At 44.7% G+C, this 241,569-nt stretch overlaps 4 protein-coding genes, 1 long non-coding RNA gene and 1 other non-coding gene across 18 annotated transcripts; 3 read left to right on the top strand and 3 right to left on the bottom strand.

Moving 5' to 3' along the window:
• Nucleotides 1-8,801: 8,801 nt before the first annotated feature.
• On the top strand, nucleotides 8,802-23,277 carry CD40LG (CD40 ligand). The gene is made up of 5 exons (XM_020810312.3): nucleotides 8,802-9,090; nucleotides 15,836-15,985; nucleotides 18,907-18,940; nucleotides 20,472-20,528; nucleotides 22,050-23,277. The coding sequence occupies exons 1-5, from the start codon at nucleotides 8,932-8,934 to the stop codon at nucleotides 22,418-22,420; spliced, it is 771 nt and encodes a 256-aa protein (XP_020665971.3). The 5' UTR covers nucleotides 8,802-8,931; the 3' UTR covers nucleotides 22,421-23,277.
• A 4,023-nt stretch (nucleotides 23,278-27,300) lies between these two features.
• On the bottom strand, nucleotides 27,301-73,877 carry ARHGEF6 (Rac/Cdc42 guanine nucleotide exchange factor 6). Of its 9 annotated transcripts, XM_078380703.1 has the most exons (23): nucleotides 73,536-73,714; nucleotides 69,620-69,703; nucleotides 64,110-64,177; nucleotides 59,588-59,672; nucleotides 55,837-55,958; nucleotides 54,781-54,979; nucleotides 50,369-50,439; nucleotides 47,325-47,419; nucleotides 46,025-46,120; nucleotides 44,285-44,407; nucleotides 43,648-43,786; nucleotides 42,575-42,634; nucleotides 41,720-41,866; nucleotides 41,493-41,579; nucleotides 40,777-40,855; nucleotides 40,039-40,178; nucleotides 38,974-39,099; nucleotides 34,615-34,635; nucleotides 34,144-34,240; nucleotides 32,668-32,757; nucleotides 30,391-30,493; nucleotides 29,532-29,586; nucleotides 27,301-28,153 (listed from the first exon to the last, which is right to left on the bottom strand). In XM_078380703.1, exons 5-23 carry the CDS (start codon nucleotides 55,885-55,887, stop codon nucleotides 28,013-28,015), a joined length of 1,920 nt encoding a protein of 639 aa, XP_078236829.1. In that variant the 5' UTR covers nucleotides 55,888-55,958; nucleotides 59,588-59,672; nucleotides 64,110-64,177; nucleotides 69,620-69,703; nucleotides 73,536-73,714; the 3' UTR covers nucleotides 27,301-28,012. The 9 variants fall into 9 exon arrangements, 7 of the variants coding, with proteins under 7 accessions (XP_078236829.1, XP_078236828.1, XP_020665985.3 ...); XM_078380702.1 differs by lacking the exon at nucleotides 64,110-64,177 and having other exon boundaries at nucleotides 73,536-73,877; XM_020810326.3 differs by lacking the exon at nucleotides 64,110-64,177 and having other exon boundaries at nucleotides 30,391-30,490; nucleotides 73,536-73,877.
• Nucleotides 73,878-76,940: 3,063 nt separating this feature from the next.
• RBMX (RNA binding motif protein X-linked) lies at nucleotides 76,941-91,603 on the bottom strand. 4 transcript variants are annotated; one of them, XR_013538754.1, is made up of 11 exons: nucleotides 90,499-91,603; nucleotides 86,861-86,987; nucleotides 86,556-86,662; nucleotides 84,765-84,933; nucleotides 83,746-83,865; nucleotides 82,990-83,104; nucleotides 82,771-82,896; nucleotides 81,695-81,795; nucleotides 79,949-81,190; nucleotides 78,971-79,066; nucleotides 76,941-77,663 (listed from the first exon to the last, which is right to left on the bottom strand). XR_013538754.1 is itself a non-coding variant. In XM_020810309.3 (9 exons), the coding sequence occupies exons 1-9, from the start codon at nucleotides 90,694-90,696 to the stop codon at nucleotides 80,880-80,882; spliced, it is 1,359 nt and encodes a 452-aa protein (XP_020665968.2). In that variant the 5' UTR covers nucleotides 90,697-91,603; the 3' UTR covers nucleotides 80,302-80,879. The 4 variants fall into 4 exon arrangements, 2 of the variants coding, with proteins under 2 accessions (XP_020665968.2, XP_078236827.1); XR_013538755.1 differs by having other exon boundaries at nucleotides 90,503-90,582; XM_020810309.3 differs by lacking the exons at nucleotides 76,941-77,663; nucleotides 78,971-79,066 and having other exon boundaries at nucleotides 80,302-81,190; nucleotides 81,695-81,780.
• On the bottom strand, nucleotides 86,739-86,809 carry LOC140702356 (small nucleolar RNA SNORD61). Its single transcript, XR_012081482.2, has one exon. It is a non-coding gene; the product is annotated as a small nucleolar RNA SNORD61 (small nucleolar RNA).
• A 2,174-nt stretch (nucleotides 91,604-93,777) lies between the features above and the next one.
• Nucleotides 93,778-134,359, top strand: LOC110088170 (transmembrane 9 superfamily member 2). Of its 2 annotated transcripts, none has more exons than XM_072981493.2 (17): nucleotides 93,778-94,054; nucleotides 97,182-97,249; nucleotides 97,663-97,756; nucleotides 98,663-98,790; nucleotides 99,005-99,134; nucleotides 100,847-100,974; nucleotides 106,463-106,574; nucleotides 108,687-108,766; nucleotides 110,098-110,206; nucleotides 112,384-112,516; nucleotides 113,593-113,712; nucleotides 114,744-114,801; nucleotides 119,316-119,475; nucleotides 120,238-120,389; nucleotides 121,479-121,590; nucleotides 122,947-123,118; nucleotides 124,713-125,304. In XM_072981493.2, the coding sequence occupies exons 1-17, from the start codon at nucleotides 93,884-93,886 to the stop codon at nucleotides 124,727-124,729; spliced, it is 1,944 nt and encodes a 647-aa protein (XP_072837594.2). In that variant the 5' UTR covers nucleotides 93,778-93,883; the 3' UTR covers nucleotides 124,730-125,304. The 2 variants fall into 2 exon arrangements, with proteins under 2 accessions (XP_072837594.2, XP_020665970.3); XM_020810311.3 differs by lacking the exon at nucleotides 124,713-125,304 and adding an exon at nucleotides 133,687-134,359 and having other exon boundaries at nucleotides 93,779-94,054.
• Nucleotides 134,360-161,569: 27,210 nt separating this feature from the next.
• LOC144584512 (uncharacterized) lies at nucleotides 161,570-164,197 on the top strand. Its single transcript, XR_013538813.1, has 2 exons — nucleotides 161,570-162,347; nucleotides 162,565-164,197. It is a non-coding gene; the product is annotated as an uncharacterized LOC144584512 (long non-coding RNA).
• Nucleotides 164,198-241,569: the final 77,372 nt, after the last annotated feature.

Raw genomic sequence — 241,569 nt, 5'->3', positions numbered from 1 at the left:
ATAAACCTTGCCATGACCCTCTCTTCCAGCTGGGGGTAGATTTGATGATTTCTCAGCCCCTCTGTAGGATTCCCCCCCATTCCAAACAAACAAACACCTGAGATACTCTTCTTCAGGTTCCATCCCAGGCCCCAAGACCTTCCAGCTGAAATAAATGGGAATTGTTAGCCCTGCCCCTTTTGACTTTGGCCCCACCCACTTCTGGCATACGACTCCCCCAAACATCCCTGAAAATAAATTTGGTTCCTGGGCTGAAAAAGGTCTCCAACGCTCGATTCTAAGGACCATGTTTTATAAGATTCAGGTCGATTTTTCTGGAACCTTAGGCATAGCTACAGAAGCGCAACGCCTCCCTTCCGGAAGCCCAGCGCTCAGTTCCGTCTCGCCTGCCGGGGATATCCCTCAGCCATCACCGCTCTAGACTTCCATGTGAAACCAGCTGTGTCAGGCTTTGGTGGCAAGCCTCCAGACTCTTTCCTCTCCTTTTTGCAAAGCAAGATGATGGAGGAAGGGGTCAGGGTTGGTGAGGAAACCACCAACCTTTTCCTGACCCGGTCTCTCCCAAGCCAGCTCAAGTCAACCTTAATTAGCCAGTCAGCCCAGCCTTTGCCCACTCCGTCTGTCACAACCAGTGTGACATCAGCACATGTCGGAGGCATGACTGTGCCCTTTTCCCTCCACTCTGTTTACGGTTCAATGTGATGAGGGAACTTCTCTTTCCTTAAGAGCTTGGGATTCCCTCAGCTAGATATCCCTCAGAAGTCCCAGCTGTTGTGTGTTTGTGGCCGGGAACGCGCAGGGAGAAGGCATAATATGAACAAAGATAGACAGATGAGCAGTTGAAGTTATGCCATCCTGTTTGATCTTGGAAGGATCAGACCAGATCAATATTTAGACTCCAAGTTGCTTGATAATATCTGATTTCTTTTTTGTATCCTCAAACACTCTGCAATTAATAATAATAATAATAAAGATGAAAAATGGCCCTATGCATCCTTTCGCATTCCCTTTAGAGGCAGAATATTCTCCCCTCTTCGACCTATTTTAATCTCATGGACGGCCTTTTCTCAAAACAAAAAGACAAATGGCGAAATAGGGAAGTGACTAAGTAACTAAGTTTTACAAATTTTTTAGAATGGGGAAAACTTTGAAACTTGGGAACCACAAAAGGGTGGCGCCATAGTAGAAGAGGGCATTAGCATCTATGAGAAAGGCCAACTTTGGCCCCCAAGAAGACTGGATTCATCCCCAGGTCCTGATGCCTTTTCTCTGTCTAGAAGTTTGTTGGTATTAACACAGATTTCAACCATAGTTCTCACTTACTAAAATTCCATCATACCACTAGTAGGAGGGCTAGAAATCCATTCTTATCCAACCTTTCATTCATCTCGGCATGAGAAATTGTTGACAGAGGAGCTGCTAGGAGGCTGATGGTGTGCAAAATGGTTGTTGAACTTTTGAAAGTAAACCTGTCATAATTTATAGATGACAGACTTCTTCAGAAACATCATCTACTGCTCTTTCTTGAAAAGAAATACTGTAAATCAGTGAAATTGCAAGAACAGAATCATATATTCCTTTTAAAGACCCCCCCCCCCGTTTGAAAGTGGCCTTCCCAGCCACACTAGGTGCTGTTCCAAGTCCTCCATACAGAGCATGTTACCATAGTCTCTCGGGACTGAAGGATGCCAAACTAACTAACATTTGAAAGAGTTATAAAGCTCTTAAAACAATTATGTTTTACAACCCCTGCTTGTATTATAACTCCCATCATTCTGCTGGATTGAATGTTTGATATTTTCACTTCATCGGCACCCATTCTATTTGGTTCTTGTTCTACAATATATAGTTATGTCTATTTTATTGGTTTTCCATTAAAATTTAATGTATTATGTATTAAGTTACTTATTCATTAAAATCCAATCTGGTTTAGCTTTAAAGAACGATGGAAAACAAGCACCACCTGGTGGCCTTTGTTGGCATAACTAGACATTGATATGACCCCCCCCCCCAAATGCCAATACTAATAGGATCAATAAAGTTGCCAATGGCAATAAGGAGTTGATTATTCTGCTCATAATATGATGAATAAATACATTATCTGCAGAGATACAGTGGATTTTCTCAGTTCTGTGCAGCCCTAGCTGCATTATCCAGTACTATCTGTTTGAGATCGTTGTATCTGTCAGGTCACTGTTCTATGGAATCCTGGGTGTTAAGGGCCAGTGAAATTAGGATCATTTGTTAGAGCAGCATTTCCCAACCTTGTTTTCAATTGAGACCAGAATGCTCTCCATATTTGCATGGAAAAGCATTTTAATGGGGTGAAGAAAGCAAATTAAAAATTAGTGTCACCGTGCAAGATATCCCTGGCACCCAGACCGCATCCGCCATGCAAGGTACGAAGTCCAAAGGCACTCACTGCGCAGTGGGTTGTGACCAGGTGGAGGTGGGAGCATCAGGCCGGGAGGATGGGGCCGGAACACGGCGCCGAGATGCAGGAGGCCAGCAGAGGCAAGAGCCAAGGCAGGGACAGGAAAAGAAGCCAGTGCAGGAGTACTGGAATGAACTCATGCGCATTAAGGCACTGAGAACAGCCAGCACAGCCGAAGACCTTGGTGGCCGAGGCCAGTTCTGAGAGGGAGACCCACTCCTTAAATAGGTCCGCCCTCTAGGTTTCCAGGTGAGCCTCATGAGTGGCCCAGCAGCTGCAACACAAGCCAGGGGCTGAGCCTGCAAACATCAGGAGGCTGGCCCCGATCCTGCAGCTGCCAGGGCAGTACGGGCCAGATCCTGACGAATACATTTTTTTTTTTCAGAATGTAAGTCTAACCTAATTGAATGTGAATGTGAATACTTGCCTCTGGACAATAAGTGTCGAAAGCCTTTGCGGTGACATTTCCTATAAAAATAATGGGCACTAAAAATACCCACGGTGACCTAGAAAACACACACACCTCCTTGTGTGTGTGTGTGTGTGTGTGTGTGTGTGTGTGTGTGTGTGTGTCATGATGACCCCCAGGTTGGGAACCCGTGTGTTAAGAGTGCATCGCACGCTGTCGTGAAATGCAGCGGAAAGCTCTTCAAACGAGAAATCTGGGGATTCTACGAGGGATAACAGTGGCCGTTGAGTCGCAGGAGCCCACTGGTCTAAGAGTGCTACGCGGGTGCAGCGTTTTGCGCATTTCTGGGTGTCGCAGCCTCCGGCGAGGAGGCCCAACCGCAGCTCTAGTTCCTGATGAAGCGAGCGACACGGGGCATCGTCGCTTCTTCAACGGTGCGCAAAGCATCCGCCGGGCCAGCAGCTCTTGCTGAAAGTAGCCCAGAAAACACAACTTGAAGAAATGTTGCTTACCCGGCAACCACATCCTTTCCTCAGCTTTTATTCCTCAGCAAGCGGCAGAAAAGCTTGTGCACACTTGTCATAAACACTCGGGAAGCGGAATGGGCATTTTCGCAGAAGGCCAACGCCGCGTGCCCTGAGGGCGTCTTCTTCGCAATTTGCTCATCACCAGGGAACGAAAGGCCGTAGAACCAGGGGTCCAGCTTGGCGGTGTCTCGTTTGCCTCCTTGAGAAGTTCTATAAGTTTACCAACCTTGACGATAGAAGTGAATGGGGGGAACTTGTGTCTATATGTAGAGTTTTATGCCATTTTGGATCTGAACAACCAATGTCTAAAAGCGATAGGGCTCGTAGCGAGGTATGGAAAGATTTTTACCCAGTTATGGGATTAGTCAGATGGAACTTTCAGGAGAAAGACACCTTAGGAACCAACAAAACAAAATGGACAACTTTAGTAAACACAAGGGGAGTAAATGGATATGAGGACATAACGGAACGGATTCTTTCACCAGCCGGTGTTTGTGAAAAATGCACACCCACAGGGTGAGAAGTATCTAAAAATCTGTGGGTTTTGTATGGCACACGGGTTGCCTAAACTGAAGTAACAGTCAATCATAATCAGATGATGGCAGCACTAAAAATACACACTCTGCCGATGAGCCTCGGTGGGACTGAACACTGATTCACTTTGGAAAAATCTTGCATTTTTCTCTTTTCTCTTTGATCTCTCGTTTCTTTATGCTGAAATTCCAGATTTCATTCTCTGGTAGCTTTTGACTTGATTTTCTAAGGTGACTCAAGAGGAAGCGACTTTTGCTTTACTCAGGTATCTCCAATAAATTGGGGAACGGTTACCAGAAATTCTGTTTCTATATGGTCCAGAGAAGCGGCCAGGCGGCATCGTTACTCAGCAAACAGCCGTGCCCTCATAGGTTTATGAGCCTCCAGATGTCAAACCTCAGCTCCGTTACGTAAATACCTTCAGCTGTGGTTACACACCTTTAAAAACCACCCAACCTTGACTCAGCTGAAGTTATGCTAACTGACGCTTTGGGGAATCTTTTGGTTGGTTTTGGCCATTGGGTTCATGGGCAGCTTATAACTTAGAATGATAGAATCATAGAATGGCTGAGTTGGAAGGGGCCTATGAGGCCATCCAGTCCAACCCCCTGCTCAAGGAAGGAATCCCAGTCAAAGCAGATCAGACAGATGGCTGTCCAATTTACTCTTGGATGGCTTCAGCGTTGGAGCGCTCACCAGCTCTCAAGATAGCTGGTCCCATTGCCGTACTGCTCTAACCATTAGGGAGTTTTTCCCCCTGATATTCAGTAAAAAATCTGCCTTCCTGTAGCTTGAGCCCATTATTTCGTGTCTTGCAGTCTGGGGTGATCAAGAATTGATTCTGTTCCTCTTCTGAATGACTACCTTTGAAGTATTTTAAAAGTGCTATTATATTTACCCTTAGTCTTCTTTCCTCAATTTACCACTTCCCTTGACTGGCAAATAAAGAGATTTCTCCAGATGAAGGACACTGTCACTAACGTACCAGTTAGACTGATGGTAAGGGTACATAGTATGGGGCAGCCCTTGTAGACTTCTTCCAAACTTCGTTTAGTCATTTAGTCATGTCCGACTCTTCGTGACCCCATGGACCAGAGCACGGCAGGCCCTCCTGTCTTCCACGGCCTCCCAGAGTTGGGTCAGATTCATCTTGGTCGCTTCGATGACACTGTCCAGCCATCTCATCCTCTGTCGTCCCCTTCTCCTCTTGCCTTCACGCTTTCCCAACATCAGCGTCTTTTCCAAGGAGTCTTCTCTTCTCATGAGATGGCCAAAGGACTGGAGCCTTCCAGACTTCAGTTAGCCTCAAATATAGCTGCTTACTGATGGGTGAATATGTAGGAATATACTGCTTCTGAAACAGCTTTAAAAAAAACTCTGTCTTTTAAAAAAGTTGCTAGACCTGTTGAAGACTTTCATTTATCATGCCTTGCTGCTTTTAGTCATTCCAAAATGCGTAACTTCTTCTTGAAGTTTATTTTTAAAATCGAGGTTCTGGACAAATAAAGAAATGGTCTGGTTATGTAGAAAAATGTTCTATAAACTTATTTTGCAATCCAGTGAGTAAGTTCATGATACAAAAAAAACAAACAAAAAACACGCAACTATGTTCAGGGAACAAAAAATTTACTACACTGATTGTTTTGACTTTCATCTGTAAAGTGACATGAAAATGGAACCATGGAACTTAAAAGGCATGGTATTCAAAAATAATAATAAACAAAACATGGTGAAATGGGCCCATAAATTGGGCATATTTTCAGAAATGCCTGTAAGCAGACATTAACAGAAAGCTATAAACTGCCCCTTAGATGAAATGTCTCCATAAGTGGAATGGATTAGACCTTTAATGGTTGGGAATATCAGAGAGATCTAATTTCTAGTGGAATCCTTTAAGACCTACCTATGAATGAGCCCTGCTGAAAACACAGGATTTAGCCTGGGAAATGTTTATACAATTGCTCTGTTTCGGTCTGGATTCTAGCTGAATAACAGCGAGTGCAAGGTCATGTCACGACCGATGGCAGTAAGCTCTCATATCATCCGCTGGCTGGTCAAAAGCAGCATCCAAAGTCAGCATCCAGGTAACCGAGACACAGTCAAAACAAACACTGTCTCACGGGAGGGAGAGTGACGTCCAAACTGATGACTTGTCATTAGAAGAAAGATTTTTTTCAATTATGGAAAGATATCCAATGATCACGACAGGAAATGCTCGTCCCTCTGATGCCTGTCAAATGGACATCCTCCGTTTCTGACCAGACATCACAAGCTAGATTGGGAAGGGTGATGGTTCAAGGGTGAAGGTCTGTCTGAACTACACTTCTCGAACACCAATGGATTTCTGTGACTAACGACGGCCTGCCTTATCACTTGGCCCTTGGACCACGGAAGTGTGGGTATCCAATAGAAAAATCCAACAAGAGAACAAGGTCGGACGTCAGCAACCAAAAACTACAGTAGGAGCCTGGGAATTCCAGAAGTGCAGGATTGTGATATTTCATTGTCTGGTAGCATCTAGCCATGTTTCCTGCTCCAGTCTAGCAGAGACATGACAAGGAACCCTTTATTCTTGACAAATAAACAAATAAATTATTTCTTTTTTCAACCACAACCCCTCTTTCTAAGGAGCCTCATGGGGCAGTGGTTAAACTGCAGCACTGCGGTGAAGACTCTGCTCACCACCTGCGTTTGATCCTGGATCCAGGTGGCTGGCTGAGCTCTCCATCCTTCCGAGGTTGGTAAATTGAGCAGCGCACTTTTTCGGGGCAGGAGGAAGGCAATGTATACGTAGCTTACATAATTAAATTGTCAAACTTATTGAGAAAGATTTAAGCACTATGGGGTGGTATATGAGTAGAACATTTTGCTTTCCTTTCTTTTAAGGTGCTGTTCCCTTCACAAAAACCTGTTCTTTGCTAAATGTTTTGTTCAACATCAGGACTCTGTATGTGTGTAGTACAGATTTTCCCTTTCTTAATTACGTCCACAACCTCTAGTTTTAGGTTCCAGTTTCCTAACTTCAGTTTTGTGTTACAATTTCCTTGTTGCCGCAGTGTTACTTTGGTATTTTATTATTAGCTGCCTTGAACTCTGATGTTAGTGGAAAGGTATATGTAACTCTCGCGCTCATGTGCATGTATGAATGTCAGGGGAAAATGGCTTTTGTACGACTAAAACTTCACGATCGTATAGCCAGCTTGGCCACTGGTTACAAGGTTGCACACGGAAACCAGAAAAGCAAATTTTGTTGTCCTCGTGTTTGGAAGGGGCTGGAGGTAAATGACCTGTTTTGGCAAATTGCACACTATTGATGGAAAATATTTGTAACACAGTCTATCAGCATTTGCCATCTCCTGCAATACAAAATGATTTAGGTTGTGGCAAAGCTTCTTCTTCTTCTTAACGTTAAAGAAGCTTTGATACCAATCTCAATTTTTTTTTTCACCCTTGAGATGTTGCCAGCTTTGGCTATAAGATTTCACAGGGGAAGCAGCACGGTTTAACCCTAGAGAAGCCTGCTGAAAAAGAAAAGTTGAGAGAAAAAAAAAAGACATTTATCCGAACCACTAAAGATCAAATGTGAAGGAAAAGCTATTGGTTGAGAAGTATTTTATGGATGGCGGGGCTGGGGGAGAGCTTGCAAAAGTGTATACATGAGGCGAATGCTGCATAAAAAGCAGAAAGATTCTTCCTTTCCTCCAACCAGATCTAAATTTGGGATCTGAAATTAAGAAACACTGAAGGGGTTCAGAAAGCAAGATTTTGGAAGGGAGGGGGGTCTCAAAGCTGTGATGCTGAAACCACATTCTTGGATTGAATCATGCGCCACCTTGTTCTCCAGCGCTTCTGGCCGCCCTGAGTGGCTTGTTTCGAAACAGGTTCTAGATCCGTGGTTCCCAACTTTGGGTCCCCAGGTTGTTCTTGGGCTAAAACTCTTAGAAACCTTCACCACCAGCTGTGCTGGCCAAGATTTCTGGAAACCAAGTTTAGGAACCACTAGAGGATGGAAGCCACCCCTCAAAATGAATTCTGGAAGCGTGAAGACTCCTCATACCTGAAGGTACAGCATCTTTCCTGGAGGAACAGTTTGTGAAGTCCTTGAAGACCACAGAGAAGTTAACGCTGAACCTATTTGTGCAAGAGGAAACAGAAAACACGTAGAGAGCTCTAGATCTCAATTCGTCCCCTTTCATTGATTAAAAAGTACTATTAAGATAAAGAACTGATCCAATTTGAACACTGGTTGATTCAGGTGTTTTTTTCCATCTTGTGAATATCATTAAGGCAGAGCTTTAGATAATTATCCACATTTGATAACTATAGTAATTTCGTACTGTTTTAAATTTCATATCTTCCTTCTAAGAAATGTTGGGGTCCAACAGTTCTTAGACAGTCCACATTACAAAACTAAATTTGTCTAAGCTTCCATCTGCCTTCTCAAGGAGCCTTAGAAGCTGGTGTTTGTGGGTCAGCTTGAAAGCTTTCTAGCAGTTACTTGTAAGCGGGACCCCAAACTACAACTCCCCGGATCATCTAGGATGGCCCTCCCATGGCCGATGAAGTGGCATCAACCGGCTGTAACTGTATAGTGTAGATAGATGTGCTCGCTGTCTGTTTTCCCGTGATGAAATTTCAGAAACGATGTTTGTCATGGATCCTTCCTTTTGTTCAAGTAGGAAGTAGAAAGGGTGTGTGTGCATGATAGGAAAAAAGAAGAAGAAAGAAAAGAAAATGAAAAAGAAAAAAGATGGAGGAAGAAGAATGAACTCAATGGAAGAGGAGCATACCAATGACTTCAAGACCAAGCTAAAGTGCAAGTGCTGAGTTCAAACAATGGCATTTGTTTTTGCTGTTGTTGTGGGAGATGTGTGTGAACAACTTCGCCACAATGGAAGATGAGTTTTTCCCCAGGAAGCTGTGGGCAGGCATAAGCTCTGCCTCCTTTTTTCTTTGCTATCTTGAGGAGTGAGCTGAGGAGGTGTTCATGCTCCTCACACCCACCAGAGGCTGGAAGACACAAGCTTATGGACTCCTCTGGTGAACCGTATTCTTCGAGCACCCCTCGAACCGCTGGCCTGACGGTCACCATGAAGGCCTTTCTGAGCCTGATCACGGCCTTTGTGATCACCCAGCTGGTGGGGACTTTCCTGTTTGGCTTGTACCTTCATATGAAGCTGGACAAGGTAAGAAGGGACCTGGGGCGGGTTGTTTTCACCAGGAAAGTTTTTGCCTGGAGAGCAGCAAAGGAAGGACTCTCATGGGCGGGAGGACACGTTGGCCAACTCCATTGTTTTATCCCCGTGAGTGGCCAAAAAAGGAATGGGGTCTGTCATTCTATGGATCCTCCTCACCTTTCGTCCGTGATGGGGTGAGCGTTCCACAGAACTGGCCCAAGACAGGAGGCAAAAGGGAGCGTCCCCCATCGGCTATTCTTAATACAGAAATGAATGGACTTCCAGAGTGTTATCTGCACTAGACACAATTCTAGCTATCCGATAACACTTTAATCATCAAGATTCTGGTTTGTTAGCACACTTGAAATTCTCCGCTAGAGACCTCGAGGGTTTGTGGTCTAGGAGAAGAGCACGGGAGAATTCTAAGTTTCCTTAGCTAACTGTAGAGTTTCATAGGGTCAAGCCATGAAATGCTACGGAAATGTTGTAAGCATCAGCTGTGGAACATCAACAGGAGCATCAGCCGTGCCTGAAAGCAGCAGGACAATCTGTAGATGGGACAGGTTGACCCCCTTGGTGACTCTTGGTGTCTCGTTCTGATCAGAGAGAGGAAATTTCTCTCTCTCCCCTCCCATGACATAACGACGGCATCAGTTGGGCCACAAACATTTTCCTTAAATGGATTTCCCAGCAATTTTGCTCCTCATAAACATTCGTGAACTCCCTGATCAGAGATTATGGTGAAGTGAGGGGGGGGGAGAGAAATAATAATAGTGGGGTCAACCACAGGCAAATTTGTCGATGGCTCTTTATGTGGGGTTTAGGAAACCTTTCCCATGACGAAAGTCTACAGGGAGAAGCAAGCAAAGAAAAATAGGCATGCCTTGGGTAAGGTGATTTGCGTGATCAGGGCTTCTGGAAGCTTAGTGACCACTGGATCAAACATTGCAGTTCATCTGGATACCCTAAACTACACTGTTAAAGACGGTTTAGGGCAACCTGGGGAGGGCTTCTTGTTTCAATACCCACCCTGGACTCTGAATCCTTTAATCCCGTTGTGCATCAGGATTTTGAGAGCGTGTTTCAGGCTTCCAGCGAGAAACTGAAAAGTTTGTCCTGCAAAGCTTAAAGTCTGCAAACCTCAGGGCCAGGCTTGCTCATCAAGAGAATAGAAATGGAATCGTTTCCTCTCTCTCTCTGTGTGTGTCATGGAGTAAACATCTTTGGTCCTTTGCGGGGGGTGGGGGGGAACCACAGATCATGTTTCTTTAGGGAATGTACTTTGGAGCTGAAATTAGTTTTCATTTGGGGATGAAGATGCCATGGCCAAGAACTGGGAGCCCAAAAAATGAACATGAAATGGGAAGAAAGAACATTTCAGACATTCTGGTTGAATTCAACATCATTGCATTTCTTCTTCTCAAACCTTACATCTCACGCTAAAAGCTGGGTACCACATCAAAGATTAAATGCGGGGTCTATTCCATGGTTAGCTGCTTTAAGATGCAACTCTTGTGAGCAAAGATGCAGAACCTCTTTCAACACTGGGCTCAGCTACACATTGTAATATTCCTGTTTTTGCGCCGGGTATACCACACTTGAAATCAATTTTAAAATGTCTAAATACACAATATACAACTGAGTGCACTTTAGGTGCTATGGGTTTCGGACTGCAAGGATAACTTGCAGGATGTCCTGCAGTCCGAACTGTTACCCTTTCCCCCTATCCATTTCTGTTTTACATAGCTCTGCATCGATTTAGCGCTATGCTAGTCTGCATCGATTTAGCGCTACGCTGGTAAAACCATTTCTATACATGCATATAAAAATGCATTCAAATTGCAAGGAGAGTGAGGACAGGCTGAACCGCTGTCGCCCCCGCAGTTGAGCTAAAACTCACAATTCTTGCTTCCTTGACCTCTTCCAGTGCACTTGGCAAAAGGAGCCTGAAGTTGCCTCCTCTGGCATGGAGTGTGGGCGATTTCGTGTCTTGCGCTGACCCTGTTCTGCAATGCTCTCCTCCCTGGATTGAGGCCACTTTCTGGAAACTCTGCTTTGCCAGAATGAAGGACTGCACTTTCCCCTTTGCCTCCACTGAATACCTTTTGGATGGAGAAAGCCAGCTTCCATGAGGGTGCGCAAGCTGGCACAAAACCACGTGGCGTTCTATCGATTATTTCCAATAAACCCGAACCGGCTTCCAATTTAATTCAGCCGTGTCGTTGTGCCCTCAGCTGCAGAAATGATCTCAGGGACGCAGGCAAAATAATGGGTCATACCCCACCCATACCCCAAGCCAGCATATTTTTACTGAAAGCTCTTGCTGCCAGTTCCTCATCCTTTGAGGCGGCAGCTCAACCTCTCAGAACGAGGGGGAAATAGAACAAATTTGGGAAGCCAGAAAAGGATTGCTTCATGTGATAGGTGGTGTAGCCATCAGGGGAAGCTCAGAGAAGTTGGCCGGAGCCCCCGGTCCGCACCTTTGACCTTCAAGACTGGAAGCTCCCCACTTCCCCTTTTGACTCGGTCCATGCCTTGCCATAGGAGGCTCATGAGTAACTTTCAGCGTCATGTGCATCCGAGTGGTGGCTATGAAGTCGGACGGATCTCTGTGGAGATGGGGCAAAATAAAAACATCAACGGCCATCCCGTCTCTTGGCTTTGGACCAGTCATTTGGGTGCAGGTTGAAATAGGTGGCCAACTCTGGATGCTAAGCTGCAATGTCTAGAATTAAATATGCTTAACTGGGTGTAATCATTTGGAGACTTAGACTATGCCACTCTTACGAGGACAGGTGAAATTGCCTACATTTAGGCCTGGATTTTCTCTGCGGTCCTTCTGATTTCAGTGGGTTTCTCTGAAGTAGGACTATTTAAAAGACGATGTCTCCCACTATGAGGCGGCTCAGGTGTTAAAGGCCTTTCTCTCCTTCCCACCACCTTCACAGATCTGCTTGGTGGGGACCCAGGAGAGGGCCTTCTCTGTGGCTGTTCCTAGACTTTGGAACTCCCTCCCACAAGAGGCCCGCCTGGCCCCATCTTTGCTGTCTTTCCAAAAGCAGGCCAAGACCTTTCTCTCCAGGAAAGCTTTCTCTCATTGAGTGGCTCCGTGAGTGACTTTCAGATGGACTCTTATGCGTTGCTGCTCTGACTGTGTCTTTAGTCCTACCTGCATTTACCATCTGTCAGAGTGGTATTTGCTTATTCCTTTTCAGTATTTGCATACTTATTGTTTTACCTCTGTCTTTTAATGACATAATCTGCCTCCTTATACTCATAGCTCTTAGCTTTAAATATTGTCTGTCAAGGATGTAAGCTGCCTTGGGTCCTTTTCAAGGAGAAAGGAGGGGTGAAAATATTTTAAATAAACAAATAAGACAAATAATGCAGCCAGCTTGGGAGGGGTCAGGAGGGAAAGTAAGTCTAATTTTTATGGATTATGGCCATTGCCGCTTACTTGTGGTGAATCATCTTACGTTTGTACAGAGGTTCTGAAGAGGAGGTGGGTTTTACTCATCTTCCTCATTACTGTTAGCAAGATAGCAACAACAATAACAATAACAGCAACACCCTGTTAAATGTTGGATGAGTGGGCGTCGAGACGTCGCTCTGTCTGTAAAACCACATTTATTTATTTAGTTATTTACTCTATTTATAGAAAGCCGTCTCCCATGTTTTCTCAAAGGTCAAAGTGACTTGCTTATTTGTTGACTGTCTTTTAAAAATGCCCATCAACTGGAGTTGTTGCGATTGTTGTTACTATTGTATTATTATTATTATTATTAAAATATTTTCCCCCACCTTTCTTCTTAAGAAGGACCAAGATGGCTTACATCATTAAAAGGCAGTATCTAAAACTAAAAACAGTACGTATACAAATACTAAAAAAGATGAAACAAATACTACACTAAAAGATGGTAAGCATAGAATAATTGAGTTGGAAAGGCCATTAAATCGATCAAGACACACTCAAAGCAGTAAGGCAGAGCAATCCATTTAAAAAATCACACTCAGGCAGTTTATTCACTCAGGGAAAGTTTTGCCTGAAGAGAAAGGTCTTGGCCTGCTCGCGGAAGGACAGCAAAGATGGGGCCAGGCGGGCCTCCAGTGGGAGGGAGTTCCAAAGTCTGGGAGCAGCGATAGAGAAAGTGCTCGCCTGTGCCCCCCCCACCAGATGCACCTTGGAAGGTGGTCGGACCAAGATAATCTCCTGATCATCCTAACACCCAAGCAGAATCATAATGGGAGACGCGGTACTTGAGACAGCTTGAAGCAATACCATTTACGGTTTTATAGGTTAGAGGAGAAACTAAGGGAACTAACAATGATAACAAAAGTCAAAATGAGAGACCACATCTCAAGATGCAGAAAAGCGTAAATAATATTTGTTCTGATTGAAAAATACTTAATGTGTTCCAGCACGTGGTCTTTTTCAGGAGCTATATAAGTATATGCATATAGTATATAATATAGTAATATACTACATAATAATATAATATGGTATACAATATATAACATAAACTTTAAAACAAATTAGTCTGTAAACAAAAATCTCAGGTCACTGTACCTGTCTATAACTACCACTCATTTTTATATCCATAAAGACGATACTGCATCAATGAATATACATTTGTCTTTTCACAGCATAATCTAGGATTTTAAAACCAGAATAAAGATTATTTGCATCTTTCTACATCCTGAGACCTCATTTTGACTTATGCTTCATAGGTTAGAACCAGCCAGCGGCGTTGTCTGGGCCATCTATGTTCTGCCAGAAATATAACATACAGTAGCAAAAACAGAAATCAAAAGAAAAAGGCAGCTTTGTCTTTATGCAAAAAACTAAAAAAAAAACAAAAAAAAAAACAAGGATAGGTAATAAGTTTCTTGGACCAATATTAAAACTGGGTCAGCTTTTGAATCCAGAACGACGCTCGCTCAGGCTGACTGTTTCAGAACTTCAGAAATAAAGGTCCTCAGTTCAGGTATTATTTAAATTTATTTATTTATTTAAAATATTTCTATCCCACTGTTCTCCCCGAAAGGACCTAAGGGGGCATTACGCAAGGTAATGTCGAGATGAGGAGAATCAATCCATCATAGCGTGGGGGGAAAAATCTGAGATGGATGACCCACTTTGGTGTCTCTATTCTGGTGACTTTGTTTTAACCACAGGGCCTAATCCTGCAGCATCTGGTTAGGATAATTTTTGGAACAAAGCAGAGGGAACTGGTGGCCAAAGTACCAATGGGAGACTGTGTCTCAAGATGTATAAAAAAGATAGCAATGCACATATTCTTATCTAAAATCCTTAGTCTTGATGCCTTTCGGCAGTGGCCTTCTTCAGGAGCTAGGCAAAAAATGAAAAAAAAAATTAATTTAGAAACAGCTTGAAGAACTCTGCTAAACTCTAAAACTTGCGAGGTGGGATGTAAGAACGTTAACCGAACAGCGCAGAATGAAGCATTTCAGTACATAGAAGCAAATGAAACCAGCAGCAGGATGATGTGCAGAAACGGTGAAGCACTCAAGCAGTAAAATGTTAATTTATTATTAATTATGAACTTTTTAGATTGGATTAGGGTTGTCGCCTCATTGTGGCCAATTAATAGGAATAATTTCATCAGATTAAGGTGTTTGATTCACTTCCAAGTATTCTACTCGAGAAACCCTGAAAAAGGTCACCTAAGTCAGAATTGGCTTGACGGAACATGATGGGGGATGATGATGGTGATAATGATGATGATGATTCACTTTGTATAAATGACCCAGGGGAGCAGCAAGACTTTTGAAGGGAGAAGCACGCTTCCTTGGTTTTGGATAGAGGCCATTTTGGAGAAGGTTTTTGATGAGAGCAAAGGAGGAACGCCTTCTCCTAAGATGGTGTCAGTTGTTCGCCCTTTTCTCTAGGGATTGGCGTTAAAAAAAAAATCTGCCTCTATTTTATAAAAGGCCTTGCTGAATGCATCAGGGAGGTGGTTTAAGATTGGTTCACGTTGGCAGCCTTCGGACTTAATTTTAATGATCAATCTAGAATCTGGGGCTACGATGATTTTGGATTTATCTCTTCCCTCCTGCCCCCACGACCTTAGCTGTGCAATGTACCGCCTGACGAGGAGTCAAAAAGTCACTTTTTAATGCAGTTTCTAGTGCGCCCAATTTTGGATTTTACACACAGACCACAAGTCTTTCTTTCTTTCTTTCTTTCTTTCTTTCTTTCTTTCTTTCTTTCTTTCTTTCTTTCTTTCTTTCTTTCTTTCTTTCTTTCTTTCTTTCTTTCTTCCTTCCTTCCTTCCTTCCTTCCTTCCTTCCTTCCTTCCTTCCTTCCTTCCTTCCTTCCTTCCTTCCTTCCTTCCTTCCTTCCTTCCTTCCTTCCTTCCTTCCTTCCTATTGTGCCAGGTGTCTGAGCCTTCCTCAGTGTGGGCATCAGCTGTGGTGCCTGGGGGATCATGGGAACTGTGATGCCAGCTCTTAGCCAGCCACTTAAGCACTTCAGTCCTCATTCCGCCTCTTCTTGTTCTGGGTGTCCGGTCACCCTTGAGGGAAGGCAACTTTAGGAGGGCTTTTGAGCTACACGAAGTGTTCAAAGAACATTTAATCATTGCCACTCTCCCTGTGACCTTCCACAGCCGGGCAGGGATTTGAACCCAGGTCCTATTCTGACACAACCACCTCCTGCACCGTGTTGGCTTTTCGGCACTTAGTTCTGATGCTTAGGACGACCCATTGACTTTCCTTCCTTGTTCTGTTCCAGTTGGGAGACGAAATGAATTTAGGAGAAGACATCGTGTTTCTCAGAAAGCTGCAGAAGTGTCAGAAGCCACAAGATGGGGACGGCCTGACTTTCCTGGATTGCACAAAGATTTTAAGAACGTTCCAGGACCTGCGGGATCTAACCACCAAGGTAAAAGGATGGCAAGGATCTGTCAAGTGGGCGTATTCATGGGCAGCATGCTGTGTAAAGTATTCTTTAAGGGAGGCCGTGTTCCTCAGAAATGCTAGCAGGATAGCTCAGTGAGTTAGGTCTCTGGCCGCAGAGCTAGAGGCTGGGAGTTCGATTCCGCACTCTGCCTCCTGCAAGTAGAGCCAGCCTGGGTAAGCTACTTCTGAGCGCTCTCGCCCTGAAAAGGGTCGCCATAAATCAGAAACTACTTGAAGGAACACAACTATTATGATGAAGTTCCTCAGAACTATAGTTCCCTCTAGTGGCTAGTTCTGATACTGCACCTTGAAAATACAAAAAAGATGAAAGATGGGACAAAATATATATCCTTTGCCACTTAAGAGTCAGGACTGATAACAAGATGGCATAATACTGTGGAAATACCAGCTTTAAAATTTCCCTTTGAAAATTACATATTTTTGAAAGTAAATAGAAGATAAATCACCTTGTACCAAGAAAGCAATGTGGTGACTACCCATTGCATTGATTGATTGATTGATTGATTTGATTTGTATACATCCATCTAGCTACAAGGCCACTCTGGGCGGTACACGACAAAATAATACAATAACAATGCTAACTAATAACAATGTAAGCATCACAATAATATAAAAAAGTAAGCAATAGACTTATACTGATCATTAAAAGTTAAAACTTAAAAAAAAGAAATACAGTACAGAAGATATTTAATACACTGAAGTGTACCTTGAAGGCTTATCCATGTGGGGAAAAATTCTGCTGTAGTTGGTTACAGTTGGTTGTGCACGAGATCGGGACTGGCCAGATTTTTGTATCCAAACTGTACTGGTTTTAGTCTCTCTAAAAACAGCTTTTTCCTCAAAATTCTTGAGTGGGTGGGGTGGGAATCTTCGAAATCTGCTTCTGGGACTCTAGTTCTGGAACTATTTCTTTTTCATAAACATTATTTCTTAATGAACAGTTCCGATACGGATATGAAAGAGAAGAAAGAAGGGGCATTTTAGTTTCATACTTCACCGTAGGCCCAGATTAGCTTTACTCTCCACGCTTTAGACAAGCTTGCTCTGTTGAAGAGAAGAATTTTTATTTTTTTTGTCTTTCTCTCGTCACCAACCAAGTGAATGATGATGCTATGTCTTCTCAACTCCCCCCCCCCAGCCTACATTGTTCCTGCATGTTCTTCGTTTGTGAAAATTTTACTTGCGATTTGATGTGTCGTGAACTGGGAATAAGTCGCCTTGAAATCAATGGTGCTGCTTAGATTTTGGGTAGATTTGCAGGAGGGTACCCTGCCAGGAAGACTGGCTTTTGTTGGCTTGAAAAGGAAGTGGTGGGGATAGATCCATTTGGGAAAACCACCCCCACCGCCACCTTATGCCACCCAGAGAGGTCTTGGGGTGAAAACACAGGAGCCCTAGAAAAGAAAAAAGTTGGCAACTCTTGTAGAATAGGGAACAACTGAGGACAGGGTGAGTTTGCATTTGCTGCTTAAAATATGGCATTTGCGTTTTTCACACCCTGCTTTTTTATTCACACCTTGAGAGTCATTCTTGTAGTCGTTGCTAAATACACCCTTTCCTCTTCCCGGCATTTTACTGATGCAAAACCAAGAATGACAGAAGCACTTTTCTTTTTTCAAAACTCTGCTTTGTAAGCAGTAAGCTTGCTGCAAATGGCCTTTAAGAAAGAGCCTTTGAGGCCCGTGGGAGAAAGGGAAAGCGCGAGGAAAACACAGCTTGCAAGTAGTTTGTTGATGTAGGAAACAAGAACTTGTTTGCTGAGCTTGGAGTAACTACTGATGCATGACCATTATCTTGCAATAAATTTTCTCCCTCCCCATCCCCAGTAAAGATGGTTTAACTGGATGGCTAACTTACCTCAGCCTCGATCAGTCTAAGTTGTGCTAAACAGGGAGATTTGGGGGTACGGTATGCTGTTTGGGGTGATCTTTGGTATCCACATTCAGTGATCAGCCACACCACTGTTCAAGCCATCCTGTTTAACATGATCTAGCCCCATTTTCTTTCGCTTTAAAAGGAAAGAAAAGGAAAACACAAAAATGTTCTCTTTCTTCATGCCTCGCATAAGCTGCTTAAAAATCTTGAGAAATGGAAAACTACTTTACTGCCCACCTGCAGAGGGAAAGGAGAGGAAGTTTTTCATTTTGCTAATGTAGCCTATCAGCGGTGCTTTGAAAAGCCTTTAAAAGGAAATGCTCTTCCCGAGTACCTCTGATTTGTTTTAGCAACAATGAAAAAGAAAGGGAACACTCCCTCTCCCTTCCCCTCCAAGGATAAGCAGCAAAGAAGCTTTCTGTTTCTCAAGAGGGTTACGCAGCTTTAGCAAAGGAACAGCTAGCCAACCTCTTTGGTTCGATACTAGTGATCATGCATGCTGGAACTAAACCAAAACAGAGCAATTTTGCCAATAGCAAAAGAACACATAGACCCTGGTAGGAATAATAATAAAAGGAACAAGTAGGCATGGATCAGAGCGGGCTGGTTTGCCATGGCATGTACATGGTGTGGTTTCCAGAAAAGGGCACAAACCAACCTGTCCTCAACCTGGACCAAACAGAAGAGCAAATGCCGGTCTAATTGCACCCTAAGACAGATCACCTGCAGATGTACAGCGGGATCAATTTTAGACTATTGCAGATGGCAAGTGCTGTATTAAAGAGGAAGAAGAAATGTGAAGGTACCTAGACTGGAAGTGAGCAAAGTAAAAACCTGAGCTTGCCTGTGCTTCCCATTGTAACTCTGGGAGACGTAATCAAAAGAATCTCCAAACCCCCCATGTTTGAAACTCTTGCTGGCATGGCTTTGCATACTTTTGGTCACCATTTGTAACGACGATCTCTCTCTCTCTCTCTCTCTCTCTCTCTCTCTCTCTGTTTGTTCTAGGTTCCCCAGGAGGGCACCATGGCTTTGCAGAAAGGTAAATGCTTGCTGTCTCGTAGGAAAGGGTCTATGCAAACCCAGCGGAAAGATGCTGTTAGATTGTCCCTCCCAGCGGCCCTAATCAACATGGCCAGTAGCAAAGGATTATGAACTGTCCTTCAGAGGGCTGTGATGGCCCACCTTTGTTATCAGGGGAGGTTGGAATAAGCTGCACAGACAATGCAGTTCACCTGAGGCTGGGGTGCCCAAACTTGGGTCCCCACATGACCTTGGGCTGCAACTCCCGGAAATCCAGGCCAGTGCAGGGAGTGGCGAAGGCTTCTGGGAGTTGTAGTCCAAGAACATCTGGGGAGAACCAAGGTTGGGAGCCACGGATCTAGTGCTTGGAAAGCTACCTTTTTTGAACTGCCGACATCCTCAAAACCACACACACACACACCCAGGTGAATCTGGCCAAATAAGCTTGGAACTTTTTTGCCTCCTTTGTTCTTTGATGTGCAACGAGTGCATTTCCAAGACCACACTCTCTGGAAGGAGATGGAGCTTGGAAGACGTTGCGGTTGTTACATTGCTTTATACTCCACCGTTTCTAGTGCAACTCCCCCCCTTTTCCTCTGCAGATGTTCCTGTCCCTCCAGTTCACCTTTCCATGCCCAAGTCCCAGTTGGACACTCTGTTCCCTGCCCTGCATGCACTCGCAGTGTTACTGAGAGCCTAGTTGCTCATGACATGCATTATGCGGAGTCTTGGGCCTGAATGCAGCTGTGTGGCTGCCAGAGTCTCCATGCTGCAGGTCACAAAAGGCCAAGATGAAACCTCTATCATATCTGAGGAACTGCCATAGTTGTGGAGTGCCTTCTTTGCAGGCAGAAGGTCCCAGGCTTCATCCATGGTGTCTCCAGCCTGGAGGGGGAAGGAGTCCCGTCTCAAAGGCTAGAGAGTCCCAAGGTGGTCCATTGAACAGGACTGACCCAGACAGACCACCAATCTGACCTGGTATAAGACAAGATGCTTCTAATCCCCCCCAATGGAAGTGACCTCTTTGGTCAAAACATGAGGACTAGTAAGGAGGTTGGCATGTCCAAATCTAAGTCTTCGTTCCCAAGTCCCTATTAAAAATAAGCTTTTCCCCCGAGAAAAAAAGGGAGGATGGGGTGGTGGTGGTTCCAAGTCATGAGTCACGTTTGAGTCACTGAAAAAAACAAAACAACCCACTGAGTTGAGTCACCAAGTCCCATGACTCAAGTTCCCATCCCAACAATTCTATTCTATTGGCCAGGGAAGGTCTCAGTTCAAATACCACCCTGAATACATCTATCTCGTCTGATTTGGGAAGCTAAGCAGGGCCAGGGTGACTGATAGGAGACTCCCTAGTAAGGGCAGGTAGGGCTAGGAAAGAACCCTTCCTGGAAGCTCTGAAGATCTGCGGCTGGTCTGGTCATCGTTGGCATTGGATGGATGGGCTAGGGTGGAAGTCCGTAGAAGTAGAAGGTCGTTTCCTCTGCCTGGTGAATGAATGAGACATGTATGGAGGAAGCAAATGAGAATTTTTGTTTTTTAAATTTCAGGGTCCAAGAGGCCGTCAGCAACCATTCACCTGGCCGGACAGCAAAGCAACAGCAAAGGTGAGCTGCGCTGTCAGGCTTCTGCAGTTCTCTGCCGCTGTGAGGGAAAGCATGAGATTAGAGGTGGAACAAAGAGATCAATTCTTTCCACTGATTTATTAAAAAAAAAAACCCGCATAAGAATGAACCTCAATGCTGAAATGGGAGGAATATTTTAATGCAGAATGTAGGTCAAATCCTGCCCACTATACTCTTGAAATTCGTTTCGTTGAGAAGCTCAATGAGGCGCTGTGTGACTGCACATGTAGAACCTCCATGGTCAGGAAGGAGATCTCATGAATGTCGATGATGAGAGATCAGCTGTAGGTGAGGACGAGTGGATTAGTTCTCTGACCCAGCTGGGCGAGGCTCCTTTTTTTTTTGGCTCGCCCCTCTCAGAATCCCTCAGAATTGACCATGCTCGATGGCGGGAGGTTGGCCCCAAAAGGAGTCACTTTGGCAAGCTTGGGAAAAATAATATTTTTGTTGGAGACTGAACTGCAGATCTAAGATGATAATTATTTATTATTATTGATTTTCAACGGTGGAAGCTTCCACCGTTTCATCTGTGGTTCCTGTCTACAGAAGAGGGAGTCTTTTCGGTGGCCATGCTGCGAATGTGGAACTTTAAAAGACACTTGCATGAGTTGATCCTTGACCTGTTCCATCAATGACCCCCTTCTTTAGCATAGTTTCTGTGTGAAACAATCTGACGCGTCCCTCTTGGGGAGGTTGCACCGATGTGAACTTTGCGTACGCAGGTGCCCAAAATTTGTGTACATTTTGTTTCGGATTTCATCTACTCCTCTTATTTATATACTTTATGCATTCTCCTTTTTACCATAAACCACATCGTCATTGTTGTTGTTATGGCATAGGATATAAATATATTGTAAATGCAGGGAAAACGTGAACACAGAACGGGGAGTTCCCGTTTTCAGAGAGGTTGTATCTTTTCATGGGAATAGATATTCCCATGGAATTAGGTTGCATGCCCTGTTGATCTTATTAAGCAGAAGAGTTCTGATTTGCGTGTTTTAGTTTGATTTAATTGTTTGTGTGTTTTTTGGGCTGCTGTAAACTGCTGAGAATAGTGCACCTCATTAGTGGGGGGTAAACAAACAAACAAACAAATGGTAAAAAAATGTTCTTAGAATAAAACATACCTGACAGGTATGGGGTCTCCAGATGTTCTTGGACTACAGCTCCCAGAAATCCTGGCCAGCACAGCTAATGGTAAAGGCTTCTGGGAGTTGTAGTCCGAGAAGATCTGGGGAGACCCAAGGTTGGGAACCACTGATCTACATGGTGTCGCCATTTGAACATTAAATGCTGGCTTGCATTTGGGGGATGTTATCTGAAGACCCAAGTGAGCCATGGACCTTACTGGGTGACCCAGGACCTCCCTCTGATCTCCCTCGCAGAGCTGTTGTGAAGGAGGGGGAGAGGAGGAGAACCATGTATGCCATCTTGAGCTAACAGGACAAAAAAAAAGAGACAGAAAAGTAATGAATGAAATAATCATCCTCTTCTTATCTGCAGTTTTACAGTGGAAAACAGCGACCTACGCTTCCCTGGACGATACGTTTTCCTTCCAAGACGGCAGAATCAAAGTCGCCAGAGCCGGACGGTACTACGTCTACTCCCAGGTGGCCTTTTGCCCGAACCCTTCGCCGCACACCCCCTTCAGTGTTTACCTGTACCTGAACCTCCCTTTTGAGCTAGATCAGCTGCTGTTGAAAGGGGTGGGGACCCACGGGGGCTCGGTCAACCTGTGCGACCGCCAGTCGATTCATCTCGGGAGAGCTGTAGAACTTCAAGCTGGCCACGAACTCTTTGTGAACGTGACAGACTCCTCCAGGGTGAATTTCGACCACGGAAGCACCTTTTTCGGCATGTTCGAACTTCCTTAAAAGATGTTGAGAAACATGGCTTTGTTGAACAAAGCCGTTGTCCCTTCACTCCCACTCGGCAATATTTATAACCCACTTCCTCTTTGTTTTGTTTTTCCCCTGCCCTGCCGGGTGTTTTATTTATTGATACATGGCAGTCTATGAATCCTCAGACGCACAATGTAATTCTCGAACCTTGATCAGTGGTGTCAGGAGTTTGATAATCCTTGGCGAGGGTGGCTGATACGACCCTACACGAGAACTTGTGTGCAGGCACATCAAGTTTTAAGGTTGCTTCCTCTATTGCTTTTTATTAGCCGAAGGGTCTGTGACAAAGCTATGAAAGCATGAAACTCATGTTTCAATGGTATCCAATGTGTAGTTGTGGCGCAACTTTAGTATAGGTACGTTGTACGTTCGTTTGACTGCAGAAGCTTTGCTCCTAGGTAGGTCCACACAAGAATGGAGAAGTCTTCTTTTAAAAACCCGGAGACTTCCTGCTGGGTTTGGTGCCTGCTGAAGTCTCAGGGAATGCTATTTTTTTTGGGGGGGGGGGTGTCTCAAGACCGGGAGGAATATCCCAAGGGACAGGACAAGACCATTTGATTTCCCCCACTGCCCAAATCATTTTGTATGACAATCTCTTTATTTGAGGGGTGGGTGGGTGGGAAATCGAGAACAGTATGAATTTGAGAAAATCCATAGAATTTTGGATTTTGATGGGAAATTGCCTCAAAATCCTATTTGATTCTTTAGGGAGCATGGGCAATCGATTTTGCCATATTTTAAATGGCCCTTCCACCCAATTTTGTTGATTTATTTTTTAAAATATATATATTTTGGACACTAGGGGGCATAATTTAAAGCTTTTCCAGTTTTTTAAAAAAATACTTTTTTGTAAGGAAAAAAACACACCTTTTTGAGGAGCGGGTGTTTCAGAACTAGGTCCAAGGATGATGTGTGAAGATCTTGGGAGATTTCTCTCTCTCTCTCTCTCTCTCTCTCTCTCTCTCTCAAGCACCCTCTTAAGTACCAAACAAACCCTCCTCTCCATCAAGGAGAGAAGGGACTGTATATATTTTGAGCTCTTCCTTGGGTAGTGAATTTCCATGGCAGTTTTATGCTGTGACCTTTCAGTGAAACCTTTGTTTGCGTGTGCTTTGCAGCCATGCCTCAGGGCTTTCCAAAGCAAGGAGTAAAACAGATGCAGCAAAATAGGGTTAAAGCCATTTGGAGGACAAATCTCAGGGTCACACTGCTGGCGGATTCTGGAATTTACCATCCAAAAGCCTGCTGTAAAGGTTATTGTTCCAAATTCTGGCCAGTCCTGGATTGGTGTCATTCTTGTACACTGAGGAATAAAAGCTGATCCTCTGCAGCGTCTCAGAGACACAGATGTGCAAGGGTTTTCCCACCCCAGAAAGTCCTTCTGGAATGTTTGGAAGCATTGCTCCAAGCCTTAATTCAGAAGGGATTGTTCCTAGTTCCCTAAATTAAGTCGAAGGCACTCTTTTTAAAAGCAAGCAAGCAAGGATTGCTTTGACACTTGGCTTGTATTCAGTAATCGGAGCTGTGCACAATTCATTGTTTTCGTGGTTGCACATTGTCACAGTGAGTGTACAGATAGGATATGGCGCAGTGAATTTACTGTACTGGACAATGGTGTGATCCGGCACACTGCCTAAACATTATTTTGGATTTAGGCTTGGATGTTCATTTCCTGCAAAATATCCCTTTTGACCTGTTATCCCCTTTGATCAGTGATCAAGGTGTATTTTTCAATCCATTAAAAACCTGCCGCACCTCTTTGCAGCCATTGACAATTCGAGATGATCTCTCCGACCCGTTTTCGACTTCCATAGCAGAGCTATCATGTTTGAATATGGTATTTCTCTGCTCCTACTGACTTTTGGTGGATGGTTTTAAGTCGGTATCTTAAAAGGTTTCCCAGATGGTACTTTATTATTTTATATGAGCTGCCTGAAAGACTGGGATAATATGCATATATAACTTGCCTTAGTAACGTAGGAATTTTAAAGTGTAACTAGTAAAGTTACAAAATTGACTTGGAGGTCTTCTGTGGAAACTGGTAATAAAAAAATATAATAAATGTTAATATTTTTAAATGATATTACACTTATTGGAGCTTGGAAGGCTGGTGAAATAAATAAAGCATAGTCTTCTACTTGAAGGCACTCATTTATTTAATCAACTGTAAAAGAAAGATGATTTTACTTCAGTGTTTCAGCTTAGAACCATTGTGCTGTTTTTTTTTTTTTTACCAAAATGTCGATAAAACTGGGGTGGGGGAGGGGAAAGGGCAGTGACGGTTTGGATAGGGGGAAAATAATCACAGGCACGTGTAAACTTTCTTTCCTTTAAAATCCTTCTTTATTTTGTTGAAAACCACAGTTTAAAAATTGCTCAAAATAAAAAATAGTTTAGAAAAAGTTTAACTTGCATCAGTTGTCATGACACTAAAGAAAAAAGATGGAGGCGTGGAAAACAGAAGGCAACAGGATAACGTGGGGGTGTCATTGCAACCTAATTACAAAGCGCTGTAAACAAATAATATAATATCCATATATATGTGTGTGTGTGTGTTGTATATTTTCATGGAACACTGCAACTGGGGTAACATGGCTTCAATTCCTTTATACAGCTGTCTGTCCTTCCTGATATTTACAGTTTGATCCTATGGACGTTTATTCACAAGTTAAGAGAACTTCCTCAAGAGTAGGTTTAGGATGGCAGGCTTCTACTTCCTTAAACACATGTACAGACAGACAGAAAAACAGAAGGCATTCACACCTGATACGTACAGTGCAAGAGAAGAACGTTTGAACACGATGACCAACAGTACCTGGGGCTCAGTATTGCCTTTCCTACACACACAAACACAGGCTGTCCAGATTTAGGGGGGAGGACGTGTCACCAGAAGACAAGACTCCCTGGAAAAATGCGGTAATGTTAGCAAAAGTTGAAGGCAGCAGGAAAAGAGGACCACCTTGTGCCACGTGGGGTTGACTCAGCCAAGGAAGCCACCAACCTTGTGGCTGGAAGACCTGCAAGTGTCAGGACCCTTTGGAGGTCATGGTTCCACAAGATCGCCATCGGTCAGGACAATAAGCATTTTGTGGCACAGTCCAGACCACGCATGCAAGAGGTTCTACTTGACGGGACATGTAGTACCACACATAAGGAAGGCAAGATTGCATGGAAGGTTGGGTTGTGGCCCTCCAGATGGTCTCCCTGGAATCCTTCTACCACGACTCTCTACATGAAACCCAATCCAGAATGAGGGGGTTACGGTTCACCCAGTGGTCAAGCTTTGTGGCTCACGCCCTTTGTCAGCCCGCCTTTCCCACTCAGTGGCACTTGATCTTTTATTTCTCTTTTCCCCTTCTGCTGTGCCAAGATGGAAATGGACTTTCGCTTATAAACAGCAGCTTTGTTGGGGCACTTTTCTGACAGGACCCTTGGCCAAATGAGTGAAGGCTACATAATTCCTCTTGTTGTGGGTGGATTAGGAAGGTTCGTGCCAGAGTCCACCCATGAAACCTTAGTTTTGCTTTTGCTTACAAACGTTGCCTAATCAAAGTCTAATAAATTAAATAAAGGCAAAATGAAGAACCTCTTAGGAAACATGCAGGTCACCATGCCTAGAGGCAGAACCAGTGGATTTGCATATCGTTACGGTTAACTAGTATTGTCTTTCTAAACATACACAGAAAAGAAGACACCTTCCCAGAAACACACATTAAAATATCTATAATCTTTTCTCATCCACGTGAGAGGTGGGTGAACATTCACTCAGCTTGATTGTGCAAAAAGGTACACCTGAAATATATATATATATTTATTGGCATCCTATGATAATAGAATATATTCTCCTACATTTTTAAAAAAATTCTTCTGGCTATGAAGCAAAGAGCATCCACTTTCTGTGGGCTTGCCCTCCTCTCTCAAGGAAGAGGGAAACCATCAGCAAATACTCTGTTCAGAGTTATATGAACAGATAGGGCTCACCAATTAACAATCTACATCAATAGACTGAATGAGTTTTAATCCATCAGTTTAATCAATTTCTCCTCCCTCCTTTGATTTTAAGACGATGGAAATATATGTCGTGGGATGGACCCTCTGAGAACAGGATTTCTTTTGCACAGGTGAGGGGGAACGGACTACAGATCAGCATCACTGCAGGTACGTTCTCTGTGGAAGTTCCCCTTTGACTCGACATTTTCCATTTAAAAGGTTCACTTGACCAAAGAACAGAGGCCTAGTCAATACCCAAGGCTGTGGAAGCTGGTGGCTCTCACTTTATGGGTGGTGGCAGTGACGAATCCACTCCGAGTTTCATTCCGAACTTTACAACAGCTATTGACAATGTGGAAGGGTGCAGGTTGAGGCCCGTGAGGGGCTCCTGTGCAATGAAGGCCAAAACCCGCCCTTGTGAAACTGGAGTGACCAGCCTCCGCTGACCCAAAGGGGATGCCCCGCACGGTTGCCTCCCAGCATCGGCCACCCTAAGGCACTTGCCCACTCTTCCTAACGGAAGGGCCGGGCCCTGCATAGACTCACATACATACAAGGAGGGGGTTGTTGTGCATCCACCTCACGGTTGCCTCTTAACCTTTCCTGATGCGGCAACAGCGACAAAGTGGGTTCGCTCAGAGAAACCAGACCCCCTAAGAAATGATAACACCGGGGTGCTCCGTTGCATATTTTCATCCATAGAAAGGTCATGCAAGAAACTATGGCATTGCTGTGCTCTGTATCTTACATTCAGGGCATTATTATTATTATTATTATTATTATTATTATTATTATTATTATTATTATTATTATTATTATTATTATTATTATTATTATTATTATTATTATTATTATTATTATTATTGTTGTTGTTGTTGTTGTTGTTGTTGTTGTTGTTGTTGTTGTCGTTGTTGTCGTTGTCATTGTCGTTGTCATTGTTGTCGTTGTCGTTGTTGTCGTTGTTGTCGTTATTATTGTTATTGTTATTGTTATTGTTGGGCTGGAGGAAAAAATTGAACTTGTTTTCCTGATTATCTGGGAAATAAAAGTGCAAATTATCTTTGGCTTTCAGTTGGTTGCCCTTCAATACCGTTCTTTCCCTTCCTCTAAGGGACTCCTAAGGGAATAATTTAAGTAAAAGTCATTTTAAAAGAAAGAAGCCATTAAGAAAAAAAAAAGAAAGAAAGGAAGGAAAAAGAAATGGAGGGTGGTGGGAAAGGAGAGAAAAGTGCTTTTGCATTTCCTCTAAAATTTCCACTCTGCCCGTCGTCACCCGAGAGCAGCCGCCGCTGGGTGACAAAAGCCACCACGCTCCACGATGACGCTGGAAATTACGGGCAGGTTTTGATGATTCAGAACCCAGTTTTGACTCTTGTGGAGGTGTCACCCTGGGCTTCTCGAAAGGAAGGGGGGGGAAAGATCGAAGCCACCTCCGTGGTTCAGAACACAACAAAACAACTCGAACAAGCAAAACACACACACACACACTGGGAAACCAAAGCAAGGATTCAAAGGCGCCAACGACGATGGCAGGAAAGTATCTGACATCAATCTGTGTGCAAAGCGCCTAGGAAATCAAGCCAGAATGGATGACCTCCGCCCGGTGTCTTCCCTGATACACTCGTCGGCTTGCTTGAGGAGCCTTCGAACTAATTTCTCCAAATCTTTGCGGGATTTCAGTTCTTCTTCCAGGCACTGCTTCATCCTTTTGTTCTCCTATAGCACAGGTGGAGGGGTCAGGAAGAGGACATATGAATCCTAGAATCCTAGAGTTGGAAGGGGCTTCTAAAGCCACCGAGTCCGACCACGTGCTCAGTGCAGGAACCCAAATCCAAGCAGATCGGACAGACGGCGGTCCAATTTTCTCTTGAAGGCCTCCAGTGCTGGAGCGCTCAACACCTCCCGAGGTCATGAGTCCCATTGTCGTACTGCTCTAACAGTTAAGACTTTCCCCCCGATATTCACCTGAAATCTGGGTTCCTGTAGCTTGAGCTCATTATTAAATGTCCTGCACTCCATGATGGTCGAGGACAGATTCTGCCCCTCTTCTGCATGACTTTTTAAATATTTAAAAAGTGCTATCCTATCTCCCCTCAGTCTTCTTTTCTCAAGGCTAAACAGAAGGGAACAAGCACCTCGAGATTTGGAGACCCTACTTCTGTTAATGCATCCTAAAATCGCATTCGCCTTTTTTTGCAGCCACGTTGCACAGTTGGCTCCTATTCAGGTTTTGATCTACAACAATTCCAAGACCCTTCTCACTCAAGTATTGTCCGTCTTGTAACTGTGCCTTTATTAAAGCACATTTATCCTGATCAATATCTGAGATAGGGTGGGCTGCATCTCTGAGGAGCCACTCAGTCGTTGATTTCTGAAAACACTTATTGCATTTTAATTATACCCTCCTTACAAAAGCTCAGAGCAGCATGTAGAACCGTCAGTCTGTCACGACTTTCGCAATGACCTTCTGGGGTAGGTTTACGGGGAGAGGCCATGGCAGAAGTCCTATTGCTTAGTGTAGTAAGTTTCACTAAAGAAGCCCCATTGAATCAGTAGGCATTTGGTGAATCAACAACACCGTAAGTTCCATCAATTCAAATGCATCTACCCCTATTGTGAATTACTACTCTAAAGTAAGTCGCAACTGGAGCGGGCCCATTTGAATCCATGGAGGAGTTGACTCCTGAAATACTTACTGATTCAATGCACCTGCTCTCGTGAAACATACCAGGCCAAGCAACAGAATTTCCGCCAGTGGCTGGCTGTAAAAGATGTAAGCCTTCCTTGACTTACATCTTAGAGGTCTACAAAGGTATTGCCTGCTTCTGCATTTATGATGGGCTCAAGTCACCCAGAGAATGTTTTGCACTCTACTCTTTCCGGCCTCCCTGTATGACCTGTGGCATTACAGGGCATGAAAAAACACTGTGTAGCAGCCATTGCTAACACCTTTTCCAACCCACGGTTTTCCGGTTTTCCATCCCTTAAAAATTTGAAACAAAACGACAAAACTGGATCCTCAGTAGGCTGAATCGCCTGGCGCAAAAGGTAGGGTGCCCGTACTGCCCTGGCACAGAGTGATATTTTTGATTACCTGTTTAAGTTCCTTGACCTCGTCTTTCAAAGCGTAGACGGTGTCCACCAGACTCCTAGGGAACAAGCAGGCCATCAGCTTGGAAGGACTAAAGTCCGTGGAGAAGACTCCTGGACTGGAGATCTTAATATTTTCTCAAACTTCTAGTAGGGCTGCCTTCCCCTCGCCTTAGACCTTTGCAAACTTTAGAATATCTTCTGAAGCCCTTCTCTAGACGTCTCAACACATGAGATGCGGCTCTCTTGTTTTGTTTGAGTTGAACTGTCTTACGTTTGTGCATATGGTGTTTGGGCAGCTTTAAAAGTGGCTTCTTTAGCAATTTTTAAATTAACAAATAAAATTAAATGTCTTAAGCGGTACCCAAAGAACCAACTGTGTGCCCCTAAGAAAGAGGGGGCAAAGCAGACTTCAAGTTTATACAGTCTGCTTTAGTTTTTGTTAAAATCCGGATTGTCATCTGAACACACTGAGCCCAGGAACTAATTAAGTGGCATAGTTTAGCATTTCGTTAGAAGCAGAGCTACTTAAGATGCAAACTACGTCCATTTATCCTAGCAGAAGTTTGTTTCAATCTGCATTTACAAATAGGCTTGCTTCTGTTTTTCGATTGGTCACCGACAGGCGAACATGGGCTTCATTTTCAAGTCTGATTGCTAGGGCATGAGGGTTTGAAGGATTTGCATGCCCGGAAGGAAAAAAAGGTTGGAAGTGCAGGAAACATGCATTTCCCTTGACATGTGATTTGACTCTCACCCAGAACACACTCAAACGACTTTTGCTCTCCCCTCCCTGTTCTCTTGGCTTCAAAATGGCTTTGATACCAAGTCCGCCTTTATACTCTGAAGCTGATTTTACTCACTTCTCTTCTGTGATAGTTTGCCCGTTGCTTCGCGTTTCCTCCGTTATGATCTTTTCCTCTTCTGGAAGCAGGACCTGGGGCATGGAGTCTTTACGGGAACCTGTTGTCAAAAGTCAACGAGTCAAAGGATAAATTATGGGGAGCTTCCATAATAAAAATGAATGTTGTTACAGGCTAGCCAGAAGCCTCTCTCTCACATTTTTTCTCTTCGTCTTTCTTCCTTCTCTCTCAGATATATACATTTTCCTAAAGTTTTATGTCTCGGATTGCTAGTTCTACAGACTAGCTGGGTTTGGTCACAGGGATCACACACCACCCCTCTGTTACAGCAGCTCACTGGCTGCCAGTCGGTTTCTGGGCACAATAATTAAAGTGTTGGTTCTAACCCAAAAAGCCCCATCTCAAACACCGTGATTTTCTTTATGAGCCTGCCTTTGTGTTGAGATCATCAGAAGAGACCTTTTTCTCAGTCCCGCCACATTTACAGTTGTGTTGGGTGGGGACACAGGAAAGGGCCTTCTCTGTGGCTGCTCCCAGACTTTGGAACTCCCTCCCACTGGAGGCCAGGCTGGCCCCATCTTTGCTGTCTTTCCACTAGCAGGCAAAAACCTTTCCCTTCAGGCAGGCTGTTCTTTAGTGACTGGCTGGCTAGGAGACAGTAAATGGCACTGTTCATATTTTGTTTCTTCTAAACCTGTTTTTCGCCATGCTTTAAACTAACTTTTTAAATATAATGTTATTAATTCTTTAAAAATATTTGTGCATGTGCTGTTTTTCACTTCTAACATTGTGTTTTTAACGAGGTAAGTTGCCTTGGGCCAATTTTAAGGAGAAAGGCAGAGTAAAAAATATTTTAAATCCATCTGTCCGTCCGCCAAATGCTACTAATAAAGGACGCCTTTCCCTTTTAGCATTTCTCTTTACTAGACAGTAGAAGGCTTTCAGAAAACTTGACATCTCTGAGAACCCCTAGCTATGCTCCTTGCCTCAGAAGAAGCTCGCACCTCAGCCAGGAAGCAGTTTCTCTGAAACTCACAGCAGATCAAGCGATAGCACCTTCTGCTTCCTATCGAAAGTCGACTTGCATGCTGAGATTAGCATCTCTTTGCTCTCTCAGTGGGCGGGGAGGGGAAAGAAAAGGGATTCAGAAGTTCTGCTGTTGTTGCATCTCTTTGGTGCCCTGTTCACAACTGTATCGCCAGGCCGGCCTCCTTCAAAAGTTTCGATCCACCACTAGAGATGGGCGCGAACAGCCAGTTCGTGCCAGTTCGTTTATCCGCCGAACACGTGTTTGACACTTCCCGGCCCCGCCTCCTCCATTGGGTGTCCACTCAGAGGCACCGCCCAGAGGAGGCGGGGCAGGGAATCCCAGGGCGCTGCCTCTGAGTGGGTGGCCAGTGGAGGAGGCGGGGCTTTGAATTGCCCAACGCTTGTTCGGCCAATAAACGAACCAGCACAAATTACCAAATCAGTTGTTCGTGCCCATCGCTACCCACCACTAATCCAGTAGAAATGACTGGAGGAAAAAAACTTGCACAGGATTAGGTTGATAGAGGGGAAAACAGAATCTGCAAAGTTTGTTTGTTCATGTTGTCTCATTCGTAGGCTGCCTTAAGGGGACCCAAGGTGGCTCACAATGTTAAAACAAGTAATACTAAAAACACAGATTAATACATTCCAGATTTAAGAAAAGTAATTGAACTGCAAAAATAATTAATCATCCATTTAATAATAAAACACACTGAAAACTTTCAAAGTAAATTTAGGAAAGCAACCCCACCCCACCCCGCCACTCCCAAAACAACCCAGTCATGGTTATTGAACACCTGCCTAAAAGAGGAAGAAGTGGTCTTTAACAGCTGGCAGAAGGATAGAAGGGACAGCAAACACTTTGTATGTGATTAGGGCTTCAAAAAGGAATCAGGAAGATCCGGGGAGGACAGATCGACTGATGGCTCTTAGAGGTCATTGGTGAGGATGACCCGGGGGTTCTCCTAGGAAATTGCCCACCCTTGCAGTAAGGAGATCTGTTCCAGAGGTCCTTACATGGACTAGGGTAAGGGGCAGGGCGCACAACCTCCTACCCGTGTACAATCCGTATGAGAAAGGACCGACCACAAATTTAAAATGCCAGGCAACCTCCTCTTCCTGGTTGCCAACAGGATCGTGTGGCGCATCCCTTCACAGAATGCCCAAAGCCCTTGACCCAGTTTGGGTGAAGAGATAATGGCCCGGTGAAAGCCGTTAGGCGCGGCGTGTTGCCTTCAAGCCACCCACCTGGACTGAGGTTCTGCTGGAAGCTTGTGCCAGTACAATAGGCCTCGATCACTTTCAGGATCTGTGCGTCTTCTTCTAAGGCAGCCGTACCTGGGAAATGTGGGGGGAAACTGTAAGAATTTAACCGCTGAAACAAATTTAAATCAGCAACAAAAGATGATTTCACAATGGGCTTCCCAGCATTGGGCTTTATGTTGTGCAATTGCTTGGTTTTAATTTGAATTCATCTGTAACCAGTCTGATGTCAATTGCAGGGTAAATGGCCAGTGTTTACTTTTTGCAACTTGTTAGTGGGTCCTAATAATTAACGTCTGGCTGAACAAGTCATTGAGTTTGGTATCTAGATGCCAGGAGTTTGATTCCCCACTCTGTGGGAGAACAGTCAGCCTGGGTAGCCTTGGGCTAGCTGCACAGTATCAGAATTCCCCCAGAAGAAGGGAATGGAAGGGAAACCACTTCTAAGCCCTCTCTACCTACAAAACTCAGAAAGGGACAAGGGCCACCATAAGCCAGAATCCACTTGATCCCATGTAATTTACATTATTTATAATTAATATCACTTTTGGATTTTTTTAAATAAAAATGTAAGTTCCTGGTATTAGTGTCAACTATATATTTATTAATTTGCTGCTTTCCTTTGTTTATTTTCTCTTAAAAACCAACCAACCAACCAACCAACCAACCAACCAACCAACCAACCAACCAACCAACCAACCAACCAACCAACCAACCAACCAACCAACCAACCAACCAACCAACCAACCAACCAACCAACCAACCAACCAACCAACCAACCAACCAACCAACCAACCAACCAACCAACCAACCAACCAACCAACCAACCAACCAACCAACCAACCAACCAACCAACCAACCAACCAACCAACCAACCAACCAACCAACCAACCAACCAACCAACCAACCAACCAACCAACCAACCAACCAACCAACCAACCAACCAACCAACATAATTGAACTGTAAACCGCCAAAGCACTATGGAGCGGTATTCAAGGAGTGCCCACTTTTGATTGGAGATACCTGTTCATTTTAATCGAGAAGTAAATGCTCAGATGATTACATTTCAGCACCGCGTCCCCCAACCTGGCACCGTCTGAATGTAGTGTATCAAAACTACCATCAGCCCAAAATATTGCACCCATCCAAGTTAGGGAAGGCTATTTTGCAAGCTGGTCTCACTGCTATAAGGCAGTACAGGAGGACCACAGTATCCACGAGGGATCGGTTTTAAGCTTCCCCCATGGATTCTGAAAAACATGGAAGCATTGAATGCTGTACATGGCACAGTCTCTGGATTCCCATAGTGGCCTTTTCTTGTAAATACATTGAAATAGTTATTTTGGGATGGGTGGGTTATTTAGTCTTTTCAGCCAGAGGATAAGTGAATCAGTGGATACGGATCCCGTGGATATCGGGTCCTATTGTAATTCCAAACAAAAAACATGCAGGTCACTTACTTTTTCTGATGACAAATTCCTCCTCTGATGGCTTTCTCTCCGACGGCTTCCTTTTGGGCAGGAACTTTTTCATTGTTTTGGGACTCTTGCTAGAATCCTATAACGACACAGACTTGGCTGAACGAGTATTGTCTGGCCAAGCGTACGATGGGCCTGATTTGATATAGCTGGGTTGGGTCATGTGTGAGTTTTTTTAATGATTCAGCTATCTATTAACATTGGCTTTTAAGGGTTAAAGAAACATAGCTTGGGGAGAGTTGAATTTTGGATGACAAGGTCTGGATTCCGGGCTAGTTCAGGAACTTTGAAAGTTGTAGTCCAAACCGAACTAACGAAGGAACAAACAAACATGCTTTTTTTGAATTTCTGGGTCAACATCCCTGGATCGAGAAGCCTATGCCACTGGTTCTTTATTAAAGCAGACAGACATGCTGCAAGTTGATAAAGCCACAAAGAAGCTTCCAGACTTACCTTTAAGATGTAAGACATCCTCTTTGAATATGCAAAGAAAGAGGAAACGAGCATAAGAAACCGGCTCATTTTGTTCTTATGTCACTCTTATTTATTTATTTAAAATATATATTTTCAACCCTACTTTTCTTCCAAAAAATAAAAAATAAAATAAAGACCTGAGGTGGATTACATTAGTTTAAAGAAACAAAAAACAACCCCACCATCTTAAAAGTGAAAAACAGTAAATGATTCAAATATTAAAGAAGAATGAATAACATTGTATTAAAAACGTTCAGTGGAAGCATGACGAAAAACAGATTCGGCAGCAACAGAATATACACCCTCCCATTTATTGTCCCCTGGACAGTCAGTCCTTAAGGCAAAACCTGCCCTGAATATCTTGGCCTGCTTGCAGAAGGAGAGCCAAGAGGGGGCCAGGTGGGCCTCCAGTGGGAGGGAGTTCCAGAGTCTGGGAGGAGCAGCCACAAAGAAGGCCCCTCTCCTGGGCTCCCGCCAAACACATCTGTGCACTTTAAAAGTAAGGCAGTCTCAGCTCATTAACTTTCTAACTCTGTTGTTGGCAGGAATGGCTGGCATGCTGTGACTTGATGTTTGGGGCTTTCTTGATGCGGCAAGAGGGCAGATTCTCCTGTTGACCTCCCCGGGGGTGTCAGAAGGATGCATGCTTCCCATTTCAGCCGAGGTGGGGCCACCCAGGCTCTTACAACATAAAATCCACAGGAAAGGGTGGCGGGAGTTAAAGACCCAGATTTCTGGATGGCCAAAGTGACACACTTCTGCATTACAGAGCCACCAGCTACAAAAGATGGGCTTTCATTTAAAAGAAGTATAGAAACAAAATTTAATAATAATCATCCTGTGCTGTTAAGTCAGTTCCGGCTTAGGATGACCCTTTTCAGGGTTTTCCAGAGAATACTCAGAAGTGCATTACCCTTCGCTTCCTCTAGGGGTGCTCTAGGGACTGTGCAGCTTGCCCAAGGCCACCCAGGAGGCACAGCGGGGATTCGAACTCCCAACCTTAGCTAAATTACCGAGCTATCCCGCTAGCTGTAAACAAAGCATACACGACGCATAATACATTCATCCTGGTTTTGGAAACACGACTGGATTACAACACTCGGAATACCCCCGAAGAACTGATGTTGACTTGAGTTCAAATCCACCCTGTTCTCTTTGGCTGGTATAGGAGATCTTTGGAGTTGGCTTTCATGCCACTTGGGTTTTGAGTGGTCATTGCTGGCTCCCCACCCCGTTCCCAGCTTGTTTCTCTTTGAAATCTTCTGGTTTGGGGATGGCTCTTATTGCTTTGATTTCCTTGAAACATTTTAACCCAAAGCTGCATCGACTCCATTTGCCAGAAAAGGGGGGGGGGAACAGAAACGCTATGAAGAAATGAACACAAGGGCGAAGTCAACCGTGAAGGCTTTTGAAGCACAAGGCCCACCGACACCCAAGGGTGTGATTAACTTTTTTTAAAAAAACAGGGCAGGCTTGACAATGACCCAATTTAAAAGGAAGGGGAACACGCCACAGGTATGCAAGCAGGATTCTGGGGCTTTCTGCAAGTGGCCTGCTGAGGGGAACAGAAGTGACACCTTCTCCACAAACACACCAAGCTGTGAAAATACATCCTGTGCACCAGTTGGATGCCTGACCATAAATGCATGTCTCTTATCAATAAGACAATGAGCGTCATGTGTCCACTCTTGTAAAAAATCTCCTGCAATACAGACAGCTGGTTGCTGATGCTGAGAACGGTCATGACGATGAATTCCCGAAGGCTTTCACGGCTGGGATCTGATGATTGTTGTGGGTTTTTCGGGCTCTTTGGCCGTGTTCTGAAGGTTGTTCTTCCTGACGTTTTGCCAGTCTCTGTGGCCGGCCTCTTCAGAGGACTGGAGTAGGAACAACCTTCAGAACACGGCCAAAGAACCCGAAAAACCCACAACAACCAACGATGAATTCCATTTCTTGGTTCCCTTTTGCTACAGGAGACTCCAGATAGCTTAGTGATGATAGATAGATAGATAGATAGATAGATAGATAGATAGATAGATAGATAGATAGATAGATAGATAGATAGATAGATAGATAGATAGATAGATAGATAGATAGATAGATAGATAGATAGATAGATAGATAGATAGATAGATAGATAGACAGACAGACAGACAGACAGACAGACAGACAGACAAATAGTGTATTAACCATGTACCGTCAAATAAATTCTGACTTATGGAATTCTGACTTATGGAACCCTTTCACGGTTTTCCAGGTAGAGAATACTCAGAAGTGCTTTACCCTTCCCTTCCTCTAGGGGCACCCTGGGACTGTGCAGTTTGCCCAAGGCTACCAAGGCTGGCTCTACTCACAGGAGGCACTGTGGGGAATTGAACTCCCAACCTCTGGCTTCTTAGCCACCTGAACCACTGAGCTATCCAGACAGACAGACAGACAGACAGACAGACAGACAGACCGACTGACCGACCCATCCATCCATCCATCCATCCATCCATCCATCCATCCATCCATCCATCCATCCATCCATCCATCCATCCATCCATCCATCCATCCATCCATCCATCCATCCATCCATCCATCCATCGAATGTAGCCGACATCTTTAAGAATCTGGCATTACATAAGAACATTTCAGCAGCAACAATTAATTCATTCCCTTCCCCGTGGGTTTCACAAAAGCTGTGAACACTTTCATGCAAGAGGTAGGTCATGACCCACAACCGGGAGCTTAGAATACAACCAAGTGCACAGTGAGTATGTAACTTTAAAAAGAGAAGGATGGAAGGATGATTTATGTTTGCAGACACACACTGTTCTGGGATTGTGACACGTTTCCTGTATGATGCAAATACATCTTCCCACCCTGTTTCCTGTGGGCTACGAGTTGCAGAATGTTGCATTTTGAGACAACGTAGATTTATTTAGGTAAGTGGTAAAACAGTTTATCATCTCTGCAACAGACTCATCTTTGGTGGAAATGTTCACTCTCTCTTATCTCAAACTGATGATACGGCTAAAACATATTCAACTAAACTGGAGGCTGACTATATGGGTGTTTTGGCTGATGTTTGATCCACCGCAGGGAGAGGCTGGTTCCCTCCTGAAGACAGCAATTAGACGATGTGTTTGCTGGAGCAAACCAGCCTGTCCCTGGAATAGTCCTTTCTGTACCTTTCTGAGCCTGGCAGGTTTGGTCCATTTCCAGCACATGTGATCATTGGAAACAAACCAAAAGTGAGGCTTAGTCCGATTTGCCAATACTATCTAGTGGCTTAATAAGACCATTAATCACTTTGGGACCTCAATATTTGGCAGATCGTCTTCTCCCACCCAGATCTACCCGAATCACCCGTAATCGGCAGCAGGTGGTGGCCCCTCGGCTGTGGAACGCCCTTCCAACAGAAATTTGGCTGGCACCCTCGCTGGGTGTTTTTAAAAGCCAGTTAAAAACTTGGCTATTTAGGCAGGCCTTCCCTCCAGTCAGCTAAGTCTTTTTATCTCTTCTTTTCTTATTCTATCCCATCTTGGTAATCCTTTCTCAAATTATTGACTTAATATTGCAATTGTATTTTTATGATTATATATATTTTTATATTGATTTATTGTTATGTTGTAAGCTGCCCCGAGTAGACATGATCTAGAGGGGCGGGGTATAAATTTAATAAATAAATAAATAAAATAAATAAATTCCTCAGCTCCGTGAAGGGTCAGAGGATGTGATTTTTTTTTTCCAAAATTGTATTCGAATATTCACTGCACCACTTTAAAAACACAAGTTACTTTTTAAAAAAACTTCCATCAGCATGGACACCTAGCAGTAATAATGCTGGTGGGCAGGGTTCTGTAAAAGCAAATTTAAAAAAAAATTAAATTGTAAAAGTGGAAGCACCCTGTCAGGCATCATGTCCCTCCACCCCGAAATCCATCCACAAATATTTGGCCGAGTGGCTGCTTTTATAAGTTCGATTCCCGACTGGGAATAGAGCCAGCCTGTGTAGCCTTGAGCAAGCTGCACAGCCCCAGAATTGCCCGCAGAAGAAAAGAAGAATACTCTCTATCTGGAAAACCCTGAAAAGGGTCACTGTGAGACAGAACTGATTTGGCAGTGCCTGATTATGATTATGATTATGATTATGATTATGATTATGATTATTATTATTATTATTATTATGCAATCAAGAGGGTCTGCAGAGCTGCAGTAGCGGAGAAAAAGAGGCGATGTAACTTTGTCATTAAGTTGGCTGCTTGTTTGGACATTCTGTTGCAGAATAAAAGAGCATAAAAGCAAGCTTGAAGAGGCGACACACGACACACTTTACACATGCACGGCAGTTACCTCTTTATAGCTGAGTGCCACAGACGGTCTGAGAGGAGGTGCCGGCCGGAGGCAGCTTAAGGTCCAGGGTTTAAGGATTTTGGGTGGCTCCAGCGGGCCGCGAACTTGTCCGGAAGAGCTGAATGTCTGATAACACAGTGGATTTGTTTGTTATGTTTTTGTTTTAAGTCTGCTTGGTTGGTTTGGCTTTTATTATTTCTATCTTACTTTTCATCTGGTAAGCCTGCTCCCAACGCCTCTCTAAATAGCTAACAAAATTCATCAAAACAATACACTTCACACCAATGTAATGGGAGTTTCTTTGATTATTTTCCTGGGCCATCCAGAAAACGTTGGCTATGGGGCAGATTTCAAATATACAGTAATGACCAGAATTCCTATTGCTGATTTATGCTTGTTGGAGATTTTCCAGCCTCGCATGCTGCCTGTAGTAGGTGTGCCTAGGAGGGACCTTTCTGGACTGGAGTGACTGTCAATCTATCCAGCAGTAACCAATAGTTCCTTTTCCTGCCTCTGAATTCCAGGAGAGCCCCGCCTCTCTGCTGAGTGTTCCTTTCCCTCTTTTTCATCTGTTGAAGTCAGTCTGCTTGTTAGTTTGCTTTTGATCTGTTTATAAATGCAAGTCATGAAATGTTTTTATACTTTCTCCTACAAATGTCTTGGAGCGAGTTACTGAGATTCATAATGCCAGTTAGTGAGAAAGGGGTAGACAGATGCTGAAAATCGTAGATTATAGCAAACTCTACACATAGCATGGTCTCTGGCTCTCTCTAGTGGCCAGCTTTGGCAACTACATTGTGGAAATACATATAAATGTGTATTCTGAGTTTTTTTATTTAATATTCTGAGGCAGCAAATGAGTGAAACCACAGATATTGATCCCACAGATGGGTGTGTGTGTCCTACTGTAGAAGCATCTGGAAAACTAGCTCCCTTTCCTTTGTTGGATCGAGTCCAGTTCCTGCTACACATCCACCCCTTTGCATGTGGGAATGGAGCGTTGCCTCACAAGCCCATTGTGACCCAGGTTGCTACACAGGCAGGAACTGGGAGCAGCAGACTTACAGAGTGTGGACTCCACGAGTGGGTCTTGGAAAGGGTGCCACTGGACGTCGTCCCTCTGCTCGGCTGTGGCAGGTGGTCAATCCACTCGTGCAGATCCTGGGCGGTGCTGCAGTGTACTGTGATCCGGTCTACCATACCCCCTGCGAGAGAGGGAAAAAAGCCAAGTGATTCAGTTTTTAAAAAATAATGCAGAAAGACCTCCAAGAGCCACAGGGGATCAGTTCCAAGCCCCTTGGAAGCTGCTTAAAACATGGATTATAGTGAGCATTGTTTCCATAGGGAAAGCTATATAGAGCATGGTCTCTGGCTGCCTCTAGTGGCCAGTTCTGGTATTTACACCATGGAAATATATTTCTCTTGCCAACACTATTCATACCATGGTCTCTGGTGCCCTCTAATGGCCAGTTCTGGTAAGTTCAATCATAGAAATATTTATTTCTAGGATTTTTATTTTAATATTTCTAATATTCTCAGACCATGAATAAATGAATCAGCAGATACCGATAGGAGGGAGTCCTCCTGTAATTACCCAGAGAGGGGATCACGGTCATTAGATCATATTCACATGAGACTAGACAAAACTTAAAACTACTTATCTATCAAGGGCTACTTTTTTTTAACTCCATGATTCCACTAATAGAGTCATGAATTCATAGCACATACATACGGTGAGCACCCTAAAAGTCAATTTTAAGCTCTGAGCATCCCATGAATCTTTGTTGCTGACGTCACACTGACCCGAAATTTCAAACGCGTTCTCATTTCCTTCTGTATCTTCCAGCTTCGTCACTGTCATTCCCATCAGAGGGAGCTTCCCCTGCGTCCGCAGAAGGAAAACGACAGAAGAGTATAAAATATTACATCCATGTTCTTTGAAATCATTTCGATGAATGCTTTTGCAATCTGGAAATATTAGGGCTGTGGCCGGATGAAAGGCATCTTGGTGAGTGAACCTTCATCAATTTATTGGGTCATACTGTCTACTCAAAACAAGTGGGTTTTTGTTTTTGCTTTTTTGGAAACAAGATTAACTCCCAGGTAAGCATTTCTGGGGACCTGGGTGAGCTCACTGGCTTGGAACACCTGGCAGCAAAGCCGGACGTTCAAATCCCCACTGGGCTTCCCAGGAGACTGTCAGTCGAGATCACCCGGAGTGTGTGTGGATGATGGGATGACTTGTCCTTCCACCTGTGTAGCCTTGGGCAAGCTGCACAGCTGCGCAGCATGACCTTAAGGAGGGACCGGGCAGCCATTTTTGAGACCTTCAGACATAAAAAAATCTGGGAGGGTTCGCCATGCGTTACAGATGATGCCACATCATCCTCGTTGGGGTTGGTCTACAAGACTGTATCCACCAAGATTTTGAAGAGACGGGTGCACAACACACCTTCTTCTTCTTTTTAATGAGGAAGGAAAAAAAGTATAGCTACGGTACCCCATTGCACTCCGCTCACCTGATACATAAACCCGCTCATCCGAGGACTCGCGGAAAGCATCAGCAGGACATTTGGAAACAGCAGGAAGTATCTTTCTTCTTTCTCCTGAAACAAGGAAGGAAAAGCCCACGCTTGAGCTGGACCTTTGCATAACACCTCCTTGGCTCAGCAGAGGAGGTGAGGACGGGCCGTTTAAAGGCCCTAGTCCTCATGATGGGCCCTCTGAAGCCCCACCCCCATCTCACCTCATTCCCTCCATACTGGACCATGACTTGAGACATGTAGGAGACGTCGCCCATCGTCTTGATATCTTCCCCTTCCCATCCCTGAATCGTCTCTGAAAGAATCTGGAGCTCCAGCTGCTTTCTTTTCCTCATCTCCTGACACTGGGACTGTGAGAAAGAAGAGAAAGTTTAGAGTAAACCGCTGGGCCAGGAACATTAAAGAAACAGACGAGGCATTTCACTTTGGATTTGAAGCAATACCGGATCCAGAGATCTGGGACCTGGGTCGATTTATTATTTGACGATGGGAATTTCTACCCTGCCTTTGGGGGCACGGCTCCGTTCCTCTCCGTTTCCTCTTCACAACAGCCTGTGAGGTGGATCAGTCTCAAAAAGGGAGGGACTCTGAGTAGCCCGAGATTACCTGGTTAGTTTTACGGCTCGGGACCTGTACCTGGTCTTGGAAAAGTTACTTTTTAAAAGACTCTCACTCGCAGAATTCCCCCGTCAGCATGGCTGATGGCCGTGCTGGATGGGGGATACTGGGATACGGAGTCCGAAGAGGTTGTTTCCTAAGTTCTGAGAGAGTCAACTCTCCTGTCACTCTCCCCCCACTGTGAGTCTCAAGTTTTCTCAGCACCAGCGTCTTCCTCTGTTGTCGGCGAAACCCAACCTCCTTCTCGGCTTCTCGCCTTCCCTCCTGGCTGCAGCGTTTGCCTTTTTCTCTGCCCAGGAAGGAAGTGGGTTGCAATGAAAGAGACAAGCGGCGTGAGGGAAACCTTACTTTCCCATGAACTGTGGTGGTTTTTTTGCTCAACTTCGTTTTCTCAGCGGGGAGAGAGTGCCCCCTGAAGGGCAAGCCTCCTGCTCTCTTACCACAAGTGACTTGAAGGACATCGTAGCTTTCAAGACATCTTCATGGTCAGGATGCGCCTCCTGGGGAAAGAGAGGAATTTGGGAAATCAGTCCGGAACAGTGGAGAGGCTCGAGAAGGGCGAAAAGCTCCCTTTTGCCCCTAAGAGGGTGATGAGTAAGGCATGGAGGCTGGAGTTCCTGGATGTGCCTTCATACCACAGCCTGGGAGTATTAGGTTTTGATTTTTTTTGGACTGAAAAGAGTCTTGTGGCACCTTTAAGAAGCTTCCATGGGGCACAAACTTTTGTAGCTTGCAACACACACTGTCAGAGGCCTGAAGTTGGCTGCAGCCCCCAAACGCTTAGGCTAAATGAAACTAGGCCAGTAGTTCCCAACCTTGGGTCCACAGGTGTCCCAGAAACCCTCATCATGAGCTGTGCTGGCCAGGATTTCTGGGAGTTGTTGTCAAACATCTGGGGACCCAAGGTTGAGAACCATTGATAGACCAATCTTCTTTTCCTTTAAAGGAAAGGGAAAAAAAATCTCCTGCCTCCTCTTCCATGCTTTGCTCAAGCCATGTAACCATATTAAGAAATGGAAAACTTCCTTCCTGCCCCTCGCAGAGGGGAAGGGAAAAGAAGTTTTCAATTTCTTTTTAATTCATGCTATCAATCTTCTTTTCCTTTAAAGGGAAGGAAAAACAAAACATTATCTCCTATCTCCTCTTCCATGCTTTGCTTAAGCCATTTAACCATATTAAGAAATGGAAAGCTTCCTTCCTGCACCTTGCAGAGGGGAAGGGAGAGGAAGTTTTCCATTTCTTTTTAATTCTTGCTAACCGACACAGTACATCAGCGATGCACACCCTTCAACATTTTGGGTCTTGGATCGTCAAGAGAACAGCCACACAATCCTGTAGAGATAGGAAAGGATTGCAGTATGGTGTATAACTCCCAGATTCACACACGGCTCTTTGGCAGTACCCTCCACTACACATGCCTCAACGCAGAAGTCTGGGAGGAGCACAGTGGCTCATTTCTGCAAACATGGGACAAATCTGCAATTCTGCCCCCTCCCAGTCCCTCGACGTTTACCTCCATATGCCGCTCAAGTTCTTGTAGAAGGGAGACGTATTTGTCCAGCCGTGTGAACGGCTTGCTGAGGCTCATGGTTAAGGTGAGGATGCCCGAGCAGGTGGCCCCTTGAAGCTCCATGAACTTCTCCAGCTGGTCACTACAGGACAAACAGACAAGAGGTGGGGCAATGTGGCTGTTCTTGGATCTCAGAAGTAGCAGGTAATGTAAGAAACCTGCTTTTGTTTTTGGTGACTCGGGGCACAAAAAATCCAATTTCCAAAGCAAAATGGTGAGTAGGGAAATCTCACCTCCCTGATGCAAAGAGTGCTTGAAAGTTATTTTTTCAAGGGCAATTTGGAAACATTTCAACAGGAATGTTTATAGTCATTCTCTTATTGACCCTAAGGGGGTGATGGCAAACCGAGGGCACGCGTGTCGCAGGTGGCATGCAGAACCCTTTCTAGAGGCATGTGAGCCATAAGATCGCCACTGTCCCCCCCGAGCAGCCAAACATGAGAAAAATGACCCTCTGATTGCACCCAAAATATCTGAAATCATACTAGATCAGTGGTTTTTGCAATGGTATGGTGGCTTATGTTTTCTCACGGCTGTAATTTTCAATACTTGTTGAGTCTGCATTTTCTTTGGCCCTTACCTGTGTTGGGTCAAGACATTGACCGCTGTTGGGTGGTTTGCACAGTAGGCGAGGTACAGAGATCGGAACTGTGGCATCAGGTTCATGAAGCAGCCTCCCACTTTCTGCTGATGCTCTGGAAGCCTGCGGGTGATAACAGAATGGAGGATTTCAGACCACAGGGTAGGGATCGCATGGCCTCATGTTTCAGAGTAGGGGGTCCTCAATGGGATGTTGTTGTACGTCTTGTCCCCAGATGCTTTAGCCAGTGTGCCCAACTCCAAAAGTTGAAGCCCACCCCCAAAATCTGTAGAACCCAAAGTTCCAGAACCTCACTTTAACCAGACATGGTCTGGGATGTTCAAGATTCACATCTCAGTTGAAGGTTGAGCAGTACAGCTTTTGTTGTTGTTCAGTCGTTTAGTCGTGTCCGACTCTTCGTGACCCCATGGACCAGAGCACGCCAGGCCCTCCTGTCTTCCACTGCGTCCCAGAGTTTGGGTCAAATTCATGTTGGTCGCTTCGATGACACTGTCCAGCCATCTCGTCCTCTGTCCTCCCCTTCTCCTCCTGCCTTCACACTTTCCCCACATCAGGGTCTTTTCCAGGGAGTCTTCTCTTCTCATGAAGTATTGGAGCCTCAGCTTCGGGATCTGTCCTTCCAATGAGCACTCAGGGTTGATTTCCCTTAGAATTGATAGGTTTGTTCTCCTTGCAGTCCAGGGGACTCTCAAGAGCCTCCTCCTGCACCACAATTCAAAAGTATCAATTCTTCAGCGGCCAGCCTTCTTTATGGTCCAGCTCTCACTTCTATACATCGCTACTGTACAGCTTTAGCGAAGTCTTTTAGGCCCAGCGCTCCTTACCCCATCTACAAGATGGAATATTAGCAACTGAGGCCAAGCGCTGGCCTAAGACATTTTGAAGCCTGAGACAAAGGGCAAAATGCCCCTACCAACCTGCTCGTTCAATCAAATGGACTGGGGCTGAACCTTACTTTTGTGTCCACCAACGTTGAAGAAAGATATTGGTAGAACAGGGCCAGATTGGAGGGAGTGATGAGGTTCTAGAAACCAAACATTATGAGGAACCGTTGAGGATCTCGGTACACTTATTGGAAGAAGAGGAGATTGAGGGGTGAGATGATTGGTTCCATTGGGTATCCGAAGATGGAGCAAGCTCATTTTTTTGGTTGCTTCATAGGGTAGGGCCCCAAACCAATGTGTTCAAATGACGACAAAGGGTATTTTAACTAAATGCTAGGGAAGTTTTCTTGATAGTAAGAGCTATCAGTTGAAATGTCGGCCTCAGAGGCAGGTGGCCTCTCCTTAGCTGTAGAAGTTGGACGGCCCTCAATTTGGGAGACCTTAGTTTAGTTATTGGCAGGGGCTTGTTGTCTAGGTACCAGTTCCAATTCTACACTTCCGAAATTCAACAGAAACACTACGATCTAGTCCACGAATGAAGGAATAAGACTAGCTACGTGGGCTGTGGTGAACACACAGCTTTGTCCTCTAAGAGACGGGAACAGCCAAGAATCTCAGGAAGAACAGATGGAGGGCGGTCCCTAGAGACGCTGCCAACCTTGCTCTGCCTAATCACGGGGTCAAGCCCTGCAAAGGGACAAGCGCTGGATCAGTGCCCCCGAGTAAATTCCAGAGATGAGGGAAGGTTTCGCCATTACTCAGCTCCGTTTTCGCTCAGTTTGTGGACTGGGGATAAAAAATTAAAACATTCCCAGATAGGACAGCTGGTACTTACTTAGCACAATCTTCCAATGCCTGGCTGAGCGTTTGCTGAAAGCTGGAGAGCTCGTCCACATTTCCAAGTAGAGACGCAGTGTCGACGGCACTTAGCCTGGAAGTATCGACAAGGGCATCAGGAGGGGAAGAAAAACTGCATGTAAACAGTCACTGCAAAGAGTCCTGTTTCATGCAATCTCACAATCCACAGTTCCAGTTAGGTGAAGCACTAGTATGATTTTTAAGGAGGTTCATCTGTTTCATCAACAATAAAAGCAAAGATTGAAGTACCGTAGAAGCACCTTATCTTGATCAGCATCTGCTGATTCATTTATCCACATTCTGAATATATTTAAAAGGTTGAATGAAAAATCCTAGAAATACTGTATATATTTCTAAAGCTGAAGGTACCAGAACTGGCCATTGGAGGGAGCCAGAGACCATGCCATGTCTAGTGTTCACTATTAAAATAATAGACTAGAATAACACTTTATTGTTCGCAGGGAAATAAATTTGTTAGTCTAACTTGTGTCTTTGTTTCACGCCTGCTTTTGTTATTGTGTGGATTTTTCTCCCCGTGATAAGAAGGCTCTTTTGCCCACTTAGAGGGTAGATTTAGGAGAAATATAGCATTTCAAAGGCTAGGATGAAATCAAGAGGTTTGGAGGGGAAGCAATTTCAAAAGCAATTTTGTCAGTAATGATTTTTGGATGCAGAGAAAGTTGAATAGTTAAAACATTGACAAATCTGTCAGCCCCGGCTGTGATGGATGGCGAAACCAAGTATGAGCCAATGTTGAAATTAATTCATCAAAAATTAATTTCTTGTCTTTCTCATTTTCTTCAATGCTTTTAAAATTTGTCATTTTAATTGTTAAACGCTGAATTTCTTTCCTTTTCAGAGCAGAGATTCATGTCTCCTGCAGCTTTAGTTTTGTTAGTGCAATGATTTTAGATGACAGCTTCCAATATTTAAGAAATTAATTTAAAAAATTAAGCAACAAATCCACTTTACTAAGATCTTCTGAATGTTTTATCTTTCCTGCTATTTTAAATCATTACGGGTAACTGTTTGTTATTCTTAACGATCGTTTCCAGCAGGATGATTTAGCAAACTAATTAAGAGAGTAAGCAACCAATTAATATTGTAAGATTCTCCCCCCAAAAATTTTAATGCTAATAAATTAGATTCCTTCGATGATATAACTTTAGTACTACCACTAAGTTTTTAAACTCTGGCTGTGTTCTCCCGGGAGGCTACGTCAATCAACGAATAATCTCTCGTAAATCAATCCGAACTCAGAATGAGAGTGATCTTACTTGTCGTAGGATTGAAGAGGCCTCAGGTAGGTACTCAGAAGGGACTGCAGCTCCCTTGCATAGTCTTGTTCTGTTTCCAGAATATTCTGAAGTACCTGAAGCAAGCGAGCAAGAGAGACAGAAAGAACTAATTACAGTGGTGCCTCGCAAGACGATTGCCTCGCGGGACGATTAAGCCGCAAGGTGATTGGTTTTTGCGATCCCTATTGTGCTTCGCAAGACGATGTTTTCCTATGGACAATTTTCACAAAGTGACTATTTTCCCACTGGAACGCATTAATTAGATTTTAATGCATTCCAATGGGGAACCGCGTTTCGCAAGACAATGTTTTCACCAGACGGCATTTTTCGCGGAATGAATTAACATCGTCTTGCGAGGCAACACTGTACAAGGATGTAGCCAAGTAATTTAAAGTGGGATCAAACTGTTAAAACGTTGTAGTATGGCTACCCTCCATGTTTTGATCTGGAAAACTCCATGAATATCTGCTCAGGGAAGAAACTGACAAGATTTGCCACCACTCAAGAAGACTATATCAGATGGCAGACTCCATCTTTTTCCTACCATTGGCCAATATTCATAATTTGGCTTCAATGTACCCTTTTTGCCTAGCGCACCATCTAAATTTAATCTCCAGGTTTTCTGAAACAGGGATGGTGACAGTTCTGGGTGCTTCTGCTCCTAGCCTGGGCAGGAGCAGTGTGGTTTGGGAGAGAAAAAAGAAAAAAAAAGGAAAAAGAGAGGAGACTTCACTGAAATAAAATTCCTGCTTCCTCCAGGAAGAGGTGAGTTGAAAAAGGCAATTCAACGGTGCTGCTTAGGCTGTGGGTACATGGTGGTTTGAGCCGCAGCTCATCATCCACTTCAGTTCACAGTGAGTGATCACACGCGGCTGTGAATGGATTCAGATCCAGTGTTTACATGAGGATATGGTGCACATTTCAGTCCACAGACTCTCCCTTCCTGCTTTCTTTCCTCTCCTCCTGCCCCTGCTGATCCTTTTGTGGTTCACTGTCAAGCCACTTGGTTTTTAAAGGGCTGCACAGTGTTAGAGAAAAAGGCAGCCACGCTCCAAAGTTCTTCACAACACACGCAGAAACACACACACACACACTGCAGAAACATAAGTAGTCTTTTGTATCTTGTTGGGATTGTTTCTTTTTCACCGCCATTTTGTTTCTGCGCTGAGGCGATCTAGCGCTAAACTAGTATATCAATGCATCAATGGAATGACTTGGTGCTAGACCCATTTATTAAAGGGACACTCAGAGGGACAGATCATGAGGATGGGGATGTCCCTGCAGTCACGAGACATCATGCCCCGACTGCCTACATCACCGGAACACCCACCCACCCACACCTTTGCAGGACAACACAACTGATCATGTGGGAGAAAAAAGTCCGACTGAATGGTTATGACTTGAAAAGACACAGAAGCCCCCGGTGGCAGAGAAAAAACTCTGCGCTGGGAGGAAAATTGGACTGTTTCAAATAGGCTTTTGCGTCATGTGATGAGTAAAAAAAAATTGATTCGGTATATCTGTGTTATAAACTGCAGCAAATCCCACCGTATTTGACTGTGTCATCTCGGCCACAGTACAGAATCCTTGAAAAAGCAAGGAACGTCAACAAAGGGAAAGAAATCCTCACCCCAGCCCACCCCCAGGTCCCTTCTCTTCAGTCAACCAAGAGTGCCTGGGCATTTATTCAGAGAAAAGGAAGGGCTGATTCATTCCTTCCTGGGCCAAACCAGCTGCAAAGGTAAAGCTACTGCTGCTCCTCCAGAATTTTGCATACGCAAGCAGAAACCCCTTTACATCCATTTCTAATAATAAAATTGTTTCCACTGCACACGGCCACCTCTGGCAGCCCTGCTGAGGCAGCTCTTTACACGCCAGTATTTTAAAAGTCAAAAAGTGATGTTGGTTTGAGATTCTCTCCCTCCCTCCCTCTCTCTCAGATTCCAGAATCCGGCCTTTCTGTTTTTATTCAGAGCAGATCGTCCATGCCGGAAATGCCGAGAGAGAGGGAAGCCAGCACCGCAGAACACATGGGCTGGAAATGTCAATGTATTCCACTGCACTGGGTCCTCTTTGGGAACATTATTTTCCCTTCCTCATCAGTGTCGCAACTGATGCATCAATTCACCCACATGGCACAGGGGGATCTCACTGGCAGTGGGTCAGGCAGATTTTTTATTTTTAAACGGGGAGGGTGGGCCAAAGCAGCAACGAGTATGGAAATGGGATCTGAATAAAAAGGAATGTCAGACCTAAAGAGGGGTAACAGAAGTGGCTAATTTATCTCCAGATTCATTTATTTGGTGGGGGCTTTCACTGGCTTGCTGGCAGGGGTGTGTAATGATAAACTGGGAGATTCAGGATCTCCTTGTGATGTGATGATAGTCCCTGTGAGTCAGGGTTACGCTGTGAATTCTGGCTCCATGACGCTGCTGTTTGCGAGATAGGCCTCCAAGAAGCAGGGGGGAAGACCCACATTTTCCTCCTTAATTGTTTGTTATCTTGCAAAAGCTGCTTCGAGGGCCCACGTTTCCCACACCAGTTGCGTTTTACACAACCCTGGGCTAAGGTCACATATTGGTTTCTTCAGATACAAACTTCACTGCAACAGTATTTATGCAGCACCTTAAAAACAACATTGGCTGGATAGCTCAGTAGTGGAGATAGAGATAGAGGTTAAGAGTTCGATTCCCCCACTGGGCTTCCTGCAAGAAGAGCCAGCCTGGGTGGCCTTGGGCCAGCTGCACACAGTCCCACAGCACCCCTAGAGGAAGGAAAGGGTAAAGCGCTTCTGTGGACTCTACCTAGAAAACCCGGGAGGGGGGGAAAGGGTTGCCATAAGACAGGACTGACTTGACAGCGTGCAATGATTCGTATTATTTTAGAATAGCAAACACACATAATCTACATGTTTCATTTCTGAAATTACAGATGCAGTTGCAATCAATTTCAAAAAGTGATTAACGGCAAACATTTGTTCTAAGGAATAGCGCTGAGTGATAATGAAAATTTTACAAACTTACCACAGTATAGTAATTCTTTGTAAGCTGTGGGCTTTCGCCTCCTTTCAACGCTTTTGGGGACAAAGGCTTATCTGGAGACGAAACAATGGAAACGGTTACATAGAATTGCTCTTTTTTTTTATCTGAAGGGAAAGAGAAGTCATGTTGGCATCTTCAGCAAAACGGAAACAACCACAACAGAGAAGAAATGGATCTTTTAACGGCAGGGCTGATAGGTGTCGCTTAAAAAAGCAACTTCATCATACTTAGGATGCGCTGCAGGCCCCAATGGCAGCATTATCATTCAAATGTCTGCAGGGGGTGGGTGGCGCTTACAGAGAGCGTGGAATGCACAGAACTCAGAAAAGTTACTTCTTTTTAAATTTATAGCATCCGGTACACCCCTCTGCTGGTGTGGCTGAAACCAGAAAAGGGATTTTAAAAAAATTCCTCCCGGGCCTCACCTATAATGCCGGGGAAATAATCAAGACTTTGTTCATCATAATATTAAACTGTGGGAAAGACCTTGGGCAGCAGGCAAAGAGGAAGATTAAACACGAGATGGATTGAGTCCTTAAAGGAAACCACAAGACTGAGTTTGCAAAAGCTGAGCTGAGCAGCTGAGGACAAGGCATTTTGAAGACGGCTCATTCATGGGTCGCCATAAGTCGGAGGCAACCCGACAGCTCGTAACGACAAACAGCAGCTTCTCGTTACAAACCCCAAAGCAGTAAAATCATTACGGTTCTCGAGTTACTCCCAAGCTCTAGCGCAAAGTAGTTCATCTTGTGTAAGTAAAAAAATGGGGTGATTTTGGTGATTCGGGGCCATTTTTCTGCCTCCAGGGTCCTCTGGGGGAAGGGAATATGCCATGCAGATGTCAAGAATGGGGCGCGGAAGGGGGGAGAACCAAACAAACCAGAAGGGGCTAGAAGTCAGTTTCCTGTCTGAAAAACAAAAGGTATTTTAAGGTGTCAAATGCTGTAGAACATCTGTAATGTTTGAAAAGACAAACAGCTGTTCCTGGAGATTCCGAATCAGGAGTTCATCCTCCTTGGGGTCTGGAGCTGGAATGAGGACTGCAAAAACAAGTGGCTTCCATGCTTCACCCGCCCCTTGGCTGTCAACACCGGCATATGGAATTGCTGAGGGCACAGTTTGGATTGGAGAGGCAAAAACACCTTGTCCACAAGTGTTTCTACTCAGAAGGATCCATCCTTCCACTTTAAGAGCTGCCACTCATCTTTCTGCCCCAGCGGTAGGGCATGCATTCTTTTTGGCGTGCTCATTGCTTCGCTGGGAGATCACAGCCTCCAGCAGCTGCAGGTTCTAAGGGAGAGTTTGAGAGAGAAAAATGGAGGGAAAGGAAGCAGGGAAGGGAGAAAACAAAACACCGCCAACAGAGGGAGAGAGGAGCAACATACAGGAAATTAATGTCGCTTCCCCTGACCCTCTGCAGAGGATCAGGGGAAGTGCTTTATTGACAGCTTGATTGGGCTACAAGGGGTTGTTTGCTGTTCGGACAGGAGGAGCCCGCCAAATGGCACATTGCTCCTCCCCTCAACAGACCCTTTGTGGACCCAATCCACCACACCCCCAAAACGGCCAGTCTGGATGGGCCCTTTAGTCTCATATATGTCAACTTTCTGAAGTCCTCTCTCAAGCGCCAGTCTATCGTGCTGGCTGGGTGGCTACATCATTATCTGTCAGGCACTGGTGGTGAACTTCTTAAATTTGACCAAACTGTAATTTTTAATCCATAGCATCTTCATATAGATATGTATTTTGGGTTTTTGTTTTAATCGTTAAAAAAAATATGGGTATTGATTTTATTATAACCGTGCAGTTGTAACTTACAATATTTTCTGCAGGCAAACATAAAAGAAGGTCAGATCTCGAGGCACTGGACGAAACACAGTTTGCAAAATTTACAGAAACCCTACCACAGACAGGTCCCTGATCCCAAGGAGATTCCAGTCTATCTTTTGAAACAATGCAGAAAGACCTGATGCTGTGATTTGTACAGAGGTATATTTTGCTGCATTGAACGCATTTTGGTGTTGCGTAGATTCACTGATCCTCCAATAACCGTACAGTTTTTGTTAGTGACTTTAAACACTGTCTTTTAAATGTTGTAAGCTGCCTTGGGTTCTTTTTAAGGAGAAAGGCGAGTTTAAAAAGATTTTAAATAATTAAAAAAAATAAATATCTAATTTTGGGAATAAGAAGGCAGGAGGTGTTGTGGAATTGAGGAACGGGGATGGGTGGATGGTAGCCTCCATAAATATGTAACTTGTGCCATTGATGCACAGAAGCAAAAGCAGCATGTGATAATCAGCTGCACAAGGATGGAAGCTCTGTCTGTTTCTTGCTTTTTTTCCTCCGGCAATGATTCTCCTCACTCATGACATTTCAAGGGAGGCCTGGAAGCATGCCTACACTTGAGTCAAACGAAGGACCCTCCAGGCCTTCTCACATCTCAGCGGTGCAAGAAGGATGACCGCCATGTGATGACCACCCTGGGGCCAATCACAGCCCGCCGTGGAGATAACGGTCAGCTAGGACGGGCGAAGTGGACCCACCTCCACGGGAGGCTTGCTGTCTGATGTGGTGTCACATGGGACCAAGAGGGCTTGTGATCACGGGCGGTCTGTTGCCAGCTCCCGGGGACCATCTGCTCCCTCTTGTTTCTTCAAAGCCAGCTGAAAAAACTGGAACTCTCTGTTTCCATTTCGATGAACAAGGACGAGCGTTCTGTGCCTTACCGGGACCAAGAGAGACGGAAGGAAAAAGGGGGGGGGGGGGAGAAAAAAACACACCAGAATCTGGGCCTGGAACAATCTGTTTAAAACATATCTATGCTCAATGATATGTTTGTGGTGGCGCTGCGGGTTAAACTGCAGAAGCCTCTGGGCTGCAGGGTCAGAAGACCAGCTGTTGTAAGATCAAATCCACGCGACGGAGGGAGCTCCCGTCGCTTGTCCCAGCTCCTGCCAACTGAGCTGTTCAAAAGCATGTAAAAATGCGAGTCGATAAATAGATACCACTTCGGTGGGAGGGTCACAGCGTTCCGTGTCTAGTCGCGCTGGCCATGTGACCACGGAAACTGTCTTCGGACAAACGCTGGCTCTATGGGCTGGAGACGGGGATGAGCACTGCGGCCTAGAGTCGGACACGACTGGACTAAAGATGTCAAGGGGAACCTTTACCTTTATGTTCAATGAGTGTATGAAAAGACTACAGTATGGCCTCAGCTGCCATTTCTGGGAAACTGTCTGATTCTCTGGGCTTTATAGGATAGTGAAAGGCTAATTAAAGTTCACTCGCTAAGACGGGTGGGGGACTGAGGTCCTGGATTCTGAAATGGACTTCTGGACTTCCACAGAAAGGCACGCCATCTTTCGCTTGACATCACTGCATGGTTTCCCATGTCTTCGCACCGGATTTTCCCTGTTATTAAAAGACTGCAATGCTTCATCCGAGGAGCCTTTCTCTCAATCCCATTGCCATCACAGGCGTGGCTGATGGGGACACCAGACAGGGCCTTCTCCCTGGTAGCTCCCGCATTCTGGCAGGCTCTCCCTCGGGAGGTCGGGCTGTTCCCCTTCTCTTTTATCCTTCTTTCACCGACAGCTGAAGACCCACCTTGTCAGGCAGGCCTTTAACACCCAGGACCGAGCCCCTGAATGTCTCTTTAAAAATTAAGATCGTTTCCCAAGTTTACTTGCTTTGAATTATTAAATTGTATTTTAATTAGTGCACGGTTTCATTGTTTTTAAAGGTTTGACTTATTCTGTTTTTAACTCTATGCTTTTTAATATCGTGAGCCGCATTGGGTCCCCTTATCGGGGAAAAAGGCACCCTGTAAATAAAACAAATAAAATAAACAAGAGTTTAATTTAAAATAGGTTCGTCTCTCTAGACATACTGAAGATGACCCACACGCTATGATTCTAATATCATAGAATCATGAAGTTGGAAGACTGTTGAGTCCAATCCTATTTTGAAACTGAGTCTGATCCTCAGGGTGTAAAAGTTTTTTTTTTTTCACCTTTATATTAAAGTTGTCCGGCATACACAGTGTACCTACGACCTGAAAAGCAGAATTAGTGGTGGAGGAGAAGAGGAAACGAAGAAACCAGGCACAGTATGAGCGGAAATACTGTATTTTTCAGTGTATAAGACTATTCTTTTGTCTAAAATTTTTAGACTAAAAATTGAGGGCCGTCTTATACACGGAAGTAAGCTGAGGAGAGAACAAAAACGAGTGGAGGGGAAAGCAGGGATCAAAGCAATCCTGCAGTGCTTTGATCCCTTTCCCCCTACACTTGCTAAGCCCCACTTAAGATTTCTTAATTTTGGATTAGAAAAGTGGGGGCGTCTTATACATGGGGGTGTCTTATACATGGAAAAATATGGTACATTTCTCTTACCAGTGGATTTTATTTCTCTGACGTAGTTACTGGGGAACCACCCTGTCTTCCCATTCAGAGTGCCTTCCCACCACCCTCCTTCCTCGACGCGGGTGACGTAAATGATGTCCCCTTTGTTGATGGACAGCTCATCCTCGTTGGTTTGCTTGAAGTGGAACCTGGCTTTGACCACCAGTTGGTGAGTCCCGTTTTCGGTCATCTGGAGGAAACAAACGTCCAGAGGGGTCACGAGAGCAACAAACAAAATAGTACACTTGGAAAGAGAGAGGTGCTGTATGTTTTGAAGAGGGGGCCAGGGGGAGAGTGGCCGCACGGACTGCGAGTGCGATCGATCCCCAGAAAATACCATGATCCTACGGTATCAAATTCCAGAACCAAAACCTCCCCGTGGAGCCAACAGCCTTGACAACCCTTCTGATCGGGCTTCTCTTGGCCCAAAACCCAATGCAAGCTTTTCAAGTTAGCAGGGACGACCCGCCGAAAGATTTATTTAGACCCTTAGATCCTGATAGGTTCTTAGACTGCAACTCTTAGAAGCCTTCGCCACCAGCTGTGCTGGCCGGGATTAATGGGACTCGCCATGCAAGCACCTCTGTGCACCCCAGGTGGGGGAACCTCTGGTTTACAGCTTCGACTCTTCAAAGGGCTTTGCAGGTGTTGCTATGGCTCAGCCCTTTGAAATGTTATGGACGGACATTTCCCTAATCCCACCCCTGCTTCCAACCTCAGTATGACCTATGACCATGTTGGCTGGAGAACTCTGGGTACTGGAGTCCAAAAACAGCAAAGTTTCCAAACTGTGAATGAGGCGGAGTTCTTGCAACAATTATACAAGGAAAATGAATGTTATTATTGCAGCTCGGAGGGGGACGGAAGATGAGAGGGAGCACATTGAGCTGGTCCGATGGCGAAGGCAGACAGTAAGATTCAGACCGAAAATTTTCTAAGTTACTGGGGTTTTTGCTTAGCTGCTGGGCAACACAAGAACACTCTTGGCTTGGCTCTTCTTGCCTCTTCACCGCATCCCCCTAAGTTTATTTTTGGAAAAAGACTTACCACTGCTTTGGACTGGCTGCCGGTTGGCGATTTAGGAGAGTTGGCTTGCATCAGAGGCGGCTGGACACCCACAGGAGAATTAAGAGGTGGCAGGTTTGTGCATGGCTGGACGGATCTCCAATCTGTGTCAAGGGAAAAGATATTTATTTATCTATCTATCATCTGTCTGTCTGTCTCATCTGTTTGTGGTGCTGGGGGAGAGCTCTGTGGATACCCTGGACTGCCAGAAAGACGAACAAGTGGGTCCTAGATCAGATCAAGCCTGAACAATCTCTGGTGGTAAAAATGACGAAACTGAAGCTGTCCTACTTTGGGCACATCAGGAGAAGGCAAGAGGATTCTCTGGGAAAGACAATGACGCTGGGAAAGGTGGAAGGCAGGAGGAAAAGAGGAAGACCCAATACGCGATAGAATGACTCCTTCAAGGATGCCACCCGCTGGAGTTTGGAAGAGCTGAGCAGGGCAGCTGAGGACACGATACGATGGAGACCACTCCATCATGGGGTTGCCATAAATGGAGGGCAACTTGGTGGCGAGTAGGAACAATAAACCATTAAGGGCTTTATAGGTTAGATGGCTATGGAAAGTGGAGCAAAATAAAATACTTCCGCCGTGCCCAAGAAGGGTGGAAAGAATACTCAGCAAAGAGCCTTCCTGCTCTTCCGCAAAGATGGCTTGAAGGGGGAGGAGGAGGAAAGGAGAAGCTGCCCAGAGCCGATCAAATGGTGCAGGGCTTTCTGTGTTTTCCTCTTCGAACAGGGAGCCGAGTGCTTGGCAGGACAACCGGGTACATAAAACCCACACGGCAGGAAAACGCAAAAACAGGCTGACATTTGCTGGGAGCTGCTGGTCGCTGTTTTTGGTTTGGGGGCCCGTGGGAAAAGATCTTAGGATGCTATAAGTGGAGTGATTATAACCTTTCTTTCTTTCTTTCTTTCTTTCTTTCTTTCTTTCTTTCTTTCTTTCTTTCTTTCTTTCTTTCTTTCTCTCTCCCTCCCTCCCTCCCTCCCTCCCTCCCTCCCTCCCTCCCTCCCTCCCTCCCTCCCTCCCTCCCTCCCTTCCTTCCTTCCTTCCTTCCTTCCTTCCTTCCTTCCTTCCTTCCTTCCTTCCTTCCTTCCTTCCTTCCCTGTCTCCCTCCCTCCCAAAGCCACCCCCTGCTGAAGCATATCAGGGACGGCAACTTCCTACATCTGGCCACTAATATGCACCATTCTGGAACCTGACCCCTCTCAGACCGAGATGGATATGAAAAAGATCAAATGTAAAGCCTTCCGCAATGTGTTGGCTGAGAGAAGATGCTTGCTAGCGAGCCACCGTGTTAACAACCGCCCACCTTATCCTTCCCCCGCCATGGCACCCTGCCAAAGACAGCTTGCCACATGATGCAGAAAAGATGGTCTACCTTGCACTGATCATTCTGTTCCAACTGCTCGGTTTTAATTTTTTGGGTGGGTGGGGGAAACCTTGTTAATCTTTCTTCTCCTCCTTTTGAAATCATGGCTCTTTCTCAAGAATAAGGGGCCCAGGTGGCTTGTTTTGGAAGCTCTTGCTGCACGGGTTGGGTCGAATTCTGGATCAAGGTGGGCCCATCTAGATGAAGAGCAGGGATTCACATCATCTCCTTCTGGAGCCATTGAGCACGAGAGTGTGACGGCTGTCCTCATTTCCCAGGACAGGTCAAGGGAAAGAAGGGGGATCTGGATGTCCAAATCTTGATTTGGATCTGGGTTTGGGATCAGGCAAGGGAGGATCTGGATCAGTAAGACCAAACCAGGACTGAATCAAGCTTGGAGCCCGAACCACAGAGCATCTGTTCAGCTCCTAAACTCATAGAAGAGTCTCTGTAACCCATCTATCCAAAACTGAGCATCACTCATTAAAAAACCTATTTTATACCTTCCCTGGTGTGGACACAGCTAGGACACCTGGAAAATCATGTACCCTCTATTAATGCATTCAAGTGGCTTCAGCCGTTTGCTGGAGCCACACTGTAGACCTTTCCCTCTCCCAGCTTTGTTCTCGCTGTACTCCGTTCTTTGCAATTCTATTTACTTGCTCCAAATCTTTTCTGGTCCCTTCCGGGAACTCTGCCCAGGACAAGGCTCAGGACATCGTTACAAGGGCGGTGGGAAAAAAATATTTAAAGAAAAATCGTAGAAATGCATATTTCTAAAGGCGAAGTTGCTAGAAGTGGCCACTAGAGGGAGTCAGAGGCCATGCTATGTCTAATTCATGTTTTTCTGCATCCATGGGGGGGGGGGCACTTGGAACCGGTCCTCCATGGATACGGTGTGTGTGTGTGTGTGTGTGTGTGTGTGTGGAATCCCCCCCCCCCAAACTGATGGATAGGTAGGATGCAAAAAAGGAAGGGGCACCACAGACTAGAGGTTTCAAATTCAAATAAATAAACAGTGACTACATACACTGCAGCAGAATAGAATGGAGGAAAAAATTATTTTAAAACTAAAACGAGAGAAAGAAACAAACTCACACCAACTTGGTGCAATTGCTAGAGAAAGTCAGAAAACCCTATAGCGCTGACGCGTCTCAAAGATCTGGCAAGCTCCGTGGTTCATATGGAGCTGCTTGGCTGGTAAAGGACAGTGGAATCAATGTTTAAGTTGCGATGAAATGCAGACGCTGAAATGTAGATGCCATGTCGCGTTTTGTTGCTGGAGAGACATTTTGATTGCATCTGATGGGATTCTATGAATAGACGCTGGCTCCAGAAGTACAAATATATTTTTTGCTCACTGAGAATGAATCAGTGAACGGTTTGGGGTGGGGGGGAGGAAGGGGGGGGGACTTTTTGGTCTTTCTGTGCCTTCTGCCTCCATGACATTTAACGGCCTGTTTAACTTTCAACTTGGTTTTAAAATAGTTTTAAACAGCTTTGTGTTGTTTTAATGTAGTCAACAGGGTTTTTAATGTCGTGTAATATTGGAACCGCTCCATGCAGGGAGGGAGGGAGGCCACACGCACAAGGAAGCTATAATAGGGCTCAAGCGACAGGTTTCGGCTGAATATCAGGAAAAAAGGTCTCAACTGTTAGAGCAGTACGAAAATGGGACCAACAATTTTGGGAGGCGGTGAGTGCTCCAGTGCTGGAGGCATTTAAGAGAAATCTGGACAGCCATCTGTCAGATATATTTTGATTTGGGTTCCTGCCTTGAGCAGGGGGTTGGACTGGATGGCCTTAAGGGTCCCTTCCTGCTCCATTGCTCTATGGCTCTATGGGGAGAAAAGAAGCAAGTAAGTGGCCATTCTGGATGGGGATGAGCCACATGGTGGTTGCTCCCAGCCAGGCTGACAGAGGTGTGGGGCACACACGGTCTCCCCTTTTTCTCGGATGCCGCCAGATGGAGCACTAGGAGAAGCCGCTGGAGATGGGCTCTGGACCAGCCTTCTCCCTGATCTGCTAGCTTTCTATAATCAGAGCTGGGGGAAGCATCCAGGCACATGGCTTCCCCCTTCTGGTGATGTATAGCTTGACTCTGAATCAGAAGTGAAACACAATTCCAAGGAACTGGAACGTCCAACTCATGTAAGAATGCAAGAATCCCCAACCATGGGTCACCCTGATGTTCTTGGGACTACAACTCCCAGAAATCCCAGCCAGCATCGTGAGTGGTGAAGGGTTCTGGGAGTTGTAGTCCGGGAACATCTGGGGGAGACCCATGGTTGGGGATCATGGCTCTAGAGATACACACCGCAGTCGTTAAGCATGAACCCAACCTTTTCCCTGCCTTACCTTCACTGGCCTTGTTGAGAGCCGTCAGAGTACTCACTACCTGGGAGAAATGGTCTCCTGTGTACAGATCGTGGGCATCAAACAGCTGGGGAGAGGGAGAGAGAGAGAGAGAGAATCATGGGTCAGTCAATTCCAACTTGCGGTGACCCTTTTCTAGGTTTTCCAAGTAGAGAGTACTCGACAGTATTTTCCTATTTCCTTCTGGGATCACTGTGCAGCTTGCCCAAGGCCACCCAGGCTGGCTTTTCTCCCTTGGCAGCACGCCGTGGGGAAATCAAACTCCCAACCTAAACCGCAGAGCTATCCGGCTGGCTGCTCCTAATTTAGGAAGGGCTGGGGTACGGTCCAGACTGTCTGAACAGGCTAGCTGCCGCTCGGCTCAAGGAAGGGTACAAGGAGAGGAGGGAAAAATAAAATTAGCGGTGACTGTTTAGCCACACTGCTGCAATAAAGCCTCCAGAGTCAGAGGCAGTATACCTGGGAATATCAGTCCCTCGGCTGCCACATCACACAGAAGCCTGGAGATTTCTCGCTGGCCACCACGGAAAGGCAGAACCAAGAAATTTTGTGGACCGCCGATCCCACAAACTAGCAAGGAAGGAGGGATAAGCACGTTTTTGCACTAACATGAATTTTTAGTTTCATTTTAAAAGATACCTCTGCCTTTAAACAATACGATTCTGCTGGTGTTTTACGAGTTGTCTCTTGCTTTGGGAGGTTCTATCAGGCAAAATAAGTAAGCAGCAAATAAATACTTCTATCACTGCAGTTATAAATAATAATGGTTACGTCCTTAGGCTGAAATACGAGTCCAAGATTTCTTTACTGGCCTCTAAAAAACTGGCTCGGCTGAGTTGCGGCAGGCACCCCCAGTGGGTTGTTGAAAAATAAAATAAAATAAGAAAGTCAGGGGGAAATGCCCCCTTCCCATGTCAGCAGTTTTAGAGCTGTATCCCTGAACGGACAAGTTGTTCTGTGGTTTTGCCTTGTGAAAAGCCCATGCGCACTGCTCGGCAAAGCGAGGCTGATATCACCGGGCAATCAAAGCCTGTTTGGCGTCTCTTCCAACGGTGGCCTCAGATTCCGAACTATAATTTAGAAAGAAGGGACGTGTTTAGAGTCCAAGGACTGCTTCAGGGCCAACTCTGCGCTGGCCAATGAATCATAACAACCCACGGTCCTGGATTATGGGTTATTTCTTGCCCACACTTTGGCTCACTCCAAGCATCTTCAGGCTGGCCATTCCATGAGCCCTTTAAAGCAGGGTATCCCGTTGGCTCATTCACCCTGCAAGCATTGGCGTCATGGGAATAATCCTGGGGGAAGCACCCTTCTTTACTGCATAGTATTGCCCTTTATATGGCAGGTTTCAAGGGTAGGCAAATAGCTTTTTCCGAGGCAGCTCACAACACAGTGCAACACACAACGAAGCAGTGGAAGCGGGTGAGTGCGATTTCAGGGTGGGGCAGCGAATCTGCACCGGCTTCTTGTCTGAATGTCAAAGCTCTCCGTTGTGCTTGGACCTTCCATGCAATATGGGCCTGCCCCCTTGGGATGGTTCCTTTAAAGTTTGGACTACAACCCGGATAGGCTTCAGTGCCCCGCCCCGACATCGGAGCCACCCGCCCATACTGTTCTTGTGCTTGCCATGTGCTATCAAGTTGCTTCTGACTCATGGCGACCCTATGAACAAGCCATCTCCAAAATTTAAAAAAAAAAAACCTGTGGCTTCCTTTAGGGGTCAGTCCATCTTGTATTTGGTCTTCCTCTATTCCTGCTGCCTTCCACCTTTCCCGACATTATTGTCTTTTATTTATTTGTTTACAAGATTTTTTAGCTGCGACATTACCAGTGGTCTCTGAGCGGTGCACAACAATATTAAAACTTTTAAAACATTAAAACCATTAAAAATAGACAAATATTATAATAATATCCTATATTTAAAACAATCATTAAAACATTAATATTAATAAATCCTGCTGCTCATGTGGCCAGGTAAAGGATGGTATTTAAATAAAATGCTGGCTAAACAGAAAGGTCTTTGCCTGGCGCCGAAAAGCCAGAAGTGTTGGAGCCAGGCGGATCTCTATAGGGAGGGCGTTCCAAAGTTGAGGGGCCAACAGCCGAGAAGGCCCTATTTTGGCATGCCACCCCCCTCACCTCTTTCAGGGATGGCACCTTCAAAAGGGCCTCCTGGCCTGATCTTGGAGGAGCTTTGAGCCAAAGCAGAGTCAGACCCTCAATCGTTAAGATTAAAGAGAGCACTTGGAATGAGGGTAAATCAATCAAGACCTCTCCTGAAAGAGAAGAGAAAATGGGGAGGATATGATAGGACTTTATTGGGAGGTACAGCTGCAAATATTTGAGCCTCGCCCTTTCCCAAACCATGGAACGAACTCTTCACAACTGGTGAAAAGGTCTGGCAAAAGTCCAAAATCCCATTTCATTTCTGCTCTAAATCTTTGAAGCGATCAAGAGAGAGAGAGAGGAAAAAAAGAATAACAAAACGGTCTCCAGAAGTAGGCAGTGGGTAACTCTAAAAATAAAAAATAAAAATAACAACAACAACAACAACAACAACAACAACAACCACCCTCAAAACTCTACTGACTCTGAAATTGGGTTTTGAATGTTGTTTTTTCTGCCTCAAAGCTCCCATTCTGGGCAGCCTTCCTGGAGTCGGTGCTTGGCAGATGATGGGGTGGATGGCAGCATCTCCGTCTCAGCTAGCCTGAGAAATAGCCGTCCGTCCGTCCAACACACTGAGAGTTGGATTCCTGCACTGCGGTTGGACTTCATGGCCTTAGAGGCCCCTTCCAACACCTTAATCCTAAGACTCTACTGAGACTCAACAGGATAAATCAACATCTTGGAGTTTTTTACTGCTCCTTGTATCAGAGTTTAACCTTCTCAACCCTGAACACGGTCCACTCCCCCCTCCTCGAGAGACGCAAGCAATTCCTAGACCATAAGGGCGGGCTGAACTCAATTCATGTGGTTATTTTCTCATAACATTTGGAAAGTTACTTCTGCAAAAAAATGATTTCTTCCTGCTTTTTGCTATAGTGTTTCAGAGGCCGTTTGTTGTTCTTACACTATTTAGAAAGCAGCCGGTTGTGTTACTTTGTTCACTGCCCTGTTTTGCTTTGCTGTTTGTTTGTTTTTTAAATTGACAAACAAGAACCACCACATTTGATCAACAAGGAAAGAGGTATTGACAGAACCTGAAGATGAGACTCAGCAGCGCCAGGGCAGAAGTGGAGTTTAAAAAAAACAATTAAAAATGTTTTCTTAAAAGATTTCCTAAAGAGGCCTGGTTGCGATGCAGCCTTTTGAGGCAAAGTCTAATATGCTCGGCAATTAGGTGGGAGAATGGAAGACCCTTCGTATTTATTCATCCAGGGCCACTCTTGGGCCATTCAGAGGCGCTGGGAAAGGCCCTTCTCGCTTGCTAAATTTAAAGATATTGGTGACTGTGAACAGCGCAACGAAGACGCAAGGCTGAAATCAACCACATTGCAGAGGCTGGTCATGGAAAAGGAATGTGTCATCTCTGTAAATTCCATTTTGGAAAAATGACCCTCAAGAAGAACCAGTACTTTCTGGAAACTCTTTCTGAGCCTTCTGTTCTAGTATAACTTCTACGGAGAAGAGTTAAAGCACACACAAAAAATCCTGCACAATCACTTCTGTGAGTTGCATAAATAAAGTAGTAGAAATGTGCATCTAGCGATTCATTTTGTGCAATTTTCTCTGGTTCACAATGTACCAGATTTCACTCTGTGTTCACAAGAGGTAGAAATATAGACAAGTAAGTAGATAAAGGATATTTCCAAATTCAGACTCCGCACTAGCATGGAATGGATCCAACCCTGCACAGATTTCTTCCACCAGAAGGTGGGTTTGTAAGAAACACATTTCTTAGAAATTTTGAAGTTGCTCTAATTCTTGAGTGTCAGCATTGAGGCAAATTAGATGGCTGCCACCATGAATTTGATTTTTATTCATGATAGACATGCATACTTGCACGCGAATAAATCCGTAATCTGAAGAAATAAGATTCTCCCCTCCCCAGATTCCTTATATATGACATAGGGAATGCTGTTTCTCCCCCCCCCCCCAGCCACTTTAAATAAATTTCATATCTCGTTCTCACATGATGCATAAGGACTGATTAAGTTCAGACAGCTGCTTAGCTTTATCAACACCGCAAGCTTTAGATACAGGGTGTGTGTGTGTGTGTGTGTGTGTGTGTGTGTGTGTGTGTGTGTGTGTGTGTGTGTGTGTGTGTGTGAGAGAGAGAGAGAGAGAGAGAGAGAGAGAGAGAGAGAGAGAGAGAGAGAGAGAGAGAGAACCTAATTCAAATGACCAGTTCTGGGAATAAAGTTATTTAACTGGTCAAAAGTTTGGCTAGAAGATGGGGGGGGAGGGAGAGGGAGGGGGGCAGAAAAAGGGGTGACCAACGATGTTCTGGGCGAGACCCCACGCGATCTTTTGCATCAGGCAAAAACCATATACTCACTTTTGGAGTTTGAAAGAGAAGGCAGGATTCAAAGAGAAATGGGAAGGGGTCCACAGGCTTTGGAGACCCTGGAACGAAAGGGAGGAAGTCCTGGAGGAGATGATGGTATCCGAGGGGGCAGAAGGGGGCGTCCAGGGACAGGGTGGAGAGGACGGCGAGGGATGGGCTCGAACCAGGGAGTGGTGGTTCGAGTCACGCATCGGGCCTGCGGAGCTCAGGGATCTGGGCTCAAGGCTCCCCCGAGCCAGGAGCTCACAGGGGGGTGACTTTGAGCCGGTGGCGGCCTCCCTTTCGGCCTGGCCTGCCTGGCAGGGCTGTCATTGCCGGGGGGGGGGGGAAGCGGGGAGCCCTCTTGCACCAACTCCTGCTCGCGAGAGGAAGGACGGGAGAGCAACGTCCCCGAATCCTTTTTGGAAACCCACCCAGCCCGCGGCTCGGTCTGTCAGCCGAAGAGCAGCGCAGAGGGGACCCCCTCGCTTCTTGGTTCACCCCCCCTATCCGGCTGGAAGCTCCTCGGGGCAGGGCGGGTCTTTCCTCAAGGAAAATCGAAAGGAGTGGAGGCGGGGGGGAAGAGAAGGCAAACGAAAGGGCCGGGTTTGCTGAGGCTGAGGACGCTTGTGAACCGGAGCGCCGCGAGTGAAAGCCGTCCCTGGACGGTGCAGGACGGTGGGTTGCTGGATTTATCCAGCCCAGTCTTGCGAGTCCTCCTGAGTCTCCCGTTGGAGGCAGGATTCGATCTCGGGACCCCTGGGATTTCCCCCCCCCCGTGTCTCCATCCAGAGACAGACCCTCCGGGGGCTCTGCTTTCGCTTCTGAAACCGCCGCCACGGGCTGGGCGTCGAGGATGGCGCGGGAGCAGGCGCGCCCCGGGAGCGCCCTGGTGCAGACCCGGGTCCTGGACACGTAACGTGCGAACGGGGTGGCGATCCCCCCCCGCAGCGGAGACTCTCTTCCAGCCCTGGGGAAGCGGGCCGGAAAGTGGGGGGGGGGGGAGAAAGGAGGCGGCAGGGAAAGAGACCGGACTTGGGGGCGTCCGGGAAGCGCAAGGGGGGGCAAGGAGAAGCTGCGCGCACCGAAAGGGGGGCATCTCTGGGGCCAGGAGGGGCGCGGGGAAGGGGAGGATCGGAGTCGGGGGCCACTCACCCTCTCAGGCCCCGGGAAGCGTCTGCAAGCGAGGGACGGGGGGACCGGCACTGCGCGCTGCTCCCGCCGCTGCCGCTGCGCTCTGACCCGGAGCTGGATCGCAAGCGGGCGGCGCAAGGAAAGGGAAGTGACAGGCGGTCGGGCAGGCCGGGTCGGCGGTCGGGAGCGCCACCCCCAGCCGCGCCGGGAGTCCCCGAGGCTCGCCAGGGAGGCGGGCGCCTCGCCATCCTCCGCGCGGCGCGGGAGCCTGCGCGCTTTCCTGCGCGGGCTGCTGCGTTGGGAGGAGCCCGAGCGAAGGCGCGGCGGGGGGGGGGGCGGCCCGGGGCGCGTGCAGAGCGCTCCCCCCCGGCGGCCCCGCCCCGCGGCACAGACTCTGCCCCGAGGAGCTTACAGCAAGGGGGAACCGCGTAAAACCCCGCGGGTTCCCCCACCCCACCCCCGGGCATCAGCCTTCCTCGGCAGCCGCATCCCCCCCCCCCCCTTTCAGACGTCCGGAGAGCTTTTTGCCAGATTAATAGCCGGTTTGGGAGGTGCCGCCAGAGCAGAACTAGACCTCCCTGGGGAGTCACCTCGGGGACGTGTCACGTCGGAACTCAACAGGACGCGCCCTGGTCTCCCTTGTTCTCTCTCCCCCCCCCCCAACACACCATAAATTAGGGCTTGGAGAAGTTACTTCAGGGGAACCCCGACTCCCTGAACTCCTCAGCTGGTTCCGGGAGTTGCAGTTTCCCAAAGCAACTTTTCCCAAGTTTTGCTCACAACCACCCTGTGAGGCAGAACTGGCGGGGGTGGGAAGAGGTTGAAAAGCCTCGTGCCAGAGCTTTTAAACTTGTTGGCTTACAAGGCCTGACCGTCTGTGGAGTACAAGGAAAGGGAGGTCTAGGACTCAGCAGAGGAGAAAACAGAGGGAACCGAGTAACTACAACTCCCAGAATCCCCCAGCCAGCGTTCCAAGTGGCAGCCAGGCCAAGGGGGTCCATCATGTCCTTGACAGGAGAGAGTGTGTGCAATCTGGCTTGCCTTTTTTTTTTGGGAGGGGGGGAAGAGGGCCTGGCCCTTGTGCCTGATTGACAGGCCTGCCCAGATTACTCACGGGAAGTGGGCAAAGAGGGGCCCACCGCTGAATGCCACCTGGCACCACCATGACGGCATTCTTGCAAGCTGCCAGAGAAACCCACCAATGACAGCCGGATGAAGCCCGGACATCTGTTCCAGTTTTTCTCACGTCCCAGCGTTGCTGCGGAAATCAAGCCCTATTCACAAGTCATTCTTCTCCAAGTACAATCAGATGTGGTTGCTAAATCCAGTTTACATGCCCGTCCCCCTTGGTTGGGTCAAAAAAAAAAATCAACTGTTTCCCAACTCTTTCCCCTCCCCCCCCTCCACGTACACCCAGAGAAGTTTGCTGGGAGACCCAGGAGGTAGCCACCATTGACTTATTTCCCTTTTTTCTATTCTTTTCTTTGCTTTTTTTCACCCCATCCCCCCCTCTCCTGCTCACCCCTCCCCCATACCTGTGTCAGCCTAGTGGGGAGGGTCAGCAGCGCTGGCCTTGGGAAAAGAGAAAGGGCAGGAAAGATGCATGCTGTGAAGTTGTGACACCTTGGAGAAAACCAAAACCTGTAATTCTAGTTCTTGAGTCGCTGGACTCGGAGAGGACAGCTTGATTTATGCAGAGGCCCAGACCCTGGATCTGCCTGCAATACGGGAGCCCTTATATATTCCATCCAGACCTTTGAGTTCATGAGATGACAGGTCTAGCAAGTTCTGCCTTTGCTCCCACAGTTGTCGACCAGTTCCCAATAACGGTGGCGTAACAATTAGTAACAGTAACTGGCACAGAGAAGCCGGTTTTGCCTCTGGTACTGCACGTAACCCATAAATCATCATTACCCACTGTGAAATTTAAGCTTTCCCTCTCTTTTACGCAGATATGTACACACATCCTTGTGGTTGGCGACTCCATTTTCAGGGGTGCTGTAACTCCACTCCATGTTTTACCCTTCTCTTGGCAGGAGCTCTCCAAGGTGCTGAACCTATTTTGAGGGTAGGGTTCAACTCCTAAAAACCACAGCCTAAAATCTCACACCAGCTGTGAAATTAGAGTTGTTGCCAGCTGCCACAGTGGGCACACCAGGATCCTCAAGTCCCAGAGCACTGGCTGAAGTCCAAAGAAACTGGGTGGCAGAAACAAATCTGGGGGCTAGAAGAGGACAGTGAAGTGGCTTTGAAGCATGCATGTCTACCACCCTGTTCCCAGTTGCTGCCACATTTCATTGACCCAGCTTGAGAGCTGTTGGGTGCTCCAGATGGTACGATGGGCTCAAGCACATGCACCTGCTGCTTAGTTCTCCCGGTTCCTCACTCCTGCCTTTTTTGCATTCCCAACCTCATTTGGGGCAGAGAAGGGAGTGGAGTACCGTCACCACAACTCCTGAACCTCCTTGTTGCTCAAGCACTGCCAGTAAGCATGCCAAACCTGGAAGGACCCCCCCCTTTTCTTGCCCGTCTCACCTCTAGGGTGTCACAAGTTCTGCCTCTTTCTTTCACGGCTTTGCCCTAAAATCTTAGGAAACAGGGTACCAATGAATGATTTGGCCACTCTAAGGCATACACACAGATATGGGGGGGGGGGGGAGAGCAAAGTGTGCTGCTTATATACTGCCCCATAGCGCTTCCCTCCCCCCAGTAAGCTGGATACTCATTTTACCAACCTCTGAAGAGGGGAAGGCTGAGTCAACCTTGTGCCAGTTACCTGGGTCTGAACCCAGGGCAGGAGCAGAGTTTTGGCTGCATTACTGCAATTTAACTACTGTGCCGGGAGGCTCCTTATTTACATCTCCGTAAGCAATGCATGTCAAGCTTGCCCTTCAGAATGCTCTTGGTTCAACATTGCTTCGGGGTTCGTAACATGCTGTTCTTGCTCACCCAGTCTTGCACGCTTTCCATGCAGTAAATCCACACATTGCCAGGAGAGAGAGAGGGAGGGAGGAAAAAAAAAACACAGGGAAGGGTCACCCATCATTTAGACCCAAAGTAAAATCCTTTCCAAACCAGCATAGTCTCCCATGGCATTTGGTTCTTGTTTCTCCCTTTTTGAAAACCAAACAAGGAGAGGTCACTGCATAACGATTCATTTTTTGGATGGTTACTGCCTTTTTGGGTTCCCTCCCCTTATGGTTTGTATGTGTGTTTTTAAGCCTTGGTTTCCCCCCCTCCCCAAATATTGACTGTGTTATATACAAATATTATTTCCTTATTGTTTTTTAGAAATGCTCGGCTATATTTTATGATAATTTACAACTGTATGGCTTTATACTTGCATCGTATACTGGTCAGGGTTCTTTTGGGGGAAGAGAAGGAGCTTACTTAATTAACTGATTATCACTAATTATACTTATTCATTTGCATCCCCTGTTATTCCATACTTTCTCTCTTCGCTCTGCCTCTCCTACTGGTAAAGTTTAGGAGACATCATGCTCGGAGGCAAAGATGTGTTCTCTCTGTTTTGTTCGCTTTGCTGACGTAACTCTGTCAAATGCCATGTCCGTCAGTGTCACGAAAGATGCAATCCTACCGCCCCTTAGACATTTCCCCAGGAGACATAGGCTGTTTGGGATCTTTCCCTCCAAGCGTGGAAAAATAGATCCAACCTTGAAGTTAAAGATCTGACCTTGTAAAGTGGCTGCTGGCAACTCTGGAGGCTTCTGTGCCAAACTATGCTGTTAAATGAGACAGGAAGCCTCCGGAGCATTTTTCTCTTCTGATGAGACGTCTTCCTTGCAATCCCTTCTTGTTCAAGTAGCTACTGCCCCTTGAACAAGCAACATTCCTGAGAGGTCTCCAAGGGCAGCCCCAGAGAGACCATTAGACTGCAGTAGTCAAGTCTGAAGTATCTCTATTTAAAGGATCTCAGAGGAAACAATTTATTTATTATTTCTTATATTTATATACTGCTCCACTAGTGTGATGCATGGGGAAATATCTCTTTTGGAGATTTGGGAACGATGGTGCCAAATAGATCTGGAAGTTAGTCAGTGATCCTGTGTTGGCCGCCTTCATAAACGCCGGGATTATATCTGCCCTCTGTAAGCAGAGCACTGGCTTTGCGGGGGAAAAAAGTTTCACCCTGGGGAATTCTCCAGTTCAAGGAGATTTTAAGTCCCCGCAGTTTGGGGCTGAAAAACACTGACCCAGAGGCTTCAAGGGAGGGTCAGAAAGAACGCTTGAAACCTTGCAAATCTGGAGCCAGCCAGTGTCAGCCGCATTAGGCAAGACAAACAGAAGGACTGATTCGAAACAAGACATCTTCCCTATGCACGAATGATCTGGCTCGTTAGAAGTCACATTTAGGTGGCAACACTTACCTCTACTTTAAGCGCGGCACATCCTTTTAAGAATTCCTTGATGTTGGCGAGGCAGTCGGCTTCTGTCTTGGGTTCCGGGCAATACTGTAAGAAAGCAAAACCCCGCAAGAAACAGAGCGTGAGGCACAGAACAACTCCGCGTCAGAAACAGCCTGCCTTTCTCTCTGTCAGCTGGGCTGGATATTAGGCTGTGTATATTTGTAACTGGATGAGACAGCTTGGTGCTGCGTAGATTTTTGCAAGAACGTGGGCTGCCGTGGGTGGGCGGGTGTGCGGGAAGTGCAGAGGCAAGCTGTCATACTAAGGAGTGAGCAGTGCTGGATGTGACTGGGTGCAACCTGGCTTTCTTGTTCGTGCTGCGACTTTTTATTGTTTTCCGAGTGCTGTTGTTTCAAGCGTTTATTTTATATTTTATTGTTTTGTCATGCGTCTCCTTGTAAGCTGCTTTGAAAAGTTTCATAGTGGGGGCGGTGAGGTTAAAAACAGAGCCCAGTATCCTGTTTCAGAGAAGCAGTCGCTAGTGTGGGCAGTGAATGCTGGAGTTTTTGCAACCTCGCATGCTGCTTTTAGGAGGTTTGGCTGGGAGGGACCTTTCTGGGATGGGCTGACTGTCAATCTATCCAGCACTAACCAATCATTCCTTCCCTGCCTCTGAATTCAAAGAGAGCCCCGCCCCTCTGCTAAGTGTGCTTTCCCCCTCTTCTGAGTCTGTTGGAAGCAGTGGGTCTGTTGACGTCTGTTGCTGAAAATGGTCATGTTTGTCAGTTTTGGTCTGCTCAGTTGTAAGTAATGAACGGATGAGTGCGTTACTGAGACTGTAAGTGCCAGCTGATGAGAACAAAAGGGGGAGTACTCTGGGGAATTTCTGCTCTGTGAATCCCTGAACTTTTGCCGCACATCCAAAGGAATTCAACCAGCAATTCGAAACTCAGCAACAGTGAAAGGTTCTGGAATGATAGTCTAAAACAATAACTTTTCCAAACTCTGTTTCTGCATAAGGGGAGAAAATCATAGGCAAAACTGAACAGCTTCAGCTGTTGGTGGTTGCAACGTTACTCAACAGCATGGAGACAAGGCAGTTGACATCTTAGAAACCACAGACAGTCCTCCGTAAGATTTCGAGGCCGAGAGACTGTGAGTGTGTGTCCTGCATCCTGCTAAGCAACACACTCTTCCTGTACTTCATGAAAAAAATGCTGCACCCACAGTGCATTAGGGAGGCAAACAAGGCGGATTAAAATGAGGCATGAAAAGAGTGAATTAGGCACCTGTCCAGGTTTTGGTCATTCCTAGCGCCAGATTTGACCGTCAGGGGTGGAAATCACGATTTACTGGGGTAAGAGTGGAACATTGAAAGCACACTTTGGTGAAGTCACTGCTTTTGCAGGGTGACTCCTAGGGTCGCCCAGCTGGCCTGGGCATGCTGGCCGGGGGATTCTGGGAGTTGTAATCCGAGAAAGGAAGTCTACTAGGTTCTGAGTCTGATTAGAACACAGAACCCACAAACACACAGAAATCCCCGAGGTTTAATGTCCTTCTTCCGCAACCGGAGCAGACACTTCTTAGGCAGGACAAGGAAGAGGGGGGAAAAAGAACGAACCAGACGCTTTTGACTTGGCTCACGTACTTTTAGGGAAGACTCCGACCATACGGGCCGTTCTCAAAGCACCCAGGCAGGCAGTCTGAATGACTTTGCAGTCAAAAGGTTCCTCTTTTGTTTTTGAGAAATACAGAGGAACTGATCAGGCACAGAAAGGGGAGGCGGGCTATTTACGCCTCCTCAGCCCTCGTGTATTTCACGACCATTTCCTCTTCGTCAAGTTCTTCTCTGGTTCATGCATGTCTTGCAACGCTTGCTGATTTGGGCTCCGATCCCACACCTTCCCAAGGTTCAGATCCACGGGGTGTCACAAACGGAGGAACACAATATTTGTTTATCTCAGTGCCAACCCTCCCTGATCTCCTCTCTCAGCTATGCTGTCCGCTATCTTGGTGGCCCCATAAGTGTCCTCCACCGTGTGAAAGGAACTGGGATCAGAAGGGCAATCTTCCCCGACTGTATCTGAGAAGCAAGCAAGACACCATAGGTACATCCAGGCATAGCTAAGGTGTTCAGACTAGTACTGTAGGCATTCCAGAGAGAGACAGGAACTGAATAAACTCCAAAGAATAACAGGCCTTGCGTCCTACATTAGCAATGTTTAAGCAAATGGGCTTAAATGTCGCACCATTTGAGAGAAGCAGGCTGTCCAGAAGATGCTGGGGCCTGCCATGCAGAGATGAAACTTTCTTGTGAGCGTTGGCAATGTAGTAAACTTGATTCCCTTCCCTTTTGCAAATACTGGCGTCCTCCGATGGCCGCGAGGGCCAGCTTGAAATGAAAGAACCACATCTCAAGGGCATCTGGTGGGCTACACATTACAAATCTCTACACTATAGACAATTGTAAGCGAGCCATCATTTTGTTTTTCAGTAGCCACATCTTCCAATCCTTGTCCAAAATATGTAGGTAATACCATCAGCCTCTCCTAAATGGTTGTACAAAAGCCAGGGAGATGTGGATGGAGGGCTTGGTGAGTTAGGTCTCCGGCTGCAGAGAAAGAGATCGGAGATTCGATACTCGCTGTGCGTCCGAGAAGAGCCAGCCTGGGTGGCCTTGGGCCAGCTGCGCACTCCCAGGGAAGAAGGGAGTGGAAGACCCTGAACAGAGTGGCGCTAAATCTGAATTAGCTTAAGGGCACACAGATATTATTAATAAAGCCGGGGGGGCTAAGAACCTCTTTCAGCAGGAATGATTAAGACAATTGTTAAAGGGGACTGCATTCAAGTGGTCCATGTGGCCAAAAGCTCAAAGGCTGAGACCTAAAATATTTCATTTTAAAGTTCTTCCCGTCAAGAACTAAGCCTTGGGGGAGCATTTGGACGATGAGAAAAATAATAACGAAGCTGTAAAACTAGCCAATGTTGGTGTCACGGGGGAGGGGGAGCGTGGCTGTCTGGGGAACCCCCACCCCATACGGCCAGATGGGAACCCCGAGAAGGCGGGGCTTAGTCCCAGGGCTTCTTTCTCTTTGCCCCCCGTTCTAAAAATACTTGAAATGAGTTATGATAAATGCAAAATAAATAAATGGAGCCAGGCCTGCCCTTCATAACAGCACTGACCCAGTTTCTGGCTGGCTAGCATATCCATTTCTTCCACCTGGAATCTAGGCTTCTCACAGTCCTCTCAGGAATGGCATGACAGAGTTTCCCGTGGTACCAGAGTGACATTAGAAACGGAGATCCTGGGCTTATAATGATGATTCACTTTTAATTCTTCTTGCAAAGAATAAAATCCAATCAAAATCTGCATTGAAATGCAATGGGGCTCAATTTTGGAGCATCCCATGTTTGCAGAAAGCAGAAGCGTTTACAAGGGCTGCTCCCCTCTCCTCCAATCTTTTCCAGAGCTTAGAAAAGTCATTTTTTTTTACTGCACATTTGCTGCGGTGGCTTTTGCCAACTAGAGGATTCTGGGAGCTGTAGTCTCAAAAGGCAAAGCCAAGAAGGAGCCGTTATTGGTTGTTCCTGATTAGCCTGGGATGTGCAACATTTTGGGAGAAGATACAGAGAGAATAACCCCAAAACCGTCCTGGTTGGATGCTGAAACTTTGGAACGTGCAGTTAAACGAACGAACGAACGAACGAACGAACGAACGAACGAACGAACGAACGAACCTCCTCTGCTTCTGAACTTTTAACAATCTAAAAAAGGCATTACCCTCCTTTGTTTTCTGGATTTTATCCAAGGAGCATGCTTTTGGCTGTTTTTTTTAAAAAAATCCTTGGAAGCAACCACTAAGTTCTGCATTTTCTTTGTTTCCCACAAAGAACGGGTGGAGGAGACGAGTCACAAAATGAACTTCCCTAGACTTACCTTTTCTATAGATCCTGGGAGAAGTCGAAGAATCAGCTTGCACAGCACAACCCCGTCTTTCAGGGACGTTTTAAGGAACTGCACGGGGTCCCCGATCATCATCTTGGGAGAATTTAAGGCTCCTAAGGAAATCAGCCAGGTCACCACTTGCTCCTCTGGGTTCATCGCCGAAGGTCTTCTGGCCTCCAACGTCCCAGATGTGATGTGCAATGGCAGGGCCTAACCCACATCCGTGGCTGTGCCTTTTCCTGCGTCTTCTGGGGTGGGGGCGTGAGCAAAGTACCTCTAGATGTGCGCTAAAAGCCACAAACGGGTGGCGTTGCAGTTTTAAGAAAGGTTTTTAAAAAAGAGATCGCCAGAAACTGACAGGGATCCTGGAGGAACAGGTTGGTTCACATTTGCATGCTGGGTTTCTGGTGTTTTTGTGATTGTGTGTGCAGAAGTACGAAGCGGAAGAGCTGTCGGTCCGGGACGTTTTGCAGTAAACAGAGATTTCCTGTATCTCTGTCTCTAAGCTTTTTATTCCGCTCTCCCTCCATGTACAAACCAGCCTTGAGCAGCGCCCCAAACCTGGAGGTGGGCAGAAGCCAGGATGGGCAGAGAACTGCATGCGCGCTGCCAGCTTGCCGTGGAAGGAGGCCAGAGGTAGAAGCCCAGGGTCTCAGAATGTGAGTGATAACATAACATTGCCAACCAGAGCCAGGGGGAAAATTTCTTTTGCTCAGCCCCACAAGTAGTTGTGGCAATTCCCATTGTTACGAAAGGGCTCCGATCTCATGCTGCCTTATTTGCAATTCACGTGGCACCGGTGGACTTTTTTCATGGAAAGCTCACCAATGGCTCATGAGCAGATTTCACACAGATTTCCCCCCAAGGGCCTGACGGAGTGGTTGTTGCTGAGTCTTGTACAGCCAGAAAGCCCCCGAGTTCTAATGCTGGGGTTCAGAGACATATATAATTAAGAGATTTTAGTGCCTGAAGGTTCACTGCCCTGTTGGTTATGCTTGATTTATGTCGGACTGGCTTGGTTTATGTCGGATGAATACAGGGATGTGAAGGTCGGACAGCCATACTGGCTTCACGAGCAGAGTCTTGACTGCAGTGCTGCAATCTAACCACTACAACATGAGGCCCCCATTTCATCTGGATGCCATACTTCTCTCCAGCTTCCGTTTCTTGCTCTTGACTTATGTAAGCACCACACACGCACACTAACACCTTCAAACGATCCAATAAGCCTGGAGGTCACATGGAAATACTGTACAGCCAATGTTCACACAGAGACCCAGAGGAACATTGCGATTACGCGATAGAGCAATCCTGGGCTACAACTGTAGAAAAAAGGCAGTGGTGAAAATGGCTGTTAAGTGGGCGAATGTTCACTTAGGGAATGGGACTTTTTATTTTATAAAAGATTTTATTTGCTTCATTGCACGGTTTATAGAGCTCTATTACAGGAAGATTTGGGTGTGCAAGTTAAAACACAAGTGCCCAAAGAGTAAATGCAAGTTCATCAGCACAACCAGCAGGACTGTGATTTCCAGCCACAAAGTAAATGCCTAGTTTACATTTATTTAAAAATAAATGATGCCCTGCACTCTACATGGAGAGCCTCTACAGAGCTAGAAATGTGGGTCTATTGGTGTGGTGTTTCTGTAAATTCACCATGAACATGCATAAGATGGACTGGTGTGGTAATGCTGTAAAAGGGGAAGGTATACTCATTGATTTGTGTTGGAAACCATGGTGCATCATCCGGAATGGAAGGATAAAGGCGTCCGGGAGCTGCCCTCGCCCAAGGAACTCCCAAATGAACCCACAGTCCTCAAATTAATCTAGGAAGCGCCTTCTGTGTCCCCCCATAGAAGGTATGAAAGGGTAGGTGATTTCTTGGAAGGTGACTGTAGTTTAACCACCCTATTGGGGGGGGGGGGAAGGAGAGGAATTGAATATTTTGTCCTTATCTGGGGCTGTTTGCTGCTGTTAAAAACTTTTTTCCTTGGTAATAATGCTCCTCTGCTTCTAGTACACGATCATAAAGGGCAGCTTCTCCTTTGTAACACAGACACATCAACAAAAATATTTTCAGAATAGATTTGAAAACAAACGCATCTTTCAAGATGCCACCCTGCAACGCTGCTTGTTTTTCACAGCAGCAGCTTCAGCTTCCTGCCTTCCCCCCCCCCCCCTCGGGCCTCACAGTTCCCTCTTCGGGATTGCAAGGCAGAAACCCTTTGCTTCACCATACACTGATATGACCCGATACTACAGGCCCGAAGACGTTTCAACAGAAGAGGTGACCTCGCTCTGGTTCTTGAAACCTAGACCAACATCTCCCCCTATTGGCAGCTCCAAGCATGGCTCAAGCCCGAGTAAAACATCAGGGTTGGGATGAATTCACAAACTCACTTGGTGGCCTTTCCAAACCAGTCTTTTTCACTATACATGGTCCTGAATGCTTATCCCCCTGGGAATACCATGCTGTGACCACAGCTTTATTCTTAGTTTCACAAGCTAATTCAAGCACATAAATTGTGTCTTGATTCTGCCAGATGCCACATCCGGTGAAAATGCTGCATCATATGGATCCTTCCTCCTTCAAAACCCAAAAGCTTCAAACCATAAAGCCAGGCACCAGGCAAAGCCTGCATTTGGCAGCAGACTGAAGGTTGTGTACTGAAGTGGCAAGCCACAATTTCTAATGGGTTTGGCATCACATGGCAAATGTTTTCGAGTACCTTTTTGAAAACTGATATGGAAGGTGGGGGGGAAGAACCCTACTTGCCAGGCCTGTCCAAGCCAAGCCAAACATCTGTCATATTACAGGATATGCAAATACAGAAGGAATAAAAAGCAAGCAACCCACATATCCTATTTGTGCCTTAATGCTTAGTTACATTCTCATGATTGGACTCTTTAGTAAAGCACGCCTGTTAAAAACAGGAGGGCCATGCATGACCCTTCAGGTATGGTTACACTGCAACTCCTCTCACAACACCCAGGGCCGATGGGAACCACAGCCATCCCTTGCCATCACTGCATTACCTATCTTTCCTCCCTGGCCACAGTAAGAATCAAGCCCCAGACTCGGTCGCATAAGGGCCTTTTCAAATTGAAATCTACATTGCAAGCGAAGAATTTGGCCAGAAAGGGTTCGGAGCTCCAGTAAAATCTCCCTAAATTTCTGATCTACATTCTCACAGAAGAATGTAGATGTAAAACGAAGTGTGAAAAGCCCACTGGAAACAATACTCACCAAACATTGAACTCTATCTCTGATGCTCAGCCCCTTTGCTGGGCATCTCAATTCACCCGAGATTAGCCTAGACTGCTATGTGTTCTGTTCTAAAAAGTGTGTCCTCATTTAAGGACTTAAGTTTTGGGAAAAAAAATGAATCCAAGAGAAAGGTTAACACTTTATTTAGACAACCACCAAACGAAGAGAACAATCTTGGGTTCGGTTGGGCACTGCCAAGTTTCTGGTTTCGTTTGTTTTTAAAAGATCTAGATTGGAAAAAAATCTTCATAGCTTTAAACCCTACTTCTTAAATGTATACAATTCTGTCCATTCCACAATTGGCAGCCCATTTGACAAAATGTGTTACACCAATTTATATACAAATTCAAGAGACGATACATGGAGTAAATCTCCAGCCCACAGCACTCAAAAGGTGAATGAATACTGCTGTCTTGAAATGCTATGGGTGGCTTCTTAATAAAGGATTCTCTCATTTGCCTTCCAGTGCAAAACTTTGACCAGCGAAGCCATATGGTCTGCGGCCTCCTATAGCTGTATGCTGTTGTAGCTTTATTGAGCACCCATTAGTATACCTAATTCAGAGGATCCAGATGGTTTTTTAAAAATACCACTAAGCAGCAAATGAAATGCTACAAGATTATCATCCGTAAGATGCAAGTCATTTGCAAACCAGCTGTTCTGACATTTGAAACAATTCTTCTCATCTTGCTAACCACCAATGTTTGCATGGCCAAAGAAGGATCATGGCATTTTAAAACCCAAGCCACCTCTGAAGTGTCTTCTTTAACTTTACAGCTATCTTTTATGCTTCCTCGGCAACTGCATTTTCTGTTGGCATCCACTTTTTGAATGTCATCCATCATTTGTACCTAAAACATACAGAACAGTATTAAAAATATGTATTAAAGGAGGAAGTCAAAAAGCTGTGACATATTCAAAGCCGTTAAAGAATGAGCAGATCTGGTTTAAAAGTCAGAAGTGGACACAGTACCCTTAAAATATAGATGGCTTGATACAGTGCCACCTTTGTAAATTAGTAATACCCAGAAAACAGATTTATGTCCATTTAAGTGCTTTAGCAGCTTAAAGTTTCTTAGTACTGAACATAACTTACAAAACAGACCTAAGAGATTTAAGGTTGCAGTATTCTAAATACAGTGGTGCCCCACTTGACATTAATCCGTTCCATTAAAATCGCTGTTAAGCGATATCATCGTCAAATGAAAGGAAAAAAACCATTGAAATGCATTGAAAACTGGTTCAATGCGTTCCAATAGGCGAAATACCTCATCGTAAAGCGAAAATCCTCCATAGGGGAAGCCATTTTTGATCGTTGTCTTCCAGAAATAGGTACAGAAAACAGCGGGCGGCCATTTTGAAAACCCGACTATCAGCTGTTTTTGATCCTCAGGGAAGCGAAAAATCAGTTCTTGAAGCTGGGAATCGATCGTCGTGAAGCATATTTTCCCCATTGAAATATCGTTTTGCGATTGCAAAAACCTCATCACAAAGCAATTTCATCGTCTACCGGGGTAATCGTCAAGTGGGGCAGCACTGTACTATCATTAAGGGTACACCATGTAGCACCGAAAACCTTCAGAACTTTGAGCACAACCTTCATTTATACAAATGTGGAGGTTTTCATATAAGTAATGTAGTGTTTCCCTGAAAATAAGACAGGGTCTTATATTAATTTTTGCTCCAAAAATGCAGTAGGGCTTATTTTCAGGGGATGTTTTATTTTATTTTTTTATATACAACAGTCTACATTTATTCAAACAGTCATGTCATCTTCTGGTTGGTGCATAATGGTGGAGGGTAGGGTTTCACTTAACTAGGACTTATTTGGGGGGAAACGGTATTAAAAGGCCTGTTACAGAAAACCTTTTGTACTTTGTAACAAACCAGGTGCAAAAAAGAAATATTGTGGCATTGGCTTTAAAACACCTATGCATTGGTCTGGCAGACACAAGATAGAAAACTTTCAAAACAGGCAAGTTGCTACCCTATTTATAACTTGTTCCACTGTTAAGATCTCAACATCTTAATGAAAAATGCCTGTGGTTTATGAGGTGAAGTCCATCGGTCCAATTTCAAATCCCACTCTTATGTGCAAAAATATTAAGCTAAGCCATTTCTATTGTTCTGAAAACCTCACGATCTACCCAGGGCTTACCTGTTCTACCACTGCGCCCAAGATCCACGTTGCTCGTTAGCAACGTTTACACTGTGCTTCAGAATCACATCACCTTAAAGCCTGGGTGTGGTTATCCTGCAACAATTGAAGGTATGAAAAATTATACTAACATTAATTACCCAAGCCCACGAACGCCACCCTACCCCAAGCACCAAAGTTTGCAGATTAATTTGTTTCAAGATCTAATGCTTTTAGAGTTTGACAGGTGGAAGGTTCACTGGATTGGAATGAACTGGAATGGCTTAGTGACAGGTTGTATGGCTTATGGATTCTTATTTTTCTTTCCAATGATGCTTTTCATGGTAAATCCATTAACTTGACTGGCAAATATGTTTTTGAGGATTATAGCAGGACTTTAGTTGGAGGTCTTCAAGTCTTACTACATTTCAAGAGTATCTTTTGCACTTCCCGGCTGCACCTGGGTCATGGACAACGTGCCATAGGGCTCTGCCACTGGTATCAGAACTCCCCACAAAAGACTACAGTATAAAGAAAAAACGTCAGGCATCCAACTAAACATCAAGGTCATAACAAGGCTTGTTTGACATTCCCCAAAGCTGGTACAGATTTTGGCCATTTAAGCCAATTTCTGACTGTGTTAAGGTTAATTTCTTAAAATATAGTATAGGCAGGCTGAATCTTCATTGAAACACACCAGGCAAAAAATAATCCCTCCCGACCCTTTACAAGGCATGTTTTTGTCTACCATGAGGAGCTTTCTTAAGTATCATTTTGCCAAAGCTTTGTGCCATACATACTTTCATCCAAGACAAGGTTATGTTGAATTTGGAGGACTTCGCCTAAGGCTATCCAGCACAGTTTTTCCATTCGGTGCTGCTTTAAAATCTAGAAAGAACTTCCATTGCCATGATGTACAGCATGTCCTACTGTACTAAGAGGACGATAGTTTTGGTTTCATGTTTGACTTAGACTGAAAAACTAGTTTGCTTTGCTTACCATCGTTGCTGTTTCACAGGCATTTGATGCTTTAAATCTGTTGTTGGAATGCTGAAAGTTTCACTTGTTTATATTTCAGAAGTTGGAGAGAAATACTTCTTTGCTTATCTTATTTTCTCCATTTTGCCTTTGGAGTCAAAGATGTTCCTTTAAAAATGAGACACTACAGGGTTGCAAAAATTTGAAACAGTAAGAGCAAGTATTGTTTTGTAGCTTCTTTGATGGAACCGGTCAAACCTCTTACTTACAGAACTCTGCAGCTGGTGTGCTACAGGTTCGCATGTTATGGGGGTGTGAGGTTCTTGCAAATTCCCAAATGAAATACGTAGAAAGGCACAATGTACATTCAGCACTTTCCATTTTGTTGTTTTGATTTAATGACTGAATGATATTCCGAATTTTACACAATACTGAAGAAATTTTGTATTTGGAAGCACTGTGTGCATTTCAGCATCGAGAGAATATTTAACATTTTTAGTTTGGCACACATCCCCACCACCCTCCAACAGCTAATACGGTCTGCCTAGAAAGTAGGCACGTTTGCATGTGTAGAATGATCCATGGGCCATTTTAGATGGCTGCAAGCTGTTATGGGGAAGCCTTAGATTTGCTGGTCTCATTCATGAGCTGAGAAGTGTGGCATTTCAGTGTTAACGTTTACTTCGAAAGTTTACAACACTAGTACACAGGCTAAAAATGGCATACATTTAACATCGGCTTTTTGAGAGAAATATTAACAATTGTGAAATGAAATTAAACATGTTTACTTTTTCCTCACCAAAAAACCCATCAATAATGGAGGGGAACTTAACAAGCAACAATAAAAAAGGTAAAAACAACGTTTCGGTAGTCCTCTGGGAGTGAAAATAAAACTTCCACGTTCCTTTTGTTGGAGGAAAAAAACTGATTTGGTCCAAGAGTTTTAAAAGTTTTAGTATCTGCTTCGGCCTCCACCTCTATCAGAGCGACTCCCTCCTCGGCCACCACCTCTGGGTGCTCCACGGCTTGAGCTGCTGTATGAATCCCGCGGAGGGGGGTAACCCCTTTCCATGGAAGGGGGAAGGCCTCGGTCTTGTCTTCCAACCCGGTCACGGCCACTTGAGTAGACATCGCTTCTGCTGCTTGAGTAACTTTCTCGACTTCCACCATACCCATCTCGGGTGCTCCCGTAATCGTCATAGCGACTGCTTCCACCATAAGATGGCGGGGGCCCTCGTGCAGGTGGAGCACTACGTGAGTTACCTGCAGGTTCAATGGTCAGGTAATAGGGCAACACTATAAATCAAATCACCAAAATTTCACATCTGAGTTTAAAAGAATTGAATCAATGGCTTCTGTTACTCTTTTGCATTAACTGAGAAGATTAATATAATCTCTCATATGTTGGGACATTTGGCAGGGGAGTATCAGGCAGTGAACGAAATAAACAGACTGTTTGAAGACGCTGGTTTTTTCTGAAGGCAGCTCTTTTTTTTAGGGTTATTCCAGAACAGCTTGCTATATTTACAGAAGAAACTCAGCCATTTTTTTTCCAGTGATAGATGCAATTGAGAACGGTTGAACTTTGCTTCTTTAGGTTATAGGAACTGTAATTTAATCATTTTGTTAAAATAACTGTTACACTTTTTCACAGTGGTGGGCAAGCCCAGCAAGCTAATTCCCCCAATTCAGGTATAAGCAGTCTAGCAAGACAAGTACTGTATGAGGCCTATTAAATTGGCTAAACCTCACAGAAGAAGCACTTACCATAACTCTCATAGGAATCTCTGTAAGACCCACCACTCGGATGATCCGAGTAGTCACGGTCACGCCCTCCGTAGCCATCACGATCACTGTAAGAAGAATAACTGCTGGGATTTAATACCGGTGGTTGCTTGACATTTAATCTGCAAGCTTATTCTTTACAGGCAAATGAAAGATAAGCCACTCGGTAGTGCCACGACAACAACGTAGCCTAAGCACACGTAAGTAGAATAATTTACTGTAACATATTTACATCTGCTATTCTTACGTTGCCTTTCTATCTAAGTTCAGACTGTCAAGTCCCCTTTGTAAAACAACATACACAGAAGCAGCACTATATAAATATACAGTAACAAAACTGCTCATCTTCCACAGGAGTGCTGGACCCCGGCGAAGCTCAAAATTGGCATAAAATTGTTATGCCCCCCACAAACCATAACCACAAACGCTGATTTGATACAGTTGATTAACACATACAGAGAGAACTCTTCTCTCTATTGGGGGTTCTCTTTCATGGCACTGACAATCCTTTCCATTAAATATCATGCGTAAAAGTTCTTACGGATCTAGAGGCTGAATTAGTGACATGTTTGGGAGCAAACAGACCACTTTGAGAGACCCTTCAGTGTTGAACTCATGTCCCTGGTTCTGGGAAGCCAGGGACAGTATTTATTGAATATTTATTTATTTACTGGGGGAGGGGGGAATGGTGTAAAACTAAAACCATGCTGCAGAGACATGCAGAATTCAAGAGAGAGATGCGTACTGCATTTATAACCTGCCCTTCTTCTAATGAGCTAGAAGCAGGTGCATACAGTTCTTCCTCCCTGGGAGGGAAGTGAGGCTGAGTCAGTGTGATCACTCAATGCCAGTTCTTCCCTCTACTGAGGGCTGGGACATCTTAGTTGGTGATTTGGAAGCCCTTTTCCCACCATGATCAGCCACTTAAATTTGGCTTGTCTGACACGATTATCTCACTCCTTGGTTCTGGCAAGCTGCAGAGGCCAACTCAGCCATGAGACTGATGATGGGGTATTAAAAGTGCTGCTTGAGATCACACAAAATTAAACACTAGATACCTGTAGCCTCTTGAGGGATACTCGTCACGTGAACTGGAATGACCATAATCACGGTAGGCGTAATCTCTTGGAGGAGGAGCATAGTCTCGTGTGTCTCTGGAACTTGGATAGTCACGACTCGAGTAGCTGTGGAAGGTGGGAATATCTTTGGTAAGATACAGCAGCATAACAGGGAAGAACATCACACAAATATCACTTGAAAACATTCAAAAGTCTTACCTGTCTTTAGTACTGTACCCATCATCTCTGGGAGACAAGTAGACATCTCTTCGTGAAGGCAGTGGCTCTCTGCGTGGAGGCCCCCCGTAGCTGTCTCTGCCACGTGACAGGGGTGCTAAAGTCATGCATAAAACAAATTATTCTCAAAAAAAGGTACGAGTGAAGGTTCCCACATCAAGTTAAAGCGTTTATCAGGCTGACGCAGCTTATTTAGTAGTGGACTAGAATTAATGCTTCTACACCAGAACTGAAGAGTAACAGTCCTCCAGGTCTTTCAAAAGTTACTCAAGACAGAGATTTTTAAAGAAGCCTTCAGGGGCATCCTTCCCCTTTGCTGGGGTTTTCTTCTGAGCCTGTTTTATCATTCACCTCAGCCATTGCCACACAGCTTTCCCATTGCTGTATTTATTATTTTTGTTGTGGTGTCTAAATTTAACTTAGTTTATGATTGGGGAGGTTTGTGTCTTTACACTGTTGTAAACTATCCAGAGCAATGGATAGATAAGGAGTACAGGAATAAAGTGAATGGATAAATGAATAAATAAGTAAAGAGTTAAATACCATCAACCTGAAACCAACTTATGACTCAAATGGGGCAATGTGAAGTATTTAAAGAAAGCTTTCAACAGTTCCAACCTCTCCCCCAGTGAGTCTCCATGGTCAACAAGAATTCAAACCCAGCTCTTCTGGGTCCTAGTGCATCACTCTTTGCTACATTATACCAGACACATAAGCAAGTAGGATTAATGATCTTACCTCTCCCACCCATTCCGCTACTGCTACGCACAGGTCCTGAAGGTGCCGGTCTTTTAGGTGGTGGGCCCCCACTACGTGGTGGCGGACCCCTTTTCATTGGGAGAGGGCCTCTGGAAGAACCTAGAACAGCGGCAGGGAATATGTCAGCAGGATAGCAACCTTAGTTTCAGTCATCGAAGGACACAAATCTCCTCCTCTACCAGCTGGCACGGAAGAACCAAGTGGGAACCAATTTTTCAGATGGATCACCTTCACTGACAGCAGCCTGTACTGCTGTGATCTGGGGCTGCATTAGGTTTGATTCCCCTCTCTGCCTCCTTGACAGGGGCCGGACTCGATAATCCATAGGGCCCCTTTCAGCTCTGCAGGTCTATTATTATTATTATTACTGCAGCTGTTGCTATTTAATGGTTTAAAGGCAACAAATAAGAGAAGGGACAGGAATTCTGGGAGCTGTACGACAAAACATCTCAGGGGTACAAATACTGGAGAAGCATGAACTGCAACTTGTACCCCATACTGGATACCCTCACTAAATGGGCCACAGACTCAACACTGGCTGCCAGTTCATGAGTATTAGATAGGCAACTGTGAATTTTAAAAACACAGAACAGAACTGCTGATCAAACTTACTCTTTACTCATTTAACTGAGCAAATAATGGATCAAATTCTGGCAATTCAATATTCTAGTTATTTCTAGATACCAGTACAGTTCACCCAATCTACTATTCTACAGATATTTTGAAATGCTTGCCCACGGAACTGCATTTCTGTATATTATGCCAATCACCCACTCTGCCTGTTCAGCACAAGGCTAATTCCAAAATCCACGAGTTCAGTACAAGGTTATACTGAAGCAAGTAGAAGCAAGCATCTCTTCCACGTCAGAAAACTGCCATTCACAATGCACCACCCTTTTGACTTCTACTACATTGCTTGCAACACTGTGGCTTTCACAACATCCAACGAGGCAGCTATCTCTTATGATGTCGTGTTGCATGTGGGAATAGAAACATACCCAAATGATTCCCTCTTGAAGGAGGCCCTCGTGTTCCACTTCCGCCTCTTCCTCCTCTAAGACCTCTTGGGGGACCTCTGCTCCTTGGAGGGAGCGGGGGCCCACGTCTACCAGTTTCAAAGGATGGCTTGGTAGCTTGTTCAACTTTAATGGCTTTTCCGTCTAAAGACTGAATAAAGGAAGCTAATTTCAGTGTGCATGGAAATTGCTTGTTGATTCCCCCATACCTAATTCTCTGTCTCTTTGTATCAATTACACTGCATATTATAAAGGGCTAAATTAAGTGCTTTGGATTTGAATAATTTCAAAGGGATATCCTCTCTTCTTTCTGCCACCCTCTGTGAAACATACAGATCCTCATTTTTTGGATCTCTTTACTAGATTCTCAGGCCTAGCGAAAAGTAACAGTTCAATTAACTTAGTCTGAGATACTGGTTATAGCTAACTTCCCATTCTGATACATTAGAAATTAAAATTTTAGGCCTTTCAACAGGATTACAGGGTGGTGGTGGCAGAAGATAAAATTGGGATCTACTGGATTATCTGAAGTAATCAGCTTGGATTTGTGACTCTCAATTGTTTTATTTCAACAATAAAATGATCTTGGAATGCGTTTTCCTTACATAAAGGTTTGTGTGTGGGGCATGAATGTGAAAAGTTTTATCACTACACAGAAAACAAAAATAACCGTGTAACTCGAAATACAGTATACACCTTTTAGACTTGTTTTAAGTGGACTACTCCATGCATACAACTCAGAATACCTGTACAGTGGTGCCTCGCATAGCGACGTTAATCGGTGCAGCAAAAATCGGTGCTAAGCGATTTCGTTGCTATGCGATTTAAAAAAGCCCATAGGAATGCATTGAAACCCCTTCAATGCGTTCCTATGGGCTTAAAACTGACCTTTAAGCAAAGATCCTCCATACGGCTGCCTGGTAAGCAAGGAATCCATCCCTAAACACAGTGGGCGGCCATTTTTTTAAACCGGTGGCCATTTTGGAACCGCCGATCAGCTGGGGGAAAATCATCGCTTTGCGATAATCGGTAAGCGAAAAAGGGAACCGATCATCACAAAGCGAAAAAAACTCATTCAGACCATCGCAAGGCGATTGCAAAATATTCATCGCTATGCGATTTCGTCGTTAAATGGGGCGCCCGTTAAGTGAGGCACCACTGTATAACATTTAATGCCTGCCATTTACTAAAAGCTACAGCATTTTATGGTTGTTGCTCTAATGGACACCAAGCAGCAGTTGTACTGGGCTACTGCAAAACATTTATGTGCCCTCGAACTCTTAAAAAAACAATATAATGTATTTGCTTAGTTTTTTTCTATGTTTATCTCTTTAGATACAAATTATGTTTGTTCTTGCATTCACAAAGTGTGCGCCAAACCAATTTTTCTAGGCGCACATCTGGTTGTTTTATTATGGAATTAAGCAGCACTTGTTACAACATTTTCAACAACTAAGTGATAAAAGTCATTATAAGCAAGATGGAATGCATAAGTTCTGTATATTTCAACTACTCTCTACATATAAAGTTTTATTGTTAGTTTAAGAGTTGCTTCAAAATTATCACTCTCATCACCTGAAGGAAATATGATGTCTCCAGGCCTGGATAATTTTAATTCAAGACTTATTTTGGCGACAGGTTAAGATTCCCAGAGATTAGTCAAGAACCCACATTTTCCCAATGTATCAAGCTTTCCTTACTGACTTATCGAAACAAAAGTGGGACAGACACTTAGGCCATTTGTGTGTTATTACCCAACATGAAAATGCCTACCTTTCCATTCATATCCCTCGCAGCATCCTTGGCATCTGCCGGGCTCTCAAAGGTGACAAAAGCAAAGCCCCTTGACTTGTTGGTTTCACGATCTTTCATAAGGAGAACTAGAAAGAGACCAGTGGGTCAGGATGCCTGCTCATGACCATACAGGGGCACACCCCAAACCAGATTAACACAAATCTGCTCAGAACTTCTTAGAGGACATTAAAGCTTTATCATCAGTCAGTCAAAACTGTTAGGTTCATCACAGCAGAACTATAACTTGATATCCTCCTCCCCTATCCCAAATGCTCTGCATTTACCTTCCACGATGCGGCCATATTTGCCAAAAACAGCTTCGAGAGCCTTCTCATTTGTCTCTGTATTCAGTCCACCAATGAAGAGCTTCCCAGGACGATCTGCTTCAACCATTTTGACACTGACTGGGATCTAAAAGAAAACAAATCCAAATCTGAACCCCTCAAGAAAGGTTTCCATACTGGCAATGCTGAACCTGGGCCATGGCTTCTATAACCTGATACTTAAACCCTGACAGCAGCAGCTTGCTGATACTTATCGAAGAGTGACATGAGTTTCTCCTTAAATACAGTGGTGCCTCGCTAGACAGTTATCCTGCATGACAGTTTTTTCGCTAGACATTGGCTTTTTGCGATCGCTATAGCGATTCGCAAAACAGTGATTCCTATGGGGGGATTTCACTGGACAATGTTTGGTCCCTGCTTCACAAACTGATTTTCGCTAGACGACGATTTTGACAGCTCCCTCCGCTAACAGGTGTTTTCAGGACCTAAGCTTTGCAAGACAGCGATTTAAACAGCTGATCGGCGGTTCGCAAAGCGGTTTTCCTATGGCCAATCTTTGCTAGACACAAACAGGTTTCAATGCATTCCAATGGGAAATGCTTTTCACTAGATGATGATTTCGCTAAACAGCGATTTCAGTGGAACGGATTATCATCGTCTAGCAAGGCACCACTGTACAGTTTCACCTGTTAACAGGCTGGCTATCATGGAATTTATTAATTAGTAACTGTTTTCTTACTCCACCAAAACAGAAGTACTCTAGAAGGAGCCCAAACTTGCCCCAATAACTCAGCCACGAAAACCAACACCCCTCAACCGTGTAAGCAAGTGTTTCAATAGAAATAGCTTCAGTTGCTTAAAATACCTTCTCACTGAACAGTAATATAAGTAATTTTAAATATTTAATCTCCTCCTAATTTAAGAAGAAAGAAATAGCAATGTTGGTCCAGACCAAATATGAATCTAGTGAACAGTGGCTAATCAGACAGCTGGAAAAAACCACAAGCAAGACTTAACAGTATGCTCTGTCTCATCTGCTCAAGCAATTAAGCCTGATCAGCATACACAGCCACCCTGAATGGTGAAACTAGTTGCTCTAACATCCATGTGTTCACTCAATCCTGCTTTAAGGCCATCCAAGCTGGCAGCCATCATTATATCTTGTTCCACATAGATTATGAACCTTGTGAAGAAGTACTTTATCTGTCCTGAATCTTCTGCCACTCATCAGCAGTGGATGAATGACTTCAGCTCCTCATATCAGTTTGGGAAAAGACAAAGGGAAAAAACCCCAAACAAAACAAAACACCAACCCACAAAAAACCCTATTCCCTTTTTTCCATGAGCCCCTTTTTGTCAGCCCTAATAATTTGAAAGAGGGGAGCTCCTCCAGTTCCTCGAACACTTTATCACCATTTTAACACCTTGTTCAGCTCTGTACCATTTTGAAGGCACAGCAGCCAGAACTGGATTCTGAATGAAACCAATTAATTAGTTTGTATAGAAGTATAAATACTAATAAAATTAAGTTTCCACAGTTTATTTCTGGCTATATATTTAGACTAGATATATCCACCTCCCAGACCTTATACAAATAGTTTTCCAGAAAAATGTTTGACCTCATTTGGCAGCTAAGGCTGGAAAAACAGAAGTACACAGCCTGAAGACAATTCATTTATTGGATTACAATATGTATCATAAATGCAAACTAGCTTTCCATCTCCCAAAGGCACCACAGAAATGAAGGCAGTACAGAAGAAACAGCAAAGTTATAGAAATAGAAATAATGGCCTGCTCTTTGGGCCAAATTCCCTGATTAAAGCAAGTTTCAAATTGGGGACGGCACACTCAAGAACAGAAATTACAAGTTTCAGATTTCCCCTCTGATGGCGTGAATTGAGATCTGGTTAGATAAAGGGTTCCCACAGTCAGTCACCATCATCCTCCCTTAAGAACTGAGATATGTACTTTGAATTATGTACAAAGCCTAGTTTCTTCTTTTTAGCCAAAATAAAGTTCATAGTGACCCAGTTCTTCCCCTTGGTTATTCTTAAACAGCAAGTTGCACCAAATTCAGAAAAATAAACACACAAGAGAAAAACAGAAAATAATATGAGATGGGAAAATAGACAAAACAGTACAGGTAAAAAGCTATATTATATTGCACAGACTAACACAGCTACCTCTTCTACAAAGACAAAGCACTGTAGACTGGAGTTACTTCATTGTCAGCTTTCATGAATGAAAACCCACTTTTTCATAGGCACAATAGATTTTGACCCATAAAAAGTTCACAATGAATCAAATCCATTAGACCACAATACATCCAGACCAGATGGGTGGGATATAAAGCAAACAAATAAATAAATAAATTTGTGTCACATCAACACAATTACTTCCATGGAAATTAAAGACAACGACATTTTTTTTCCTTTCAGGGTCTTGCAGTCCATAAATTACACAAAGCAAATTTTTCTACTGCGCTCAATCAAGTTCATTTCTAAAGAGCGGTTCTGTGGGTGGGGTTTATTTATTTTTTTGCAGCCCCTTGCTAAAGCTTTGAGGCCCTTTTCCTATGACTTCCCTCCAGTTAATATCTGATTATTTCCTTTCTCTTTTGTGGTTTATTTTTCATTTTTTTCTTTCCCATCTTGAAGAATTGGCTATTTAATGCAATTAATTCTTTTTTATATTTATTGTTGTATTATGTGTCTGTGAGCCGCCTAGAGTGGTCACAAGACTAGATAGGCCGGATATAAACAGAACAAACAAACAAAAAGAACAGGACCCATACGAGTGCAACCAGAAGAACGAGAGGGATCCAAGCAGGAATGACTTTGTCCTCATTTCCTTGAAGAAAAGCTCTCTGCAAGCTAACGTTTCCCTCTCTCCTTTCCCTGGATTTTCCATTCAAGGCGAGAGGAGGGAATCCAAACCCTTCCAAGGAAAGTAGGACGAAAAAGATCTCGCTCCGTTCACAAAAGCGCGGGCCCGACAAACGGGAGCAGCCTCAGCCCACGAAGAGGATGTTGGTAGAGAAAGCCTGGCCCCAGGCGCATGCGCGCCTCAAAAGGCGGCGCCTGGGAGAAAAAAAAAGCCGGCGGTGGGCGCGCAGGCTGGACGCGAGGCTAAGGGGAAAGAACGGCGCATGCGCATGGGGCACCTATCCCTCCCCCCCCCACCAGACCCCCTCGCGCCTCACGGCAGGCACAAAATGGCGGCCCTCCTTCGCCTTCCCGCCCACTCGCCTCCCTCCCTGGCTTCGTTCATGGGGGAGAAGAGAAGCCCCCCCCCACTTTCAGCAGGCCTGAGGCAGGCAGGCACCCTCCCCCTTTCCCGCCTTTTCCAACCGTAACGCTATTTATCCCGCCCCTCCCCCCTCTCCTCAGCCGCTTAAAATGGCATCTCGACACCTTATCCCTTCCCCGCCCCCCTCCCCGCTTCTGTGGCGAGAATAAAGGCAAACCCATGAAGCGCCTTGAGGGAGGAAAAATGTAATTTAAATTTTGTTTTTAAAAAATTTAAGAATATATCACTCGGGGAAGGGCTGGGCGTGAACAGAAAGAGCCCATTCCAATTCTAAAGCAAAAAAAAAAAGGCTTCCCAGTCGCCTCCCGCCCGGCACGACCCGCACTTACCCACCGGCAGAACAGCAACGACGCACTGAGGAGGAACAAAGGGGCCGGGGGCCCTTTATATAGGTGTGACGTCAGCGCGTTCGAACGGGGCGCCGAAGGCCCGGATGGGAACGTGAAAAAAAAAAAGGCGAAGCGTGGTGGAGGGGGAGGGGCGCCTTGGGGAGGAAAAAAAATAAAAGGGAAGGAGGGCGCTGGCATGTAAACGAGGCGTGCAATCTTGGAAAGTGAAAAATCGATTTAAAAAAATGTATATTTTTATGGTGTTTGTATGCCCCACTTTTGAAGTTGAGGAAGTTCTCGGTGCGGTTTTTTGTAAGGTCAGCAGCCTCTCCTTGAAACCCTTCAGTCTCTCCTGCAAGGTTTGCAGGTGGAAATCTTGCTTAGTATTTGCATCCACCTCCTTGTTCGTTTTTTCTCCTGTCCTCTCAAGAACTTTATCACTCCATACTAAACCAAGATAAGAGGCCCTATTTGGAGGCAGGAAGAGTCATAACATCCCTAATCTGTTGAATTTCTGTCCCACTTCCCGTCCCATGTATTTTTCAGTGGTGGCATGTCAGCATGTGATTAATAAAGACACTAGGCAATATTGATGTTTATCATGAAATAATACTTATTTGTAGTGTTTTCTGGTCCTGCGGTAGCTTCTGCAATGTCACTTGATGCAGCAATAGGAAATAAAAATGGAAACATTTGCAGTAGAGTTAAAATGATATGCAGTATACTGTATATCCATTGCATTTGAACCCCCATCCTCCAGCGAATAAATCTAGAGCAATTTGCATAAAATCACTAAGGACATATCTCTGTGGTTTTGGTCTCTGGATGATGGCTTCCCTGTGGGGTCTGTGTTCAGGTGGTCCAGAATCCTCTTCCGGTGAGTTGACATTTTTGCAAAGTCACTTGACTTTTGGATCTCAGGAAGCAAATTGGTAATTGTTTTAGATTGGTGGCCAGAGATTTTGGCAAAATGTTTGTTGCCAAAATTGGTATGGGGTTGAGGATGACCTGATCTTGCTTCCATATTCATTTGATTTCTTACCTGAATGTTTGGTGCTTCACAACTTTTTCCCCCTGTACAGTACTATTGGGTTGCTTGTTGATAGAACTCCCACTTCTGTAAAGTCTGTTTCACTTTGTGGCTTACCCATAAGTGTAACATCCAGCTTATTAAAATCATTTATCTATGATAAGTTGCTAGTCCCTGTGCTGTCCTGCAGTATTGTTTTCTAAAACTGGAGGTGGCTGGAATTTATAATAGGGATGAAAAGATGTGAGTATTCCATATCACCAGCTGCTGAAAAACGATGTCTTCAACTTGGTTATGCCAAGACATGTAATCTGTTGATGCTAGTCTGTGGGCATCCAGCTATGTCAGGATAACTTGTTTCCTTAGATTAGTGATAGGCTCTCTATATGTCTGTCACTCATCCCTTGCTTCATAACTTTATTCTGAAAATATCTGGTGCAAATGACTTGTTCCTAGATTGCACAGCCACAGACTAACAGGGCTATTTCTTTGACAGCTCTAAAGAGACCCTTTGGTGGTATCAGAATTTTTATTCTGCTCATCACAACCCATGAGACTTCTGGTAACCAGAGGTGCACAGAGTTGCCTGACAGCAAATGAAAGTGACAAGACAAATTGATTGCCTTCAGGTCAAGCCAGATAAGGTACTGAACAGGTTTTTAAATGCAGTGCTCCCTCCACTGATTAAAGATGGCTATTTACCATAGCCTATAATCTTTCTTAATTACAAATTTAGCATTTAGCATGCTTTGTTTTTAATTGTTCACAGAAAGGTAAACATGTCCTTCATTTTAAAAGTCAAATTATTGCAGCATGTACAATACAGTATCTTCAATTACAAGTGCATGCCATTGTGTCATTTCCAACTGACAACAATCTTTTTCAGGTTTTTGAGATTGAGAGTACAGTGGACCCTTGACTTACAGACGGCTTGACTTACAGACTTTTCAAGTTACAGACTTCTCTGGCTGCAAAATTTAGGTTCGACTTGCAGCCAGAGACTTGACCTACAGACCAGAAAAAAACCAAAATGGAACAAAAACGGCTGGTTATGGATTAATCGGTTTTCAATGCATTGTAGGTCAATGGAGACTCGACCTACAGACTTTTCGACGTGCAGCCACCGTTCCAAATATGGATTAATTCCGTAAGTAGAGGGTCCACTGTATCAGTTTGTATTGTATCCTTGTTTGGCAGGGAGCCCTGGAACTTGAGATGAGCTTCTAAAAGAGCCACAGCTAAGGAAAGGTTGAGAATAGCTGCTTCAGAGATGGTATTTTTTTACAGGAAGAGTCAGATTTTTCCGATTTAAATAATCAAGATCACTGTACTTCTTGTGCACAATTCAAATAATAATAATAATACTGGATTTGCCCAGTTAATAATAGCTGTAATTCTTCCTTTTGTATCTAGTTCTGCTCTGAGTACCATCTTGTACTTGTTTCTGAACAACTATTCAAATTCTTCATGGCTTAGGTTGAGATTTCTGGGATGCTGAGATGTTTATAGGTGTTCTGTTCTGCTCAGAGTTGAATAAACTATCCATGTGTGAGCTCCCAGTTATTTCCTTCTGACAATTTGCTTCTTTTCATGTGGCACATTTAAATATTAAGATAATTTAACTAAAATATCTGAGGAATTTAAAAGTCCACCGAAAGAAGAGATTTGGTTGCTAAAATCAACTGACGGTGGACCAGAAGAAGAGAGGATTAAAATCAGAGACATTATTAGGGAAGAATGCAAAAACAAAAAAAACTCTAGCCCTGTAGGAGCAAGAAAAAAAAAAGCTTATATGGACGACAGAAGAAACACTTTAACTTGTTAATGACAGGCAAGAAGCAAAAGTTGTCAAACCTGAACACAGGTTTTCAGCAACTATTACAGAGCAGCAAAGAGAACCATTGCAATGGCCAGTGAAAAGAAATGCTGTACTGCAGAAGAGAACAACAAAAGAAGAAAAATGATATCTCTTCTATAAGATCCAAGAAGTCAAAGGGAAATGTAAACCTAGATTACATTTCCTCCCTTCCCTTGCGGCTCAGGAGGGGGCGGGGCCCCGCCGCCCTTCTCCAAGATGGCGCCGCGGGCGTCGCCGCGCCCGGGTCACGTGCCGAGAGGGGGCGGTGGTGGCGGCGGCTGAGGCCCGTCAAGCGAGCTAGGCCGCGGCCGCCTCCGCCGGGCGATTGTGACGACGAGGAGGAGGAGGAAGAGGAAGGAGGAGGAGGAAGGAAGGAGAGGAGCGGCGGCGGCTTCGTTTTTTGAGGCGCCTTGTGGAGGGAGGGCGGGAAGGGAGAGGGAGGCAGGCGAGGCTCCGGCTGAGGAGGGAGAGGGTGAGGGAGGCAGGCCGGCCCCAGGATGAGAGTCGCGTTGCCTCCGCCGCCGCCGGCTTTCCTGGTGGTGGTGGTGGCGTGGCTGGCCCTGAGGGGCCCGTCGGCCCTTTGCGGGGCCTTCTACCTGCCGGGCTTGGCCCCCGTCACCTTCTGCGAGCCCCCGCCGCCTCAGCTGGAAGGCAGCGCCGGCTGCAAGGTGGGTCCCGTGTGTGTGTGTGTGTGTGTGTTTTGTCCTCAGGCGGCCAGGAAGTGGGGGGCGGCCTCGAGGTGACCCCCCCTCCTCCCCCCCAACCCCCAAGGGTAACCCTTGACCCCTTCCCCCCCTTTTAAAAAAACTCACCATACATCCCTTTAAAGCCTAAAATTTTGAAGGGTTTCTCTCCCCCCTCCCCCCCCCCCCAAAATTATATAGGATGGGGATGTGATTTTTTTTAAAATCCCCATGTCAGGTATTTGTTGCTGGTTCCCCACCCTTTTCCACAAGATAATAATTCTTCTTTCTCTCTCTTCTCTCCCCCCCTCCAAAAAAAAAATCCCTCCCCGCTTAAAACGGAAGGGAACAGCTTTTCACAATCTCTCTCCAATTCTTTAATTTTTTTCCCTAGTGAAAACCTGCAGGATTTCTTCTCTTTTTCCTCTGTCTCCCAACTTCCTGCTATAGATTTCGGGGCTCGTTTAAAAGGTGGGGGCCCTAATTTAAAAAGAGAAGGTCAAAAATGCAGGTTGTTAGTGGTGGGTCCTTTTGAGGCAGCCTTGAAATAGGGCCAGAAGTCTCCCCTTCAAATGTCATCATCCTAATGCTTCATATGCCCCCCCTTTAAAATCTCTTGCCAAACTATGTATATTGAGTGGGGTGCACCTTGCTATCTGTTTTTTTTTCCTTTGCATCCTCTTTTTTTTCCATGGAGGAAAGTTTCCTCCTCTTTCCATAAATCCGTATTTCATGATCTTCTAAAAAGAGAGAGAGAGGGAAGTGGGTGTAAAAAAATCCACTTTTTCCTCTTTAGGAACACCCCAGATCTCTGTAGGGTGGCACAATCCCTCTTAGATCTTTTCTTTCTCTGCAATCCTGATCCGGGACCTATAAATTTGTCCTTTTCTCTTCCCCCTTCTGCCCCAGTAAAAAAAAAAATGCAGCCGCTCTTGTCCAAATTCGTAAGAGGTCGAGCAAAGAAGCAGGAAGTTCCTGGTTAAAAAATCTCACTTTTGCAGCTGCATGGCTGAGTCAAGGACGGTTTTCTCTCTGCCTTTTAATCTGCAAGATGAGAAGTCGTGCAATTGGTTTACGTGTATGATATATCAGTCCCGGTTGATCTAATCCAGAGTGATTTGGGCACTTCTAAACACTACTCCAGGAGCAGCCAAACTTTTTGCTACCTAGCTTTCTTCTTGATTTGTGAGGCAGTCTTGTCTTCACCATCATCTCATCCCTTTGTAACAAAACATTTGCTGTATGCCTTAACATTAGAAATAAACACAAATGCTTAGCAATTTTTTTTTAAAAATTAAACAATTTCCCCCTTGTCAGAAGAATTGGCAAAACAAAATACTTAATGGAAAGGGTAATTAAAATCTTACAGTCTTATTCCTCCCTGGAATTTCTTTTCCTAAGTTGGGGACACCATCCGGTGTTTGGAAATAAAAACTGTAATAAAAATGCTAATTAGGACAGGTAATGCAGTATAATGAATACACAAAATCATTGATTATGTTTTATAACTGTTTCCTCTTTTTGATTATGTTTTTATTTTTCTAAAAATCAACCTTTTGGAGAGCTTAGATAGGCAGTATAGGAAACAGTAAACAGTGTAAATAATGTACAGTACTTACAGCTTTTCCCATTGTGTCCTTCCCATTCATTGTAAAGCACATTTCAACCCACGTGCAATCCTATCCAATTCTGTATTGCAGAAAGCATGTTTCCTGATTGTTGTAAAATTTTTCGGCGTAGTGTGTATGTTTACTCAGACGTTGGTCCTGCCTGTTTTTGGTATTCAGTAAATGGTCTGCTCTATGTACCCAAGCTTTTCAAAACAGTCTTTAAGTTCCTTCTCTGCAAGAAGAAAGGCTGTATTTGATGAAACTTTTACAAGAGCAGTTCAGCTGGAGTGTTGGGGAGAATACTTCCTGAAATGTTTTTTCAAGTTTTGTCCTCTTAATTTTTCCACGGATACTCCTTGCTTGATGTTCACAGTGAAATATAGTTGTTTTGCTTCTGAGAAATGTTGTTTCTAGATGAAAGATGATGAGGTTGAGTAGACAGACTAATGCTTAATGGAGGGCTTTTAGCAGTGATAAAAGAAGTGTGTTTCTTGGTTTTGATTCTGATTTGGGTGATCTCCTATTTTTTAACATGGCTCAATAGGGTCAACAAATGTTGGAAATTAAAGAACAGGAGCTTAAGCTTAATGGTAGAACTAGTGCTGTAGATCTTTCTGAAGAAAAATCCACTCCTGGTTTTCAGTGGCCTTGTTTAAGGATAGTGTGAGGAAAAGTTGTTATAGCTGAAGATAGTAGGAGAAGAAGGATGGATGTGAAATGGATTGATTTGATAGAAGAAGCCCTGGCCTTGGGCCTAAAAAAGCCGAGCAATGCTGTTAATGATAGAATTCTTTGGGGGTCATTAATTTCATATGATCACCCTAAATGATGATTTGATGACACGTAACAAATTGCTACAGTTTTTCAATGTAATGTGCAAGGGTCAGAGGTCCGTTGCTGGCTTATTTTAAATCAGCAAGAGATTTAGAGTATATCATCCCAGTTCTAAGGTACAGTTTGCTGAGTTTCTACTTTATATGTGCAAGCTCAGATTGACTAGGCAGTTGAGTATGTAATAGTTTTTATTTTAAATTACTGTTGAGTAGCTAGTGAAGTAGGACAGGTTGCCTGCTTTTGTTACATCTTACATTGAAGACTTATGGGCCCTCTGTCCTATAAAACAAGCACGTTCTGCTCCAAAAGGAAGTCATAAAATATGGACTGTAAATGTGGAGCCACAATGAATTAAGTATACTGACCGTGTTCACTGAAAATATGACTCATTGATTCTGTGAGAGTGGCTTCTAGGAAGGCCTTTCAAGGGCAGCAATTCAACTTATGAATTTCCAACTACATGTTTTTGGGACAGGTCAAACCAAATGTGTGTGTTTTTGTTAAGACTGAGTACATCTACTTAGGAACTATTGGTTAAGTAACGTTTGTACAATCTTTAACTTTGAAATTTTTTATTATATTTCTTCCATGCATAAAGAATAATTTATCTCATATGGATTTATTCAGTTCAGAGTGTCTAAACAATTTCTCTTTTTCCCACCTCCTAGTCACAAATTGAATTGTTTGTCAACAGACTGGACTCAGTTGAATCAGTTCTGCCGTATGAATATGATGCGTAAGTGTATTCTGATACCCTGAAATTGTTATTTGATTCTGTGAAGTCATTTTCACATTTTTCCCCCTGTTAAAGTAATTATTTAACAAAATCAATGGCTGATTCGAGTAGTTTAAGAATACTTCCACGATGTGGTACTCATGGATAAAAGAGATGAAGCAGAAATAACTTTGGGATGATTCAGATGGCTAGCTAATGCTTTTAGAAGAACCATGGTTTGTATGATTTGGCTTTGCATGATTTGGCTTTCCATTTGAACAAGGATGTTACCCCACCCACCCAAGTGCACTGTTTGAGGCAGAGATTGTTAGACAGGACAGGTGAAAATGGGGAACATACACATAATGATTTTTCTCTTCTAATGCTAGCTGTGTTTTTGATGGAAAATACCTTTCTTATTTGTTTGTTCATAGTTTTGACTTTTGCCAAGATGCCACAGAAAAACGACCTTCGGAAAACCTTGGACAAGTGCTGTTTGGAGAGAGAATAGCCTCATCACCATACAAGGTTATTGCAGCCTTCTAAATGCTATTTTATATGTCTTGATTTGTGTGGTTAAATCATGTTCAGGCTTGCCTTCAGTCCCTTACATACAGTTCCTTTTCAGAGTTTTGTTACAGATGTTGAATGTGTACTGGGATCATTCATGTTCAAGGTTATGAAATACTGGGCAGTAAAAATTCATCTTAGGCTTTGGACCTTTTGCAAACACGAGTGTTTAATACTCTGATAATAGTTATTCAGCAGTAGGCTTATAGCGTATGCAGTAAACTGCATGAAATACTGATTAGAAATAATGAGCCACCATTTTCTAATGTCCCAGTCATGTATTTGTGTGGTTCAGGTAAAAAGTTTCAGGAAACACCCCTGGAGTAATAATAATAATAATGGTGCTATGTATATTACTCTAAAACCATTTTTTCTCTTCGGGAAATTTCCAGGCCATTTTCATCATCACTGCTGGAAGGAGAATGCTGGAATAGTTTGATTCTCATGCAAGCTTATAAAAATAATGGGCATGTTTTTCTAGTTACTTCCTTCCTTTGGTCTTGTACATTTATAGCCATTCAGGTTACCTGTTCTGAAGGTCTAGAAGCTCCTTCTGGAAAATGCAGCTTAAGATTCTTTGAATTACAGAGGGAGTTTGTGTGCACAAAAATCCTGTGTGATTGTATGATCACCACCTGTCATATGTGGCACTAAACACTGTGTGTGTGTATGTTAGAAAATGAGGAAGAAAGATGTCTTTATGTAATCACTGAACAGAAAATAAGAGTATACAGAATTTACAGGCGTTTAGATGTTCAATGCAGTTTTTACTCTAAATTCCTCTTCGTTTGCTGGGATGAGCGTTACTATAAAGATACAATCAGTTAAATTTTTGTTTAAAAAACACTTCTGTTTTTATTCCAGTTTACATTTAACAAAGAAGAAAAATGCAAGGCAGTCTGTATGAAATCCTACGACCCAGCAAAAGCAGAAGACAAAAATCGGCTGGATTTTTTGAAGAAAGGAATGCAGTTGAATTACCAGCATCACTGGTGAGTGGGCATGTTCTTGAACTAAAATCAGTGTTCTGTAGAGGGAGGCCGAAAATGAGCAATCTAGATTATTCTAAAAACAGACATAAACTGAGAGAAAAGTTAGAGAGTTCAGAGGAATGCAAAGATACCCACATTGTAATGTGTTTGTAAACTGTATGGTAAAAACAGATGTGTTTAAAAGTTCTGGATCTGCTCAACTTTCCTTACTCAGGATTATAGATAATATGCCTGTTACTTGGTGTTACGATGTGGAAGACGGACAAAAATTCTGCAACCCAGGATTTCCAATTGGATGCTTTGTTGCTTCAGATGGCCGAGCCAAAGATGCCTGCATTATCAGTGTAAGTGATGCAAATTCATTCGTCTTATGTATAAAATCCTTATGAGCAAGACTTTAGGAGATTGTGTGTTCAGTATTGGTCTGATTCCTGAGATGGGTCAGATATAACATTTTTACACATGGCTGTGTGTCTGAACCGATAGTGCCCTGTGGATGTCAGATGTCTGTTATATGAAGCCATGCCTTGTATTGTGTTTTGCAGAACTTGGGCAAACTGCAATTTGGCATCATACTAGAATAATACACTGGCCAGTATGGGATCAGGGGAAGCCTGTAATTGACAGAAATCCCCACTAGATCACCATTGTGGTCATTTTTGATGATTAAGGGCTCCCTCCTCCCTGGTCCTGAGGCTTCCAAAGGCTTTCCCAGGGCGAAGCCCTAGAGAGTCTCTGAACCTGGAAGGGGGCAGGGATAGGAAGCTTTAATTATGTTGACATTAATTATTTCTGGTACCCACATCTGGGTTGTAACAGCATAACTTATGCCAGCAGGATTTTGCCCTCTGTATTTTTGGGATGTTGCTGTGCCTTTGGAGGCTGATGTTTTATACCACAACTGGAAATTTTCAGGGGATGTGTGGCAGGGAGGGAATGGCCCAAACCACATTGCTGGTAAATTTTGGAACCCAAGTTTGGAGGCTGAACTGCAACTCAGCTTTATGTTTGTTCCAGTCTGCATTTAAAGTTCCAGCTGAACAAGTCAGGAAAGAATGAGTTGAGAGTGGAGGGAAGAACAGAATGGCCACCCGTGCAAATTATATTAAACTGTATGTGAGCAGAAGTGAGCTACAAACTGTGAGCTGTAATCCACCTTCCTTTCTTGCATCCCATGTGGAGAAAGGAGTCTGAAGTTTTGACATCTGCTTTCGCTTAACCACGTTTGCCATTTCTTTCTGTGCAGTTAAACTGTGGTTAGTGGTAACTGGGAACACTGGCTGGATAGCTCAGTGACGTAGTCATGTGGCTGTGGAGCCACAAGTGGGGAGTTCGATTCTCCTACAGGGCCTCCTGAGAGAAGAACTAGCCTGCGTGGCCTTGGGCCAGCTGAACAGTCCCAAGGCATCAATGGCAGAAGGGAAGGTTAAAGCACCTCTGAGTATTCCCGACCTAGAAAACCCCAGAATTGACTTATTGCTACAGCACACTTCTGAGAGTAATTTATCCTTCATGGACTCAGACAAATATAAATCATGAATGGTTGTTATAGGTTATAGGCCGTGTTCTTAAGGTTGTTCTCCCTAATGTTTCTCCACTGTCTGTGGCTGGCCTCTTCAGAGGACAGGAGTCAGAACCGGAGCACACACAGAGCTTCTGACTCCTGTCCTCTGAAGATGTTTTGCCACAGAAACTGGCGAAATGTTAGGAAGAAAAACCTTCAGAGCACGGCCAAACAGCCCAGAAAACCCACAATCATCATCGGATCCTGGCAGTGAAAGCATTGGAGAATAAATCATGAATGTTGGTAACTTTGTTTCTTGAGAGTACACTTGTCCTGAGAAACACAAAGTAGTCTCTATCCAGCTTGTCCAAACAGTTTACACAATTTGTATCTTGTGGAGACCATTTGTAACATTTCCGTTGACTTCAATGTATCTCAATTACGGTCTGTTTTATTACATTTTATTTTAAACACAACACCATGGTGTCTATCTGTACCACATTTCTGTTACGAAAAAGGAGAGGCATTCAGTAGTACCTTCATATTTTTCAGTCCGAGTTCAACAAGAAGAATACTTTCTATCTCTTCAACCACGTCGACATTACAATCTCGTACCACAGCGGAAAGGACGAGAACTGGCCCGGCGCTCGGCTCGTCACAGCTCGGCTGGAGCCCAAAAGGTAAATCTGAGCCTAGGCCTTTTATGACTGCCTCCCTTTGCAGGAGGGAAACAGTTTGGGCTGAATCAGCTTCGAGGGTCTGCTTTGTTCTGCGGGCGTGGGCTGAAAACAAGGAGCCGGTAGAAATAGAGCTGTGGTTTTCGGCGGTCCCAGGGGTAGAGTCTGAAAAAGTTCACTTGTCGACCGTAATTCTCAGAATGCCATCATGCTCGCTTGTTCAGAATTGTGGCATCTACAATTAAGGAAGGCGCGCTCTCTCTCTTTTGAAACGAAACCGTGTTGCTTATATACTGCCCTATAGCACTTTAGACACTCTTTGGGTGGTTTACAGTTTAATGATGCAGGCTATACATTGCCCATCCCCAGCAAACTGGATACTCAGGTTACCGACCTTGGAAGGGTGAGTGAACCTGTGAACCTCAAGCCGGCTACCTGGGATAGAACCCAGGTCGTGAGCAGAGCTTTGGCTGCAGCACTGCAGTTCAACCACCACCTTTATCTTCATTAACTGAAGAGGAATAAAACATACATGAAATGCCCTTATATTGAGTTGTACTAGTGATCTTGATGGTGCATCATGGCAACAGGTGATCCCTCTGGCTCAATATTCTCTACAGTGACTTGTGGTATCCCTCCAAGGAGTTGGAAAAAACTTCTTTCCTAATTACTGGCATCAGTCGGGCTGGAGATTTGATCTGAAACGAATAAGTAGATAGGACACTGATAGGCGTCAGACACTTCCCTTTTATGAGAATCTGAACATCTTGACTTTCACAGCTGGGAGTCCCACGTTCAGGGCCATGTCCTATAACAATTACGCAGAGAAAAGTGCACCCAATTCCAGGTGAATCAAGGTTCTAGACCAGACACCTGCCCCTTCCTGCTACCTTAGCTTCTTTTGGCTGGAGATTTTGGACCTTCTGTGCATGAAACATGCAATTTGTCCTTAATTTTGTCACTAACCTGTGGATGCATGTGAGGAAGTGTCTGAAGCTACCTTAAGAGCATTGGTTCATCCCCCTCGGCTGCCTTTCAGAATAACTGTTATTGGGCTACATAACCTTTGGCTTGAATTGGTGTATAGGGCAGCTTCTTATCTTTTCCTGAACGATTGGAGTCTATGACATTGTTCTGTAAATTAACACCTCATCACCTCCAGATCCTTTGGGATCTAGAGGGAGTCATAAACGACCTTTGTTTATGGATTTATTTCCAAGCTCCTGTCAGTACCTTTATAAGCACTGAATGAGTTTTTAATGCTTAATCCCTGTCTGAAAGAAGTTAAGGAAAGAAGAAAGGAAGTCCCAAGAAATGGGAAATATGCAAAGCAGGCAAAAAAGAAAGGCAAAGAAAGGGAGGAAGGAGCGAAACATTTTTGGGATAAACCTTCACAGGGGAATGAAAGGATTTGCTTGGACAATCAGGAATATTGTGGAATTCAGTTTTATTATGTAGGTTTGTGTGTAGTGATCCTTGTTAGTGGGTTAACATAGCAGTTTCAACAGAGGCATGCGCTCTCTCTCTCTCTGTCTCTTCCGTACTCTGAATCTTAGCTCTTCCAACAGCTTTAACAAATTCCACAAGGCTCCCTCAGAAAGAGCTGTCCCCCCCTTTGCCAACATCCCCTGGGTCAGAGCCAATTACACAACGATTCTCAGAGCATGGCTATTTCTGTCCTCTGTTTCATACGTTGAAGGAAACAGACATATTTCATTTCCCTTGCCCTCTGAAGTGTTCATGTCTCCCTTGCAGCCTTAGCTAAGTCACTGTCTTCAGAAAGCAACCTAGCTTTCTGCATCTGGAAAACGACAGTTACATTCAAGGAAATAAATGTTAGCGGATTGTCTTTATTCTATCACCTGTAACCTAAAGGAAGCCACAGGCTTGAGTTTACAAGAGCAGGGCTGTTGAGGACAAAATATTTTTGGGATCACTCATTCATGGGGTCTCCATAAGTTGGAGGTGATTTGATGGCACATAGCAACAACATAACCTTGATGCTACTCAGATCTTATATTCTTGCATTGTGGTTCCCTCTTTTGTTTTTGTTGTTTCCCATTTCCTCACTCTCCGGGACACCGAGTTTGTTGTGAGATTTCCTGCTGATTGCAGGAAATCCTTGCTTGTGGAATCTTAACAAGACTGTTTGGTTTATCATCCATGCCTTGATAATGTGTACCCCAAGGGGACACAGTTAATTTTCCAGGTTGCCCTTAGTTTTGTCTCATGGCATCACCCCCTCCTGGTTCTCTGGTGTCTTCCCTCAGAGTTTTCTTACCCATGTTCTGTTGCTTATTACTGTAAGTGTTCTTAAGAGAGCCAAGTGGGGTGCCATTGACAGAGAGATGGACTAGGGATGCAGGAGGAGGCTTTGGTTCAAATCCCCAACTTGGTTGTGGAAATTCCCTAGTGGTGGTGGAGGACGACTAACTGGTAAAACCACCCCCTAAACATCTCACTTTTCTTCAGAGCCCTGCGAGGGTCGCCGTAGGTCAGAAGGCACACAACATGTTATTAACATAACAGCCATTGCAATGAGAAAAAAATGGTTTGACAGCTTTAAGATCTCTCTGTCCTTAAGGATTAATAACTCTGCTGCTTGTAAAGGGGCTGTCTGACCCAAAACGTGCTGCTTGTTACCAAATACAGAAACAATTTTTTTAAAAATGGAACAAAATGCCGTTATTTACCTTGAAAATGAATTTCCATTGTTAATATGGCTAATTGTCATCTTCTGAATCTCAACTGACTTGGTTGTACCCCATTTATTTATTTATTTATTTGTTTGACTTTTAGACCACCCACCCAGCTGAGCCAAGGCCACTCTGGGCAGTTTACAACATTAAACAAACATAACATCATAAAACAACAATTTAAAACAAGGCACATAACAATTACAAAATCAAAATGAAACACACATATATAGCATATTCAACTAAAAGTAATGAAAGTAATATAAAGGCATATGTAAACTTAACAGTTGAATATTCCACTTCCTGTATCTGAAAAACTGGACTGTAGTCCCCAGAGGTCCACACTTAAATGAATCCTCCAGTCTTATACGTAGGTGCTACAAAAATTGTGTTTTTGTTACTGGTGTGCTTTTCATTGAAAAAGGTGGACGTGGCTTTCTAAAAAAATGATCTTTTAGAAAAAGAGTTAAAACTACTTTTGAAAATACAAACTGGCCCCAGAGTGGCTAAAAATCTTCCAGAAATGATGCCACCAATTTTATTGAAGTACATTCATGTGGACAGTGTTGCCACTCATTGCATTGTATTGTAAAAGGAATACAGTGATGCCTCGCTTAACGAGCGCCCCGTTTAACGATGAATCCGCATAGCGATGAGATTTTGTGATCGCAAAAGCGATCGCATTGCGATGTATTAGATGGCCAAAAATTGCTTTGTGATGATCAATAAGCGTTTTGCTTACCGATTTTCACATAGCGATGTTTTAAAAACAGCTGATCAGCGGTTCTAAAATGGCCGCCGGAAAATGGCCACCCGCAGTGTTTTGCGCCCTTTACTTGCTTACCGGGCAGCGAAAATGGCGGCCGGATGGAGGATTTCCGCATAGCGGTGAGTTTTTTCCCCATAGGAACGCATTAAACGTGTTTTAATGCGTTCCTATGGATTTTTTTCCCTGCATAGCGACGAATCTGGATAGTGAAGATTTTTTCGGCATGGATGATCGTCGCTATGCGGGGCACCACTGTATTGATATGTCCTTGTGGTTCCAAAACAAGGTGTTGCAGATAATATCCATGTTAGTAGCATTACAGCCCTGCTCAGAAAAAGAGCTGAGGTGTGTTTTCCTCTGTGAGCGCTGCTGTCTTTTGTCCTTCCATTAGGTGGCCATGGAGCACCATGTATAAAAATACAGATCATGTATTACTGTGAGAAGGGAGGGGAGGGGAGAAGATAAGCTGGAACTGAACAAAAGCCACCCCAATTTGTTTGTCCTTTTCCTTGAGCTTGACCTGGGTCATATTTTGCATTGTTTTCAATGTCAGTGAACCAGCTGGGCAAATACTAGAAAAGGTTTGGGAGCAATACTTTTGTTGAAGAGTTACTGTATTATATTTTGGCCTTCAAGCTTGGCAGTTCCAAATTCCGGGACATACCTTGTAAGCTTTACTCAAACAACCAGGAAGCCAGTTCCAGTTTAGTCAAGGTCTGTAATCCTGTTGTGCAACTTTATGCCACACAACAAGGATTATGTCATCAGCCGCTCTTTCAGGGCAGTTAAAAAAACAGATGATGATTTTCTGGCGTTAAAGCAAAGGGTAGGGTCCTGGTTATGTACTGCCCCATAGTGCTTAAAGCACTCTCTGGGTGGTTTACAATTCAGTTCAATTATGCAAGATACACATTCCACCCCCCCCCCCCAAGCTGGGCACTCAATTTACCAACCTCAGAAGGATGGAAGGTTGAGTCAGCCGAATCCACTGGGATTGAACCCAGATCGTGAGCAGAGTCTTCACTGCAATATTGCAGTTTAACCACTGTGCCACCAAGCTCTAATATGTTCCCCTTCCTGTTTTGCAGCTCCCAAAGGCTGCCCCAAGAGAAAGGCGACCTCTAAGGATCCCCAAAACCTGGGGGAAAGTTTTTTATTGCCCTGAAATGGCTTCAATGGAGGACATAATCCTCATAAGTGGGGTGCAGCTCTGCTAGCAGAATATCACTGTCGCTCTAGAAGAATGGCTCCCAATTTTGGGTAGCCCAGATGTCCTTGGACTTCAACTCCCAGAAATCCTGGCCAGCAGAGGTGGTGGCGAAGGCTTCTGGGAGCTGTAGTCTAAGAACATCTGGAGGGCCATGGTTGGACACCACTGCTCTAGAAGAATGGCTCCCAATTTTGGGTAGCCCAGATGTTCTTGGACTGCGGTTCCCAGAAATCCTGGCCATCATGGCTAGTGGGGAAGGCTTCAGGGAACTCCAGTCCAAGGACATACCCAAGGTTGGGAACCGCTGCTCTGTAGAAGATACCTGTACGTTCCCATGTTACATACTGTATATTTGGGGTTGCCGGAAAGTCATCTTCAAGGGATTTCTCTGAAATGTGTTAACACTATTGTGGGAAAGATTGTGATGCAGAAAATTATTTTTTCCCCCTGTGAGCCATGCATTTTCTGTGAGCCTTGATTCTATGCCTGACTCCAGTTGCTGGACCATAAGATTTTAGTCAGAAAACAAAGTAGATCATAGAAGTCTGAAGTTGGCCCGTTGCTGCTCTAAACTACACCGGTATCTTAATTCGGAGCAACCTCTTGCATTCAGAAACAATGCCTGCTCTTTTTGTCTGTAGAGAAATGGGCACAATGTACGTTTAATCCACAGATTTTTTGTGGGCTTTGCCAAACCGTGGGCATATCAAGCGAGCCAGCTTGAAAACCCAAACAGGGTTAACAGCCAGTCAGCGAGTTCTTAAACGTTTGAAGGAACATCTTTGCATCATGCTGTACATCTGATTGTCTTCGCAGTTACAAACATACAGATACGAAGAAATTAACTTGTGAAGGACCCCCAATGGAAATTCCTGCAGACTTCACTGGCAAGTTGGATGTGATCTATTCTTATTCTGTGAAATTTGAAGTAAGTGCAAGAGAGTTTTCAATTATGATTTTGTAATCTGTTTAGATTTTCAGTTTTTATGCATTGCAGGTTATGCGGTGTAAGCAATTATCCCTTGTTTTTCACAATGAATGGCAAAGGCGTGCTGTCTAATCACCTAAGTTCAACATTCACACATGCGTTTGTCTCCCCTGCAGAGTGTTTGCATGACTTTTAAAGGGTTTTAAGCCACAAACTTTGCAAAAGTTTGCAAGGACCTCCCAGGAACATGTGGCACCTAGAGCAGCTTTGAGTTTCATGAAGAGAGAGAGATGAATCTTTTTGTCATCAGTTGACGAATGAACAAATCGTTTCTGTTTCAGTAGCTAGGTCTTGCAGCTGTGCCCTGTGCTTGGTAGCTGATTCTAATTTGGCTGACCAAAATTGACACTCTGTGAAAACATAGCATTGGCACTGAAATACCAGTTGGCAACTGTTTGGAGAGAGGTCTTGGTTGAATATCACACAGTGTCAGTAGTTGCAGAGGTGGCTTAGCCCCTGGGTTTCAAGATCCTTGAGACTTATGTTGAGAACAGATGGGAATTAAGGTTAGGGACTTTTTAAAAAATGTTACAAAACTTCATTTTTTGTGAGAAAGTCCACAGGGATCATTAGCTGGTTTTGTATACGGAAAACTTTCTCCCCTAAATGAAAATCTAAGCTCCAATCCATCCCAAATATGGTTGCCCCATTTTCGCTCCATTGCTGGGGGCATTCAAGAGAAAACTGGACAGCCATGGGTCAGATCTGCTTTGATTTGGATTTGTGCCTCGAGCAGGGGGTTGGACTTGGTGGCCCTTCTAACTCTGATTCTGTGAAATTTGACTTGAACCCGTGACCTTGAAGTAAAAAAGCCCTGTATCCTGCTTCTTTTCCTAGGAAAAGTAGTTTTTGTGCTCCTGATTTGAAAGCCTGAATGAGCTGCCTGCCAGTATCGGTCATTTTCTAAAGTCCTTTGGTAAACGTTGGACATGTAATATTAACTTAATGGTGTTTGACCCAGGTTAGGTGGGTGGTTGCTATCTCTGATATCCCTCAGCCGGTGGCTGTGATGTCTGTGCTGAACTCTTTAAGCACTAGTATTAAGCATTGCCATCCCACAGCAAATGAATGTGTGCTTGTTTCTCAGTCTATCACAACAAGATTGGCGGTGTCTTGGAACTTTGAGGTGGTGTTTTTGTGTAACTGTTTTGTGACAGACACTGGCCGGGAGTCTGCTGGCAATTTATGCGTGCGTAAGGGAAATCAGGTTAATCCGGGTGGCTTTTTGTTGTTCCGATCCTGGTTGCATCCCTAGGCTCATACCCAGAAAACCAACCGGTGTCTCATTACTGAGCAGGCATTTGCCACCAGGACTAACGTGATTTCCCATACTCAGGTGTAAATTGCCCTTAGGATTCTGACTTCTGTAATACAGTGGTGCCTCGCTTAGCGACGTTAATCTGTTCCGGAAAAAACGTTGCTAAGCGATAACATCGCTAAGCGAAATTTAAAAGCCCATAGAAACGCATTACAACATGATTAATGCATTCCTATGGGCTTAAAACTCACCTTAAAGCGAAAATTCTCCATAGCGCCGCTATTTTCGCTGCCTCTTAAGCGAGGAAAAACAGTGGGCGGCCATTTTGTTTTCCCTGTGGCCATTTTGAAACCACCGATCAGCTGTTAAAAAAGGGTCGCTTTGCCGTGATCGCTTCCCCGCGATAATCGCAAAGTGAAAAAACCCGATAGGGACCATCGCAAAGCGATCGCTTTTGCAATCGCAAAAAGTTAGTCGCTAAGTGATTTCGTCACTCAACAGAGTGATCGCTAAGCGAGGCACCACTGTATTACCATTTTTATTGGAACTGTGGTCACATAGAGCATATCTAAGAACACATCTGTAATGTGGGAAAGGTAGCACCTCACCCAGTCTGCCAACCAAGGAGTCATTACTTGCAAAAAGCTAGTAAATTGACCTGTCAGATCTTCCCCGAGTATCAAATTAGATGCATCTCTCTCTCTCTCTTTGTTCATTCTTATAGCAGTGAGAATCAAATGTGTGTGAAGACTTGTATTTTGAGTCAAGCTCCTATTTTTTTCCTCCCCATGCAGGAGAACAATAATATTAAGTGGGCCTCCAGGTGGGACTACATCCTAGAGTCAATGCCCCATACCAATATCCAGTGGTTCAGGTAAGAGGTGTTACATTCTGAAAGAAAAAAAAGAAATGCAGAAAAACAGGGATCATCTCGATGTCCCTATTTCACTACTTCAGGTGTAGGGAAACTGAGATCATCCCGGTTTTCCTGCAGTATTTTTTTCCTGTTGTGGTTTAAAAAAAGATCCTGCTCAGAACAGGAAGCTTCTATTGTTTTTATTTATGGAATAGCGTTTCTCAGTGTTGGCTCTTTGGGAGCTGCTCACAGTGTTATCCGAAGGAATGTGTCTTGGTATTTTGAAGAAAAGCAGATTTCTGCTTTTATCATCTTGGTTTCAGAGAATCTCAGAGATTTTCCAGTCGATCAGCTTCTTTTTTTTTAGGGGAATGAAGAAGATGCTGTCATGTTGTTTGCTTTGGAATTTTTATCTCTGCCTGCAGCCAGTACTCACTCTTAACAAAAACCACAGTGTGTATGGATTGCTTCTGCTCATCTCTTTGAAAAAAATAATGAAGTGGAAATCTCTCGCCTGTCTTGAGATGTCTTGCATGGTAAACAACATTTGAGACACTTCAGGCATAATGCCAAACTGTGAGAAGCCGGAAGATGGTGTGGCTGCACCAATGCTGTCGAGACAAAATGTGGTTGGTAGAGAGTCAGCAAACCACAGTTGGAAACCATGGTCTGAAAACTGCTCTCAGAGCAGCTGTAGCTTGCTGTTTACATGCAGACTGACAAACTGTAGCTTTAGAAGTTCCTTTCTTTGGAGGCCATTGTTTAGAAAATCATAGGGGAAAGATGGGCGAAATAGCAAATTATACAAATTATAGTTTGCTTTACTAGTTCAGTACCTGTGGATGACCCTGATGACCTTTTGAATAAGCACTGATCTTATAATAGAACTGTATGAATGTAGTTACTTAGTGTATTACTAGTGTGAACTTGCCACTTCTTTAGTATCGGATTGTCCAGAACAGTCCTATAGCTTCCCAGGTCTTGAGTTAAAACATATTTTTTCTTTATGGGTGCTTCATAATGTAGAATGTTATTTGTTTTAACATCTGAAATGACTTCTTAATTCAGAACATCGCTTCCTTCTGGGCAGCGTTGCTACTTTTGCTGCAGATTTTTCTCTCCACTTAAGTATTTGCGTCTGCCCGCTGTAGACTTCAAAGCCATAGCTGAAATCCATTAGTAAGTCACAGCAAGAGTAAGCCCATTGAAGTCAGTGGAACTTATGGAGGAGTTCCCAGTGATTCATTGGGCATAATCTAGGTGTGACTTACTCTGACAACCATTGTTGCAAGCTGGGCCATGCGTACTGGGGTTGATTAGAAATCATCAGTCTTTTTCTTCGTTGGCAGCATAATGAATTCCCTTGTGATCGTTCTCTTCTTATCGGGAATGGTGGCCATGATTCTCCTGCGGACGCTGCATAAAGATATTGCAAGATACAACCAGATTGACTCGTCAGTAAGTAAGAGGGCACTCCTTTCAACCTTCTCAAATGGAGGGAACAGAAATACCTAAATCCAGGGCAGCTTTGAGATCTGTGGGAGAAGAAACCTAAGAGTGTTTATGACTACCAAAGCTTAGTGTAAAATGCCAGGCTTTTGGCTGTGTCTGTTTCCATCATGGACATGAGAAAGCTTCCATTGGTTGTTGTAGGTTTTTCGGGATGGTTGGCCGTGTTTTGAAGGACTTTAGAACACGGCCAAACAGCCCGAAAAACCTACAACAACCATCGGATCCCAGCTGTGAAAGCTTTCGAGAATACATTGAACTTCCATTGATTTCTATGTTTGACTTTTCTTACCTCCTCTTTTTTTGTAATTTGGGGATGGGGAATCTTCTGTACTGGTTTCTGAGGATGAATATTCGACTCCAGTTTCCTCCGCGCAATGTGTGTCTTACTTTGGGAGCTTAGCTCACATTTTGTGTACCGTGTTCCTAGACGTTTTGCTTTGTGAATCCTTCCTTTTCCATTTTGTTAGAAAGCTACAGGTGGTCTGTATGGCAAACAGCTCCCAGGGCGGCCTATGTGAAGGGTTCTTAAAACTTTAGCCAAATAGACCGTATTTACTCAGCTAATTAAAACAGAAGCCTGCAAAATGCAGACTTCCCATCAGCTCTCATATGGAAGTAATGAACAGGCGTGCAAAAATCCTGCCTCCCCAGGGGGAGAAGCACCTTGTTTCATATGAAACAAATCAAGGACTTAGTTCTCATGGCTTGCTTAGGTAATTTGATTTCCTCCGTCTCTCAACCAGATACTGTCATGTTTTCAAGTCTGCAAAGTTTTGGTGGGACCAGGATGTAATTCCGAAGTTTTTTCAGGAAAGCAGTTTTGTTTGTTTATGTATTTATTTAACTTGTATGCCGCCCACACTACCCAAAGATTTCTGGGCGGCTTTCCCCATGAAGTGTTTAATTTGCTTCCACCATGACATTGTAGGGGGTGTTTAACATCATCACTTTCATGTTTTGGGGAGCCCAGGGCTTTAAAATGTCCTCTCCAGCTCCCTGGTGTTTGATTCCATGCTTCGCAAAATGAGTTACAGATCAGGATTCCTTTTGGTCCTTTTGCAGCTTTGCTAGCTTGTCTTAATTGCTCTTTAATTCCAGCAGGCAGAGGTACCCTTGGCTTTGGAGTACAGCTGAGTCCTGCCTAGGAATGGAAAAACTATTTATTAAAGTCTTGTCCTTTTAGGCTGTTTCTACTCAGCGAGAGATGTCAGTGAGACAGTGTCAAGCCCTGTAAAATTCTCTGCTTCTAAGTGAGAACGAGACAAGGAACACTTTTCTCCCCTTTTGGGTTCGCCATAATTTTGTCCGAAACATTCTCTGCTCAAAATGAGCGTCCTTTCCCTTTGAGAAGCAGAGTTCACTGAGTAAGAACAGGCTGCCTGGTTCTTGGGGGGAAAAGAAGATAGAAAATAATTTCTCCGGTGCTTCTTATCCATAAAATTCCATGTAGCAAAGCAGCAGCCATTGGGCAAAATTTGTGGTATTTACATTAAAGCGTTGTTTACTCAGTTTAGCTTAATTCATGCAAAGCCCCACTCCAGTTCTCGTTTCTTATCAAGAGTGCCATGGAAAACTGGCGCAACATGGCAGGTGGAGAATGTAGCATGTTTCATTTGAAGCCGTGTTGTTTATTTGATGCATTATTTTATTTCATTGGCTTGTTTGTAATTTTAAATATATATATATATATCCAGTGTTTCAAAGACAGGAAAACACTTGGGGGAAGCTGGGGATTGATTTGTCATGGTGTATTTCCTTCCTTGAGTGTCAATTTGAACTGCCTTGCTTGTTGGTAGAAGACAAAAACGGATAAATGCATTAAATACGTGCAAAACACTTTAAATTAAATCCAGCCTTTTGTTTCCATATCAACTTCCATTATGGTACTCTAGCTAAGTGCGTTGATGTTTGTTTCTCCTTCTCAAGATAAGTGCTTCTTAATAAATCTACGTCTCCCACCCTCCACCAGCCAGCAGCCCATTGAGGGGTTGTGAAATCAGTGAGTTAATGAAGCCGATGAAATGAGTCCCTTTCAGAAACAAAACCTGAAAGATAAATCGGGCTAGGAGAGTGGTTTTCGCATCTGTTGCACGATGGAGGTCTAATGGAGCTGTTTATTGCAGGAAGATGCCCAGGAGGAGTTTGGGTGGAAGCTGGTCCACGGGGACGTCTTCCGGCCTCCTCGAAAAGGCATGCTGCTCTCCGTCTTCCTGGGTCAAGGGACACAGATTTTCATAATGACCTTCATCACCTTGTGTAAGTCATGCCGGAGGGGCTGGGATGGCTGGTGTCGATGCTGCGCCAGGGAGGGACGAGGGATCTCACCGGGTTGGAGAAAGTGACCGATCTCTGCCCCCAAGGAGATTGCAATCTGTGGTGGGGATGAGTGACACAAGGTCAGGTGCATCCTCATCTCCAACCATCTCAGGAGGAGTAAAAAAGAATTTTCAGGAGGAAAAGTGAAGATAATGCTCCTGAGATCCGCCCAAAGGCGAGTCACCCTTTGTGACCTTCCCCACCTGCCCCCCCCCCAATTGAAAAGTAGCGGTGTCTGAACTCGGAGGTGAATGTCCGGCTGGTTACGTTTTTGTAAAGGGAAGGTGGTGTGACCGGCTGTGGCTCCCAGGAAGGGTGCAGAAGTGGGTGGTGGACCCTCTGAAGGCGGCCCACGCTTGTCACTGGGAAAGGGGGAGGGAGAGAAGGCACAGGGTGGTGGCAATATGGGCCGAATGCAGGCCAAGTGGAAGACTGGCATAAACTGGCCCATGATTCAGTGGGGAAAAGGCACAGAAGGCCACAGTTCTGAGGCATCTCTGCACGCTGAGCCAGGCGGAATGGGGCGGCCAGGGGCCTGGCTGATGATTTGCAATCCCGAGGACCAGGAAGTTTTTTGAAGCTGAGTTTAGAAGCAAGTGAGCTACAGGGCACACACCATTGTGTGGCTGCTACATTCTTTATTTTACAAAAATAATACTTTGCAAGTGGAAAACCATGCTTCTGGAAGAATACTACCTCTGAAAGTTTCCAGAAGCTGAAATTATTTCCTTAAGAAAGGTGCAGAGCTTCCCTCTTCCCCAATCATTCATTTTAGCCCTCAAACCAATGTTTTTTTTAAAAAAACTGAAAGCTAATTTTCAGTTACTTCCAGTTTTATTGGCAAGAGCTGTCGGTGGCCTGTGATTGGCCCCAGACTGTCAGAGGTTGCACACCCTTGTTCTAAACCTCAGTGCATGTGTATGAGAGAGAGAGTGCGCACGCGCAGGCAAGCCAGAGCCTTTCACTTGACGAATATTCTTCTCCTAAACACCTCTTTCTTTTGTTTCTTCTTCCAGTCCTTGCATGCTTGGGTTTCCTTTCGCCCGCTAACCGAGGGGCCTTGATGACTTGTGCAGTTGTCCTCTGGGTCTTGCTTGGGACCCCAGCAGGCTACGTCTCTGCCCGAATGTACAAAAGTAAGTACATGCCCTGGCCATAGGCACCCTACGTGTATCAGACTCTCACAGTTAACTCTGCACATCTGAAGAGGTGTGTTCTGCCTGCGAAAGCCTGAGCCGTAATAAGTTTCTGAGCCTCCGAGGTGCTCTTTGACTCTATTATTTTGTGGCAGCAAATAAACTTAGCTGTTCCGTGGAAGTGGCAGGCCTTGAGTAATGTGTGCATTCCACTTTCAGCCGTTGTGTCTGTGAGCAGAGAGGCGCCCACGTGATTTCCTTGTTCAGATCCTTACCCAGTGTTTGCTGGATGACCCTGACCAAATCTCTGTTTCTTGGGTTCCCTTTTTTGCTTTTGGAGACTGGGGACTGGGGTGTCCTTCTCCTGCAAAGATCAGAAGCCGTGAACTAGAGATACAGAACAGGAACATGTGTTCTTACCAGTGTTGTCCCCCCCCCCCCCCAATGAGCTTCTGCAACCTTGCTTTGAAACATTAGGGATGGCAGGACCCTATTAAGACTCACACAGCTCTCTGTTGGGTGAGTGGATTTACCCTGTTGAAGCTCTCCGCTTCCCCCTACCCTGCGGCCATGAACGGAGAACGCTGCTAATAGTCTAAGGAAGTTGCCATAGAAGCTCAGATCAGCTTTGTGGGCTCCAGAACAGGGCAATGCTGGTTGGCCTGCTACTGGACCCCCTGTTATCTCCTGAAAGCCTGCGTACAAAACCTGATGTTTTTTTTTCTTTACCAGCATTACACAGAATCTTAACCAAGGTTTTAAGAAACTTCTTAGAGTTTTACATGGGGATGGAGGATAGCATCGATCTAAAGGTCAATTTGGGGTTGCAGCCATTGATTATAGATGGGTTTTGGAAGAGAAATGTGTACCTTTGAGTTTGGTTCAGGTTCTGTAAGCAGGGCAGATTCAAACCGGTTTGCGACCTTATGATATAAAAGCTGGCATTCGAACAAACAAGATTGGTTTCATACTCTTGGTTATTCTAAGTGTCCTAAATGCAGTAATTATATTTTTCCCCTCTTACTTTGCAGCCTTTAGAGGTGAAAAATGGAAGACCAATGTGTTGCTGACGGCTCTCTTGTGTCCTGGGTTCGTATCCCCTTTTCCATTTCCTGTGCATAAAATTCATTTTCTGCACTGTTGTCTCTGAAAATTAGCGTGCATGACAGCTTTGGTTGCTTACAACACTTGACAGACGATATTTTAACTATAATACAATCATGCTCAGGCAGCTTTTGATATATACGAGTGGAAGTAGCTGTTAGCTGGGTTGCCATGCTTGTTACTTGTCTTTTTTAAAAGCACCCCCCCCCCAAAAAAAAAAATTTGTATTTGAAAGCCAGATGTATGGCTCGCATCTGCAATCATTTGAGAGTAGAAATAATGTTCAGCCATTTGCAAATGTCCTCTTCAGACTGTGGCATCAGATCTAGATTATTAGCGAATTTCTGAGTAAGTAATTGCATTCCATGCTTAACTTGAGCTTGGGAATTGTATTTTTTAAGAGAACTTATCTCTCGGCCAACATGGCACAGGGGAAGGTGCGATCAGAAAAAAACTAACTTTTCCAGCTCCTCAACACAATCAAGGATAAGGATTATGCTTGAACAGAGTTAGTGATTTTACTTTCACTGAAGTGATGCAGTCTTTTCAAATCATCCTTTCTGAGAAGGGAAGTGTGAGGCTCTGCTGTGTGACACTCCGGCGAAAGAGCGTGGCTGTATGAGAGCTGATCCTCTGTTCTGGTTTATTGTTTGGGAGAACCTCCCCATTTGGTTGGCTGCCTTTCGTGGTTTTTTTAAGTCCAGCTATGAAAGGGGGCTTATTTTACATCTAGTTTGGGTGATGCAATGTGGACAGTAGAGTTTCCATTGCTGCATGTGGTCCTCTTACTTTTCCCCTCTGTTCCATTAATTGTGCAAGGCAGCACAGGCTTCTTAGGACAGCGGGCATCATTCCCCATTCTACCTACACTTTTTCAGAGGGAAAGGAAGGGGTAGACCTTAACAAAACGGGGGTGCTAATTTTTAAAGGCATGCCTTCAGCTCCTTGGAGGCATAATGCTTCTACATGGATGCTTGCAAATGACACCATATTTGGAGGCTGATTCACAAGCCATGGTTTGTATTAATGATGGTTGAACGTTACATTTGCACTGAGCAAACCACGGCTAAGACAGTTTTTGCATCTCCACTGGTGTCTTGATGAAGGGGCCTTGCTGGTCTTGTCAAGGTTAGTTACGTAGAGCTGTAAAACTTCAAAATTAAATACAAAAAAAAATAAATAAATAAGTGGTCTACTTGAGTATATTAGAGTTAGATGAGTTGTAGGGGGCAGGGAATAAAATAGCCAGCAGTTTTTTTATGCTGATATTAAGAGTCCCAACCAGCAACCTGCCTCCTGCTGTCCTCGGGATGCTATCTCAGTAGAGCCCAAACTGCAAAACGCCATGCTGATACTTAAATTCCGGTATATAAATTCCATTTCACAGAAGTAGAATGATTGCCTAGCATGGTGGGGTGGGGGCGGGAGAGAGAGAGAGAGAGCAAAATAAGAACAGATGTCTTGATTATGCTATGCTAGTTCAGCAAATTTGCATAATGTCATAAACAGCCTGAAGCAATTACGTACCCTGTGGATTGATTTTGAGAATTTGTTGATGGGCAGGTTTCCCCCCTCCTCCTCTCGTTTAGTTAGCGTAAAGAGATTTTTGCTTAGCTTTCTTGATCAGAGCGTTAACAGAATAATTTTTGAAAAGCCCTGCCTTTGTAATGTGATGACTATTTACAAGATGTTCTGTTTGCAAGAAGTTAAATAGCATTTGTGAGCCCAGTGGCCTGCTGGCAACGAATCTTTGTGGCCAGGGGTGTGGGGTGTGGGTGGGGGAGAAGGCATCAGTTAGAGGGTTTAATGGAATTGGCAGCTTCCTTGCGTTTGGTCCGGTGTTGCCTATGACAGAGCTGCTTGGGAGAGGATTGTCAAATTGGCTGCGAGAATGAATGTGTAATGAGTCCCGGGTTGCTGAGCTTTTCATTGACCCTTCCTGAAGCCAACGGATGTGCAGCTGACGCCCCTTCTGTTCACAGGGCGGTGGTACTTCCAGCTGCCAGGTGATGCTCCATAGGTGCCCTGAAATGATGAAACTGCGGAAGACAGGGTTTATTCATCATCAGTCTGCTGGTGTGTGTATTGATGCCCCTTTGCAGAGGGGAGATGCATTCTTCCCCTTCTTGGATATTTATGTATGCACATTAATTACAAGTGTGTGTGTGTGTGTGTGTGTGTGTGTGTGTGTGTGTATGTATGTATGTGTGTTTTCTGTACTGTCTAGTTGGAATTGACCTATAGTGATCCTAATAGGGCTTTCCAGGTAAGTGAGATATTTAAGGAGAGGTTTCACCAGTTCCTTAAATATCTCACTTACCTTGAAGGAGAGGCTTTACCAGTTTCAGGGACGTGGTGGCGCTGCGGGTTAAACCGCAGAAGCCTCTGGGCTGCAAGGTCGGAAGACCAGCCGTCGTTAGATCGAATCCAGGCGATGGAGTGAGCTCCCATCGCTTGTCCAGCTCCTGCCAATCTAGCAGTTCGAAAGCATGTAAAAATGCGAGTCGATAAATAGGTACCACCTCGGTGGGAAGATCACAGCGTTCCATGTCTAGTTGTGCTGGCCACATGACCACGGAAACTGTCTACGGATAAACGCTGGCTCTACGGCTTGGAGATGGGGATGAGCACTGCACCCTGGAGTCGGACACAACTGGACTCAATGTCAAGGGGAACCTTTACCTTTACCAGTTCCAAACACACCCCATGAGTTTCTGTGTCCAAGCAGGGATTCGAACCCTGTTCTCTAAAGTCTTTGTCCGTCGCTCTATCCACTACACCACACTGGGAATTAGAAGTAAGACACTGGTATCCAAAACGGTGTCCGTCCAGGCTGGAGATGTTAACTTTCCATGAAGATAAAAATCATATGTGAGTGAAGAAAGCCGATTTTTCTCACTTTGGAAAAGCGAGCCACGGTGGTTTTAATGGTTAGAATGCTGGTGTGAGTTCCATAGATTTCTAACTGAGCCTTGAAACTCGCAGGCTGTTCTTGGGCCCATCACTCTCCATGTGTCCTACCTTGTAGGGCTGTTGGGAGGATATTTAATTAATGAATTAATGAATATACTGCCTTTCTCCCCATAGGGGACCTAAGGTGGCTCACAATAATAATAATTTAAAAAACTATGAAACAAGCAACAGTATTAAAAAACAAACCCTGTATAACTATTATGTTAAAATAAACTTAATATATATATATTAAGCTTAAAAGCCAAGATTATAAGCAATCTAAAAACATTTTAAAATCTCTTAAGTTAAAAACCAGCATGCCTGAGACAACTTGCTACCTAAAAGCCTACCTGAAAAGGGAGATGCTTTGCGTGATGATGGGAGGGCGCCAACCTGCCTTCTCGGGGCAAGGCATTTCAAATTTTGGGAGAAGCCACTGAGAAGGCTGTCTCTTGCATCCTTATCAAAGGAGTTTGGAAAGGTGGGACCAAGAAACAGGAATCCCCAAAAGCTGAGAAGGCTCGTATGGGGCGATGCAATAAATCACCTGGACCCCAGCTGTATAGGATGTATATACAGCTGTGCCTTTAGGTGAACTAGAAAGGCAACTAGCAACAACAATAAGAAAACAAAAGAAAGTTTAGAAAAAGTACACTTGGTGAATTTGCAGCGAACTTGCATTGATCTAATATTTGTGGACCACCTTTTGGTTTAAAGCCTCTCCCAAGGTAGCTTGTATGAAAAAAAAAAATCTTACGCACCTTTATCGAGAAGGAAGGCACACCTTTTTTTAGTGGTGCCCCCTCCCAGATAGGCTGACATGAGATAGCTGCACGAATAGTATAAATGCTTTAGTTTTGCACCAGGAAAAATTATAAATAGAACTGCAGCAAATAAATAGAAGGCTGTAACTGGTTGCTTTTTATCTTATCTAACCACCTGGATCTTAGCTCTTACTGTCCAAGAAGTAGGACAGAAATAAATGTTGAAAAGAGAAATCGCAGTCTGTGGAGTAAGCAAAAGCTTTCAGTCAAAAACTGCACCACAGTCGAAATAGTATAGTAAAGGCCAGGAACTTTAGGGTGACGTAAAGATTGGACTGTACAGGAAATATTCCACAGTGTTGCAGATTCCCTTGCATATAAAATCTTCGTATTGCCCATTATGAGTGAAGAAAACGGCATTGTATAAAGCACTGTGTTCTTTTTCGGATGGGAATGTATGATCATCGGAATGTTTTCCCCAGGGTTCCCTAAAATTGCCAGTATTTCTTTGGTAAAATGGAGTGGGGGGGAAACGTCTGTGCATGACAGGTTGGAGTGTCACACAGTTTTTGTGCTGCGTGGAAGTGTGAAGGATGGAGCAGGAATTGTGGCCACAGTTACTCTGTTGATCACACAGCCTGGTTGCCATTTTCACATTGCTGGACTTGAATGTTTTCTAGATCCTCGCAGGTTCCCACAGACTGAACGTCCACCATTAGAAGCTCCACGCGTACGGTAAACTCTGGTCTAAATGGGTTTTGTATTGTGTTCCTCTTCCTTCAGAATCGTCTTTGCGGATTTCTTCATTATGAACCTCATTCTGTGGGTGAAGGGATCGTCTGCCGCCATCCCCTTTGGCACCCTGCTTGCCATATTGGCCATGTGGTTTGGAATATCTGTGCCCTTAACTTTTATCGGTGCCTACTTTGGATTCAAAGAGAAGGTGGGTAAGAAAGATTGCACTTTAAACAAATAATTCTTATTTTGCTGCTTGAGAATGTTCCCCCTTTTTTTTAAACTTCAGAAGGCTATAGACAGGGGTCGAAAGAACAGAGAGTGGGAAAATGTCTTAGTGGTGTTTTATAAATGCCTCTGTGGGCCCTGGCGGTAGATCTCTTGCCGTATTGCACCACTACGAGTGGACAAGAGACAGGAATAAGAGGATTCAGGCTGTCGCATGGGGTGGGCTTCATATGGCCCACAAGGGCACTGTTGCACCCCCTCCCCCCGAAAGCTCCTCTAAAGCCCCTGAAGCTTATATACAGTAAATATTGCATTGTTTTTGCCAACTTGGCCCCTGAGTCCTTTTGAGGTCACCTGTCTTTGCTGTAGCATGTCAGTTCGGGTGGGCCAGGAAAGGATTTCTTGTGGAAATGGAGGAATGTGTCAGAAGGGAGGGCGGGTGGTGTCATTTCATCACGCCACTCTTTCCCTCTGTATCAGAAGCGGTTCTTCGGAGGCAACCGCTCCAGAGCCATCAGCAGCAATCCTTTGACCTTCTTAATGAGCTTTCAGCCTCAAAAGTAATTGATGAGGATAGGCTTGCAGAATCTATGGGACTGACACGAGTGATGACTTACAGAAAAGGCCCATCAATACCATAGTTGGGACGAGCTGCTAAATCTAGTCTACACCCCCCCCCCCCGCCTACGGCTCATTCATGTGTATGTGTCTAGTGAATTGTATCTCGCTCCTCTCTCTCTAGCCCATCGAGCACCCCGTGCGTACCAATCAGATTCCGCGTCAAATCCCAGAACAGTCGTTCTTCACAAAGCCCCTCCCTGGCATCATCATGGGTGGCATCTTACCCTTCGGATGCATTTTCATCCAGCTGTTTTTCATTCTCAATAGCATTTGGTAAGCATCGATCCCTCCTCTGTTTTAAGTCTGTCATTCTCAAGCTACTCGATGCGTTCTGGCCCGTGTTGTGGAATCACAAGTTTTGAATTTAATTTGATGGGAAGTAGAGAACCTGTGAGCCTCCGGACCGGTGGGTCTCAACCTTTCGTATCTTACCCTCAACCAGTCACTCTGCCAATTTTGTTTGTGTAACAATTATTCAGAGTGGCTGGCCATAATTCTTTCTTTACTAAAAAAGCTGTTTCTCTGACCTAGAATCCTGTAGCAGAGATGCTTATGAATTCAGACTGCTTCACCAAGGTATATGTTTTGGGAGTGGGGTAAAAAAACCCAGGACTTCAGAAATAGAATGAAGAAGTGAGATAATGCATTCACAAAGGTTGTGAAACGTTAAAATATGATTTTCAGAAGTAAATAGTTGACCAATGAGAAGTATAAACAAGGTCCGGGAAATACTGTGACATGTACAGTAAGTACTCTGTTGCTGCCACCTGGTGGGAATAAAAGGTAATGAAACCCTTTGCTACAGAAGCAAAAGAGAAAGACGGTGCCTGTCAATTAAATTATGTTTGCTAGGGATAGGATTTCTGGATTTCTTGGAATACAAAACCCATAACTCTCCAGTCTACAAGCAGACACCTAAACATGCCTGATCTGGGGGAAAAGCTGCAGCGGAAAAGCTTTTGAGGCTGGGCTAGGCCTAGCTCTGCCTGAACTTCCTCTTCCTGCCCCAGTGCTAGCTGGGAGCTTTCTTTCTGAACGGGAAGCAAGGTGGAGCTAGGCCTAGCTAAATTTTGAAGCCTTCCAGTTGGGGCTTGTCTCAACACATGTAGTTGTTCGTCAGGTAGAATTCCTTGAGTGGAGAATTACAGGATTTGTAGTCCAAGAAATCCGAAATCCCGTCCCTGGTGTTTATATTCTCTTGCCATCATAGCAAGGTGAGTGGTTTGTTTGGAGTAGAGATTACAAGCCATGTTTTTCAGTTTTCCAGGTGATCTTGATCTTCCTGGAGGAAAAAGCAGGATGTAAACATAACAGAGAAAACAAAATTTGGGCGTTGATCCGAGTGCTTGCTTTCCCTTCCAGGTCTCACCAGATGTACTACATGTTTGGCTTCCTGTTCTTAGTCTTCATCATCCTCCTAATCACGTGTTCCGAGGCCACGGTCTTGCTGTGCTATTTCCATCTCTGTGCCGAGGTAGGCAGACGGTGCCTTCCATTGCCGAGGGTGGTGTGTGGCTCGCTGGCACCGGGTACGGGCCGGCGCCTTCAGGGGGAGACTGAGCCCCACATCTGCAGCCTGTCAGTCCTTCCGCAGTGGGCTGTGTCGGAAGGGATTCTTAGAGCAGGGGCTGCCAGCTGTGTGGAGGCCCTTCCTCCTTGGAAATAAGTGGTGGGGGCCCCCCGTCCCTCTTTTTTTCATGCCATAAGCCTCTTGGCTGTGAGGAACTGTTTACGGGTGGCAGCGAGAGGAAAACACTCCTGCAGGGTGGCGGAAGGCCAAGGTGCCAAGCGGGGCAGAGGAAACCACACTTCCCCCCCCCCTTTTGCTTACGGTTGCCAATGTAACAGACCGCCGCCGTTTTCAATGCCAAATTGACCTGCTTAGTGGACCATTAAGATGGAATTGCCTCTTCTGTACCAGCTGGAATGTTTAAAAAAACATAGCTGGTCGCAGCTGCATTAGCCATTCTCATTTCTGAGTATTTTGCACTTTCAAAATAACTCTGGAAGGTGGCGATGCGGGGCCCAGTGAGACCGGCAGTTTTGCTGTTCGGATGCAGCACAATAGTGCTAGGTGTAGTTATGCTCTAATCTTGTAGGTAGTGTGTGTGTGTGTGTGTGTGTGTGTGTGTGTGTGTGTGAGAGAGAGAGAGAGAGAGAGAGAGAGAGAGAGCGTGCCGGTTTCTAGTCCTTACAGAAGTGACTTGAGGCTTGAAGGTGCTGAAACAGGCAGTGCTGGGTGGTGATGATCTCGGAAGCCAAGGGAGCCATTTGGTCAGGGCTTGGGGCAAGCTGCCCAGCTGTTCACGCTCTCCCATGATCAGGCAGCTATGGCAGGATAAATGATACAGGTCAACAGAAGTCTGTAACCCAAAGGCAGCAGGCTAGCTAGGCCTTCAGGGGGCAGAATTTGGAAGGGAAGGGCTCACATGGAAATTGCTTCCCCTCCCCCCCCCCCGGGCTTCAGCAGAGCACTTGGTTGGGACACCCCGCCCCCACCATCTTTTCTACATCTGCAGTGAACAGATGGAGGAATCTGTGCAGGCTGCATACAGCTGACTTACAGGGATCCGGTACATTGAAAGAAGAGATCGGAGACCTTCCCCACCATGCGTGCAGGAGTTAGTTGTTGCTTTCTGGAGAATATGTTGCTGTCACCAAGGAAGTAGAAACATGGGAATACAAATGTAGTAAAACAGCACTGCTGTGTAGGTGTACGCAACAAATGTAATAGATGTGCCCCTCTCAGTCCCGCTGTGCGTGAAGTTTGTGTTAGGGTGGTTCTTTCTGTCTGGTTGCGTTTCTCACCCTTTTTTTGGTTTGCTTCTAGGATTACCACTGGTGGTGGAGATCCTTCTTAACCAGCAGCTTCACGGCCGTCTATCTGTTCATCTATGCAGTCCATTATTTCTTCTCCAAACTCCAGATCACAGGGACGGCCAGCACCATTTTGTACTTTGGATACACAATGATCATGGTCTTGATTTTCTTTCTTTTCACTGGTGAGTTGATTTCTCAAGTGCTTGAGCAAGCCACGTTGGAGGAGACGTTTATAGATGAAAGTCTGAAGGTCCCCTTATACTGTGCCTGTTGGTTTGTTTATTTTAATTATTTTTACCCCACTTTTCTCCTTGAAAAGGACCCAGCACAGCTTACAACACTGAAAAAACAATATTTGAAGTTGGAAACGATCAGTAGAAAGTGGTGGTTAATGACATTAAAATACAACATTTAAAGCTAAGAACAATGAGTATAAAGCGGCATCTTACATCATTACAAGGCAGTATTAAAGCTAAGAATAAGTATTCAAATATTTTTTGAAAAGCTGCTCTAAGAAACGGAAAACACAAGTACTACTGAAAATCTAGTCAAAGCAGTAATGCATAACAATCCATCTAAAAATCACAGGCAGGCAGCTAGTTATTGTGGGAAGGCTTGCCTGAAGAGAAAGGTCTTCACCTGCTTGCAGGAGGACAGCAAAGTTTGGGCCAGGCTGGCCTCCAGTGGGAGGGAGTTCCACAGTCTGGGAGCAGCAAAAGAGAAGGCTCTCTCCTGTGCAGATCAGATGCATCTGGAAGGTGTGGGGAGACCAAGACAAAAGCCTTCTCTGATGGTCTTTATTTCCAGGCAGGCTCATTGGGGGGGGGGGGGGGATGCAGTATTTTAGATAGCTGAGACCCAGGCCATTTTGGGCCTTCAGAACTAACACTTTAAATTGGTCCCAGTAACCGATTGGCAGCCCGTTGGAGCTGCTGTAACAGGCGAGTTGCGTGATCCCTATAACCGCCTTGCTTCCTTTTTATTCTGGCAACATATGGGGTGAGACTAGGGTTAGACGGAGTGCAGCCAGCCTGTGGATCTCTTCTGCCCCCCCCCCCCAACTTGGTTTTGCAGAGATTCATCTGCTTTGGAGCCTGCCTGCTGCCCTTCAGTATCAAAACCAATTCTAGGAGGGGGGAAAGGGTGTGTTTTCATGGTCTCAGAGGCCTCCAGGTCATTTGTATATAGACCACCTTAAGAGAAGGTGCCAAGTCTCGAAATAAAAATCAGAAGTGCCGTCGATGTCCAAACGCTTCCCGTTTTGATGTTCCAAAAAAACCCATTTGCGAGGCCTGCTGCAGTTTGCCCAAACGTGGCCTGCAGGTCAGGGCAGAATCCCCCCCAAAGCCTTGGTGAGAGTAGGCTGGGATCCTGTTCAGAACACACAGGCAAACAGCATTTAATCTTGCTTTCTCGGGCTGTTTTGTGGCAGGGTGTTGTAGAGGGGCCTTGAGTCCCCTTTATTCAAACGGAGGAGTCATTCATTTTCCAGTGAGAGGGTGTAGAGTCGGAAGTGGTGTGCTTCTTGTACGCAGGAACCAGACTCCTGCATATTTGAAGGGGGGGTTCGGATAAGGCATTTGGGAAACCTATCAAGGTTATGATGTTTTTCTACCCCATACCAGTCTTTTCTGCGTATTTTATTTATTTATTTATTTATTTATTCATTCATTCATTCATTCATTCATTCATTCATTCATTCATTCATTCATTCATTCATTCATTCATTCATTCATTCATTCAATCATTCATTCGATTTTTACCCCGCCCCTCTAGACATCGTCTACTCGTAGGGCTCCTCTTCCTTATCACTGTGGCCTTGTACGAGAGAATTTCCTCTTACCTTCATTTGGACGAGAGCGAAAAACCAAGCGGGACTTCATCGTGTCAATTTAAAACTGATAAAAAGCGAATATGAGAATTCATGTTCTGAACAACTACAAAAATCCCCACAAAAAAACCAACAACAACAAGCAAGCCAACCTCATTTTAAGTCCTCAGCTCTCTCCGGGCAAGCACCATATGAACTCCTTATACTCTGGATAAAATGGAGTGGTGTTTTTTTTTTTTAAGTTTTAATTTTGAGAAAAAGCAGTAAGTTAATGCCTGTCTGGGTTTTAGTTTAGGTTAGCTGCCAATTTCGGTTTCCCTTGCGTGATGTAAATTGCTAGAATTAGAAATATCCTTTTTGTATAGGAAGTGATAATTGAAATTGTCACAGCAGCTGCTGAAAGGATTAAAATCTCCAGATATGTCGGCTCTTGTCTCCTTGATATGAAGGGCAGCGAGCCCTAAATGTACTGTGGTAAAGTTTACACTTGTGTGTTCTCACTTTAAAGTCCCCCACATCACAGTGTGGAGGCTCAGGGACTCTGTGCCTATTTTTTTTTTTTTTTTTTGGTCTTATTTCTCCTTTCTCATTCTATCCTTTCTTCCCCACAATGTCCGAACTGGTGGTAACTGGATACTGTCTCCAAACAAGCTGTGTTTTGCAAACCACAGTTTTGAATCGTGGGCCAGAGGTGACTCCAGGTTAAGTCTCACCTGGTTTGCCAAACCGACACGGTCAACAAACTAGCTGGAAAAAAAAATCAACAAAAGGGGGAAGCAATGAGTGGGCAACCCCCTACTGCTTCATGTAGTAAATTGCACTCCATTGAATCAATGGAGATTGGTTGAGTCAATTTTTGTGTAAGTTCCATTGGGTTTCAATGGGTCTGCTGCAACCGCAGAATAGGAAGTCATATCTAGAGTAGGTGCATGTGAATCAGTGGTGCTTCCGGTTCTGGAGGAATTGCTTCACCACGTCTCATTTGAGTTTTGATGGGTCTGGTTTATTCTACTGCTCTTTGTTAAGCTAAGCCACAGGATTTAGGCCCTAGTGTAGGAAGTGAAAATATATGAGTCAGAACCAGTCTGTTCTGCTGGCATTGCTGCCTCTCACCCCCCTCTCAGCTATCCTTTTTGCTTGAAACTGAGAATTGCTGACCTTTTAAGACCTTCACGGACCAGTTTTTTCTTTTCTTTTTGAGAACAAGACCTTTGCTTTAGGGAGAAGGGTAGATGCTTTTTGTCCCCCCCCCCAAAAAAAAACCCCAGGAAATTTGGCATGGCCTCAGTGGGTCCTTTGGAGGCCAAACTGCCCCCCAGAATGGCCTAGCTCTACGTGACATGATGGTGTGAAGCTTTTCCTCCTAACTTTGTTCTCTCTAGCTTGGTGCTGACTGGAGTAAGGCTTTCTCTATAGTGGAAAAAGGGGGAATCCGACCTTTGACGCTTTAGCAGGAGTTGCCGGTAATTAAACCTGGAACTGTCCAATAAGCCAGAACTGCCGCCCTTTTGTTAAGTCTGCTTTCCTCTCTTGCCCTCAGGGACCCCAAACTTCTCACCCCTCCATCTAGAGAAAAGGGAGGTAGATTGCGAAAGACAACGCTGATGAAGTCTAGTGTTTCTTAGTTGAATAGCCTTGCTGTAGGTGCAGCTGCCTGGCCTTATGTATCCTTTTCCGGCCCCAAACATTTTTCTTTGGTCTCCCGATGGGCCTTTCCCGGAGCTCCCTACAACATCGCGCTGGCGTATCATGTTGTTTCTTGCAATTATTATTTCTTCTTTTTTAAAAAAAAACCCAGAAAAAAAATCATCCCCAATAGAGCTAGCAATTTTCCGTACGATTTTCACGGTAATCATATGGGCAGAAAATGAGTATATTTTGAGCAGGGATGGCTTTATGATGACTTGCCCTCCTCGCGGCTCCTGGACGTAGGAAAAAAAAAACCCCACTGCATTTAGGTGAAGCTCACAGCTGCCCTGCGTCCTCTCTTTTGTGATCATCATTTTCACTTCTGAGTTAATGCCATTTTCAAAATTGAGTTTTGATCTTCTGGGGAAATTGTGTTTACAATTCCGGATTCTGGAGGCAACCACCACTGTGTGCTGATTGAAAGCAGTATGATACAGGGAGTCGTTCAGTGCAGCATATACACTGCCGGAGCACAGAATGCGGTCTGTTTTGCTTTCTTACGATTGCTTCGTGCTTTGAATTTTATTTTATTTTTTCATTCAATCAGTGGATGTGTGAAATGCCAGGCAGAAGGTGAGCAGACTCCTTTCAAGTACTTGGGAGTGCTCCGATGTTTTTCTGAATGCAAAATAAAGCTGGCTAAACAAACAGCAGCAGGGCATGGACAGAGTTCCTGCTCCTGTCCTCTGAAGAGGCCCATGGCCACAGAGACTGGCGAAACGTCAGGAAGAACAACCTTCAGAACACGGCCAAAGAGCCTGAAAAACCCACAACAACCATCAAAGCTGGTTAAACTTTATGTTAACCTGCTTTCTCTGTTGACTCACAGTACTTTGAGCAAAAATAACTAGCGATTCATTGTTTTAGAATTTTTAGAAAAAGGAAAAGACATTTCCAAGGAAGAGCAGTCTAAATGAAACAGAAGGGGTCGGCCCAGTTTTCTCGAAATACTTGAACTCAAGGGGGGTGTTGTTGTCCACTGATTAATGAAAGAAGGCTGCAAATTACAGCAGTACCAAGGGGAAAACTTTTTCCCTTATGCTCTGCTTGTGGATTTGCTAGAGGCATCTGGGTGATCTAGTCCCGAGTGGTCTGATTCCCCCAGGCTTTTGTAACAAAAAAGACTTTTAGATGTGACGCATGCCCTCTGAGAAGCACGTGGCCAAGGAAGAAATGATTCCCAGGATTTTGGATTTCATAGGAATTTGCCTCTAGCACTCAGGTAGAAGCTCAGCGCTGTCTGAGCAGCTCCCTCTTGCTGGACTCAACGTTTGCAGAATCCATGAATGCTTCTCCCCTAAAATTAAATATGAAATAACTCACTGACACACACAATCATGGAAAGCAAAGCTCAGATTGAAGGGAGATAGGGGACTGCTGACCATGGATCTTGGCTGTATAGATGGTGCCGATGGGCATGTTATTGATATTTGTACAGCCTGACAGGTTTGCATGGTTATGTATTGTCAAGTCTATTTTTTCTTCTTCCTGCAGGTGTGCTGGGCCTATAGTGGTGGCTTATAAAACACTATGCCCAGGGACACACCAACATGAGCATGTCGTCTCGGTTAAAAAGGACATTCTACGTGACAGGCTGTTTCAGACATGCGTTAGAGTGATGGTTATAATGCCATAAGTGGTGGTTGGGTGAGCGGGATGTAATCCGGACGAGATTACCGGGGAGAGAGAATCTCTTACCAGATGTGTATCTGTCTTTCAAGGCTGGCTTTAATTAGAGATGGGCTTTGTTTAAATATCTGGTTTGGAAATGGCTGTTTTTCTCCATTCGAACCTGTCGAAGTAACTCAAAAACCGGTTGTTTGAGGTGTTCAGACATGCTGTCCTCTTTTGGTTGTATCCTGTTGTGGGGGGGGGGGAGGATTTTAGCAAGTTAAAGAAAGGAAACAAGGAGCATTACCAAGTTGGTATCCAATCTCCTGGTTTTCTACTTTTCTCCTTTCGACAGGAAAACACAAATTTGCCCTACTTGGGGAGCCCAACAATTCATCCTTTCCACTGTCTTACATCCGTTAAACGCTTCCGTGAGCCCGTGCTTATATAGCGTTTCCGCTGAAGCCAGATCCCAATTTTGGTGTGATTTTGAGATGGTTTTCCATTGACCTCCAAAGCTGTCATGTTCTGCCTTTGAAGGACTTGATTCCAACTTAAGAGGAGAGGAAAAACATCAGCAACTTTATAGGTCTCTTCCTCTGACTTATCTCTCCCTTGCCAAGCTCTGCCTTCTTTATCAAGAAGATCTACGGCAATGTGTAACCTTTAGGACAAAACCCCTTATTGCCTATTATCCGATGGGATTTGAGCAGCGGTTAGAAGACCGTTTCATTTTTCATTTGTTCGGCCATAAACTGCAATGGTTTGTTGTCCAGGAAAGCCTCTTGTTCCCTCCAGCGTTAGTTTTAAGTTGGATATTAAACAGAGGTTGCAAATAAATGTCTGATGGGGAAGACAGCCATTTATTGTGAGTTGGGTATGCGTAAAATGCATGCATAGATAGTTGGTTCCTGATGTTTCCAGTTATTTCTTCTGCTTGTGCTAACTCATCACAGGTTTCGACGTTGGCAATGTCTGCCGAATTTGGGGAGTTGCACAGCTTTCTTGAGTTCCCTTTTCAATTGCTGTGGTTTTCACTCGATCCCTGGCATGTGGTTTGGTAGAAGGAATTTTTGCTTTATAGCCCTTCTGAAACAGTGGAATTCTGATCATAACGCGCGACTCAGTGGAACTTCAAAGGGCATCCCTTGGATGCGAGAGCAAAGCGTCTGTGAATACGTGAAGGTGTTATTGTTTTCTCTGTAAAGAACCACTTGCCTAGGGAGTCTGCAAGTGGAAGGGTCTCGGTCGGGGAATACTTGAGTTTTTGCAGGTCAGGTGTAACCTGGTTAGATTTGGAGACCCAGTTTAATGGATCACGGAGTTCTGTGGGGCCATATGAAGTGCTGAAGATGTTTCGCACCCAACTCACCTACCCATTTTTGGTGATCTGTGTGGCCCCCCCCCCAGAGGTTCCCCGGGGATGTCAGATCTGCAGGCTGCTGTGGTTGCAAACGTCTCACAGGTAGGGAGTTATAAGGGGACGGCTCTGAGTTTTTCATTTATTTCTTGAAAATCTCAGAGGATACGAGTAAATGTTTGTAACAAGGACCTCTTAACGTTGTATGGGGTCTAGGTCTTGCTTGGGTGAGGATCCTGTCTTCTAAGCCTTCAACCTTCTCCTGTTCCCTCTGAGTGGTGCATCATCTCCACAGCAGTTGAAGGAGGGAGATGTTCCCCATCAACAGAGCGCTCTTGGGAGCTGCCACGTTTGCAGCTGAAAATGTTTGGGGTGGCTTGGCCTTGAAACGGACATGAAGAATTATTACCGTTGCTGAAAATCTCCTTTTGGTGGAGGTAAAAAAATATATGCAAGAACTGGTTTGCTGTCATAAATCAGCCATGCTTCCTGCCTGTATGGAGGTTCCTTGAGGTGTGGCTGGCAGGAGGCAGTCCGGATGGGTCCCCAATTTCAGAATTTATTGTTTTCTAGATTCTGTTGTTGCAGGACTGCTCCTTCATATACAGTGGTACCTCGCATAGCGATGATAATCTGTGCAGCAAAAATCGCTGCAAAGCGATTTCGTCGCTATGCGATATTAAAAAGCCCATAGGAATGCATTGAAACCCCTTCAATGCGTTCCTTTGGGCTTCAGACTCACCTTTAAGCGGCCATTTTCGCTGCCCGGTAAGCGAGGAATCCGTCCCAGAAAACAGTGGCGGCCATTTTTTTTACCGGTGGCCATTTTGGAACCGCCGATTAGCTGTTAAAACAAATCATCACTTTGCGATGATCGGTAAGCAAAACAGGGTACCGATCATCGGAAAGCAATTTTTCCCCATAGGGAACATCGCAAAGCAATCGCAAAAAGTTAATCGCTGTGCGATTTCATTGTTAAACGGGGTGCCCGTTAAGCGAGGCACCACTGTAGTTTGTTTTTGTAGCTTATTCAGATGTTTTATTTATTCTTTTAAAATCAACTTCCCTTTTGATACACAGAGGCAACAGTGTTAACAGACAGCCTCTGTTTTACTTATGAACCCCTAAAACGGCTTTTCCATTTTCCTCTATATTTTGTTTTTTTTTTTGTAAATGTTTATCGCTTTTTATCCTAAGTGGTCTGTTTCTATGTTTTGTTTCCTGTCCTTGCTGCTTAATATTCAATAACTTAACTGTTTTCTGAGCGCTTTCGGAGTTCACAGCTTACAGCTTTGAGAATCTGGTCGGGTCCTTCCGTGCCCTGGACTTTGGAGATCATATTGAGCTTAAGATATTCAGAGGATGGGAGATCTTTGAATGACATCTGTGTTAGGAGCTTGGAGGTAGATGGATTGATGATGTGTTTTGAGCCACACACTTCTGCGCTTGGCAGACCTTTTGATCCTGCCGTTCCTCTTCGCAAGAAAAATGTCTCTGCCTTCCTGCATTTTCCTTACCGAGAACACTTATCTGATGGAACACGTCTTTTGTGTTTAAAAAGAAAATGCATTGTGTTTGTCGGCTTGCTTGATGAATTTTTGAAGGGTTAAAATGCGGCCGCTGACGGAAATAGCTGTGGCACCAGGTTGCCTGGTAGCCGGAAGGTTTGGCAGCCCGGCTTAAAGCATCTGAAATATTTGCTCAGCTTGGCCATGCCTCCCCCTAAATTTAGTGTCTGGTATCTAAGCCTTGGAAACCCCTTTTCAACTTGAGAAAGAGGGAGGGAGGGATGTAGATATTCATTGTGAAGATAAGTAGGGGAATACTTGAAAGATTAGAAACGAGGATTCCGAATGTGGGGCTCGGGGAGGCCGTGGGGGCGTCAGCCGTTCCAGAGAGGAGTGCTGCACGCAGTGGGGTGGAGTGAGAATCAGCCGTAAACTGGAAAGACTTTGAGATGTCAAGCCCATAAAGGAATTAAATTCCTTTTGTGGCTGGCGTATGATCTCCTATCAAGCGCAGTAAATCTGCCGTCCCCCCACTGTTTGAGAGGATGATAGCTGCAAACCCAGAGGAAGAGGGTAATCTGCAGAACATAATAGCGGGCTGTGGGAAAAAAAGCCTTAACTAGAAAAAAAAAATAAAAAGAGAGAAGCAGCCAATATGAGAGATTGGGGGAGTAAGCCAGGTGTATGACTGTGGTGGTGACGGGGAAGAGGATGATGGCTCCTCATCTTTTCTTCCTCCCTCCCCTTGCGAAGAGGTCTTGTTTCAGTAGCAGCAGCTACTATAACCCAGTCTAACCCTATAGCATTGCCTTGATGGAAACAGTGGCGCCTTTGTGGTCTTATTTCACCGCTTGGAGAGAGTAGAGAATAACAGTATATTGGTGGTTCGTTAATATCCAACCTTGTGAGTCTGCTGGAGCAAAAATAATTTTTAAAAGCTTCTTGTGGCTCCTAAAAGCTAATGCGTTTTATCTTGCATATACTCTTGTGGACTGCAACACAGCTCTTCAGAAGCAAGGACTGTACTTCAAAATGCCAGATGCAAGGGAGGGGATCTCTAGTGGTCTCGTGTGCTCCCAAAAACATCTAGTGGGGCCGCGGTGAGATACAGGAAGCTGGACTTGGTGGGCTCTTGGCTTGATCCAGCCGTAAGCTCTTCTTTGGATCTTATGTTCTTAAGTCAGCCCCAGCCCACAAAAGCATGCGCTCGATAAAAGGGGTTTGTCTTTAGGATGCCACAAGAGACTTGCTTATGATCACGACTCTTGTGGGGGAAGCTTTGGTGTCTTTGCAACAGGGGACAATGGACTGATGTATTTACAGAGCAGCCAAAACCTCTGATTTCTCTCCCCCCCCCCAATTCTGACAAGTGACACTGTCTGTTGCAATTTTGGCAGCTGGTAATTTTATTTTTTTTCGCCTTGCGCTGGTGATCTCTCACTCCGACCTCCAGTTGCTGCGGCTGGTCCTCCATCCCACGGCTGGTGGCCGAAGGCATTGCTTATTGAGGAGAGAAGATTTTCGAGCACCGTTGGTCTCTTAAGTGGCTTCGAGGCAGCCCTTCGTTACGTGTTCTCAAGATACGCGAGCCTTAATGACCAACTTCAGTTTTTAGTTTAACATCAGGCCTTTCCTCCTGGTGGCTGCTTTGATTCGTGAAAGCTGGAAAACTTTGGAGTGACCTCAGCTTTCCATTTGGCAAGTGTAAATGAAACACAGTGAAGGGTGGAGTGAAACTGTCTGCAAAATTAAAAGAAAAACTGGACAAGTCTGAGTTGCACAAGACTGCAGAATAATGAACTGTCAGAAGGGCTTCTCTGCTGTGGTTAATCTTCTCAGTGCAGAATTCCCAATAAGTTTCCATTTGGATTCCCCAGAACTAGTTTTGAAAATCGCTGTGAAAGAAAGAACCACAGAACCCACACTCCCCAGTGTTCTCTAGGTCCAGAAACTCCCTCCCTCCATGGTCTTCGTAGTAACCACTCAGCCCTGCAGCTTTCTTTTCGCCGTTCAGACACATGGAAGTGTCGGCACAGGAGGGTGAACTCCATGCATGTCGTGCGGAATAGTTTTTGGGAAGGGAGGGAGGGCACTGAGCCTGGCGGCCTCACAGGACCCTGCCATGGCCTGAAAAGAGCTGCACGGACAGTATCAATTAGCTGTGTGCGCTCCAGGCCTTTGGAAATTAACAGCCTTCTAATCAGTGGGTTTTTAGCCTCCTCCTTCCTTTTCTTCCTCCAGGCAAAGTATCATTAGCCTTTCAATTAAGAGGTCTTAAGATGCTTTAATTTTAATTTTATTTCAACGTATAATGAGTTTTATTTGTATTTTAATATCTCTAACTTAACTGTGTTTTAATGCCGTTGTAAAAGCTGTATCGTAAGCTGTGGCAGGTAACCATCCTGGAAAGAAAGATGGCGTGTCCATAAGCCAAAGAAACAGATAAATAGTTTGTCATTCACAGAGGCTGACATCATGTTGGTTAGTGTAGTAAGTTGCAACTAGAGGAAGTGCACTGAATCAGGGAGGGGTAAGGTGATTCAGTCCCTCCATAAGTTCCATTGATCCAGTGGGCCTTCTCTAGTTACGACCTAACAGGCTGAACAACAAGATTTCAGCCCATGGTAACTACAGATGCCACAGCCAGACGGCTTCTGAAAGATGCTTGATATATTCTAGAAGCACAGTGAACTATGTACACTTTTTAACTTCTTAAAAAATTTCTCCCATCTTTTTGTCTTGCTTGTTTAGGGACGATTGGATTCTTCGCCTGCTTCTGGTTTGTTAGTAAGATTTACAGTGTCGTGAAAGTGGACTGAAGGGTTTCCGTGTGGATCGTGACTGTCTCTATTCACTTGCTGGATTACAGATATCTATATATCAGATATATAGATATATAGATACATATATCTATAAACCATGTACTGAGGATAAACATAACATCTAAAAATAGAAACATGCTGTCTTAGCACCAAAAAGAAAACTTTAAATGGAACAAGACCTAAGGAATACGGACAATTCTGATGAACTTGACTTGAAGTGCTCTTTGCAAATGCCACCCTGAAAGTTATGGTTATTCAGAGTTGAAAGAGTGAGACCAGTTTAACGACTCAAACCCGTGCGTTACAACCACCCCAGTCGCTGAAATTTCTCCAGGGAAAAAAAAACTTTTTTGCACACCTATGTGATTCTGCCACCCTCTAGGACGCTCCAGAAAACTCTTAGTTATAAAAAAAAGTGACATTTTAATTTAAAAGGAAAAAAAAGAGTATGATTGTACATAATATTTTGCATCATCTTTGCAGGTAGCTGGTCACCTTATACGAACATGCAAGCATTCATTGTTGAGCCCAGATTGCTGGAGAAGGGGAGTAACATCCCATCAGTTTCTCTGTTTTAAATAAAACTATATAATTCCAGCAGACTGATGCGTGGCTGTGTCGTCAGCTGTTGTCCAGTGATTTATAATGTCCATTTCTCACTTCAACAACACTGGGGTTAGGGGTGCTGGAACCCCCTGTGGTTCAAAATCCATGTATAACTCTTACAACACTAAAACCACAACTACAAAGCACAAACAGTGAATTAAAACACGTTCTCTGTCTTATGACCCCCGTTGTAGCTACTGCACTCCGTGGCATCTCCTTTTAGGGGGATTGGAGTGTATATTGAATGTTTCCAGTCAATGGGCCATTGTTTTCCATATTTGTTGGCATATTCTTGTTAGGATTTTGACAGATTCAGTCTCTGTGGCTTGAACTAGTTCTATCGGTATCTCATCTACCTTGGTGATTTAGTCCTTCCCAGTGCTTGTAGAGCAACTTTCACTTCATTGAATTCCTTTTCAAAGGAGTTTGTCATCCTTTAATCTTTTCTATATAGGTCTTCAGTATACTATCTCCACCTTCTCTTTATTTTCTCCTGGACAGATAAGATAGTATACTTCCCTTTTGTTCTTTCAGCATTCCTGATCTGAATTCCATTCCATCCAGTGTTTTTTCTCTGGTTGTGACTTGCTATGCTAAGTTACAGGGACAGGCAGATACGATGGACCAAATGAGAGATTCTGGTCTGTACAGTCTATCCGTCGTTTACTGGGATTTTAGATTGAGTTTTTCCCAGCTGAACAAGGAGAAGCTGAAGATTCAAGCCTTCCTCTTGCCAGGCTTGTACATCTGAAGAAATCTGTCCTCCTCTTTTGACACCATCCAGGTTTTAAGTTGACGTACACCTCTGCAGGAGCTGGTGTAATTTATTGTGTGTTTGCAACTGGAGGAAAAACACTGAGACGTCTTACTCGCAGCACTGAAAAGCCAAGATTTATAGCAATGGCATTGCTAAGGGGGCCCCAGGGTGGTTCTTGTTTGCTATAAAAATTCAGATTAATCAGTTGGGCACACTGGCCATATTTTTGTGTTCTGTTTTTACTTCCCCCTCCTGGGCTGTTTGTCGACTGGCATCACAATATACTGACAGGCCGTGGAGCCATTGTCAAAATGCCTTAAACTATATGGCCCAGAGATTGTATTATATATTCTTTTAACATCAAGGGAATACTCTCTCTCTCTCTCTCGGCTCAACAAATGGGCAAATAAATGTAGAAAATTGAAGCAACCATCGCAATTGTAAGTTGTGCTGGAAAGAAAGGAGGGAGCGCACACCTTACAGTCAAATTGTTCAAAATCACAGTCCAGGAGCCAAACGGATAGTTTGTCGGTAATTTTGTTTTACAGAAATCTTAGTGTCACTGTCACCCGAGGGCACCCATCACAAAATGGATAAACACACCGCCACTTTGCCTTTGATGCCAATTGCAGGGGTGGGGAATAGAGAACATTTACCTTTTTGGAGAAGACAAGGGGAAAAAAATAGAGGAGTGAATCCAGAGGTTGAAGTAGTGAGCAATTTATTCTAGCATGTTGAAGGAATAAGTTTTTTCCCCCCCACCTGGCTGTTCATGTGCAATAGCTGCGCGAGTGCGCTGTACGGTTCTCAGAGCCAGCACCATCGTTAGGCATACTGAGGCAGTTGCCACAGACAGCAGATTTTATGTGTCACAACCAACTTTAGCAAAATATCTGATGGGCAAAAGGAAGCTGCTTGGAGAGCTGCCCTTAAAAATGGCAACTTCTTTGCTCTTTCAGTCACGGTAATTTAACTAAGTTACAGTCTGAAAAGCAACTTAACAAGTAATCACAGAACTACTTTTTGATGTAATGAGCTCTGACCAAAACTGTTTATGCCATTATTTTCTTAACAGTCCGCAATGGCAAAGGAAGTCCTGTTTGATTTCTTCTCTTACAGGCGTAGTATCAAAACTGACCACTAGAGGGAAGCCAAGAGCGGTTTTACTCCCAAAATAATTCTGGCGCATCTTAACAACCGCACAGGCGGATTACTTTTGCCAATAGAGAAAGGGTAGCGAGTTTTCTTAAAAACAATGTGTCCATTATGAATTACAGCATTGGTATTAACACATGCATATTCAGCCTCCCCCCTCATTAAAGCCTGCATCCTTGGGCGGGAGGAAAGGGGGGGAGGGTCTGTCCTCTTGTTCTCTTCCTTTGGATTAGCAACTGCCAAACTTCAGAAGGAGGAACTCCATTTGGAGAACAAAGGGAGCACTTCCCTCATTAGCACCATGGCCTGACTTTTCTTTCTAAGACTCTGTGGACCCCTGGCCTTTCAGATTGGCCTCCCCTCTCCTGGCACTTTTCCGTTTGCCTTTGCTCTCTGCGGTAATGACTTGCCTCATGGCAGTGGGGGAAAGTTGTGAATTAGGGTATGAGAGGTTTTTTTTTGGGGGGGGCAACTGAATCACCGCGAGTTCGGAAAAGCAGAGACTGAGGCTCGTCAGCTGTTCAGGGAATTATGGGAAAGACATCAGGTGATTTATAATCTGTTTCCTATAAAGAGGAGCAGCTACCCAGCTTGGTATAGTAATTAGTGTTGGACTATATCTTGCTCACTGGAAGGACAAGTCATGATTTTTTGGGAACTGTAGTCCATGAGAAAGAAGGCCAGCCGCCGAAGAATTGACCCTTTTGAATTGTGGTGCTGGAGGAGACTCTTGAGAGTCCCCTGGACTGCAAAGAGAACAAACCGATCCATTTTGAAGGAAATCAACCCTGAGTGCTCACTGGAAGGACAGATCCTGAAGCTGAGGCTCCAATACTTTGGCCGTCTCATGAGAAGAGACGACTCCCTGGAAAAGACCCTGATGTTGGGAAAGTGTGAAGGCAAGAGGAGGAGAAGGGGACGACAGAGGACGAGATGGATGGACAGGGTCACCAAAGCGACCAACATGACTTTGACCCAACTCCGGGAGGCAGTGCAGGGCCTGGCGTGCTCTGGTCCACGGGGTCACGAAGAGTCGGACACGACTTAACGACTAAACAACAACAAGAACTTGGGAGACGGGTTGAAATTCTTGCATGACCATGAAGCTCACTGGCTAACTTTGGGCCAGTCGTGCAGTGTTTCAGTTTAACCTAGTGGCTTTTAACCTTGGGTCCCCAGATGTTCTTGGACTACAACTCCCAGAAGCCTTCATAACTAGCTGTGCCTGGCCAGGATTTCTGGGAGTTGCAGTCCAAGAACATCTGGGAATCCAGGTTGGAGAGCCACTGGTCTAACCAACCTCACAGGGTTGGCGAGAAGAGGCAGAGCAGGGGACAAAACCGTAAATGTTCTGTCCTTCCTCCTAGGGCTTGTTTTCCAGACACCTGATCCTCCTCGTTGCTCTCTGAACTTGTTCCAGTTTGTTGCTGTCCTTCTTAAAATGCTGTGTCCAGAACGGGACACGGTACTCTAGAGATGAGGCCTAACCGGAGCAATGGCAGATCCAAAACACCCTCTAGCTTGGAGACAGAGCCACAAACAATTAGGGGAGTATTAATTGACCCCCTAGGCTCAGAGGAGTTTGGCTTCAGCTGACTCTGTACCTGTTCAGTTGGCCCCCGGGGTCATGTAGGTGCACCAGAATTGTCTTTTGAGTCCAGTTACTTTCCCAACACAGGTGGACACCGGGTCTGTGTTTGGAAAGAGCAAACGGGTGTTCAAAGGCCCAGCGACGAAAGCCTTGCTGTTACAGTGGTGCCTCGCTAGACAGTTACCCTGCATGACAGTTTTTTCGCTAGACAATGACTTTTTGCGATCGCTATAGCGATTTGCAAAACAGTGATTCCTATGGGGGAATTTCGCTGGACAATGTTTGGTCCCTGCTTTGCAAACCGATTTTCGCTAGATGACAATTTTGACAGCTCCCTCCGTGCTCGAAAAACGGGTGTTTTTGGGACCTAAGCTTCGCAAGAGAGCGATTTAAACAGCTGATCGGCGGTTCGCAAAGTGGCTTTCCTATGGCCGATCTTCGCTAGACAACGACGATTCTTCCCCATTGGAACGCATTAAACAGGTTTCAATGCATTCCAATGGGGAAATGCTTTTCGCTAAACGATGATTTCGCTAAACAGCGATTTCAGTGGAACGGATTATCATCGTCTAGCGAGGCACCACTGTATTTCTTTAAAAAAAATAAAATTACAGAGTGTGTTTTGATATTAGGGGTAAATTTATGATACTACCAGGTGTTTTCCCGGTCTGATTTTCATGTCTTCCTGGCCCTATTTGACGGGAATGGGTGTCATTTTCATACTTAGCATGTATAACAGTATAATCCCTCTGGGGACGAAGATGAGCTCTATCGTTACAGCCGTTTTACAAAGGAACTGGAAAACATCTTTTTAAAGCAGCGCTTGTTAAAAATGGCTAATTCTTTACTGAGAAATTGCAGGGAAGGGGGGGGGGGAGAGCCCTGCCATTTGCACACACAACTTGGCTTTCCCGTTTCACCTGCAGCAGAAGCCGGTAAAGCTGAGCGTGTGACATAATTTCTACAGCAGCCTGCTGTGATTTCATAAATGCAGGAGGGTGATTATAGCGTAGGATCAAGGTGAAGCCGGATTGTGGAGCTAAAAAGAGGCCTTATTCATATGCAAATTTTCCAGTAATCGCAAAAATAATGCCACAAATTACAGGCAATTTCTTTGATTTGTGAATAAGAACATTCTCATTCAACTTCTTCCTCCGGTCTAAGAGCCCTTAATATATATATATATTAAGGGCTCTTAGACTGGAGGAATAGATGTATATGTATAAAACAGGAGACATGGAGTAATATGCGTGTGTTGGGGGAGAAATAGACAGTAATAAAGCAATTTTTAAAAAAATGCCAAGGGAATAAAATGAATTTGTGGAGCAGAGATCAGAATGGCCTGCCGTGGAAAATGGCTGGTGTAGTGGACGGAGTGATGGACTGGATCTCCGGAGACCTGGGTTCAAATCCTTGGTCAGCCATGGAATCTCACCAAGAGGTGAGACTGGTAAAAGCACTTCTAAAATGGCTCAGATATAGAGAATCATAAAATAGTGGAGTTGGAAGGGCCCTCTAAGGCCGTTGAGTCCGACCACTTGCTCAATGCAGGAATCCAAATCCAAGCAGATCGGACAGACGGTCGTCCCCTTTTCCCTTAAAAGCCTCCAGCGTTGGACCACTCACCATCTACAAAGCTTGTGGGTTCCATTGTCGTACTATTCTAACAGTCAGGAAGTTTTTCCTGATATTCAGCCTACATTTGGCTTCTCGTAGCTTGAGACCGTTATTACGAGACTCTGGGATGACCGAGCACAGATCCTGACTCTCCTCTGTAGGACAACCTTTCAAGTATTTGAAGAGTGCTGTCAAACTTCCCCCTCAGTCTCCTTTTCTCAAGACTAAAGAGGTCCAGTCCTTTCAGTCTTTCCTCCTAGGGCTTGGTTTCTAGTCCCCCCTGATCATCCTTTGTGCTCTAAACGTGTCCCAGTTCCTTGAAAACCCTACTGGGGGGTCCCTAAACAAGGGGCGCTACTTGATGTCCCACAGCGATGCTAACCTCAAGGTGGATAAGAAGTCTTCCGGGGATGTTGCTGGATGCTCAGCTCCCCTAAACAAACAAACAGAGAAAACACCACTGAACCAAACATGGCTGGCCTTGGAGTTAGAAAGAAGGGGGAAGCAAACGCTCTGGGCTGTTTCCAAGTCTTTGACCCCACTGCAGACTTGGCAAAGCAACAACACAACATTAGAGAATATTCCGAGATCTGAGGCTGCCTTAATTTGTGGGCTGAACAGCTCCGGGAAGGTTTCTCATCTTCTCTCTCACCGATTCACCCATCTCAACCTTTCTGGGTCCTGTCCATCAGTAGCTATATAAAAGAGCCCAGCGCTTATATATATATATTTTTTCCTGGATGGGTAGGCCAAAAAACCAAACAAACGGAAAAAAAGGCAGCTAGCTGAATTGGCAGATTTTGCACGAGGAAAGCCTCTGCGTGTTCGTGTGCGAAAGAGAGCGGGCTCGTGTGCGAAGCACATTCTTTATTTATTTCTTCCAAATAGGCTCGCATTTAAACAGTTTAGCTCAGGATTAAACTAATTGCTTCTGGGAAAAAAAAAGAATCCACACACAACCAAACCGAACACACACACCCCACACACCATTTCCTCTACCATCTTTGCCTGTATCTGTTAACCCTGGGAAGGGATGTGTTTGTGTGTGTGTGTGTGTGTGTATGCACCCGGCTGTAGGGGAGGGAGGGGGGTTTAGGGATCAATGCAATTCAGAGAGCAGATGGTCTGTTGGATTTGAGTGGCGGGATGCCAAGGGGATACCATTTGGTTGCTGGCGGACATGGAGCAAAGTCCTCACGCAAGGGGGGGGAAAGCCTTCCTCACCAGATGCACCCCCCACTCGCTTTTTATATATATATTTTAATGAAAATGGGGGGGTTAACGCAAGGTGGAAGAATATGCACCCAGGAAGGGAAACAGGCTGGACCTCTCGGTGTGGGCGAGGACGGTTTGATTCGATTCTTTAAGGAAACTATCGTGCTTTTTGGTCTTGTTCCTTCAAAAGCGGCATGCCAACCGTAGTTTTAAATAAAGAAAATAAATTTGCCATGCCAAAAAACTGCAAGGAAAAGACATTGAAATGGCAGAGTTGGTAAAAAAAAAATAAAAAACAAAAAACAGGCAGAGATGGTGGCATTAAACCGATCTGGGCGAAATTTCAAACAGCTGACATAAAAAAAAAAAGGATTACCAGTGGCAGCTTGCCCTGAGGGGTGTCTCTCACCTAAAATATAAGAAGCAATGTGCCTCTCACAGGGCCGGTCCTCCCGTTTGCCAGAGTGGGGCAGCAGCAATGAGTTCGCAATGTAATTATTTGCTCTGAATTTTACATAATAAAGAAAGAATTTAAATTTGGCGTGCCAAAAATGTGAGGGGAATTCCTTCGCTGCTCTGTCTCAGGCGGCCGAACGTCTTGGGCTGGCCCTCGCCTTTCAGTACCCGTCTTTGCTGGCGACTTGGTGGAAGGGGGTGGCGGTGGCACCCACGCGGTCCCATCCTGCTCGTCGGCTTCCAACAGAGGTCCTGAGAGCCAAGGGACAGCCCAAGACGACGTGATGAGGAGAAACGAAGACCTGCTCTCCTTCTTAGGGTTGCCCGATCAACAGCCGCTCATGGGTCAAGATTTCAGGGCCAAAATGGAAGACCAACATGGTGGGCTGTTGTCATCTCCCTGGGGCTGGTCCATGTTGTGGAGTTATGGACCCCTTTCCCTCGTTCACTTAACCTGATTCCAGGAGGCCGGAGAGCCGTCGGAAAAGAGGTATCCGAAGACTGTCCCAGGGAGAAGACCTTGGAAAGAACACGTTATGTGGGAAGAGGTGCGGTTCCCTTCAATTTCTCTCATCTTTTTTTAGGAACTGCAAACCCAGCGCTACTTCCCTTCGGTGTAGGAAGTAGATCGCTGTCGTGGCTGTGCTCAGAGAACGAGTCTGCCCTTAATGCTATGTTGGTGGGGTGCTTTTCTCAGTTCCAAGGGCTACGATCCGACTTTATTTGTGCAACTGGATGGCCTCCAGGAGGCTTCAGCCCCTGCAGGAGTTGGCCCTTGTACCTCTCCACGAAGGTTTTAAAAAAGTAGCCAGGCTGCTCCCATGCATGGAAAACGAGACCATGTCCAGGGCAAGAGATGGGAAACGCTCTTTTCCTGTATTAGCGCCTGGAGTACAGGAATGGTAGTCCAGGGTGGTGCAGTGGGTAGAATGAGGGACAAAGACTCTGGAGAACTAGGTTTGAATCCCCTGCTCAGCCACGGAAACTTGCAGGAGTGGAATGGATAAAACCACTCCTTAAAAATCTCACTTACCTTGGATACTCTATTAGGGCTGCCATAAGTGGGTTCGGACTTGATGGTAGAGGACAGCCATGCACACAGCCCATATGGCTCATGAGTATTTTGGGCAGTTGTCCTGTCAAAAAGTTACTGATCAAAGGGGATCGGGGATGCTAACTTCCCATGAAGAAGAGTCAATGCATCTCAGAATCCTCACTGCTATCACAGAATGGGGGTGAACAGCTCATTTCCCTAGAGGTGATCTTAGCTTGTTCAGCTTGGGTCAGTGAAAGACCCCAATATGAGAGGATAAATACAGGGTGATTTTTTTTGTCTGAAAGGGACAGCAGGCCCTCTCCCCAAAGGTCAAGATGCATCCTAGGTTGCCACATATATATTTTTAAACTGGGGCTCAAAATGCCACATGGGGCTCTCCCTCTCTCTGGCAGCTGAGATGCGTGAATCACCGATGAAATAACATTAGGAAACTTGGACATGATACGATTCAAGGCCCAAGGCAACTCCAAAATGTTGTAGTTTAACCATTCAACATAGGAGCAGCCCCTGTGGCCAAGGAGGGCACTTGTATGAATCACACACAACAAATCCTCTGAGTCCTGAGGACTGGAGTTCCACAGGCATCGTTTTTCAGAGGAAGGTCGCAGGCAGAGTTCCAGGGCCACCGAAGGAGTCTTTCTTCACATATATATATTTTAATGTGGTCTGAAATGTCCTGTCATTGCTCTTTAAGGCCCCTCCATGTCTTGTCAGAAAAGAGACAGGCCAGGAATAGAGAAGCTCAATCTTTCCTATTTTTGCAAACTCTTTTTCTGTCCCAAGCGATGCGACTGAAATAGCCGCCGAGATGCTGATAGGGAAGACTCTTGTTACGCTTGGCGAATCCTAGGTCAGCGTAGAAGAATATCATATGGCAAAGGATCGAGGCAAACTAAGGTATTAAGAAGGTGCACATATGGAAGGAAGGGACCTTCTGGAAAATTAGTGGCTTAGGGACACAGCCAAGCCCGGCTGGGGTGGGGCGGGGTAGCCCGGTAAGAAGATTACCCGGAATCACCACCTAATCACGATGATCCTGAGAGCTCCCTGCAACACCGTGACCTTCAGGAGCACTTCTCTCTCAACACGCATGGAGGTTTAAGCACCGTATTACAGGACATGCCTTGTAGAAGACGCTAGGTGTTCCTTTAGCCTGCGAGGAGACAGAGAGACCCCTTGAATGCTGTCAATAAAATAAAATAAAATAGAGGAGAGGAGAATGACATGTATAAAACTGCATGCATTCATTTGTAGGCATTCGTGCAAGATTAGAAATGATTTTGTATAGAATCATAAAATAATTGAGTCAGAAAGGATCTAAGACACTGAGTCCAGCCACTTGCTCAGTGCAGGAATCCAAATCCGAGCAGATTGGACAGACAGTGGTCCAATTTTCTCTTGAAGGTCTCCAGCGTTTGAGCACTCACTACCTCCCAAGACCATTGTTTCCATTGTTGTACTGCTCTAACAGTTAAGAAGGTTTTCCTGATATTCAGCCGATATCTGGTTTCCTGTAGCTTGAGCCCATTCTCACGAGTCCTGCACTCTGGGATGATGGAGAACAGATCCTGCCCCTCCTCTGGATGACGACCGTTCATGGTAGGAATAGCCCCAAGCCTGCTTGCTTCACTGGTTCCCATCAAGATATCTCTGGAAATCTAATTAACTTCCCAGATTTTGAGACTTGGTAGTAAAAAACAAAACAAAACCCACAACATTTCTGTACCCACCAGCAATGCAAAAAAAAAATAATCTCTAGCTCCAAGAGGCCGGCGCAGAAGAATTTCTAGGTTGATCGTGTCCCTTGGTCTTTGGGGAATGGTAGAGGGTTCCCCCCTCCCCATCATCGTTAATTTTCAAAGGGAGGTCCCCCTGGAAAGGGCTTCACAGCTACAAGAATGCAAGAAACTGAGATAGCAAAGCCAGTGTTCTCTGCAGCTTTTCCCATTTCTCTTCCTCTGTGGATTATATATTCATTAAAGGCACAGAGCAAATGTTAAAGTGTTTGCTTCTACAAACCATTAGCTTAATTCTACATGAAATGTATATGATGAAGGTGCTGGAGTGAAGGGCTTACGAAAACCACCTGTTTTCCTAGGGAGTGAGATGCCGCGGCCTGACCGAAGACGCTCACTCAGAGATGGCTGCTTTCCCCCAGCAGAGGGTGCTGTCCTATTTTTAGAGCCCAATCTCTGCCAACAGCATTGGGCGAATCTTAAAAACTTCACCCAACCGTTTGCTAAAGCCGCTAAAGCCGAATGCAGTCACTTTAAGGTCCTGTCATCTGGGTGGAGGCAGATCTTCATGCTTGCCTAGTGCCGTGGGATCAAAACATCAAAAGAAGCCATACAGTGGACCCTCTATTTAAGGAATTAATCCGTATTGGAATGGTGGCTGCAAGTCGAAAAGTCTGTAAGTCGAATCTCCATTGACCTACAATGCACTGAAAACCGATTAATCCCATAACCAGTGGTTTTTATTCTATTTTTATTCCATTTTGGTTTTTTTCTGGTCTGTAAGTCGATTCTCTGGCTGCAAGTCGAATCTAAATTTTGCAGCCAGAGGAGTCTGTAACTCGAAAAGTCTGTAAGTCGAGCCGTCTGTAAGTCGAGGGTCCACTGTATTTCTTTGGAACAATTAGGATTAGAACCACAGGACGTGTTGGATGCTAAGATGCTCTTAGATCGAGAGGGTGGCTAACGAAGATGTATTAAACATTAGCACATAAAGACCAATAAGTGCTAAAATGCCGCCAGGTAGAATGCTTCGAGCCTTTAACAAGAAATAAAAAAAGCACCGTTACAGCTGATTTTTCAGGTGAAATAATCATGGGCCAAAAGCCTAGGAAGGAGAAGCACTTGGCTGAAGCAACTGGGAGGTCAACTGGCACTTACAGTCTCAATAATTCACTTTGAGACATTTTTGGACAACGTTTCCTTTAGTTACAGCGAACAGATAACAGCAAGCTAACAGCACGGCTGCTTTGAGCAAAAGACTTCAGACTCATTGCTTTCAACAGACGGACTGACTCCAACAAACAATGGGGGCGGGGCAGTTCTGAGCAGAGAAGGCGGGGCTCTCGTGAAATTCAGAGTCAGGAAAGGAACTATTGGTTAGTGCTGTTAGTGACTGACAGTCTCCTCCACCTGGAAAGGTCCCTCCCAGAGAAACTTACTAAAAGCAGCATGCAACGTTGCAAAAACTCCAGCAACAACAATGCTTAGAGCAAAGTCAGAGCAGCGATGGGGATATGACACTTTTGGAGACAGAAGAACAGGAAACTGGATGATTTGGAAATATGAGATCTGGGGAATGCTACTGTTTTTGGACTACACATCCCAGAATCCTCCACGATTGGAGGAGGTGTAATCCAAAATGGTAACTTTTCCAAGTTCTGCTCTCAACTAATGATTGGAATGCCTTACTTGTATAGAAAATGAGTAAGTGATACCTGATTATTGTTACCTCAATTTCGGTAGCCAGGGCCTGGCTTTGTAAATACTTGATACAAATAAAACAAAAGAAAACAAAATGGATACTCCTGAGTATTCTTAATTTAGGGTCTAGGAATGGGTGGTTTCTACAAATTGTGGGAATTTCGGTCTACTTGCTTAGCATTTTCCGTTCTGCACATTTTGCTTCCTGGATCCATACTAGAGATTGGCACAGACTACTGGTTTGGCGGTTTGTGCTGGTTTGATTATCAGCCAAACAACTGTCTGATGCTTCAAAGCCCCACCTCCTCCAGCAGCCACCCACTCAGAGGGCAGTGGCTGGAGGAGGCAGGGCAGGGAAGCCAGGCTGCTGCCTCTGAGTGGGCAGCACGAACTGCCAAATTGCCGGTTCATGCCCATCTCAAATCTGTACAGTTGTGCAACATTCATTTGGCTTTTGCTGATCGTGGGGAGAAGCTGGAGATAAGAACAGGGCAGCTTTCCCCATCACCAGGTATCTTATTCAGCCCCCTTTCTGCCTTTCAAAATTTCAGCAAGTATCAGTTGGGTGATAATATTGCCTAGTTCTGCGAGGTGGGGGAAATGCATGCAGTGATTTCTCAGGAAGCCGAAGCTTGTCTCCCATAATCAGCTTGGGTGTCTATTGTATGTTCCTTCAAACTGTGGCTTCGGCACCCCTCAGGTTAACCATCTCTTTTCCTCTTTGATATCTTGTTTCATATATCCACGGGAATGATTGGAGAGCATCACTTGAATCAGAAACAGGGTGTCCAGATGCCAATGGAACAGGGCTCCTGTGCGCATTGGTACTGGTACAAGAAACACCTGCCGAAAGATCCTTCTTTATAGCACAGCTGAAGGTGTCAGAAGGCCATCTCTTCTGCCTTGGGCTGCACACCGTTCCCCAAATCCTGGGTTCCAATTTTTCCAGTGTCCAAAGTCTTGGTCTACTGTAGCTTGGAGATGCACCTTGTACTTCAACCTCAGAGCCCCATCGGGCATGTGATGGCTGCCTCTCTCTCTCCATTGCCCACTCCCTTGTGCAGTCCTTGATGGTGCACAGCTAAAGTACTTGTTCAGGGGTAAGCCCTACTATGTTGGGTAGAGCTTCCTTCCAGGTAAAGGGTTATGGAGTTTAAACCTTGCAATACAGTGCTTTGCAAGTCTACTCGGACATAAAATAGGGACTGAAAATGGGTTGTAATCCCAAATATCAGTGTCTAGAACTTGAAGCTTCAGTCTGCCTTCCTTGCTCACTCTACTGATCCTTTCCCAATGATTTTTTGGGAACTGTAGTTCATGAGAAAGAAGGCTGGCCACTGAAGAATTGATGCTTTTGAATTGTGGTGCTGGAGGAGACTCTTGAGAGTCCCTTAGACTGCAAAGAGAACAAACCTATCCATTTTGAAGGAAATCAACCCTGAGTGCTCACTGGAAGGACAGATCCTGAAGCTGAGGCTCCAATACTTTGGCCATCTCATGAGAAGAGAAGACTCCCTGGAAAAGACCCTGATGTTGGGAAAGTGTGAAGGCAGGAGGAGAAGGGGACAACAGAGGACGAGATCGCTGGACAGCGTCATCGAAGAGACCAACATGAATCTGACCCAACTCTGGGAGGCAGTGGAAGACAGGAGGGCCTGGCCTGCTTTGGTCCATGGGGTCACGAAGAGTCAGACATGATTAAATGACTAAACAATAACAAGTCCATGAGAGTGACTTTTCCAAAGACTGAGGGTGCTGTAGTCCAAAAAAGAAACTTTTTTCTAAGTTCTCCAGTTTGCCTGATCTCCTGAGGTGAGGACAGCTGGACTGAACTGGAGGTGGCCACTTTAGTGTGTTCTAGCATCAAGAAACGGACAGTTCCCGACTCCTTACACCAAATGAAATCAGGGTGTTCCAAGGCTGTTGGTTTTGTGGCTAAGGATGTACACGGCTGCCCTTCTGAAGACTTCAGATCCAGTAAACCCCAGTGAGAATGTTTGTGTCCCCTTCAACACTTTCCGGAAGGTAACGGTTTCATGTGTTCTTCCTGGAAGACGAAACGGATGTTGGTATAAATCTTTGCATCTGAGTCTCAAGTTTGAGTCTTTGGTGCCAAGACCCATGTCTGAGTCCCTATTAAAAACATCCTTTCCCCCCCACCCCAGAAAAAAGGGAGGGTGCAGATGGGTTCCGAGTCACATATCGAATCCGAGTCACGGAAAAATAACCCCAAGTTGAGTCCAGAGTCACCAGTGCGAATTACATCTGACTTGATAACAAGTCCTGCAACTCCCCCATCTCCGGAAGATGAGTGCAGTCTCATCAAGTATGGCTCAAGCAGAGTAGGAAAAGTTACTTTTTCGGACCACAACTCCCATAATGCCTCGGTGCAGCATGCGGGAATCTGGGAGATGTACTCTTAAAACACCTCGAGGCAAATATTCCTCTCTTCTCTGCCACATCTCTGTAGCATCTTCTGATCTCTTTCACAAACACTTTCATACCTTACATCTTTTATATTTCTCGATTTAGGTCTCCCTCTTTAAAATTAAAAAAAAATGGAAGTATTTCATAGCCTTGGTTGTGTGGAACTAAAGCTTAGCCTTAGGTGATGGCTTTTTTTTTTAAATGACAAGTCTGATAGCTGGGGGAAATCTTGGAAAGACGGGAAAAGCTCGGGTGAAAAGATTCGTTTAATTACTTTGCCTGCATTCACGCTGACCCTTGGAAAAATTGTCGGTGTAGAAGAATCATCCGTTCTCAGTGGAAAGTTACTGCTCGGTGCTAGGCTTGTTATAAGCGTGCTTTTCACTTCCAAACAATAGCCTGAATTGTGTAACAACATAGTTCAGGCTCGGAATGATGTGAAAAATCGCCTAGTATAAATGTGATATCTAGACGTTTAAAAAAGAAAGGGGGAAAAAAAGAAAAGAAAAGAAAGGAGGGCCATTTGGGCTTGAAAAAACCTAATTAAAGTCACATTGAAAAGTCAGCATATTAGACTCCTAGGAATTAATGCCGCCCTTCAACTTTTATTTTTAAAAAAGTGCTTTGTTTATTTAGATAACAGTAATTTAATTCACAATGTTTGCTATACAGGAGGGGTTTCTTAAGGGGGAAAAAAAAACCTCACCCCAAAACAGCTTGGGAGGCAAAAGCGAAACATCTTGAATATCGCCTTAAATCAGAACCGCTCCCATTTTTTTGCTTTTCAGAGGAAGGGTTTCCTTTCCATGTTTAAAGAGGGGTGACGGCGGTGTAAATAAGCGATTGCTCGAAAAAGGGATGTATCACTGGTGAACATTTCATTCCGGTGTAATGAACTCTGCTCAGGATGATCTGAGCCCTTCGCTGAAAGGTTGAATTCCTAGCTGCGGCTTTAAATTATGTTGAATCCTAGAGGGGGTCATAAAAATGTTTCAATAAATATGTCTCAAAGGAGGACTTGGCGAAGTAAAATATACACACACACACACTCCTTTGTAGTCGCCAGTAGGCGTGGGTCACTGATGAAAAATGGGGGGTCACCCATCAGACAATTATGACCTGTTGCCGCTCATATTTTTTGAAGTCAGGGCTCCATAAATATATCAAATAAGCGAAGCAAGGGGGTTGCAGAAGCCTAAAACAAACGTAGCACAATTCTTTTCTTTTTCTTCTTCAGCCCCCAACGGTGGATTGCGCTCTGCGTGTTTGCAAATATGAGCACTGTGAAGTTTTAACTGAATTTCTGTTAGCTGGAAAGAAAGTGCTGATCTTGCCGGCCAAGACCCAGCCAGGAGGGGAAACATCATCTAGATTGGTGTTGTTGTTATTGTTGCAGAGTTTTGAATTTCTGGTTAAATTCCTTCGTGCTACGTAGTAGAAGTATAGAGATTCACAAGGGCGAATAGCTATAATTTCCCCAGACGGCTCACCCCTTTCTCATTAATTGCCCCTTAACGTCTTAATCCCTCACACTGGGAGGAGAAAGAATAAAAATGTTTCATTACCGTTGTGAACAGATTAACAGCAAACAAACAAACACAGAATGCTTTCAATAGACTAAAGAGAGGGAAAGGAACACTCAGCAGAGAGGCGGGGCTCTTTGAATTCCGAGGTGGGAAGGAATGATTGGTTAGTGCTGGATAGATTGACAACGACCCCAGCCCAGAAAAGTGCGCCCAGTCACTCAAGAACTGCTGGGTAGCTCACCGGCTTAGGTCTCTGGCTGCGGAGCCAGAGATTGGCAGTTCGATTCCCCATTGGGTCTCCTCGAGAGGGGCTGGAGTCAATGATCCATAGGGTCCTTTCCAACTCTGCAGTCCTAAGATTCCTATTATTAGTGGTTGTGGGTTTTTCGGGCTCTTTGGCTGTGTTCTGAAAGTTGTTCTTCCTAACGTTTTGCCAGTCTCTGTGGCCGGCCTCTTCAGAGGACAGCACTCTGTACTCTGGTGTAGTTTGCTTGGGAGTGGAGTATTTATGGTTGTGAGATCAGCTTTTGTCCTTTTCTGGAGATGGGTGATTAGTGTGTCTTGTTGTGGGTGTATTGTTATGATAAGGAGCAGAGGTTATCTGTCACTGTGATTGATGGGTGTCATTAGTTGGTCTTTTGTGTGTAGTGATCCCCGGTCCCTATTATTAAATCAGAGGCAGCCTGCGAGGTTGTAAAAACTCCGTCATTGTTTTTTTTCTCTACAAGTTGACTGAAAGGACAAATGCCTGATTAATCAGGGAGCAGATTTTAAAATAAGAGAATCTTATGCTTTCCAAAAATAAACAAAGAAAAGGAAAATGATCAGGACTGGCATCTGTTGCCATTTATTTTTTTATTCAATGGTAGATTCATTGTGAGAGTTTGGGTGAGCTCTAAATGTTGGTACTTTGCAAAACCCCAGTGGCCCTGCCCTGGTTTGGAGACATGCCAAAGCATGTAGCCGGTGAGGTGACCCCTTACTCTATGGCCGATGGCTTGCGCAGGCCTTCTTCATTCCGAGCAGGGGACCCATCCTGCAAAACAGCAACAGCAGGAAACTGCCCAGGTGGATCAGGCTCCCTCTTTGATGACCCAAGGCAATCACTTTTATGGGAAAGGGTGAAATCTCAAAACAGGCCTCCCTTTGTAAGGGTGTGTAAAACAAGCACTCCACGCGAATAATACTGACTCATCACCCTGTAGTCATTAGCGAATATTCTATTTTCTGTCAATAAACGGAATTTAAGCACTTAGTAGCTAAGCTTCTTAAAATTCATAGCTGATGAGGGAGCAATTAGGAGGGGATTTTAATGAATACCCATAAACTCTGACAGCTTCTCTGCCAGGAAGAAAGCTTCAGCTTTTTACTCACTTAGCTGCACCCCCCCTCTCTTTTTTTTGTATTTTAATTTGGAATATTGTTCCTACGGATAAACGGCAATGAAACACTATTAAAGAGGAAAACCTTATCTTTTGGGCTAATTATGTTAATCTTTCACTCATCATCTCACTCCATCAGCTGACTGGCAAAGAGGCAGAGTGGCAACCCTTCCAAAATGGGCGAGACTGCATGGGGTGCCGTCTGATCTACCAAAACAGGGCGCGGGGAGGCAGAAAAGAGCATGATCCGGGATCTTTGTCACACCTCAATGGACAGGCCTGCTCTCAAGCAGCTAGTCGTAAAATCCTATGAGATAAGAGACCATAAGGGAATCTTCTATATGTAAATAATGGAGAGGGGGGGGGAAAGAGGGAATTAAATAGATAAGTTAATAAATAATAGGGCGGAGAGCTCAGAAAAGCTACAACTCTCAAGGATCCTGGTAGCTGTGCTTCCGAAAAGTACGTTTTCCAAGCAATGACTAACGAGCCAGAGATATGAGAAACCAGTGCTGAGAAATAGGAGGGGATCCCCTGAAGCTGGAGGATCTTGAATCAGATTCTTGGTCTATGTAGACCGTGGTTCCCAGCCTTGATCCCCAGATGTTCTTGGACAATTCCCAGAAATCCTGGCCTGCACAGCTCGTGGCGAAGGCTTCTGGGAGTTGTAGTCCAAGAACGTCTTGAAACCCCGGGGCTGGGAATCACCGATCTAGACTGGAGATGGGCACGAATTTCAGAGATGTGGCACCAAAGGTGTGGCATGTTTGCTTCCCCCACCTCCCCAGCTAGATGGCGCTCTCCTCCTCCTCCTCCTCTTTGGCTGTTCAAACAGTCTGTGGCAGGAGCATGGGCTTCCCTGCCCCGCCTCCTTGGCTGACCGACCAATCAGACAAGGAGGCGGGACAGGCAAACGTGTGCTCCTGCCGGGGACTGGTGGAACGACCGAAGAGGAGGAGGAGAGGAGAGCGCACTCCGACTGGTGGACGGGTCATTGGCCGGAGAGGTGGAGGAAGGGAATGCTGTCCATACGAAGCAGCACGAATCTCCGAACAGAGGTTCGTGCCCAGATCTAATCTAGACACCTGTTGCCCACTGATGACAGCAATGGCACTGAGAGATTTAAGGCAGATTCCCCCACCCAGACTTATCGGAAAGGATCTGTTATTTCCTGGCGGCCTCCCATTGGAGTACTAACTACCCCCAAATCTGCTGAGTCCATGTGTGTTTGGGGGTCCTAGGATGGCCATAGTCTCCCCCGATCCCCTCACTGCATCTCTTTTCTGACTGGCAGCTGCTTTCTAGCACAGGCCATTTGAACTATCCTGGCTAGCAGCTGCTCTCTGGCATAGATTATGCCGTCAGTTCTGACCAGTCGCTGTTCTCTGCCCAAAATGATTCCTCTTAGTAGAATTCCTTTTCAAATCAGAAACACCAGGAGCTGCATGGAACTGAACTCTGCAGCTGCTAAGTCTGCGAGCCATCAATAGACCCTTGAAGTTCATGTTTTTAAAACACACAGGGGCCGAGAGTGACCCTCCCCACACCATAGGGAGAGTAGGCAAGAGAGTCAGAATCCGTTTTGGGGCACAGCTGATCCCGAGGCCGTGAGACCACTTACTCACGCTATTCCCTTTACCTTGAGAAAGCATCTCACGGCAGGTATGACTTTTGGGTGACCTTCTGCTGTCAGGCATCCTTGTCGTGGCAAGCGGTGGTTCGTGAGTCGAGAGGAATCCGTCGTCTGCGCCTTTGGCAAGAAGGAAAATTGGCTGCCTGAATTCGGGAGCCACGCCCGGCCTTCTTGGCTGCTGTGTTTTGAGCCGTGCATGTAAGGTGGTATTGACCATCTCTCTCTCTTTCCCCTCGTGGGTGCACGGAGGGCGATCTGGACATCTCCGAGGCTTCATTTCCGAGGGTCCCTCCCTCCCCAAGACCCCTGCCTGCTGCGCTGGAAATTCAGGTGGGGATTTGATTCAAGTGGACAATTGCCTTTTTGCTTCGTCCCTGTTTCAGAGCGGCAGACCAGAGAGAGGCAGGCGCCCGTACAGTCTGAAGCCATCTGGGGCCTCGGCTGACCTTTCGCTGGCCTTGATCTGTAATCAACAATTTTGTGAATTTCAAATCACATCAGAATCACAGTGTGTAAAAAACTGTCAGTTTACCAACCATTAAACATGCGGTAAACGGCCCTCGGGGGGTCCGGGAGATTATGATACCCCCCTCTCCAGACTGTGTGTTTTCTACGTGCAGGAACGACAGAAACCTAGAGAGTGAAGCTCAGAAACATTCAAGTGTATCAGTTCTCGCTCGGATGATATTTTCCGAGCAGTGCGGAAGACACGAAAGGGATGTTTGCAAGGGTTTTCAAAAATGGCTTCAGACCCAACGGCTTCTATAACCGTTTGCACTTTAACACAGAGTTTATTTCCTACAATACCACCATTTAATATTTGCTCTCCATCTATTTAAAATGCAGGCTTCAATTTAAAAGCTCAGGGTAAATATATGGGACTCATAGCGGGTCAAATATTAACAGCACGGGTGGGGAACCTTAAGCCACACAGTCAAATCCTGCCCATTGGGTCCAGAAAACCTCCTCTCTAAAAAAACTGTTGTTTGCCAGCTTTTCTAGAGGCTACACAAAAATTCTAATGCCTCTCCTAAAATTAAATTACTGGCATTAGATTAAAATATGCTGAAAATATCCGTGATGTTGCCTTTGGATCTGCTTGCCACTGGAATCATCATCATCATCACCGCCATCTTAGAACTGCAGAGCTGGAAGGGACCCTCTGGATCATCCAGTCCAGCCCCTGTCAAGGAGGCCCAGTGGGGGATTCGAACGGCCAAACTCTGGCTCTGCAGTCAGATGTCTGGACCGCTGAGCTTTTCAGCAGTTCAAGAACATTTGCCAGCTACAGGAGGAGAGATTTCAGTGGAATGTCATGAAAATCCTCTATATGGTATGAGCAGTTTGACAAGCCCACCAGTAGAAGCCAAACAGTTATTCATAAGTGGCTTTGCTCCTATTGTCTACACTCCGCAAGCATTGTACTAAATAGTGTATTGGATCCCATCTAATTCTTTGATATGAACGTCTTAAAAGAACGGTGAGTGCTTCCGTAACATCCACTCCATGGAACCATCCATAGCATCTTGGTCTAAAACTCTCAGAAGCCTTCATCACTAGCTGTGCTGGCCAGGGTTTCTGGGCATTGTAGTCCAAGAACATCTGGGGAACCCAACATTGGGGTCCACTGATGTAGAGGAAGTAGCATGTAAACCTTTAATCCCTGATAGCTCTCAACAGACAGTGCGTCTGAACTATTGGGTTGTATCATTCAACTGCAGTTCTCTAGTCAACATGCTGGCTGAAAAACTGAGGGAGTTGTTGCCCCCCCAAAAGTAACTTCTCAAAGCTCTGCATTCAAGACATGTTAACCCCTGCACTGCAGTGACTGAAATCTTGTGCAGTTTTATGCTGTGCAACAAGGATGAGGTCATCAGCTACAGCCATGAAGTAGCCATTTGAGAACCAAAAAAAAGCCTTCTTAGAGCCTCACCCTGGATTTGGGGATCCCTAGGGATCCCATTTGTCCCCGGGCAGCCTTTGAGAGCCACGGAACAGAAGAAGGAACTATTTAAACCCAGACAATCATCGCTAAGTGACAGGAGAATCAGAGCCAGTTTTGAATCATTCCCATTGTGTTCTGTGACTCTCAAAGACTGTCTCAAGATGGAAAGGATCCATAGACATCCCTGAAACCAGGGGGCTCCAGGATTTTTTTTTAATTGCCCCAAAGCGGCTGTGGCGTATGGCATCATTCTAGTTGCTTGGTGTAAAGTTGCACAACAGGATTTCACCCAATGTTGTATACTACCTTTTCTTCATGTTTAGCGAGTTCAATAGTAGATGCTCAGAGAGGACAGATGCTTTCAATGTAACCCTCCAAATGTTAAATCAAATTAGAGAAACTAGGAAGCGTTGTGCTATCAGCGTTGCGGGTGTTGTAAAGAGTCACTCTGTTTCCCAGGCATACTGTTTGGGTTCCACAGAGAGATATCGCAAATATCACAGTGCTTCTTCCATTTCACAGCCACTTGACTTTGTTGCTCCTTGTTCCTTTCTTTTTTATCCATTTATGCAGATGTACCTGCCCATTGAGAACAACGCTTCCCACGACTGATGAAGTAGGCTCCAATCTATGGAAACTTTTTTTTGGACAATTAATCTATGCGCCTTTAAGGTGTCCCAAGGGTTCTTCCTTGTCTTCATCTCAAAGACCCTTTCTGGGGACTGCAAGCTGGTTGAATCTTGCCACCCGCCCACCCCCATTAGAACTCCCTGATTAAAATGGGCAGAGAAGATGCTTTTCTTTGCCGGCCAATTTCCCCTGGAAGGAAAAATCAATCTGCTTACTCTTGGCCTGGTCTCTCAGGACTCCAGTGATCTCCTGAAGTTCTGCTGAAATATTGACTTGCGGGTTGGTGATCCGTTATGAGCTTCTTAGGACATTTAGCTATGTTGGATTGGGAAGCCATGGGTGGGAGACTAAGTGTCAGGGAGATGAATAGCTCGGGCCTTTGTTCTCTTGGCACATTTCTCAAGTCTTGAAGACACGGAAGAATTATATTTGTAATTTTTTTTAAAAGAAAAGGACTTCCCGTTATGTACCTAGAAACATCTTTTTTAAAAAATCTTTTTTAAAAAAATGGAAAGAAGTCTGATTGAATCCAGTTATGTGCAGGGTTGCCAGGTCTGAAAGAGGAATCTATCCAAGAACTGCAGAGTTGGAAGGGACCCAATGGACCATCAAACCCAGTCCCTATCAAGGAGGCACAGTGGGGAATCGAACTCCCCACCCAAAGAATTAAACCACTGAGCTATCCAGTGGTTCTCAAAGTGCTGGCCAAAATTCCAGGATCATACTATCTTTTTTTTTTGAATCTCCATCTGGGGAAGAAGCTTAATTTTTTTGCATGTGCGGTGGTTTCTAAGCCATTTTCACCCATTCCCGGATGAAGCCGGGGCTCACTGCTCAGCGCCACCTGTGTGTGTGGAGTGCCCGTGCAGCATTGGACCATCCCAAAGCCAGGAGCAAAGGGAAGGAATGGGGAAAGAGCCTTGCCTTGGCTCCTTTGAGCAATTGAAGGCAGAAGGTGTTGGCCTTGAGGTTCGTGAGCTTTCTTGTTTCTAAACAGCTTGGGAGAAAAAAAAGAAACCCTCTCATAGGCAGGTGTGGATTAGCTACAAGCCTTAGCAGTGACACAAGACCTGGAAAACTTCACTACGTGTGACACGCAGAATGAACGAGAGACTGTAGTAACTCCTGATGTGTTTGTTTCAGTAAGTGTGATCAGATGATGAGAAAGGATTGTTGTCAGGCTGCAGTGGAAAGGGTTGTTTTGTTGGGAGTGGTCTCTCTGAAGTTGGCCCTTCCATCCGTGGTGGAATTGCTCCTGCCTGCCACCTCCCGCAAAATAGTAGCCCTACAGCTGAACCAGAAAGGTCCGCTGTGAGCACAGATGAAGGTCACATTGTTTGGTGATCTCATACACGTGGTGTGATCTGGGGGTGTAAGAGCCATACATAGATTTTGAACGACACAGGGATCTGGTGTCCCTAACCCCAGAGTTGTTGAAAGGAGAGGTGTAATTCTATAACTTCAGGTTATGAAAATCTTGAGTCCTATCGAGATCCACATCTGTATCCTTTCGGTTATAGGTACAGTGGTGCCCCGCAAGACGATGGTAATTCGTTCCATTGAAATCGCTGTTTTGCGAAAACATCGTCTTGCGAATAGCGTTTCCCCATTGGAATGCATTGAAATCAGTTTAGTGGGTTCCAATGGGGAAGAATAGTCATCGTCCAGCGAAAATCGCCCATGGGGAAGCCATTTTGCGAAGCGCCGATCAGCTGTAAAATCGCTGTAATCGTCTAGTGGGGCCCCACTGTATTCTGAAAAGGACCTTTGGGTTAAACAACCTTTTTGCATCACGTACACTAGCCACCTACCTCTGGCTGTGGTGGGGGATGTTGCCCCATCACAATCGCAGAAGAAAAATACAGCTGCTGCTCAAGCTGGCTTTTGTATGTGTAGTAATGGAGGGGCATCATTTGGGCCGAATGTCTTGAGCTGGCCCTGATGGCTATGTTATTCCTATGGTAAGAACAGGAGCCCACTTGCGATGAGTAGAAGCCATAATACTTCCTATAACGTCAACAACTTGTTGTTGTTTTTCCAAGACCTGCAAGATCTCTCGCCTCCAAGTTGACGGCATCTACTACCAACATGAATCTGACCCAACTCCGGGAGGCAGTGGAAGACAGGAGGGCCTGGCGGGCTCTGGTCCATGGGGTCACGAAGAGTCGGACATGACTAAACGACTAAACAACAATAAGAACTCATCACCCATGAAAGGTTGTTTGGACCTAAGTGACGAGTAAAAGCCAGGAGTTGCATTCATTCATCTTCTTACCCAACAGTATGAGGAATGGTCGAGGAAGATTTGGGCTGGAAAAGGAGACAGAGAAGTGAGGTGATAGCCATCGTGAGATATTAGAAGGTTGTTCCATGGAATATGGGTCCAACTTACCCCTCGTCAACCATTGCCTTCTATATTTTTCCCCCCAACACGTTTGGAATCGTGGACTCCTCAAAGCATCGCTCCCTCGCACTATGTTGCGCTCACCGTGATAATAAAACAATGTTAATTGATCCAACAGGAATGATGGCTTTTGAAACTGAATAGTCATAATAATAATAACAACAATGCGCATGCCTTTTCTTCTCTCTCCCCTCCCTTTTCCCCCCCCTTTATTGAAAGTGAAAAAGCAAAAAAGAAAAGGGGGGGGGGGAAGAAAGAAAGAAAGAAAAAAAGTTTTGTCAGCAGCCCTGTGTCTTTTGTCGTTTTCTTTTTCTCAGAAGTCTTTGGAAGCTTTTATCCTAATCCCAGTCATGCATGAGGGAGCAGTTGTGCGCCCCTGTTGTTTGTCTGTTCTGCTGGTTTTGAATCGGCGGGGCTCCTCCTTTGTTCTCTTTATTTCCCGAACACAGAAAAGGTAAAAGAGTAGGAACAGCCGACTGAAACTCTTAAGAAGAGTAACCTTTGAGAGTTATTTAGATTTCATTCATTTTTTGCCATGTTGGTAATTATGAAGGGGGCCATGGCAATTATAAAAAGAAAGAAGCCTGCGAGAGGGAGGGAGGAGAGGCGGGAGAAGAGTTTGCTTAAACTTTAAAAAACTTTATAGGTGATGAGAGAAAAGGGGGGGGGTGGGAGTGTAAGAATTTAGAGGCAAACACATCAATGAATTTCTGAGAAGATGCAATGACACAGTTCTGCATTTTATCCTCAGCTGTGGCTTTGTAGTAGATGTTTTACAGCTCACACAGGGCTTTTCTTTCTCTGTTTTTTTTTTTGGGGGGGGGGGGTCCTTCATTGTAGTGATTAACCTGCCTGTCTAGAAAGGTGTCGGCTAAGCTAGGATGCTCTCCGTTTCCCCCCTTGCAATTTTGGAATTTTTGGAGCAACTTCCAACCAAGAAGAACGGCTCGGCTCGCGGTTTTCCAAACGTCCAGCGGCTCCAGGAAGGGACCTGGCCAACGTGGAACATCTAAACAAATTAATGCACAATGATGTCCCATGATAACATCTGCCAGCTTCCTCTTGGATGCTTGGGGGGTGGGAGTGGGTGGGAGAGTGACCCTTAGGCTCCATCTTTTATGATTTTGGTATTTTCCCTCCACTGCGGCTATCCTACCCCCCCATGCGCGGCCATGAGCTTGTCCCCTTGTTGCCATGGAGATATTACAGGCCTGAAATTTTTCACAGGCCATTAACTATGAAGTTTTCTTCTTCTCCTCTCTCTCTCTCTCTCTTTACCCCCACAAACCCCTTTCAGGCGGAGGGGATCAGAATCCGTGTTTTGATAAATCCTTCCTACGTTCTCTCTGTTTCTCTTTCTTTCTCACTTCAGCTGCTTCCCTCCGAGGCGGCCCAACGCCACCTTGATTTACGACAGGTTGCCCCCTGGTTTTAAATAAGGTGTGCGTTTGGGTGCATGCCTCCTGTCTTTTTTCTGCCTCTCGTTTGAAGAAGAAGTAACGAAGAAGGAGGCGGCGGAGGAATGAAAAAGAATCTCTCTAAACCCTATAAAGTCAAGCTCAAAAGCTTGGTTATTGTTGCCGGCTGTATTTCTCCTTCTCTGTGGTTGTCAGGGCCTAATTCAAAGTAATTCAGGGTACCCAGTGGGCCCAGCGCTGAGCGCCACAGGAAATTATGATAGCAAAAGTCTTCCTGTCGTAGTGCGAGCTGGGGACTACAAAGTGCCTAAGGCTGCGGGTTACCTGAATAGGGTTGAATTAGACTAGACAACCGCATCATCCCATTGCTTAATCTATTAGAGCGATATACAAGCGGCAATTGTGGGGTTGCAAAAGTGGGATTAATTCACTTCTTCGAGTGAATTGATTTTCTTGTGAGAACAAAAAAAGAAAGAAAGAAAGAAAAGAAGATGAAGAAGGGGGTTAGGTGGGGTGCAGGATTGGGGGGGGGAAGAGAAAAGAGAAGCTTCATTTGGGTCGCAGGGCCCGCAAAGTTTCATGAATGAGTTTGACTCCCCGAGTCTTAGAATTAAAGCAATCATTGGAGGGGGTTTATTTTTTTTAAATGGTCCCAATGGGATGCGCAGGTGAGAGAGAGAGAGAGAGAAAATAAGAATAATTAGCTGGAAAAGGCTGCGATTAAAATGTGTGGAGAATGTATAGGGCCACTTAGGACCCTAGGATTGGCTGAGCACTCTAATGTGTGGGTTGTCCTTGGCACGATTGTTTATTTATTTGAAATATATTTTTTTTACTCCACCTTTCTCCTTAAAAAGGGCCCAAGGCGGCTTGCATCCTTAAAAGACTATCCATGTTTAAAGCTAAAAACAAACAACAATCCAGGAAGTATACTAATGCTGAAAAGGATCAAACAAATGGTGCGCTTAAAAAAAGATACAGAAAAGCAACATAAAAAAAAAGAGAGAGAGAGAGAGAGAGAGATTCAAAGTGTTAGAGCACAACCATCCATTAAAAAAAATCCCACTCAGGTTCACTCAAAGAAAGTCTGCCTGAAGAGAAAGGAATTTGCCTGCTTGCAGATGGCCAGCAAAGATGGGGCCAGGCTGGCCTCTTGTGGGAGGGAGTTCCAGAGTCTCCCTTATGTCACGGCAGAGAATGCAGTCTATTTCTGTCTCTCTGTGTGTTTTTAAAACATTCTCTGTGGAATGGGTTGGCTTTATTTAATATTCTTAGGAGAAAAAAAGAACTAACTTTAAATTGCTCATACATTCTGATGGTGGAAGAGAGCTTACTGGGCCCCAACTGAATTTTGGTGTCTGACAGAACATGTTAAACCAGGATTGTGTTGCTCAAATAGAAAAATAAACGAGTTTGTTTGTGTCTTTGAAATGTTGCCTCTTGTTATGGGCCAGTGTTGAGTGATGACAATCTCTTCACTTCAGTGCTTTCTTTCCCCCTCTCCACTCTCCCCCTCTCCCCCAATTCTTTTTAAAATGAAAGTTTTGCAATGTAAAAGGCATCAGCTGTAGAAACAGAGAGTTTTTGTAATGGTTCTGAAATGAAATGATGATGGCTCGGCCACAATTTAGTAAATATTAGCTTTGTATTGCTCTCTCTCTCTCTCTCTCTCTCTCTCTCTCTCTTCCAGTTCTAAAGGAGATGGATTTCACTCCAATATATGAACGAGTTTGCTTCTACCAGCCAGCTTCCCTGTGAATCTTTCTCTAGCTTCCACCCTCAGAATGGGTGCTGCTACCATAAACTCCATTTCTGAGCAAACTGTGTACCTCAAAAGGTGAAGAAGGAATCGACCCACGGAGTAATATGAACCAAAAGCCTTCACCACTCAGTGCAGAGATAATTGATTCTCTTCCCTACCCCATTGTGTTGTGCCTGGTACAAGTTGGTAGATTTCCGTGCTCTGGTTACACGATGGTTCCCAACCTTGAGTCCCCAGTTGTTGTTCTTGGACTAAAACTCCCAGAAGCCTTCACCACTGACTGTGCTTTCAGGAACATTTGCCAGTGCAGAGATAATTGATTCTCTTCCCTACCCCATTGTGTTGTGCTTGGTACAAGTTGGTAGATTTCCATGCTCTGGTTACACAGTGGTTCCCAACCTTGGGTCCCCAGAAGTTCTTGGACTAAAACTCCCAGAAGCCTTCACCACTGACTGTGCTTTCAGGAACATTTGCCAGTTATAGGAGGGGAGGGATTTCAGTGGAATATCATGAAAAACCTCTGGAGGGGATCAGCAGCTTGATAACTGTACAAGGAGAAGCCAAACAAGCCATTTGGGGTCCTTTCACTTCTATTTCCTACACTGAGCAAGCGTTGTACTAAATGGTGTACTGGGTCCCCTCCAATATCCCAAAAGTATGGTGCATGCTTCCATAATATCTAGCCCATGGAACCATCCATAGCATCTTTCATGTAGAGCAGTGGTTCCCAACCTTGGGTCTCCAGATGTTCTTGGTCTTAAACTCCCAGATGAGTTCACCCACTAGCTGTGCTGGCCAGGACTTCTGGGAGTTGTAGCCCAAGAACGACAACTGGGGACCCAAGGTTGGGAACGAAAGCCTGAAATCCTCAACTCTGTGGGCATTTCAGACAGCTCATAGGGCAGACCTGGGCAAAGTGCGGCCCGAGGGCCACATATGGCCCGTGAGCCGCTCCTCTCCGGCCCGTGGACAGTTTTGAACATCAAAACCATTTATGGCTTTTTCTCTAAAGTTGATCAGTTGCTTATCTTTAACATACTGCAAAAAACCTACAGTATTTAGTATTTGTGAAGATTAGCAAGTTTAAAATAAAAACAATCATAACATCACTGTTTCATTTTATTTTAAAGTAAAGTTGGTTCGGCCCCCGGACACAGTTCAGATTTTTCATGTGCCCCCCCTATAGAAATTAATTGCCCACCCCTGTCATAGGGCCATTCACAAAACAACTTCTGAGTTGTTTAGCCCACGATTGTCATCTCCTTCTCAACAACAAAGATTCTAGGCAGACCTTGTTCCTAGTCCTACTGGGAGATCCCTAAAAGAATATTAACAAGGTTTGGTGTTGTTTAAGTTTTGAAATCAAACAAAATGGGTGTGCTTGAAGTCCCATGAATCTGGCTGTCTACCGGCATCATTGTGTCGTTGTTGTTTTCTTCTATTAGGTTTTTATTTCTTTATTTTAGGATGTGATTGAACTTCATCTGCCCATTACAGAACCTGCATCAGGGAAGGATAACACCTATGTGGTTGCTGGACCATGGAAAAGAATAGGTTATATATAATTTTCAGGTGGGTTTAAGAAAGGATAGAAAATTAGCCGTGTTGATTCAATGTCCTTTTCGTTTGCTCCCAGTGTCTGGAATTGTTATTGCTTCTGGATTGCCAGATTTCCATCACAGTTCCATGGGGGAAGGAATGAAGGAAAACATCCTCCCTGATCGGAAAGGTGGAGTATGGGATCAACCAGGCTGATTCACTCTGAGAAACTGTCCTTACTGCTTCACAGATTCATGGAAGTTGTTGTCCAAGAACATCTGGACATCCAAGCTTGAGGACCACAGTTTTAGAAGGTGTGGAGGTGTCGGACGACGCCTGGGGAGAAAACCGTGGATTCTCATCTCTGAAAACAGAAAGCTGACTGCAAGCCGGAGGTCCTGCTTGGCCTGATGATTCAAACAATCCTATTCAGCTCTATTGTCATGTCTGTATTTAGGCGAAGAGGAAAACTGTCCGAATCAAGCCACCAGAATCTCAGGACCTTCTGAAAGATTTTAAGGGGTGCAAGCCAAGAATAGTCTTGGTGGATATGCAGGAGAGAAGGAAGAATAATGTTCCTGATGGAGAAGTTGTTGCTTTCTATCCCAGTGGGAGATTTTATGCTCTGGACCAGGCAGGAGGTCCTTTACATCTTGGCGAAAGAGAGGATATCAGAGGACGGGCCTGCATCATTTGTTCCTGGCACAGGTACAAAATATCTCTGGCCACAGGTGAAGGACTGTCTCAAGCAGGAAACCCCAGGGAGCCATCTTTACTGTCTCTCCAAAATGGAGATCCAAATATTGTAAACCAAAGGACTCATTTAGTTACTGTAGAGAATGGAAATGTTTATTCACCTCTTCCAGATATCGTTGACAATATAAGACTCTGATTACAATGCTGAGAAGTTTAATATGTGATATATTCTCAGCAGCATTAAAATAAAGCAATATCTATCTATCTATCTATCTATCTATCTATCTATCTATCTATCTATCTATCTATCTATCTATCTATCTATCTATCTATCTATCTATCTATCTATCTATCTATCTATCTATCTATCTATCTATCTATTTATTTATTTATGTACCCCACACATCTAGACAGATATCCCCTTCCAGCCCGGCAGTTATAAGATGATTATCTTAGATGATGATGATGATGATGATGATGATGATGATGATGCTATTATTATAATAATAATTTATTGATGTAAATTCACACCTTCTCTTTTCCCTGCTGCTGTTTCCTCCTGATCATTCCAAGACAATGTGTGTTATCCATTACAACTGAAGAAGGCTTTTTGTTGTTATCCCTGGCCTACTTAATTTATTCCTTCTCATTATATCTCGTGGAAAGAAACTTGTAGATTGATAAATCTTGAGAAATTACCCCCGAATGCCTCAAAATGTTACTTCACTTTTCTGAGGTCAAGTAAGTAGAAGTTGTTACTGGCTACACCGAAAGGGGAAAATCTACACACAAAACCCATGACGGATGGTAATGCTGGCTTTTAAAATTTTGAAATGTAGCTGTGTTGTGAAGAACATGGAACTTGTTGCAAACAGTCTGTTACCTTTCACTCATCAGAGGACATTTTTAATTGTAGTCTATTTATTTATTTATTTATTTATATACCCTGTCCATCTGGTCTTACGACCACTCTAGGCGGCTTCCAAATGCATAGATAAAAACATACAATTATGACGCAGAAATTATTACATCAAATAATAAATTAATATTTATTCTGAGGTCATGCAGGCTTTTGAAATCCTGGAAGAAACCTTCAAACACCGTTTGACCAGGAACGACGGTGGAACAGAAAAATCGACATTAGCAATCCTGAGTGTCTAACTGATAGCGGCTCTGAAAAAAACAAACTATGATCCATATTCAAATGAAAGATGGGACACACCTAATAAAGTAAGCTTTCTCCTCCAGTGTGAAGGCAATGTCTAAGGAAGGCAATTTCCAGGGGATGTCAGGAGCATTTGAAAGGTACGGCTTGGGGTGTGTGATGGAAAAGACTAGCAAACAGGGCAGGGGAGGGAGAACTCTGCTACTCCAGGCTGATTTATTTTCATGTCTCTAGTTATTTTAAATATTCCCTTGATGGAAAAGGGGCTTCTCTCTGATCAGCCTAACTGAGAGTGCAGAAAGACACAACTGTGCGTTGGTTGGTTGGGTGTCAACTGTCAACCTTCTTGGGGACACATGCTTTTTTCCAAGCTGGTGTTCACTTGGCTTAATTTGAGCTTTCCCAGGTCTTTTTTGGGGGGTTGATGTGCCTCTTTTTCAGAGGGAAAGATGCCATGGCTCGGCCTAGAGAAAAATCAAAGCCCGTTGGCTGCCGTTGCCTTCCCGCAGCCCCTGTCCACATGTCTGACTCCCTACCACGGCCCGGAGCCTTGACGTGGCCCTTTTGCCGAGGACGCCATCAATTATGTCCAAAGACGCTAATTTACTTTTCAGGATTTTGGCCCCCCGTCCTCGGCCCTTCCCCTCCACCGGCCGACCCACCAGCTGAGGACGTGGCCCCCTTTTTCCACTCCTTGACTGTTGTGACTTTAAACAGGTTCAATTCAGCTGCTGTCTGCTAAGCCCCGCGCAAGGGGACAATGCTTTCCGATCTGCCTTTTATGGTTTATTGGAAACCGGTGGTCCGCACTGCAGCTCCGGACGGTGATTAACCAGAGGGAAAACAAAGGACACAAGGCTAAGTTGATGTTGCAGGAGGGCTGAGCCCACTTCATTAAGGCCCTTAAGAGGGACCCTTTTCTTCTCCGGTGCTTGTTCAAAACTTTTCAGGTCTCAATTTAATCACGTAATTCTCCCTTAAGTAGCAAGAGAATCTTGCTGCGCCGCGGGGGGCCCCTTTTGGCAGATGACAACTTCGCAAGATAAATTATATATAAATATCTTCATGGACTCCGTTGGAGGAAACCGTTGTTGGGTTTGTCATGCATTCAAACAAATGGGCTGGTTTCTTAAAAGGGGTGTTTCAGACACTCTCTGATTGTTCTCGGAAGGGAGATTTGGGGGGGGGAGAAAAACAGGAAATAAAAAGAAATTGTTTCTTTTGAAACAGATGCAAACGGACCAGATTGGTTTCTTTTCTTTACCCTGTTTTCAATCAACACTCCGCACAGGAAAAAATTCTTTTTTTAAAAAAGGACTTTCATAGTGGCCTGAAACATGAAAATTGGAGTTGTCACCCGATTAAAGAAGAGAGTTGTCGGTGAATTATATAAGTCAATTAATCAATCAGCTCCATTAGCATGTGAGTAAAATCCTGGACTTCAAAGCAAAAGAAAAACATGCTGATTTGTTTTTCCCTCCCCCCCCAAAAAAAGATACAGGCACCTCCAGAGCGATCTTAGAAGGAACATCTTCTCTGGAAGATGCAGAAATGTTAAAAAGAGATGGTGCTGTTTTCACCATTCCAGTAAGGCAGGAATCTGCCTTCTTCTGAGTCAGAGCCTTGATCCATCTGACCCAGTATAGCTAGCTCGGGCTGGCAGGAACAGCTTTCATAGTTTTCAAGCCAGATTCAAGCTGCAGCTGGAGATCCATGCTCTTTCTTGGTGATCTTCCACCTGACCACTAACCAGGTCCTATGCAGTCTGGTTTCCAAACGCTGGTGACGTGAGGGGTATTCAGGGTGGCAGAAAGCCTCCCAGCTGGTTGTTGGTTTCCTGTGGATGGAGGTCCCGCTGAATCCTAGATCCAGCATAGCAGACCAGGCTGACTCTGTAAGGGAGAGCCATGCAGATGAGATACAATTGATGTATTTAATTTTTCATCTATAGGACACCCACAGCGGGATGGAATCTTAGAAGTACTGTTTGCTCGTCCTGTCGTTCCAGCAAAGCAGGATCCCCTGGAATCATCCTAACACACCTGTTTCTGGGAAAAGGGTTCTATGAGAACCATACTGTGGAAAGAGTAGCTTCCCCCCCCCCCTTTCTAGACCACTACTCCCAAAAGGCCGGGAAGGAAGGGGAAAAGAGAATAACTCCATCCATTATTGCTTCAGCCCTCCTGTTGCTTGTGTTTACTACCCCAACTGTTCCTGCCCCAAACAGGCCTTCTGACCAACGGCCAGATAAGTTAGCACCTCAGTCTGCATCACTCAAGATCTCTTAGCAATCATACCAAAATAATTAATCTGCAAACAGCTCTCTTGATTATGGTTCTTGATCATTCTTCATTTTCCAGTGCCGTTGGCCAAGTGGATTAGAAGCAGATCTGTCGCTCGTCTTGAGCAACTGAGACTTTGATTCCATGCACCAACATTTAGAGGGTGCAAAAATCTGATGTTGAAAGGGCACAAATTGGCTTGCCTCTGTTAATACAGGCTGACTCCAGCTACTCCTCCCTATAATAATCATGTGTCATCAATTCAATTCTGACTTATGGTGACCCTTTTCAGGGTTTTCCAGGTAGAGAATACAGTGCTGCCTCACTTAACGACATTATTTCGTTCCAGCGAAATCGCTGTAGAGCTAAAACGTCGTAAAGCGAAATTAAAAAGCCCTTTGAAATGCATTGAAAACCGTTCAATGCATTCCAATGGGCTGAAAACTCACCGTCCAGTGAAGATCCTCCATAGGGGCGGCCATTTTCCATGCCTGTGCAGTGAGGAATCCGTCCCTAAGCACGGGGGGGGGGGATTTTCTTCGGCCAGTGGCCATTTTGAAACCCGATAATCAGCTGTTTTTGATCATCGTAAAGCGAAAAGCAGGGAACCAATCATCGTTAAATGAAAAAACCCCATTGGAATCATTTTTTTGCGATCGTAAAAGTGATCGCAAAAACCTCACCGTCAAGCAGATTCATCGTTAAATGGGGTAATCGTAAAGCGGGGCACGACTATACTCCAAAATTGTTTCCCGTCCCTTTTATCCATGGGGGCCCTGGGACAATGCAGCTTGCCCAAGGCTATACAGGCTGACTCTTCTGCACAGTGGAGAAATGACCCCCCAACTTCTGTCTCTGCAGCTAGATATGTAAGCCACTGAGCTATCCAGACAGCTATCTGGTTGCGGAGTCAGAGGTCAGGAGTTTAGTTCCTCACTGTGCCTCCTCCATGTAGAACCAGCCTGCTTGGCCTTGGGCCAGCTGCACAGTCCCAGAACTGCCCCCAGAAGAAGGGAATGACAAACTCCGTCTGTGTGTTCTCTTACCAAACTCTGAAAAAGGATCACCGTAAGTCAGAAATGACTTGATGGCACTCCCCTTTCGGTAGAGGGAAACACAAGCAGCAAACAAAGATGGTTATCACAGGTATTCCCAGGTACGAATTCCCTTCTTCTTCTCCTGCCCTTTCCCTCCTTATGCTGATCTCACATGACCCGGTCTTATCCATCGGGCAGCAAACTCCAAGGCCCCAGATTTGCAAGGAAGGACCCCGTATGTGAGGCTAAAGACTTGCAAGGAAAAAAAAAACTTTTGGGGCTCCTAGCCATGATTTCTGGGTGATACTGGGAAGGGTAATCTGAAAAACAACAACAACACCCCAAACTTTTTCATGGGTGAAAAATCATGGGCCAACTTAGCACGTAGGTAGCACTGTGTCACATCTGACTATGAACATCTGGCAGAGGATTTTTGGGGTCAGGTGAAAAATAAGGCTAGTCGAATGGGATCTCTCAGTCGTCGAAGGAAGTCTAAGGTAGTCTCCCTTCTGCCTTGGACAGCAAGAGAAACCGTCCGTTGGCTGGAATCAAGGTGGGGAACAAAGAAGAACTCCAGGGACTTGTCCTTGATCAATCTGAGTTTTTTCCCCTTCCCTCCCGGTTTTTGCTTTGTTTTGTTGCATTTCGAGGTCTTGATGCCACCATGGCGTGCTGGGCCTTAGATCGATGGAGTTCAGGAGCACCCAAAGCCCTTAAAGAGCTCTTGCTGGCCTTGCGCTTGATTGTCCTTGCTTTGCCTCTCAACCCATGCTGTGCCCGAAGGAGAAGTTGCTCGGGGTTCTCAGAGAACCCCCTGTAGCCGTGATGGAAGGAAAGTTCGACCAGAAAGTAGCCTTGATGCAGTTCCATGGTGAGAACGAATTACGAGCTGGTGTGTGTGATGAGGCGCCTAATAGCAGCGCTACCTGCCGTACCAACTCTGTGTGAGACTCGAAACCCTGTGAAACTAATTTCAAGCTTGATCATCAACGCTGAGTCCAACGGCTTAGGAAACAATCTCATCTCCTTTGGCCTTGCAGAATTTCCTCTGCATTCAAGAAACAGCTTTTCTTTTCTGCTCCCAGTTGAAAACCTTCTCGGATTTTGGGGTTTTCCTTCAAGTTGTCCTTTGTGACTTCCCTGAAGGGACTCACGACTGGAGGGATGAGGAAGGGATCCAGCAGGTTTCCTCACTTCCAGAATCAACGGACAGAGCCTCCAGGTTTTGAAGTTTTATTTCTTTTTAAAAAATAAATCAATGAATTGCTTTGCAAGTGGTGACATTTAGCCCTACGAGGGGTTGGAAAGAAATACTCAAAGCATTCAACCTTACATTCCAGATATACGGTGTTAACGTGATGTGGGGGAGTTGTGGCCCTCCAGAAATCAACAGACTCCAACTCCCATTAGCCCCAGCCAGAGCATTCAGGTAGGATGGAAATTGGAGTTCCGTGCTTTAATCCTGAAGGCCAGTTACAAAACAAAGGGAGATAATTGGCAAATTAGGCGAGGTTATATACAGTGTTAATGTGAGACATCCTGTCATGGTCCAGTATGTTGGCGTTGAAAACTCAGAATGCCTCTTTATTGGGGCTTGGGAAAATTTAAATTTTGGGGCCAGCATCCATACTAACTGGGAAACTCCATAGGTTTTCCAAGCCCTGCTTGGTGTCTGGAGGCTTCTGAATGGCTCTCATTTGGAGCCACCATAGAGAGGGGCCTTCAAACCATGTTCTTGGGCTTCTCAGAAGACTATGCTGACACGGTCTGCAGTTGAAGGCTAGCAGTTGAACTTCCAGAAACAGATGCAGTCCACCCTTAATGCCCTTTGGAGGGGAGGAATAACAAGTGCAGGCTGTTCCTGTCATGTCTTGCATGGGGGCTTCCTGGGGGGCATTACTGAATATTACCATCTAAAACGGGAACAAGCCTATTATACCCTTCCTGGGGACATACGCCTGTCTCTGTTTCTCCTGACATTGAGGTGGGCACCAACAATAGTCTTCTTTCTGGGTTGGAAGATGAGACTTCTGTAGGCTATCACTCCCAGAAAGCATTAGCCAGCACACTGGGCAATCCAGGGTTTCTGGAAGGAATCGCTCCCAAAAGCCATGACCTCAAACTCTTGGTGTATGGATTGAATACTTTGTGGGTGACTTTGCAGAAGCCAGCTTTAGCTCTCCTGGCTAGGGTTACGCCGATTAAAAGGAATACAGAATCAATGGTTCTGCTCGAAGCTGGATTAACATCAGGGTGTGTGTGTGTTTGTAGGAGGGGGGGGTTGTCTGTGCGAGGAGAGTGCGTCCATGGATCCAGGCTGATCGTGCTTTCTTCAAAGGCAGGAGCAGCGCACTGTAGTGAAATCTAGACCTGGAGCAGCTCTCTACGGGAGGCTCCTGCAAATCTTGGCAGATGAACCGGGAGGAAAACAGCCCTTGTGCCGAGGCCAAGATTCCCATGGATGAAGGGAAAACAAACAAACAAAAAGCAAAGCAAAACAAACAAACAAAAAACACAATAACCCTGGTGGCTGCTTAGATATAGGTATGACCCAGCCTTGGAAAAGAGCTTGCACACAAGCAGATAAAAATGGAAGGCTTTGTTCTGGTGGGTTCAGCCGACTGAATGTGACCGCACGCAAGGCCATGATATCTTGGCCTTCTTCGGGGTTGGCAAAGGGAGAGCCACATCAGATGAAGGACTGGCAAATTATACCAACCAACCTTATCACATCTCTGTACTGAAAATATCCAGCGTTTCACAGAAGAAAACATTTCTCTCTCACCTTTCAGTGGAGCTCAAGGTCAGATCACACATCAAAGGAAAAACATATGTGACTATGTTAGATTTTGGGTGTTGTGGGTTTTTCGGGCTCTTTGGCCGTGTTCTGAAGGTTGTTCTTCCTGACGTTTCGCCAGTCTCTGTGGCTGGCCTCTTCAGAGGACTGGAGTAGGAGCTGAAGATGACGGCCACAGAGACTGGCAAAACGTCAGGAAGAACAACCTTCGGAACACGGCCAAAAAGCCCAAAAAACCCACAACAACCATCAGATCCTGACAGTGAAAGCCTTCGAGAATGTTATACTTTCCCTTCTGGCACACCTTTTCCTTAAAGCTCTGTGCCCAAGCAATCAGACTTGTAAACCAAGCCCATGTTTACCTCCCGAGGACCAATCACAAAGAAGAAGCAAGCCAATCAACAACCTGCAGATTGAAGCAAGCTTGTTTTAGGATGAACATAAGCCTATTACTTCTTAAGGGTGCTGTGCTTCTGATTGTGTTCTAGTGGTATCTAGTTTTGCCTTGAGGGGAGTATATAAATCCCAAACCATAATGGATCACAAACATCATTTAATACAAGCAGAGAGTCTTGTGGTGCCTGAAAGACAATCAAGTTGGATATGGGTGAAGATTTCGTAGACTGCGGTCATCAGATGACGTGAGCTCTCATGATGCCTTGCCTGGAAGCTAACAGTGTAAAGTTGAGGAAGGATTTACATCACCGGCGGGATATGTGCAGACCCCAATATATTTCTGCAGGTATCCAGTGTGGTGCAGTGGATAGGGTGACGAACTAGGACTCTGGAGCCGAGTTCGAATTCCTGTTCAGCCATGGAAATTGTCTGGCGGGATGGAATGGGTAAAAATCACTCCTTAAATATCTCACTTATCTTGAAAGCCCTACTTGGGTCACTATAAGTAAGTTTTGACTGGACAGTATGTAACAACAACATATTTCTGTTGTTTCGGAGCCTGTCCTCAAATCCACACCCATCCCCAAAAGGGGGAAGCATGCCTCTAGAAACATGATGCTGCACAATCGTTCTTGAAGGAAAAGGATCCGTCTTCACACCGTCTTCTCCTCAGCACATCTCTTGTGAAAAATGAATGCACGGGAGTCTAAGGAGACCATAGGGTTCCTTCCTGGTTTCGGCAGGAAGGTGGGTTGCAGCCTATGGTGGGTCTGAGGGGTGGAAAATGCCCCCCACAGATCCTCCAAAGTGAGTTGCCCACCCTTGATCTAAGTCAACCACAAAAACTACCAGCTTCTTCGCTAGTGGACTTTGTGGGTCAGGAGGGTTGTGTGAAGGAGGCAGCCCCAGATCCAGACTGAGACTCCAGCGCTTCCCTTCTGAGTCAAGGGCGGTTGAATCCAACTCATTCCACCCATATACAGTGGTGCCTCGCTAGACGATGATAATCCATTCCACTGAAATCGCTGCTTAGCGAAATCATTGTCTAGCGAAAAGCATTTTCCCATTGGAATGCATTGAAACCTGTTTAATGTGTTCCAATGGGGAAGAATCATCGTTGTCTAGCGAAGACTGGCCATAGGAAAGCCGCTTTGCAAACTGCCGATCAGCTGTTTAAATCGCTGTCTTGCGAAGCTTAGGTCCCGAAAACACCTGTTTCGCGAGCGTGGAGGGAGCTGTCAAAATTGCCATCTAGCGAAAATCGGTTTGTGAAGCAGGGACCAAACATTGTCTAGCAAAATTCCCCCATAGGAATCACTGTTTTGTGAATCGCTATAGTGATTGCAAAAAGTCAATGTCTAGTGAAAAAACTGTCATGTGGGGTGACTGTCTAGCGAGGCACCCCTGTATCCCTCTTGGTAAAAGCCTGGGAGTTGGCAAAACCAATAGCTTATTCTAACACAGATAAAAGTGAAAAATCGTAATTCCCATCTTGTCTGTCGCATGGGAAGTGTGTGTGTGTGTCTATGAGTTATAGTTGATGGGAAATATTTTCCTAAATATTCCCAAATATTCCCTGATGTTAGGAAAGTGTGATGGCAAGAGGAGAAGGAGACGACAGGATGAGATGGATGGACAGGGTCAGCGAAGTGACCAACATGAATTTGACCCAACTCTGGGAGGCAGTGGAAGACAGGAGGGCCTGGCGTGCTCTGGTCCATGGAGTCACGAAGAGTCGGACATGGCTTAATGACTAAACAACAGCAACAATTTTCCCAAATACTTGTTTTCAGGACTGGGTACTTCTATTTTTTCCTCTCCTTTAGTTTGGAAAGCAAAGGTCTAATTCAGACACTCCTCTTTTTCTTTCCTTTTAATTCCATTCTTTATCTCCTTCCACCCAACACCTTCTTCAGACCTATAAGCACTTATCCTGTATGCTTTGGGAACCTCCATCTGTGGCCATCCATCCATCCATCCATCCATCCATCCATCCATCCATCCTTCCTTCCTTCCTTCCTTCCTTCCTTCCTTCCTTCCTTCCTTCCTTCCTTCCTTCCTTCCTTCCTTCCTTCCTTCCTTCCTTCCTTCCTTCCTTCCAACGAAATTAGCTCAGCCTTCACATGCTCTAGCTGACTGTCAAAGCAACAAGCCACCCAACCTCAGAAAACATGGATATTTGCATAGCCACTGTCCCTCTCCCCTGTCCTCCAAAAATCAAAGGTGGAATCTCTTTATGAAGGGAGGATAAATCCAGCGCCCAAGCTCAGAGAATCTTCCCTCTGCCTCAAATTTTGGCTCGGCCGTTTCTATAGAGACGGAGAGGAAGCTTTTGGTCAGCTACTCCGCTATTAAAGTGTAGCGCATTGAGAACTTTCTTCACGCTGTGATACCCATTCAAGGGGCAGAATAGGGTCTGAACTAATCCATGAACATTGTCATGCTCTAAGCTAGCAGCCAGCCCTTTCCCTTTCAATCTAACCTAAAACTATACTGTACTTCACAGTTGATTGGCCCTTCAGAGAGTTGGACTCAATATCCCTGCAGGAAATTCGTCTGTCTCTTGGAACAGTGGTGTTGAACGTGGAAAGACCTTGTTACTCTCCTTGGACATAATTACTGGCTCTTAAGAAGCGAGCTTCAAGTTTATGGGAGATTCCAATTTTCCACCTCCCAAAATTGATTTTTTTCCCCCATTCCCCCTCCTTAATTCTCTAAATCTGGGCAGGGGGTGGGGAGAGATTAATCTGAAGTCTTAGTGGGCCAGTTTTCAGTGTTCCCCCCCCATCTCTGGCTCCGACCACTAGGAATTGCCTTCACCTTTTCAAATCCCCCCCCTCACACCCCAACTGCCTCCCTGTAAATGTAGAAAAGCCAAAATTACCTGACCAAAAGGAAGCAGAGTGACCTTCTTGAATCCACTGGGTAGCTAAGGTAAAAAGTGCGAATTTTTGCTTTCCTTTATGGGCTTTACCACGGCCTCTCGTGTGGAAGAACACATGTTTCGGTGAGCAGTTTTGTGTAATGTTTTCTCCTCTTTCTTGCCTCCCAGACAAGGGAAGGGAACTTTCTTTTGAACTTCAGCTAGAGAGCTTTGTTTTAACGCAAGGATGATCAATCCCCCCCATCTACGAATTCGAGCGAACAATGGGTGGACAAGTCAGTAATTAAGACTTCACTAGTTCAGCACTACTGTATGTTGTTAATTTTTTTAAAGAAAAACACCAGAAAATGTCTTGAACTCTATAGACCAAAAGGGGGCACCAGGGTATTAAAAAAAAGTTAAGGTACTTGGAGCCATTAATGTGAGAAAGTAAAGTTTGACTTGACTTTTCTTTCTTTTTTGTTAGCTAAAGATGTAGGGGGAGAATATCACGGCAAAAGTTGAGGGAAGTCTCTATGGTGTCTTTTTTTTTTTTTTTTTTTTTGCATGGGAGAACAGTTCCCTGATTCATAGCAGCTGTATGTTTTTAAGTAAGTGTTCTATTAAGTTTTATGAAGTTGTTGGAAGTTTATAAATAACAAAGTCTGAGCTTAATTTTAGAGGTGGGGTGGGGTCAAAGCCACATGAATGTATTTTAGATGCGCTTCTTTTAAAAGTTTCATTAACAGTGGAGTTGTTGTTGTCTAGATTGTGATTTTTTCAAAGCGGTATCTTTTTCCATGTTACATTTCCTGTGTTTCATTTCTTTTCTCCTTTTTTTGGAAAAAAAGGAGGCAGTTTTAATGCCTACAGAGGGACGTCTACAGTACTGTGTGTTTGGGGATTTGAAATTGTGCTTCCATGCTCAGACGGAATAGTTGTGGACCATCCCCAGCTGAAAGCGGGTATTTCTGTTAAGCACCGATTTGGCATTTCTGTGTCCATTTTTAGTAGCCGGGGAGACTTATAGACTTAATTTTTTTGGAATAAGGTGGTCTCCACATGAATTGATGGGAAATTTATAGGCGTGAGCTGCTCGTACCTAGATGCACAGATCTAGCATCCTTAATGGATGCAAGATTTTGTTCTTGCTTATTATTATAATATTATAATATCATTTGAGCCAGCTTTGTTCAATGACTGTTCTCCACCTGATAGAATTTGAAGGCTTTTCCCCCCCTAAAAGCATGATGTTTTGGTCATCATATTTATCTTTAGTGCTGTTAGAAAAACAAAGTGATAATGCTTGGCTTGTACTCTGAATGTTTATATGTTGCTTTTTCTAAAAAAGAAATGACGCCTGTATTTGTGCTTCGAAATGTGACATGTGAAGAATAATTTTATCATGGGTTCATTCCTACTGTAACTTGAGCAGAAGCCCTTTAAATTCCTTTGGTGAAGAAATTAATCCTGCTCTAATATAATAGCGAAAGAAAGGAACAGAAGTAAGACATTAGCAATTGTGAATGGTCTAGTTACTTCTTTTTTTTTTCCAATATTGTTTTATGAAACTGAGAATTTGATTCTTCCAAATGTATATGATTTAATTCCTAAAATGGGATCATTAATGGTTAATGATAATTATATGGAAAGCTTTTTGATTTTTTTAAAAAAAAAATCTCAATTCTATTTAGCTTTATTGTGTAAAATTCTGCCACATTCCAGCGATTACCTGCTAGCTCTCTTTATCTGAGAAAACTTCGTGAAATATCTCTAGAGAATATTTTTTGGTTTCTTATAATGCCAACCCTGTCTTGCATGTTTCATTCAAAAATCTGCTTCTAGCTACGGTCTGTTTGAAGTTTATTCTCAATACTTTTTGTTGGTATTTGTGGTGGCTCTTGAGCAGCCGAAGACGATCTTTTTATTTCTGACCAGTACGAATTTCTTCTTGTGGAAAAAAAAATTAATAATAAGTCTAAATATTCCTTGAGATATCTATGAATTCTCAGAAACCACGACATATGCTTTCTTGTTAAGCACTTCCGGGTTTCGTCTCGTGTCACAAAGGACTGACAACAAAAGCCAGAGAAATCAATTGCTCGAAAATTCAAAATAAAGAACAGGCCGGAAGGCCACTGCATGTTTGCTGCCCAAACATAAAACTCCTTAGTCTTCTGATACACAAAGCCATTTCATTAGAATAAACTGTTAGGGTGAAATTAAGCCTAAGCGGAAAAAGTGAAAAGAAAAAAAAAAGGGAGGGAGTGAGGGAAGAGAAAGCAACGAGGTTCTTCATTAAGTTTTTCTGTCAGAGTAGAAATTTAGATACTCAAGTATCTTTGTTCAAAATATATGTTAAGATCCTTTGCTCTTTAGGTAGGAATGTTTGTTATATACTAATTCTATGACTGGTGCTTCACAACTTGACACTCTAAATTGTAGCTCTTCTTGACAGCCACTTAGAATTAATGGATGTTGTGTTCATATTAAATTCAACCCTTCTTGTCTAACTGTAGAAGCTATTTTTGTCGTGTAACCTATATAGGCACCTATATCTGGCTGTGTAAATTTGTGTATTTACTGGTTGGAAATTGGCAGCTTAGATATATATTTTGGACTAATTTTAAGGATGAGCTCCCTCCACGCTCGCATTATGCATACTTTTCAGTGATTGATTTTGGACTCCGTCTACCCAGCAAATAACCTCTCTGATTCTGTTCTGTTATAATACACATTAATCTTTCTGAGTCTGGTTATGGTATACCAATAGCCTTCACGTGCCGAAGTCCTGCTGAAATGAAGCAAAAATGTTAACAATTCCCATCTGTTATGGTGGAGGTCTTGCCAAGATCCTCCTGGATAAATGGTGTCCTTCTTCTGAGCTGGGATTTGATTTCGGTACCTCAAGGCAGAGAAACTCTTTGCGCTGTTTAATTTCACCTCAAATCATTAAGAATAAAAAAAGTCACGTGAAAACAAGACCAATGAAATACGGTAACTTCTGCTGCTCCTCAACCAAATTTAAAGTGTAAACAGAAATCTCTTTGTCCCACCTCCAAAAATCCAGTCCACTTCGGAGAAGAGATGATTCAATGTGTCTGGTCTATATGGGACCTTTGGATCTCCCAGCGGCCACACGAGATGATGTGGTTTGTTTTCACGGTGGACAATAACAGTAGGTTCCCAGCTACCCCTGAGTTAACCTTCACTGGAGGAGATTTCTCAATGAGAGTTGACTGAGCGTAACAATCAAAGATCCACTTTCCTCTAGGTTTCTCCTAAAAACCAAAGCCACGACATTTTGCAAAATCTAATGCATATGTCCAGGTGGGTCTTTCCCCCCATCTTCCTTTCCTTTTTCTTAATAAATATCTTTCTCAACCAATCTTGGTCCAGATGCATTGGATAGTTCTTTTCGAGGGGCATCACTGGAATGGATGCAAAACAGGATGGCTACGTTGGGTTCTATGGATGCTATGATGTGGCAGAACTTTGTGGATGCTCCGTCATGCCCCAGGGGGTCGGGGAAGTTAGATGTGCCAGAGGCAGATATAGTCAACAGGGCAAATTCCGGAGGGGTCTCCTTCAGATCCTGCTGGTGGGACTGTTACACTATTTCACGAAAAGGCCTTCTACTCTAAGAAGCCCCACTTAAAGAGGAAGGCTTTGTGGTCTGGGCCAAGCAGATTTCCCTGTTAGGAGTATACAGCATGGACAAAACGCTCCTTCCAGCTTATGATCGACGTTTAACCCGTTTTGTTTCTTAAAAGAACAGGGCTGGCTGTAAAAATATCTGGTTACATGTGAGGCAGGCAGTAGGAGAGAAAAATCAGAAATGATCCCCACTGCTGTTTCTGAAACACAATCTAGTTCTGAGTTAAAGGCCAGAGATTTGGATTAGGCTGTTATGCAAACTCTTGAGGTTTTGCCCGGCCTTTGATGCTTGCTTATTAAAAAGTCCAACAGATGACTTCTACATTTCTCTTTTCCTTCCCTTGCTCTACTTCTTCTTACACGGTGTAATCATAACTAGGTGTCTGTTTTATGGGAGTGGATGAAGGCGGGGAGTAAAATGTAGAACATGTTGGTCCTCGTAAGAGTCTGAAGACACTGTGTTACCCAGTAGCTACGGTTAAAGATAAGAATGTTTCTTTTGGATAAATATATGATATTTTGGCATCACTGGAGAAATGCAAACTATTTTATTTTACTATGTAGCTCCTGCAACGCAGAGGGAGGAGCAAATGTTCTCTGTGTATAACATTTGTTAGTTTTAACAATAATAATATTCCACCCCCTTGCAAGACTTCTACAATTGCAAAAATGTCTAAGGCTTGTGTAGAAGAGCTATTGACAAATTCTGCTTCTAGAGAGCTGCTTCAAAAACATTTGCACAATAATTATTCGGCTAATAAATAATCACAGCCAAGCTTGCAATGCGCAAAATGAAATATAGGACTGCTTACATGTGGTTTTTATTTCTGCGGAGAGGAAGATGCGAATGTATTTCATGGGGTGGCTCGAACTTACGTCAAGCAAGACAAATCCTGAATACACTATAAAACAAGGGGTAGCCCGCTACATGGGCCGTAAGACAAAATCCAAAAGCTATATTTTCCTAGGCAAACCGAAAAAGGTATGAAACTTTTGAATGATACATGTGCGGGTCTCACTTCAGTTCGGAGTTGTGTTAAGAGCTGAGTAGGAAAAAGAAACTCATTTTGTGATACGATACAGGTCACAGAACATTTTGGTACTATATTAATGAAATTAGCTTAAATATAGCAGCCGTCCAGAGCAGGATCAAACTTGTAACAACTTTGCAGAGTTCATGTTCAATACCATATACAGCCAGAAGCCAGTGTCATGTTTCTGTTCTATAATTTGTTGAAAGGGAAAAAATTATGTGCATGAACTGGCGGTGTAACGCCAGAGAAATTATTGAACATTTGGCATGCACTCTGTGATTTTATACCACAAATGTTTGGAATTTTTTTTTTTAAAGAAAAGGGGTTTTTAGTTGCAACCTCTAATTAAGTCCAGTGAGAAGAATTTCCTGAACCTTCTTCTACCTAATTCTTTACAGGTGATTCTGTGACTCTTGTAGTCATAATAAAAGTTGTTTACTTTTCCCCACGACCCCATGTTTTATCAAGCAGCAAACAGAAGTGTGAAATTGCAGAGTTAAGCAAAGAGAGAGAGAGAGAGAAAAAAAAGCAAACGCCCAAGAAAAGAGCACTGGGGATATTTTCTGGTTTCTTATGACAGCCAGAACAGATTTATTATCAGGGAAATGACGTATTTATTTCTGTAAAAAGGAGGCAATGTATTCTTTTCTTCCATGAACTTTCTGAAGGCTGTGCAATATGTGTTAGTGGGTTTTTATTTTTTATTTTTTTACACTAGTTAGCACATCCATTTCATATTTTTGATACAACAATCAAGTTGAGGAGTTCTCCTCCTTAAAGAGAACCCAATAGTGATAACTTGTGATGGAGAAAAAAAACAGAGTAGGAAGGAAGGAAAAGAGTTGTCATTAACTTTACTCACATTCAAACCAGACACAGCATATGGAATTTCCTGCAACATTTTAAAAAAGGGGACAAGTATTAGCATTTGGATGAATGGACAGCAAACTGTAGATATGCAATCAGAGCCTAATTCACTGTTTCATTTGTGTAACTTTTATGGAGATATAGCTTATAATTATATGAAGGAAGGCCTTCTCCATGGTGGCCCCATCTTCCCTTAGAAAGATACAGGTCGCCACTGATTTAGCTGGAACCTTGTGATGAGAACATTTATGGGCCCTTGTGATCTTTGCTTCCTAGCAGTCTTGAACTCCGATGATTGTGTTGCCTGTTTGCTTTTATTGTGTTGTTTTCCTCTTGCAAACTGCCTTGTGGTCTTTGATTAGGGACAGTGATGTAGCGATGAACCCCACACAGCAAAAACACAACAAAGCTTTTGTATGGCAAGCTAAGAACCCAAAGTTAAGTATCTTCAGAAAATGTCAAAGCCTTTCTAGGAAAAATATGGCTGAGGTTCGATCGGAGAATAATTTCAGTGTGGCTGTTTTGTGAATATAAATCCTCACACGCACCCCGTCCCACAAATAAAAGAGAATAAGAAATACGAACAAAATAGTCAACCTTGATTTCTCTTCCTCTCACTGTATACCATTTGACCTTCTTTTTTGACATACGCGCTTGGATGCACTGACAGCTAGTGGATTTGGGGGTGAGACGCCCCCGCGTAGCCCACAATGAGATATATAAACTTTGAATAATCTCCCTGCTAAGATCTACAGTTTAAATCAGATCCCACTTTTTTTTTTGGTTCCCCAAAGCTCAAAGCTTCCTTATATTTAATAAGGCCCCTTTTAATAGATAGCACCTCAGTCAACAAATTGAAACCAGATTTCCTCTACGGCTGGGTATATGATTTTTCTAAACGGGTGTGCGGCACAAGGAAAATGTCAACCGAAGCAGCCACTGGGGGAAAAGATAAAATGAAAAAGATTTGGATATTTTGAGGGATGCAAGCTCACTTTTTCAATACCCCCTTGCAAAGATCTTTCATTGAGATAGCCAGCAACCTGCTTGACATATCCCATCTTCATATTCATACCAAGTTGCATTGCTCCCGGTATCACTCTGTTTTTGGTGCTTTGCTGCACCCTTTTGTAGCTAAAAATGGGGATACTCTTTTATAATTGTGTATACCGTTACTCTTGCACCAAGGATCATAGCCTGAGCACTGTTACATTTGGCACATGGACAAAAATGTACATGCAATTTGGTTCCGTGCTTTAAGCTGGCGAGATGGGAAATGAAGCTGGGTCTTGATGAGTTCAGGTCGATATTGCGTCTGCCCCCAACCTCATCATGGTGTCCAAGCCAGGGCAAATATATGTTATTTTATCAATTGTTGTTGCTGTTTAGTCGTTAAGTCGTGTCCGACTCTTCATGAACCCATGGACCAGAGCACGCCAGGCCCTCCTGTCTTCCACTGCCTCCCAGAGTTGAGTCAAATTCATGTTGGTGGCTTCGATGACACTGTCCATCCATCTTGTCCCCTTCACGGATCGCTGCCTTGTCGTGGCAAAGGGGCTTGAGTTATTCAGAAAAGCTATGGGCTATGCCGTGCAGGGACACCCAAGACGGACAGGTCATAGTGGAGAGTTAGTTCCGACTAAATGCGATCCACCTGGAGCAGGAACTGGCAAGCCACCCCAGTATCTTTGCCAAGAAAACTCCATGGACAGAAACAAAAGGATAATTTTTTTATCAATGCTAGGCACTAAAACTAGTGTGGTAGGATTGGCAGGGCTCCGCCAGATGGACCGCTGTGTCGGCCTGTGTAAAGTCTCTTTTATCACGTAAGGAAAAATAACACAGATACGACGAGGCAGGGAAAGGAGGCTTTCCTGCTGCCATCACTGTTGTGGGGTAGTTTCTATAGTAGTCACTTAACAGAGCTTGGCAAACAAAGTTACCTTTTGGCATTATAGCTCTCTACCAGCATGGAGAGCCCTCTCCAGTGCCGAGTGAATTGTAGGCTTTCCGAAATGCGAGAGATGAGTTATAATAATCCGAAGACGTGGTCTCCAAGATATGATACTTGTGCATGTTTGGTCTAGAGTGTTTGGGTTCAGTTTTCTGGATTAAGACTTCCAGAATCCTGCAGGGAATGTGGTCACCAGCTGTGCTAGCTGGGGGATGATGGGAAATGTCATCCAGAGAAACTGCTGTTCCTAGCTCTGAAACATTTCAGGGGTGTGACTTGTTTTCTTATCCCAAGCAGAGTTACAAGCCGCCCCGAGTAAACATTGTCTAGGGGGGCGGGGTAAATAATTGAATAAATAAATAAAATAAAATAAAACCAGCTAGAAATGGAAGGTGCCGCTTCCAGAGACCTGAGAAATCCACCCAGAATCTATCCCAGTTTTCTTATGGGAAGACAGTTACAATGAGTCATTCACCTCTGATTGGGTTGATCATTGAATCCTCCTTCAATGTCGAGAGTGACGCAACATCTTCCACCATACCTGAAGACAGCGGGCCGGCTGGGACGGAGGCAGTGGCTTAATGATTGTTGTTGCTGGCTTTTGGAAATGAAGCTTGCTGTTGAGCTGCTAACACTGTTGTTGGTATCTGGTGTGTGTGGGCTTTAGTATGAAATGCTGGCTTACAACGATTGGTTTGTTTCCATGTTTGTGTGTCTTATCACCCTATATTTATAGTTCTTTTGGTTGTTTACCTTTCCCTTCAAACCCTCCTTTGCCCAAGGACCTGGAGCACCAGGACAAAAAAATTTAAATAAGAAATTCTATTGTTTTTGCAAGGGCTTATAAATCAGAATCTGTCAAGCTGCCACTATGACAATAATGTCATTGCTTTTCTGAAATTTTGCAAACCCTAGAGGAATAAAAATCTGTAGCATAAAGCTTCTGTTGTACCAGGGTCTCAGAACACCAGCATTCTAGAAAACCAGAATATTGTAATTACAGAGAGTGGCAAGCCGTAGGGTCTGCACCCTTTCTTTATGATATGTTATCATTTGTATAACATCTTCAGCTGTCGGGAATATTCTGGTACAGTGTTCTTGCTCACCTGGAGAGCTGGCTAATTGTTTTGCAATGATTATAGTAACTATCATTCAAGCCTCAATTGTTCAAACACTTCCATTTTAAGGCCCACTCTTTCTACAGTGCCTTAATTACATCAACAGTTTCTACACACAAAATTTCACATATTGACATCTGAGGTGATCATCGAACTTGCCGAAACTTGGTCCAAGCTATCTCAAGGACTGTGGTCCCTTTACAAGCCTGCCTGGGTGTTGAGATCATCAGGAGAGGCCTTTCTCTCGGTTCCACCAGCCTCACAGGTGTGTCTGGTGGGGACGCAGGAAATGGCCTTCTCTGTGGCTGCTCCCAGACTGTGGAACTCCCTCCCACTGGAGGCCAGGCTGGCTCCATCCTTGCTGTCCATTTGTAAGCAGGCAAATACCTTTCTCTTCTGGCAGGCTTTCCCTTAGTGACTGGCTAGTGAGGGTTTTTGTTTTAATGGATTCTTGTGCCTTGTTGTTTTTAAATGTATTTTTAGTACTGATTTTATTTACCGTTTTAAATATAATATTTGTTTAAATTCTTTTTAAAGATAAATGTGTATGTACTGTTTGTAGCTTTTAAACGTTGCGTTTTGATGATGTAATCCACCTTGGATTTTTTTAAGGAGAAAGGCAGGGTAAAAATATTAGGAAGGAAGGAATACAGATAGATCTCTACAAGCAGTCAGGAAATTACGGTACCTCCAAAATGCTCAGTTTGTGATCTGAAGCAAGAGTCAGGAGCGTCTTCCAGCCCGAAAGAGCCAATTTCCACTTCATGGAAGTTGTCGGGGCGCCATTCCTGGGGTGGAGGCAGGCAGGAGAGCCAAAAATACAATTTCAAGCCAATTTTAGCTTCAAACTCTTTGCAAAAGCAAATCTGAGGAGGGGCATTGCAGCTTTTTAGAATGAGAGAACGGCTTCTCCCTGGGCTAGTGAATCTGGCGGAACTGTTGATGGTCCGTTTCAGCCCTGAGATGGTCTGCGTTGGATCTTCAGGAGGGTTAGGTTTCATTCTAAGCTGGTGGTTTCCTCATGTTGGGCTGAAATGTTGCCAACTTTTCCAATAAGATGTGGCTCTGTTCCCTGGGAAAGAAGCATGCCCCCTGTTTATTGTACTCCCACCCCAGGTGTGCCCTTCCCAGTATTGCAATTTTTAAAATGAGCTTCAAAGACGTTCTTCTTTTCCAGTGGCTTTTATTGAATTCATCCCGACAGTGCTCTATATTGAACTGCTCCTGTTTTTAACGCCCTGTCCCTTGTCCCCATGCTTCCGGCAAATACATATATTGTGTGTATGGTTTGAAACTGTTGGGGACAATATTTTTTAAATGCTAGAATAGGATTTGCATGTCACATGATGTGGAGCCTTGTGGTTCCCCTGCAATGTGAACTGTATAAGAAGTACTTCAGGGGGCATTCAGCCATGCCGCACTAGATCAATGGAAAAGCGGCTCGTAGTGATGAAAACTTGTTTACAAAACAGAGAATATCCCTACTGTTCTTCTCCAGACCGGCAGGCCAGCAGCAATCGTAGAAGCCCCATTTCGGAGCCGCCATTTTGGGTTGCCATGGCAATCTGTATTTCTGCAGGGTTGCAGCCGGCAAGGAATGCAGGAGCAGGAATTAAATGTGTACCTGTTTCCCCAAGTTGAAAACTATAATTGAGTTGGCATTGATTGGAATATAGAGATACTAATGTCCTCAGACACTCATGTCCACAAAAACACTCACATTAAAATATAGCACATAGACTTTAAGGTGGTGAAAGATGTTTGTGTTCTTTCTTTCTTTCTTTCTTTCTTTCTTTCTTTCGTTCTTTCGTTCTTTCGTTCTTTCGTTCTTTCGTTCTTTCGTTCGTTCGTTCTTTCGTTCGTTCGTTCGTTTTTGCCTGATGAGCCACTAGTATTTTCCATGCTGGCCAAATGAGCTGGAGCTATAAGGAAAAAGTTCAGCCTTCCTTTTTATGGTGTTTTCTAAACTTTGGTTTTGCATGGTGCGCAGTGTATGCACACACATAAAGATTCAATTCTTTTTTTTAAAAAAAACCCTCCGGTTTATGAATGTGGGATACCGTGTTTCTGTGCTTGTGATTCAAAAAAGCCAGCAAATGGCCTGATATTGCTGCACAATGTTGTAGCCCCATTGCCAGCAGGAAAAAAAAATGTGTAGCAAAAGGGCAGCCCGAATGTTGACACAACACCCCATGGCAGCAGTCAAGATGGTCTACAGGATCCCCTCTTTGGCTCAGTCCCATTCACCAAGTGACACCACGCAAGGGAAGATCCCAGAAGCGGACTCCATTTTTCCATCAGTTGACCACTTCTCGCCCAAACGCAAAGCAATGGTCAGGGCTGTTTCTCAACAAGTGTGAACGGTAGTGACCCATTGCTCTGTTTTATTGTAGTCCTACACACTTACTTGTTCTACATCTGGGAGAAAGCGCTGACGAAATTTGTAGGGCTCGTCTAGCGCTGGCTTGCTGTATTCAACTTACTAATGCAGGAAACAAGTGGCCTTCTTTGGCCAATTGAGAAGCAGACAGACTTTTAATTTGAAATGTTAACAATCCTTTCAAGGAGTGTTCCTGTTCAAACTAACTGGGTGAAATAGGAAACCCAAAAAAAGTTTTTTTTTTTTTTTTAAGAATCCAGGGTGCATTTGGTTCAACAGTCCTAATTTCTATGACTTCTGATCTTCTTCTGTTGCAGCAGTGGTTCCCAAACTTGAGTGCCCAAATATTCTTGGGCTACAACTCTCAGAAATCCTGGCCAGCCAGGCTAGCGATGAAGTTTTAGTTCAAGAACTCCTTGGGACCAAATGTTAGGAGCCACGGCGTTATAGTCTTGACAGCTTTGCTGTCACCTCATTCTCTTGTTCCAGTGGGGTGCTTCTTAAAGGCCTCTGGTGGACCATTGCTGGAAAAATGCGTGATGGAGTAGGCAAGTCTTGAGTCTGTTCTTGCAGTTTTCTTCTTATGCTTTTAATGCTCTTATTCCTTTCCCACTCTCACTCCTGGTTTTTCAGATCTTGATGATCTCAGAACTGCAGAGCTGGAAGGGATCTGATGGATCATCCAGTCCAGCCCCTGCCAAAGAGGCCCGGTCGGGGAATCGAACCCCCCAACCTCTGGCTCTGTAGCCAGAGACCTAAACCACTGAGCTTATAAAGATAGCAAGGGTGTGTGTGTGTGTTTTTTGTTTTGCTTTGTTTTGGGGTGGCGGTTTTCTTGGCAGTTTAATAACAGAATTAGTTGGTTAAAAGTACTGTATTTTGTCCGGTCTAATTTTAAAAATGCCTGTTGATTTATTGGGATGTACCCCTGCACATTTTACTGACTTGCTTATATTACACAGTATCAAACAACCGGGACGAACACAATCAGTTCATTAATAAGTTCATTAGCTCAGCTGACAGTTGTGGAAAAGCAGGATGGGATGGTGGTATGGTAGTAAGCCAGTTGAACTTTGGCTGGCAAGAGCTGAGATCATGTTAGAAAAGGGAAAGAAACATGTACCCAAGCAACATAATCACCCCAGGACAGGTTTTGTCAAGAATTTCTTTTCCTAGGTTCAAGGAGAAACACTACAGGGTCAAAGCACACATTAAGAGAAACTTATTCTTCCAACATTTTCCCCTCAAAGACTTAATTCCTTCAAAGCTCCATGCCGGAGCCCTCACACCTGTAACTAAAGCCTGCGTTTTCCTGCCCATGACAGCAGGTTTCTGTAGATAAGGATGGAGAAAACATCATTCTTTTCCCTTCCCTAAGTCTTGGGCCAGCCTTGCTTCTATGGGCTTGACCCTGGCCATGCACCCCAGCGTCCTCTTTTACAAATAAAAGGTTAGCATGGAAGCCTAGCCGATCCGTCTGATGTCACCAAAAAGTTTGGCCCCAGCTGAAAGACAAGTGGTGGCTATTTCATTTTCTCTTCAGATGCAAAGAGGCGGCTCGGCTCTTCGTTTCCAAATTAAATGCTCACATTGGACAGACTGCCTTTGTCAGCCAAGGACCCCCTGCAGAGAAATGTCTTCTGGTTCTAGAAGTCAGAATTTGCCAGGATTCAAACAAACGCCATTGCTCTTTTAAGAGGGAAATAACTCAAGCAGGGCTGCCAATATTTAAATATTCTGATCTCAATAATTGCCTCCTTTCACCTAGAATTCGTCACAGTCCTCATCATCTTAGAACCGGAGCGCTGGAAGGGACCTTATGGATCCTTGAGTCCAGCCCCTATTAAGGAGGCCTGGCGGGGAATCAAACTCTGAGCCCCTGAATCCGCAGCCAGGTGCTTAAACCACTGAGGTATCCAGCATTTCAAACCTTGATGGTTCGCCGACGCACCTCTGGAACCAGTGTTCTGCAGCCTCTCCTTCCTGCACAGAATTCTTGGGTCTGTGGATCGCAAAACCTTAGAAGAATGGTTCCCAACCTTGGATAATCCAGATGTTCTTGGACTGTGGCTTCCAGAAATCCCAGCCAACGGTGCTAATGGTGAAAAGGAGTTGCAGTTCCAGAACATTTGGGTTACCCAAGGTTGGGAAGGACTGTCTTAAGTTTCTTGCAGCGCAAGACTTTTTCTTCCCTTGATAAACACTGGAAGCAAATGATATTCTTACTTTGGCATGCTTGGCATAGGGCTTGTTGGTTACAGATGTGGGAAGTTGTAGTTTCTGCTCGCCCACCCAATGCCTGTGATGGCATTTTATCCCTCAGTGAATACCACCTGAGAGCAAGAAAGGTGTGGAGAAAGCTAAGATAGATGTTCAAAGGGTCTGACTCAAGAGAGGACAGCTCCCGATTTTTCTAGGAATCCCACGCAGAGTCACTCAGACTTTCTCCAAATGAACAACCGAGGGGAGCTGAAGAAGGAGGCCACCCTTATTCCAGGATAATCCCTTGCAACCGTCTTGAAGATCTTCACCTTTCTCTTTCGAAGTGGCTTTCCTAAGCCAGTGGAGGAAACTTTGCTTGTGCTTCTGATCCACTCCCCTCTTGGCAAAAGACCCTTGAAACATCACCCTTCCAACCTGACCGGCTTTCTGTCCCCCCTCCTGCCGAATCAAAGGAAAATCAAGGAGAAAGAGCAGCAAAATATGTGAACAGAGAGAAGGAGAGTCAGGCAGGCCGGGAAAAGAGGCAAAGAGGGGTTGGAGGGCGAGAAAGAGAAATACGGGAAATTCTGGGTCTACCCCAATCTGATGCCCACCACGCCGTGTCAGACTACAACACCCATCCTCTCCAGCCAGCACGGGGATTGGCAATGATGGGACTTCTACCCAAACTATCTGGCATTATGTATTTTTTAGTTGCCTCTTCATCCTGTTTCTGCACCAGGCAATTCCAATCGGTTCACATACATTTTCCTCTCTTCCTGTTTTATCATCACCTGGAAGGCTGGGGTTCTACCATCCCTGAACGGTCTTGACTGGAGTTATTTATTTCGGTGGACAACTCTCTTGGCTGAAGTGCTTCAAAAAACAAGATGGCTGCCCTTTAAGGGGGGGGGAATACAGTTTTTTTAAAAAAATGCACACATGGGCCATACTGTTTTTTTTTCCCCTAAGGTGGCACAAAAACCAGACCTCATATTGTACCCTGAAGCGGTCGCAACGGACAGGGACATAGGGACATTATTCAGAGATGCTGCAGGTGGAGACAATCTTTCAGGGGAAGAATATGACAAACGGAGAAGCAAAACATGACCACGTTATGTCCTTCGTGGTGGCAGAAAAGCAATAGATTAAATCACCCCCCCACACACATTTTGAGGGGAAGAAAGGAGTCTAATATTACATGGAGGGAACGAAGAGCAAGCTCAATTCTTTTGTCCGTGAGGGGACAAAATAGCTATTTTTGGGGGCGTGGAGGGTGTCTTATAGGTACCCTCTTTTTAAGGTGGGTGAGGGGGAAATAAGCATTATTTTTTGTGAGGGAAGCAGGAGAAAAGAAAAAGAAATAAAATGAGGGTGAGAAGAGATGACTAAGAAATTGGGGGGGTGAATATAGTTTTTTGGGGGGGGTTAGTTTTGTGAAGGGAGAAAAAAATAGCCTGGAGGAATTATATAAGCACCTTTGTGTCTTTTTCTAGGGGGAAAAAAATGAAAGTAAATAGAAGTTGTTAGAAAAGAAAGAATTGACATTTTTTTGGGGGGGGGGAAGAAATCTTCATAATTTGATTGGGGGAGGATTTTAAGGGATCATTTTATAGCAGGTGTTTTGCTGTTACTGTGATGTTTTGCATTGGTTTTAAATTCCCATAATGGTGTGCTTGTCTCAGTGGGTTAATGAGGTTACGGTCTTATAATTTATGGTGGGCTTTAGCTGTATTTTGTTTAAAAAATGTATATTGTAAGCTGCTTTGCGTCCTGCAAAAGAGAAAAGTGGGATCTCAATCAAGACAGTAAATACAGGACATAGTTCCCACCACGCATGACTCCCTGAGGATCAGTGGATTGATGGTTTGCCTCATCCGTTAGAGTGGCCAGTGGCTCCACTTCATCAGAATGGGAACCCTATGGGCCAATTTTCAGCCCACAAGACCTACGAAGGATGTTAGTCCAGGTTTTGATCTGAACGTTAAAGGAGCTATCCAGAGTGCTGAACCTATTGCAGGGATTATTGCTTAGCACCTTCAATAGCTCCAGAAAATTTTGTACTCAGACCTGAAGGGGATTCACCATCTGCATCAAATGGGAATCCCCATCCTTCATGTTGGGGCAACAATGGCTTAATTCTCCCCTTAGGTTCATCACTTTGGATAACAAAGGATTTCAGGATTCTGGTTTTGGAGCTTCACATTCCTGTTAAGCAGATTTAGGCATGCTTCAGTCTCGAGAGACTATGGTAATGTGCTCTGTATGGAGGACTTGGAACAGTGCCTTGTGTGTCTGAGAAGGCCAATTCGAGAGTGACCATCCCTTCCACCCTGAAGACAAATACAATCTGTCACCTGTCCAGCTCCCTAATTTTGCTGCTTTCTGGACTGCCTCTTTGCCTCGGCCTGCTGGACAAGGGTCTCTTCAAATTGGGAGAGGCCATGATGTACCGCCTGCCTCCGGGCTGAACGCTCAGATGTCAGGGTTTCCCATCTGTTGAGGTCCATTTCTAAGGCCTTTAGATCCCGCTTGCAGATCTCCTTGTATCGCAGCTGTGGTCTCCCTCTGGGGCGATTTCCCTGCACTAATTCTCCATACAGGAGATCTTTTGGAATCCGACCATCAGCCATTCTCATGACATACCCAAGCCAACGTAGATGTTGCTGTTTCAGTAATGTATACATATGAAACATTTCAGCTCTTTCTAGGACTACTCTACTATGGTGGGAGCTGGATAACAACTCCTACCATAATTGCTTGGTGGTAGAGGATGATGGGGGTTGTGGCAACTAATGCCTAGGAAGAGGCCAGGCTGGGGAGAAGCTGCCTTATTGCCTTAAGATGTGTGAGCAGTTTTAATCTTGGGCTACACAGTTATGCTGGCAGCAAAGAGCTGTTTTGCTGCGTCCTTACCTGTACACACACAAAAATGGAAAGGAAAGGGGGGAAAAAAGAGAAGAAAATTTAAAAAAAGGAGAAAATCTCATGCAATTTAAGGGCGAGAACAGGTTTACCTACAATGCACAGCCAAACCCACATTTGGGAAGGAGGGTTGCTCAGATAATAAAATTACACCATCTTAACCAACAGCTTAATTTTTCCCTTGAACAGACTCCAGCTGTGGAGTGTGATCAAAAGCTTTTTCAATTATTTGTCTTTTCTTCAAAACCCCTTCCTCTCCCTTATCCGGGAAGGCCTGATTGTTCCTTAGCGAAAAGAGCTTGGCAAAAGAACAGAGCCGGCCAGGAATATTTATTTATTTATTTATTTATTTTCCACAGACAAGAAAATGCCGGCTTTTGTCAACAACAACAACAACAACAACGTGTCTGAAAACTTTAGGCTTTTGAACTACAAATTCCAGCCTTTCCAAGCTTTGCAACTACAACCTCCCCCCGCCCCTCCAGGGACTGGCTGCTTGAGCAGGGTTTTTAAATGGATGGTTGTTGTTACTGCTTTGAATGTGTTTTTTGGTGTTGCTTTTGTTTACTCTTTTAGTGTGGCATTTGATCCTTTTTAGTATTTGTAGACTTACTGTTTTTGAGCTTTAAAATATTGTCTTTTTAATGATGTAAGCCTCCTTGGGCCCTTTTTAAAGGAGATAGTGTGTGTCTGTGTGTAAAAATATTTTAAATAAATAGATCTGAGAGAAGTTTGATCCATATATTGGGAGATGCTTCGTGGGTTGGTTTTGTCTGCCTGCCTCTCTGTCTGTCTGGTTTTTGTTTATTTCAGTTTACAGGTGGATGAATCTGGAGTTTAATCTCCTCTCCTCACTTTTTTTGTCTCTGAAAAGATGGCATTAGTGTAGCTTTCTGGGCTGCTGAGTGAGCTCAGAATCCCTTTCCTGGCAACTCTGGATTAAGCAGCAGCAGGACAAAAAAACAAGGAAATTTGTCGGACCCAAGAGGGACCGACGAAGTTCAATGTGAAGTTCAGAGTCTTTTTTCCTCAATGTGATGGATCCCTTTGGGAAAATTTAAAAAGGAAAAAAAAAGGGCAGGGATATCTGGTTTTTAAAATGACTTTTATAACCCTCCTTTCCTCCAAGGAACCAAAGCTGGCCGTTCTTGGCTCTTTTTCACCATCCTCCTTCATCCGCACGACGACCCTGCGAGGTAGATCAGACTGACAGAGGGAGCCAGAAGTCTACCAGAGGCTTTGAAGTGGGGAATTTAAGTGAGGCTTTCAACACGTATCTAGTCCAACACAATATTGTGGTGGCAAATAACTCCCCCTTGTCTCTTCGCAATGCCTCCTTTTTTAGGGATATACTGCCCCGGAAGCTGCAGGTTCGACTTCTGTGCCAACCTAATGAGAAAGAATCATCAAGATTTAAGCTTTTTTCTCTAAGCGGGGCAGAGAGGCTGGTTGTTGATGTAGGTGTTAAAGAGAAGGCGAGGCTGAGAGGTTGATTTAATCTCACTCCTGCTCAGATAATGATTGGCTTCCGGTTCTAAATTCCGTTGATTTTTCAAGGGTGAGTTCTTGAATCCCGAAGCGCTAAAGGGTCCCAATCCAGGTTTTAAGCCCGACTTCACCTGCTTCGCCAAGGTAACCTGGGGAAAACCTTCTGAGCGGCTAAAATCCTCAGTCTGTCCCCAACCGGGGCAGCTGTAATTGAAGGACTCCCCAAATACAGCCGGTTTTGAGAAATTACTCCGACTCTGAGCGGGGGAGAAAAAGTCTGAAGGTGGGTTGGTGATATGCTGGACTCTGAAAATATGAAGTCCGGCTGGAAAACAACAGAAGGAAAGAGAGAGAGAGAGAGAGAGAGAAGCTGGCGAAGGATCGGGAATGGAATCATTTCCTTTGCCCGGGGGGGGGGGGGGGGAAAGAACTGGTTTATTTCGCTTCCTTGCGCTGCCCGCAAAATATTTAATACATAAGTCTATGGCTCCATTCAAAGGGGGACACGCCGAAGGGTCTTGTGGCTCCTTAAAGGCAGCACACGTTTTCTTTAAGCTTTCCTGGGCTCCAACCCGAAAACGTGGTCGTCTTTCAGATGCCACAAGAGTCTTCGTTGTTCAGGGTGCCGCAGAGGAACCCGGCGGCCGCTTCCTTGCAAAGTTCAGAGGGAGTGACTCCTAACTTCATTCCAAGTGGGAGCCCTAAAGGAAGAGCACCAATAACGAACGGAAGGTAACGGAAACGAAAACAGCGCGACTTTTTCAAGCGCTTTAAAAAAATTAATTCGGCGTTTATGGGATTCTTTCTTCGATCTCTCTCTTACGCGCCTTATCCCTTCCCTCCTTCGGCTGTGGTCGGTTTCTCACAGCAGCCTCTCTAGCCCAGTTGGCTGGGGGTGATGGGATTTGTAGTCAAGCCTGTAGCGAATTCCCCTTCCACCCGTATCGGTTTAAAAGTCGGTTTAAAAAGAAGGTCCCCAGCGTTGAACTCACCACCAGCAGAAAGTTAATTAAAAAAGAAAGCTTGGATACGAAAAAAAAATATCTTTAAACATTTGTGTTTGTCGCTGCCAGTGAAGTTTGTCGCCGCCAAGTTTGTTCTGTGCCTTGTCGATTTCGGATTATTTGCTCGTTCGTGATTTGGTTTAGGAACCAGATTCCCGATAAGATCTGAGGGCAAAACCAATGAAAAATAATTTCCTTTAAAAAGTTTCCGTTTCAAGACATTCCCTGGCTTCTAATTCGCACCGGTTTCCCCTTGTGCTTTTCCCCTTCGGATAAAACGATGTTGCCAAAAACAGGGATTTGGGGTGGATTGGGCCCAGGGCACATTTCTAACGAGGCTTTAGAATAGCCGCCGTAAGACGTCTCATCCAAGCGATCCTGTGCCACGTCTCCTCTGAGGTCAGACCCGCTGTTTCCGAGCGGTGTTGGGGATGCTCTTGAACACCTGGTCTCTGAGCATGTGTTGCGGCTTTGTCTCTTTTTTTTGGGGGGGGGAGGAGATCCGGGGTGTCGGAGGCGGCAGTTCCTCTCACCCCCCCCCCCAGCTTTTGATGTGGGGCGACGGCCAGAATTTGGGGCTTAAATCTACGACGCCTTTGGAGGCAATTGATCTGCTCTGTACTGGGGAAATCGCTTCCACACTACTCTCGCGTACTGGTTTTACTGGGGAGAAAAAGGCGAAAATTAATATAGCTATGAAAGCAGCAACCGCGATTAATAGCGAAGCTACAAAGAAAGAAAAGCTGAGATTGTTTTGGATTTTAGTAAACAGGATATCTAAAGAATCTCATGAAGAAGGTGTGCAGTTGAAGCTATATTTTAAATCTATTTAATCCAAATTACGTGAGTCAAAAAAGGGTTCCGAAACGCGTTTTCCCCCTCTTGTCATGTGGAGGCGAACAATCTGTGTTTTTTTTTAAAAAAGCTTCTACATCTCATCATGTACGATCATACTCCTGAAAAAATAGTTCCATTTTTTTAAATCCAGGAAGACAGAGTCTACAGGGCACCTAAGTAGATTTGTTTTTTTGGCTGAACTACATTCCCCATCCTCCAGCCCATTCTCCCAAGCACCCTGGGGATGATGGGTTTTGGAGCCCAGGAACTCTCGAGGAACCCCAGACTGAGAAAGGCGCAACTCTGAAGGGGAATAGAGGTGTGTGCGTTTGAAGGGAGGGATGCTAAACCTTTTTAAATGGGGAAACCGGAGTTACTCCGAATTTGTGCCGGCCTCTTTAAAAACCAGAAGCTGCCTGTCGGTCCGGATTGGGAATGTGTGCAAAGTTCATTTGTTTGAAACAAAACTTCCCAGTAATTTCCGGGGAATCTCCATCCGGATCAATCAAAGCCCTGATCCTTCCAGGTGTCTTATTAGAACCTTATAGCAAAAAACAAAACAAAACAAAAAACAAACACGAAAATATCTTATTTTACATATTCCCAGTTAAAACAGGCCTCTCGGCTGAACAAAGCAGAAAGAGGATCGGCTATAAATGAGTATTTCTTTATCTTTTTAAAAAAAATTCGGTCCCCAAAATGTCAAAACCAGACCACCTTCCGGGTCATGCAGGACTCTTCGACGGGTGGGTGGGACCAATAAATCCAGAATTCATTCTGCATCCTGGCCAGGTGTTGGGGCTTGCAGGTTGGGTGGAATGAAGTCCCAATGCGGAGGCTGCTTCTCAACCTACAGAGAAAGGGCGGCTGGTCTCTCCCAGTGGGAAGAGAAAGCGATCCGCTCATAGGTACATAAAGTCTGTGAGTTCATATCCCCAGGGAGGGTGTATTTCTGGAGGGCGGGGAACTTAAGAAATTCAGCCTCTCGTCCCCTGTTCAGATCTGATCACCACCTGGGACCTTCACTGGCGACTGTCCTACACTGGGGGGATGTTGTTGACAGCAGAAAAAAAGGAGAAACCAGCGCAACCCACCGCCTTGAGCTCGTCGGATGAGAAGCTAAATAAACACGCAACTAGTACACACATAATAAAAACGTAGAATGTACTCCCCCTTTTTTTTCCTGCCCTGACGTTTGGAAGGCGAACAGAAGGGATCTGATAAGGAGTTGGGAGAAGTTTTGAAAAAAGGCCTTACTCGGCCTGGGAGAGATCCGTGTCATGCTGAGGAATTCCGTGACGGCCGTGCACGTCTGAATGCCTCCCTGCAGGTCACGCCAACCCAGGCCTCGAGGGGTGGCTGCAAAGCCGAGATCCATCAATCTCAAAATGTTTTGAAACGAGTCTTTTGAAGAGCTGAGGATAAGCCCCAGGGTGCGGCCGTTCTATCTCCATAAATAAAATTATAAAGCTGATGTCTGTAGGTGCATGTGTAGAAAAGGTACCAAAGCGACTCGGGGAGCAGAGAGTCTTTGTTAGGAGAGAAAACGAACGAATCTCGGGTTTCTGGGAAAACAGCGAGGGTCAGGTACGTGTGGACGCGGCAGTTTTTCTTTGCCAGGGTCTGTATCTGGATTCTCTCCCGTTCCTGACTAATTGGTCCGTATTCCGCCTTTGTCCCACGGAAAGGCGCTCCAGGCGCGTCACAAAAAAAGAGAGAGTTACAAACCCATGAAACGAATAAAATATTTCCCATTTTGCAACGTGTTTGTAAACAAATTTTTTAAAAAAGGGAGATCAGACAAAAAGTTTAAAAAGTTTGGTCAAGTAGTAATGGGAGTTCGGGCGAAATCCCAGAGGAGCGGTCCAGCAATGACGAGGCAGGCAGCAACAAAATGTTGCAGTGCGGCGTCCCTTTCCAGCAGTCCCGCATTTCATTCCCTCCTCCTTTTTTTCCTATTCCCATCATAAAAAACAAAAGAGACACCAGTCTCCTCTCTGCCACCAAACTGATATTCCACACCCACGGAACCCGCTCATCTTAAATGGGGCTGATTTTGGGGTGCCTGTCCGCGTGTTCCTTCTCACTTCCTTAATTTTTGCTCAAGTTGTTGTTGTTGTTGAAGGGGGCGGATTTCTCCAGTCCCTTCTTCACCTCTGCCTTTTGTAGAATACCGACTGTGAAACCTACACGTGTGTTGAAGTGTGGCGCAAACCAGGTAGCCCTTCCCAGCACCGATCCGACGAAGGACGTTTCCAACCTGATCTTTGGAAACAAACGGGTGCCTGTAAAAAACTGAAGCAACTCTAGCAGCGGAATGTTCTCTTCAGGAAGCTGTTGGCTAGCTACCCTGGGAAGCAGGATGCTGGGTTAGATCTTGTAGATGACGTTCTGGAACCGACTTATAGTAACCCCGGTAAGGTTTTCATAAGTGAGGGATTTCCACACCCCTAGTACGCTTTCATGGCTGAGTGGAGATTTGAACCCAGGCCTCCTGAATCTTTAGCCTATCACACTATCCACTACACCACACTGGATATCCTGCTGAATTAGATAAATTCAGCATAAATTTAGTGTTATGAGAATCCTGTCCACTTTTGGCAAGGATCAAAATTAGGAATTTCCACTACCTGTTTCCGAGGCTAGACTGTTTTCTTTCTTTTCTTTCCTGAAAACCTGGAGAAAATTCAGACTTTCAGGGCTGAAGTTGTTGGGACAGAGGGATCCATCTTTTCTCTTGGCTCCATGCTTTAAATGGTTAGGAGGAGACGTGTATGTTTGTGTGTTTGTATGCGGACCAGTCAATTCTGACTTATGGCAACCCTTTTTTCAGGGTTTTCCAGGTAGAGAATACTCAACAGTGCTTTAACATTCCCTTCCTCTGGGGGGCGACCTGGGACAGTGCAGCTGGCCCAAGGCCACCCAGGCTGGCTTTTTTTTTCTCTGGAGGCAGAGTGGGGAATTGAACTCCCAACCTCTGGCTCGACAGACAGAGAGCTAAATCATTGAGCTATCCAGACAGCTAGGAGGAAATGGAAGGTGCAAATTCCAGAAAGCTGACGCAAGTGGAAAACTCTTGCATTGTTTTTCTGAAGATTTTTTTTTGCACTGCACATTTGTATGTTATTTTTTCTTTCCATTCCTTCTCTCTCTCTCTTTAAAACAAGCCTCCCTGTAGTTTAAAGCAGTCCTTGAATTCTCTTAGGTACAGGAACTAGGAAGGGGGAAAGGAGTTCCCTCTGAAGTACTATAGCAATGTAGACGCTACAGCTTCTAATTGTATTAGGGATTTATGTGCTGAGTTTGTGCAATACCATATGGCAGCCTGGAAATGCAATATGCTGTTTTGCTAATAGGCTGTGTAAGCTACTAACAGAATACAAGCTCATAAATGTGTCTTTTATTAATGCTTCTCATTGTATGTTCTACTCCATCGTGCTCCTCGTCTTATGTGCGCTTGTCTTCCTGCCTCTACAATTTCTGAATTGAATTGTAGGCTTCTCCATGTGTGCTTTCGCCCCTAGGATAAGGTCTGATAGAAGGAGGAAGGGCAAGGTGCCTCGTGGCATGTGTAAGAGCAACAGATTTTTCCCCCAGTCTGAGATGTCTTGGATTACAATCCACATCTTCAGAGACAGGAGTTCTGCAGCAAAATTACTCTTTGTAAGAATCCCCAGTGCTGGAATTATGTTTTTGGACAAGGGAATGGCAGTTAAGGGTGGTGAATCCGTTCTGGATTTTACTCTAAACTTTAGAAGAGCTGTCCAAAGTGCTGAAGGTTATCCCTCAAACAGGTTCGGCCCCTTGCAAGCTCCTGTGAAGTTCAGACAGAGCCGCCAGCTGCTACTGGGACATGGAGACCTATTCTTCAGAAGATGCTCACCTTGATTTTTTAGCAAGAAGGGGCTGTCAAGCAATCTGGACAGGAGTCAGAAAGAAGACTATAGAATCATAGAATAATGGAGTTGGAAGGGCTCTGTAAGGCCATCAAGTCCGACCCCTTGCTCAAGGCATGAACCCATATCAAAATATATCTGACAAATGGCTGTCTAGCTTTCCCTTGACTGCCTCCAGTGTGGAGTGTTCACCACCTCCCAAGGTAATTGGTTCCATTGACGTACTGCTCCAACAGTTAGGAACTTGACAACTTTTCAAGTATTTAAAGAGTGCTGTCATATCTCCCCACAGCCTTTTTTCTCAAGGCTAAACATGCCCAGTTTTTTCCATCTTTCCTCCTAGGGCTTGGCTTCCAGTCCCCTGATCCTCCTTGTCGCCCTCCTCTGAACTTGCTCCAGTTTGCTGGCATTCTTCTCAAAGTGTGGTGTCCAGGACTGGACACAGCACTCTAGATGAGACCTAAGGTCCTTCTCACATGTAGTATTACTGAGCCAAGTATTCCTCATATTGTATCTCTGCATTTGGAGTCTTTTTCCTAGCTTTAGAACTTGGCACTTTCCCTTGCTAAATTTCATTCAGTTGATTTCAGCCCAGTGCATGAGCCTTTCACAATCTTTCTGAATTTTGTTTCAGTTTTTCTAGCTATTCCACCCAATGTTGTGTTATCCACAGATTTGGTGAGCATTCTCTATGCCTCTTCATCCAAATCATGAATAAAAATGTTGCAGAACACGGCCCAGGAGAGACTTGTGGTGCCCAACTTGTTCTCTTCTCCCAGTTTCGGAAGGAACCATTGATAAGCACTCTCCGAGTCCGATTCTGTAATCATCTGCGGATCCACCTGATAGTTGTACTATCCTGCCATACTTAATTAGTTTACTAATCAGAATACAATGTGGCACTCTGTCAAAAGCTTGGTTGAAGTCAAGATATATTATGTCCACAGCATTCCCACTGTCTACCAAGAAGGTTACCTTGTCAAAAAGTAGCAGGATTTGTTCTTGACAAATTGGTGTCGACTTCTAGTTAACATTGCATTGTTTTCAAAGTGGTTATAGACTGACTGTTTAATAATCTGCTCCAGAACTTTCCTTGGGATTGATGTTAGGCTGACAGGTCTGTAATTCCAAGGTTTTTTTTTTTGTTTTGCTGGTTTTGAAGATAAGGGCAACAGTAGACCTCCTCCAATCATCCAGCGTGTCTCCCATCCACCATGATTTCAAGAAGTCGATAGTTCAGCCAGTTCCTTCAATACTCTTAGATGCAGTTGATCTGGCCTTGGAGATTTGAACTTTTTCCAAAGTAATAAGATATTTCTTGACTGTTCGTCTACAGTCTCAAGCGGTAGTCTTCTCCCCTCCACATCTGCCAGTAAGGTCATGGGACCACTTCCAGGGACAAAACAGAGCTCAAGTAGAAACCGAACACTTCTGCCATTTCTTTGTCATCTGTTACCATTTTACTAACTCTACTGAGTAGCTGACTTTAGTGTTTTCCATGTAGATGCTCCCAGATTCCACCTTGCCTGCTGCTTTCAGGTGCGGCAATGGAACAGACCCATCTCCACAGCTTCAGAAACAGTCACTCATCCATCTGTGGAGATGGCTTTTGCACATGAGATGGGAAGAGCACCGTCTCAACCTAAGTGCCTTGGGCTGGCCATGCTTGTCGTCTTGCCTTCAAGCATTACCTGCCTCCTACCTCCAGTTGCTTCTGTAATTGACGGTGTGGAGGAAGATACCGTTGAGTGGTAGCTTCCCTTGGTGTAGAGGTGGGATGGCTCTCGCCTAGGAGTGGCCTCTGTCCCTCTTTTGAGGTTCCAATTTGGTCCTTTGGACCTCCCCAGATGGCCAAGCCTGCCCTTATTCCAGGACACCCTCTTTGAATTGGTTTCCTAGCTTAAGATAGTTACAGTCAGAGCAGGACCATTTGAATCAATGGGTTTTGTGGAGGAGTTGACTCACCAAATCCCCTTTGATCCAATGGGCCTGTTCTGGTGCGATTTACTATACTGAGCGACAGGATTTTGACCCTTGACCAAGTTACCTGATATTGAACTGGGCTCTTGGCTTGAAAGCAGTGGTGGGATTCAACAGGTTCGCACCAGTTCTACAGAACTGGTAGCTAATGTATTATTGGTTCTGCAGAACCGTTTGTTGGCCTGCTGAATCCCACCACTGCTTGAAAGAGGTTCCCATCCTTGCTTACGTGGTCATCTCTCCAGTTAGGGATAAAGAAAATGTGGTCCCCCAGATGCTTTTTGGGTCACAATCCCCACCAGCTCTAGTCAGGATAGTCCATGGTGATGAAGGCTAGTTATAGTCCCAGAACATCTGGAGGGTCACACTCTGATCGCCCTCTCTATTTGAGGCTTGGCCTGGGGTTCTCTGTTCCTTCTCCTGCCTCAGCCGCACACTGGTTGGTCCCCTCTTTTCCTTTGGAACTCATCCAGGACGAATCCTCACACCATGGAGAGGGTGGTTAACTGGGGAGGGGGGGCAAGGATAGTTGTGCCAATTTGGTTAATTACCGGAGTTGTTGGGATGACTCAGTCGATTAGGGTGAGGGCTTTTTAAGAGTGACATCTCAAATTATGCAAATCAGCCATCAGCCCCAGGCAGGGAAGAGTGAAGAGTGAACTGGAGTTTCCACCAAGATGGCTCAAGGATGAATTCTTTGAGTAAACACCTACTTACTTCTCAGAAAGAAGGCGCTGGGAAGGTGAGCAGAGAGCAGGCAGGGCATAAATTTCACTTTCAGGTAAGATTTTTCAGTGATTTGATCACTCTGATTTTACTAATCCCTTCGCTTTTCTCTCTTTCAATGTGTGTGGGGGAAATCAGATCAGTTTAATCCTATCAAGAATTTATGTGAGGGGGTCGGGAACCTCCAGCCCATGGCCCATGGGGCGGGGTGACTTTTCTCTTGCAAGCCACGCCTTCTTTTCCTGGCCACGCCTCTTCACTTGGGATCCCTGGTGTCATTTCTCTGGACCAGCCATCTCTCCAGTGATGAAGGAGATGACAAGGCTATATTTTTGGACTACAGCTCCCGGAATACCCTAGGCAGTACCCCATAACAGCCTGGGAATTCTGGGGTGGTGGTGGTGGTTGTAATCTTAAAACACAAATCTGCTCCCTCTGCAGAAAAGCACCCACAAAACCGGAAAGGAGGGGACCTTGACGTAAATGCCTCTCTTGCTGTGTCACAAATGAGGGTCAGAGGGCTGACTTTTCCCAATTTGGGGTGTGGCACCGCCCGGCAAGAAAATGCAATGCTATAGAAATAATCACATTTAAAAAAACACAATTAAACAGACATTTAGATTTTTAAAAAACCAAGTATAAAAACAATTTAAAACAGTTTAAAACTTATAAGTTAAAAGCCAGCATTCCAGAGATGACTTCCACTCCCCGCCCCCCCCGGCACGTATCTTCCTTTTAAACTCAGCTGTAATCTTCTCTGTTGCTGAGGGAGAAATGGATTTTCCTAGGAACAGCACATTGTTGCAAACTGTCCTTATTGTAGAGCGTTTGATGGTCATTTAATCTTGAACTTGGGCTTTGGTGGGCCTGCTCTGCATTTGTTAACATGGAGTGGTCGAGCTCCCTATATTTGTGAAGTCTCCATGTTAGGGGTGTTGACTATGAGTGTTGTTGTTGTTGTTTAGTCGTTAAGTCATGTCCGACTCTTCATGACCCCATAGACCAGAGCACGCCAGGCCCTCCTGTCTTCCACTGCCTCCCAGAGTTGGGTCAAATTCAAGTTGGTAGCTTCGGTGACACTGTCCAACCATCTTGTCCTCCATCATCCCCTTCTCTTCTTGCCTTCAAACTTTCCCACCACCAGGGTCTTTTCCAGGGAGTCTTCTCTTCTCATGAGGTGGCCAAAGGATTGGAGCCGTAGCTTCAGGATCTGTCCTTCCAGTGAGCACTCAGGGTTGATTTCCTTCAGAACGGATAGGTTTGTTCTCCTTGCAGTCCAGGGGGCTCTCAAGAGGCTCCCCCACCACCACAATTCAAAGGCATCAATTCTTTGGTGCTCAGCTTTCTTTATGGTCCAGCTCTATGTTGGCTATGATGGGTACCTGCATTTCCAGATTTGCCACTGTATATGAACATACTGGGTCACATACTGGGTCAGTGGAATAAAAAAATCGAAGCTCTCAGCCCTCCCAACGAAGAGAACCTATGAGGAAGCAAAGCGCAGCAGGCTAGTGCCAACATGACTGTCTGTGCCACATGCCAAACCGCTTGCACGTCGCTTGCTTTAACACACGCCAGTGAACTGCCACTTTACTCACAAGAAACATGGAAAAGCCGTATTCTGCAATCAGAGAGGTTGACAAGGAAATTAGCCAGCAAAACAAGGGACATTTTAACCGGCCTACCTTTCCATAGGCAGCCGAGTAAAATCGTGCCTCTCTCTGTAGCTGTCACGGCAGAGAGAACATCCTAGCTTTCTAGTCTCCGATTAAGGTGTGGGGGTGGAAATAATAACATTATAAAAAGATATACGTAACGGGATGTCAACTGTATTTAGGGTCACTTTAAGCTGGAAGCAACGTGACAGCATGGAACAGCAACACACGGAAAATCACAATGCAAGGTTAGAAAGAGTGAGAGCAAGAGAGAGCAAGAATGTATAGTGGTTAGAGCAGCTTTCCTTCAATGTGATGATGTCCAAAGGTTCTGGACTCTGCTAATCACAGTCCTCTTATCCATGCATGCCTGGGACCGATAGTAAGACAGCCGGGCAGGGCGATATCTCGTCGATTAAAGACTGATTCTGTAAGTAGGGAGTTGGGGCTCAAAACATCTATGAATCTTCCTGTGGGCTAGCTTTTGTCTCTCCGGCTGATCAACCTTGCAGGGAGGTTGCAAGGATGTGATGGGAAGAAGAGGAGGGGGAGGAGGAGAAAACAATGCATGTTGTGTTGAGTGCCTTGAAGGAAAAGCAGAAAGGAGTTGTGAAATAACAAAATAAGATCTTCCAGGAAGTTTCACAGCTCAGTGAAGACTTGAACCCCAATTTCCCATGCACTGCATCCATGCTCTAACCACTACAACATATTGCCTCTTACTTTGGAAGTAAGTCCGCCGATAAGTCTGGCACCGAAGAGGAGGTCTGCTGGAACCCTTTTTTTTTTCATTTTAAACCGGACCGTTAAGAAGGCCAGACTCTGGGTCTCTTACCCCACCCCGGGCGTTTTTTTCGTAACCCCCACTTAAAGAAGAGCTGTAAAGAATTCCAAAAGCTTGCTGGCTATTCTGTGACATTTCAGTTAGTCCTCATAATGGTCGTACCCTACAGAGTCTTTTGAGTTCCCGCAATTGAAAGAACAGGGAAACATCCCATTTCTTCATCGCATTTGGCTACATTAATTCACTAATAAGATTACCACCCGATGTCAGAGCAGAATAGACCCTTTATCTCTCCATTCAGCAGTGTTCTCTCTGCCAAGCGCTGGGTGCCACATGGATATTGAAATGCGCAATTTTCAAAGGAGTCCTGTAATCTTATGTGAAGACTTTCCCATTCATACCTCTAGCCTCATCATCATTATCATCGTCATTCTCCTTCTTCGTCAGCGCGGCTGGTGCTTGGGGGCAGATCAAAGGGCCATGTCTAAAAATTTGGAATGAGGTCCTAAAAATCTGAGGGTGAAATGACATGTTCGCAAAATCACCAATTTTGTTTTTTGGCCCTTTGAGGTTACTTTGTTCTATATCACACGTTTTTTTCCTCTCTGTGGTTTATCCAGAAATATAATATCTGGCTTATTAAAATCACCTGTTTTATTCATGGTAGCTAGTTTTATCTCAGTATAGTACCACAGTTTTGTTTTCTACAACTGGGGGGGGGGGGGCTGGAATTGTAATATGGATGAAAAGATGAGAGTAATCTGTAAGATTTACTGAACTGCTGAAACATAATATTTGCAACTTTAATAATGCTTTTTTGTACAGTCTATTGATGCTAACTTAGGGCATCCAGCTATGATATGATGATGAATTACTGAAATTCGTGACAGAGCCTACATACTGTAGATCAGTTACACCTTGCTTCATAATTATTTCCTGATATTATTTGGTGCAAATAACTTGATCTTGGATTCCACCTACTAATCCCTCTGTCCTGTCCTGAAGATGGGCTAATTTAAGCCACCGGTTTGATTGCGGCTTATCGTTATCACCCGGGAGGTGACTGAGGTCATGTTTATGTAATGGTTTCTTGAGCTATGCATCTCTGTGCTGTGGCACTTTCATTGACGTGCTGTAGACACTCAAAACACCGAGCAAGCTACAAACAATTTCTTTACAAATTTATTAAAACAATTATTTGCCAAAGTTTACCAATTTTACAAGTACTTTACAAAAAGTTCACAAATCTTTAAAAAACGACAAATTTTAAAATAAATGTTACATATTTACAAAAATTTACCAAATTTTACAAATATTGCAATTGTTCTCAGCCAACGTATTACAACAAAAGGGTGTTAAGAAGGTTTGCTTATCGTTATCACCCAGGAGGTGACTGAGATCATGTTTATGTAATGGTTTCTTGAGCTATGCATCTCTGTGCTGTGGCACTTTCATTGACGTGCCGTAGGTTGGTTCTCGCTTGTGCACTGTAACTCTGTTAGTCCTCTGTCATGTTCTGCTATCATCTGATGAAGTGGTACCAGGCACTCTGTGGAAGTAGTTTTGAAGTTTGACTATTTGATCTGTACAGAGATTCTTGAGGTTGTGCCTACTGATGCTCCATGGCACATAAAGGAGGTCTGCGCATAGCTTTGGATGATATGGACAGGAGGATTCAGATTGTCCTGTTTAAATAATAATTGTGTCCACTCCAAAATTTCAAAGGAATATGTTAATATGGTGGTTGCCCAGGTATCAATAGCAATATTGTTTTGAGTACCACATTCACTCTATCAAACTACTGGGGAAGGAAGGGATGTAGCTTCAAACTATATGATTTTCAGGCTTTTATTTTAAGACAAGGGACCCTATGGATAATCGAATCCAGTCCCTGTCAAGGAGGCCCACTGGGGAAGTCAAACTCTGAGCCTCTGGCTCCACAGCCAGACACCCAAAACACTGAGCAAGCTACAAACAATTTCTTTATAAATTTATTAAAACAATTATTCACCAAAGTTTACCAATCTTACAAGTATTTTACAAAATTTTCACAAATCTTAAAAAAACCACAAGTTTTAAAATAAATAGTTACAAATTTATAAAAATTTACCAAATTTTACGAATATTGCAATTGTTCTCAGCCAATGTATTACAACAAAAGGGTGTTAAGAAGGTTTGCAGACTCTCAAGCAGAGCTTCCTGGGAACGGGAAAAGAAGGGAAAAAAAGTTGAATTTGTCAGCCAGAATCTTCTTGGTGTTCATGTAAAAGTTGCACAACTTCTTGTAACTTATTTTGGCTCACTGGAGTGCAATTTGGTTGAATGTCTCGTCATGCTCCTGATTGCTCAGCTGAGATGTATCCCTGCAGCCCCTCAATTAGCCTTGAGTAGCTGTGATAAGTTATACAAACCTCATACCAACACCTATAGGATTCTGGCTTTCATTCTGAAAAGTCAACACTGAAAAAACAATTGAGAGCTATTCATCCTGCCAGAACCTGATAAGTTATAATGGAGAACCAAAGACAGTCTTAGTAGTGAGAAGTCTACCTGCCTTGGCTGTCTCTGGATTCTTTCCACCCCACTTCTCTGAAGGATATGAGGTTTATGTGCATTTTATTACATGGACAGCAGTTCAGTTGTGAGACCTTCTAAAAATATATCAGTAACAGCTGCAACTTAAAAGTAACAGCAGCAATATGGCCATGTCAGAGACAGCAAAAAGTTGGCAATTTGGATTACATGTTGGCTGTAAGTTTCTGGAAGTTGAACACTGAAATGCCATCTGTTTCTGGCTCACCAAGAGCAGATTTTTTTGTTGTTTCTCACCTAAACCCGAGTGTAAATAGAGGCAGTTGTGTATCTCTGGGGAGGTTATGGTGGATTCTGGGTACAGTGGCCTGAACTGCTATTATTTCTTGTGTCTGCTTGCAAAACATCTGGTTGCAGAGAAGATGCCTCAGAAGCAGACTGGGGTTCTTCCGTAGGCTAACAAACGCAGTGGGTGATTCTTACGGTCTTCTGGGCCCTTTGTTGTCTATCTTTGTGCTAGGACGTGTACCAAAATAGTCACATGAGAATTTTGCTACATGTCTGGACGTCAATGAGAACCTCTAGGAAAGCAGGGGAGAAGGAGAATCCCTTTGTCTCTTTGCTGGCTGAAAAAAGCAGCGAATGTACCAGATTGTGACATGATAAATGCAATTATGAAACACTGTAAAGGCGTACATGTCATTTTCAGAGAAGGTGGATGTTAGTTAGGGAAACTAAGTCTTGGGGGCGCCAGCTGAAATTTCAGGGGGCTAACATCCTCTGTTGGTTCCAGATGTTGGGATTAAAATCTCAGGGCCAAGTAGGAGAAAGTTTGATTTTTATCTGTGAGACGGCTTTAAAACTCAGGCTCCCAGGCCCACCGGGTCCCAGATGGTGCCAGAATTCAATAGCTCAGAATGACAGTGTCTCTGTGTTTCTTGCATCAAATGGCATGACTAGTCCAAGTTCATATGCCTAACATCTTTCTCTCCCCAGTCCCTTGCTCCTGGAGGTTCGGAGGGCCAACGTGAGGCCCCATGTCCTCTTTGAAGCAAAGCAGGGAATGAAGCACTAGCACCTTTACTCCCGAGCCTTCTTGCTTGAGCAGTCCTGGCAGAAAAGGTGCAAACACTGGAAAAATCTCTGCCTCCTCTCAACCTTTGCCTTGGTGTTTTGTTTTGTTTTTCTGACACCCCAAATGACTGTCATTTAGTCTCATGCTTTGGCCTTCAAATCTCAGAGAATGGGATGCCGGTGACCTGGTCACCATCCTGGTGGAACTCGGGATTGATAACCTGGCAAAAGAGATGAAACTCTGAGAACCACTGCCCTCCGACTAACCAGAGTAAAAACAGTTGGCGGAGGAGCAAAGCCAAGGACTGGGTGGAAGAGAATGGAGTGTCAGAAGAGGAGACCAGCTTGCCATGGGAACAGCCTGAAATCCTAGGGTCACCCTTCTGAGGAGCAGGCCATGACATTTGCTTCTTAGTAAAAGAGGTGGCCCTTCTCATGGGTTGCGGTGGAATCAGAGACCTTGGGCTTGTAAAATGAAGGAAGGTCTCCCCTGTCTCCGTCCGACTTCCTGAAGTGTGTGGCTGTTTCCCGCTCTTTCTGATCTTTGTTGTCCCCCCTCATCCACCCTTCTCTCCCGTAATCATGTGTCTTTATAGCAGCAAAAGAGTCCCTGGATATCTATTTAGTATAAACAAATCATGCAGCTTTAATGGAATTACCTCAGCCTTTGCTAGTAAATAATTTATAGGAGGCAGTAAATAAAATATGTTTCTTCATCTCTCTCTCTCTCTCTCTCTCTGTCTTAAAAAAAAAAGAGATGGAGAGAGCGAGTCGGTTGTCAAGCGTAAAACACCCACCAGAGGAACAATTAACCGAGAAGCTTGTAAAAAGGGCTCCACAAGAAAAGGGGAACATGGACGAAAGAAAAGGAGGGAAAAACAAACAAAGCTTGTTTCTCCCCCTTTTTTTTCCTGAAGGGGAAGACATGAAAACGAGTGGCTAAAGAGCTCCATTGTGCGATCTGAGGGTGACACAACCAAACCCGAAAGGGGGAATGAACAAGTGATTAGGAGTCAAGACTTGTGAGCATCCAAGGAGTTTTAGCCTGACGCGTAGCCAACGCATCAGATCAAGCGGCCTCATCTTTTCCATCTCTTCTTCTGAAACAACAACCATCACTAAGTGTTTTTTTTTTTTTACAAACTTTCCATCCCTAATTTCTAGGGGGAACCGGTGCTTCTTTCCTGGGCGATCAAGTGACAATAGCTAGAGATTGTGGCAGTCTCTCAGAGCATCATGGGAACTGTAGTTTGGCAATGGGGCAGTGTACCTTGAAGAGCCCCTGCTCTCCATCACAGAGTTATGCTTCCCAGGGTTTGCTGTGGTCCAGAACTGCTGGATAGGTTTAGGTCTGGGAGTTCGATTCCCCCACTGGCAGGGGCCGGATTCCGTAATCCAGAGGTTCCTTTCCAGCTCTGCAGCTCTAAAATATATTATTAAAACGATATATTAAATCTGTTTAGGGGTGAGGTGTACATATGCCTGGCAAAAATCTGGAGGAAAACTACCCTATTTGAAAGCTTGGAGTCATTCCGTCTTTGATGATTAAAAACTTCCCAGCTGGTATGCGATCAGCTTCTGTTATATGTATTGTATGTACAGTATTGATATTTCTATGCAAGTCCCTTTTTAAAAAAGAGTTCTCTTTTAATAATGCCCAGATCTACAGCTTGGAAAAGTTACTTTGGTGGAATACTACAGCTCCCAGAATCCCCAAGCCAGCAAGGGTTTTCAGGAGAGCCTAGATACACTGTACTAGCTCTAGGGTTTGATTGCTTCCACCCCCCCCTCACTTAACCCTTTAAAAAAACACATTTTTAATGGTGGTGTTTCAATGAAATACATGTGTATTTCCCCTCAGATCAGAACCTGTTTTGCTTAAATACCTTCTTCTCCACTGTCACCCCTTTCTTTTTTAAATTCTTTATTTATTTATTAGATTTCTACCCTGCCCCCCTAGACAGCATCTACTCGGCCCTGCCAGTGGCCCTTGAGCCACTAAAGAGGGTTTCGTCCTGTTTTCTTGGCATAGTGGCGGCTGTCTCCTGCTGTAGCCTTGACCATGAAATCAGAGCCTCAGATTCTTGACCTTCGTTTCCAAGGGCATTATGTTGTGGCCTGGAAGGATCACCCTGCTTCGCCAGAAACCTGAAACTTCAGCCTTAATAGTATTAACAGAAGCGGTGACTCCCAGCAAAGAAAGAGTGTGACGGGTCATCGGGACCCGAACTGTCAACAAGCACCTGAAACTAGGATATCAAGAGCCTTTCCAAAGTTCTGCAGACTTGGCTGAACGATATTCTTGCTGGAGTCTCCCTGTGTAGAAAGGGCAGGGAGAAATAGGTGGGCTTGCTCTGTATGAAAACGGGGAAGCCCTCCGATGCCAATAAAGGTTTTATGGTTTTGTTTAAGATGTGGCATATTTAGACGCTGATAAAGCAACTTTAGAAGTTCCAGGCAGTGTACACAAAAAGCAACAACAACAATTCCATCAACTCACATTATAAATCAACACCCAAAATCATCATCCAAATGGGAACTTGCTATTAGCTCTTGAGGCTGCTTGTTATTGGATGGAAATTATCTGATATATTTATTAACTGTATTGTGGGGCACCTGGCATGAACAAAAAGAAGAAGAAGACCCAAATGGGAAGGTTCCCACCTGTCCATGAACACACTAAATACAGATGGAGAAGCCATGAGGTCTGAAAGAATGGTAGGTTTTCTCAGTCTTGGAAATACAACCGATTCCACATGCAAGCCCTAAAAAAATAACATTATGTTACACTAAATATATAAAACTCAATGTGGAGGGGCATTCTGCTCTTTTGTAAAATACTGGCCAGCTCAGTGATTTAGGTCTCTGGCTGCGTAGCCAGAGGTTGGGGGTTTCGATTCCCCCACTGGGCCTCCTTGAGAGGAGCTGGATTTGATGATCCATAGGTTTCAGCTCTGCAGTTCTAACATCTACTACTCCTGTTTGCAGTAGTAGTAGTAGTATTTATTTTGTGGTCGCTGACCCAATAAAGATCCTGTTTGTGCTGGTGTAATGTAGAAACACTTAATGTCCAGGGATCACACCCAGCAATAAGGAATTGTGCCCTGCTGTTGGACAATCAGTCATGCATTCCCAGCATGAACAGTTGTACAATGCACTGACAGAAGTGCTTCACGGAATGCCCTTCCACCTCCGCTGTTGCACAACTATTATGGGCACACATAGTTGCCCCGCAGGATTTTGCTTACTTAAGTTTCCCAGAGTATCTTCTGACTTGGCGGGGGGAGAGAGACATGGTATCAGAAGACTACAGACAACTCTGATGTTCTTAGCCATGCAACGGTTTGTTGGCCTGTTGGGTGCTGGAGTTGGAGGAAGCTGAGCACCGGCTAGACAAAATGTAAACTAATTGAGTCCTCTTGTGGGACGTTGGGGCATCAACAATATAATGGGTCAGAGTAGTCCTGTTGTCCAGTGTTAGCACTCTCTGGTGGAGATGGACACCATCACTGGGTGGTTTCTCTGTTTTTCTGCAGTTTCTCCTCTCCTCTCTGTTCCAAAAGACCTCTTCTGAGGCATAGTTGCACTAAGAACTTTCATTTAGAAAATGCTGGTACTATTTATTGCCAGCCTTGGGCCCCAAATGGCATTGGGCCCTTGGAATGGAGGAGGTTCTCTGCCCTTGCTCTCCAGAATGCAGGAGTCTCCTGCACCTAATCTGTCTGCATTAAAACAAATATATACACATACCTCTACCACCTGAACAGACCATGGGCTCTTCTGGAGGTTGCTCTCTGTACTGACCAAAACCCAAAACTCGTAGGAATCAGCTTGACTGCTGTGCCAAAAGTGATCAAGCCAACTGTGCACCTTTTTTGGGGGGTGGTGGTGGTGGTGGAGGACTTTCATCATCACTAAGACTCTTTTTCTTAAATAACCCCCGAGAATCATCCAGGCAGGATAAATCAGGTACCATCTGACTTACCTCTGCTTGAAGGCTTGCGGGCTTCAAAGCGGCCCTCCCCTGTAATTCTGCCTCCCCATTTCGGCTGCAAGATTGAATATGTGAGCCAAGATATGTTTCAGGAAAACATGGTGCTAAAGCCGCATCTGCTCTATTATATTAGGGAAAGTGAAGTGTTTTGATACTAATTGCAGAGAAATGGTGATGTGTTCACCCTGTAATTGACTTAATGAAACTTCTGAAATGTGGTCTCATAATAGGCTCCCTATTGAGGTCTGTGTGGGTAAGAAGGAAGAAGGGAATCATTGTGGTATGGAGATAACACGGTGAGGTAAAGGTAAAGGTCCCCCTTGACATTCAGTCCAGTTGTGTCCAACTTTAGGGGGCGGTGCTCATCCCTGTTTCCAAGCCGTAGAGCCAGCGTTTGTCCGAAGACACTTTCCGTGGTCACGTGGCCAGCGGCACTAGACACAGAACGCTGTTACCTTCCCATCATGGTGGTGCCTATTTATCTACTCATATTTAAATGCTTTCTAACGGCTAGGTTGGCAGGAGCTGGGACAAGCGACGGGAGCTCACTCCGTGGCATGGATTCGATCTTACGATGGCTGGTCTTCTGACCTTGCAGCATGCCTGTAGTAATAAGTTGCAACAGTTGAGCCTATGGCTTCCAGCCAAACCTGTTTTACAGGGAGACGACCCCTTTTTTTATGTGCCCTGTTAGATCTGCCGAGCTGTCCCAAGACAGCAGCAATGAACTCCTCACCCTGCTTCTGATTCACCATGGGTGGTGTCAAAAGTTGGCGCATACAACTTTGGCCCCAGAGAGTGGGCTAGATCATAGAATTGTCATAGGGTTGGAAGGGACCTTGGGGGTCTTCTAGTCCAACCCTCTGCCCAAGGCAGGAGACCTCATACCATCCTGGACCTCTACCATCCTGGACCTCATACCGTCACACCATATTCTTAGTGGGTTTCCTTTTTCTCTCTCTGCCGTTGCTCACTTTACTTTCCTGCCTCTACCTTTTTTTTTTTTTGCTACTCCCAGACTTTAGAACTCCCTCCCACTGGAGGCCAGGCTGGTCTCAGGGTGTAATTCCACTAGTGTAACGAAATAGTTGCTTTTTGGGGTGTAATGAACAATATTTTCTTGATAATTCCGAAACTTACATTTAAATAGCATTAAAAGGCATTGTTATACTCATTCTGAGAGGCATTTTTCAAGACTGATATCATCATTTTATCAACCCTAAGTTAAGTTTTTTTGTGTGTGCAGTCTTTTGCATTGCTTGTGGAAATGTTGGCAAGGTGCAATATCAGAATTGGACACTAGAGGGAACCACGAAGCATTTTGCTTTTTTTTCTTGGCTTGCCAGACAGTACATAGAGTTAATAAGGCACAACATGCAATGAATTGCTACTGTGAGTGGAACAACCTTAATAGTAACGATCGTCTAACGACTTTACAACAATGGTCAGTACAAATAGTTCCTTTAAAAAACGAGAACTATGGGGATGTAAGAATTTGGCCAGGTGGAAAAGTCAGCTGTAACAAACTATATTAATCAAGTTATTGAAGCGTTTCCCAAAAGGTCATGATGTAAACTCCTCGTCATGCTAGTTTTCCATATTTGGTTAAAATAAAATAAAAATAAATAAATAAGAAAGATTCAGTATTTTTGAATGGTTTTCTAACTTTCAGGTCTTTCTTTAGTTTACTTCCTCTGGAGGTAGTTCAAAAGAAAGAGAAAAGAAAACCAAATGCTTGTCTTTTTAAAGAAAAGTAATGCATAATTGATGCAAATACGATCTTGGTTTTCTTGAGGGAGACCTTCACTGTTCTTTATGACAGTATACAAAGAGACAGAAAATAGTTATATACATTATGAGTGACTGATTCACTGCCTGAACCAAAAAAATCCAGTCTTCCCCCAGTTCTTTCCTCCCTCCTCTGGTCGCCTCCTGTCTACCATGGGAGTCACTGTAAAACCCAGGGAATGTCTTAAATTTTAACTACTGTAACCCTAGATAGTGCTGCTGTTTGCTTTTACTGCATCTGTGTCAAAGATCATAAGGGCATCATTTCTGCTGATCAGTGTCAACCCTCCCCAACATCTTGAAAACTTCTGCTGAACAAAAAAAAAGCTATATATATATATATATTACCACCAATGCAAGATGGAAGGCAGCAATTGCAAAACATTGCATTTTATACTGTCAAACCATGATGGCAATAATATCTTACATATATCCATACAATTCAATCTGATTTTTCAGAAGGCAATTTTAATTCTCCCACCCCACCCCACAGTGCACTTCAGTTCTGTGCTTTAAAATCTTGAGACCTAGTGGAATGAACAGCTGGTAATGGTCTGGACATGTCTATTTTTAAAGTATTTTAAATTTTTTCTACATGCAATATAAAAATTGGCCACTAGGGGACACCAGAGAGTGTTACCTTTCTGCAGGTCTATGAGGTAGCGAAGAAAGGACAGTGTTGTCTCCCCAAACTATACTTTCACCATTGCCATTATCAAAACTCTGAGCATGCAAACAGCACCATCTCCATCTCTTTCATTTCTTCCACACCTTCCCAATCTCTCTCTCTGTCTCCTTGTCTTTGCATTGCCAGATTTCTATCTTCATCTCTCCATCTCACTGTTTATTGCTTTACTTCTATTTTCTTCTTGTTGTTACTTCCCTACTTCCACTAATCATTTGCAAATGTGTAAGCTAGCTAGATAGCTCAGTGTTTTACGTTCTTTGGGAGTTTGATTCCTCACTGTGTATCGCAGGAGACCCAGTCTATGTGTCCTTGGGCAAGCTGTGTGGTTCCAGGGTGCCCCCTAGTGGAAGGGAAGGGTAAAACATTTCTGAGTGTTCTCTACCTAGAAAACCCTGAGTAGGGTGGTGATGATTCAGGACTGATTTGACAGCATGCAATTAATGTTGGCTGGATAGCTCAGCGGTTTAGGTGTCTGGCTGTAGAGTTAGAGGTTGGGAGTTCAGTTTCCACTGTGCCTCCTGAGAGAAGAGCCAGCCTGGATGGCCTTGGGCAAGCTGCACAGTCCCAAGGCACCACTGGCTGAAAGGGATAATAATCCACTTCTGAGTATTCTCCACTTGGAAAAACCTGAAAAGGGTCACCATAAATCAGAATTGACTTGACAGCACATCATCGTTGTCGTTGTTGCTGTTGCTGTTGTGTTGTTGTTGTTGTTTTGTTGTTGTTGTTGTTGTTGTTGTTGCTGTTGTGTTTTTAACACAATAAAAAGTCTCCTTGGGGGGGAGACTCTCTTCCTGTCTCCATTTCTCCCCATCTCTCTTTGTTTATATTTATTCTCAGCATTGCAAGATGGTTGAAAACAAATATATAACTTTTTAATGAATTATAGGGATGCATCCACCACCAATTTTTTGCTTAGTGACAGGCCTCGTGGGCCCAGGAGGAGAAGCAGGAGGATTGCTGTTAATTAACACAGACACTCTTCCAGACTTCAAGGCATGGGGGGTGGGGGGGAAAAAACCCAGACAAAATATTAATAAAGAAAAAAATTAGAAAGCGGGACGGGTATTTTGAAAGTGAAAAGTCTCGAATGAAAAATGATTTGGTTAAGTGGACCTGGGTCTCCTGTACAGCGACACTTTAAGGTTGACTGGACCTTTTCAAAGTTCGTTTTAACCATGTCATACAAGATTGGAGGCAAAAGGGTTGAAATGTCTGGTCGGGAGGGAGACGGGCTGCTGAACTTTGGCGGTGGGGTTGGGGGTGTGTGCGAACCACCACTGGCAAAACAAGGGGTTTTTGTAAAGTGTGTGTGTGTGTGTGTGTATGTGTGAACGTCTTCATTCAAAGCCCCCACTCACCACTTCCGTAACAGGAAGGTCCACCCCTGAATATTTACTCCCTAGGTCTGGTGAAAAGAAATCACACCCGTGATCCGAAATGTGCCAAGGGAAGACCATTTTTAAAATCCTGGAGGATTCAAAAGGTGTATCTCTTCGGCCCCAGATGAAAAGGGGCAGCAGGGTTATTATTATTTTTAAAAACCAAGCCGTTGCTGCTGCTCACTGCCTTGATACCTGTGCCTCACTGGTTTTTTTAAAAATCTCTTTGGAACTTTATTCATGGAGCTCCACTACCCTTGTCTTGAAAAGACTCTACCCACTCTCCCTGACTGCCACCTACCCTCAGAAATAATCGCCTGCTGTTCATGCAGGCCTTTGCTGAGTGGTGTGACTTTGAGTCCAGCTGCCAATGTCTACTCTTAACTTCTTAACTTGAGAAAAGTTCACCACCAAGACTTACGCCCGTTAGGCGACTCCTGAAGCAGAGGAACTGAAAGATTTTGTGTGTTGTCTTCTGATCTGTTTTTACTCAGTCAAAACATGCGGCACTTTCTCAACTGTTCCTCATACAACTCAGTTTCCAGACCTTTTATTATTTTTACTACTTCCCCTTGGACCTCTTCTGTCTTTTTCAAACTTTTTGAATCCCGTGTTTCAAAACCTTAGACTTGTTGGAGTTTTTACAACCTCGCCTGCTGCTCTTAGTAGGTTTGGCTGGGAGGGATCTTTCTGGGCTGGGCTGGCTGTCAATCAATCCAGCACTAACCAATGGTTCCTTCCCTGCCTCTGAATTCAAAGAGAGCTCCGCCTCTCTGCTCCGTTCTTTCCCCTTTCTTGAATCTGTTGCAAGTCTGATGCTGAAAGTAGTCATGTTGGTCCGTTTGCTGTTTGATCTGTTGATCTGTAAGTCATGAAGCCAATGTGGGTTCTTTTTAAGGAGAAAGCTGGGATAAAAATATTTTAAATGAATGAATGAATATAAATGAAACCTTTTATTATTATTATTATTATTTCTCCGCCTAATGTCTTATGAACAAAAAGGGATGGACTTATTCTGAAGAATCTGAAGTTGTTCTGCTCTGTGAATCTCTGCTAGAGGAGTTACATCAAAAATGCAAAAGATAAAACATATTTTCATTGATTGTGGCACTCTGTGACATCTCCACCAGAGTTGTGAGGACTAGTCAGAGCACGGTGCAGATTCCCACCCACCCCCTTCAAGTTGCAGAGGGGTGAATTAGAAAGGCAGCCATCCAGGGCATCTTAGAGAAAAGGGTGAAAAATAATATTTTTTGATGACTCTTTTTGCATTTAAGAATGAGCTTTGGCAGGTCTTGGTCGGGTGAAAAGTTGGAGGAAGAGGTTCGGAAGGGCCCTAAAACCGACACAGGAAGAGGGGCAGGGCCTGAAGGTGGGCACATCGTTTTCATCAGGATGGGCTAAAAGAGACAAAAAAAATATGTATCCCCACCCCACCCTGTCAAAAAAGGCGAGGCTTTGCAAAAGAGCTGCAGTTGTTAGGACAACACACACTAAATGATTAGTTCCACTTCAAAAGAGTTTAGATTTGACAGGAGCAAAGATACAGACTCTTTTCATGTCTCAGAAAATAGGGGAGGGGGAAGGGAGTCTCTCTCTCTCTCTCTCTCTCACTCTCCTAAAGTCTGTCATATATTGGTCCCTATTGCCTGTTTCTCAGAATTTAGGGGGCACTTGTTGAAAATAAACAGGAAGGCTGAGACCACTGGTCTCAACTGGGAGGGAGATGGGCAGGGCTGGTCCTAGAAGTCAAGGAGAAGCCAGTGCCTAAGATGTCTCCATGCCCTTTTTAAAGGATGACAGTCCTCCCTTTGGAGGTCTCCTCTGTTTGAACGGCCATGCGGCCCTAGTCTGACTAGAATCAGAATGAGGGAGACGGGGTGGGTGGGTTTGAATTTGCCTGTCACCCCTAGGGAGCACCAGACTTAACCAGCATGGAAGTCATGGTCTTTCCCACCAAAACTGAGTTGCTTTATATGATAATTATTATGGGCCACCAAGTCATCTCCAAGCTATGATGCGTCACCTCCCCAGGTTTCCTTGATGTGAAGTCCTCAGAAGTGGTTTGCAGTGGCTTGTCCTGTAGTGCTCTGGTGCAGCTAGCCCAAGGCTGCCCAGGTAGCAGAATGCACAACCCCACTGGTGACCCATGTCCCAGGTGGTCTAATGCTGTTCCCTCTCCTAGGAGACACGGAGCATTACCTCTGGAGTATTCCAGACAGCTAGGCGACTCCAATTCCAAAGGCATTGATTTACTGCAATGCTGCTTAAATCACAAGGGTCATTTCTAATTTTGCATGCGTACATCGAAATGAGTGCATGCATTTTCATGCCAATGTGGTGTCCCCTTTTGGAGTTGTGTATGGGGCCATCCGGGTCTTACCCCCCATTTGCTATGGAGAATTTGGTTGGCCCGGCAGCTTAATCTTACTTTGTCACAGGTGATAGGTCATTCAGGATACTTTAGGGCCTCCAGGACAAGCTCTGTAGCAAAAGATCATTTAGCGGATCATGGAAAGGCAGTTTGGGAGCCTCTTCCCTCTTCTTTGCTTCGCCAATTGCATTTAGGTTACGAGTTGGGTACATAATCGGGGACTTATCTGACGGGGACAATCAGGGTTGTTAGTAAGTGTTTGGGTTCAAGTCCTGAGTCTTTGGTACCAAGTCCCAAGTCCCTATTAAAAACAAGCTACCCCTCCCCTTAAAAAAAGGGAGTGGGTGGGTGGGTTCATCTGAATCACTGAAACAAACAAACCAACCAAAGTCGAGTCAGCCATGTAATGTATGTCCGCAACTCAAGTCGCCATCCCTAGAGACAATCGCCTCACTCTGCCCAACAGTAGGACTGGCCCAGAATATAGGGTTGTAGCTCTGGGAGATAGCAAAATTGAGTGTTTGTTGGGGGATCCTCCACCGCGTCCCTATCTCAAAGGGCAACACCATTCTTAGTTTGCAAAAAACACCCCAAAGCAGCTTCTCTCTGCATTGTTTCCTGCATGAGATCCTACATCCAGGGATCCCCATGTCCGGATCTATGAGCTGGCACTTTCCCCCAGTTTGGATGCTACTGCAGATTACGTCACATCCATTATGAAGCCGAAGGTCATTCTTCTGCTTCCTTTAGGACTGACCTGCAGGACCAAAGTAGGCTTGCTCAACCAAGGGCTCAAGGTTGACATTTGTGTATGTTAATGACAAGTTCCCCTTTGACTGATCTAAAGCACTGAAGATTATGACCCTCTTGATGAACAGGGAGGACAGTTGCTCTGTCATGGAGCACATGTTTCATGTGCAAATGGTTTCCTGTTTAGCCTCTCAACTCCAAAATGGGATAGAACAAACCTTCGCCTTAACCTTTTGAGGGTGTCCAGTGTATGGCAGAGGTGAACCTTATGCTGTGATGGGCTATATGAGGTCAGGGCCATATGGTGGCCTCCGGAGGGGATAAGAAACATGTCCACCCATTGTTTTTTAAATGAAAGAATTACACCTCCATAAATGAGCAAGAAAACTGGCTGAGAAGAAGATCGATTTCCACATTTCCACCGAATCAGCAGAGAACACATTCCGTCGCTACGAAAGCCACAGGATCGCACTAGCTGGCGAAGTGTTTCCTCTTGCCGAGTGAACTCCAAACATGTGTCCTGAATTACTTTTCAACAAGGCCGCGACTCAAACCAACATCCCTTTCAAGTTCCTGTTTGTGCCGGCCGAGAGGAGCATTAATACTTTACACATTTGGGGACATGACAGCTCTTGATGCTGAGGGCCTCGAGTCGGACAGCTGTGATCTCCGGCTGCCGCTCTCGTCTCTCTTTCCAAATATGGACTTAATCTGGAGTGGTTTATTGAAGCTTCGGACACTGTGTTTCTCCTTGTAGATCTGCTGGTGATCAGTTTCCTCCACACCAAAGCAAAATGCCTCATCCAGAATGCATTACACAAAACCAAAATCGGATTTACCAGAACTGATAGCCTTTGATTTGGATTCCTGCACTGAGCAGGAAGTTGGACTCGATGGCCTTATAGGCACTTCCCGACTTCATGATTCTATGAACCGGGTCGGGAGAAATGAGTCCCTCCCCTTCCCTTTGGTTAAAGAACCTCTGATGAATGCAGTCCTTCTGCCCCTTCTGATTCTGGATTCAGTCTCCCCCCTCTTTTCTTCCTTTCTTTTTTAAAAACCTCATAGGCTACTTTATGAAAATCTAGTTGATGCACTGAGTGAAATGCAAGGGGCTCAAATCCCCATCGCCATGAGAAGGCATTTGCTTTAGCCGCCTAGAGTGGTCCTCACCGACCAGATAGGCGGGGTATAAATAAAATAAAATAAATAAATAAAATAAATAAAGGTCCTCACCCGCTTGCTGCACCATGACCTACAGATAGAGCCTTCCCTCTTCCACAATCTCCTCTACTCAGTTTTGGTTACTTTGGCATCACACCGTAAGAGGCATCGACGTGTACAGGAGGAGAGGCATTTTGTGCTGCGTAGAACTTTCTGGGGAAAAAAAGACACATTCTCCATGCAGCAAATAAACCATAGCAATAAATAAAGGACAAGTATGGTCAAATTTCTCCAAAGTGCAGAATAAGCGATGGGGCTGAGAGAGAAAGGAAAAGACAGCACGCTTTATGATTAAGGAAGGATCCAGACTTTGAATTTCTGAGGTTGTTCTCAGACAGAATCCTAGAAGTTTGGGTGAGAGAAAAAGAAAGAAAGAAAGGAACGAGACACCGAAGGGGGTGAGCGAAACACTATGCATGAATAAAGAAGTTCTAGGTCATCTAGGTTGATGCCCACCGCACACTCCCAACCAGGGAGCATCGGGATTTCCTTCCTTTCCTCCCTCGTTACCAAAACCTCTTCCCCTGGCTTTCATGTCCCTCCATGTCTCTCGTTCACCTCGTTCTCGTCTCTGCCTCTCTTCTCCGCTCTCAGACTCTCAGCTGTCTGTTCCCCTTGCCCCTGTTTGTTCTTATTCCCTTTGCTTCTGTGTGAGCACCATTAACAGGAGTCGAATGAAAAAGCCCAGCAGAACAATCCTCCTGAGTTGCTGCAGTTGATCCTGCTTTGAGAGCTTTGTTGGCCCCTAAGGCCCTGATCACACCAGGCAGATGTTCCCCTAGTTCTGACGATGCTTTCAATACCTCTGTTGTACTGAATCGTGGTCACGTGGCGCATATACCGGGGCAAACGCCCCAATTACTTTTAACATTACCAAAGGATTTTCTCCTGTTTCAATCATTATTGTCAGTCACACAGTGGTACTGATTTATTTTCTCTCTTGCTTCGAGGGGCAATGTAACCCATACACAAACAAACAAACACACACACACACACACACACACACAGAGAGAGAGAGAGAGAGAGAGAGAGACAGATAGATAGATAGATAGATAGATAGATAGATAGATAGATAGATAGATAGATAGATAGATAGATAGATAGATAGATAGATAGATAGATAGATAGATAGATAGATAGATAGATTGATTGATTGATTGATTGATTGATTGATTGATTGATTGATTGATTATTGGTACATCAATATGGTGGCCACCTCCCTGGTGTCATACAATTACCAATGTATCGATATACCAGCCTCCATAATTGAACCAGTTATGTATAAAATTAAATAGTAACATTTCCAAGATCTATTTGGCATCAGTGTTGGCAAAGTTACTAATATGGTCTTCAGTTGCTAGGATCCTCTAGCCATCAGGGCCACCAACTCTAGAGTTTGGGGGATTTTTGCAATTGTAGTCCAAAAAGGGAACTTTTCTGAGAGGGAGAGAGAGATGTGGTTTCGGTGCTGCTGACCTCTGTACATTGGGCTGCCCAGGATGATGCTCAATTTTGGCATCCTGTCTGGCATGACACTGTGAATTAACTCCCTAAGGGAGGGGGGGGGAAAGAACTCCACCTGAAACAGGGACAAAACCTAATAATGGACGGTCACACTGGGCCAGAGGAAGACAATATTTTTTAACCTAATCCCAGTTTCTCCGATGCAGCTGATGTCTGTGAAAGCATAAGGCTAGACAAATCCTGTTGGTCCTGAAGATGCCTCCAGAGCCATTGCCGTTTTAGCTGTCACCCACTGGCACGGAAATGGGTCAGATCTGGCATCTGTTTTGGGTCCAGCCTGCAGAGACCCTTCCCCTTCTCCCCTTCCTCAGCCTAGCCTGGGCTTCTTCCCTCTTAATCGCCGGCCTCCGCCCGAGACGAGGCTCCAAGTGGCTGTTGGGAACTGCCACGCTCAGCTGAGCATGAAGGGGGGGAACCCTCCAGCTGTTCTTAAAAAGACAAGGAGGAGGCGGTGGTGGGCCGATGTTCTCCTTTGTCTTGGAAGAGAGAAAGAAGAGAGAGAGAGAGGAAGAAAGAGAGATGAGAAAATTAAAAAGAGAAGAAAAGCCTTTGGTGTTGAGGACGGGCGGCCTGCTCTTTATTGACAGCCGCCCTGCTGTAGAAGAGGAAGCGACAGGAGATAGGAGAGAAAAACACAAGAAGTGGCTTTACGCTGAGCGAGAGCGTTGTTCAAGCCAGCCCAGGGTTGTTGACATTGAGTGGCAAGGGCTTTGCAGGGTTCCAGGGAATGAGCTTCGTAGTCCCACCTGGAGATGTCAGGGCTTGCAGCTATGGCCATCCGCGTGTCAAACCTGCGTTCTTCCCATGAGTGATGGCCCCGTTATGGCGGTCACAGAGTTGCTAGCAGTTACACACAAAGGCAGAAAAGAGGGCAATGGGACTGCAGAATCCCGGCATCTCTTTGCCAGTCCATCTTCCTTCTCTTTGTTCGATCGCCCCTCTGTCCCACCTGTGGTGTCACAATGAATTTCGAAATGGCAGGGCTTCCTTGTGAAAGTCCCCCTAACCAAACAACCAAGGAAAAGTCCATCGGTCCAAGCATCTTCATCAGCAGGAGATCTTTTGCAAAGCGAATGGATCTTAATTGCCAAGATAAGACCAAGTCACCCATGGGCTTCCTAACCAGACTGCATTTCACATTTATTTATTTATTTATTTGAATTTTTATCCCACCCATCTAGTAGCCAGGCCGCTACTCTGCTTGGCTTCCAATAACGTAATGTAACCATATAATAAAATGACAGTACTGAACTTATAAAGCACAGCACAAGACCAAATCTCTAAAAATAAAATAACTAATGCGTATTTATATCTATATCTATGTCTAGATTAGATTAGATTAGATTAGATTAGATTAGATTAGATTAGATTAGATTAGATTAGATTAGATTAGATTAGATTAGATTAGGCATCCTTCAATCTCAAGACACTATTGTAACGTGCTCTGTATGGAGGACTTGGAACAGCATCTAGTGTGGCTGAGAAGGCCAATTTGAGAGTGACCATCCCTTCCACACTGAAGACAAATCCAATCTGTCCCCTGTTCAGCGCCCTGATTTTGCTGGTTTCGGGACTGCCTCTTTGCCTTGGCCTGCTGGACAAGGCTCTCTCCAAATTGGGAGATGCCATGATGCACTGCCTGCCTCCAGGCTGAACGCTCAGAGGTCAAGGTTTCCCATCTGTTGGAGATCCATTTCCAAGGCCTTCAGATCCCGCTTGCAGATATCCTTGGATCGCAACTGTGGTCTCCCTCTGGGGCGCTTTCCCCGAACTCATTCTCCATCTAGGAGATCTTTTGGAATATATCTATATATCTATTAGAGGTGGGCACAAACCACAGAACCAACAGTTCACACTGGTTCATTTTTTGGCTGAACAGCTGTGCAGTGCTTCCCAGCCCTGCCTCCTTTGGTGGTCGCCCACTCAGAGGCAGTGCTTGGCTTCTCTGATCTACCTCCTCCAGGTGCTGCCAGGGGAGGCAGGACTAGGAAGCAATACATATATATTAGAGCTGGAATGAGCTGCCGAACCAGCAGTTCATGATTTTTGGCCAAACGGCCAAAATATATATCAAACTTTTCTCATCCATTCCTCACTAAAATCCCATCTGCCTTCATACAACACCTTAATCTGAGTGTTTTTTTTAAAGGCAAGTGCACGCACAACAGTACCAAAGCAAAGCAAACTCGGCTGGACAGTGACACTATCTCCATGCCCTGGTTTGAAGCCATCGGTCCGGTCTGCTCCTCGAGCTAAATGGCCGAAATCCCCATCCCTTCTCTCAGGCGCAAAATGGCTATCTCAATATGTGCACTTCTTTGAGGGCACGGAAGAGCCGGCCCAGGAGAACACAGCAACCTGGAGGCCCTGTGGTGAGCATCTCCATGGCAACACAGAGAATGTGCAATTAGCACCCTGTGGTAACTGAGCACTGTTCCTACCCGACGAAGGAGGTCGGTCGTGATTCCATATTTGAAATCCTAATTTCTTTATTTTTCTCCTTCAGGTTTCTTATTGGACCCGCTGTCTCCCAGACACCCAATACACTATTCGGTGGGCTTTATTTATTTATTTATTTATTGGCCTGGAGGGCTCACTCCATTGAGAAATGACTATAACAACTCCTTGAGGGGTTCTTTAATAGGCTTGCGTGGGTATAAAACACTAAACGTACACCTTCTCTACCATGTTTGCCTATTGTCGCATATGGTGAAGCTAAACAGGCCGTTCCAAAATTATGTGGACTGGCATTGTGGTGTCTGATTTGTCCACTCAGGAGATGATGTTTGGCACAAGCGATTGGCTAAAAGGTCCGTGTGCCGTGGACATTGGCATTGTTTGAAATCCATCCTCTCTTATCCCTAGTGTAGAGAGGTGCTTGGGAAATTTCCACCAGCATCATAATCCTCATCAGTTTTAGAACAGCAGAGCTGGAAGGGACCTGATGGATCATCCAGTCCAGCCCCTCTCAAGGAGGCACAGGGTGGGAACCGAACTCCCAACCTCTGAGCTGGAGACCTCAACCACTGAGCTATCCAGCAGTTACTGCAGTCCAGAGAAGGAAACTGGTTGTGGGGGGCATTCTGGGAATTGTCGCCCCCCCACAAAAGGAATGTGTTCTAGGTTCTGCCATTGATACTTATGTGCCCAAGATGGCGCCACCCGACAGACTGAAATAATGTAACTGCATTTTCAGAGAAGCCCCAACTTTGTCAGGTTTTTTTTAAAGAAAAAGGTTAAGTGGTACTGCTCCAGAAACTATGCAGTGATGACTCAACCCAGTTTGGGCCATGATATGATGACAAAGGAGAAAATGGTGGCTGAGGAGGGAGGAAAAATGGAATGTAGGTTGTTATAGGAAAGGGCATAATGTTTAGCTGGAACCCTGAACAAGGAGCCAGAGATTTAAAAAGTTAGGGTTGTTTATTGGGGTGGGGTGGGGGGGAGAGACTACAACTTCCATGGATGGTGGCTGTACTGGATAGGGGATTCTGGGAGTTGTTAAGTGGAAAAAAAATATTTTCCCCAGACTCTGATAGGAACATGTCATATGATCAACTTTTATTTCTGCTCTTAATGGGTCATAGTCATCTCTTACGAAAGACGATTGACAGTCCAAAGTCTTCAATGCATCATTATCTTGAATTGTATTCCGTGATTAATCCACGTGGTAACGCCGAGATTAATATCCAGCAAATTTAAGAAAATACACATTGGCGATTTGTTTGACTAACAAAGCACTGTTCAGTTTCCCTTGTGAATTGCCTTGATAAAATGAACTCGGTAAACGAGAGAGCTGACGCTGGAATGAATCTGCTTAATCAATTAAGGCCAATCAGTTTTGTCCTTTGCAAATTTCATTTGGTTAAAAGAAAACCAAGTCTGCCATTAGCAGATGCGTAAATAAAAGAAGTACTTTATAAATGAATTTCTGATCCTTCTGAATCACGATGGTTTATATTTGTGCACTGCAGGGCCTGATGACTTTAAAGAAGTGTAATATCTTTAACCCTTTATAAATAAACATCACAAGGCACAGAGGCTCCTTGATGACTTTTTCATCCTTCACTTCTGTTCTCATCCCCGATTAGAAGACTGTGTCAAATTTCTAGACATGCTCCTTGTCTTCCCAGAACCAGTTTAACTGTGAAATTTTTAGTTACAGCAATAACTGGTAACATTTTCAGCCTTTTATCTTGCCATCAACCTGCCTAATTCACTGAGCTTAATGGCCAATTCAGGCACACTCACCCCCCCCCCAAATTTATAACCTTTTCTTATTGGTTTCTTTTGGCAAGGTGCAGACCATAACACAATGCTACACAGGTTGTGACAATTGGAAACAGCGCACAGCTCATAATCGCAACTCTCTAGAGCCTCATACTCATGTTTAGAGATGGGGGTGAACTAATGGTTCGTTGGTTCGTGCCAGTTCGTCCTTTGGACAAACAGATGTTCAGTGCTTCCCAGCCCTGCCTCCTCTGGGCACTGCCTCTGAGAGGGTGCCTGCCAGAGGAGGCAGGGCTGGGAAGCACCGAACATTTGTTTGCCCAAAGGGCGAACTGGTACGAATCACTGAATTGGCCGTTCGTACCCATCTCTACTCATATCCTTACTTCTTTTGCCCTCATCTCCGACCTGTGAAATGGGTACAAAAGGATCATCGTTGAGATGTGCTGTTCGGGAGATGATCATCATGAAAGGAGAGATGGAGGAACTGCTCAGAGTCTTCTAATTCCTAGCACAAGGAGTACTCTGTCTAGAAATTCTCTTGACAGTTGAATTCAGATATCTTAGACTGTCAAGCTGATTTGTCAAAAGCAAAGATTCTGCCTCGGATCCTTTAGGAGAAAGATGGCATATAAATATTCTAAATAAAATAAAAGATTCTTTCCAGAATTCGAAGACAGTGCACACACAGAGGGACTGAAGCTCAAATATTATATGAAGGAGCAGGCAAAGAAAATTAAATAGCGTACAATACCCAGGAACAAGAATGCTTCTCTCTTCAGTCGCCGGAAACCTCAGTAAAGGCAACAGAGAGATCTCGCATCAGTATGCAGTCCCTTCTGCGGTCTTAGATCTCCACTGAAGTTCCCACTGGTCAATAATCCCTCCAGGGTTTTATACCTTAAATCTCTCCTGACTGCATACAAGAGGAGATCACACCTTGATTGTTTGCACCTGTTTGGTGGTCAAATCTTCATCTTCATGGTGATGGTGCATTGTCGTACTATCAATGCATAAATCGACAACAGGGGAACAGCAGGCATATCATGTGTTCAGGGAATTGCTCATATTCCAAGGTTATTCCATTTCCAGCTTATCCAGCCCCCCCCCATGCAACAAAAGGCAAAGGGAGCTTGCAAGCCGCGAAGGGTATCTCATTTTTCCTGAGATTCTTTTAAAAGGTAGAGACGGAAGATACAGTGATCGTCAGGATATAGTGATTTTCTGGTGTATTTCCAATACACAAGAATAATCATCATGTGCTGTCATGTTGATGCTGACTTATGGTGACCCTTTTTGGGGGGTTTCCAGGTATGGTTTATTTTACCTTCTTCTGGGGAACACCTGTGCAGGTGGCCCAAGGCTACACCGGTTGGCTTTCTCTCCCAGGAGACACAGTGCAGAATCGAACTCCAGACTTCTGGCCAGAGACCTAAACCATTGAGCTACCCTGGTCCACCTCTCTTTCCCTTGTTGACCCTGAATGTTCTGAGAACTCACAAGCAGATTGGGAGATTATAAGACAACAAACCTTATGGCTGCTTTCCAGCAACTGCTCCCAAGGATGATGTCAATGTTCCATCAGTACCGGGGAAAGCTCTTTTGGTCACACTGCCTAAGGGGTGGAGTCTCTGGGACATGTAGTTGGAAAAAAATATTAACTTTTCCATACTCTAGCTTCCATATCACCATCAGGAGTACAGCAGTTGTCCCCAATCTTGGGCCTCCAGATGTTCTTGGACTTCAACTCCCAGAAATCCTGGCCAGCAGAGGTGGTGGCGAAGGCTTCTGGGAGCTGTAGTCCAAGAACATCTGGAGACCCAAGGTTGGGGACCACTGGAGTACAGTATTGGCAGATCTATCTTAAGGAATTCATCCATAAGAAGAGCTGGACAGTTACAGAGAAAAATAATGAACAGAAAACCCTCCTTTGCATTCAAATTAAAAAGAAAGAAAGAAAAGAAACAGCCGCCGATTCTTCTAGGTGCAAAATGGTTACTTAGAACGGCTGCCCAATACGCGTTTCAAAAGGTAAAGAAGGCTAAACTAGTTAATTAAGAAACAAATTTACAGCGTGCTGAGGAATACGTGATTTTTAAAAATATAACACTCTGATGTAAGAAGTGTATGAAAAATTTAACCGAGACAAACCCTACAGGATTTGCAGTTTTGGAAAGCAGTGTCTTCATTACATTCACCAAGGCCTAATTTCAGATGATTTTGTCAAGCAGACATTTAAGCGCTGGTAGGGGAAAAAAACCCCATATACACCTCTAGTTATAATAATGAACCTATGTGCAGAGAGAAGGAAGGGATTTGTTTTCCAGATACTCAGAAGTGGTTTACCATTCATATGTTTGTGTGCATGTGCTCACGCGTGTGTGTGTGTGTGTGTGTGTGTGTGTGTGTGTGTGTGTGTGTGTCTGTGTCTGTGTCTGTGTCTGTGTCTGTGTCTGTGTCTGTGTGTGTGTCCTCAGTCCTACCCCCCACCCTCATTCTACTGGAGTTCATACGTGGAAGCATGTGATTATTTGAAAAAAGATCTTAGCTTAAAGATAAGTCCTGTACAGTAGCTAGCATAACCATTCTCTTCCTTGCAGTTACATTTCTGGAGCTATGATCGTGCCATAAAATAAAAATCAACATATTAAATATTCAACAGCACAAAAGAAAAACACAAAGTCAGAACTGCCTAAACATGTATTTCTGCATATTTCAGAAACCCTCCCTTCCCCTTCACTCCCCCCCTCCCCAAAACACGTTCAGGGCTGCGGGATCCATCCAGGCTGCTCCACAAGTTGCTTAAGTGAAAAGTAGGACGATTGCCCAGGTCCAAGGACCTTTTTATAGCCACTTGCAGGGTGGTTGGCCAAGTCTTTGCGTCCCAAGTCCCAAGTCTGAGACTTTGGTACTAAGTCCCAAGTCCCTATTAAAAACAAATCTCCCCCCCCTGAAAAAAGGTCACTGAGTCTGGGTCACTGAAAAACAAAACATGAATCAAATCTGAGTCAAGTCACTGGTGTGACTTAAGCCTGACTTGACAGCAGGTCCTACGACTCAAGCCTCCATCCCTGCCTGCTGAGCCAGGCTATCTGGCTTACTCCAGGCTGAGCAAACCCAGCAGAGCGAGTTGTGGTTTGGATTATGGAGCCAGCCTGGCGTCTGTGCCTCCCAACACCCCAATCTTCAAAGACTTGGTAATGCTTCCAGGGAGTCCAAAAAGCCACAAAGCTTAGGACTTCCAGGGACGACCAAGATAGAATCCTACCTGTCACTTTGGAGCTTCATTGCTGCCAGCTAGATTTGACTAGAATACTTGGCTAGAACATAAGGGGTCCAGCTTAGGACGAGGCAGCTCCCTATGTTGCTAACTCTACTCTCTTTGCTTTCTTTGGCATTCATTCACAGAAATGCTAGAAAAGCAGACATACAGCATCCGTGGGTAGCCTAAATGGCTGGTCTGGATTGCCTGAACATGGAAGACACTATCGTTTCAGACATACCTGAAGAAGCAGGCAAGAATACAAGGGTGAATGTCTGCTCAGAAGTTGACCCACCCATGTCCTCTCCAGATAGTTGCCATCAAAAGGCTCTCAGGATGGAGACGAATACTGGGGAACAATTATGGCATTCCAAAGTGGAACAACATCAGCAGAGGGATTATATATATAATCTCTCCCTCTCCCCTCAAATGCAGTTCACATTTTGAATCTAGTTGTCCTAATAAACAGTTCTGAAACATGGAAGCGATACATAAATTTTCTGCTACCTTTAGAACTGGGCTGCGGTGTCAATGATGCTGTTTGGTTCCCGCATTTCTTGTTTTCTGTGTATGTCTGTTTTGTTGTTTTCATCTTACTTCCCCGACAAATCAAATATTAACACAATTAACAATTCAGATTGACGTCTCTGGCAGAGAAGAACGGTAGGAGGTGACAACAGGCAGTTGACGTGCGTTTGATCTGGCGGTATTTCATCTGCGCCACCATCTTCTCTCGGACCGGTGGGTGAGAAAACAAAATGGCAGATTCTCCTCCTCCTGCGATGAGACAGAGGTGCTAAGATGGAAATATTTGGTTTGGGAGGGGAAATGGGACGCAGATCCCTGGCTAACATGAAAGGGAAAAACCGGAATAAGAGATCAATTACTTCCTTGCATGCATCAGTCTTTAAATATATATATATATATATATATTTATATATATATATATATTCCCACAGATGAAAGCATCTGTATTTTGTTCTGGGCTGTAGCCTTTTAATGTGGCAAACCTGAGAAAATGATATTATAGAGCTGGAAAATGAGACTGAAGAGGGCAGCTCGAATCATCAAAGAGTTGCTCAACTGTGGGGAAAGGTCGAAGCGTGGTGCGTTTGCCAGGTTTCTTAAAGCGAGCGAGAGGTACATTCCTTAAAATAAGGAAGGAATCTTAGCCTGGCTTAGATTCCTTCGCCAACGACTAAAGGGGGTTGCACCCCGAATACCAGCTTAAAGCTCTTATCTGCCAGGGACACAGCCCTAGGAGAGCGATTATAATTTTTTTTTTCCAAATGGAGGAAGAGATGATGCAAAAGCTGAGAAGCCACCCAGCAATGACGTCCTGGTTTGTGATCATCTGGAGAACCCCAGAGTTAGTTCAGGAGGGCTGGGATTTGGCGTTTGGGTCTGTTCTCCACCCATCTTAAGGTTTCTTGAAGGCTGGGGTTCCCAACCTTAGGGTCACCCAGGGGTTCTTGGACTGCAACTCCCAGAAAACCCAGCCGGCACAGCGACGTGGTGAAGGCTTCTGGGAACTTCAGTGTGAGAGCACCTGGGTCACTCAAGGATGGGAAACCCTGCCTTACGAAGTGTGATGGAGCCTGAAGGAGTCCTTTTGTCCAAGAGGGAGCCTGAGCTTCCACTGAGTTCCCCCCCCCCAAGCTCTCCCTGGTTCCGCCCTCTTGTCTCCAAGCTACCTTGCCTCCTTCCACCCTGTGGATGCTTGCTGCTGGCTAGAAGTGGGCAGGAAACTCTGGAATTGCAGCACGGCAGAAGAGCAGGGTGTCCAGTGGAGGCAGGTGACTCCAGTGCCCGAGGAGATGTACATCTCCTTGGGGTTCTCGCTTGCTCTTGACAAGAGCTCTCCAAGATGCTGGACTTCTCCTGAAATGCGACCGACTCAGCTCCAGGGTTAACTTCTGAAAGCTTTTGCCCTAGAGGTGGGCAAAAGGCAGCCTTCATCACTGGGTGCCCCAAACTCACTTTTTCTGGCCCTGGCCTTCTGGGACCCCCGTTCTTTTCTCCAGCAGATCAATAAAAGTCCGTGGAAGCTTCCGGAAGGGTTGGTTCAGCTTTTAAGCAGGACATAACCTTCCAGTTTACTTTTCTGCACCCTAAAACAAAACACCCTTTTTCCAAAACTGGAAGTGGACTGATGGCTCTTTCGAGTTCTCTCTCTCTCTCTCTCTCTCTCTCTCTCTCTCTCTCTCTGTGTGTGTATGTGTGTTGAGAGGGCATTTTGAACACCAGCCATTGAACGGGCCAACCCTAACTACCTTTTGCTAATCTTAATACCCCAACCCAACATGACCTCTGAGTTTTATAGGTGCATGATGTGCAACAACTCTTATTGTCAAATTCCTTTTGACTTATGCCGATCCTATGGACGATCCTATGGACCCCCAACATATCTTCTCAAGGCTGGGGCTTCCTTTGTGAAGTCAATCCACCTCATTTTTGGTCTTCCTCTTTTCCTGCTGCCTTCCACCTCTCCTAGCATGATTGTCTCTAATAGAAAATCTTGCCTTCTCATGAGGTCCCCAAAGTTAGGACAGCCTCGGTTTCAGCATTTCTGCCTCTGGAGAGAGTTTGGGCTTGGTTTGCTCTGGGATCCACTGATTTGTCTTCCTAGCAGTCCAGGGTGTCCATAAAGCTCTCCTCCAGCACTACATTTCAAAAGAATCATTTTCATTCCTGCCAGCTTCCTCCAAAGCAAACCCATAAATACAGCATGTCTAGGTTGCTCCATTTGGAACTAGGGAAATAACACACATTCTCATCTTAAAGAAATGGATCCCTAAGACCATTAAGCATGGAATTTAAAGATGCACAGTATATCTCTCATTCAGTTAAATGAGAATGCAACCACTGATAAATATTCTGCTCCCCCTGTCCGGGCAAGGCTGTTGAAGATTTCTTTGGTGGAAAGGGTATGCCGTCTGCAAAAAAAGTTGGACCTCACTATGAATGTGTTGTGCTTCCCTCTGCTCCCCCATTCTGCCAAGCCCTTCTATGGGGACATGCCCTCTTTGAACCGAACTGCTGTAATTATGCAGATAACGATCCTTTGAAACATTCTTGGTGGTGACATGCGTAGGGCCGATGTGACCCCGTGGCCTGCAAAGAACACCCGGGGAAGAGGGTGCATCAGATAATGACACATGTCAACCAAGATAGCAGCCGGTGCTGGTGGCTCACCCTTTGAACGTTGCACGGAGCACTAAGACAAGAGGGCGCTGGGGGGCTCCGGGGACGTGTAATGGGATCCACAACCTTTCACCTCCAGGTTGCAGGATCCTCTCCTATCTAAGTGGGCTGTGATTAAATAGACAGGGCTCAACATGATGTCAGAAGGACAGGAATGAGATGGAGGACCGTTCTGGGAGGAAGGAAGCCATCGCAGAGAAATGTATGGACAAGTTACTTTTGGGATGTCTCTTGTTTCTGGTGGTATAGGGATTCTGGGAGTTGTAATCCAAAACCTTGGAACATCTCACAACCACACTTGAGACGTTATAGACTTCTCTCTTGCTGCATCGGTGGTACAGCTCCTTTCCTTGCGGTGTGAGCCTTACCCGTCGTATTTATGATTCCGCAGGGAGGAGGAAAACCTGTTTGTCCAAAAGCAGAGAAGGATCGCCAGGCAGAATGAAGACAGCAGCAGGATTCCTAAACAAAACGGAGCGAAACGAACTCAAAACTGTAATGAACAGAACATGGTGGGGGTAAATCAATTTGCATAAATTTCCCTCGTCAAGAAGGCAGGAAGGCTGAAAAGGTTGTGATGGGTACGGCAGCCTTGTGCCACCTCGATTTCCATTTTACACATAGGACCGGCTCATTACCCTTGACGCCTCACGATCGTAATAACCTCATGATCGCTTGACGTCGGGAAACGGCCCCAATGGGTCTCAAGGCAATTAGTCTCTTGTCGGCTTTATCAGAACTGATTGTTTCACAATTATTGTGATATGACAGGCGCAGACTGGGCTTAGGAGCTGAGGGAGGGGAGGCGAAGGAGCTGAGGCTTTGCGTCCTATCACAGGGCATGATCACATAATGAGAAAAATACAACTACAAAGAAAAACACAGAGTCCTTGGCTTATTAGGATGATGTGCTTTGTTCACAAACCGCAGCAATCCATTGCTTCAATGAAGCGCGCCTTGCTTAGCCTTCAAGGGCTGGTAAATGCCAGAAGTGGCAAAAACATAGAAATGAGAAAGAGGTGCTGCTTAAGTGTCTCTCAGCCTTTCCCAAGTTAACGCCTTCCACCGGACTATAGAAGACTGAGTTAGACTGAGTGTTAGACCCTGGACTCACCCAGTCTAGTATTGCCAGCTCTGACCAGCAGCGGCAAAGATATGGACAGGATTCTACCCTAGCTGGAGATGCCGGAAGTTGAGTTGGTGGCCCCGTCCATGCGCTGTACCACTAAATTAAAGCCCCTCCCCAACAGAGCAGCTGATGTTCTCTGGTGGTCTCTCCTCCAAGTACCCAACCCTGGTTAGCTTCTGAAAGCAGGCAGAAGATCAGCCATAACCCGGGTCTGGGGGTATCTAGGTAGATGTATTGGGTTGCAACTCCTATCATAGCCACTACCCCTCCAGGACCTGAGGCAGAAAAAGGCCTTGTTACCTGGAGATGCCAAGAAATTAAGGTGGCATCTTCTGCATGTGAACTTTGTGTTCTACCTTGCCTGCCATAGATGTACAGGCATGGCAAAAGCAGAACAAGACAAAATCACTAGTCTGGATCCAATTGTTAATCCTGGAGAGAACAGACCCATGGAGTGAATGGGATATACATACATTTTGGCTTACCTTCACCAATTAATTCAATGGGTCTACTCTTTTTGAGACTTATTACTGGATTTAGGCCACGGTGTACATTATGGTCCAAATCCTGTTGCTTAGCTTAGTAAATTGCACTGGAATAGGCCTGTGGAATCAATGTGGGATTTAGTGATTTGACTCCTTCATAAGTTCTGTTGATTTAAATGGGCCTGCTCTCACTGTGACTTATTATGCTAAAGTAAATCCCAACTAGGATAGGCCAATTTGAAGCAACAGACGTTATGGAGGAGTTAAGTCAGGAAACCCTTGTTAGTTCAAGGGGCTAACTCTAGTGTGATTTACTACACTAAGCAACAGGATTTGGGCCACTGAGAACTTTGTGGTTGTTCTCTGGTTCTGTGCTGTCATGTTGCTTTTGACTTATAGCGAACCTGATGGACACATTTTGCCACTTCATTGGCCTTCTGCAGAAATACAAGCAGTGACATAGTGAGTTAGAGCAGTAGTCCCCAACCTTGGGCCTCCAGATGTTCTTGGACTTCAACTCCCAGAAATCTTGGCCAGCAAAGATGGTGGCAAAGGCCTCTGGGAGTTGTAGTCCAAGAACATCTGGAGACCCAAGGTTGGGGACCACTGAGTTAGAGGGTCTGGTTTGAATTTGCAAAGGCAAGCAGAAAAAAAAATCCTGCTGGATAGCTCAGTGGTTTAGGCATCTGGCTGCAGAGCTAGGACTTTGGGTGTTCGATTCCCCCCTGGGCCTCCTTGATCGGGGCTGGGCTCAATGATCCATAAGGTCCCTTCCAGCTCTGCAGTTTTAAGATTTCTAAGGTCATCATCATCCTGTGTGTTCATCTATGACCTAAGACCAACCTTTAGTCCCAATCACTGCTTGCTTGCTTGATGGAACGCCTTTTTCAAGGACCAAGGTGGGTTGTAATCAACAAAAACTGGGACAGATCCATTGAATTAATGGGATTTTAGTAGATCGACATTTAGGTAGGCCTCATTGATTTAACGCATCTACTCTGGTTAGTCACTAGTAACTGGATTTAGATCTGTATTTTTGAACTCCCTGAGATGAATATCATAGCGTTTCAGTTATCTATAATATTATGTAAGCTCTCTCTCACCCCCTCATCATGCTTTGAATATGTTTGCAAAAGCTTGGGGGAGTTAAAATGTTCTAGACGTGTCCCCAAAGTCATAAAACTATGCCACCACCTTATTTCCCTGAGCTATTCAAATATCTCAAGGAAATAAGGTGGCGAGACAGAGGTTTACGAGATGCAAGCATTAGCATGTCTCCCTCAGCCTTTCCTAAAAAGAAACGGTGATGTGGACAGAATTATGATGTCTTTCCTTCTCTTTGGGGAATTTCTCATTTTATGCAGGGCTAAAATAATTTTTAATTGGGTGCATTTTATTGTATTATTATTTTAAAGAGAAACCAGACAATGCTTAGGAACCCCCTGCAGTTCCTCAAGGCTTCGATAAGCCGACAAAATAACATTATGGGAGTTATAACTGGATTAATGAAAAGCATGTAACAAAATTATCATCGTGAGGAAGGATCCTATTGGGGACTTCAAGTAGGGAGAAAATGAATATCAAATAAAAAAAGGAAATGGGAAATCCCACTGTTCAGTGCTTCCAACTTCTTCCTGTTGATAGATACACCTTGAGGAACCATCCGAGCAGCATATAAACATGCAGGTACATTGGGTGTAAAGCGAGTAGTGATTCCAGCAGTGATGGATTATGAGATGTGTGCCATGACAAATGAATAAATGCAGGTTGCCACACTATGCCTTTACAGTGGTACCTCGTAAGACGGTTACCCCTCAAAACGATGAATCCGCATGACGATGACATTTTATAGCAGCCATTTTGCTTCGCAAAACAGTGATTCCTATGGGGGAATTTTGGTGGATGACAATTTGGTCCGCGCTTCACGGACCGTTTTTTCGCAACACGACAATGTAGAACAGCTGATCAGCGGTTCACAAAATGGCTTCCCTAGGGGCGATCCTCGCAAAACTGGTGTTTTCGGGCCCGTTTTTTGCAAGATGGTGATTAAAAACAGTTGATCAGCGGTTCGCAAAGCGGCTTTCCTATGGCCGATCTTTGCTATATGACGACGATTCTTCCCCATTGGAACGCATTAAACAGGCTTCAATGCATTCCAATGGGGAAATGCTTTTCGCTAGACGATGATTTTGCTAAACAGTGATTTCAGTGGAACGGATTATCATCATCTAGCGAGGCACCACTGTATTTCTGAGAGGATATGTTGGCGACCGCACTGTGAATGTGTCTTGTTGTGGCCTTAAGAGGTGGCGAGATAGCTTAGTGAGTTGGATATATGGCTGCAGAGCTGGAGGTTGAGAGTTGGCTTCCCCATGTTGCCCCCTGGGAGTAGAGCAATCCTGTGGAGCCCTGGGCAAGCTGCACAGTCCCAGGTCGCCCCCTAGAGGAAAGGGAGGGTAGACCACTTCTCAGCAGTTCCTACCGAGAAAGCCCAGGAAAGGTTTGCCCTAAGTTGGGATGGACTTGATGGTGCATAGCCCTCACACCAAGAGAAAGCAAGGGGAGGTGTCCAGCAGCATCAGCAGTAAGAGAGGCCCGTGGTGAGCAGGAAAGGAGCTGTTCAGAAGATAGCTAGCATGGGAACAGCTCTAGGGCGGCTGTTGCATCAACAGTTTGCAAGGAGGAACCAAACTTTGCTCACATCTGTGCTCATATCCATGCACAGACACTGAGGGTGCATTTTCTCACCTCCAGTGTCATGAAACCCTGTGCAGACTCTTGGTTTTAAACATATTTGCAAAAGATTTACAAAAAGCCCTTCTTTCCCTTTTCTAATTACATTGCGCTGGGCTCTCCTCTAACCCCATCGATCTTTCCACCGGCCCATAATTTAATGCCTTGTTTGTCTATGCCAAATGGGTACCTGGTGTCCTTCAGCAGCGTCGGCTGCTGTCCTTCTTCCCCATGTTGGTGGTGAAAAAAACAGCCCAGTTCCTCTCTCACTCTCTATTTAAACCTGTAAAGCCATCATCCTCTGTCAAAAGCTCTTCATACATTTGATGGTTTTTTTCCCCTGTGCCCTTAAACACATCTTCAGTTGCTCTCCTTTCGGCCACTTGTGTTGCTCTCCTCTCTTGTTGTTTCATTTTTGAGGGGCAGGTTGGCAGTGTATTCAGTTTCTTTCTCTAACTGCAACATTTTAGGGCCGGGCGCTTGTGTTTCTCTCTATAAATTTCCCTTCTCTCACACTGTTTGTGTATCTCTAAAAAAGAGAGGGGGGGCGTATTAATCCATGGGAAGAAATCAGAATCAAAAAGCTATGGGCGGAGCATTATGGCTTTAGCGACAACCTGAAACATCCAACTTTCCTGTTGTCTGTAGCTCATTTATCCAGCTAAATTGGGGGGGGGGGTAAAATAAAACTAATTATTTATTATTATAGTTATTTTTTAATTAGATTTTTACCCCACCCCTCTAGACAATATCTACTCAGGGTGCCTTACAAAGATAAAAGCACATCAATATAACATATATAAAATCACAAAAAAATACAATTCTAACAATTAATTCCAAACGACACATTACCAAGATGGCATGACTTAAAAAGAAAAAAAAATAGAAATAGAACTAAGAGGGACCAAAAGGTGTTGTGTTTGGGGTGTCCAAAGTCAAGGGGAAATGTCATCAAACTCAAACCCAGGATGAAGAGTAGGGCTTGAGAAGACAGGAAGCCACATGTTGTTTAGTCATTTAGTCGTGTCCGACTCTTCGTGACCCCATGGACCAGAGCACGCCAGGCCCTCCTGTCTTCCACTGCCTCCTGGACTTTGGTCAGACTCATGTCGGTCGCTTCAGTGACCCTGTCCAACCATCTCATCCTCTGTTGTCCTCTTCTCTTGCCTTCACTCTTTCCCAACATCAGGGTCTTTTCCAGGGAGTCTTCTCATGAGATGGCCAAAGTATTGGAGCCTCAGCTTCAGGATCTGTCCTTCCAATGAGCACTCAGGGTTGATTTCCTTCAAAATGGATAGGTTTGTTCTCCTTGCAGTCCAGGGGACTCTCAAGAGTCTCCTCCAGCACCACAATTCAAAAGCATCAATTCTTTGGCGGTCAGCCTTCTTTATCGTCCAGTTCTCACTTTCATACATCGCTACTGGAAAAACCATAGCTTTGACTATGTGGACATTTGTTGGAAGCCACATACTACTTTGCAAAGCCTGATGAGAAAAAGACAAGATGGTGATTCTCTTTCTCTGTACATACAAAGGGACTCACAAGGATGTCTTTGAGCAGTGGTGTAGTTATGCCACCCTATGGGTGTGTGTGGCACCGAAGCATTGGCATGTCTTCTGCAGCCAAGACCTTCCTGATTTGTTCCCTGTTGCCTCTGTGAGGTCACCCCCTCTGTTCCCTCACCCCAGATGGCCACCAGCTCATGTCTCCTCTAACTGGCCCTTCCTTCAGAATGGTGACCCTCTATTTGCATCTCCTGGGGGATAGGTAGAGATAAACCCCACTATCGCCACTTCAGGCCGCTTTCCTCATCGCGTAGGAGAGCAATTTGTCCTGACCTGTGCTCCAATTGAGGAAGAGGGAGCAAGCTTGCCCTCTGACTCACTTGTCTGCCTGTCTGGTTACCTGATTAGGATGGTTTGGGTGCTCCTCGCTTTCTGCAGCACAGTCCTCACCTGCATGCATGCACAAGGTGTCAACTAAAATCCAGACAAGAAGTTATCCTGCCATTCACTCATTGGCATGCTAGGAAAACTTTGCTTCTCTCTCCTTCTCCCGTACCCAACTTTCTCTCTCTCTCTCTCTCTCTCTCTCTCTCTCTCTGTGTGTGTGTGTGTGTGTGTGTGTTCCACAGTGACTTGACAGGTGTCCATCTGTGTGACTTGCAGTCCATGAACCAACCTTGAGTTGGTTCTAATTGGTTCCCCCTGCTGCTAACATTTGCATCCTGCATGTTTGAGACATGTTGGGAATGCTTGTGTTAGAAACGGGCACCCATATTTCTCCCTGGAATCTCCACCAGGTAGAGTGGGGCCATTGTTTCAGATAGAAGATGCTGCGAGATGACAGCCAGGTATTGGGAGAGATAGCTCATTGCCATTTGGCTCAGGGTGCTCTTCTTGAACTAGCATACAGCCATGGAGAATGCTACTCCGAAGCCTGTATTGGAAAAAAAAAGACTCAAATGCCAGCCCGCTCAGCTTTAGTGTAAGGGACGAGAGAGGAGGAGTGATTTTCCTCTTTGACTCAGGCAGCAGAATGTGTTGGGCTGTTGCCTTTCCTTAACCCTGACTCCTTAGTTCCACCCCTTACTGTCATTCTTGTAAGTCTGGGTAAATTTGCTAACAATTTTGATAAAATATTAAGTTTGGAAAGTTTTGTAAAAGTTTTTTTTGGGGGGGATATACTTTTACAAATCAATTTTTGTCATATTTCTCATGGTTGAAAATTTGTAAACATCCACTGTTGAAATGTTTAGTAGAAATACACCTTATAACTTGAATTTAAAAAGGCACACAAACACGTATACATAGATAGTATCCCAGATTTCTGGAACGAGCCCTAGTATGTGACAGAAATGAAGATGGAGATAGAGAACAGAGAGAGAGAGAGAGAGATTATTATGAATAATTTATCATCACTCTGTCACCCTAGGTCTTGTCCACAGCTTGACTGCAAACACAGCCGGGCTGCCTCAAAGCCTATTCACTATAATTATTCATGGTTCATAACTCATTTGGGAGCCTAAGTTGGCTATTTGTTGGATTCTGGAAGCTGAGGGTCTCACACAGAAACAGAACAGACCAAACTTAACCAAAACAAAAGCAACCAGGAGCTTCCGTGATGCAGAAGCAAAACTGCGCAGAATCAGACCGAATGTTGATCTGGTCCTACATGGTGGCTGCTGTCCCAGGTCATGGGCTCGACACCTGTCGTTTATCACCAGCAACTGGTGCTCAGAGATATATAATCCCGACAATGTCAAACAAATATGTTGGAATTCTTTATAGACACAGTTGGCCTAATAGCTTAAGCAGTGGCCCAGGTAGCTGCAGGGGAACAAGAACGTCGGATTTTTTTTTGCTTTCATGGACTACAACTCCCAGGATCCTCCAGGCAGATTGGCCACATGGGGTGGTGACTCCCAATCTGCAGCCATGTTCCTTGAGCATATACACCTGAAGCTCTAAGATCGTGCTCCACTATGCAGTGTAGAGGTGGACTGCAACCCACAGAAGCACATGCTATAATACTCAAAGAGTAGAGGCTTTGATATTAGGATGGTGGAGGAAGGAGTGGATTTGGTCTGGGATCCAGCCTGAACTTTGAAGGAGCTATCCAAGGTGCTTAACTTATTTGGTGCTTGAACTCAACACCTTGCTTAACTTGAGTGATGTTCAAAGTAAAAGCTGGCATGGATTCACTGCCCCACTGGCACTGGAACCACCTGCCCGCGCTGGTCTCAGAGCTTGCTCTCCTTCTGGTCTCTGGCGCAAGGAGCCACTTAACTGTCCTGCCCCTTACAAAGTCTAGGGCTAATGCTTAAGCACACCTAGAAGCAAATGTCTAGCTGGCTGCAGAGCCAGAGGCTGCGGGTTCGATTCCCCACTGTACTTCCTGAGAGAAGAGCTAGCTTGTGTGGCCTTGGGCCAGCTGGATGCACTTCCAGGGTGACCCCAGAAGAAGGGAAGGGCAAACCACTTCCAAGGACTCTCTACCTTGAAAACCCTGAAAAGGGTTGAATTTAACCCAACTTCGGGAGGCAGTAGGAAGACAGGAGGGCCTGGCGTGCTCTGGTCCATGGGAGTCATGAAGGGTCGGACACGACTAAACAATAACAAAGTCAGAATTGACTTGATGACACATGATTATTATTATTAGGGGCAAATTTATAGTCAAATAAGTCTGAGGTCAGGAGCCAAAAAGCATAAGAAGTTGCTTTACATTGTCAACTTCCTATCTTCCTATCTCAGCATTATTTCCTCTCCAGCTGGAATCTTTAATGTTACCCCAAAACTTTGGAAACACTGAGATTGATCCCAGGACCCTCTCCTCGAACACTGAACAACCCTCCTGCCCCATTCTTAACATAAATTTCTCCCCATCCTGTCTGACAGGAGTTAGCAGCTACCACCTCAAGAGATTCCATAAAACTCAACACAAGGTAACACATAGAAAGAAGATGCATAAATGTGAACATGATAGCATACATTTGCGTGTGGCATATGCATAAAATCTCATGGAAAAATCATCTGTTCTGATAGTATATTAAAAGCAAGCTGAGAGGAAAAATTATTAATAAATAGATCTAAACTGTCCAGGGATGAGATCAGACAGAAAATGAAGATGCACTGGAATTAAGTTTCATGTACACTCAATAAAAGAAGGCGAGCAATAACATACCCCCTGGCTTGTTCGCATATCGGATTCAGGCTAAGGTAAGTGTGCTTGAGCAATGCTGGGGTGGTCAGGAAATTATGGATGAATGAAATTATGGATAGTTACTAATATAAATGTGTAGGTGTTTTTAAATATATAGACATGTATGCAAACGTATAGGTGCACACGTATCTGCATGTATGTGTATAGGCCTATTAGGTCTGTATCTACAGTATGAATGATTGTAAATGTCTGTATTTATGGGCCCAAGACACACAATGTATAAGTACAATGTATAAGCATGTGTGCATATGCAATTATATATGCATATTTATACATGCATGTACATACCTGTGCACACACAAACATGTACATATACATGCTTTTGTGAGAGAGCATATAATAATTGAATAATATAATTGTGTGTCATCAGGTTAATCTTGAGTTTCGGTAGCTTTCCATGGTTTTCTAGGTAGACAGTACTCAGAAGTGCTTTACCACTCACTTCCACTGGGGGCGCCCTGGGACTGTGAAGCTTGCCCAAGGCCACACAGGCTGGATCTTCTGCCAGGAGGCCCAGTGGGGGAATCGAACTCCCAACTTCTGGCTCCCAACCCACTGAGCTATACAAACAGCAAAAAGACCATATAGATGTGAAATTACACCTGTGCATCTGTAATAGACACATACATTATTAATGTTTTTATCAAATGTGTTTGTATTAGAGTCAATTAAAAACAAATCAAAAATGAGGGGAAAAAAAGACATTTTCTGTGTAGTGCCTGTCATTTCCCCCTAACAAATGGATCAGGATAAGCAGCCAGTTTAATAAAAGGAATTCCGCTACTACAGCAGGAGAAGATGGCGATCACGCCAAGTATTAACCACCCAACCACCCTGCCACTTATACAAGGCATAAGTTCAGAAATTGGGACCCTCTTGCAGTCTTGCTGTGGAAAGACACAATCCTAGATCAGGTTTTTCCCTCTGAAAGGTATCTCAGGACAGTTCAACCTGTATATACAGCTGTAGTCATGTGTGCCAATGATCCGGCTTTATTCTTACCTTACCCACTTACCCAACCTGCCTGCATCTTATTTCTTCAGGATGCTTATATATATCACTTGACGTGATGGTGCATGATGATTATTAGGGGCAAATTTATAGTCTGATAAAAGAGGTCAGTTTTCTTAGGTGTGTTGAATAGGCTGTGATTACGCAAACAGCAGGCGTAAATGGGGGCCTATACCACTTTACATTCCCATGCATTTGCTTCAACTCGGTGAGATTTTTATGTACGGGATCATCCTGTTGATCGAGATTTCCTGCAACCCTGCGCAAGATTCCTATGAACCCGGTAATAACAACTGGCTATTTGGCGAGTCTGTGATCTCTTCAATGCATTTAGTCAAAGGGCCACGATCTTTAAGAGATCATTCCATTCGCTTACATGAGCCTGCCTTTACATCTTTGCTTATACTCCATCCTATTATTCTTTTATTTTTAATTAAGATCAGCGATCACAATGCCAGAAAGGCGGCCATGTGGGGGAGGAGCAGGGGTGCCCACTGGCACGGATTTAAAATGCACATTCTATTCTATGATTAATGCACCGATTAATTAATTAATCCTTCCTATTAATCAGTAATCTTTTTTTGTCTGGCGAACTGTCAGTCTTATACCTCTTGATTTCCATACACAATCCTTTTAACCCTTCCTTATAGATGGTCTGCACTTATTATTATTATAGCTATACATACAGGATTAGATGCCTGTTCGTCCCTCCTCTTACCTTTATTCTATCCCTCTTCTTTCCCTCCCTCCCTCATCAGCTCCTTCCTTCCTTCCTTCCTTCCTTCCTTCCTTCCTTCCTTCCTTCCTTCCTTCCTTCCTTCCTTCCTTCCTTCCTTCCTTCAACCATCAGCTTTTTCCTTCCTTCCTTCCTTCCTTCCTTCCTTCCTTCCTTCCTTCCTTCCTTCCTTCCTTCCTTCCTTCCTTCCTTCCTTCCTTCCTTCCTTCCTTCCTTCCTTCCTTCCTTGATCCCCATACCCCCACCCATTCCCAAGGTCCTCCTGGCAGAGGGAGAAACCGGTGAGATTTAACCCATCCACCCATCTTCCCCTCTTTCAAGACAGGCACCCAGTTATGAAGATGTTTGGAAGCTCTTATCGTGGCTTGCTGTGATTCTTGCTAAGAATATTACCAGCGGCGCTGCTATTATTGCCTTGCTTAATTAGTTTCAGGTTACCGCCCCATCGGGGTTTCCTTCTGCGGGGTGGGGTGGGGGGGCGCGCAGGCGAGACTCGCCCTGTCCCTTCTCCCGCAGGTCTTGATCACTTGACCCACCAAGTCAGTTTCACAAAGAGGAGCCCAGAAAGCCACTGCAGACGGACAAGTCTCTGTTTCCCCAGGGTGGCTTTTAGACATTGTTTTAGGGCTCTTTGGCACCAGAACGGGCTGGGGATCTAGATGAAAAAACC

This window comes from Pogona vitticeps, chromosome 11 (genome assembly GCF_051106095.1).
Source record: "Pogona vitticeps strain Pit_001003342236 chromosome 11, PviZW2.1, whole genome shotgun sequence".
In the NCBI taxonomy this organism is placed as follows: Eukaryota; Metazoa; Chordata; class Lepidosauria; order Squamata; family Agamidae; genus Pogona; species Pogona vitticeps.
This window is presented reverse-complemented; position numbering and strand designations above follow the sequence as displayed.

What these genes read in the sequence shown, in the direction of transcription:
- CD40LG (XM_020810312.3), top strand. Translation starts at nt 8,932, where the DNA reads ATGGACTCCTCTGGTGAACCGTATTCTTCGAGCACCCCTCGAACCGCT. An exon ending in TTCATATGAAGCTGGACAAG is followed by an intron (nt 9,091 to 15,835) that starts GTAAGAAGGGAC and finishes GTTCTGTTCCAG; the next exon opens with TTGGGAGACGAAATGAATTT. An exon ending in ACAGCAAAGCAACAGCAAAG is followed by an intron (nt 20,529 to 22,049) that starts GTGAGCTGCGCT and finishes TCTTATCTGCAG; the next exon opens with TTTTACAGTGGAAAACAGCG.
- ARHGEF6 (XM_078380702.1), bottom strand. Translation starts at nt 73,700, where the DNA reads ATGAACCCAGAGGAGCAAGTGGTGACCTGGCTGATTTCCTTAGGAGCC. An exon ending in AATGTCTTGACCCAACACAG is followed by an intron (nt 43,787 to 44,284) that starts GTAAGGGCCAAA and finishes TTTGTCCTGTAG; the next exon opens with TGACCAGCTGGAGAAGTTCA. An exon ending in AGGTCAAGGAACTTAAACAG is followed by an intron (nt 28,154 to 29,531) that starts GTAATCAAAAAT and finishes CCTGTGCTATAG; the next exon opens with GAGAACAAAAGGATGAAGCA.
- RBMX (XM_020810309.3), bottom strand. Translation starts at nt 90,696, where the DNA reads ATGCCAGCGCCCTCCTTCCCTTTTATTTTTTTTCCTCCCCAAGGCGCC. An exon ending in CGAGGGATATGAATGGAAAG is followed by an intron (nt 84,934 to 86,555) that starts GTAGGCATTTTC and finishes TCCTTTATTCAG; the next exon opens with TCTTTAGACGGAAAAGCCAT. An exon ending in GGGTACAGTACTAAAGACAG is followed by an intron (nt 82,897 to 82,989) that starts GTAAGACTTTTG and finishes CACCTTCCACAG; the next exon opens with CTACTCGAGTCGTGACTATC.
- LOC110088170 (XM_020810311.3), top strand. Translation starts at nt 93,884, where the DNA reads ATGAGAGTCGCGTTGCCTCCGCCGCCGCCGGCTTTCCTGGTGGTGGTG. An exon ending in TTGAATTACCAGCATCACTG is followed by an intron (nt 98,791 to 99,004) that starts GTGAGTGGGCAT and finishes TTCCTTACTCAG; the next exon opens with GATTATAGATAATATGCCTG. An exon ending in AAGATGCCTGCATTATCAGT is followed by an intron (nt 99,135 to 100,846) that starts GTAAGTGATGCA and finishes CATATTTTTCAG; the next exon opens with TCCGAGTTCAACAAGAAGAA.